Source organism: Oncorhynchus tshawytscha, linkage group LG21 (genome assembly GCF_018296145.1).
Source record: "Oncorhynchus tshawytscha isolate Ot180627B linkage group LG21, Otsh_v2.0, whole genome shotgun sequence".
Taxonomy (NCBI): domain Eukaryota; kingdom Metazoa; phylum Chordata; class Actinopteri; order Salmoniformes; family Salmonidae; genus Oncorhynchus; species Oncorhynchus tshawytscha.
In genome coordinates this window covers 17,291,909-17,564,860 of record NC_056449.1, presented here as the reverse complement: position 1 = coordinate 17,564,860, position 272,952 = coordinate 17,291,909, and the positions used below count along the sequence as shown (strand labels likewise).

General features: G+C 41.2%; 3 protein-coding genes across 3 annotated transcripts; 1 reads left to right on the top strand and 2 right to left on the bottom strand.

Annotated features, from left to right (window-relative positions):
* Positions 1-61,791: 61,791 nt before the first annotated feature.
* Positions 61,792-68,816, top strand: ctso (cathepsin O). Its single transcript, XM_024383120.2, has 8 exons — positions 61,792-62,110; positions 62,396-62,501; positions 62,693-62,817; positions 63,352-63,519; positions 63,721-63,842; positions 65,227-65,390; positions 65,638-65,730; positions 68,568-68,816. Exons 1-8 carry the CDS (start codon positions 61,898-61,900, stop codon positions 68,600-68,602), a joined length of 1,026 nt encoding a protein of 341 aa, XP_024238888.1. The 5' UTR covers positions 61,792-61,897; the 3' UTR covers positions 68,603-68,816.
* On the bottom strand, positions 68,807-72,386 carry tdo2a (tryptophan 2,3-dioxygenase a). The gene is made up of 12 exons (XM_024383119.2): positions 72,275-72,386; positions 72,008-72,113; positions 71,732-71,822; positions 71,397-71,467; positions 70,926-71,053; positions 70,619-70,805; positions 70,402-70,509; positions 70,174-70,285; positions 69,999-70,056; positions 69,827-69,906; positions 69,578-69,668; positions 68,807-69,454 (listed from the first exon to the last, which is right to left on the bottom strand). The coding sequence occupies exons 1-12, from the start codon at positions 72,310-72,312 to the stop codon at positions 69,301-69,303; spliced, it is 1,224 nt and encodes a 407-aa protein (XP_024238887.1). The 5' UTR covers positions 72,313-72,386; the 3' UTR covers positions 68,807-69,300.
* A 12,456-nt stretch (positions 72,387-84,842) lies between these two features.
* si:dkey-237h12.3 (teneurin-3) lies at positions 84,843-246,867 on the bottom strand. The gene is made up of 30 exons (XM_024383118.2): positions 246,374-246,867; positions 230,111-230,514; positions 227,951-228,226; positions 173,817-174,045; positions 160,993-161,231; positions 155,455-155,580; positions 153,793-154,007; positions 150,711-150,921; positions 148,338-148,439; positions 145,985-146,179; positions 142,762-142,962; positions 140,491-140,676; positions 138,459-138,479; positions 136,712-136,735; positions 135,734-135,880; positions 135,349-135,568; positions 131,831-131,950; positions 130,119-130,380; positions 128,072-128,339; positions 127,291-127,434; positions 114,181-114,430; positions 104,451-104,683; positions 102,607-102,761; positions 99,312-100,186; positions 97,759-97,934; positions 97,093-97,328; positions 95,645-95,941; positions 90,949-92,560; positions 90,561-90,691; positions 84,843-86,472 (listed from the first exon to the last, which is right to left on the bottom strand). The coding sequence occupies exons 2-30, from the start codon at positions 230,370-230,372 to the stop codon at positions 85,720-85,722; spliced, it is 8,166 nt and encodes a 2,721-aa protein (XP_024238886.1). The 5' UTR covers positions 230,373-230,514; positions 246,374-246,867; the 3' UTR covers positions 84,843-85,719.
* Between the last annotated feature and the right edge of the window lie 26,085 nt (positions 246,868-272,952).

Sequence of the window (272,952 nt, the reverse complement as noted above, 5' to 3'; positions counted from 1 at the left end):
AGGCATGTGATAGAAGGCACTCTGAATGTGTTCATACTATGGCTGTTGGAGTTAATCAGTTAACCTCTACGGCAGGTATTCCCAAACTGGGGTACGTGTACCAATGCCGTCGGGGATATACGCCCCAAAAAATTATGATTCACATTTAAAAAAATATATAATAATAATAATAGTTTTATTCACATTTTCAAACAGTACATTTCTATTTTCCAGCAGGGCTATACATTTATGTGAGGGTTTTTCTCTCGCCTGAGTAGCCTTGTTTTCAGTGCCAAAAATAAAATGAAACCATCTAGTGTTCAGCGAAATATCAACACAATGTCAAATACAGGTAGCATAGTCAAATAATGAACATCCAATCACATTAACCGCTACTCTCTCACAGGAAACCTTCACTCTTGTGTAGACATTTAGAAATGAAACATGACAATTTGAAAAATAAGCCATAGGAGTTTTTTGAACGAGAATAAAGACAACTTCCGAGTAGTAAGACATGTATAAAAGCAACAGATACCATTAATAAGAAGGGGCTAGAAGCGTCTTATATGGTGAGCTACCGAGTGGCTAGGACAGGCAAGCCTCATACTATTGTAGAGGACTTCATTCTTCCTGCTGCCGTTTGAAGGGGTAAGGGACTATAAAAAGTTTGGGAACCACTGCTCTACGGGATCGGTAATCTTTACTTTAGACAAAAACAAGACGTCAATATTCTTGTGATGTTTTTTGTATGATTTTTTTTAAATTGCAGTTTAATTTAAGCAAATTCAGAATTCGCTATGAATCACGATTAATCACAGCAAATCCTACGATTATCTAAATTAATTGCTTACGAGGTTACCATGAATTACCATGAATTGTTTACGAGGTTTAATGTTTGATTTGTTACATTAAATAGTTCAGTAATGACTTGAAAGAATTATGGCAATCATCCATTTTTATCGGCAGTAAGAAACTGCTAGCCATTGGCTGCTAACAGCTGAGAACTGCTAGGGGGGGGGGGTCAAGCACAAAAACAGTCAACAACTTCGGGAGTACAGATCCCTAGAAAACTGCAGAAAATGCACAGTCATAGAGGATAATAATAATTTTATCATGGAAGTGTTTTTTTTAAATGTTTTTTAGGCATTCTATGACAAATAGTTTGGCAATAGTTTGGCATGTCCAAACATGCACATAGAAATAACAAAGACTTTAAAGGGGCAATCAGCAGTTGCTACATGCATTTTCGTACTTATAAATTAATGATATGTAGCTACAAATTGATTTTTGAAGAATATAACTTATAAATGCCTCATGAGATTAATTTAACTATTGTACACCATCAAAAAGAAGTAAATGTAAACAAACACTACATAGCCTTAAAACATGGTTAAAATTATATGCATGCTTGCACCCATAACTCTGTCTATGAATTTGAGAGTGGTTAAATTTCTCCAGCCACCCCTTCAGCTTTTTACCAAAACAAGGGCGGGGACCTGGTGTACGCTTCGTTATTATTTCTATTGATTGAAGAGAAACGATGCACATGTGAGCAGTATGATGGATGTTATCACTATGGTATCCTGCTGTACTTTTGGATTCAGGGAGGCTCCATTCAGGTGCTTGTCACCACTCATCCGAAGTGGAGCATGTCAGTCTGTGTGTGGGACAGAGAGGCGAGCGGCTCACAGGTCACAGACTTCTGCTCCATATGGCGCTGAGCCATGGAGGTCAGATGAGTTCCCAAGGGCCCCAGGAGCATTGGCACTAATCATTCACTGGGAAATCCCTATGGAGTTCCCAAGACACCCACTGACACTGACAGATACACACCCAAACACAGCCAGACTCCCTATGACACTTGAAGAATTATACCAGCAGACACTGTCCATGTTTTTCTCTTGTAAAAACTCACTCAGAAGGAAAATATATATATAGGCTACCCGCTCTGTTGTTTTGAAGGGTATGGGGCTCAATGTAATGTTTCTTTGTCTCTGAGAGGAGGAACATCTCCAGTTTGTTGTGTAGATCTATCAAATATTAAGTATCTTTTGGCTGATACCCAGGGAAATTATGTTAATGAGATGAGACTTGTGTTGACTTATTAGAACCCTAATTGTTTTATTATTATAATGATTAATTCACATCAATCTCAAATCAAGAATGATCAAGGAGGACATGAGCTCAAAGTTATGCATCCTGAAAGAGGTAGGTTACTGGCAAACATTTGTATTGGGAGTTTATTATTTTCTGTCAGTCTGAAGCAGTTGTTTGGGAGTGGCAAGGATTTATAGTTTCATAGTGGGTAGTTGAGTGAGCTTTGCTTCCTCTTTCTGATAAATTTGTGTTCCGTGGTCTGCAAACCGTGAAAACCAACTTCCAGGAATCCAAGTCCATTCACTCCCTAACCCATCATGCTCCACGGCACTTAGCACAATAAAGTTCTGGCACAACTTGAAAGAAAGCCTTGACCCATTGTGCCTTCCTGTAGATACAAGAACAAGGCTGCTCTGACTCTTATCTCACAAGAAGGTAGCAGTATTTGTAAATAATTCCTTTATGCATCAACCAACTGTGAATACCCCATAAGACTGTGAATACCCCATAAGACTGTGAATACCCCATAAGACTGTGAATACCCCATAAGACATAAATAAGCACACCATACTGCATGTAGAGTAACCCACTGTTTTATTGTTGTCATGCCATACATACTGCATTTAGATTAACCTACTGTTCTATTGTTGTCAGGCCGTACATACTGTATGTTTGGCTTGGCTATGAATTAACAGAAAGGAGTTGTCTGAAAGGCCAAATAGATTGGACCATCACTAGACATACATTCCCTCTGAAAGAGTTATTTCAAACACACATGAATGGGGAATCATATAGTTAGTTAACTGTGATAGACAGAGGTTACAGGATCTCAGTGTAACGTTACTGTACAGTTCCATGAGCTGTTCCCAGCTTGGCCTTGACACTCATGAGTGGCCACATTTGTCCTTCCTGCCACTTCAAAGCCCTCCAAAAATAGCAAGCGCCATTTCCTTATTTTCATCACCCACTGACAGCATAACTGAGAGGGGGGTGGCCTACCTTCGCTCTGTGTTAGTATTACACCCGCATGTTAGCAAAACACTGGGGTTCTCTGTGACACACCAGACGGGACTTAATGGGACTTAATGTCATTTGTTATTCTTTCCGAAAGGAAACCTACTGAACCGCTACTGTTTAAACTGAGACTCAATAGGATGTTTTCTATAGACCATGATTTAGTAATGAGACAAGGAACCCTCAGTGTCCTGTAGCATTACTCAATGTGAAGGCCCCAAGGCTTAGTGTGCGGTACTGTGTGTGCTAGTTCAGGTGGAAAAATAACAGTCCAATCAGGAACGTTTTTTTCTCTCTGCTAAATTATGATTTCAAGGTAGAGTTTCACCTTTGTCATCATTTGGAAAAACATAACATTTGTCAATGATTGATAGTTTTTTCCAGAGAACATCAGTAAAAGAGTGAATCATAATATGGACAAATGATGCTCGTTCAAGCAAGTTTGGAAAGTTCATTTAACATTTCAACTTTCCAGGGTAGTGCAACGGTCTTGAAATCAATTCTGAGAAAACACACGAAAAACAAGAAGTTCCACTAAAATCAGGGAGTCATAATCCATGACCAGTGTTATGCAGTCCTAAACCTTGCTACTATACAAAGAGAATAATGCCAATGACCTTGTACTGAACAACAGAGACCAACAGTACGTTACTTTCTTTTCATGTCTTCATCTTGGCTTGCCTACTGTTTGAGCATTACAAATAGCCACACTCTAGTTAGTCATAAACTCTCCCCGTCAAAATGATTTACGAACCCTGTTTTCTTTTAGACCTGTTTGAAAGGAGGGTCAATGACCACATGTAAAGCACCACACAGTGCTAGTCAGCAGTCCACTAAATGTGCCATTCATGTCGCAGCACTACTGGCCTAGTCCGATAAACTGGAAGTGGTCGGCCAGAAAGAAGTCAGTTTACTCTCTTATAGTGAAGGTTTACACATTTAGGAAACCACCCTTGCCTGATGACATAGGACGGCTTCTTTTCTGAAGGGAAAGTTTCCAGCCATTTCCAAATCAGCTCCTGGAAAAACGCAACAAAACGTCCCTCTTAATTATGTGAGGTTCTCCTGAACACACAGCTTATATTCACCGCCGATAGTATCGGCAGGGAGCTAATCTGAAGCAAATGTCTATTTATCTTGGCATGAAATCGATCTAGCACTTTGCACAAGCTAGGAATTAGAGGTCAACCCTTAAATATCCTTTTAGGCTTAGAAGACTTGCACCAAAGGAGTGTCTACTGAATATTTAATTCCATTCTCCTGCTTCCTCCTGCTCTGTTAACACAGACAAGTATTTCATACTCAGCTATAAGTGAGCCTAAAATAAACTCTTTGTTGTCCTAACCTGATAAACACGTGTTTGACATGGTTTTTGAGAAAGAACAATGTTTGTTTGAGCATACCAGTGTTTAAGAAACATCATGGTGTGGAATGAAGAACTTTGAGGACAAGCAAAGTTCAACAATGACTGCCAAGCATTTGTCTTCCGATGCCAGTCTTTAAAAAAAAGACTTAGTCCTCTTTCCTGCTTAATGTTTTAATAGTGTAATAAAGCCAGTGATAGCAGTGTTTGGTAAATAAAGAATGGAACCATGTCTTTTTGCATTCCGATTATGTTACCTTCCTCATGCATTATTATTCCCCATGTTATGCAAAGGCCTTTCTAATGCATGGGGGGGTTCTTACTTTGAAGTGTATAAATCACCAGCTGTCATCTTCTCGGCTGCACCCACTGTTTAGCCATGGTGGGGAAAGAGTGTGTGTGTGTGTTTGTGTGTGTATGTGTGTGTGTGTGTGCCCACTTAGCACCTTTTTTTCCCTACCTAGGACCTAAAAGGGTTCATCGGCTGTCCCTATAGGAGAACCCTTTGAAGAACCCTTTTTGGTTCCATGTAGAACCCTTTTTGTTCCAGGTAGAACACTCTTGGGTTCCATGCAAAACCCATTCCACAGAGGGTTCGACATGGAACCAAAAAGGGTTCTACCTTGAACCAAAAGGGTGCTTACATGGCAACTTCATGCACAATGCAGGCAACCCCATGCACACATGTATCTAAGTTGAAGATACCTCGCTAGAAACCAGACAGAAACTGAGCTGTTCCCAGTGATGGAGTCTTAACCATCACATTGCATCAGACCTGCAAAGCCAAGCTCACGTGGAGTTCAAAACCTTTTTCACCGATAACTGGAAGACACAGTAACATCATGACAGTAAACAGATTATTTTTATTTTAAAAGCTGGGGTCAGCAGGGTTTGTCTCAGAGGTGGGGTGAAATTGGAGGCTCAAGAGTTTCTCTGAGACTTTCCTCAGGGAGAATAATTGTCTGGGTGGATACGTCTGACTTCACTGCGATGGACAGCATCCAAGACAAACTCTTCACACTTTCTAGGGCAGAGTGCCATAGAAGCCACTGACTAAACATAAGTCTTCACAATGCAGAAAATACACAACAGCCTATTTGGGACATTGGAACATTGTGATGTCTCGTTGAAATGGCATTTATCTTTCGAGTTGAACTCAATCAAAGTGTCCATCCCCAATTTAGGGCACCAGTGTTTTTATGATTTTCAGAGATGGTAATATAAGCGAATCGTAGTTCTTCTACCTTTGATGTGGAGGATCCTATCTTTTCTTACGAAATACGTTGTCACAATCCATAGAGAGATTCAAAATGGCAAGTCCAATCTCCTCTCTAATATTGTCGCCTTTGATGTAAAATCGCAGAAACGCACCTCGAAGTTAAACTTTTCTGAACTCCTTTTTTTGGACCCCAGGACAATAGCCCTGCACTTAGGTGTATGGTTAGGCTTTTACCACAAATTCAATTCTTCAGTTGTCCATATAAAAATGTCTTCGAATTCGGTCTCGTATCTGCGAGATCAAACACTTCAATATAAAACTATTATGGAATCACTAAACCTAAGCCGTATCAAAAACGTTACCAACCTGTGCTGAGGCCTATGAAGACTATGAAGCTTCTGCCTTCCCTGGGGATTGTCTTCTATGTAACCTACAGATGTGGAATTTTAATTTGACCAGTATTGTCACAGCAAAATAATCCTACAACAACAGGATGAATGTTTTGAATGTTTAGTCCATAATGTTGCTTGATCGGTGATTAGGCTATTAGCTGGCCAAAAGCAGGCTACATGAAAAGTGCAATACTGTTATAAAAACCGTGTGTTAGTGTGGGTTTTCAGTGCATTTATGTAAATCACAAAGCTCATCTGCATTTCCTGTGGTACAACAAAAGAGTGATAAAAGCAATATCCTACATCTGTATGGAAAATACGATTTATTATCTATTCACTTTATGTATCACACTGCCCAGCTGTCTGCAGAAACATTCCACAGTGGATTATGGTGTCAACAAGGTCTAAATGAAAAATGTCTCTTTGGACAGCTTTATTGAGGTCATCGTATTTTCCTCCAAATGATTTCTAATGTTTATGTTATATTTCATGTCTTGTCAGTGGGATTATTTGTGTTTATAACGTCTTGTTTTTTTTCTACTTCTTTGTTTTTATTGCTAGTGTTTTATATTACTGTGCTTGGCCTGACTGTGTCTTTCATAAATAAGGATGAACTTTTTTGTTTTACAGAAACAAATAGACTGTGCGTTTTATCTGAACACTGGATCACAACAAGCCCTGCTGTTCCAAATGAGGACTTTTGACTGGGGACATATAGTAGCTTGAGATGTTTCAAACATAATACTGTAGTCCTCAAAAGCAGCTTAGGTTTTTCAGCTTTATCCTTGGCACCAAGGCCAGTGCCCTTGGGAAGCTAACACAATCCCACAAGGGCTGAAAATTGTAATACCTCATGCCAGCTCTTTGCGGACATAATGGTAAATTGTCTAAATTTCACCCTTCGAGGTAAACTGTGCACTGTTGCCATTTCCCTTCAAATTATGGCCATACAATAGCTTCAGACGACGATGAGAATAATTTTGCCTATCAGCAGAATACAACTATATTCTATAACCATGTGAAATTGATGGGGTGAATATGACCTGTTCCAACCAGAGGCTTAAATGCAGGTAATTACATCTTAAATTCGACTCTATCTTTTTATTGGACTCTTAGTGCCTGGTTCAGGGTGAGATTAAGATGAGTTGGCATGCTCATGCCATCTTAAAATAGCATGTGGTCCCAGGCTCCTTTCAACTTCAGAAATGAGCAGGTTGGGTTGGTAAACATTTTAACCTTGCTACAGTAAATTACCTTTAACTAATTAATAAAGCTCACGCCCTCACATGTGTTTTACATCTCATTGACGCAAGCAGCAGTACAAACACAAAACCCAGAGCTCAGAGCAGTATCAACTAACTGACATTGCAGCAGACATTGTGATCTGTTCCAATTAGCGAGCTAGCAATTTCACTAATTTGTCTAAAAGCTTCCCTGTACTGTATTTTCATCATCTAGGTTTTGAAGCAATTTAAAACAGAGGGGAAACAAATTGTGAAATGTGAATTTGTTTTAAGCTTACAAGAGCTGAATTATGTGTTTAGAATCAAGAACCAAGGTTTAATTAATTATTTATTCATTTTCCCCATGGACAATTAGACTATAAACTTCCCAGAGAAGTGTCAGCCTGACGATTATTCAGGATGATGGCCGGTGGAGCCTTCCTTCACGCTCTCTGTTGAATAACTCTCAGATGAGACCTGCAAGGGTATCTGCTTAGATTCACAGCTCAGAGCTATGACAACAGGCAAGGCAAAGAAGGGATTACCTCTCAAGATGTCAGTCTCCATTCGCCGTACTGACGCATGAGCAGTGCACTAAACGGTCACAATGAGAGTTAGAAATGTCGACGTTTGGAGGGTTTTTGCACATGGATACTGCATTTGTTTCTCCATAGCGCATTATTTCAAGATGGGAGATGACAGATAATTATATAGCATACTGGTTTGGGTATGCTTGTCATCTGTATATTTAGGAATCATTTGTCATTTTCAACGAGGTGTATTCTAATACACTGGAATCTTTTTTTTCTATGGATATTATTTTATCATGGTAAATGATGTAGTAAGTTAGTATACGTAAGAGAAAATAAAGTAGACGGCACGGGTCAAAATTTTGATTTATGACCCTATGTCCGGATGACGCGTACATGCCCAAATATGGGCATCCGGTCAGGACATCCTGTTCCTGTTGTCACGTGTTAGAGGGTGTGTTATTTTATATCTATATTGCATTTTGTGATCAGTGGCAAAGCAATAATGACTGTAACAATGGAAGCAGGACCGTGGCTGAAATATAGAGAAAGGGCCAAGAATAAAGCCACAATATACGATGCGCCAAAAAAGTGATTTCTAAGTGTGTATAGAACCCAAATACCGCCCGCAACTGCGCTGAAAGATCAAGTGATGATGTCTAATGGACAGCAATGGGGGGTATCAGTTTGATTACCTGGCCTGTAGAGTGAAGCTCTATACGGTAGCCAAAGGAGAAGAATATACAGACCAGACTTTAGGAGTGGACTACGGGCTTGAAGACTGGCCGTTTTTTCGCAAGGTTGTTTGTCCCGAACTGAGAGTTATCACAAAGTGGTATAGCTTGTTCACGAGCTATGAGACCCGTTGGGAAGGTACCCCTGACTCCTCAGGAAGAGTATTTCACAGGGTGAAAATACAAAGAAAGAATGGACTTCCATGTGGATGCGTGGAGTTCTATATCAGCAACGAGGAAACCCGCAACCAAAACATTTGTGATGGAGGCCTGACTGGGGATTTTAGGTTGCGCATGCTTATTCCTTTTAAAAGTTGGGATCTAATGGGATTGAAAATGTTAGAGTTGATGGATGCTCTTTTTGTACAGAGCCAACAGCGGGAGAGCATTGTTCATCTAAGGAAGTGCATAATGTAAACAAATCCTGAGGATTATGATTCAAAGGAACCCCAAGAAGGTACATCCACAGAAGGGTCAGCCCTCGAAGAAAACTAAGTACGCGGATGCGTTAACCACGCCCTGGTATCCAGTTCTTAATTTCAGCATATGCCATGCTTATTCCTACAACATACCAGGACTCCGATACATGATGGGGGCCAGACCCTAAGGACTCTATGCCTCGCAGCCCACCATTATACTCCCTCCAGACAAGACCCACAACACCCCCCCTACAGCCTGAGGATGTGTTTGATGGGGTGGTCAGTACTATTTTTGTGGACAACTTCAAGGCCTCTGTAGTCAGACTTTTAGATGTGGTGATTGGAGAGTATATAAGAGAAAAATGCATTGTTTGTGAGATCAATCACCCCAGCCAGCGCCGTCATCCGTGAATATACGAGCACCCAAGATACTACTTCTTCAACCATTTTGAGGAGCTGGTGAAAAGACTGTGGTCCTGCAGGTTTATACCTTCGCTGTTCAGAGCCCTGGAGTCTATGGGTCTTGTGCAGTCTATTCCCAGAGTTTACAAGGGGTAACCAAGGCTTTCCTACATGAACTGAAGGAGGAGATCTACATCCACGAGAAACTCAAAGAAATACTGGTGGACGACAACAAATACAGGGAAGTTGTGGTGGCTGATGTGTTGACTTTCTGGCTCAATAAACCCCAAGAGACCGTGTGACAATACATATTTGTTATTTAGATGTAAAGCAATGGGCAACTACATGCATACGATGTTAGAGAGAATAAATACATTTTTTCTTTTGAGAGAACTTACAAATGTTATGCATCAAATTATTGAAAATAAAGTGAACAATGTATCGTTCTACACAACCCACAATTCCTGGACTAATGTAGACCGTGTGCTAAAAATGGAACAAATCATGAATCATGTACGACATACGGGCGAGAGTTTACAATGGACACAACTGGTATCCCGTCATGTGGAAATAAAGGTCAGAATGTGACACCCCCTGTTTAAAAAAACAGTTATTTTCACTAACTCACCTTCAGAAAGCTCCATTAGGACGGATTCACAGAGGGTCTTTTAGCTGCTCTGCGTTGATAACACTTCTGGGCTTTTGGCCTGGTGTTTGGAGTTGTGCAAATGCCTTTCGTAGCTCTTGGCTCAAATGAGAGATATTCCGTAATGACCTTACAGAGCAGGGGTGACGTTTTTCGGTCGGACAGAAAATATCTGAATGTTTAGAGTCGCCAAAACCACAGTTGTTGTTCTGGACCTATTCTGTCTGCCGCCTTATGCGCTGATTACAAATAACATATGTTGTAAAAACCGCAGGAGTTTGTCTAGACAAGGTATATTTTTGCCTGGGTTTTTTTTGCCCCCCCCCCCCATCCTTTGGGGTGAGGTAAACATGTATTTGAAAGGCATCTGTGGCAAATTAATCGAAAGTGCCCATTTGAAGAGAGTCAGATCCTTTTGGATTCAAATGACCCCACACACTTTTTTTGATTGGGGGTAGCCAGATATCTTGACCGAAAGAGAGAGATAGAGCCTTGAGTGCAGATACCATGGCTTTGTTGAACACACTCCCCTCCCCTTTTGTTTTTGAAATACACACACACACACACACACACGCACGTACGCACACGCCCACACACACACGTGCGCACACGTCTTTTCCGAAATTATTTTTCTCAGGGACAGATTGGGAGAGAGAGAAAGGCGCGTGATATTCCTTTCGTTAAATGGTGACATACCTCTTTAAAACCATTTATTTAATACATAATATTTAGTACAGACCTTTTTAGAACATCTTATAATTAATCCAAAACAATTTTACACATCATTACCAGACAGTACTAAACTTTTAATGACCTTTAATGTTTATAACATAACATTGTAGGAAAGGCTGTATTGGTATAAAATAAAACATTGTTTTGAAACGCACATAACCCTTTTTCCAGAAATGCCTTTTCTCCATGACAAACTGGGGTGAGAGAGAAAAGCCCTCTTCCCGTTCGTTGAGGGTTGAGATATAGCATTAATCCCTGTTAATTCTAAGTCTTTAGTACATACAGTTTTAAAACATGTTATAATTAATTAAAAAATGTTACTATTAATTTATTACAGATAAAGGGCCTGGTTAGCCCTGACCGGCATCAGTCTCCAATTCCCCATCGTCAAGACAGGCTCTCTAGCTGGCAGGATATCCCACACACGACCCGTCAAGGTTCTGTAAGTTTTCACTCCATGAATAGATCATGAATAGATCAAACGTCTGGCCTGTAGATCCTGGGTATGTCTTAAGGGTAAAAGCGGCCAGCGCCGTATTTGTTCACGATTTTGGAAAAGATTGTCGAGCTTATTTATCAGTGTTATAAATATGGGATAATCAAGCCATTTAAAGCTAAACACTGGCATGAAAAAGTTTACATCCTTACAGGCTTTGGAAAATACATGTGAACTGACAGACTTCGTCACATTTGCACTATCTAATTGTTCAAATGCTACTTTGGAGTCGGGGCTATACGGCATTGAAGCAATTCTTAGGGCCTTCAGATCACTGCGACCGCAGACCAGTTCTTCCATTGCATATCCTGGCAGGGTTGTACAACTTAGAGCCTGTTCAATTTGACAGAGCGCTAGCCTTATCTTAAGCCATTCTCTCATCCCAGACCCTATAGGGGAGGGTCTGGGTGGGTGTCTGCCCGCGGTGGCGGCTCTGGCGCGGGACGTGGACCCCACTTCACCACAGTCTTTCTCCGCCTCATTGTCCGCCTCCATGGCCTCCTAAACACGGCGACCCTGCTAAATGGCCCCACTGGACTGAGGGGCAGCTCAGGACTGAGGGGCAGCTCAGGCGGCGCTGGGCAGACGGCCAGCTCAGGCGGCGCTGGGCAGATGGCCAGCTCAGGCGGCGCTGGGCAGACTGGAGACTCCGGCAACGCTGGAGAGAAGGAAGGCTCCGACAGCGCTGGACAGAGGGGCTCTGGCGCCTCTGGACTGAGGGGCTCTGGCGCCTCTGGACTGAGGGGCGGAAGCTCTGGTAGCGCCGGACAGGCGGGAGCACCTGTATTGATGGGACAGAGAGACAGCCTGGTGCGGGGTGCCGGCACTGGTGGTACCGGGCTGGGGACACGCACCTCAGGGCAAATGCCTTGCATACTACGCCAAATCAACTGCTCTCTCTCTTCACACTCCCCCAATTCTATTAACACCTCCTCGAGTGTCTCCTAATCTCCCATCCATTCACTCTCCTCCATTCTGTCCAATAACTCCTCAACCCTCTCAGACTCAGCCCTCAGCTTCACCGACAGCTCCGATAACATCCATGGCTCCTTACAGTAAACAGGGGGAGTTGGCTCAGGTCTGGCTCCTGACTCTGCCACACTCTCCCTGTGCCACCCCCAAGAAATTTGGGGCTGCCTCTCGGGTTTCCAGCCGCTCTGCCGTGCCAGCTCCTCATAATGCCGCCTCTCTGCTTTTGCTGCCTCCAGCTCGGCTTTGGGGCGGCAATATTCCCCTGGCTCTGCCCAGGGTCCCTTCCCGTCTAGGATCTCCTCCCATGTCCACTTCTCCAAATAGTGCTGCCTCTCCCATTGCTGCTGCTGTTGCTCCTGCTGCTACTGCTTCTCCTGCTGCACCTGTTGCTTCCCCTGCTGCTGCTTTTGCTGCTGCCTCTGTTTACCACGCCGCTTGGTCCTTGGTTGGTGGGTGATTCTGTCACCATCGTATGATTCTCAATCAGAAACAACTATTGACACCTGCCTCTGATTGAGAACCATACTAGGCCGAAACATAGAAATCCCCAAAACATAGAAAAACAAACAGACTGCCCACCCCAACTCACGCCCTGACCATACTAAATAATGACAAAACAACAGAAATAAAGGTCAGAATGTGACAGAAGCAACATCTCAAGACATCAGTCAGGAAGTTGACGCTTGGTTGCAAATGGGTCTTCCAAATGAACAATGACCCCAAGCATACTTCCAAAGTTGTGGCAAAATGGCTTAACTTCTCTGGGATATGTGGGGCTAGGCGTCCCACCTAACCAACAACCAGCGAAATTGCAGGGCGCCAAATTAAAAACAACAGAAATCTCATAATTAAAATTCCTCAAACATACAAGTATTATACACCATTATCAAGATAACCTTCTCGTTAATCCAGCCACAGTGTCTGATTTCAAAAAGGCTTTACGGCGAAAACACACCTTGCGATTATGTTTGGTCCGCGCCATGTCACAGAAAAACATACAGCCTTTTTCCAAAGAAAGAGAGGTGTCACAAAACTCAGAAATAGCGTTAAAATTAATCACTAGCCAAAGATGATCTTGACTGGATGGCAGTCCTAGGACTCCTTGTTAGACAATAATTGTGTGTTTTGTTCGATAAACTTCATCTTTATGTCCAAAAACCTAATACGAAATTGGTAATAATAATGACTTACTATCTCATAATAACAACTAACTATCTCACAATAATGACTTGTAATCTCATTTTAATGAAATTCTATCTCATAACAACAATTTACTATCTCACTATTGTCAGTTTTGTACAACGCGACTCAGACCAAAACATACCGGACCTATTTTTCTCTCCATATTGCCGGATTTCAACCGCAAGCTCTGGACATTTACACCTGAATCTCGTAGCTGGCTAGCTGCTATCCGTGTGACTATTGGCTTACGTCGATCCCGGAGCAAACATAAATTATTCCGGAACTAGCCAGTTGAAGAGTTCCATCAGCTACACCTGGGCTACAATTACCTATCCGGACCCGTTTTATTGCCGATGCGGAGCCCCACCGGGCCTTCACGACTGGACTACTGACGTTATGTGCCCGAGGGAGTTATCCAACTGGCCCCTCCGTCGCGACGTTACCTGAACGCCCATCTGCGGCCCGCTAATCGTTAGCTGTCTTATCGGCTGCGAGGTGGCTAAAAACAGACTTCCATCCTATACTAGCCTACTATCGATGGCCCGGCTAGCTGTCTGAATCGCCGTGACCTCAACCAACCTCACTACTCACTGGACCATTATGATCACTCGACTAAACATATCCCTTAATGACAATATGCCTTGTCCATTGCTGTTCTGGTTAGTGTTTATTGGCTTATTTCACTGTAGAGCCTCTAGCCCTGCTCACTATACCTTATCCAACCTTTCAGTTCCACCACCCACATTTGCGATGACATCACCTGGTTTCAATGATGTTTCTAGAGACAATATCTCTCTCATCATCACACACTACCTAGGTTTCCCTCCACTGTTTTCACATCCTACTATACCTTTGTATGTACATTATACCTTGAAGCTATTTTATCGCCCCCAGAAACCTCTTTTGACTCTCTGTTCCAGATGTTCTAGACGACCAATTCTCATAGCTTTTAGCCGTACCCTTATCCTACTCCTCTGTTCCTCTGGTGATGTAGAGGTGAATCCAGGACCTGCAGTGCCTAGCTCCACTCCTACTCCCCAGGCGCTCTCTTTTGATGACTTCTGTAACCATAATAGCCTTGGTTTCATGAATGTTAACATTAAAAGTCTCCTCCCTAAGTTTGTTTTATTCACTGCTTTAGCACACTCTGCCAACCCGGATGTTCTAGCCGTGTCTGAATCCTGGCATAGGAAGACCACCAAAAATTCTGAAATCTTCATCCCTAACTACAACATTTTCAGACAAGATAGAATGGCCGAAGGGGGTAGTGTTGCAATCTACTGCAAAGATAGCCTGCAGAGTTCTGTCCTACTATCCAGGTCTGTACCCCAACAATTTGAACTTCTACTTTTAAAAATCCATCTCTCTAAAAACAAGTCTCTCACCATTGCCGCCTGCTATAGACCACCCTCTGCCCCCAGCTGTGCTCTGGACACCATATGTAAACTGATTGCCCCCCCATCTATCTTCAGAGCTCGTGCTGCTAGGCGACCTAAACTGGAACATGCTTAACACCCCAGCCATCCTACAAAAAAGCCGTAAACACGGGCACCCTCATAGATATCAAACTAACCAACTTGCCCTCCTCAATACACCTCTGCTGTTTTCAACCAAGATCTCAGCGATCACTACCTCATTGCCTGCATCCGTAATGGGTCAGCGGTCAAACGACCTCCACTCATCACAGTCAAACGCTCCCTGAAACACTTCAGCGAGCAGGCCTTTCTAATCGACCTGGCCGGGGTATCCTGGAAGGATAATGATCTCATCCCGTCAGTAGAGGATGCCTGGTTAAATAAGCATGTAACGGCTTTCTTTAGGTGAAGGAAAAAAAAACGCAGCGTGGTGGTTATTCATGTTTTTTACAAAGCAAACTATGGTCAGGGTGTGACAAAGCATGCCCCATTCAAGAAATTTAGAACCAGGAACAGATATAGCCTTGGTTCTCTCCAGACCTGACTGCCCTTAACCAACACAAAAAAATCCTATGGCGTTCTGCATTAGCATCAATCAGCCCCCGTGATATGCAACTTTTCAGGGAAGCTAGAAACCAATGTACACAGGCAGTTAGAAGAGTCAAGGCTAGCTTTTTCAAGCAGAAATTTGCTTCCTGCAACACAAACTCAAAAGAGTTGTGGGACACTGTAAAGTCCATGGAGAAGAAGAACACCTCCTCCTAGCTGCCCACTGCACTGAAGATATGAAACACTGTCACTGCCGATAAATGCACTATAATTGAGAATTTCAATAAGCATTTTTCTACGGCTGGCCATGCTTTCCACCTGGCTACCCCTACCCCGGTCAACAGCACTGCACCCCCCACAGCAACTCGCCCAAGCCTTCCCCATTTCTCCTTCTCCCAAATCCAGTCAGCTGATGCTCTGAAAGAGCTGCAAAATCTGGACTCCTACAAATCAGCCGGGCTAGACAATCTGGACCCTTTCTTTCTAAAATGATCTGCCAAAATTGTTGCAACCCCTATTACTAGCCTGTTCAACCTCTCTTTTGTGACGCCTGAGATTCCCAAAGATTGGAAAGCAGCTGCGGTCATCCCCCTCTTCAAAGGGGGGGACACTCTTGACCAAAACTGCTACAGACCTATATCTATCCTACCCTGCCTTTCTAAGGTCTTTGAAAGCCAAGTCAGCAAACAGATTACCAACCATTTCGAATCCCACCATACCTTCTCCGCTATGCAATCTGGTTTCAGAGCTGGTCATGGGTGGACCTCAGCCACGCTCAAGGTCCTAAACGATATCTTAACCGCTATTGATAAGAAACAATACTGTGCAGCCGTATTCATTGACCTGGCCAAGGCCTTCGACTCTGTCAATCACCACATCCTCATCGGCAGACTGGATAGCCTTGGTTTCTCAAATGATTGCCTCGCCTGGTTACCAACTACTTCTCTGATAGAGTTCAGTGTGTCAAATCGGAGGGCCTGTTGTCCGGGCCTCTGGCAGTCTCTATGGGGTTGCCGCAGGGTTCAAATCTTGGACCGACTCTCTTCTCTGTATACATCAATGATGTCGCTCTTGCTGCTGGTGAGTCTCTGATCCACCTCTACGCAGACAACACCATTCTGTATACTTCTGGCCCTTCTTTGGACACTGTGTTAACAACCCTCCAGAAGAGCTTCAATGCCATACAACTCTCCTTCCGTGACCTCCGATTGCTCTTAAATACAAATAAAACATGCTCCTCAACCAATCGCTGCCTGAACCTGCCCGCCTGTCCAACAGCTCACAGATTACTGCACCTGTACATAGCCCATCTATAATTTAGCCCAAACAACTACCTATCCTCCTACTGTATTTATTTATTTATTTAGCTCCTTTGCACCCTATTATTTCTATCTCTACCTTGCACATTCTTCCACTGCAAATCTACCATTCCAGTGTTTTACCTGCTATATTGTATTTACTTCGCCACCATGGCCTTTTTTTTGCCTTTACCTCCCTTATCTCACCTCATTTGCTCACATTGTACATAGACTTATTTTTCTACTGTATTATTGACTGTATGTTTGTTTTACTACCTGTGTAACTCTGTGTTGTTGTATGTGTCGAACTGCTTTGCTTTATCTTGGCCAGGTCACAATTGTAAATGAGAACTTGTTCTCAACTTGCCTACCTGGTTAAATAAAGGTGAAATAAATAAATAAATAACAAATTCTTATTTTACACTGACGGCCTACCCAGGCCAAAACGTCCTCTAACCCAGACGACGCTGGGACAACTGTGCGTGTATCTCATCATAATAACTTATTATTTTATAACAATGACTATAACAACTTACTATCTAATAATAATGACATAATGATGAACTATTTTAAATAACAAATTACTATCTGAAAATAACGGCTTACTATCTTACAATAATGGTTAACTATCTCATAATAATGACATACTATATTATAATGATGACGTACTATCTCACAATAATGACTTATATCTCACACTAATGACTTTATATCTCATAGTAATGACCTACAATAATGATGTACTCTCTCCAAGTAATGACTGAATGTGTCATAAGAACAACTTTCTATCTCATAATAATGGCTTACTATCTTATAATAATTACTTACCATCTCAAAATCATGCCTCACTATCATATAATAATGAGTTGCTATCATAAAATAATGACTTACTATCTCACAATAATGACTTACTATCTCACAATAGTGACTATTGTATAATAAATACTTACTGTCATACAATAACGACTTACTATATTAGATTACTGACTTATTATCCTACAATACTGACTTACTATTTCATAATAATGACTTAATACTTCATTATTATGAGATAGTAAGTCATTATTATGAAACAGTAAGTCAGTAAGTCGTTATTTTGAGATAGTAAGTCATTGCTGGAACATACTTATTCATTTTTTCATTATTCTGAGATAGTAATCATTATGAGATAGTAAGTCCTTATTGTAAGATAGTAGGTGGAGATTTTGAGATAGTAAGCCGTTATTGACAGATAGTTAGTCATTATTATGAGATATGAAATCGTTACTGGAAGATAGTACGTCGTTATTATTAGATAGTATCTTACAATAACGTAGTATCCACCCAGGAGGCCCAATAATTGTATTTTTTATTTAACCTTTATTTAATTAAGCAAGTCAGTTAAGAACAAATTCTTATTTACAATGACGGCCTAGGAAGAGTGGTTTAACTGCCTTGTTCCAGGGCAGAATGACAGATTTTTACCTCGTCAGCTTATGGATTCGATCTAGCAACCTTTCGGTTACTGGCCCAACACTCTAACCACTAGGCTACCTGCCGCCCCATAATGATTTACTATCTCATAATAATTACTTACTATTGTACAATAACAACTTACTATTTTACAATAACAATGTACTATCTTCGAATAATGACTTATTATCTTATAATCAAATCAAATCAAATTTATTTATATAGCCCTTCGTACATCAGCTGATATCTCAAAGTGCTGTACATAAACCCAGCCTAAAACCCCAAACAGCAAGCGATGCAGGTGTAGGAGCACGGTGGCTAGGACAAACTCCCTAGGAAGGCCAAAACCTAGGAAGAAACCTAGAGAGGAACTAGGCTATGTGGGGTGGCCAGTCCTCTTCTGGCTGTGCCGGGTGGAGATTATAACAGAACATGATGTTCAAATGTTCATAACTGACCAGCATGGTCCAGTAATAATAAGGCAGAACAGTTGAAACTGGAGCAGCAGCACGGCCAGGTGGACTGGGGTCAGCAAGGAGTCATCATGTCAGGTAGTCCTGAGGCATGGTCATAGGGCTCAGGTCCTCCGAGAGAGAGAAAGAAAGAGAGAAAGAGAGAATTAGAGAGAGCACACTTAAATTCACACAGGACACCGAATAGGACAGGAGAAGTACTCCAGATATAACAAACTGACCCTAGCCCCCCGACACATAAACTACTGCAGCATAAATACTGGATGCTGAGACAGGAGGGGTTGGGAGACACCGTGGCCCCATCCGACAATATCCCTGGACAGGGCCAAACAGGCAGGATATAACCCCACCCACTTTGCCAAAGCACAACCCCCACACCACTAGAGGGATATCTTCAACCACCAACTTACCATCCTGAGACAAGGCTGTGTATAGCCCACAAAGATCTCCGCCACGGCACAACCCAAGGGGGGGCGCCAACCCAGACAGGATGACCACATCTGTGACTCAACCCACTCAGGTGACGCACCCCTCCCAGGGACGGTATGAGAGAGCCCCAGTAAGCCAGTGACTCAGCCCCTGTAATAGGGTTAGAGGCAGAGAATCCCAGTGGAAAGAAGGGAACCGGCCAGGCAGAGACAGCAAGGGCGGTTCGTTGCTCCAGAGCCTTTCCGTTCACCTTCCCACTTCTGGGCCAGACTACACTCAATCATATGACCCACTGAAGAGATGAGTCTTCAGTAAAGACTTAAAGGTTGAGACCGAGTTTGCGTCTCTGACATGGGTCGGCGGACCGTTCCATAAAAATGGAGCTCTATAGGAGAAAGCCCTGCCTCCAGCTGTTTGCTTAGACATTCTAGGGACAATTAGGAGGCCTGCGTCTTGTGACCGTAGCGTACGTGTAGGTATGTACGGCAGGACCAAATCAGAGAGATAGGTAGGAGCAAGCCCATGTAATGCGTTGTAGGTTAGCAGTAAAACCTTGAAATCAGCCCTTGCTTTGACAGGAAGCCAGTGTAGGGAGGCTAGCACTGGAGTAATATGATCAAATTTTTTGGTTCTAATCAGGATTCTAGCAGCCGTGTTTAGCACTAACTGAAATGTATTTAGTGCTTTATCCGGGTAGCCGGAAAGTAGAGCATTGCAGTAGTCTAACCTAGAAGTGACAAAAGCATGATTAATTTTTCTGCATCATTTTTGGACAGAAAGTTTCTGATTTTTGCAATGTTACGTAGATGGAAAAAAGTCCTTGAAATGGTCTTGATATGTTCTTCAAAAGAGAGATCAGGGTCCAGAGTAACGCTGAGGTCCTTCACAGTTTTATTTGAGACGACTGTACAACCATTAAGATTAATTGTCAGATTCAAAAGAAGATCTCTTTGTTTCTTGGGACCTAGAACAAGCATCTCTGTTTTGTCCTAGTTTAAAAGTAGAACGTTTGCAGCCATCCACTTCCTTATGTCTGAAACACATGCTTCTAGCGAGGGCAATTTTGGGGCTTCACCATGTTTCATTGAAATGTACAGCTGTGTGTCATTTGCATATCAGTGAAAGTTAACATTATATTTTCGATTGACATCCCCAAGAGGTAAAATATATAGTGAAAACAATAGTGGTCCTAAAACGGAACCTTGAGTAACACCGAAATTTACAGTTGATTTGTCAGAGGACAAACGATTCACAGAGACAAACTGATATGTTTCCGACAGATAAGATCTAAACCAGGCCAGAACTTGTCCGTGTAGACCAATTTGGGTTTCCAATCTCTCCAAAAGAATGTGGTGATCGATGATATCAAAAGCAGCACTAAGGTCTAGGAGCACGAGGACAGATGCAGAGCCTCGGTCTGATGCCATTAAAAGGTAATTTACTACCTTCACAAGTGCAGTCTCAGTGCTAAAACCAGACTGAAGCATTTCGTATACATTGTTTGTCTTCAGGAAGGCAGTGAGTTGCTGCGCAACAGCCTTTTCAAAAAAAATTGAGAGGAATGGAAGATTCGATATAGGCTGATAGTTTTTTATATTTTCTGGGTCAAGGTTTGGCTTTTTCAAGAGAGGCTTTATTACTGTCACTTTTAGTGAGTTTGGTACACATCCGGTGGATAGAGAGCAGTTTATTATGTTCAACATAGGAGGGCCAAGCACAGGAAGCAGCTCTTTCAGTAGTTTAGTTGGAATAGGGTCCAGTATGCAGCTTGAAGGTTTAAAGGCCATGATTATTTTCATCATTGTGTCAAGAGATATAGTACTAAAACACTTGAGCGTCTCTCTTGATTCTAGGTCCTGGCAGAGTTGTGTAGACTCAGGACAACTGAGCTTTGAAGGAATACGCAGATTTAAAGAGGAGTCCGTAATTTGCATTCTAATAATCATGATCTTTTCCTCAAAGAAGTTCATGAATTTATCACTGCTAAAGTGAAAGCCATCCTCTCTTGGGGAATGCTGCTTTTTAGTTAGCATTGCGACAGTATCAAAAAGGAATTTTGGATTGTTCTTATTTTCCTCAATTAAGTTAGAAAAATAGGATGATCGAGCAGCAGTAAGGGCTCTTCGGTACTGCACGGTACTGTCTTTCCAAGCTAGTCGGAAGACATCCAGTTTGGTGTGGCGCCATTTCCGTTCCAATTTTCTGGAAGCTTGCTTCAGAGCTCGGGTATTTTCTGTGTACCAGGGAGCTAGTTTCTTATGAGAAATGTTTTTAGTTTTTAGGGGTGCAACTGCATCTAGGGTATTGCGCAAGGTTAAATTGAGTTCCTCAGTTAGGTGGTTAACTGATTTTTGTCATCTGGCGTCCTTGGGTAGACAGAGGGAATCTGGAAGGACATCAAGGAATCTTTGTGTTGTCTGTGAATTTATAGCACGACTTTTGATGTTCCTTGGTTGGGGTCTGAGCAGATTATTTGTTGCAATTGCAAACATAATAAAATGGTGGTCCGAAAGTCCAGGATTATGAGGAAAAACATTAAGATCCACAACATTTATTCCATGGGACAAAACTAGGTCCAGAGTATGACTGTGACAGTGAGTGGGTCCAGAGACATGTTGGACAAAACCCACTGAGTCGATGATGGCTCCGAAAGCCTTTTGGAGTGGGTCTGTGGACTTTTCCATGTGAATATTAAAGTCACCAAAGATTAGAATATTATCTGCTATGACTACAAGGTCTGATAGGAATTCAGGGAACTCAATGAGGAACACTGTATATGGCCCAGGAGGCCTGTAAACAGTAGCTATAAAAAGTGATCGAGTAGGCTGCATAGATTTCATGACTAGAAACTGTAAAGACGAAAACGTCATTTTTGTTTTTGTAAATTGAAATTTGCTATCGTAAATGTTAGCAACACCTCCGCCTTTGTGGGATGCACGGGGGATATGGCCACTAGTGTAGCCAGGAGGTGAGGCCTCATTTAACACAGTAAATTCATCAGGCTTAAGCCATGTTTCAGTCAGGCCAATCACATCAAGATTATGATCAGTGATTAGTTCATTGACTATAATTGCCTTTGGAGTAAGGGTTCTAACATTAAGTAGCCCTATTTTGAGATGTGAGGTATCATGATCTCTTTCAATAATGACAGGAATGGAGGAGGTCTTTATCCTAGTGAGATTGCTAAGGCGAACACCGCCATGTTTAGTTTTGCCCAACCTAGGTCGAGGCACAGACACGGTCTCAATGGTGATAGCTGAGCTGACTACACTGACTGTGCTAGTGGCAGACTACACTATGCTGGCAGGCTGGCTAACAGCCTGCTGCCTGGCCTGCACCCTATTTCATTGTGGAGCTAGAGGAGTTAGAGCCCTGTCTATGTTGGTAGATAAGATGAGAGCACCCCTCCAGCTAGGATGGAGTCCGTCACTCCTCAGCAGGTCAGGCTTGGTCCTGTTTATGGGTGAGTCCCAGAAAGAGGGCCAATTATCTACAAATTCTATCTTTTGGGAGGGGCAGAAAACAGTTTTCAACCAGCGATTGAGTTGTGAGACTCTGCTGTAGAGCTCATCACTCCCCCTAACTGGGAGGGGGCCAGAGACAATTACTCGATGCCGACACATCTTTCTAGCTGATTTACACGCAGAAGCTATGTTGCGCTTGGTGATCTCTGACTGTTTCATCCTAACATTGTTGGTGCCGACATGGATAACAATATCTCTATACTCTCTACACTCGCCAGTTTTAGCTTTAGCCAGCACCATCTTTAGATTAGCCTTAACATCGGTGGCCCTGCCCCCTGGTAAACAGTGTATGATCGCTGGATGATTCGTTTTAAGTCTAATACTGCGGGTAATGGAGTCGCAAATGACTAGAGTTTTCAATTTGTCAGAGCTAATGGTGGGAAGCTTCAGCGTCTCAGACCCCGTAACGGGAGGAGTAGAGACAAGAGAAGGCTCGGCCTCTGACTCCGACTCGCTGCTTAATGGGGAAACCGGTTGAAAGTTTCTGTCGGCTGAATGAGTGACACCGGTTGAGCATTCCTACAGCATTTCCTTCCAGAAACCATGAGAAAGTTGTCCGGCTGCGGGGACTGTGCCAGGGGATTTATACTACTATCTGTACTTACTGGTGGCACAGACGCTGTTTCATCCTTTCCTACACTGAAATTACCCTTGCCTAACGATTGCGTCTGAAGCTGGGCTTGTAGCACAGCTATCCTCGCCGTAAGGCGATCGTTCTCCTGTATATTATGAGTACAGCGACTGCAATTAGAAGGCATCATGTTTATGTTACTACTTAGCTTCGGCTGTTGGAGGTCCTGATGAACCATGTCCAGATAAAGCGTCCGGAGTGAAAAAGTTGAGGGAAAAAACAAAAATATAAACGGTAATTAAAAAGTAAAAACTGTAAAGTTGTCAGGTAGCAAAATAGGTTGGCAACAAAACGCACAGCAACACGTAAACAAGTCTGCAGGTTGTGACCGGAAATGGAAAGGAATAGGAATGCATGGAAAGGACCCATGACTTACTATCGCACAAGAATGACTAACTATCTCATAAAAATGACTTACTATCTTACAATATTGACTTACTATCTTATAATAATGATTAACTATCCTATAATAACAACTTGCTATCTCATAATTATGACTTACTATCTCATAACAGATGCATGTTTTGGGTGGCAGGAATGAGCTTCCATAGTGACCAGACTGACTGAATGGAATAAATAAAGTTGTGACAGCTACTGTATATGTCACAGAAATAAACTCATTTAATTAATTGATGAACTATACTACTGGTATGTTACGTAAGAATATATACCCAAGTGGATATGAAATAAAGTATACCTTTGGATCATATTTTACAATAAATCTAGAGGGATTAGTTATAACAATTAGCAACAGAATATTTGCTTTGAGTTCTGCCTTCATATTTCCCTTAGATATCTAGGAGAGCATTACAAATAGCTAAAGAAGGACACAAGATTTCCCAGGAGTATTATACTCCCTTGAGGTCATACATATTTGATAATCCTCTTAATTAAGTCTAATTAAACAAAGCTGCAATCAGTATTGATATGAGTGTGGGAGATGTGCGATGCTATGGCAGAGCACTACTGGGATGATTCTCTCTTCCCATTGCCAATGTTTTCTCTTCCCAAGTCTTTCAATATATACATTTCAGTTCTACAATCAAGGACACGGTCAATCTTTTAAGTGAACGTAACAATTTTTATCACATCACTTTGGCATGCCAAACCCATTCTACTTTACCACAGTAATTATTTATTAGAGGAGTTTTGCAAAACGGCATATGGCTTGGGAATGTCATTAAATATTTATCATATAATCAAAATAAATACACAATGTTGATATATTACTATGTATTTAAAATGTATAGACACAAACTATCCAACTGTAAGAATATGCCTGAATGCGGAAGCTTTGGTTAAACTCGTGGCTAAATGCTTCCTTGGGAAACAGAGGCAGACCAAAAACCAAAGAAATAGCTACTTCCAGCTGCCACATGTTGTTGTTCTTTTATGCTGTAAAATGTAATTGCCGGAAAGAAGCAACAGCCATTGTAACAAGTGTATGCCAAACCCTAGGGAGAACAAAGTGAATGCAGGGCCGTATGAGCATGCGAGGGGGGGTTGAGAACCATCTGAGGAGTGCATCGCCAGCCACCGCAACCTCCAGTGCCCCAGTCTCCTCCACATGGCCCCACAAGGCCACTGAGAGACAGTGAGAAGGATCCAAAATGGCCACCCCACCATGCCCAGTAACTTTGACAAAGAGTTAGGGAAGCTGTGGGAATGACAAACTGTTAGTCAACAGATGCTGGTAAGCTACTGCAGTAGCAGTGTTTTGGTATGACTTTTATAGTGCTTTCATGACACTTTATGAGCATAAGGACCAATGAATGTGGAGACTCATAACCATTTGTTCCCGCAAAGTATGTGTGTTCTTTACTGTAACTGTTGAATTCTATTGTGTTGTTTATTTCAATACACACTCAGATTGTGTGGGTCTTTTATGACAAATGCAGGTTTTCAATGTTATAATACTGTGGGGCAAAAAAGTATTTGGTCAGCCATCAATTGTGCAAGTTCTCCCACTTAAAAGATGAGAGAGGCCTGTAATTTTCATCATAGGTACACTTCAACTATGACAGACAAAATGAGAAGAAAAAAATCCAGAAAATCACATTGTAGGATTTTTAGTGAATTTATTTGCAAATTATGGTGGAAAATAAGTATTCCCAAACACAAAAGAACCTTAATAACTGCATCAAATGCCTCTTGACACTGGGTGGATCAGATAAATTCAGCCTTCAACAGATTGGTCAGTGGGGACACTACTACCGAAAAGTTTACAGAAAGCACGGTAGTACCCCGCCATTCCCAGGAAGCGCATCAGTTCTTTCTTTGTGGAGGGCTGTGGGAACTGCTTCACAGCCTGGACCTTGTCTTCCACAGGACAGACAAAACCCTGACCAACAACCTTGCCTAGGTATGTGACTGTAGCTTTGGCAAACTCACATTTTCCCAAATTAATAGTCAACCTGGCCCCCACCAGTCTTTCGAACTGGGCTTGTACTCTCCAAGGAAGAGGGTAAAGGGCTGCTTTAGTAACATTGTTAACTTTTCTATAATCGGTGCAATGTCTGAAAGTGGAATCAGACTTGTTGACCCAAAGACAGGGTGAAGCCCAATTTGAACAACATGGCTCCGCAATACCATTGTCCAACATCTACTGCACCTCTGTTTCCAATTGCAGTCTCTTCTCCTCAGATACACGATAAAATCTCTGTTTGATAGGCTTACCATCTCCGATGTCTATATCATGCTCAATTAAGTGAGTTTGCGATAGAGTGTCAGAAAACAAAACAGGGTAGTTTCTAATAAGAGCTACCAATTCATCACTTTTCTAAGAGTCTAAATGATTTACCAAAACCCCAAGGTTTTGCAAAGTCTGGGAGTTTTTCGACCGACCTTGTAAGACCTCATCCGAATCCCTAACTTCCTCCTCTTCTCCCCCCTCCACCAAATTAAAGCCACAAGATGCAGTGACTGGAGTAGCAGTCAACGCTGACCTCACCACTGGAGTGCCTTCAACTTTGCTTAGATCCCGGGAGTGATAACATTTTAACAGGTTCACATGGCATAATTTAGAGGACTTCCTATGACCAGGGGTTTCAATAAGATAGTTCAAATCTGACACTTTACGCAACACAGTGAAAGGACCACAGTGTTTTGCCTGAAAAGGTGAACTTACAAGAGGCAGAAGAGCAAGTACACGATCACCGGGACTAAACTCACGCAGCTCAGCCTGTCCGTCATATTTCAGTTTCATTTTCCGTTGAGAACATTTTAGTTTTTCTTTCGCCAGTTCACCAGCCCTATAGAACTTCAACCTAAAACCATTTACATAGTCAATAAGGTTCAGAGGTGGTTCCTCAGGCAAACAACCATCCTGCAACACTGCTAAAGGCCCACGCACCTTATGACCAAACACTAAGTCATTTGGGCTAAACCCTGTGCTTTCCTGCACTACTTCACGAGCAGCTAGTAACAGCCAAGGTAACCCCTCCTCCCAATCTGCAGACAGTTCTGTACAGTATGCACGAAGCAAGGATTTTAAAGTTTGATGAAAACGTTCCAAAGCTCCCTGGCTTTGGGCGTGGAACGCAGTAGACTTGTTGTGTTTAACCTTAAGCTGTATTAGACCCCAGATCTGACTGGATGATTTTTGGAATCCCAAATATTGAAATAAATTGAGTTAACGCTTTAACTACTGATTTTGAAGTTATGGTACGCAAGGAAAAAGCTGCCTGATATCTGGTTGCTTGACACATAACAGTTAATAAGTAGCTATGACCTGACTTGGACCTTGGTAAAGGCCCAACACAATCGATAATAAGATGCTCAAAAGGTTGCCCTATGGCTGGTATTGGATACAAAGGTGCTGACTTTACAACCTGGTTTGGATTGCTTGTGCGCTGACACGTATCACAAGTTTTAATAAACTGAGCTACATCCTGCTTTAAACGTGGCCAGAAAAAATAACAGAGTATGCGATCATAAGTTTTACGATCACCCATATGACCTGCCACATCACCATTTGATGTTTGCAACACTTTATTTCGCAAAATAGTAGGTACAACTATTTGAAAGACTGGTTTTCCTAGACCCTGATCATATAGTGTGGAATCTATTTCCTGACCAACAGCCCAGCAGGAAGAAAATAACACTGAGTACTATTTCTCACCACTGAATCAGCAACAACTTTATCAAACAGATCAGCCAAGGTAGTATTGGCCTTTTGCTCAGCCATCAATGAATCTCTAGAACTAGTCAACTGTTCTGTCTGGAGTTTGACTGGCAACTCAAGACTTTCTGGCTTACTCGCAATCTCTTTACGAGAGGCCGCGCGGGTAACCGCACAAACTGGAAATACCTCAGGAGACATACAGTTTTGATCCGGAGATTCCCTTGCAGGTGACACTGAAGGTTGCTTCTTACAGATGTTTAGTTTGCCATCTGCCCACACCATACTACCTGCCAAGTCATTCCCCCAAATCATGTGGACTCCCTCTACTGGCAACTGGGGTCTAACCCCAACATCACCCTCTACCAGACCACATTTTAGGGTAACTTCATGTAAAGGACAAGAGAATGAAACTAAACCCATACCACATACCATTACACAACTGCCAGTATCAGACTCTTTAGAGAACGGCAAAACAGATTCCAGAATAAAATAATCTAAAGCTCCAGTGTCTCTTAAGATCTTGATTGAAACATTTGTTGCCATCTACCAGGGACACTACACCATCTGAAATAAAGGCTGAAAAAATCACAGAGGGAAGACTGAGTATCAAACTCAACAAGTGGCTGAAAAAGCTCACCCTGGTGGTCAGGGACTGTAACAGGACTTGCCATCACAGCAGGTTTAACTTGACCTGACTTATTTAAGCAGAGGACAATCTTTCTTCCAATGTCCTTCAACTAAACAGTAGCGACAGGTATTAGCATTAACCGGTGCTTTAAGTCCTCCAGACCCAAACTTCTGCTGAGGCCTTTGGAAAGAAGCTCCAAAAAAAGGTGACCTACTATTCCTAGGAGTAGTTATTTTATGGTATATGTCACTGTTTGACTCAAAATGGCTTTTATGTGTTAGTCTGTACTCATCTGCAAGGATTGTTGCATCACTTGGAGACTTAACTTTACGTTCATTCATGTATGTAGCAACCTGGTCAGACACAGAATTTTTGAACTGTTCTAACATAATCAAATTAGACAGACCCTCAAAAGTACTAAGCTGTACACCAACTATTAAATGCAGAAGTCAAATCACAAACAAACTCAGAATAGGTTTGAGAATCCAACTTTTTCCTGTAACGAAAACGTTGATGATATGCCTCTGGCACAAGCTCGTAGACCTTCAGAACTGCTGATTTAACATTGGCAAAAACTTTACTGTCAGCTACACCCAGTGCTGCAAAAGCCTCATGTGCTTTACCTGTAAGTATACATTGCAACAACAGTCATGTCCAAATCTGACCAAGCTCTAGCTTCCGCAATACGCTCAAATAAAGCAAAGTATGTGTCTGGATCTGACTCATCAAATTTAGGCAACACACGAAGATTCTGTGAAACATCAAACTGTGGTAGTCCTTCTGGTCTATTAGCATTTCACAATCGCTCTCTCTCCAACTGCATTTGCAACAGCTCCCTCTGCTGCTCAAAAGTTAATTAATGAAGGACTAGACTGAAAACCTGCACCCTCACAACTAGCAGACTGACCCCAAAAAACACGCATTTCTCTAAGACCCTGCTTTAATCTAGTTTTAACAGTCTCTTTAATTTTTTTATCAACAATCTCAATCTGATAATGTTCAGCAATTTCAATTAACTGCTCCTTAGTACACAACTCTAAGGCTACCTCTGAAGGAGCTTGAACAAAACTGCTCAGAATGGAAGACATTTTCCTCAACCAATACAGCTGTTACAAATGCTCCAAACAAAAAACACACAGCTCACCTGCTGTCAGTCTGGGTTCAAGGACAGGAGCCACACCCCACTATCCTCCAAAAACTACTAACTAACTGGCCCTGGTCTTCGTGCAGTCACATGTAGTGGGGTTTTATACACACAAAACCAGTGGATTGGAAAAGACAACCAGAAACTGGCGGACCTCCCCCATAACCACGGAGGTGCTCCCGAGCCGATGTAAGGGAAAAGGGAAAGGGATGCTCTACCCACGTTCACTGCCACCTAAAACAAATACACCACAAGCCTCCTATTAACACTCGCTGATAAGCCTGAACAGGAGAGGACTCCCACCTGAACAAAACCCAGAAAAACCCAGAGTGAATTGCTAACCAAATGTAGCTACCAAGCTACCTAAACCAAAAGAACACATGGCTCTCAACGCTCTCTTCAACAATATTGGCCCAACCAAAACATCCCCTCAAACAAAAAATGTGGCAATCTGAACTAAACTAACCCAAGTTAACTACAAAACAATAATCAAATAAGCCAAATTACAAATAAACAAACGTATCAATAATAAGACAAAGACAATCTAGACAAAAACTTAACCAACTATGACAAAATGTTAAAGTAAACTAAAATACTAAAGTAAGACTAAATTACAATTTAACTTGAACTTTTAACTTACGGACGAACCCCCACTTGTCACAGGCCGGCTCATAGCCTGTGACAAAAATGAGGGGACAGGTATAGGCCAATCAAAAAGGTTCTTTATTATAAACCGAAAGAGAGAGAGACAAGAGTGATTAGTGAAGCCGTTTAAATACCCTGAGCCCAGGTGACTCCAATCACTAACGACCCTCCTCTGCCTGCAGGAGGAACCGCCCCTGCACTGCAGAGGGGCCGTGACAGTAAGATATATCAATATATCGATGTTTGTTTACAAAACCTTGATGGTTGGCCCCAGTTGGCAGAGGTCCCAGCAATTCCACGGGCGTTGCCAACTGGTTGTGGGCACTGCCAAGGCAGAGATAGATCAAGGTGACGGGCTGTGGCCTTCCCGGAACACGGATCACAGAGTGTACATTCCGCGGGGAACAGAAAAAAATCTGTCAGTGGGAACCGCTCCACTACAGCTTGGACTGACCCATGGCTGCAATCCTCCTTGGTGCTTGTCATTTTCAGATCAGAGTCCCAACCCAACCACCCAATTCAAGTAGTGAAAAAAAACACTGAAAACATCTCCAACTGAACCCATAATATTTTCTCAAGGAATATCCCAAAGTGGGAGATATCCAAACAACTGCTGTGATGCTGGGTGCCACACCCTTGACTGTTTGGGCCGTGAGGGTTTGACACGTGAGACAGCTGCCACTACCGCATGGTGTTTTCAAAGAAAGATCAAAGCAGTGGGCATCCATATCAGAGGAGCGGGATTGGTCATGATTTAAACACTTACATATACACTTAACATGCTTCATAAAAAACGCTCAGAAAGTCAGGCTGATGTGAGGTGTTCACTGTGGGGCTGAATGCAACCATTAGGTACATAGAGGCCCTTTGTGCATGTTGTCACCACCAACCTCATCCTTGTCAAGACAGAAGATCTTATCAAGACCATGGTAACATCAGAGGGCTTTGAATTTACTGTAGTGCCAGATACTTAAAGAGTTAACAAAGATGAACTCAATCAATTGACGAGAACTACAGCATTGCATCACACCAGTGAAATACAGCATTAAAACATTACAGTAGATCACTATTTTAACAGCTTTCAGTTTTCAGAAATACAGTAGGTGTTGGGTGTACAGGTACAGATGTAGGATCTAAATTTCAGTCAGTTTGCTACAGCAGGAAAATAATAATTCAGAAACAGGAAATGTGAATTATTATGTGGATTATAATTACAGTTTTTGTAGGGGTTGATACATTTTTTTGTTAGGGCAAAGCAAGTCTAACATTTTAAATTGGAAATTACTAACTTTAGAATCCTTGAGTACACTACAAGTTTGCATTTCCTGCTGTGCAGGAAGATTATCTACATTAAAAGAGTGATCAATTTAAGATCCTACATCTGTAGTAACACTATGTTCTTATTCAAGTGAAAACAAAGCTAAGAAAGTGGTTTCTATGACGATCAAACAGGCATACTTGACAGGCAGTTAACCATGGATGGTATAGCCACACAGTTTCAAACTGCTGCTCCTCAAGCTGCCTCCGAGATAGGGTTGCCATGGTAATGCACATCCTTGGTAACACAAGGAGGATATGGTCCCTGTGAAGATAGTTATTACGCAAACAACTCCTTCAAGCAGTGCATGAATGACATCGACAGGCTGCTGGAGGGCATTTGAAAGAATTAGGGTCATGCTAGCGAAAAGTATGTCATGCAACATCTTTCTGTTCACTCCGTTTCTCCATGTGGTAGTTTGGTACAGTGCTACAGTATCAATCATGTTGGATGCTTCTAGCTATTTCCTCTGGAGCGATGTGGGTTGTTTTCTAATGCTGTTTTAGACATAATACTCAGTGCCTTTCTGACAGCAGACACCACTTATAACACTGTATTTATGACAAATTATAAACCTGAAAATATCCATTAAACAGAATAGTAAAATGTGTACTACTTAATTGTTAAAAAAATTATGCATTCATTTAACATTCCTCATGCTCAGACAATAACAATTTCTAAACTAACTGGAGTCATGGTTTGCCTATCTTTATGACTATTTCTTGATGTAATTGCAGTTATTTTCTAATTGGAAAATTTCTCTTGATTATACTCTGTGTAGTAAAAAAATTTACATTACACACAACCAATTTTGGAAGGCAAAGATTCTTCTTAATGACTTATTTTCCCCTGATAGTTGAAGTCAAACTCAAACATGTGATTAAAGTTTCAGAAAACAGGCACACTCCTAAATGACTTGTAACAGAACTTAGCTCCTTGTTCCCCAGTACATCAGTTATCAGCCAGCATGTTCTAATGAAAAAAGGATTTCAGAGAGCGTGTAGTCTTTTCAACACTTGTTCGTTATCTGTGAGGTTGAGGACGACGCTATAGGAGGACATCCTTATTTCAGCACTCTGTTTTCATGATTCATATACAGTAGACATTCCCTGAAGCAGATTGAAGCTAGGTCAGAGTATTATCAGATAGTGCTATATAAATGACAATATATAGCAGTTGCCTGCAGAGATGTCTCTTAATTACCAGTTTCCGACCCAAATCGCATCCTATTCCCTACAAACTGCACTATATATGGAAGAGGGTGCCATTTGGGACTCAGTGTTTGGGCTTATTAGTCTTCCCAACCTAATCCATCAGACAGAAACATCTCATTATGCACCTTCAGAATTTATTCAAAGTAATCTTTTGTCATAAACTGCTTTTCTGAAAAAGGTTTTAATCAAGCCTTGGTGGATTGTTTTCACTTTTCTGGTAATGTTTATGAATTTGATGAGGTTTATAATATAAATTCACTTGCATTGGACCTGGTTATCTATGTTCTGTTTTTAAAGGTTGTTAAAGGCATAATAAAGGTTGTTAAGGCACAATACATGTTTGATCACCAGTTGAACAAAAGACTTGTTTAACAATCGAGAATTGGCTAGCAAATCTCAGGAACACTTTACATGTCAACATTATTTGACTTGAAGAACTCCCTTATGTTTTTAATACAGGGGCTTGAGTCATCATTTCAACATGCGTAGCAGATGGTCTTGGGCGAAAAGCAGAAGACACCCTTCCAGAAATGTATGAGTAACAACTTTCCTCACATTCAATTCATTTTAAAGTTCTTCAAACAAAGTAACATCACCACAGACAATGCTCAGTAGGATGATAAGGGTTTAGAACATCCTTTGAAAAGGCTGTAATGGTTAGTCATCATGTCGCATACACACACAGACATATAGTATACACACACACACACACACACATGCGCACACACACAATCAATAGAAGTCTGTCACAGCCACAAAAGATGGTTTCTTGAATGAATGTTTATTTCCAACACAAACATGCATTATATGAATCCAGGCCCTGCAGTGCCAAGCTCAACTCCTATTCCCCAGGCGCTCTCTTTTGATGACATCTGTAACCGTAATAGTCTTGGTTTCATGCATGTTAACATTAAAAGTCTCCTCCCTAAGTTCGTTTTATTCACTGCTTTTGCACACTCTGCCAACCCGGATGGTCTAGCCGTGTCTCTGAATCCTGGCTTAGGAAGACCACCAGAAATGTTGAAATCTTATAATCTTATAATCTTATAGAACGGCCAAAGGGGGCGGTGTTGCAATCTACTACAAAGATAGCTTGCAGAGTTCTGTCCTACTATCCAGGTCTGTACCCAAACAATTTGAACTTCTACTTTTAAAAATCCACCTCTCTAAAAACAAGTCTCTCACCGTTGCCGCCTGCTATAGACCACCCTCTGCCCCCAGCTGTGCTCTGGACACCATATGTGAACTGATTGCCCCCCATCTATCTTCAGAGCTCGTGCTGCTAGGCGACCTAAACTGGAACATGCTTAACACCTCAGCCATCCTACAGTCTAAGCTTGAGGCCCTCAATCTCACACAAATTATCAATGAACCTACCAGGTACCACCCCAAAGCCGTAAACACGGGCACCCTCATAGATATCAAACTAACCAACTTGCCCTCCTCAATACACCTCTGCTGTTGTCAACCAAGATCTCAGCGGTCAAACGACCTCCACTCATCACTGTCAAACGCTCCCTGAAACACTTTAGCAAGCAGGCCTTTCGAATTGACCTGGCCGGTCAATATCCTGGAATGATATTGATCTCATCCCTTCAGTAGAGGATGCCTGGTTATTTTTTTAAATGCCTTCCTCACCATCTTAAATAAGCATGCCCCATTCAAGAAATTTAGAACCAGGAACAGATATAGCCCTTGGTTCTCTCCAGACCTGACTGCCCTTAACCAACACAAAAACATCCTATGGCGTTCTGCAATAGCATCGAACAACCCCCGTGATATGCAACTTTTCAGGCAAGCTAGAAACAAATATACACAGGCAGTTAGAAGAGCCAAGGCTAGCCTTTTCAAGCAGAAATTTGCATCCTGCAACACAAACTCAAAAAAGTTCTGGGACACTGTAAAGTCTATGGAGAATAATAAAACCTCCTCCCAGCTGCCCACTGCATAGGATAGGAACACTATCCCCACCAATAAATCCACTATAATTGAGAATTTCAACAAGCATTTTTCTACGGCTGGCCATGCTTTCCACCTGGCTACCCCTACCCCGGTCAACAGCACTGCACCTCCCACAGCAACTCTCCCAAGCCTTCCCCATTTCTCATGGGTGCACCTCAGCCATGCTCAAGGTCCTAACCGCCATCGATAAGAAACAATACTGTGCAGCTGTAGTCATTGACCTGGCCAAGGCTTTCGACTCTGTCAATCACCACATCCTCATCTGCAGACTCGATAGCCTTGGTTTCTCAAATCATTTCCTCGCCTGGTTCACCAACTACTTCTCTGATAGAGTTCAGTGTGTCAAATCGGAGGGCCTGTTGTCCGGGCCTCTGGCAGTTTCTATGGGGGTGCCGCTGGGTTCTTGGATCGACTCTCTTCTCTGTATACATCAATGATGTCGCTCTTGCTGCTGGTGAGTCTCCGATCCACCTCTACGCAGACGACACCATTCTGTATACGTCTGGCCCTTCTTTGGACACTGTGTTAACAACCCTCCAGAAGAGCTTCAATGCCATACAACTCTCCTTCCATGACCTCCAATTGCTCTTAAATAGAAGTACAACTAAATGCATGCTCTCTTAAAAATAAAAGATTAAGATTAAGCAACAGAACACAGACACTGGACAGAGGAACTCTACCTAGAAGGCCAGCTTCCCGGAGTCGCCTCTTCACTGTTGACGTTGAGACTGGTGTTTGCGGGTACTATTTACGAAGCTGCCAGTTTAGGACTTGTGAGGCGTCTGTTTCTCAAACTAGACACTCTAATGTACTTATCCTCTTGCTCAGTCCATAAAAAATCAGCAGTTTCCAGCTACAATAGTCAATTACAACATTAACAATGTCTATACTGTATTTCTGATCAATTTTATGTTATATTAATGGATAGAAAATATGCTTTTCATTCAAAAACAAGGACATTTCTAAGTGACCCCAAATTTTTGAATGGTAGTGTATATATATATATATATTATCACGACTCAGGGATATGACCAAGATGCAGACACAGGAGGCAGATAGTACAGTTCTCAGATTATTTATTGTAAAAACAGGGCAGATAATGGGCAGGTCAAGGACAGCAGGCAGGCTATGGGTCAGGGCAGGCGGTAACTACATTCCACAAGCTTCCCACAATAAGTTGGGTGAATTTTGTCCCATTCCTCCATAATTAGGTCAGAGTCAGGTACAGGTACAGAACGGCAGGCAGGCTTGGGGTCCGGGCAGGCAGAATAGTCAGAGCCGGGAAAACTAGGAAACAGAACTTGAGGAAAAGGAAGACGGGAAAGCATGCTGGTAAAACCTGACAAGACAAGATGAACTGGCAACAGACAAACAGAGAACACAGTTATAAATACACAGGGAATAATTGGACGATTGTTGACACCTAAAGAGAGATGGAGACAAGCACAAAGACAGGTAATAGAGATCAGGGTGTGACATATACCATGAGTGTGCAAAGCTGTCATCAATGCAAATGGTGGCTATTTGAAGAATCTAAAATATATTGTTTGTTTAACACTTTTTTGGTTACTACAGTTGAAGTCGGAAGTTTACATACACCTTAGCCAAACACATTTAAACAACATTTTTCACAATTCCTGACATTTAATCATCATAAAAATTCCTGCTTTATTTTAAGAATGTGAAATGTCAGATTAATAGTAGTAGGTTTTATTTATTTCATCACATTCCCAGTGGGTCAGAAGTTTACATACACTCAATGGCTATTTGGTAGCATTGCCTTTAAATTGTTTAACTTGGGTTAAATGTTTTGGGTAGCCTTCCACAAGCTTCCCACAATAAGTTTGGTGAATTTTGGCCCATTCCTCCTGAAATAGCTGTTGTAACTGAGTCAGGTTTGCAGTCCTCCTTGCTCACACACACTTTTTCAGTTCTGCCCACACATTTTCTATAAGATTGAGGTCAGGGCTTTGTGATGGCCACTCCAATACCTTGACTTTGTTGTCCTTAAGCCATTTTGCCACAACTTTGGAAGTATGCCTGGGGTCATTGTCTATTTGTAAGACCCATTTGCGATCAGGGAAGTTTACATACACTTATGTTAGGCTAGGGTTTGGTGTTTGATTGTTAATTTTCTCGAAATCTAAAGGCACAACCTAGATTCTAGCCAATGTTTTAAGTAGTACAACATGTTATTAAAAACAACTTTATATCGAAGGAGTGCCTTTGATTTGATGGCCTGCAGATACACAGTTCGGCGTGAAATGACCGTTTATATCAGATTATGGACCAGCTAGGTAGACTACAACCCAATAATGACAGGCTAGAACCCAATAATGACAGGCTAGAACCCACTAATGACAGGATAGAACCTCAATAATGACAGACTAGAACCACAATAATGACATGCTAGAACTCTAATAATGACAGGCAAGAACCCAATAATGACATGCTAAAACCCAATAATGACATGCTAGAACCCCAATAATTACAGGCTAGAACCCCTACAATGACATAGAAAGGGTAGTCTTTTTCGGTAGGACCTCAATAATGATAGACTAGAACCCCTATAATGACAGGCTATAACCTCCAATGACAGGCTAGAACCCAATAATGACATGCTACAACCCAATAATGACATGCTACAACTCAATAATGACATGCTAGAACCCCTATAATAACAGGCTAGAACCCAATAATGATATGCTAGAACCCAATAATGACATGCTAAAACCCAATAATGACATGCTAGAACCCCAATAATTACAGGCTAGAACCCCTACAATGACATAGCAAGGGTAGGCTTTTTCGGTAGTTTCGTAAGACACTGTATTGAAATGTAAAACAAAAAATTATCATTAACATCATGTTCCATTCTTATCAGATCCTTAGCATTAGTACTATTGTGGGTGCTAGCTAATGAACTCTCTCCACCATGAGATGTGAGCAGAGTTACAACAAGGCAAGCTTTTACACAGGACCTTCTTTGGTTTTAAAAGTTGTTTCTGTGAAGAATCTTCTAAAGGATTTCCTGTGAATTTTTCAACTTGATGATGCTGTCGTGATGTTGCTATCATTAATGGGTTTGTCTGTTATTTAATCAAATCAATTAACTATGTTTAATTATTACAATGATTCAATGAATCATGTAACAATTAACTCATTAGTAATCTTGGGCACCACGGAAAAGTTATTTAATGAGTTACTATTTCCCGACTAAACTCTAAAGATATTAATATCTCTTCCATCAGTCACAGTCAATTCATTAATTCTTATTTACCTCATCAGTCTCATTCTGAATGTCGCAAACCTCTTGGATATCTGCACGAACCCTAGCATAAATGATGAATCAGCGATATACAAATTGGCTTAATTATTTATTTACTAACTAAATAATCACACAGAAATACATAAACACACAGTATAGTTATTGGTTACTAACACAATGCATTGCAAGGTCCCTAGTGGACTAAACCAATAAGATGGCTTGTTACACAAAATGGCGGATTCAAAAGAGAGGGAAAGGGAGAGACAAAGGAATTTGACTATCGTACATACAGCTGATAACTATGATCATGGTAATGTGAATACCTTGCACATGAACGGCCACTCATTCGAAAGAATTGCAATGTACATATTTACGTGTATGCTGTCTTTGCTGTCTTTCTGTTGAAAACGCCGGTCCATCTGTGGAGAGTAATTCATCAGAAGTCTCTGGTTGGATAAGTCTCTGGTTGTCCACCAGAGGTCACCATGTCCTTTGTAGCTGTAGCATCTCTGTCTCGGAGTGTCTGTTAGAACAGTCTTCCAGAGGTCTACCCTGCATTGTTCAGCGAGCACTGTTCGTTAGAATATAGGTATCTATAGTGGTGAGATTAAATTGTGCTTTGTCTTCTCGTCTTAGGTCGAGTTTACTAGACTAAAGTACTTAAACAGCTGCAGACTGAGTGTTCCTGTATAGTTTCAGAGTTTCCAACCATTTCATACCTTTCAGCTCACGCTGTCAGTCACATTGGTCTAATGTAGAGTCTAACCATTTTACATGTCCAGCTTACTGTCTGTGTACTGGTCCCAATGGTTAATTATTCAGGGTACAGCTAGAACCATTTTACACGGCAGTAGCAACCCAGCAATGTACTGGTCTGATGTGAATTTCGTCACAGGTCCTTTTGTGGGGCAGCAGGGTAGCCTAGTGGTTACCCTAGTGGTTACCCTGCCGTGGTTACCCTTGGACTAGTAACCGGAAGGTTGCAAGTTCAAACCCCTGAGCTGACAAGGTACAAATCTGTCGTTCTGCCCCTGAACAGGCAGTTAACCCACTGTTCCTAGGCCGTCATTGAAAATAAGAATTTGTTCTTAACTGACTTCCTAGTTAAATGAAGTTGAAAAAAATATATACACTCTGGAAAAAGGGCGGTTCCATTACATTTGGCATTATGTCTGTCCTCACGTGGGCGTGGTTACTGACTGGATAAACTATTTCTCATTTAGAAGGCTAAGATCACATTTCATCTTTCCACGAATAGTTTCATATTTAATCTTTCCACTTGCCACAAATAGTTTCATATAAATTCCACAACATTTAGATGTAAATCTGAAAACTGGGAAATATACATATTCAGAGATACAGTTGTAGTGCTACTGTCCTTAGTTACATCACAAATTAGCAACATGATTGTTCTTTAAGTCCGCCCCACCATTTACCATATTATTTGTGTCAGGAATATTGTGTCATTCTCCATTTTTGGATCCCATAGTTTTGGTGGGAGGAATCTCCTTGTAACAAAAGGGTTCTTTCCCCTCTATCCTGCAGAGCCCGAAGGCTGAGTTTCTGCAAGGTATTTACGACCGTCATAAAACTGTCCAACTCCATCCCTCTCCCCCTCTGCAGGAGAGAGAGGGCGCTGTAGAGCGGACCCACTGTAACCTGATCCTTCGGATCCTCACAGGAGAGTAGAGTAATGACAATGCCAATGTTGTGGGTATAACTGAAGGGCTATTTGATAACAATGGCCGTATATGTCTTCACACCAGAGGGTTATACTACAAAGCAGGATCAATGAGTTAGCCAGCCAACTTTGATAAACAACCAGAAATAACAGTAGATGTGTTGGTTAATTAATAAAGCTGAACATATGTTTTGTTGTTGAGTCAATTAGACCATGCCTATTTCAAACTTATCTTTCTAGAAACAAAAAAAGTTATTTCAGACTATGTCAGCTGGCTAACTATTTAGGCATGTTAGCTGGCTAACTCCTTGATCCTGCTTTATAGTATAACCCTCTAGTATAGCAACATGTTTAACAAAATATATATATACGACAAATACAATTTGTCTTTGTCGCTGTCCACGTCTGTGTAGGGTTGCTCCAGTAGATATACTGTTACCTGCTGGTGACAATAGTAAAGGATGTGTTAACCCTCATGAGTGTCTCCCATAAGTGCTTGGTAACAGTTGACACCTAGCATGATGTATGGTTCTAAACAATTATTACATTTGTAAAAGGAAATATTAGCAAACACTAATATATTGATAACACTTCTGACATCCTACCCCCCCCAATGAACAGAGAATGAGCACACTGTTGGGACAATAGATTTCTAAAACGAGCAGCTTCTATCTTATTCACTTTCCAGGGGCAGAACAACAGCTAGGGTTACCAGCCAGTGGCTATTTCAGTGGCAATCAAGTTACACAACCTCTTTTAAGATATGTGATTGCTGCTTTTTAGAATACAGAGCGCGAGAAATGCCCACGACACAGCACTACCAATCATGTTCATATAAAAATAATCACTGATGGACATTTCAACGTAATTTACAGTTTCCCATTTTTCCCTTGAATACTGATTCTGTGTTATGCGTGATCTCTCTTTGTAATGAATCTCCAATCAAATTGTGCAGAATGGATGCATGCAATATACATTTTTTTATCATCGCCCCGCCATGGCTTTCAAAATGAATACATCTGTGGTACAGATATTACTGTTTTAAACGTTGCCTTCTTTTTCAGTGGAAATGAATTCCAAACATTTGACAGAGGATGCCAAACTACATTTGATCAGACCTGCAGTTCTCTGTAAATCGATCAGACACCACCAATATCAGACCTGCAGTTCTCTGTAAATCTATTAGGTACTACCAATATCAGATCTGCAGTTCTATGTAAATTTATCAGGCACCACAAATATCAGACCTGCATTTCTCTGTAAATCTATCAGGCTCCACATATATTAGACCTGCAATTCTCTGTAAATCTATCAAAGGACCTTTCTTTGATACGAGACCATAGCTCTGTGAGATAATGACATCATAGCCTCCAAATCAGAATGTGATGTGGAATCTCTCTTGTGCTTGGCTTAGGTCTTTATACTATACTGGCTTCTGGCAGCCTCTGCAAACTGAGAAATATGCCAATTAAAGTCCCTCCACATATTTTCAGTCCTTGTTAAAAGACCTTATGTCAGTCTAGTCAGGGAGCAGAAAATTCCACAGATCTCAGATCTGCTATTCTTGGCCACGGCAGAATCAGTTTTGTTTTGGTCTGTTTAATATTATGCATTTTAAATAAGCCATGGAGGGCATTGCAGTTGCCATTTCCAGGGGAAGAGGTTAGTGAGATAATTGTCAAATTATTAATCTCAGTTAACCCAGAACTAAAGTCTGACGTAATGGGTCAGCTGCTCTATTAAGTTCTGGATCCATACGTGTTAAGAGAAGAGATGAAGAGCTGCTAGAACAAGGAGTGTAATATGAAAAAGGACCTCCACCCCCTCTCTTTGCAAGTTACGTGCCGAATGTCCCATCCCCTCCTAAAATTCGAAAGATGCTAACACCTGCAAAATAACAATTTGTCTAAATAACCAGTGAAAAGCCCACAAACCAGAACTACTGCTGCTCATTATCCCACGCATCCCACTCTTTCCTGACAGATTCTACGGTACCAGTTATGTTTCCGTAGATCTGTCCATGAGAGATTAGAAAATTAGTGGTTGCATTAATAAATAGGGTCTGGATTGATAGATTCTCAAATTTGTCACGTGCTTTGACTGTCCTGGACACCAGAAATGCTTCTTGTGTTTTTATGATGAAACACTGGTCCAAGAAAAATCTGGATACAAACATTTGTAATTCTATATTCCACAAACTCACACAGAAGCTTTAGATAATTTTGTTCCACTTGGAATTGATTTCAAACTGGTACAAAATACCTTTGCCTTTAACCTTTGAGCTAGCTTGCTCATAGGGAAATATATTCCCAGATCATGACTGAACATAAGGAAAGTTATCCTTTCATATGTATATCAAAAATGTATACCCTGTGCCTGATGACAAATTGTGTTAGATTGTTTGATTAATCTAATTTCCTTGAACCCACACTTGGCACTCCAGCGTCGGTTAACAAACACAGTAGCCTATTATTCTGTAGTTATCAAGTCTGATCAACATTTTGTTAGAAATAATAATGACAGATAGGCGACACTGCATTTACACGACTTCCATACAGTAAAGAAGATGGATAGCAATATAACAGTTTAGCAAGAAATACGTATCGGCAAAACATTGAGGGCAATGATGGCTTAAGAAACTCTGGGGGCGGTATTTCATTTTAGGATAAAAACATTCCTGTTTTAAACGGGATATTTTGTCACGACAATATGCTAGACTATGCATATAATTGACAGCTTTGGATAGAAAACACTCTAACGTTTCCAAAACTGCAAAGTCTAACAGAACTGATGTTACAGGCGAAACCCAGATAAAAATCCAATCAGGAAGTGCCCAGTATTTTGAAAGCGCTGCATGCCAATGAATCCTTATATGGCTGTGAATGGGCTACGAATGAGCTTACGCTTTCTACGTATTCCCCAAGGTGTCTACAGCATTGTGACGTACTACATTGAGCAAGTGGTCACATGATGGCTCCCGCAGAAAATCTTGCGTAAAGCACAGAGGTAGCCATTATTCCAATCGCTTCTAATGAGAAACCAATTGTCCCGGTGGATATATTATTGAATAGATATGTGAAAAACACCTTGATTCTAAACAACGTTTGCCATGTTTCTGTCGATATTATGGAGCTAATTTGGAAAAAAGTTTGGCGTTGTAGTGACCGCATTTTCCAGTCGATTTTTAAGCCAAACGTGAAGAACAAACGGAGCTATTTCACCTACAACAATAACCTTTTTGGAAAAAAGGAACATTTGCTATCTAATTGGGAGTCTCGTGAGTGAAAACATCAACACATCTTCAAAGGTAAATTATTTAATTTTATTGCTTTTCTTATTTTCATGAAAATGTTGCCTACTGCTAGCAGGGCATAATGCTATGCTAGGCTATGATAAACTTACACAAATGCTTGTCTAGCTTTGGCTGTAAAGCATATTTTGAAAATCTGAGATGACAGGGTGATTAACAAAAGGCTAATATATTTCATTGGTGATTTTCATGAATAGGAATATTTTCTAGGGATATTTATGCCCGCTGCGTTATGCAAATTAGTGTCAGGCGATGATTACGCTCCCGCATGCGGGATGGGGAGTTAGTAGAGGTTAAATTAAGTGTAATTCAGTATAATTATGTATTGCATTAAAATTCTATATCTCCTGTCACGTTCTGACCTTAGTTCTTTTGTTATGTCAAATCAAATCAAATCAAATTTATTTATATAGCCCTTCGTACATCAGCTGATATCTCAAAGTGCTGTACAGAAACCCAGCCTAAAACCCCAAACAGCAAGCAATGCAGGTGTAGAAGCACGGTGGCTAGGAAAAACTCCCAAGAAAGGCCAAAACCTAGGAAGAAACCTAGAGAGGAACCAGGCTATGTGGGGTGGCCAGTCCTCTTCTGGCTGTGCCGGGTGGAGATTATAACAGAACATGATGTTCAAATGTTCATAAATGACCAGCATGGTCCAGTAATAATAAGGCAGAACAGTTGAAACTGGAGCAGCAGCACGGTCAGATGGACTGGGGACAGCAAGGAGTCATCATGTCAGGTAGTCCTGGGGCATGGTCCTAGGGCTCAGGTCCACCGAGAGAGAGAAAGAAAGAGAGAATTAGAGAGAGCATATGTGGGGTGGCCAGTCCTCTTCTGGCTGTGCCGGGTGGAGATTATAACAGAACATGGCCAAGATGTTCAAATGTTCATAAATGACCAGCATGTTCGAATAATAATAAGGCAGAACAGTTGAAACTGGAGCAGCAGCACGGCCAGGTGGACTGGGGACAGCAAGGAGTCATCATGTCAGGTAGTCCTGGGGCATGGTCCTAGGGCTCAGGTCCTCCGAGAGAGAGAAAGAAAGAGAGAAGGAGAGAATTAGAGAACGCACACTTAGATTCACACAGGACACCGAATAGGACAGGAGAAGTACTCCAGATATAACAAACTGACCCTAGCCCCCCGACACATAAACTACTGCAGCATAAATACTGGAGGCTGAGACAGGAGGGGTTGTCTTTGTTTTAGTATGGTCAGGGCGTGAGTTGGGTGGGTTGTCTATGTTAGTTTTTCTATGATTCGCTATTTCTGTGTTTGGCCTGTTATGGTTCTCAATCAGAGGCAGCTGTCAATCGTTGTCCCTGATTGAGAACCATATTTAGGTAGCCTGTTTTCTATTGTGTTTCGTGGGAGATTATTTTCTGTTCTGTGTTTGTATTTCACCGTTCAGGACTGTTTTAGTTTCGTTCTCGTGTTTTGTTGTTTTTGTGCAAGTATTCGTTTTCATTAAAAGAGAATATGAATACTTACCACGCTGCACCTTGGTCCTCCTCTCTCTCTCCCAACGACGAGCGTTACATCTCCTATCCTAAAAATGTATGCAATTGTATCTATGGACATGACGCTTCTGGCAACAGGCATGTGAAATCATCAATGCCGTAGTCAACAAAATAACAACAACAAACATCAAATATCTTCAACATGGGGGGTTCCAGTAGTCCAATGAGAAGTGGAAGTAGAGAGGAGGAGAGACAGATAAGTGACGGGAGGAGGAAAATGATAAAGCACCTCTCTTCCCATATGCATTGGTGGCTTGAGCCATCGTAGGAGGCTAGCACCTGGCCTGACAGAGACGACAATGGAGCCTTTACAAGCCTCTCCACTGTGAAAACCAAAAGTGGCCAATTAGGTAATTATACCATCCACTACTTCTATTCTTCCATTTTACTTTACAAGGGTGGTGTGTTCATGTAATAGAAGGTTAACAAGGGGGGTGTTTGTGTATTCAAAAGGTGCACCGCTTAATGTGGAAGGGCAGGTGTGTGTGTGTGTGTGAGTGTGTGAGTGAAAGGTCAAGGACTAAAGTATATCAATGTTGTATTTTACATTTAATTTAGTCAACAAGTGTGGATTAGATGTTGTTTGTTTCAGGGGTTTCCTACTGTAGATGGTAACTGGCTAACAACATACTAGAACTGTCTAACTAATCTCTGATTTACCCTCACTTGCTGGGAGATATCTCATTACTGGTTGGAGGATGATTCCAAAGCTTATTCAAAGGTTTTGGTGTTTACAATTATAAGCATTTACACATTGGTTATCAGGATATATTCTTTATATATTCTTCAAGAATGATGTATTATTCAAGAATCAATGGGTATATATATATATATATATATATATATCAATAATTTAAAAGTAAAATATCAATAATTTAAAAGTAAAAAAAAAAAAAAAGGTTACACCATTAGTGTCCATGAGGACTGCATGGCAGTCATAACTCAGTAAACAGTACAGGTCTTGAGTTCCTAAAGTTTCTACCTACTCATCCATTTAGCCTTTGAAAATGAACAGAATAACAACAGCATATAACAGAATGAAAACATAATATAAACAGAATAATGGAATAGGATAAGAATAACGTAACAGAATAGCAATAGAATAACAACAGACTAACTACAGAATAAAATAATATGACAGAATGACAACAGAATATAACAATGTAAAATAATATGACAGAGTAACAAAAGAATATAACATAATCACAAAACGGAATAACAATATAATAACAGAATATACACCGATCTCAACAGCAATGGCTCTAGATCGAGAGTAGTGCTGTAACTGCTGCTCAACCAAATCTTAACCTTAAACATTCCACTACTATAAATGGGGAAATGCTGTTACGGTATAATCTCAAAATCAGTAGGGATAGTCTTCTCTCTGCGAGGCTGTGAACACACTGGGCCTCTCCTCTCTGAGAGGCTGTGAACACACTGGGCCTCTCCTCTCTGAGAGGCTGTGAACACACTGGGCCTCTCCTCTCTGAGAGGCTGTGAACACACAGGGCCTTTCCTCTCTTGGCTGTGATCAAAGAGGTTGGGAGGACGTTTTCTTCTTCTTCCCCTGCCTAGGCCTCACGACAGTCAATGATAAATAATAGAACTCATATGTAGCCCAGGGAAGTCAGAACATAGCATCTCCCCAGAAATCAAGGCGCCACGATCAAAAGATTAACTGTGAAAATGTATGCATGGGAGACAAAACAAAAATGTAATGAGTGTGTCAGTGTATGTGTATGTGTATGTGTAGGGAAAAGGGGGTGCAGTGTGTGTGTGTGTGTGCGCGCATTAAGGTGTGTAAATGACTCAAGACTGTACTATGCGTGGGTGAGCGAGAGAATGCAAGAGCAAGTATGAGAGGGAGAAAGACAGAGAGTATAAGTGAAAAGGAGAAATCAAGAGCATAGACACAGGAGTCCTCTCATACTTTAATCAACACAATTAGTTCCAGTGAACTGTTCCTATCACGCACAATCATATTTCATCGGAATGAGATGCATGATCGTAATATGTGTGCTCAATGCTGCTAGTTGTTTCTGCTGATGCCATCCCACAGGGCACACACTGGTTGAATCAACATTGTTTCCACGTCATTTCAATGAAATTACCTTCAACCAATGTGGGATAGATGTTGAATTGACGTCTGTGCCCGGTGGGATTCTTCATATTTCTTGGTGATTACCTCTTCCCTGCCTTTCTCTACCAATTTCCATGGTCATGCAAATTGAGACTGAAGCATCTAGGGACAAAATGCAAACCAGTTACAAACTATTGCATCTTTCATTACTGTCCAGAGGAAGTTGAAATAGGCAAACAAATACACATTTAAAGATGGATGCCATTATAGAGTGTGTGTTACTGATCTGATGTAGCTTCTTTGTGTCCGTTCCACTCTAATAAGCATTGATCTGATGAAGCTCCTTTGTGTCAGTTCCACTCTAATAAGCACTGATCTGATGTAGCGTCTTTGTGTCAGTTCCACTCTAATAAGCATTGATCTGATGAAGCTCCTTTGTGTCCGTTCCACTCTAATAAGCACTGATCTGATGTAGCGTCTTTGTGTCAGTTCCACTCTAATAAGCATTGATCTGATGAAGCTCCTTTGTGTCAGTTCCACTCCAATAAGCACTGATCTGATGTAGCGTCTTTGTGTCAGTTCCACTCTAATAAGCACTGATCTGATGTAGCGTCTTTGTGTCCGTTCCACTCTAATAAGCATTGATCTGATGAAGCTCCTTTGTGTCAGTTCCACTCTAATAAGCACTGATCTGATGTAGCGTCTTTGTGTCAATTCCACTCTAATAAGCACGGATCTGATGAAGCGTCTTTGTGTCAGTTCAACTCTAATAAGCACTGATCTGATGTAGCTTCTTTGTGTCAATTCCACTCTAATAAGCACTGATCTGATGAAGCGTCTTTGTGTCAGTTCCACTCTAATAAGAACTGATCTGATGTAGCGTCTGTGTCGGTTCCACTCTAATAAGCACTAATCTGTTGTAGTTTATTTGTGTCAGTTCCCCTCCAATAAGCACGGATCTGATGTGGCTTCTTTGCGTCAGTTCCACTCTAATAAGCACTGATCTGATGTTTATTTTTATTCTGGGAGTAAAAAAAGCAGATGGCATACTGCATCTTGGTAGCCCATGCACTAGGCAGTGGCACAAGTACGCTCAAGCATTATTTTGTTTTTTGATAGGGGAAATGTTTTATACTATATTAGTCTGGAGCAATTGTTTTAGTGCACCAGCCATTGTTAACAGTACCTCACATTGTAGGAAACTATGCAGATTTCGTGTATATTGAAATGGTCTCAAGTTAGGACTTTGCAGTGCTATTGGCTGAAAGTGGGGCATTAGGACGATGAAGTCAGAGAATGTGTGGAGTATAGACCTGCCTGGATTATTCTGGAACATTCTGATTTCCCATGCAGTATCAGCTTCAAAGCAGTCTGGCACAATCCCCCAGAGTACCTCAAGCTGCAGGATGTGGTGAGTCAACACACATCAGCCAAACTACTAACACATATATTTGATATGTATGCAAAAGTGGTTGTTAAAAGTATTTGATCATATATCTAAAATACAATTTCATTGTATGCCTGACCTGTGGCCATAAAACATTTTTGGGAGCTTGAATGTATTCTTATTTGTGAGACTGGTCAACAAAGGAGGCACTAGAACATTCTCAATGACGCTGAAGTGATCAGTGAATTGGCCCTCAAGTAGTCAATGCAAGACTTATCCTGACTAGACCGGCCATGATACATGAGTGAGCGTTGCAAAAATAAATGTACACACGTTATTCAATTATTTCATCTACATTGCTAGTGCACGTCAACGAGCGTCTGCGTGGCCAAATGCTAAAATAGAATAGGGTTGCAAGTCCAACCTCTCCCATCTCCTTATTGGTAAAAAAAATTAAAAGTACAAACCCACTTGGGTGCTTGAAAGATTAACAACTAACTAGGTTTCCCTTTTTATCTGTGGATTAATCATTGGAGTAGAGAAACACACAATTTACCCTGAGCTGAGCAAGTGTAACGGCTCTCGATGGTGGTAGAAAGAGTAGACCAAGGCGCAGCGTGGAAAGTGTTCATGATTTTAATTCAACAAAACACTTGTACAAAATACCGAAAATGAAAATGCACAGTTCTGTCAGGCAACGGTAACTAAACAGAAAACAAGATCCCACAACCTAATGGTGGGAAAAAGGGCTGCCTAAGTATGATCCCCAATCAGAGACAACGATAGACAGCTGCCTGTGATTGGGAACCACACTCGGCCAAAAACAAAGAAACAAAAAACATAGAATTTCCCATCCGAGTCACACCCTGACCTAACCAAACAGAGAAGAATAAGGATCTCTAAGGTCAGGGCGTGACAGCAAGGCAGTTAACCCACTGTTGATAGGCTGTCACTGCAAATACGAATTTGTTCTTAACTGACTTGCCTAGTTAAAAGGTTATATGAAAAAAAATGTAAAGGTGTCCATATGCACGTCAGGTAAAATAACAACCCAATATCCATCTCACAGGATGGACTAGCAACAGCTTCATCTTAAGCAAAGTACATTGTCTAGACTTGGAAGCTGTTAGTCGGCTACAGACTCTTACATTGAAGTGATAGACAACAACATAAAGGGGCTAAGAGAGGTCCTTCAGGAATGAAAGCTAGTTGTCGTTACATTAACATTTTGAGTAATTTAGCAGAAGCTCTTATCCAGTTAGCTATCTGAAGATGAATGCACTAGGTAGGAAAACCACATATCCCAGTCATAGTAAGTACATTTTACTCAAAGTAGCTATTTGCAAAGTTAGAGCTAGTAAGGTGGAAAAAAGTAAAGTGTAAGTTTTCTGAAGATAGGCAGGGACTCTGCTGTCCTAGCTTCAGGGGAAAGCTGGTTCCACAATTAGTGTGCCAGGACTGGGAAGAGCTTGGCCTGGGCTGATTGGGAGCTGCCCTCCTGTACTCGGATTGTGGTGTAGGGTTTGAGCATAGCCTGAAGATAGGGAGGGGCAGTTCCTCTTGCTGCTCTGTAGGCTAGTACCATGGTCTTGTAGTGGATGCGAGCTTCAAGTGTGAGGAGGACCGGGGTGACATAGGATAACTTGGGGAAGGTTGAACTTAAGGCAGATTGCAGCATTCTGGATAAGTTGCAGCGGTTTGATGGCACAAGCGGGGAGCCCAGCCAACAGCAAGTTGCAGTAGTCCATATGGGAGATGACAATGGCCTGGATTAGGACCTGTGCCACTTCCTGTGTGAGGTAGGGTCAAACTCTATGGATGTTGTAGAGAATGAAAGAGTGTTGTCCAGGGTCACACCAAGTTTCTTCGCACTCTGGGAGGGAGACCCCATGGAGTTGTCAACCATGATGGAGAGGTCTTGCAGTGGGCAGGCCTTCCTCGGGAGGAAGAGCAGCTGTGTCTTGTCGAGGTTGAGTATGAGGTGGTGAAAATAAGAAATAAGGAATACCGGTCTGTAGTTTAGAGGGGTCAAGTGTTAGTTTATTGAGGTGAGCGACTTGGGACATTTTGAAGTCAGAGGGGACGCAGCCAATGGTCACGGGAAGTGAGTAATGGTAGGTGGTCTGGAGAAGGGAGGAAGGGATGGGGTCAAGCGGGCGGGTGGGATGTCGGGTGGCCGGACCTCACTAGTTGCATCTGGAGAGAGGGGAGAAAGAGGTGAAGGCATAGGGTAATTATATGTGATTGGGACCAGTGGACTCAATAGACTAAGTGAATGAGGAGTGAAAGTTGTCAACCTTATTTTCAAAATGGTTGATAAAGTCGTCCACATAGAGGGAGAGGGGAGGAGGTGGAGAACTAAGGTGGAAAAGAGTTTCCTATGGTTAGAGGCAGAAGCTAGACATTTAGTGATACAAAGTGGCTTTAGAAGCAGATACAGAGGAAGAGAAGGTAGAGATGAGGGAATGATAGGTCCTCCAGAAGTTTAGTTTTCCTCCATTTTCACCCAGCTGCCCGCAGCCCTGTTCTGTAAGCTCACAAGGGGACAGTATGAATCATACAGTGGTTCCTCCTTTAAAAGTTGTGTCATACTGCGGCACACCTTGCGGGCTGCTGCAGCATTCTGTGGCACGTTATCTATTTGTCAGCCAATTTTTCTGTTCAGGAGAAGTGTATCTATATTTCCATGTCTTACAATTGTATTTTCATCGACATTTATAATGAGTATTTCTGTAAAATGATGTGGCTCTCTGCAATATCACCGGATGTTTTTGGAACTAGTGAACGTAACACGCCAATGTATACTGAGATTTTTTTTATATAAATATGCACTTTATCAAACAAAACCTATATGTATTGTGTATCATGAAGTCCTATGAGTGTCATCTGATGAAGATCATCAAAGGTTAGTGATTAATTTTATCTCTATTTGTGCTTTTTGTGAAAAATGGCAGGGTTTTTCTGTGACTTGGTGGTGACCTAACATAATCGGTTGTTGAAATCAGACACTGTGGCTGGATTAACAAGGATTTTATCTTTAAAATGGGGCCTAATACTTGTATGTTTGAGAAATTTGATTTCTGTTAATTTGTATTTGGCGCCCCGCTAGCGGAACCCCAGTCCTTGACAGGTTAAGAATATCATGGAATATTTGAACATTTTCGTTTCTCCAATGCTTGTCTCAGAGCAGCGCTAAACAGTCCTGAAATAGACATCCACAGCGGGAAGGCTATGTATTCTGTGCCCACTCATGGTATCGCTCTTCGGTTACACATCACATAGGGCGGCAGGGTAGCCTAGTGGTTAGAGCGAAGGTTGCGAGTTCAAACCCCCGAGCTGACAAGGTACAAATCTGTCGTTCTGCCCCTGAACAGGCAGTTAACCCACTGTTCCTAGGCCGTCATTGAAAATAAGAATTTGTTCTTAACTGACTTGCCTGGTTAAATAAAGGTAAAATAAAAAAATTAAAATAAAAAAAATCCTTGGAATAGCAGAACAGCATAATGGTCTGGGCAGCCCTTGCTGTGCCTGGTGAGCAGTTCTGTTGTGAGAAGAGGAATGTCAGGGTGAACCGACAACCTGACGAACCTGCTACGTATGTTGACTGTCGGAGGTGAAGTTCCAGAGCTCACAGATGTGCCTGGCATGGGTTGTAACTCCATCTCGTTCCTCGCCCTTTTCAACGCGTCATTCTCCGCCAATGCCGCCTGCCTCTCCACAAATTCCGCCTGACTCTCCGCCATCAGCCATCGCCCATATCTCTGCCCTCAGAGAATGTTTCTCTTTCTGATGGTCTGCCTTCAATGACTCGATCTCGGTCTTCAAAGTTTGAATGTAAATCCATGAGCACCTTTATCAGATGAGCAGAATGGTACCTCCCTGAGCTCCCATCAGATGATCAGAATGGTACCGCCCTGAGCTCCCATCAGATGAGCAGAATGGTATTATAGTGGCCTATGATAGAAACGGTAGATGAATTAAGAATTAAAAGTGACTCCACCACACAAATGCTCCACCACAAGAATCTAGCTTAACTAATTAATCGACTGCTGTTCTTTACTGTGTGCTGCACATTTTTATTTAATTTCCAGCGAGACTATTCAAGCCATTGACTCACTGATGAATGAAGAAGAGCGATCGGCAAAGGCAATCTGTGGGCATCACAATATCGCTCTAATCACATTCAGAAGACAGTTGAAGAAACTTGTATGGACTTATGGAATGGCTCGGTAAGAAATGTTTTATATGTTTAATTCTCAGAACATTAACCATGTGTGTGCGCTTGTTTTGTACTGTTCTGTAGTTGCGACCCAATGATTCGTCTGACAAACTAAGAACTTTGCATTCTGACGGCCCAGGCATGGATCAAAGCTGGCGAGACATTCAATGACGTCATGTTCACAGACGAATCAACCGTGGCCCTTGAGCAATTTGTTCAAAATTACTACAAAAAACAAAGGAAGAAGTTCAAGCAGGCGGAGTCCCAAGCATTCGCTCAAACTCCATGTGTGGGGGACAATTTCGCACCAGGGATCAGGCCTATATTTGATTTTTGATGGTAATTTAGGCTATTTACAAAGAAAAAGGTACATAAAATATTGTAGTCTACACCTCACGGACTGTTATGTGTTCCACAATAATTCACTCTTGCCTCCTGTTAAGGTATCATGGCTCAAGATTTCTTTGAGGAAGAAATCATCAAGAGAAATGCTGGACCCTATGTCAGAGAGGTGTTTCTGGGTACACATAGTTTCTTTCAAGGTAGGATTATAGCAATATTTTGTTACATTTAGGCCTACTTACATGTATATATCTAATATTGGCTAAACATCTTTTTTTCTTCTCCAAATGCAGACAATGACACAAAACACACTGCAGCCCGGGTTTGCATTGCAAATGAGGGCATAACCTGGGTTAAGATGCCAGCAGAGTAAGTAGACCTTTATGTAGGAAATTAAGGTTAAATACATTTCTTTATAAAAGACCTACAACACCTTCGGTAGGACTACAGTAAATCGTAAAAACGTTTAAAATAATCTCTACGTGTAGGTCTCCTGATTTAAACCCGTTTCAACATGTTTGGAATAAACTGAAATCATTCATCCGTAACTGTGCCAAGCCGACAAGCACAGGTGAACTGGTCGAGGCCATCAAGATGTTTTGGATAGAGAAATTGATGATACAACAAATACATTGATCATCTCAGCAAGGTTTTACCTGTAGTTGTGGAGCTGGGTGGAAGTGCGACTAAAATGTAGTTCATATAAACATCTGCATTTGAATGTCTTTTTTCTCTTTGTTTTATTAACAAAAGCATGGCACATGGGGCGGCAGGGTAGCCTAGTGGTTAGAGCGTTGGACTAGTAACCGGAAGATTGCAAGTTCAAACCCCTGAGCAGACAAGGTACAAATCTGTCGTTCTGCCCCTGAACAGGCAGTTAACCCACTGTTCTTAGGCCGTCATTGAAAATAAGAATTTGTTCTTAACTGACTTGCCTGGTTAAATAAAGGTTAAATAAAGATGTTGATGAAGAAATACTGTACTGCTGTTTTGAGTTAGAAATGTAACACTTTAGAGTACTTATGCATCAAATACATTGCAAGTTGAGGGATTTTCACAACAGTAGCCAGGCTATAAAAAGTCTATTGTTCTGCTAATAGGAAACATTTGCATAAAGGGCTACACCTGCAAAGACACAGCATCTTGTTAACATTCTTTATTGTAACCACAATGTCACACAATTTGTATCATGTAGGATGCTACATTTTCGACCAGTTACAATTGTAAGTAGGACCGAATAAAAAAAATCCTACTTCTAATAGGCTGTTAAACCTCAGCCTACCTCAACCAGTTAAGTCATTTTATATGCTCCGAAGAAACATATTTACAATGACAGACAACCCCGGATGACGCTGGGCCAATTGTGAGCCACCCTATGGCACTCCCAATCACCGTCGGATGTGATTCAGCCTAAATTCGAACCAGGGACTGTAGTAAAGCCTCTTGCACCAAGATGCAGTGCCTTAGACTGCTGCGCCACTAGGGAGCCATGACCAATATAAACTCAGCAAAAAAAGAAACGTCCCTTTTTCAGGACCCTGTCTTTCACAGATAATTAGTAAAAATGTAAATAACTTCACAGATCTTCATTGTAAAAGGTTTAAACACTGTTTTCCATGCTTGTTCAATGAACCATAAACAATTAATGAACATGCACCTGTGGAACGGTCATTAAGACACTAACAACTTTCAAACGGTAGGCAATAAAGGTCACAGTTATGAAAACTCAGACTCCGAAAAACACCAAAAGAAAGATGCCCAGGGTCCCTGCTCATCTGTGTGAACGTGCCTTAGGCATGCTGCAAGGAGGCATGAGGACTGCAGATGTTGCCAGGGCAATAAATTGCAATGTCTGTACTGTGAGATGCCTAAGACAGTGCTACAGGGATACAGGGTGGACAGCTTCATCGTCCTCGCAGTGGCAGACCATGCGTAACAACACTTGAACAGGATCGATACATCCGAACATCACACCTGCGGAACAGGTACGGGATAGCAACAACAACTGCACGAGTTACACCAGGAACGCACATTCCCTCCATCAGTGCTCAGACTGTCAGCAATAGGCTGAGAGAGGCTGGACTGAGGGCTTGTAGGCCTGTTGTAAGGCAGGTCCTCACCAGACATCACCGGCAACAACGTCGCCTATGGGCACAAACCTACCGTCGCTGGACCAGACAGGACTGGCAAAAAGTGCTCTTCACTGTCGATTCGCGGGTTTGTCTCACCAGGGGTGATGGTCGGATTCACGTTTATCTTCGAAGGACTGAGCGTTACACCGAGGCCTGTACTCTGGAGCGGGATCCATTTGGAGGTGAAGGGTCTGTCATGGTCTGGGGCAGTGTGTCACAGCATCATCAGACTGAGCTTGTTGTCATTGCAGGCAATCTCAACGCTGTGAGTTACAGGGAAGACATCCTCCTCCCTCATGTGGTTCCCTTCCTGCAGGCTCATCCAGACATGACAATGCCACCAGCCATAATGCTTGTTCTGTGCGTGATTTCCTGCAAGACAGGAATGTCAGTGTTCTGCCATGGCAAGCAAAGAGTGTAGATCTCAAACCTATTGAGCACGTCTGGCACCTGTTGGATCGGAGGCTGAGGGCTAGGGCCATTCCCCCCAGAAATGTCCAGGAACTTGCAGGTGCCTTGGTGGAAGAGTGGGGTAACATCTCACAGCAAGAACTGGCAAATCTGGTGCAATCCATGAGGAGGAGATGCACTGCAGTACTTAATGCAGCTGCTGGCCACACCAGATACTGTGTTACTTTTGACCCCCCTTTGTTCAGGGACACATTATTTAATTTCTGTTCGTCACATGTCTGTGGAACTTGTTCAGTTTGTCAGTTGTTGAATCTTATGTTCATACAAATATTTACACATGTTAAGTTGTTGAAAATAAACGCAGTTGACAGTGAGAGGAAGTTTCTTTTTTTGCTGATATATATTTTTAAATCAGAACATTAACCATGTGTGTATGTAGACGCTTGTATAGGTAGATGTGGAAAGATAGATACAAATGATTTGTTGCAAGTTGGGGGGTTTCACACCTAATTCTTTAGTTAAGTTTGAATAGTCTATTGTTCAGCTAATAGCCCATCCTGCTACGCTTGTGAAAAAGTATTAATATTAGTTTTTCCTTTGGGACCCAAATGCATAATGAGTGCTCTAACTCCCCCTTGTGGTGGTCTGGAGCAATGGAGCCGTGACGCTGGGTACCTCTAAGTCCTGCGGTGTAAGCTCGCAACTTTTAAATGAGGAACCACTGTAGGATGCGCAAAGGGAGGAGAGTAGGTTCAAAGAGGCAGAATCAGGAGACAGGAGGGAGAAGGATTTAGGTTGTGCATGCAGGGTACACTAAATTAGAAGGGTTGCAGCCAAGGTGTGGGGAGTGTCTGCACAGCCTACAGGGAGAAGAGCAAACACTTATAGAAAACACACACATAGTTGACAAAGCTACAAAAGACAAAAAATGAGATCATCTGAAAAGAACTAGGCGAGATACAAAAGTGAGAGACTGGCGTGGAGCCTTCCTCTCATAACTCTGCAGAACCGTTTCAGTTTTGGCGACGAGATTGCTGCTGATACAACCACCGCTAAAAAAAACAGGGGAGACTGAAGTACTAACCCTAATTGCTAATTGCCTTGCAGAGGGGAAGAGCACACCTCCCGGTACTAATTGCTGATTGCCTAGGAGAGGAAAAACCACTCCCCCTCCAATACAGCCACTGATTACCAAAACAACAACAGTCACAAATTGCCCTGCCCCATAATCCTGGTTGATATGTCAACAATCATCTCAAGTTAATAGCAATCAGCAGTTTACACACCAAGTAGGCTACTGGGAAGACAGGCAGCAATTGAAGTAGATGGTTCTAGCTTGCAAGACAGTACTAAACAACAGATAAAGACAAAAATAATACTTATCACTCATGGAGATATTAGGAGTCCTCTAGATATAGAATGAAGCATGGTAATTGTGTAATAATTTACATCCAATTAAAATAGACAGAATCAGATTAGTATGACAAGATGAAGTGTGTGGATATGGAAGATGTCACAACACGCATGTCCCTTGACTGATAATGGCTTTTCTCTGACAGGAGATCTCAGCTTGTAGATGTCTTGATGTTTTTCCGAGATTTATGATGCATGATGTTCCGTGAGCACTCCTCCGAGAATCATGCAAGTCTGGCTGGGAACTATGTGGGATGGAAAACAGCACTTTGTGACAGAGTTATCGATGAAACAGGAAATACTGCCATCCAGAGGACAGATTAAAAAGAATCCATGATTAACATTTTTGAAGCCATTTTGTTAATCAATACAATGTTGAACATCCTTCACCGTGAAAATGAGCTCCATACCCTGTCTAGTGCCTGCCACAATGCTATTCCAAACTAATTTCCATGTAGTTCTAGTACTTGCTAGTTTCTTATTTTTGTTAACACTGCCCCTTTAATTGTCTCTACAGGTTCAGGAAAGCACCTTCTCACCCTCAGCTGCCCCTGATGTCACCAGGCAGGCCAAAACTCCATCCCGACAAAACAAGCAGACATTTCCAGCGGCTTTTCAAACAACTTGTACACTAACAGGGCATTATCATCATTTTCACAGTACAATTCCAACCTCATAGTGTAAAAAAAAATGTATATATGTACTCAATGGGTAGTTGCTCGGCAACCTATCTTATTGTCTCAGACATGTTCAGAAAGGGTGGAAGACGATGACAAAACCAAGACTTGGCTCTATATTATGGGAAATGCACTGGTAGCTGTGTTTCACAATGATGCCATGATATCAGTGGAGGATGATTGCATTTGACATTGTCTCAAATAGTTTTAAGGTGATACCAGAAGCCCATAAATATGACTTACTGTAATGAGTCCTGCAGGATGGGTGGTTTGACTGTTATTGACTGTGTTGCCTCATACTGAATGGATATTATAATATATATATAGACATTGTTAATGTTGTAAATGACAATTGTAGCTGGAAACGGCAGATTTTTTATGGATTATCTACAGGCGTTCAGAGGCCCATTATCAGCAACCATCACTCCTGTATTCCAATGGCACGTTGTGTTAGCTAATCCAAGTTTATAATTTTAAAAGGCTAGGAGTGGAAGGCCCCGGTGCACAACAGAGCAAGAGGACAAGTACATTAGAGTGAGTGTCTAGTTTCCTCAACTGGCAGCTTCATTAAATAGTACCCGCAAAACACCAGTCTCAACGTCAACAGTGAAGAGCCGACTCTGGGATGCAGGCCTTCTCGGCAGAGTTGCAAAGAAAAAGCTATATCTCAGACTGGCCAATAAAAATAAAATATTAAGATGGGCAAAAGAACACAGATACTGGACAGAGTAACTCTGCCTCGAAGGCCAGCATCCCAAAGTCGCCTCTCACTGTTGCCAATGAGTAGGTGTGTCCTACTCATTGGCAAACTTTTGACTGGTACTGTATATGTATAAACACAGGTCAATCACGTTTTTGATTTCACCATTTAACCTTTAACCATGTGGGAGAAATGCAAAAATGACCCAAGATCACCGTCTAAGGGCAACTTCAGCCTATTCCCACCTCAGCCAGCATGTGACAGAGAGGCATCATATTAAACAAACACAGAGGTGGTTTAGGGTGTGTTCCCGCCTTCACTAGTCAATACATCACTGCACGCAACACGACTTCATGATGTAGGTTCAAACCTTATCTCTAGAGCCCCTGCCCTCCCTATTAGGGTGACCTTTTCCCAAAAGGCCTCAGTCACCAGTCTCCAATTAAAGGTGTGCGTGCGTGTGTGTGCGTGTGTGTGTGTGTGTGTGTGTGTGGAGCGAGACTAGCTGTTTGATGTGATCAATTTCCCCCGGGCTATCTGGGGTGGTGGTAGTTGCGTGACCTCGAACATTTACATAGATGAAACGTCGTTCTCCAGGATGTTTCCAGCTGAGAGGGTGAACAAGAGGCACATTCTTAAGGAGGTGTCGAGAGAGGAGGTGGGGAGGGAAGGCCGCTGGTGGTGGTGCTGCTACCCGTTTTCCTCCCTCAGCTGGCCATGTGTGCCGCCATTCATTCGCCAGAACCTCGGCCCCCTAAATTAACCGCTGAACAATAATCAAATCACTCCCTGTATACTTGCATTCCTCGATGGTATTAAATATACACATTATACTGTATGTAGGGCTATATGGAGATTGGGAATTCCCTGGGACCTTAAAATGTGTTTGTGTGTGTGTGTGTGTGTGTGTGTGTGTGTGTTCCTGTCTGCCTGCATGCGTGTGTGTAGAAGGATGAATAAGTGAATAAATAAAAGGGGGCTTAGCACAGCATCCACAAATCTAAAAGGGGGCATCTGCATCTGACATCACAGTATTGTTACACCACATCCTTATGAAGGAAAACTTGAAAAGGGATATATACTTCCTACGTCAAAACAACCAATTTAAAGGACCGATAGTTTCACAGGTGAAAGTCAAGGTGGTTTCTTCATACACTGTTTCTGTATGTCAGTGTATTTATATCAGCCATTTAAAATAACCATTATCAACTTGCAATTCTCCTCTTGCTTTTCACAGTCAATAATCTGTTTTGATATAAAACAGGAACAACACTGGATAAAAAAAAAGTTTGGGAAAAGTTGACATTTGAAGTGTAAGTCCAATCTTTAGCTGTCGTTACTTTGAGTCACACCAGCCGATGCAATTGTCGAAACGTGCTCTCCGTGCCTTAGGGCTCCTGACTGCAGCATGAACTTTTTCAATCACAGTTGCATAGCAACCCATCTCCAACTCTAACATGGTTCAGCCTACCAGGCCAGCTCAACCACCCCCGGAGTAGATTTCACTTTTGTTTCACAGCCTTCCACACTCACTTTCACATGATAAACTGTGTTCTTCTGTTAAGTGATTGCTGATTTGACTCAGAATCCATTTCTGGCGAGGTGTGATATTCATGTTCAGCAGTTTCTCACTTTGTCAGTCATAACCTCAGCAATATCTGCAGGGAACTGGTACATCCCATCCCCAGACATGTATGGAAGCCCTATATCAATGGTATTCCTATGTATAAGCTAAACTTTTCATTTTCAGCAAATATCTGGATTGATATTTAATGCTAATAAAATACTGAGTAAATTACAAACTTCTGATGTAATGTTCCTTTCAAACAGAGCATAGCCTCTTGATTCTTTCAGTTGCCCAAGACATAACCTTATTTCACCATTCACTTCATAAAGAATTGATTACGCTGCCGTCTGCTGAGATAAAATGGGCTTCTATTAAGTAACTGCGGCTAAGTATGCTGAGTACACAGCGACACAAACACACGCACAAACGCATGAAAGCACACACAAACAATGAATTAAGGGGTGAGCCAAGCGGCAAGCTTTATTATGCAGCCATGTAGCTGGGTGGTGAGTGTGTCTGATTTATGTTGGGATGGTCGGGAGAGATTTGTCAGAGTGAAGGGTGGGAAGGAGGGAGAGAGTGTATGTGTATGTGTGTGTGTCAGGGACTAACATAATGAGTTTGTAATTTTCAAGTGCTGAGCTGTAAAACATCTAAGGGTCAGGGCTCTGGTGTTGCAGGTGACGAGTTTGGAGTCTTTTAAGAGGGCATACAATGTGAAGTCAACTTGACAGAAGGTCTCAGACTAGTTTGGAATGAAACAGTTCTTGCACTATTTGAGTGTTTGCATGGTTAAAAACATGCCACACAAATAACTGCCACTTTTGCATGGGATGTGTCGCACCATTGGGAGTATAGTAAAGAAAAGTGTGCCTGCGCGTTTGTATGTACACGCGCATGCCTGTGTTTGTGTTTGAGGGGCGAAGGTGAAAAGGTGAACACAGTCTGTCAGCTCCCAACTCCACACCTCCTGTTGACCTTTTCACCCCTCTCACACCCTTTCTTCATCCCCCTCTCTCTCCTTGTGTGTCACATCACAGTGGTAGCCTCTCAGGTAAGCAATGAGGTGCTACTGATGTGCGGTCCTGGTGTGGAGGTTGTGGGGACAGGGTAAAGATCACAGAGCACCGTGGAGCCTCTTCTTGTTTTCCATTACTGTCTCATCTCTCACCTGCCCCAACACAATTAAAGTTACATGTGTGCACAGATACACATGCAAGTATGCCCGCCCGCACGCACGCACGTTTCCAAGAGTCAACAGAATCTAGTCTACACCACACAACAGCATCTAGTCTACACTACACAACAGAATCTAGTCTACACCACACAACAGCATCTAGTCTACACTACACAACAGAATCTAGTCTACACTACACAAAATAATGTCATTAGAAGGTTGAAATAATAACCCAAGCTGACAACAACACTTCATTGAACACATAGCTATTAAAATGTAATTTATTTGTGGCACCAGAATGTTCAAGACAGTGATGCTTTCTTGCCCTGTCTACACCATTCTGGGACCTGATGGCTCCCTCTCAGTAAGATCAACTCACGAGGCAAGAACATGTAGGTCATTTCTGAGAAGAAAAAAAACTGTGCCATGCACCCACAGTCTTCATCTGAAGCTATTGATGATGGAGAGTGGTTTGGTGGGGACCAGGGGCGCAACTTTTACTGGAGACAGGGATGACATTCACCACATTCTGAAATAGCATTTTTGACCCCCCCAGTTTTATCATTTGAATGTGATACAAAACGAGGCAATTGTGCTTTAGGACCATGCAGACGCATCCGAGAGGTCGGGTAGGCTGTTTGGATTGTTTATCTGACTGAATTAAAAAATACATATAATCATAATAATTATGTCCCCCCCCACTTCTAAAACCAAAGTTGCGCCCCTCGTGGGGGCATACAGTACTTCACTATTTTGCAACCCGGGATAAATTGCCTATGGGTGTCACAGTAACCATTGCTCTACTTTACCACTAGCCTATCAGAGAGGAGGTTAACATTTTAATACAAGTTTTTGCTGAGTCCTGACTAATGGAGGATGACACAGTTGTTCACTTGGCCAAAGAATATTAGTCTATTTGTTATCTGGGTTTACAGACACCTCTGGATGGTAAAAGTGGAGAGCAAACAAATTGCAGCAATTATGGAGGCAAGCCATGCAGAAAACCTTTTGACATTAATGCAATTTCCTATTTTAAAAATGGAAAAGATGGGACGGCCATAAATTAACAATAAGATGGAGAAGATGTAGTCTGGGCTACAGTGGGAAATAACATATTTTATTCATGGAACAGTTTGGCCTAACATTTAATTGAACTGGTGCAAAACAGACTGAGCATCTGAGATGCTAGATATAGGCTACCTAAGTATGATTAAAAAACAGTGACATAGGCTGCCCCTAAACTATGTGTCATAAAAAAACATGGTTTGGGACTCCAAATAAAATATACTTAATTACCAGCTAGGACAAAAACAAAGGGAATCTATAAAAATGTGCATGATGATTTCATTTTCACTTATCTACACTTACACAACCACCCTATAAGATATACTGTACATAGGCTACACAGTACATGTTCTTAGACTTCTGGTAATAGTGCTTGCATTAATGGTACTAAAGCGCCCTCAAGTGGATAAGACTCTTGCCAGAAAACCATAGGCTACCTCCATCTCATAATGTCCATATCAATCCAGGTGGAATAAATACATTTGGTCATTATACTTTTTTGGGATTATATGCTTAATTTGTAACGTTACATTTATTATTTATTATATCATTTATTATGGCCCAATTGTCCACTAAATCCATTATAGCTATGAACTCAATAGGTGGCGGTATTGCATGTGTAAATGTGTAGGTCTAGTCTCCTGAATTGAACCCAGAGAAGAAGAAAAACGGAGACGGCGAAGAGGAAATTGAGCTAAAACGAATACATTTTAGGCTACTATGTCGTTTGTCCTACACTTCAAATGACGGGTGTTCCATTGTTTCTCATGTTCCTCCTAAATTTAGGCATACTTACTTTTTCCGATGTTGTTCGTTGTAGTGGCGTTTGGCAAACTATCAGGAAGTCCAACTGCTCTGCAGACACTGATGTTGATTTTGAGTCGTTTCGGAAACAATTTCATCGGAATTATAAACTCCACAGTGATTGTTATCATCGGCGCAGATCTTATTTTAAGGTAGGCCTGTCGGTGTTATGGCTTTTTCGTATTTATATTAGTTGAATTAAACTCTATTTGCAGCTGGGGAGTTGCAGCTGTGTGCGGGCACTGTGTCAGAAGAGAGACTAACGTGATTTGCGTAGGAAGAGGGATGGATATACTGTAGGTTTATCAAAGTTTTGAAATATGTTCGTCAATTCACAAATAAATTAAGTGGGGGGTAAGACTATTGTTATACCTTCTGGATATGCCATGAGAGTTAGCCTACTGTGACATGTACAGTGACATTGTGGTCTGTTGCAGAATTCCATCAAAAGGCATGCATACCTGAACTCATTGTCAACAGACAAAGACTCCGCAAAATATGGCATTAACCAGTTCTCGGATTTATCAATAAATGAATTCAGAGGTAATAATATGCAAAACAAAAAGAATGTATTTGTTTCCCAGTGAACAAAACTGATTGACTGGGTTAGTATTGATTATACATTTTATTTTTAAACCAAAATAAACATGGAGGCTAACCAAACACTACATTAACTGGAAGAAGATCGCTAAAGCCTACTTGAACACTGAAATGTAATTGGACTTTCTCTACAGACCTGTATTTGACTGCCACAGCTGAAACAGTCCCTCCCTACTCAGGACTGAAGACAGAGGGACTGCCTGCCAAGTTTGACTGGAGGGACCAGTCTGCAGTCGGATCAGTACAGAATCAACAAGCAGTAAGAGCTTCCTTTTCCTTAAGATATCAACATACTTGTCTTTTCAAGGTGACACACTTCCTTATTGAAGTTGACTTTGAACTCTGTCTAGAGGTTTTCTCCTCATAGAAGTAAAAAACACTCACTTTGTATTAACTTCTATGAAGAAAAAACCTCTTGACAATCATGTATGTAGGTGTTATGTTGTGTCACCGTAACCTTGTTCCCAGGCTATTGCGAACGTCTGGTACGAGAGACTTATCACAGTAACTTTGCATTTTTGTTCAACATTTCCACTACAGTCAGTAGATGGCAGTGGAGAACCATTTTATAGTCTTACTATCCATCTTTTGACACATGGACATTGTTTTTATAATAATAAATCTTTATACTGCATAAATTCCACACATCCCACATCAAATCACATATTGCTGACATTATCTCTATTTGTTATAAAGTATATTAACAATTTATTTGGATATTTAGATGTTCATGTTAATGTCTCGCTGTAATGTTAAATGCCGATGCTTGAATGTCAAGTGTCTCTCATTGCAGTGTGGAGGTTGCTGGGCGTTCAGTGTTGTGGGTGCCATAGAGTCAGTCTATGCCAAATCAGGCCAGCCATTGAAACAGCTCAGTGTGCAACAAGTCATTGACTGTTCCTACAAGAACCAGGGCTGCAATGGAGGCTCCATTACCAGGGCCTTGAGCTGGCTGAAACAGGTCCAGATATGTTTTCTGAGGCCTTTTAAGCATCTCGTGTAATATCAAATGTTTGTCATTGATCATTTAGAAGGGATGGTGATTTCCACTGTTAGACTACTACTGTATACCTTTTGATCAACAAGATGTTCAACATTTAATTATTTTTACATGTAGCATACACATGCATTGAATTTGCTTCTCCCTGTCCTTTTCTTTCAGACTAGGGTTAAGTTGGTGAAACAGTCAGAATACCCATATAAGGCCGAGACTGGAATTTGCCATTTATTTTCTCAGTCACATGATGGTGTTTTGGTGAAGGACTTTGCTGCCCATGATTTCAGGTATAAGAGTGTCAACACCTTTTTTATGTTGAGTTCTAATGGGTAATATTTAACACATTTATTTTAATTTTTTATGAAGTCATATATGACTGTGACTTGGCATATAGCACAGGCGTATAGTTGCATATAAACAAGACCGTCTGCACAAGTTAAGCACAAATACTCCAATGTTCTTTCGGGAAATGTTTCACGATACAGCAGGGACTCTTTTACAGTATTTTCCCAAGTTCAGGGAGGCTGTTAGCCTAGCGGTTAAGAGCGTTGGGCCAGTAACCGAAAGGTCGCTGGTTCTAATCCCCGAGCCGACTAGGTGAAAAATCTGTCTGTGCCCTTGAGCAAGGCACTTAACCCTCATTTCTCCTGTAACTCGCTCTGGATGAGAGTGTGCCAATAATGAACTCAAATGTAATAAATGTAGTGAGTGCAATGTTTTCATTAAGTACTGCACCAAAGGTTCAAAGGTGGTTGCGATTCAGATGCAGTATCACTGTTTACCAGACTAATATGCTGCAGACAGAGACGGGTCATTAACACCGAGGTTCCCGCTGCCGTGTCCCCAACGCTCATATCCTGTTGTTTATTCAGACATGTACTAAGTTAATCCTGTGGCTACGGTGCATTGTGGGTAAAAATCACTGCTGACTCAAAACAATGTGATGTTTATGGTCACTGAATAGGGACATTTTTATTTACACAAGTATTTCACTGTGCTGTTTGTTCCATGCATCTTTAAACTTGGTGAACCTCTTTATCATGGGTTCGGACTAGTTTTTTTTGTTACTCCTCTTTAGTTTTTACAGCTATCTTAATAATGGTTTTCTAGCTTAGCGTTGCTCCTTTCTCCCTCATACTTTCCCGACCAGGAAGAACTCTGAGCCCTGGTTAAAGGTGTTTGTAGTAGTCTGGTTATGTGGTCAGAAAAAGGGTCCAATCTCAGATAGTGTTTTGATCCCTGATTTACATCATATATTATAATATAATGTTGTATCAACCTTCTACTGTATGGGCATAGTAATGACGCATTAACGAGGCTGGTTTAATGTTTCAACATTCACAGGTTTTGTCTAATTTTGTCTGGGATTCAATCCGATCGCGCTTAGTCCACAATGCACATTTCAAAGGCAATATTGCTCTGTTTGCAGAGACCACATTCACAGTAAACACTGCACGTCTGCTCAATAGGAAGTTACCTTTACATGGTGCATTGTCCAAATCCACCATCGGATTGAATCCCGACTGGTCTCTTTTTAACCCAGATGTCTACCGCAAATCAACAAATGGTTTTGAAATTACATTTGGACAATTAATTCAATTAAACATCAACCAAAAGTGGATGTTGATCTGATATCTTTGCCCGGTGGGGTGCCTGTGATGTCTTCTCTAGTGGGCTTGAGGAGGCTATGATGGCCAGGTTGGTGGAGTGGGGACCCTTGGCTGTGACTGTGGATGCCATCAGTTGGCAGGACTATCTGGGTGGCATCATGCAGCACCACTGCTCCTGCCACCATGCCAACCATGCTGTGCTGGTCACTGGTTATGACACCACAGGTATTCCATTCACTCACTAAATATGCATTCATCGGGGCGCCCACACACACACAAATAAATAAACAAAGAAAAATACACACAAGATGCACACTCAGAAAGTTTGTAGTTGATGTGAATTCTGTCATGATTTTTACATTTTATTACTACAATTTGACATGATGCCAATTTCATATGCATGGAATACTCTGTCCACAGTAGTGTTCATAGTGTGTGACTGAACATTCTAAACATTGTCCCTCTGTTTCAGGTGACGTGCCATACTGGATAGTACAAAACTCATGGGGAACGTCATGGGGTAACGAAGGTTATGTTTACATTAAAATGGGAGGCAATGTTTGTGGTAAGTTTGAACTTGTTTACACTTAGTCTTTACACTGCCTGATGCAACATTGTCCCGGAATTTGTTTAGTGATACCTCTTGCCTACGCATAATGCCAATTCAATGTTTTATATTCTGAGCACTTTTCATTTAAAGGTCCAATGCAGCTGTTTTTATTTCAGAATCAAATCATTTCTGGTGAATGATTAACTACCTTACTGTGATTGTTTTCAATTAAAATGGTCAAAAATATATTTTTTAAATAGCTGCTTAGCAATGAGCAATTTCTCAGGGACACAATCGTTTCACACCACTTCGATTAAAAAATGATTTTTGTAGCAGGTTAGGGGAGCATTTAAGCTAACCTTAACTTCAGTCTCCTAAGCGGCTACGTTAATTCTCCTAAACTGCTACGAAAAACTATCTTTGGTATTGAAGTGGCATGAAAAAACTTTCACCAATTTCTCAAATTATTTTGTCTTTTTTTTTTTTTTTTTTTTACCTTTATTTAACTAGGCAAGTCAGTTAAGAACACATTGGCCTGTGGTCTTAGTGGGGACGGGAACACTGAAAATGAGCTGTTGTTGGCGGAGCGGTTTGGAACTCTGTTTCTTATTGTTGGAACTCATTTAATGCCCAGTTATGTCACTAGGCAGGGCAAACTCCATCCCACCAAAACAGGCTGAAATATCAGTCTGTCTTTTCAAACAGCTCTTACACTAAAAGGGCATTATCATAATTTCACAATTTCCCACTATTATTCCAATCTCATAGTGTGAATTGTTATACAGATATGTATGTACACTACCGTTCAAAAGTTTGGGGTCATTTAGAAATGTCCTTGTTTTTGAAAGAAAAGCACATTTTTGTCCCGTTTTTAAAATAACATCAAATTGATTCGAAATAAGGTGTAGACATCGTTAATGTTGTAAATGACTATTGTTGCTGGAAACGGCAGATTAATTTTTTTATGGAATGTCTACATGGGTATACAGAGGCCCATTATCAGCAACCATCACTCCTGTGTTCCAATGGCATATTGTGTTAGTTAATCCAAGTTTATTATTTTAGGCTAATTGATCATTAGAAACCCCTTTTGCAATTATGTTAGCACAGCTAACATAAACTGTTGTGCTGATTAATGAAGCAATAAAACTGGCCTTTAGACTAGTTGAGCATTTTTGAGCATCAGCATTTGCGAGTTCGATTACAGGCTCAAACTGGCCAGAATCAAAGAACTTTCTTCTGAAATTTGTCGGGTTATTCTTGTTCTGAGAAATGAAGGCTATTCCATGTGAGAAATTGCCAAGAAACTGAAGATCTCTTACAACGCTGTGTACTACTCCTTTCACAGAACAGTGCAAACTGGCTCTAACCAGAATAGAAAAGAGTGGGAGGCCCCGGTGGACAACTGAGCAAGAGGACAAGTACATTAGAGTATCTAGTTTGAGAAACAGACGCCTCACAAGTCCTCAACTGGCAGCTTCATTAAATAGTACCCACAAAACACCAGTCTCAACGTCAACAGTGAAGAGGCGACTCTGGGATGCTGGCCTTCTAGGCAGAGTTGCAAAGGAAAAAGCCACATCTCAGACTGGCCAATAAAAAGAAAAGATTAAGATGGGCTGCCTGACTCAGGCCTTCATAGTCAAATTGCTGCAAAGAAACCACTACTAAAGGACACCAATAATAAGAAGAGACTTGCTTGGGCTGTTATGGCTGCAACCTTTTGTTCTCAATTTCCGCCTGAAGACATCCCCAAATCTAACTGCCTTTAGCTCAGCCCCATATTCTTGGTATCATTTGAATGGAAACATTCTGAAGTTTGTGGAAATGTTAATTGAATGTAGGAGAATATAACACAGTAGATCTGGTGGAAGAAAAGAGAAAGAGCATACGTTTTCTGTTTTTTATTGTTGTAGTATCATCTTTCACATGTACTAGAATAGCCACACAGTCAGATAGGATGCTGGAGATCATTTTGATGGATAACACAAGAGGGCAACTGTAGGTGTGCAAAGTTTGAGACTGATAACTTCAGGAATGGGTGAGCTACATGACATTTAGCATGAAGTCACCCAGGTGTCCCACACAAGTTGCCCAAATGTACCCAAGTGGCCGAATTGGTGAAATTACCTATAACTATATACAGCAGTGCAAATAACTATATACAACATATCAAAAAGCAATTCTAACACACACACGCACACACAATAAATGTTTTTAAAAATATTAGAAAATAAATATTTAAAAAAAAAAACTTTACACACCCCTTGAAAGGCCCACTTAACCAGCATGGCTACCACAGCATTTTGCAGCGATATGTCATCCTATCTTGTTTGCGCTAGTGGGACGATCATTTGTTTTTCAACAGGACAATGACCGAACACACCTCAAGGCTATATATATATATAAATAACCAGTCAAAAGTTTGGACACACCTAGTCATTCAAGGGTTTTTATTTATTTATTTTACATTGTAGAATAATAGTGAAGACATCAAAACTATGAAATAACACATATGGAATCATGTAGTACCCAAAAAGAGTTTTAAACAAATCAAAATATATTTTAGATTATTCAAAGCAGCCACCCTTTGCCTTGATGACAGGTCACAAGGTGATGTTTTAACACGTTACCTAATGCATGACCAGCAGGGATTGAGCCACCTTCTCCTTCACACTGTAGACATTCTGATGGGCTCATCTTAATCAGTCTTTCTTTATTGGAGGAGTTCATTTTCATAAGCAGTGAGTGACTATCAATGATTTGTTGCATATTTGCTGTGGAAATGCCTTGTCACTCATTTTACAGTTATAGCTCTATGTCAAATCTCCCCATTCCTGTCCTTTCTGTAGGTATTGCAGACTCTGTGACTGCTGTCTTCCTGTGACTGTGTGAGCCATGGTGACGTTGATGTTTTTTCTAAAGGGATTCATTAGTGTGTTCACTACTGCCAAATTCTCGATCAACTTTTGAAGGAATTATTTTCAAGACAATTCCCATGGAGGTCAAAGTCATTTTCTGGCAACCTTTTCAGTACTGTATTTTTATTGAGACAGATACAATTTATATTCTTCTGATACAATAAAATATATTTCTTTGCAGTCCTGTGATCATTTATATGGTGAATAAAGTATACAGTTCATTTCTCTGACATCACATAAAAACACCCAATCCGCCAATATCGAAGTACAGTACAAAAACATATTACTCTAAAAAAGATTAACAATAGGCTTCTTTAGGGTACACATTCAGAATAACCCAAAGTGCATGGGTCGGTGCATGATTGTCATTCATTAGGCCATGTACATAGATCAAATTCTTTCTTACTTTAAATACAGCACAATATTATATAAACAATATACTTTATAAACACTAAATAATTATATAAACAATATATACATGCAGTCAGCTTAAGTGGTTAAGATTATATACTATGTTACTTGTCCCATTATAAATAAAATGTATTTTATATATATTATATAATGCTCCCTGGGTCACGTGTGTCTTCATAGTTTAAAGAGGCTCCCTTTCGTTGTCACCTTTCCTCCATCTGAACTGACCACTTTCGACAGTTAATAACAGGTTCTAGTCTGAATCCTCACTACTGCAGTAGGAGCTGTCACAGTACTCTGCAGTGAACAGGAATGTGTGCTCATTGGGGTCCAGCTTGGGCACCCAATGCCGAGGTATCAAAAATGTGGCCAGGTTGAAGAGATCCACAAAGACTTTGTAGCGATCACTGTTAGAGAGAAGAACAAACACCTACTTAGCTCCTTGAAGGGGTATAAGAGCATGTGCTTGACAGTAACTCTGGATTGCTTTCGATCCGGTTTATTTCAATAGGTAATCATATATGACATACCTGACAGTAGAGCGCAGGTAGTGGTAGCCAGAGGAGCCTCCAGTGCCTGCTTTGCTACCAATCATTCTGTGCACCATGCACACATGGTTGTCTGAGACACAGGAGGAATATTACACTTGTTATTTCAACTGTTCCAGATCAATGATACTCTAGACAGTTGAAAGCATGTTTTCTAGTGCGAAATACAAATGGTGTAAGGGACACCTGTAACTGTTCTTTACATACAATATGTCTTTGGATGTAACTTACATCTCCATTTTGTCATGAGGGTGTCAATGTCCATCAGGTTGGACAGGAGTTGGAAGGGAACCTGGAACCTGGGCTCCTCCCTAAAAATAACAGAACAATCCACAATGTAATAATGGCATCTCAAATGGTGACCAAACATAAGCCTGCCTAAACTGTAAGGAACCCTCCTTACCTGTAGAAGTAAATCATCAGAGCTCCTTGGAGAGCCTTGTAGGAGATCCGTCTCTCACCTGGCCAAACAACAGGATGGTTTCTTAGACCTGGGATCTGTAGTTTTAAACTAATTATGTCTAGTGAATTGTTGAGGCAGTTGGTGTTAGATGCTTAGCCTGGATGCAGGTACTCACCTTTGCTCAAAAGATGCTCATGTCTTTTGATGTCAAACAGAGAAGTGAAGAGCTCTTTTTGCTTCGTCAGCTCTTCCATCATCTCCTCCTTCTCCTCAGAGTCTGGCATTTTCTGCCAAAAGGACAAATAAGATCATAGCTTTTGGTCATATTATTTTATATTTATGTAACCTTATAAGTAATGTTGTGCAAGTTTTTGGTACTGGATTATTTTAAAACAGCCCATACCGTGATTTTCTTTTTCTCAAGACACAATCCTTCAAAGATGTTGGCTTCCAGTTTTTTCCAAAAGTTGAACCCATCGCCTTCAAGACCTGGGGTCCTTTCCAGCCATTTCTGAATAGAACAACAAACAGTATTTCTCAATACTGCTATGATATCAAGTATTCAAACAGTATCTCTTTTCATATGTTTCAGTAATTTTGCTTTAGTGCTTCTCACACACCTCTACCAATTTCAGCAGACAAGGCTCATTCTCAGAACTGAGCAGCATCTCACTCTCATGTCCTTTGAAGTTGTCCCTGTAGTGACGCCTGTTGTAGGGGACCCTCAGGTTGTCAGGGACCCCAATCTTGTTCTCCAACAGACGGAATTGGAGACTTTGGAACCCGGAGGCAGGGGACAGATACTCTCTACAACACACACGAGTAAAGAGTGTTACAATTGTAAAGAGGGTATCATTTTATGAGGTTAAAGGTTTACAAAGACTTATATAAGCTAAAGGTTCTCCATGGGTTAACTATGGGGCTTACCTGAAGTCATAGAAGTCCAAGGCGGTCATTGTCTCGAGCACGGAGAACTGGTCGACCAGCAGCCTGAAGATCATAACGATCCTATGTATGCGGGTGTTGACCTTTAGCATGTTGCGTTCATCACGAACCTGGTGAAGCATGACCATTTTAAAGATGAGCTCTATAATTTTTTGGCTTCTAGGGGTGCTGAAATTGGACCGTATTGGACAGAAAGAAGCACACCGCTTAACACCCATGAAAAAAGGTTTAGGTCATTGACCTTATTTATATTTTGTGGTTTAATGAGGTAAAGCATTGACTCGTATTGTATTTTCATAATTTATGAACTATATGTTAAATTCAAGCCACAATTTAATGTACACAATAGCAACTTTAATTTCTAGAATGTCCCTTTAATTTAGAAATGAAAAACAAACACACTGCTCGGATTGAAATGTTTGTCAGGGTACTCTTTCTTTCTGAGGTACTTACATGTCCACTAATGAAAATCTCTCGCACTGAATCCAGTTCCCAAAGAATCTGCTTGAACCAGAGTTCATATGCTGAAATAAAATAATAAAAATTCAATTAATCATAATGTCCCACCTTTGCAATTAAATTAAATTGATCATTTGTTGATGGAAAGTTGGTGGTGAATTGCTATTCAAGTCTTCCAGGATTAGGTGCAACCACAATGAAATGGTTAGATTAATGTATTGAATTGACTGGATTTCAAATGGAACCAAAGGGCATGCATGCACACTATGATTACAATTCCTCTATTGATTCTCAAATCTTGATGATATTTGACCACAAACATACTTCACCTTGATGGGTGACAATGAAAAGATGTTCATCGTGGATCTTGTTCCCTTTCAGTTCACTCTGAAGAACTTGGGCCGTCACAACCTTGTCAAGCTATAATGGAACAAAACAAATAACATTTAGTACTACAGCTAACACAAATTAAAATTGTACTTCCATTCCACCCCTTATGTTAATTAACCTATAAGGGATGGAGCAAATATTCCATCTCAAGACAATGATACTATGTTAAAAACCTTGTAGAAGATTAAGTTAGATGAAGATAGAGAACGCTTTACCTGAAGGTAGTCACCATAGATGATGCCACCTTTGCTGGCCTTGTTAATTCCTTTTTGAGAGTCATCTGCCTCCTCCTCATTCAGATGCAGCTTGCTCTTGAATAACCTGGGGAATGAAAATACACATGTATTGGCATTGATTAGCTGTCATACAAATCATAATAATGATAAAGATTATTTATTTATCATTCAGCTCAATTATATGATGTCTTTGAAATGTCACAAACATTTGACTAAAACAGAATTTGAAATGCAATGATTGCATACAAGTGCTTCTTCTCAAAGTATGGACATCCACCACTCATTGTTTTCCAAATGATTCAAAATTAAAGTAAAGATTTGATCCTCTTCTGTTGGTTTAATAAAACTATCTCTATGAAAACCCAGGTATTTAAGGGCTCTACACCACGTCATGTTATTGGCATATTTCAACATCCGGCCCACCTCCTTTTGCTCCATCCAAAGTGTGTGTGGGTGTGTGTGTGTGTGTGGGGGGGGGGTGCATAATATATTTTACAATAGCCCCAACCTTCAGCTACCTGCAACCCCTCCTTATTTTTAGTCCCAAACGTTCTTGTTTACCTTCTCTTGGGTAAACTCACTGGATTGAAAAAGGTCAAAACATCTTAGCAATCTATGTTTGCAATCAACCAAAACATACTTCTATCATCAGATGTGTAATGTGCAGTTCATAATATGAGCTGTTATTCAACCATCACACTGTTTTATCTTAGCATCATGTTACTTGAAAATGTGTATCTTCCTTATTCATTTGAGTTTAAGTTTTAAAAAACATGTAGGTCATCAGAGGCCTTGTCCCAAAGTGTATCTTATAGAATTATCTATAGCCATATCATATCAATTTGAGATCTTTTTCACCTGTGAAATGTCTTTCTGCAGTATTTCTCAATAGTTTTTTTGTATATTGTACATTGTATTTATTGCATTTATTTATGTTTTTATGCATGTACAGTCAATATTGTCTCTTGCAAACTACATCTTATTTATTACAGCTCAAGTATATCCAAACTGACCCTGAGATGTAGTACCCTCACTCTATTGAACTGCCAAGTGGTCAACAATAACTGGATCTGAGATTGAGTACCCTCACTCTATTGAATTATCAAGTTGTCAACAATAACTGGATCTGAGATGTAGTACCCTCACTCTATTGAACTGCTAAGTTGTCAACGATAACTGGATCTGAGATGTAGTACCCTCACTCTATCACTCTATTGAACTGTCAAGTGGTCAACAATAACTGGATCTGAGTTGTAGTACCCTCACTCTATTGAATTATCAAGTTGTCAACAAGTGAATTATATAATTTCTCAAATGTTCTTTCTGGTGCAAACATGAGTTGGATTTTAAAAAAAATGGAATTTGGAAAGGCCATCCAATGTTGTTATGTAATGTTGTTTATCTGTTGTCCCATCCTCGATATTGACCTGATAGATCAGCTTTAATATTGCAGACAGATTGTGGCTTCCATCAATGTAATTGTCTGTATAATTTCCAATCCTCCATATATTTTATTGTAAATATATAAAATATAGATATTTAAAAAATATATATATTTTCCTTTATTATTTTGCCCTAACCCTACCACCCCTCCCCTAATTGGAGAAAACTAATGGACAACAACACTTAGGCTTCTACTTCCAGCTTAGACATACTATAAAAAAAAGCATTTGTAATGCTGTCAATGTTTTTTTTAAGTTTTTTTTTTAACCTTTATTTTACTAGGCAAGTCAGTTAAGAACAAATTCTTATTTTCAATGACGGCCTAGGAACAGTGGGTTAACTGCCTGTTCAGGGGTGGAACGACAGATTTGTACCTTGTCAGCTCAGGGATTTAGTCCAACGCTCTAACCACTAGGCTACTCTGCCGCCCCTTGTTGTTCTGTAATGTTGTTTATCTCCTGTCCCATCCCCGATATTGACCTGATAAAACAAAATTACATGTATTTGAGCATACAGATCTAGGATCTTAATTTGATCTATATTGTCACAGCAAAAATAATCCTGCAGCAACAGGATCTGAACGTTTAGTACATAATTTTGCTTGATCGGCGGTTAGGCTATTATCCTAGGCTACATCAAAAGTGCAATACTGTTAATATAACCATGTGTTAGTGTGGTTTTACAGTGAAATTATGTAAATGACAAAGCTCATCTGCGTTTCTCAGCAACAAAAGAGTGATCAAATTAAGATCCTGTAACCTGTAACTGCGGTCATAGGCTACCAGGGAATCAGTCTTTCAATATTTGCAGTTCAGTTAATGTGTAATCTTTGCCATAGAAATGCTGACTTGCTGTAATTTTGTCATTTATATGTATTTTGTTTTCTGAGAACCTCGTTGACACAACCTTGACATAACTATGCCTTTGATCTACTCTTCTGGGCAGTCCATATTGTATTTTGAAGCACAGAGGCTATTGCTGGTCCCTAAACATTCAGTACGGCTGTTTTTTTTTTTATAGATGAGAGATGGATAAACCACATCAGTCACACTACAAAACGTGTCCGTAATTACCTATTAGTATGTACATAGTAGTTACATAGGAAAAGTGGAATTACAGTGTAGATACAGGTGTACTTACTTACTTTTCTGTTTGCAGAATGCACGATTTCAAGGATTTTGCAAATAAAAATCAGAAAACTGAGTAATAAACCAATTCATTAGTGAGAGGACGTTTAGCCACAATCTCTTTGAGTTTGTTTACAAATATTATGTTACAAATATGTTATTATTGTAATTATGTTACAAATATTATGTTACACATGTTACACAACTCACAAATCGAAGTCAGTATACCAGTTGCAAGTGTAGCCATGGGTACATAGACTATAATTCCACTCTACCTGCCTATGTGACTCCATACAAATAAATAATGATAGGAAAAACAGACTCTTATTGTAAAGACCTGTATGTGCTGCCTTACTATTTGCTTTCCCCGTCCAGACCCCCTGGTGTAAAACGAGCTGAGTCCCATGTTATGGGGACATTGTGCCAACAACATCAAAACCTCCTCACCAGACACTGAAGTCAGGAAGACTTTGAGTTTGGTATCAGCCAGGAAGGCTACTTATTATCTTCTTCCATCTGCTTTCTACTCGCTATAGCCTCTAGGAGTAAACAAAGCATGAAAGTACAGCCTTGTCTTTAAGGTGACCATGGCCTCTTTCCACTCTTCCTAACAAATATGGATCATGATACAATGTTAGGTAATCATACTACATAATTAACATCTATATAAAATAAGATAATTCATTTACAATCCATCTCGGTCACATCCCAACAGAACTTGGTGACAATCATACATAGCTCTTCATAGAACAGTTATCCCAGCAGAATACCACCCTGCGTACCACTGCTGGCTTGCTTTTGAAGCTAAGCAGGGTTGGTCCTGGTCAGTTCCTGGATGGGAGACCAGGTGGTGTTGGAGGGCCAGTAAGAGGAATTATTTCCTCTGGTCTAAAAAAATATCCCAATTCCCTGTGTGGGGTGCTGTTTTTTGGATGGGACGTTAAATGGGTGTTCTGACTCTTTGAGGTCATTAAAGATCCCGTAGCACTTATCGTAGGGGTGTTAACCCTGGTGTCCTGGCTAAATTCCCAATCTGGCTCTCAAACCATCACGGTCACCTAATAATCCCCAGTTTACAATTGGCTCATTAATCCCCCTCCTCTCCCCTGTAACTATTCCACAGGTCGTTGCTGCAAATGAGAATGTGTTCTCAGTCAATTTACCTGGTAAAATAATGGATAAATAAATCCCAGTTCCAGCACGCCTCAAGTCACTTTAAATCTCCCAGAGATCATTAGCTATTGATCAATATTGCTCCTGTTTTTCACCAAGTCTCTTTGTAGAACGCCTTTGAGCCAAGTCCCAAAAGCCTTTTGTGCCTCTCCTCAGAAGATCAGAGACATGATAACAAGCAACTATTTCTGGTTGGGGACACAGTGCCAACCTGCACTGATGCTGCATGCTGCAGAGAGCTAGAGTACACACTAAAGCAGCCACAGCTTTTGTTCTTGTCTTAGCTGGTATACACCCAGCACAGAGATGAGCCATGTGGAGGACATGCTAGATGCTTGAAACAGTGACCCAGACACTCTTGATTGATCGCCAAGACTTTTCAAAGGCCAGACAGTCATGAAGGCCAGTTGTTGGTTTGCTTTCTCCCAGATACTTAATTGATTAGTTCATGACAATGCTGGCCATTAACTACATGTGGTCTTCATGGTCTGAGTCAGTACAACCCTTGATGATGGGTTCTGACATGTGCTCCATCCAGACTGTGCATGTGCTCCATCCAGATCTCATATGCATACGTAGATACTGTACTCTATATCATCGACTGCATCCTTATGTAATACATGTATCACTAGCCACTTTAACTATGCCACTTGGTTTACATACTCATCTCATATGTATATACTGTACTCGATATCATCTACTGTATCTTGCCTATGCTGCTCTGTACCATCACTCATTCATATATCCTTATGTACATATTCTTTATCCCCTTACACTGTGTATAAGACAGTAGTTTTTTGGAATTGTTAGTTAGATTACTTGTTCGTTATTACTGCATTGTCGGAACTAGAAGCACAAGCATTTCGCTACACTCGCATTAACATCTGCTAACCATGTGTATGTGACAAATAAAATTTGATTTGATTTGATTTTGATTTGACTAAGGGCTTTATTCAATCCGCATGGCAGAAGCGTGATTGAAATTTAAAGAAACTTTAGTTGCCTGCATTCTAGTGTATGTAAACCTCTGACCCACTGGAATTGTGATACAGTGAATAATAAGTTAAATAATCGGTCTGTAAACAATTGTTGGAAAAAGTACTGTCATGCACAAGTAGATGTCCTAACCGACTTACCAAAACTATAGTTTGTTAACAAGTTATTTGTGGAGTGGTTGAAAAACGAGTTTTAATGACTCCAACCTAAGTGTACTGTATGTAAACTTCTGACTTCAACTGTAATTAGGTTTTAGAGTCATAAAGCAACTGAGGAAAAACTCAATTGCTGCTGTGTATACCACTTGAATGAAGAAATCTCACCAGCTGGATTCGGTCTATGTAGCAACATTTGAAATTGTGTTTTTTACATAGGTAAAAAGTAGAGACAGAGCTACAAAATGGTATATCATACACTGCATTTATGAGGAACAATGGGAAAGTCATTCTGATTTGAAAGTTGATACAATTGTGAACTCACTTTTGAGAAAAGGGCCTTTGAATGTTTTGGTACCCACTCGAGAGTTCTCCTTGGTCTACACCCATTCAGCATTGTTCACACCCTCTTAAGCCAGCCACACCCATCTCTTTAAGGATTCACATTTTAAGTCATGCTAAACAGTGAGTAGTATAGTGAAAATTAAGACTAAAAGTGGTTGTAGCCTACCATAAGGAAAAAATCCAGGTAAACAGAAAGTGCCCAGATGTAAAGATACCTTAATTGAAAATGACTGAAGTAAAATTAAGTACCCAGTAAAATGCAACTTGAGTAAAAGTCTAAAGTATCAAATTCCATACTAAAGTATCAAAAGTAAATGGAATTGCTAAAATGTACTTAAATATCAAAAGTAAAAGTATAAATAATTTTAAATTCCTTAAACCAGATGGCCCGATTTTTTTATTGACCTATAGCCAGGGGCACACTCCAACACTCAGACATAATTAATAAACTAAGAATTTGTGTTTAGCGAGTCTGTGTGTTATGTCACAAAATCATGTTACGACCATACATATCAATATTCATTTGATATATCACTATTTTGATAAGTCTTGCTAAGTGGATGGGTCTCTACAGAAGGTGTAAACGGTACAGCCAACGGTTACTTGCATAACAGCAATATCGGAAATAGATATTGTCAATATAAATAAAATATACACTATGTACATGAACAATATCAACAACGATAGTGATAGATGAGGTGGTTGTATGCATACAATCAAGGGTAAAGTTGCTGAGGAGCAGGATAAAAAAAATAATAGTAGCAGCAACGAGAGTCATTTGATAATCATTTGAAAAGAGGCACTGCAGATAGTGCTGATGACTGGTCTATCTGAACCACGCATGAACAAAGCAAAGCAAAGCAAATAGTCTGGGTAGCCATTTTATTAGATGTTCAGGAGTCTTATGGCTTGGGGGTAGAAGCTATTTAGAATCCTCTTGGACCTAGACTTGGCGCTCTGGTACAGCTTGCCGTGCGGTAGCAGAGAAAACAGTCTATGACTAAGGTGGCTGGAGTCTTTGACAATTTTTAGGGCCTTCCTCTGACACCGCCTGGTATAGAGGTCCTGGATGACAGGACCCTCTGTAGTGCCTTGCGGTTGGAGGCTGAGCAGTTTCCATAACAGGCAGTGACGCAACCAGTCAGGATGTTCTCGATGGTGCAGCGGTAGAACCTTTAGAGTATCTGAGGACCCATGCCAAATCTTTTCAGTCTCCTGAGGGGGAGTAGGTTTTGTCGTGCCCTGTTCACGACTGTCTTGGTGTGCTTGGACCATGTTAGTTTGTTGGTGATGTTGACACCAAGGAACTTGAAGCTCTCAACCTGCTCTACTACAGCCCAGTTGATGAGAATGGGGTCATGCTCAGTCCTCTTTTTCCTGTTGTCCACAATCCTCTCCTTTGTCTTGATCAGAGGGAAAGGTTCTTGTCCTGACACCACACGTTCAGGTCTCTGACCTCCTCCCTATAGGCTGCCTCTTCGTTGTCGGTGATCAGGCCTACCACTGTTGTGTCATCGGCAAATGGTGATGTTGGAGTCGTGCATGGCCGTACCGTCATGAGTGAACGGGGAGTACAGGAGGGGACTGAGCATGTACCCCTGAGAGTGTGTTTCTGTCCTTCCCTTGACTATGGTGCAGGGCATGTGATATCCATAGCCTCTTCGTCGCAAAACTCCCTGAAGAAAAAAAAAACATAAGTTTGTCTAGCTGTGTCCAGTCCAGGTGGTGCTTGTACAGGCAGACCATCTATGGGAGGAAGGATGTCAGCGTTGCGCAGCAGCTGAAACCTGGTCCCGACTGAGTCCGAACGCTCCTTGGCAACAACAACACCAGGCTCCAGAGCATCGACGCTGTTAAACTTGAAGATTTTTTTTTAGAAGACATTACATCCTTGCACAACATCAATTCACCTCCCAAGTTTCAATAAGAAGAATAACCTCATACAATGCAATGGAAATGACATTCACCTGAAGTGCTGGTACTGCTTGATCTGTGGCAGCATCCTGAAGTACAGAGTATTGGTATTTGGTATTTTATTAGGATCTGCATTAGCTGTTGCAAAAGCAGCAGCTACTCTTCCTCGGTTCCACACAAAACATGAAACATAATACAGAATGACATAATACAGAACATCAATTGACAGGAACAGCTCAAAGACAAAACTACTTACATTTTTTTTATAGGCACACGTAGCCTACATATCAATGCATACACACAAACTCTGTCGCAGTGCTGTCCTTCACAACACCAGCAATCTCAGACAAAGTGTTCACTCTGGTCTTTCTGAAGTGATGCTTGATGAGGCCGAAGCACCAGTCGGGGGCAAACTTGATGTGGCCTGGGATCAGGAAATTAAGGTCCAGACTGCGGTGGAGCTTGTGCATGGTCCGCCAGACACAACACCAGAGCACAAACTTGTTCTCGTTTTGGTCACTGCAGTTATCACAATTCAGATCCACACTTGTTTCCCCAACTCCGTAGTTGGTGAAGAAATGGTGAATGTAGTTGATGAGTTCTGCTGCCTTTGCTGGTTGACATGCCTTCATCAATCAAGTAGTTGACTTGTTGTGGTATTCCTTCACAGCAGACACCAAAGAAGCCACACTTGCGAGGAATTAAAAAGTAGATGGGACCTGGCTGCATAATGACAGAAGGATAGTGCACCTGCAAACAACAAAAGAACATTAAGATAAATTACAATTAATTGTCTCACTCCTGTCAACCTGTCTTTACACCAATCAGTGAAATGTATTTGCCTGCCTCCCATATATATATATATAGTCAGCAACCATCTTCTGGTAGACAGACCGTTCACTCTGAACAAGCAGGAGATGCTGCTCTTGCTTCTTCAGCTTGGCTGATTAAACAGCTTCTGGTAGATCTGAAGACCTGATAGTTTTTCATCTGGCACTGCCAGCACAGGTCTGTCCTCGGCTTAGTGCTTGAAATGTGGGGCAGCAATTTTCTCCACAGATTCCTGAAGGAAGACTACACATACCTCTGGAAAATACAAAAAAAAATGTGAGATCAATAAAAGTAGTGCCAATGATGTTGGAGGTCAATTAAATAATCAAAATGGGTTTATGCTTTACATTCCAAGTGTTGTCATCGATTCCTTGTAGAGACGCCACACTGATGCTTTTGTCACATGGGATGGCAGCAGCTTTCCACCAAAGTGTTTGTGTCCTGGGTGGCGTCCTGATAATGCTATTGCATGATCCTCTGCGTAGTTGTTGATGAAGTTCACCACTCACAGCAAGTCCACATGCTTCAGGTGTAACCCTGTGCTTGCTTGGGCCAGTTCTCTTTTTGATGGGAGCCATTAGATTCGTATTTACAGATGACATAAAAATGTGATATTAAGGCACATGAATGTTCACATGTTCGATAAGGCATTTCTGCCAAAAAACGCATTTTGATAAAAAACATATTTTTTACGTTCAAAAGGCTCTCCTGTGACATCGTGACTTGCAACATACACCTAGTTTCCTGAATTGGGTCACATGTAGTTTCTTGCAAAAGCCCTCTGTGACTTTAAATAATATTTATCTTAAAACTTTGATTCCGAAATGTGTCTGGAGATTTGGTCAACTCCGTCATATTTGTCTAAAATCCTAAATGAATCAGGAATGAGCAGGGTCAGCTATACCATAAGGACCCCTTCTTCATGTCCTCATGCAGTGCAACAAGACCACTTGTGTGTTGCGGTCCAAACACTAAAAAGAGATACCCTCGTCAACTTACCCTCGCCTTATGCCCTTGGGGGAATCACCGTCGTCATCTTGGAGGGTGCTCCAAATGATTAGCCAAGCAAGGGGAGTTTGCAACGTAAGCCCCTCAGACCTTGTTTTTAGTCAGCTTTGCGAGTGTCCAATTAAATTCACTCCAGGGCCTGAAACTCTCCATAATTAAATTCACGACAATTGTACATCGGCTAAGAAAAGTCAGTGAAAACATAAAAACAACATCAATGGAGAAGTCAACATACAAGTGTAAGTAAAAACGAATGCAAATAAGTTAGTACACATGATGACACAAACACGTCTCGTAAAAAGTAAATATGTTTTTGTTTGGTTTTCTTTTGGAAATTGTAGAAATAAAACATTTTTCTTCTTCAGAATTTCCAGCTAGGCAGGCTAACGTTAGTTATCTAATTAATTTGCTAGCTAGCATACAGTAGACCTATATTAATAATTATATATTTAATATAAGTAGACATGCACTCATAATTGACTGTAGCACATATAAAGCACCCACAAGCCACCGGTGGTTGAAAAAATCAATCATCATGGGATGAACGAGTGATGAATTTCCGGCCAAGGGTGGTCCATTTAAAAATCATTCCTTCCTCCCTCGCACCTTGCCCTGCAAGTGTATACTCATTGTCAGACGTCACGACACATCATCAGAAGTGTCCACTTAATTTGAGGGCTGAGGCAATACAGTAGGGTGTCTCTTTTAAGTGTTTGGACAGCAGCCGTGGTCTGCAAAGTTCTCTACTTTTGATATATTTAAAAAAGCAATTTTGGAATCATCATGGTCCCAACAATGAACTGTCAACGCCATCTGCCTGTTAGATGAAAATAAAAAATTGAATTTTTGTTCAAATATGTTACATTTAATTAGGTTTTAGAGTCATAAAGCAACTGAGGAAAAACTCAATTGCTACAGTGTATACCACTTGAATGAAGAAAAATGCAATTTTTCAATAAACTCCATGAAATATCAAATCTGTCAGATTTTTGTCTAACGTCAATTCTGTCAGAGTGCTGAAAAATCTGATAGAAATCATATTTTTATTGAGGATATTCATTTTCAAAAATAAGTCTGTTTTAATTATCGTTTGTCAACTCCGTTAGGGGTTTGTCAAGTCCGTCACTGATGGCTAACCCCCTTAAGAAATGTTTTTTGGTCAATATTCTGAAAGAATCTCAACCTTCTGAAAGAATCATCACTGCAACATATGCTTAAACAATTGAAATATTTGCTGTGCTAGACCTAAGGGATCATGTTTGCTTTAGAAATTTTGTTTTATGTTGTAAATCTAGAAAAACATGCCAAAATGCTAACGGAATTAGCTCTGAAGCATTTAATAGTGCTATAAAACAAAACAAAAAGAAGTTTGATGATTTGTATTACATATTTGAATATTCTAATGTTAGAATTAAACAATCAAGGCCATTAAACATTTGTTGGACAATAATTGTACAAATTGCCTTTTATGGTGTAATTTTATGAAAACATTTTTAAAAATGGTTGCTCCTTTATATGGTGTGATAGCTAATATTTTGGGTTATCAAAACATATATTTAAAAATTGTTAACATGAAGACATATATTTGAGATTGTCCCGTCTTTGAAGAATCCCTGAGCTTAGCCAAAAAAAATCTCAGCCTCATGGCAAAATGTGTGAAATAACAAGAGAATAGTTATAAAACTGCAAATTTTTCTCTGTATATTTTTGAGGGGTGAGTGGGGCCTTGCTCAGAAACTGAGGAGGCCCTGCGAAACTGCGCTATGCCACTGGAATGTTCATGCATTGTCCAAGGCAACACATACCAGTAAACCAATTTCCCTCATTCAAGTTAAAAATGTGTGTACACCCATGCCATGTATGATTGCACTGGTATTTCAGACACTGGGACTTTGATTCCTTTGTGTCATATGAAATGAATACGAGTCACATCAACTGAATTTTAGAACATGGATGTCTTTCACATGCGTCTGATGTGCTTATTGCATAATGCTGTTGGTCTTTGATATACTTGGTAAGTTGTGCCATGGCTTTTATGCTGTTCTTTGAAGTAGGCCACATAGCAGTGTGTTTTGATCTGCTGGTTTGCTTTGAATGTGCCTGTTGTGGTCACACAGTGATAGTGGTTATGTTGAGCTATGCCGTTGATAATTTTGCTTACACTTGTACTGGGGACACCTTAGCTATTCTGTTTGAAGCATAGGTAAATGTTGCTAAAACTTGGTGATCATGCCCATTGCTTTGGTTGTTTGATGCTGTATCTGGGTACTAATAGCCAATGGATGCAGTCATCTGATGCTACGGTGATGTTTGATGCTTCTGCTAAGAAATCATGTCATGGAGTCCTGCAGTGTTCTCTGCAATATAAAACAAACTATGAAAGATATTTTGTTTAATATAAACTCCGTACAGTGACTGGTTGCGTATTGTATAGTAGTAGGTAAAGTACTGACCCCCGATCAAAATACTGGAATGCAGGCATAATATCTTATCCACAAATGCTTATCTGGGGTGGCAGGTAGGCTAGTGGTTAGTGCATTGGACTTGTAACCGAGCTGACAAGGTAAAAATCTGTTGTTCTGCTCTTGAACAAGGCAGTTAACCCACTGTTCCTAGGCCATTGTTGAAAATAAGAATTTGTTCTTAACTGACTTGCCTAGTAAAGTAAATACTACTCTGCTGTAGACACTGTACCACTAGAGAGCAACAGAGGATTGTATAGACATTAAGGGTTCATATGTGTTGTATGAAATGTGGTCCTTCATTTCCTTTAAAACCAATTATTAAAATAGCATGGATCAGAATTACATGTGATTCCTTACAATTAGGCTGGGAACTGCATCACCTGTACATTTTGAAGAAATGTTAATGTTCAACAAATTAGTATCACATTAAGAATTCTTCAAAGGCTCATGCCTATGATTATGTGGGCAGGCTATAATTGAGCCTAAAACTTGTTCTACCGAGTTTGTGCCCTGTGATCTGATACAACTCTTAAGGCTTTGATAACATTAGGAAGGGCAAGCAATTATTACAATCCAAAATCTAATTGGTGTTTCCGTTCAGAATTGTATAGAGCGAAGACGACTTACCCTGAAACCCTAGGATTATGAAGTTGATAGAACCCATCAGTGTTAAGGGGTCTTGTCCTGTCAAAAATCCTGGTTTGTTACACTCACAAATCGGTTCTGTCACAATTTAAACAATTCTATTCAACTGTTACAAACAGCTGACTTCAAAGAGGAGCAGAATTTGGCCGTTTTAATCATTTTAGGGCACGCATTTAGGAAATTAAGGTCTCATTGAACACTTTCTAAACGCCTTTAGTAAACATCTTTAGTAAAGACTTGGTATTTTACGGTACTACCATTTCATTAGAACAAATGACAAATGAAAATGGCTGACTCGAAAGAAAGCGTTTTAATCCATGATCTTATTAATTATACAAAACACAAGTTATGATAGCTGCTAACATGTATGGATTCTATATTTGGACAAACTTGTTTGGGGGATATGCGTTCATTAATTATTTGTGTTCATTAAATATTTATTGGACAGGGGCCAAGTCACAAGGCATTATGCATGATCAACACGCAAGGAGCAAATATTTCACTGAATGTGGTATATAGTGATCGTCTGTACCACCTTAAATAGATTTTGTTTTTACTGTTTCTTGACAGGATATTTCATACCTTATGCAACAAAATCTTGCAGAGACTTCTAAATTAAATTTCATAATTCAAAGACGCATAATTCAAAGACACATTATGATGCAATATCCAATATCGTTTCTTCTGCAACATAATACAAAAATATATAAAAAAGGTTTTAGATTTTATTTACAAGGTATAAACACAACATAAATTACTTGGTATAATCATCAATGGTCTGTTAATCAATTTCATAGAAAACAAAACAATAAAACTCATAATTTACAAAACATGGTGTTCCTGTGCTTGGACAAGACAAGTATCTGTGCCAGACTTCCTTCATACATATTTTGCCCTGATCTCCTACCAAGGCAGATACACAAAACAAATATTTTGTATAACCTGTAACTTGTTATGATGTCCTTTTTAAAAGCAACACAAAGGGGTATGAGCCAGGGTGTATCAAAGGGAGTGCTTCTCAATTCCGACATGTTAGGTGTGATGGTCACTGAGTGAGACGAAACCTCAAATTGAAAGGTCATCGATTCAAGACAAACATCTGGTAATGGACATTGCCTATTGAGGAGTAAAAATTCATACATCATATTTCCAGAGAAGTGCAGATATAATGCGTATGTAAACATTTCATTTCACCTTTAAATACTTTCTTTTAATTTTAAGCAGACAACACTAAGTAAAAAACAGAGACAAAAAAAGACTAAATATTTCCCAAAACACTACTATTTCTCCTGGCTCCTGGTTGAGAGTCAACAGTCCAATCAGTTTGTGCTACAGAGGTACATCTTGTTACTGCCCATATTAAGGTTTGGCGTAGTTATACATTTACTCTGTAGTAGTCCCCTGTTTAACAGCATTGCACAGCATTGCTTTCGATCCCATATGATTTACAAAAACACACACCCCACTCGGACATAGCTATATTTCATCTTTGGCCATGCCACTATTGATGCTTTCGTTCCCACCGTCGCCATGCCTCTATTGAAACAGGCCATTCAAAGTATTTTTGGCAGCAAGTGCACAATAGTTAGTTACCTTTTCCCTATTTCACTTTGCCGTAGGAACTGAATGTTATTAGCGCTGTCCGCTAACTCCGGATATTGCTCGATGGAAAGCGCGTAGTACCCGTCGTACCCTAGCACTTTCCCATTGCTCAGGAGCTGCCTCTTCTCTCCCTCTGTCCATGGGCGGACGCCCTCCTCGCCATCGCGCACCCTCTGCTGTTCCCTGGCCCACACACTCACTAACGCCCTCTGGCGGGCCAACTCAAGCACGCGGGCCTTCTCCTCGTCCACCGTGGAGCCATAGCGCACATGCAGCGCAAGCGCCCCACGCCGCAACTCCACATCTGCGAAGCGCCGAGTCCGGCTGTCCATGACCGTGGTGGACTGGGACACGCTGACATTGACACCGTTCTCCAGGGTCTTGTGGCCGCTGGTGAGACGCAGTGTCGCCAAGTCGCCGTCGGGCAGGCCGGGCTTGACGAAGTAGTGAGTGTCGCAGCCTTCCACAGTGAAGTGCAGGTCTTCAAGGTAGAAGGCATTGTTGAGGACGGTGGCCACCTTGATGCAGTCCTCGTTGGCTACGTTGAGCGTGTGAGTGTGGGCGGTGCCCTTGTAGATGGCAAACATGACGGCCCTACCGATAGGGGACTGGGCGGCTGAAAACCATAACCAAGATTTCTCGCCTCGGCGGCCTCGGCCCGCATTGACCTCCGGCAGCCGCTCAAACGTTAGGAGGGCATGCGCCTGTCTGGTAACTTCCTGCTGGACCCCAGAGATGGACTGTGAAGAGAATGCAGTGAAGCGTTAATGTCTGAGCATGGCAGAACTTCACACTGCAGTCCATTCATGAGCAGCAGCAGGCGTCAAACAGTGCCTGCAAGATAATTGTATTACCAGGAAGTGAGATAAAGCTACAACAATGTCAAATGCCGTTGTGGATTTTTTTAATATAATGATTACTAGGCAATTCTTGACAGCTTAGTAAGCATTGAATAATGATTATGTTAACAATGACAAGTGGTAATGTCACATATGTAGTGTGTATAAATGTCTATGTATTTCTTATGAATTTGTATTACAAGTACAGTATAATTATATCTGTGTTATAAATGTGTACTGCAAGGGCAAATATAACACATTGTCTTGGTCAGCAGAAAACGTAAACTGGATACAATAAATGAAAAGTTCTAGATAAGTTATTTGCTACTTTGCCAAATTAATTAAATTATAAATGGAAACCAATTTGTACTTCTTCCTATGAAAACGCTGTCCAATTAAATGTGATACCAATTACAAACCTAAAACAAAAATAAATATGTATGGATTCTTGTTTCTTTTTTACATGTTTCTTTTTCCACTGCTTGTTTGTCATAGTGGTTGATATTCATACAGCAAACAACTATGCTCTTTTAGATCTCTACATTACTCCCTGTGTTCTTACAAGGCCCTACTTCATAAACTTCTGTCTTATCTAGATTATCTTTAATATTGCAGATAAATTGTGGCTTCTATCAAAGAAATTGTCTGCATCATTTCCAATCCCCCATATACAACTGCTCAGCATATGTGGGAACTCCTTCAAGACTGTTGGAAAAGCATTCCTCATGAAGCTGGTTGAGTGAATGCCAGAAGTGTGCAAAGCTGTCATCGAGGCAAAGGGTGGCTACTTTGAAGAATCTAAAACACAAAATATATTTTGTTTTTAACACTTCTTTTGGTTACTACATGATTCCATATGTGTTATTTCATAGTTTTGATGTCTTCACTATTATTTTACAATGTAAAAAATAGTAACAAATTAAGAAAAACACTGGAATGAGTAAGTGTGTCCAATCTTTTGACTGGTACTGTATATACAATTAAAACATTTTTAGATATATTTTCCCTAACCCTACCTACCCTTAATTGGAGTAAACTGATGGACAAAAATACTTAGGTTTCTACTTCCTGCTTATACATACGATATACATTTTGTGGAAACACTATATTTTACATTTGTTATCTATTGTTTACTTTTAGTCCCACCTTTCAGCTACTCTGTACCCCTACCATCCCTCTCTGAAGACCATCCAGTTTTGATTTCTAGCTGCCATACAGTATATTTTCCGCTGTGATGTTTCACAAAAGTTCTGAATCTTTCTATTCTCATAGTTTCTACAGATTGTAAATTAAAGATAAACATTTTTGCTAAGAGTATTATTATATTATTGATTGATTGACCACGACTTTTCAAATCACCCAGAAGATCTATTTGCAGATTTGCAGAGTTAGCTTCAAGTAAATGTTCAACTTTTTCTGCCATTCCTGAACCTGCGACCAAAAACCAGCTACATATGGGCAGCACCAAAACAAGTGATCTAATGATTCTGTCTATTCGCAGCTAAATCTGCAGAGCTGGGATGGTTGCATCCCCCATAAACAGTTGAAGTAGGAAGTTTACATAGACTTAGGTTGGAGTCATTAAAACTCATTTTTCAACCACTCCACAAATTTCTTGTTAACAAACAACAGTTTTGGCAAGTCGGTTAGGACATTTACTTTGTGCGTGACATGTAATTTTTCCAATAATTGTTTACAGATAGATTATTTCACTTAACATTCACTGTATCACAATTCCAGTGGGTCAGAAGTTCACTAAGATACACTAAGATGACTGTGCCTGTAAAAAACAGAAAATGATGTCATGGCTTTAGAAGCTTCTGATAGGCTAATTGACATCATTTGAGTCAATTGGAGGTGTACCTGTGGATGTTTCACGGCCTACCTTCAAACTCAGTGCCTCTTTGCTTGACATCATGGGAAAATCAAAAGAAATCAGTCAAGACCTCAGAAGAAAGACCTCCACAAGTCAGCCAAACACCTGAAGGTACCACATTCATCTGTACAAACAATAGTACGCAAGTATAACACCATGGGACTAAGCAGCCGACATACCGTTCAGAAAGGAGATGCGTTCTGTCTCCTAGAGATGAACGTACTTGGTGCAAAAAGTGTAAATCAATCCCAGAACAACAGCAAAGGACCTTGTGAAGATGCTGGAGGAAACAGGTACAAAATATCTATATCCACAGTAAAACGAGTCCTATATCGAAATAACCTGAAAGGTCTCTCAGCAAGAAAGAAGCCACTTGCTCAAAACCGCCAGAAATAAGCCAGGCTACGGTTTGTAACTGCATATGGGGACAAAGATCATACTTTTTGGAAACATAAATAGAACTGTTTGGCCATAATGACCATTGTTATGCTTGATGGGAAAAGGGGGATGCTTGCAAGCCGAAGAACACCATCCCAACCGTGAAGCACGGGGGTGGCAGCATCATGTTGTAGGGGTGCTTTGCTGCAGGAGGGACTGGTGCACTTCACAAAATAGGTGGCATCATGAAGCAGGAAAATTATGTGGCTATATTGAAGCAACATCTCAAGACATCAGTCAGGAAGTTAAAGCTTAGTCGTAAATGGTCTTCCAAATGGACAATGACCCCAAGCATACTTCCATACTTTGGTAAAATGGCTTAAGGACAACAACGTCACGGTATTGGAGTGGCCATCACAAAACCCTGACCCTGTTACTAAGAAAATATGTGGGCCGAACTGAAAAAGCATGTACAAGCAGGGAGGCCTACAAACCTGACTCAGTTACACCAGCTCTGTCAGGAGGAATGGGCCAAAATTCCCCCAACTTATTGTGGGAAGCTTGTGGAAGGCTACCCAAAATGTTTGACCCAAGTTAAACCATTTAAAGTCAAGTGCTACCAAATACTAATTGAGTGTATGTAAACTTCTGACATACTGGGAATGTGATGAAAGTAATCAAACCTGAAATAAATCACTCTCTCAACTATTATTCTGACATTTCACATTCTTAAAATAAAGTGTTGATCCTAACTGACCTAAAACAGGGAATTTTTACTTGGATTAAATGTTAGGAAATGTGAAAAACTGAGTTTAAATGTATTTGGCCAAGGTGTTCATAAACTTCGGACTTCAACTGTATATAACATTCTATTGGTTGCAAGAATGTTGTATAATAATTGATATTATACAAAAAAACATGTGTCATATTATATTCATAAACCATGTGCCATAGAATCGATACATCAAATATCTTCTCCAAACTATTTTTTTCAACCTGTATGGCGCAGCTGTAAATGTTTTAGTCCTTAAATGAAACTGGTACACGTTTGTATTTATCACAATTTCCTTCAGCCAATTTTTGGTCTTTAATGCAAGGCTGACAGACAAGTTCCTTAACTTCTTCCATTTCCACTTGCGTCCTCCATTTTTGCAGTAATGCTGCAATCAGTTGGTTGGAATTTTGGATAAGCAGACATTTCCATGTTTTTGTTCACTGCATATCTAACTTTGCTGTTGAAGTATAGACACCCGAGTTGCCTAACTCGTTCAAAGGATTGGTTAACTCTAGGCAACCAAGCTAGGTAAATCTGCTTTTAGTTTTAGTTTTAATGCACTGTATTGCTGGAAAAAAAATCTAAATACATTTCAGCTAATGTTCTGGTGCTGTTCGGGCAGATTAGAGTATTGATTGGGGAATTATTTGTGAAGGAAATAACTGTTTTCTTGGTGATTTGTGACATTTTACTTGTGCTTCGCATGTCTTTTTGTATTTTAATGTGAATACTGTATATATGTATATTTTATTTTGTGTATAGCGTGTATATTTGTGTTGTATTGTGCAGGGCACATTTGAAACAGAGACCTAGGTCTCAATACATTTTCCCTGGTAAAATAAAGGTTACATTTATTAATATAAAGTTCAACCTGCTTACTTTACATTTCTCTAATATATGGATCACAAATAGCGGGACAATAAAGGAGTGATTGAAATCATGTAAAAATATGAAACCAACCGGTAAATCATCCCAGAGCTGGCTCTTCTTCAGTTCATAAGATGGGTGGGTCAGATCAAACTTTGGGACTGGGTAGCCAGGAATGGTGTTGTGTAGATGGAACCCAAAGGTCACCAGCCAGCTATTCACATCTACACGGGACAAATAAGATCAAGGTCATACTAAATATTTAATGACGTGGTTATGTCAAAATAGAAAATATGGTCATGTTTTATCATAAGTAATGAATGTCTTAGTTGTCATGAATAAGCTGGCATGATTACATGCATTACCAGTTTAAGTATGTACAAAGATTTCAACATTTGAATAGCACATTTAAATAACATGTTTACACGACGTGCACATTAAATCTTACTAAGTCGAATATAAGTGACAATAAATATCTTACCTGCGACATACTCTCTCACTTCATGTACTTTGCTGATGGGGTTGTTGTTTCTGAACATGTAGAGATTAAAAGGACCTGGCTCTTTCCCCACTCGTTTCCAGGTGTTGATGTCAGGCACAGTCCACCTGCCGGGCATAATGTCATAGTCCCTCTCACCAAAATGCAACAATTTGGTCAGTGGGTCATAGAGCCCCCCGTGGAACCCCAGCACCAGTTGAAAGTCCGGGTTGGAGTCAAAGTAGATCTCCCCATACGCCGTATACTGGACCTGCTTGATCAGGAGGCCATTGCTGGTGAATACGGCCAGAGGGGTTCCGGTGTTGTCACAGGCGATGTAGTACTCCTCTCCGCTGCTGATTTCCTGGGCAAACAGGTGTCCCTGCAGGTCATAGTACAGGGAGGTGATCTCAGAGCTGGAGTGGTTGTAGACGTGGGTGATCCTGCTGGGGTAGCTCAGGTCTGCATAGAAGTACTGCAGATGCTGCCCCAGGCTGTTCTTGGTAGACACCCTCCGGCCCAGGCCGTCGTAGCGATATTGGATGGTCCAGCTGTTACCCTTGCTGTATACGCGTACTAGGAGGCCCTTTGAGTTGTAGTCGAAGATCTCGGAACCTCGCTGGCGGAGGAAGCCATCCTCGTCCATGCGGTATTGCACGTCTCCTAGGCGGGTGATGCGGTCGCGGAGGTCGTAGCGCAGGGGGAGCAGGCGGGCGCTGTTGCCTGGGTTCAGTAGGTGGAGGTTGCCGTTCAGGTCGTAGGTGTAGCGCCACATGATCTTGTCGTTGAGGTAGACCGTCTGGAGCTGGCCATCTACGTCGTACTCATAGCCGTACTTGGTGGTGTTGGCGAATGGCCCAATCTTGATTTCCCTCTTGGTGCATCGTCCCACGTCATCGTACTGGAAGGTGATCCAGTACATAAGGGATCGGAAGATCTCATACTGAATCTCCTTGATCCGGCCGTGGGCGTCAAAGTGCTTGGTGTAGGTCATGACGGCCGTGGAGATGATCTGGTTGATGTCATAGTAGATAACGCCAAACTTGCCGAACTGCTCTACCTTGCCGGAGATGTCGTCAAACTGGTAGAGGTCGATGGGCAGCGGCGTCTCGTTGATGACGCCTTGCACACTGGTGATGCGCAGGCTGCTGTCGTAGGTGTAGTCAAAGCGGGCATTGACCATGCCATCCTCGCTGAAGCGGAAGATCTGCCGGTCCACCAGGGGGCCCACTTGGCGGTAACGGATTGAACAGATGAAGCCCTCGCTCTGCAGGTTGACCGTTTTCAGCACGCCTGCCATCTCATCGTACGTGAAGCTGACCCGCGTGCTGTCATACAGGACTTCGGCTAGCTTGTTCTGCCGTCGGTACTTGTACAGGATCCGGCGGCCCGTGCCCAAGTGCACCACTCGCTGCAGGAGGCCATCCTCGCTGTAGTCCACTGCTACAGAAGCGTTGCTCTCAGGCGGGTGGAAGATGTTGCGGTAGTAGCCCACTGAGCGGACTGTGTTCATGGTGTAGCGGGCCACACTGGGCATGGTGACGGCAGATAGCCGGTCCTGAGAGTCAAAGTCGAAGATGTACTGACGCTGGCTGTGGAGCAGGAGCACCATCGACTTGAGGAAAGATGAGGAAAGGGAGAAAAAAAATATATTGCTGTTTTATGACTACAAATAAATATATATGCACACCACCAGCTCACAAAATAGCCTAAACAATTGCATCAAACCTACACATGTTTATTTCTGACTCCTAAAATCCATGGCAACTCAGAGTTCATTCATAATGCACTTTGGATGCTAGAAGTGCTTTCAGTGGGCCATTGGTTACTTGAGCTCCTAAAGCTTTCAGTGTGCCTCGTGTTTCTTTGTTGACATGGCCTATCCCTATCTTGTAATGAGCACAAGGAGGGCCAAGTGAGGGCAAGGAAATCTCTGCATGGTTTTGCACGAGGAAAAGTCTCTGCAGCTGAGCCTTCCAGTAAGTGATCTCACTTATTTTATGATCTGCCAGGTGTTACAGTAAGGGAAAAAAGTATTTGATCCCCTGCTGATTTTGTACGTTTGCTAGGCCACCTGCTCTTGGGGTCATAGGAAGCATTCCTCCTCCTCCAAACACGGCGAGTTGAGTTGATGCCAAAGAGCTCCATTTTGGTCTCATCTGACCACAACACTTTCACCCAGTTGTCCTCTGAATCATTCAGAGGTTCATTGGCAAACTTCAGTCGGGCATGTATATGTGCTTTCTTGAGCAGGGGGACCTTGCGGGCGCTGCAGGATTTCAGTCCTTCACGGCGTAGTGGTGTCACCAATTGTTTTCTTGGTGACTATGGTCCCAGCTGCCTTGAGATCGTTGACAAGATCCTCCCGTGTAGTTCTGGGCTGATTCCTCACCGTTGTCATGATCATTGCAACTCCACGAGGTGAGATCTTGCATGGAGCCTCAGGCCGAGGGAGATTGACAGTTCTTTTGTGTTTCTTCCATTTGCGAATAATCGCACCAACTGTTGTCATCTTCTCACCAAGCTGCTTGGCGATGGTCTTGTAGCCCATTCCAGCCTTGTGTAGGTCTACAATCTTGTCCCTGACATCCTTGGAGAGCTCTTTGGTCTTGGCCATGGTGGAGAGTTTGGAATCTGATTGCTTGATTGCTTCTGTGGACAGATACAGTATCTTTTATACAGGTAACAAACTGAGAATAGGAGCACTCCCTTTAAGAGTGTGCTCCTAATCTCAGCTCATTACCTGTATAAAAGACACCTGGGAGCCAGAAATCTTTCTGATTGAGAGGGGGTCAAATACTTATTTCCCTCATTAAAATGCAAATCAATTTATAACATTTTTGACATGCGTTTTTCTGGATTTTTTTGTTGTTATTCTATCTCTCACTGTTCAAATAAACCTACCATTAAAATTATAGACTGATCATTTTTTTGTCAGTGGGAAAACATACAAAATCAGCAGGGGATCAAATACTTTTTTCCCTCACTGTATGTTCTTAGGGAAGTTCTGTTCTTAGGGAAATTCAGCAAGGAGTTATGTTCTTAGGGAAATCAGCAAGGAGTTCTGTTATTTATTTATTTATTTCACCTTTATTTAACTAGGCAAGTCAGTTAAGAACAAATTCTTATTTTCAATGACGGCCTAGGAACAGGGGGGTTCAGGGGGTTCAGTTCAGGGGCAGAACGACAGATTTGTACATTGTCAGGTCGGGGGTTTGAACTTGCAACCTTCCGGTTACTAGACCAACGCTCTAACCACTAGGCTACCCTGCTGTTCTGTGAGGAGTTCTGTTCTTAGGGAAGTTCTGCGAGGAGTTCTGTTCTCAGGGAAGTTCTGCGAGGAGTTCTGTTCTTAAAGTGGATGTGTTACCATAATGAGCAGCTCTAATGTAGGCAAGTACCGTGTGTGTGTGTGTGTGTGTGTGTGTGTGTGTGTGTGTGTGTGTGTGTGTGTGTGTGTGTGTGTGTGTGTGTGTGTGTGTGTGTGTGTGTGAGAGAGGTTTAGAAGTTCTGCTTAAAACCTCTGAAAAGTAACTAAATGTAATCTAAGTAATCCCCAACAGGAATTATTTATCATGAGAGGGCCATAAACAATAACTATAATAGTAATGCTGCATACTCCAAGAAAGGGTCAAATCTCACCTTTCTGGTGTAGGCACTTAAGGACACAAGCTTAATAAGTACACAGTACAAATATGATAGAAAAATGAAAATATAAACTTTTTTTTTTTGTCTATTTCCTATTCAACAAAACTGTATGAATAAGGCTTGACATGACTTATATATGTTCTATATATAGTATAATCAATTTTAAAAATGACTAAATATAAGATTTCACCTTCCTTATAACTGTAAAATACATATTTTCTAAAGGTCTCTCTTGATCAAAACATCTGCCCCCATCACTGTGAACGTCTGACAGAGCTCCGTCTTGGCTTTTTGAACTAGATAGGAACTCGCTTTTCATCTCATATTAATATTGTCCGTCTATGACAAACAGAACATTTTAATTTTTTATCTATTAATTATTTTAGATGACTGGTATAAATCGATCTCTGAATGCACTACAGCAACGAAATCACTCTCTCCTGCTGCGTTACGATGTAAGTGGCTGTGATGTAGGTTTCAGCCAGGAGTTGATGGACAGTCGGAAAGCGAATGAAATGGTAGGAGGGACAGCTCCTCTTTAAGTGGTGTCAGATTTCACATCCTGCTTCACAAAGGCAGAAGACACATACTCCTGTGTCCGTGAGAATCAGGGCTACTGCTCAATGCAGGGGCAGCAGGAAGCCTAGTGGTTAGAGTGTTTAGACTAGTAACCGAAAGGTTACAAGATCAAATCCCCAAGCTGACAAGGTAAAAATCTGTCGTTCTGCCCCTGAACAAGGCAGTTAACCCACTGTTCCTAAGCCATCATTGAAAATAAGAATTTGTTCTTAACTGGCTTGCCTAGTTAAATAAAGATTTTTTTATATGCAATACATTTCAATCTATGATGACCACATATCAATTTTTAAGCGAAAATATCAGTCGGAAGCGGTACCAGATCCACGCAAGTCCCCAAAACAGGGAAGAGTTAAGCAAAGCGTGTATGGGGCCTGCATTCCTATACACAATTACTTTCATCATCCATTTGTGTTGTGCACTGAGCGACCAGTGGAGAAACCAAATCCTTTTATTGAATCACTTCAACCCTCACCTTGTCCAGGTATGTGTAACTCCACGTCTTCCCGTCAGCAAACAATCTGGACACAACGCGTCCTTGAGCGTCATACTCCAACCGCTCGCTGGTCTGCCCCCTCTGGAGGGCACTGATCTGACCGTTGCTGCTCCGGCTGACGTTCACGGGAAGCAGCTTACTGCTGGGTACCCACAGCACAGGGTGGCCCGCGCCGTCATAGATAATCTTCAGCAGGAACTTCCTGTGGTCATCGTAAATCTTCTCCATCCTCAGTGTACGGTCGTAATCAACCGATAGAATGTTCCGTCCATTCACCTATTAGTTGGTATGTGTATTGAATCAAAGCCAAGCCAAAACAACAACAGACCATAGAGATCATATTAGATTACTAGAGGGGCTATGTCACAAACCCTCAAAGTTTCAGAATGGTATGAAAATGTCAGCCATTGGGAGAAATCCAAACCAGTCCGAATTGCAGTAGAGGCATAGGTGATGCTTTTCATTCTCTTACTTAAGCAGGAAAATACAAGTAAGGCATATGATATAGCAGTAATTGTATAACAAAATTATTGTCAACCTAAAATATATAATAATAAATATATATAATTATAAATACAGTATACAATATACAATAACGTATACAAAATTTATATCAATTTGATTTAGAAATAGCCTCTAAAATATATGCAAGCATACCATAAATGTCTTAATGTTGTCTTCTTGGAAAGCTGTAAGTGTTATAATATGATACCATATCAGTACAATATCATTTACAACTTGTTGAGCCTGTGTATGGCTATGCATTGACTGCATTGTTTGAATGAAATGTTGGCCTATTGGCAGTTAATTTGACAAATTATTGACTAGGTAGCTCCCAACTCCCTTACCAAAATGGCTGACCTTGTATACCATCATAAGAAGGTTCATGTCAATTCTAGTAGTCTAATTCCTAATTCTATGCTACAGACTTTTAAGTCACAGAGTCACGGAGAGTGCACTTATTATTTTGTCTGGTGCCCTAAAAACAGCATTTAGTGTGATTGCCACTCTTTGGCAGTCAGTGAGAGGAGATGAACAGCTCCTTCAAGGGCTTCATTAAACTGAGAGACACTGGCATTTGCTCAGAAACGATTAAACCCAAAATTGCTGTTAAGGAAAGTAACTACCCAAGTTAAGTTCATAACGTCAATTGTAAATCTCATTGGCAGGTTCTGGAGAAAAATACTGGCAGTATAGGGTATTGGGAATTTGGAAGCAGGTACTATTTTACTGCATTTAATTGAAATCAGGTATGCTCATATCTCACACGGAACTCCAGGATTAATCATTGATGCATCCAGGGAGGCATTTAAATTATTTTGCTGTAGGTCTACACTTCAGGTAAGTGTCATAGTTAATATACAGTAAATTAGTGAACAACATGTCTTACAGATAAATGAAACTCTGAATAATAAAGTGAAACTCACCCTTAGCTTGCGCCCAAAAACAATGACTTTGCCCCTGGTTTGCTCCTTGCGGAAGCGCCACTCAACCAGATTCTGCCCACTCTCCCCTGGCAAACTCATGTTACGCCGTGCCACGGTGGGGTTGGCAGTGCCCGCCAGGATGTGGGGCTCAGTCTGGTAGTGGGTGTCCATTCCGTTGGCATAGGTGATCCTCAGAGAGTTATCATAGCCAACCTGATAACTGCTTCTACATTGATCTGAAATGTTTAAAAGACAGGGTCATAAATGATAACATTGTACTAAGTATTGTAACTCTAAATCATTGTTGTGGATACTCAGGGAAATCTTGCCACCTAAATCAAAAAAACAACTACTCACTGGTAGAAAACTGATTAACATTTAAAAAATAACTATAGAACTACAACAAATGGAAGAATTAAATAAATAGCTCAATACAGTGGACAAAGAGTTACGATACAAGGTTTCTGCTTACCCCACACACTGAGGAAGAAATCATTTACACTGTCTTCTGTCAAAACCGCTCACCCATAATGATACATGACTTAATCTTACTCAACATTGCCGTGACAACCCAAGCAACAATGACAAATAACTACTTTCAAAATGGCCATCTGAACTGTTTGTACTTGTTTTAGCAAGACAGAGAGGAGGAGATGTGTGGCTTACCCTGAGCCAATGTATAGAAGGCACGAATGGTGGAGGTATTGGTGGTAATGCTAATTTCCTCTTCAGTCAAGGAGCTCTCAATGTCCACGGTCAAGGCCCTGTAGATGTCGGTGTACAGGTTGTTCACTGTTCCGGTGGGGAACGTCACGTTCATTAGCCTGCCTTCGCTGTCATAGCTGAAAGATAGATGGAGAAGTTAATGTAAAGGTGATCATTATGATTCATGAATGTTTCCATTGATGCATGGTGTCATTTTTTTCAGAGTATGTAAGCAACATCAAAGGGTCAAAATATGACACTGTGGGCAAATTCTCCAGTGTGTGTCAATGTGAAGGAAGTTACTGTGACTGCCACCAATTTCACGTCAAGATGAAAGTACACTGCTCAAAAATATAAAGGGAACACTAAAATAACACATCCTATATCTGAATGAATGAAATATTCTTATTAAATACTTTTTTCTTTACATAGTTGAATGTGCTGACGACAAAATCACACAAAAATTATCATTGGAAATCAAATGTATCAACCCATGGAGGTCTGGATTTGGAGTCACACTCAAAATTAAAGTGGAAAACCACACTACAGGCTGATCCAACTTTGATGTAATGTCCTTAAAACAAGTCAAAATGAGGCTCAGTAGTGTGTGTGGCCTCCATGTGCCTGTATGACCTCCCTACAACGCCTGGGCATGCTCCTGATGAGGTGGCGGATGGTCTGTGGCCTCCATGTCTGAGGATCTCATCTCGGTACCTAATGGCAGTCAGGCTACCTCTGGCTGACTGACCCACCACCAAACCGGTCATGCTGGAAGATGTTGCAGCCTGTGAACCTGCCTTCCTTCATCTGTGAAGAGCACAGGGCGCCAGTGGCGAATTTGCCAATCTTGGTGTTCTCTGGCAAATGCCAAAGGTCCTGCAGGTCCTGGCCTGTCTCCTGATGTAGCGCCTCCATGCTCTGGACACTATGCTGACAGACACAGCAAACCTTCTTGCCACAGCTCGCATTGATGTGCCTTCCTGGATGAGCTGCACTACCTGAGCCACTTGTGTGGGTTGTAGACTCCGTCTCATGCTACCACTAGAGTGAAAGCACTGCCAGCATTCAAAAGTGACCAAAACATCAGACAGGAAGCATAGGAACTGAGAAGTGGTCTGTGGTCACCACCTGCAGAACCACTCCTTTATTGGGGGTGTCTTGCTAATTGCCTATAATTTCCACCTGTTGTCTATTCCATTTGCACAACAGCATGTGAAATTTATTGTGAATCAGTGTTGCTTCCTAAGTGGACAGTTTGATTTCACAGAAGTGTGATTGACTTGGAGTTACATTGTGTTGTTTAAGTGTTCCCTTTATTTTTTTGAGCAGAGTATAATATCAATTTAAGTACCTTTTAAGTGCAAAGCAGTAACTTATTTAGCTTACCTTATGATCAATGACTATTTCTTCATATTACTCAAATATAATTATCTAGTCAGACTCTCATCACCCCAAAAAGTGAAGGTCTATTCAGCCATTCCAGGAATCAGACCCTCTTACTTCTGTATACTCACTCGTAGAATGTGGTCCAGCCGATTTCAGAGGTCTTGGTAGCCAGCAGGCCAGTGTTACCATGGTAGGTGAGCAGCACCAGTTCCTGGCCTTGAGCCATCAAGGTCTTCAGCCCACCGTTGGTCCCCATGGTCAGCCAGATTACCTGGTTGTCAGGGGCGACTATGCGCACAGGCATGCGGTTAGGGTCGCGGCGGATTCTCAGGGTGTTTCCGTTGCTATCGGTCATGGCGGTTACGTCGTTCTCCGTGCTGTAGCTGAAGGTATACTTCAAGTCACCCGTCATGAGGCTGGCGGTGTGTTGGTGGGTACCATTGGTGTCAAAGACGTACACTTCCTGGGCGTCCGGCGACGCCACCTCGAAGGTGTTGGCATTGGAGGTCAACGCAGGCCCGTTCCTACCGACCGCCCGGATGCGGATGTTGCCCAGGTCTGCCATATACAGGGTGCCATCGGGTGCCACGACAAGAGAGGACGGTGCGTTGAGACGGGCGTCTTTGGCGTAGCCATCACCCGTCTGGTAACAATCGCAGTTAACATCGTTCTTACAGTCGCAGTCGGACGGCGACCCCACCAGATGGGTTATTTCACCATCGATGGATACAGTTCGGATTCGGCTCAGCTTCCGCTCATCAGTTTCGGCGATGAAGATGGCGCCGTGGTAGGACACGGCGATGGCAATGGCAGACTCCAGGGGCGTCAGTGCTGCCCTTTGACCTCCACGGTCCATTCCGGCCAAAGGGCAGTGAATGGGCCGGCCTGCTGCAATGCTGACCTGCCCGTTCTCAGTGATTCGTAGGACCACATTGTTGTCCAGGACGTACAGGGAGTTATCCATGGGGCTGACCGCTAGGTCGGTAGGCCACTCCAGGAGCACCTGCAGATTGGGACATTGTTATAGGCACCACTTCACAGAGACATGGCATTAAAACGTGACTGTCAACCCAAATTACTGTGATCTTCTCCATCTACACATCACCAATGTGACATTGGCAACCTTGTCCCATTAGAAATGTCTACAATCTCTGAAATATTTCAGTGTGACATCAGCATTGTCAAAAACTGTGTGAAAACACATCCTTAATCTTCCTTTCCAGACAGTGATTCATAACAAGGCATTTTGCCCTTAAGGCTGTCTCTGTGCCTGCTGTGCCATGCATGCCAGCCTACCAGTCTGCCTTCTTATGGGGGACAATATGCCTTGGGATGCTACAGTCTAGCCAAAAGGATATCTGTGTTGGGTTGTAACATTGAAGTGTCTTAATTAACTTAAGATGACATGTTTAGTCCTATGCAGGCCAATCCGCCTGATGGTTTCATGCCTCCATTAGGGTTCCGATAAGACAAATGGAAATGCTCTCTGGCATGTCCCCTTGATGTAAAGGACAGAGGTATGGGACTCCAATCCAAGTTGAGTTTGACTCTCGACTCCAATCCACTCCTGAAACGTCCCCTCCAGAGACCCTAAATATATGGTGTGTAATGGAGGCCCGCCATTCCATTTTAATTTGATAAAAGCTTTCTTAGTTTTATTTTCTTCATTATTCATTTGCACCATGTCAGAGACTGTATGTAATGGAAGGGGATAGAGTGGAGATGTTTGAGAGGATAGACAACGTTATATTGAGTTAATGTTTTAGCCTCATGAGGAGGTAACTTATTGCCTCCTGACAGGGCACTATGTTCATGAGGAGGTAACTTATTATCTCCTGACAGGGCACTATGTTCATGAGGAGGTAACTTATTGCCTCCTGACAGGGCACTATGTTCATGAGGAGGTAACTTATTGCCTCCTGACAGGGCACTATGTTCATGAGGAGGTAACTTATTGCCTCCTGACAGGGCACTATGTTTATGAGGAGGTAACTTATTGCCTCCTGACAGGGCACTATGTTTATGAGGAGGTAACTTATTGCCTCCTGACAGGGCACTATGTTCATGAGGAGGTAACTTATTGCCTCCTGACAGGGCACTATGTTTATGAGGAGGTAACTTATTGCCTCCTGACAGGGCACTATGTTTATGAGGAGGTAACTTATTGCCTCCTGACAGGGCACTATGTTTATGTTCAGAGAGGTAACTTATTGCCTCCTGACAGGGCACTATGTTCATGAGGAGGTAACTTATTGCCTCCTGACAGGGCACTATGTTTATGAGGAGGTAACTTATTGCCTCCTGACAGGGCACTATGTTTATGAGGAGGTAACTTATTGCCTCCTGACAGGGCACTATGTTTATGAGGAGGTAACTTATTGCCTCCTGACAGGGCACTGTTTATGAGGAGGTAACTTAGGACAGGGCACTATGTTTATGAGGAGGTAACTTATTGCCTCCTGACAGGGCACTATGTTTATGAGGAGGTAACTTATTGCCTCCTGACAGGGCACTATGTTTATGAGGAGGTAACTTATTGCCTCCTGACAGGGCACTATGTTCATGAGGAGGTAACTTATTGCCTTCTTCATGCACCATTATCAACTGTTAAGGGAAGATTTTTGGAGACACGTTCCTTTGCATCTGTGGAAAATTGTTGAAATGCTGAAATGTTGTTTGGTAGGAAAAATCAGTTGCTGACTACATGAACTTCGATTACACCTGATTAAACTAATCAAGGGCTTGGTGGTTATTTGACTTATATGAGTCAGACGTGCTAGTGTAGTGCAATAACAATATGCAGTCCTGAGGGTCCTTAAGGAACAGATTGGGAAACACTTTTCTAGATACCCAAAAATAAGCTTCAGCAACTTGAAAGATAGAGGTCCTTAAACCACAATACAATGCCTTCTAATGTATTTTCTTCCCCTGAGATAACCTTGCCCAAAGGTGTATTATTTAACTGTGTAAGTACTTCCATTATCATGATTTCATGGCAGTTTTGGGGGTTCGCTGCGGTCATAATTGTTTGATTTTACTGCAGCATATTTTACATTTTGCATGGCAATATGCAATGATTTTGTCCAAATTGTCACAAAAATGGCTTGATTGAACCATTTTATGCTAACCTTCTTTTTGTAGTGTGGTAATCAGACAGTTTAATGCGCTAATATTGCAGAGATTTGATGGTTTTATGCGGTAATAGTGAGATGATTGGTCAAATTGGCATGCCCTTGATAAAAAAATATATATTTGTGATCTCAGAATCCTAAAGAGATTGACATTATGTAACACTCCAGACTCAGTGACTCATAGATGGGCAGGAAGAGAACCACAAGGTGGCGCTGTGATGTGAGCCCTATGGGAACTGACTTGAGGACCGAACAGGCTTGAGGGAGACCTGACTGGTAATCTGACAGTCACCTGATTGATGTCCATGCTGATGTCACAGGTCAGGGGGCGTGCCGACGTGAGGTCATTGGAGCCCAGGAGTGTGGATATGATGCCGCTTTGGTCAACTCTCCGGATCGTGGTGCCGTCCACAAAATATATCAGTCCATTCTTGTCCACAGCGATACCTGTCAAGACAAAAGGGGGGAAGGGGGGGAATAAAAGAAAGGCAGATGATAGATGTGTCAGATGTGGGAAATGTCAAGTTCTTTCTGCCTCCATGACTCTGTGGACAGAACACGACGGATACATGTGTCGAGTTTGGCTTCCCATTATTCAGGTCACTGCAAAAAGCACACCCTTCAATAATTCAACCGCCTGCTTTCCTGCTATTGAATAATTTCTGAGGGTGAAGTGGGAAAGGCTGTATCTCTACTGTATGTGTGCCTGGCACCGCGCATCCCGCCATATCCCACCTCTAAAAACAGAACTCATAGGTACAGTGTCAATGAGCGTGACTTTTTTTCCCTTAAATTGCAGCTCCAACACCCAACAATCATCAACCCTCTTCACTCTATCTGTGAAATGGGTGGGCGGGGGGAAATGACGGCTAGGGCCAATTTTAGACGAAACGGGTGAACGACAGGCAGTTGCCATGGTTACAATGGTGGGCAAAATTGCTCAACTGATTGAGTGTCGGCTGAGGGTTCCAACTTTCTGTGCGAAGAGAGAGTGCTTGCCGTAGTAATTTGTCCCACACAGGGAAAATACATTAGCAACCATGGCACACTTCACATCTCATCATGTTATTGTGGGCTCCTAACAGAGAGCGGTGCCTATAGGATTTCAATTAAACCTCTCGTATATTTCCATTTATTTTTTCAATAAGCGCTATAAAACGCTGGTGTAAACACACTGTGGTTGGTTTTTAAACTCAACAGGGTGAGAAAAGTAGATCACAATAGGTGAGGAATTGGTATATATTCTGCCTTTATCAGATTTAATAGCTTCTAAATCAGTTTATTTTTTTATGATTTATTTTTATAGGTGAGTGCTTTGGTTTGACCTGTGGCTACATGTAGGTCTGCACAAAGATTGCCTGGCTACTGAAACATTAAAGAGCTGAGGGACCACCAATGCATTCTGGGAGTCGGAGGGGAAATTCAGACAGATGAAAAGTGTCACATTTGAGCATATTTCAGCAAACGTCTGGAAAAGAAAACCCTAGCCATCTGCCATCTTTCCCCCAGCCTCTACCTCCTCCCATTTCATAGTTAGAGTCACTCCCTCCCAGACTCCCTTCAGTCAAACCCACTCTTTTAAATGCAGTCTAAACTGGGCCATTAGGGGGGACTTTAAAGACTGGCACACACCAGACAAACTAATAATCCATGACTTCTTAACCCCTTATGCTCGTGGAAATTGGCCTATATGGATAGGGCCAAATTTAAAATTTAAAAAGCATATGCATGACCATGGTAGCAATTGAAAGAGAACATTGGAGATTATGAGGAAATTATTAGACCAAAGGTGAGGACACAATAGTTCACCTGACACGTCTGAATCCACTACTGATTTTATGTGCATTTTACATTTACTGCCAGTTACCCTTGTGTAAACATTTTCTGACCTGGTGAAAAGGGATAACACATTACTTCTAAAACATATTTTGTGCTGTGAATCACCAATCTTTTGAAAGCTTTGCAGGATTCAATTTCAGCCCTGCGGTAGCACATCCAATTCAGCTAATTGTGTTCTAATCAAATGTTTTACTGCAGGGCTGGAACAAAAGCCTGCAGCCTTTACACCCAGGAGTTTTCCAGGAGCGGAATTGGCAAACCCTGGAGGGAACAGACTAATGTTGGCTCAGGTCCTACCTTTTGGCCCAGTGAGCAGGGCCTCCGTGGCCTTGCCCCCATCCCCACAGTGGGTCTCGTCAAAGGGCAGACAGTGCTCCCCGGTCCCTGCCACCACCTCCGCGTTACTCTGCAGTTCCTTGATCCCCGTCAGGACCTTGGGCCGGTAGATCCTCCGCGAGTTGGTATCGGACACATACAGCTGCCCAGTCACTGGGTCGGTGGCCAGGTAATAGCGGTGAGCAGGGTTGTTACTAGGATTGAGGAAATAATGGTGGTTACTGTGATTGCTGCAATATGAACAATCTCAAAATAAACTTGTTTAAAAGTTGTTTTTATGAACAATCCAAAAATAATCAACGCTTTACATGTTTTCCTTGTTGAATTTAAAGGTGTTTTTCCTAAATAACAGAAAGATCATTTGACATTGAGAATGATAATGACCCCAGAAAAAGGAGCCTCTGTATCTGTTTGTGACTTTGTCATTGTGAATGCCCAATTAAGCTTGTGAGTATTTTTGCATAACAAACGGGTGGGGAATAGGTTTGATAGTCAAGGAAAAGAGTCAGAGAATTTAACAGGATATGACTGGAGTGGGTTTGAGTATGACAAAGCGGCAGCGACAACATCAAGTGTGTCAGATTATTTTAACCGTCATCACTCCCCTGCACAGGGAAGCCTGTAGTAAATATAGAATGAAGTGTTTATGTTAATGACAGTCAACAACTGAATGGCATTTCGTCAGGTTATGCTCATTTGCATTCATTTTAAATGCCTCAAAATGTGTCGGGCTCCTTCAGAATGAGTTAGGAGAGATGTCTTCAAGGCTTGCTGCTATTATGAAAAAATCATCCAATGTAAGAACAGAATGAATCATTTTCTATGTAGGGCGCTATATGCCACCAACATACAGCAAGTATAGTAGTATTGACTGTTGAATTTTTATCTTTTGTCAAAGGCAATTACATAAAAAATGTTTTAAGCCAGTTACCCATAATCCTCTTACATGACTAAATGACACATTGCACATTGACATATCAAAAGGTCAACTCTTTCCAACTGAGGAAGACACAACTCATCTGTGTGCTCGGAGGCCAATGATAAGCCTGAAACATAAGCTGTTGAATGTGGTTAGAACTTGTTTAACTGTCTGGCTATGAAGATAGCCCCAGTAAGTGTTCTTATGTTTAATGGTACATTAGTCAATACTGTAAGCCTTTGACACTTATGAATGGAATAATGTGAGTGTGTTAAAATAAATGTGAGAATGCATTAAACACAGTGAAAAAAAGTCATGTTACATTAGAGAGTGTGGTTATAAAACTGGACACCTTTATGAGCCAACCCAGATGATTAAATGATGCCTTAATGGCTTATCAATTTACCATAAACATATGTTCATAAAAAATACATTCATTCTTAACACACAGAAAGACAGTGACAGAATAGCACCATCATACACCTACCTGTGTCTAAAATCTTTATTTCTTAGGGCGGGAAGAAAGGAAGGAAGCAGAGAAGAGAAAGACAAAGAGAGACCGTAAAAGTGTGTGACTTAAAGGTCTAAGAAAAACACCATAAAAAAGGAGCAGACAATGAAGATTTGTTGTGCAGAAAGGAGAAGGGGAAAAAGGAGGAGTGACTATGTCTTGGAGTTAAACCCTGCACCCATAACTCTCCGAGGGGAGAATATATGCTGTAGAGTTAAACCCTACACCCATAACTCACAGAGGGGACAATATAAAAAACTCCCCCACAAGGGAATGCATTGGGCCAATACACCACTGCTTTTTTCTCCATTCAAATCACCAATAGTGCTGAGCGATTCATTCTTTTTGAGGTCAAATCAGTTTCGGTTCGATTATTTAAACAAGGACAACCGTTTTCAATTTCAATTATTATTTTTTTAAACATTAAATGCCGTAGCAACACTGTTGTGTTTAATGCATTCTCACAATTAATTCAAATCCAATAATGGTAGTGTCTGACATTACCGCTTATCATTTATTAAGCATCATTTATTTACATTGCTTTACTTTAATATTTACTAATATTATTATACTAAAATATTTCAGTTTATGTGTATATTACATTTGTTTTATTTGATGACTATTATTTTATTCCAAGTCATCATCTCTATAGAGCTGCTGCCTATACTGTCTGACAAAATCACTATTTTAGAAGTTCTTCAAAGTAAATAAGGAATACTTTTATGACTGCTGAATACCAACTATCAATCACTTAGATCAGGTACAGTGGGGCAAAAAAGTATTTAGTCAGCCACCAATTGTGCAAGTTCTCCCACTTAAAAAGATGAGAGAGGCCTGTAATTTTCATCATAGGTACACTTCAACTATGACAGACAAAATGAGAAGAAAAAAATCCAGAAAATCACATTGTAGGATTTTTTATGAATTTATTTGCAAATTATGGTGGAAAATAAGTATTTGGTCAATAACAAAAGTTTATCTCAATACTTTGTTATATACCCTTTGTGGGCAATGACAGAGGTCAAAGGTTTTCTGGAAGTCTTCACAAGGTTTTCACACACTTGCTGGTATTTTGGCCCATTCCTCCATGCAGATCTCCTCTAGAGCAGTGATGTTTTGGGGCTGTTGCTGGCCAACACAGACTTTCAACTCCCTCCAAAAGAATTCTATGGGGTTGAGATCTGGAGACTGGCTAGGCCACTCCAGGACCTTGAAATGCTTCTTACGAAGCCACTCCTTCGTTGCCCGGGCGGTGTGTTTGGGATCATTGTCATGCTGAAAGACCCAGCCACGTTTCATCTTCAATGCCCTTGCTGATGGAAGGAGGTTTTCACTCAAAATCTCACGATACATGGCCCCATTCATTCTTTCCTTTACACGGATCAGTCGTCCTGGTCCCTTTGCAGAAAAACAACCCCAAAGCATGAAGTTTCCAGCACCATGCTTCACAGTAGGTATGGTGTTCTTTGGATGCACCTCAGCATTCTTTGTCCTCCAAACACGACGAGTTGAGTTTTTACCAAAAAGTTCTATTTTGGTTTCATCTGACCATATGACATTCTCCCAATCTTCTTCTGGATCATCCAAATGCTCTCTAGCAAACTTCAGACGGGCCTGGACATGTACTGGCTTAAGCAGGGGGACACATCTGGCACTGCAGGATTTGAGTCCGGCGGCGTAGTGTGTTACTGATGGTAGGCTTTGTTACTTTGGTCCCAGCTCTCTGCAGGTCATTCACTGGGTCCCCCCGTGTGGTTCTGGGATTTTTGCTCACCGTTCTTGTGATCATTTTGACCCCACGGGGTGAGATCTTGCGTGGAGCCCCAGATCGAGGGAGATTATCAGTGGTCTTGTATGTTTTCCATTTCCTAATAATTGCTCCCACAGTTGATTTCTTCAAACCAAGCTGCTTACCTATTGCATATTCAGTCTTTCCAGCCTGGTGCAGGTCTACAATTTTGTTTCTGGTGTCCTTTGACAGCTCTTTGGTCTTGGCCATAGTGGAGTTTGGAGTGTGACTGTTTGAGGTTGTGGACAGGTGTCTTTTATACTGATAACAAGTTCAAACAGGTACCATTAATACAGGTAACGAGTGAAGGACAGAGGAGCCTCTTAAAGAAGAAGTTACAGGTCTGTGAGAGCCAGAAATCCTGCTTGTTTGTAGGTGACCAAATACTTATTTTCCACCATAATTTGTAAATTCATTAAAAATCCTACAATGTGATTTTCTGGATTTTTTTTCTCATTTTGTCTGTCATAGTTGAAGTGTACCTATGATGAAAATTACAGGCCTCTCTCATCTTTTTAAGTGGGAGAACGTGCACAATTGGTGGCTGACTAAATACTTTTTTGCCCCACTGTATATCTATATTTCCATGTCTAACAATTGTATTTATCGACATTTATAATGAGTATTTCTGAAAAAATGATGTGGCTCTCTGCAATTTCACCGGATCTTTTTGGAACTAGGGAATGTAACGTGCCAATGTATACTGAGATTTTTAAAATATAAATATGAATTTTATCAAACAAAACATACATGTATTGTGTTACATGAAGTCCTATGAGTGTCATCTGGTGAAGATCATCAAAAGTTAGTGATTAATTATATCAATATTTGTGCTTTTTGTGACTCCTCTCTTTGGCTGGAAAAATGGCTGAATTTTTCTGTGAGTTGGTGGTGACCTAACATAATCGTTTGTGGTGCTTTCGCTGTAAAGCCTATTTGAAATCGGACACTGTGGTGGGATTAACGACAAGATTACCTTTAAAACGGTATAAAATGGTATGTTTGAAAAACAGTATGTTTGAGGAATTTTAATTATGAGATTTCTGTTGTTTTGAATTTGCCGCCCTGCACTTTCACTGGCTGTTGTCATATCGATCCCGTTAACGGGATTGCAGCCTTAAATTAAGCAATCCTCAGCCATGTATAAAAATGGTGGGAAGGATATTATTTTGTCTACCATGGCTATGCCCACATAGGATGACAATACCGCCCCTCCGCAGGGCACGAGTGGTCACTGAATGGTTTGATGAGCATGAAAACAATGTAAACCATTAGCCATGGCCGTCTCAGTCACCAGATCTCAACCCATTTGAACAGTTATGGGAGATTCTGGCACGGTGCCCGAGACAGCGTTTTCCACCACCATCAACAAAACACCAAATTATGGAATTGCCTGTGGAAGAATGGTGTCACATCCCTCCAGACACTTATAGAATCTATGCCAAGGGGCATTGAAGCTCTATTTCCTTTATTTGTCAGTGACCTGTAAATACATGCATTATACAGTTTGTCATGACTTGCCCTTTTGGGAGCATGGAGCTGTAGCTACATGTTGAAATGGTTGCAATTTAAATGGCTACCACCCTAAAGACTAGTTACGTGCAGCGCCAGCTGAATACGTTACAAATGGTTAAGAAATCTACAAAACTAAAGACTTCACATTCACAGTCTGCAGCTGTATATGTAAAATAGTCTAAGAAACTCAATCGAAGACGTGAGAAAGACATTGAACATTTCCCTATCAAATGACCATTGGTACGTCTGACGGAACACAACCAGAGACTTCTAATGAATTACTCTCCAAAGAAAATGGAACGGGCAATTTCAACAGAGAGAGACGACAAGACATACAAGTGTAAATATGTACATTGCAATTATTTTCGAATGAGCGGCCGTTCGTGTGCAAACTATTAGCATTTCCATGAGCATAGTTATCAACTGTATGTAGTTGGTCCATTCTGTCTTTCCGGCACTTTATCTGTCCCCACCCCTTTCCATTGTCTACCAAGCCATCATATCGGGTTAGTCCACTAAGGACTTTTCATTGTGTAGTAATCAATGTGTAAGTTATCCTGTTTGTGTGTTTATGTAATTCTGTGTGATTATTTAGTTAGTAAATAAATAATTAAGCCAATTTGTATATCGCTGATTCATCATTTATGCTAGGTTTCGTGCAGATATCCAAGAGTTTTGCGACATTCAGAAAGAGACTGATAGAAGGTAACAATTAATTTAATCACTGACTGATGACTGAAATGTAAGAGATCTTTATATCTTTAAGAGTTCATTCGGAAAAAAGTAACTCGTTAAATACACTTTTTCCATGGTGCCCCAAGATTACTACTTAATTAATTGTTATATGATTAATTGAATTGCGTAATTATTAAATGTAGTTAATTGATTTCATAAAATAATTGTCATCACATTAATGAAAGAAAAGACAACAATTTCTTATATCGAGCAATTCAATCATGTTGGCTTAACGTTCTCCATGCACCTATAAGAGAATGTATTGAAACATGATGAACAGGCAAGGCGGTTGTGAATGTTGTGTGATTTGTGGGGATGTCTTCTATACTGAAGACTGAAGTGCAATCACTGTTGTTTGCAATATGTGGGCCAGGGTCATCAAATTGATTGTAAGAGATAGACACATCAACTGTAGCCTCTTGGTAGACAGATTTCATAAGCTTTGTTGTAAGTAGCCCTGGCTGTAAAACAGCTTTCATTCTAATCAACATCTGCTGTTTCGGAGTCTGCCAATTGGCAAAATGAAGCTTATTGGTGATTGAGGCCAACTTGGCAAATCAGCCTAAATCATCTCAATTACATGGCAAAAGACATGGAGTCTTTCTCTAATTGTAAAGGATATAGTATAGATTCCACATTATGGTGCATTCGGAAAGTATTCAGACCCCTTGAATTTTTTCACATTGTGTTACGTTACAGCATTATTCTACAATTGATTAAATTGTTTCCACCCTCGTCAATCTACACACAATTTCCCATAATGACAAAGCAAAAATGGGTTTTTAGATTTTTTTGCAAATTTCTTAAAAAGAGAACTTAAATATCATGTTTAAATAAGTATTCAGACCCTTTACTCAGTACTTTGTTGAAGCACCTTTGGCAGTGATTACAACCTTGAGTCTTACTGGGTATGACTACAAGCTTGGCACACGTGTATTTGGGGGAGTTTCTCCCATTCTTCTCTGCAGATCCTCTCAAGCTCTGTCAGGTTGGATGGGGAGCATCGCTGCACAGCCATTTACAGGTCACTCCAGAGATGTTCGATCGGATTCAAGTCCGGGCTCTGGCTGGGCCACTCAAGGACATTCAGAGACTTGTCCCAAAGCCACTCCTGCGTTGTCTTGGCTGTGTGCTTAGGGTCGTTGTCCTATTGGAAGGTGAATCGTCACCCCAGTCTGAGGTCCTGAACGCCCTGGAGGTTCAAGGTTCTCTCTGTACTTTGCTCCGTTCATCTTTCCCTTGGCCCTGAATAATCTCCCAGTCCCCGCTCTTGAAAAACATCCCCACAGCATGATGCTGCCACCACCAATTCTTCACCGTAGGGTCGGTGCATGGTTTCCTCCAGATGTGATGCTTGGCATTCAGGCCAAAGAGTTCAATCTTGTTTTCATCAGACCAGAGAATCTTGTTTCATGGTCTGAGAGTTCTTTAGGTGCCTTTTGGCAAAGTGGGCTGTCATATGCCTTTTACTGAAGAGTGACTTCCGTCTGGCCACTCTACCATAAAGGCCTGATTGGTGAAGTGCTGCAGAGACGGTTGTCCTTCTGGAAGGTTCTCCCATCTCCACAGTGGAACTCTGGAGTTCTGTTAGAGTGACTACTGGGTTCTTGGTCACCTCCCTGACCAAAGCCCTCCTACCCCGATTGCTCAGTTTTGCCAGGCGGCCAGCTCTAAGAAGAGTCTTGGCAGTTCCAAACTTCTTCCAATTAAGAATGAAGGTGGCCACTGTGTTCTTGGGGACCTTCAATGCTTCAGAAATGTTTTGGTAACCTTCCCCAGATCTGGGCTTTGACACCATCCTGTCTCAGAGCTCTATGGACAATTCCTTCAACCTGATGGCTTGGTATTTGCTCTGACATGCACTGTCAACTGTGGGATCATATATAGACAGGTGTGTGCCTTTCCAAATCATGGAAACAGGATGCACCTGAGTGTCATAGCAAAGGTCTGACTACTTATGTAAATAAGGTATTTACATAAGCAAACATTTCTGTTTAAGCAATTTTAGAATAAGGCTGTAACTTAACAAAATGTGGAAAAAGTCAAGGGGACTGAATACTTTCAGAATGCACTGTAAATAGTAAATCTGTCCTTTTTCCCATTCCATCACATTTGATACTGTGCAAGTACTCTAAAAGGTGTCTGACCACCCTGTGCATTGTGAAGATAGTCTCTGAAAACCACTGAATCACAGTTCAAATAACACCACTACAGTGCCTTGCAAAAGTATTCATCCCCCTTGGCATTTTACCTATTTTGTTGCATTACAACTTGTAATTTGAATAGATTTTTATTTGGATTTCATGTAATAGACATACACAAAATAGTCCAAGTTGGTGAAGTGAAATTTTTTAAAAACAACGGAAAAGTGGTGTGTGCATATGTATTCACCCCCTTTGCTATGAACCCCCTAAATAAGATCTGGTGCAACCAATTACCTTCAGAAGCCACATAATTAGTTAAATAAAGTCCACCTGTGTGCAATCTACGTGTCACATGATCTGTCACATGATCTCAGAATATATACACCTGTTCTGAAAGGCCCCATAGTCTGCAACACCACTAAGCAAGGGGCACCACCAAGCAAGCAGCCCCATGAAGACCAAGGAGCTCTCCAAACAGGTCAGGGACAAAGTTGTGGAGAAGTACTGATCAGGGTTGGGTTATAAAAAAATATCCTTAACTTTGAACATCCCACAGAGCACCATTAAATCCATTATTAAAAAATTGAAAGAATATGGCACCACAACAAACCTGCCAAGAGAGGGCCGCCCAACAAAACTCAAGGACCAGGCAAGGAGGGCATTAATCAGAAGGGCAACAAAGAGACGAAAGATAACCCTGTAGGAGCTGCCAAGCTCCATAGCGGAGATTGGAGAATCTGTCCATAGGACCACTTTAAGCCGTACACTCCACAGAGCTGGGCTTTACAGAAAAAAGCCATTGCTTAAAGTGTTCACCAAAAGGCATGTGGGAGACTCCACAAACATATGGAAGAAGGTACTCTGGCAGGTGAGACTAAAATTGAGCTTTTTGGCCATCAAGATAAACGCTATGTCTGGCGCAAACCCAACACATCTCATCACCCTGAGAACACCATTCCCACAGTGAAGCATGGTGGTGGCAGCATCATGCAGTGGAGAGGTTTTTCAGCAGCATGGACTGGGAAACTGGTCAGATTGAAGGAATGATGGATGGTGCTAAATACAGGGAAATTCTTGAGGAAAACCTGTTTCAGTCTTCCAGAGATTTGAGATTGGGACGGAGGTTCACCTTCCAGCAGGACAATGATCCTAAGCATACTGCTAAAGCAACACTCGAGTGGTTTATGGGGAAACCTTTAAATCTCTTGGAATGGCCTTGTCAAAGCCCAGACCTCAATCCAATTGAGAATCTGTGGTATGACTTGAAGATTGCTGTACACCAGCGGAACCCATCCAACTTGAAGGAGCTGGAGCAGTTTTTCCTTGAAGAATCCCACTGGCTAGATGTGCCAAGCTTATAGAGACATACCCCAAGAGACTTGCAGCTGTAATAGCTGCAAAAGGTGTCTACAAAGTATTGACTTTGGGTGGTTGAATAGTTATGAACGCTCAAGTTTGGAGTTTTTTTGTCTTATTTCTTGCTTGTTTACAATAAAAAATATTTTGCATCTTCAAAGTGGTAGGCATGTAGTGTTAATCAAATTATACAAACCCACAAAAAAGCCATTTTAATTCCAGGATGTAAGGCAACAAAATAGGAAAAATGCCAAGGGGGGAGGGGTGAATACTTTCGCAAGCCACTGTACACATCAGATGTCCACCCTTTCAAGATCATGTAACATTTAACCATTTTGATCTGCCTCCAGTGGGGCTTGAACTCACAACCTTCTACACAACAACACATGCTGCTCAAAGCCAACCATCTTTGCCAACAGAGACTAGTCTGTCACTCTGTGAGCAGCATGCTGCTTTGTATGTACTCCAGCCAACATGCTATGGGTGAGTTTCACATCCATGCAACCCACTTTGTCTTAAACACCACCTCCTTGCACTATTACCTCAGAAGAAATAAAGAATCAATCTCTAATTCGAGGGTCAAAAGGTCTAAACCAATAGGTCAGAGGTTGTGCACTATTACAGAGCCATGCAAAGCCTCAATATCTGAGCTAAAGGGACAAAGGGCCAGCACAAAACAACCGTGCACCACCATTATGATTCCATGCAGAACCTGAACTAGCCTGAGCTCCATGACGCTGGTGACGTTGCCCGATGGGTAGATGCGTCTGATGTAGTTGAAATCGCCCACGTAGAGGCTGCCGTCGATGCCCCACGCCAGGGCCACTGGCGCCAGCAACTTGTTGCCCAGGGCCTGCCCATTGCAGCTGGGGCACGAGATGCTGCGGCGCCGACCGTTCCCCATCACTGTAGAGATGACGGGAGGCTGCAGCGAGATGAACTGGTTCTCACCGCTGCCTTTGTAGAGGATGCCTGAAAAACAGGAAAAATATAGAGAATAGTTTCTATGTAATTGATGAGAATGATGACTTTGAGCTGTGCTAATTATAATAATTGTTATAATAATTTGTTATATGCTGTTTACAACTTTACATAGGTAGAGTGACTACCTATGTGCATATTTCGATGTCTCATAATTTTTGTAAGGAACCTGTTTCGTGGGATTCATAAACTCATCAATCAGGACCCTTTTCCATTTCCTCCCAGTACTCCACGTCATGGCGAGGAGGGTTAGACAAACGCAGCAGACAATATACCTTGCAAAAGTAACGGAACTTCAAATGAACTTCATCAGTCATTACAGATAAATATTTGATCGAGGGGAAAATATAACTTCTTTTTTTTTCGGGGGGAGGGATATGGTGGAGTAGACTTCAAAAGAAAAAAAGAAGAAAAAACATCAAAGTGGTGAATTGCATACTGGGAGCACTTAATTATTCACACCCTGGCAACGCGTTTGAATTCCGACACTCTCTCTTCCTCATTACCAGATCGATGGCAGCACTGAACGCCCGGTGTAGCACCGCCGGTTCCCTTGACATTACCCCCGCACATCTCAATGTATGTTTGTCCCTCTCCGATTAGTCCCTTTCATTGATTAATTAAAAGGGGGGGAACTGAAATGAAGACTTTCTCTAGGGAGACCGCTGGCAAGACAATCCCACTGCTCCGTTTCTTTGTAACAGAGAGCATTACAAATGTGCGGCTAACAAAGATTAATGGGTACGAGGGACGGCATTGTGTGTGACGCCATCAAACGGATGACCTTGGGGATTTAATTGCACTGCGATCCATCTGTCTGCTCAGCTACATCCTATGTGAGTGATCTAACGTTGAACGAGGGCTGACTCGAAAGCAAGTATTCCCGATAGCCCTATTCCAAAGTAATAACCAAGTAATTATGGAATAACCAGCACAAGATGTCACACATTACCTTCACTATCATAATGCTGAATTTACCCTAATTACACCAAGTCCCAATGAGAGTATCTTTTTTACATATCCAATACAGAGTACAGTATAAAAAGCTTGAAACATCACACCTTACTAAAAAGTAAGATTAAATATTTTCTAAAAATATTAATTTAATGATTAGGTAAATTTGGCAGCCTGCCCCCAGCACCCTACATTTACACTTACATGTTTACATTTGAGTCATTTAGCAGACGCCCTTATTCAGAGCATCCATGTTACTGTATTCATCTAAAGATAGCTAGGTAGGACAACCACATATCACAGTCACTTCAATCACAGATATGTCTTCCCATAAGCCATTAGAAAGTCTAATGTAATTAATAAAATACGCACATACATTTTACCCACCTTCTATCTAGCACACACATTAACGGTCCCACCCACTTTACAGTTCCTCTCTCTCTGACAGAATCTGTCTGACAGAGCTACAATACTGTCACTGTACCCAGGCTAAGGCCACTGAACATCTGAACATGTTTGTAGGGCTCAACAGCCTTGCTTTAACAGAGGGCATGTAGCCACTTTGCAGCAGAGATGGAGGGAAGGAGGGAGGGAGAAGGGGGGAAGAGGTGTAGAGGGAGCATAGCTACAGCACAGGCCTTATCTAGTTAGACAGGCCCCAGAGAAGAGCGAGAGAAAGACTTAAGAGTCCTCGCCAGAGGAGGAGAGGAACACTCTTAACTAGATCACAGTAGACTCCTCAGACAGGGAAGGCAAGGGGAAAATGGAGACAGTCACCAGGAGGAGAAGGACTGATACTATATAGCTATGTTTGTAGTCACCAGGAAAGAGATGAACTGATACTATATAGCTATGTCTGGAGTCTCCAGGAGAAGGACTGATACTATATAGATATGTCTGGAGTCACCAGGAAAGAGAAGAACTGATACTATATAGATATGTCTGGAGTCACCAGGAAAGAGAAGAACTGATACTATATAGCTATGTCTGGAGTCACCAGGAAAGAGAAGAACTGATACTATATAGCTATGTCTGGAGTCACAAGGAAAGAGAAGAACTGATACTATATAGCTATGTCTGGAGTCACCAGGAAAGAGAAGAACTGATACTATATAGCTATGTCTGGAGTCACAAGGAAAGAGAATAACTGATACTATATAGCTATGTCTGGAGTCACAAGGAAAGAGAAGAACTGATACTATATAGCTATGTCTGGATTCATCAGGAGGAGAAGGATTCATACCACATACAATTGAAGTCGGAAGTTTACATACACCTTAGCCAAACACATTTAAACTCAGTTTTTCACAATTCCTGACATTTAATCTGAGTAAAAGTTCCCTGTCTTAGGTCAGTTAGGATCACCAGTTAGGCCTCATTGCTCGCACACACTTTTTTAGTTCTGCCGACAAATGTTTGATAGGTTTGAGGTAAGGGCTTTGTGATGGCCACTCCAATACCTTGACTTGGTTGTCCTTAAGCCATTTTGCCACAACTTTGGAAGTATGCTTGGGGTCATTGTCCATTTGGAAGACCCATTTGCGACCAAGCTTTAACTTCCTGACTGATGTCTTGAGATTTTGCTTCAATATATCCACATAATTTTCCTGCCTCATGGTGCCAACGATTTTGTGAAGTGCACCAGTCCCTCCTACAGCAAAGCACCCCCACAACATGATGCTGCCACCCCCTTGCGTCACGGTTGGGATGGAGTTCTTCGGCTTGCAAGTCTTCACCATTTTCCTCCAAACATAAGGATGGTCATTATGGCCAAACAGTTCTATTTTTGTTTCAGCAGACCAGAGGACATTTCTTCAAAAAGTACAATCTTTGTCCCCATGTGCAGCTGCAAACCGTAGTCTGGCTTTTTTATGGCAGTTTTGGAGCAGTGGCTTTTTCCTTGCTGGTTATGTCGATATAGGACTCGTTTTACTGTGGATAAATATACTTTTGTACCCGTTTCCTCCAGCATCTTCACAAGGTCTTTTGCTGTTGTTCTGGGATTGAATTGCACTTTTCGCACCAAAGTACGTTCATCTCAAGGAGACAGAAAGCATCTCCTTCATGAGCGGTATGACGGCTGCGTACTATTGTTTGTACAGATGAACGTGGTATCTTCAGGTGTTTGGAAATTGCTCCCAAGGATGACCCAGACTTGTGGAGGTCTACAATTGTTTTCTGGGGTCTTGGCTGATTTCTTTTGATTTTCCCATGATGTCAAGCAAAGAGGCACTGAGTTTGAAGGTAGGCCTTGAAATACATCCACAGGTACATCTCCAATTGACTCAAATGATGTCAATTTGCCTAGCAGAAGCTTCTAAAGCCATGACATCATTTTTTTTAAATTTTCCAAGCTGTTTAAAGGCACAGTCAACTTAGTGTATGTACATTTCTGACCTACTGGAATTGTTATACAGTGAATTATAAGTGATATAATCTGTCTGTAAACAATTGTTGGAACAATTACTTGTGTCATGCACAAAGTAGATGTTTAACTGACTTGCCAAAACTATAGTTTGTTAACAATACATTTGTGGAGTGGTTGAAAAACAAGTTAATGACTCCAACCTAAGTGTATATAAACTTCCGACATCAACTGTAGCTATTTCTGGAGTCACCAGGAGGAGAAGGGCTGATACTATATAGCTATGTCTGGAGTCACCAGGAGGAGAAGGACTGATACTATATAGCTACGTCTGGAGTCACCAGGAGGAGAAGGACTGATACTAAATAGCTATGTCTGGAGTCACCAGGAGGAGAAGGACTGAAACTATATAGCTACGTCTGGAGTCACCAGGAGGAGAAGGACTGATACTATATAGCTGTCTGGAGTCACCAGGAGGAGAAGAACTGATACTATATAGCTACATCTGGAGTCACCAGGAGAATGACTGATACCATACAATGTAGCTTCGTCAGGAGTGTGACTATAGCGGAGCACAACTTGCATGTTTTATCAAAGAATATGAAATGTACAGCATTAGGGAGGTAATACATTGCTAGTTGTGAAAATACAGTTGTGATATTTATTTATCAGACTGAATTTGTTAAGGGCCTCAACCTGCAACCAGACACTGCACATGACACATTTATGAAATTGCTTATTCCAGTTACTAATAAGCATGCACTCATTAAGAAACTTTCTGTAAAAACTTTTAAATCATTGTGAATTGATGAAGATTTGAAAAAGTGTATGGTTGAGAAGGATGAGGCAAAAGGTGTCACGCCCTGGTCTTAGTATTTTGTGTTTTCTTTCTTTATTTGGTCAGGCCAGGGTGTGACATGGGTTTATTTTGTGGTGTGTTTATGTATTGGGGTTTTTCGTAGGTTTTGGGATTGTGGCTTAGTGGGGTTTTCTAGCATAGTCTATGGCTGTCTGAATTGGTTCTCAATTAGAGGCAGGTGATTATTGTTGTCTCTGATTGGGAACCATATTTAGGCAGCCATATTCTTTGAGTGTTTCGTGGGTGATTGTTCCTGTCTCTGTGTTTGTTGTCACCAGATAGGCTGTATAGGTTTTCACATTCCGAGTCAGCCCCAAAAATTTCTTGGGTGGGGGCTCAGGGAGAGTGTGGCAGAGTCAGGGTTCAGACCTGAGCCAACTCCCCCTGTTTATCGTGAGGAGCAGCGATCACAGGATTTCTGGACTTGGGAGGAGATATTGGACGGAAAAGGACCCTGGGCACAGCCTGGAGAATATCGCCGCTTCGCGGCGAAAGCGGAGAGGCGCTGGTATGAGGAGGCATCACGGCGACGCGGATGGAAGCCCGAGAGTCAGCCCCAAAAATGTATTGGGGGGGGGGCTCAGGGAGAGTGTGGCAGAGTCAGGGTTCAGACCTGAGCCAACTCCCCCTGTTAATCGTGAGGAGCCAAGGAGGAGACCAGAACCAGAGCCGGTGTTGGAGGTGAGTGAAGCAGAGACTGTGAAGGAGTTAATGGGGAAAGTGGAGGAGAGAGTTATGAGGGAGTTGCTAGTTTGGTGCTTTAGGTACGATATTCGTCCGACGGAGCGTGTCGGGGATTTGATGGCACCTGGGTCAGCGCTCCATACACGTCCTGAGGTGCATGTTAGTCGGCTGGTGAAGATTGTGCCAGCCTTACGCACTAGGCCTCCTGTGTACCTACCTAGCCTTGCACGTCCTGTGCCAGCCCTGCTCTCAGGCTCTCCAGTACACCTTCACGGTCCGGTCCATCCTGTGCCACCTTCACACACCAGTCCTCCGGTGGCAGCTCCCCGCACCAGGCTTCCTGTGCGTGTTCTCGGCCCAGTACCACCAGTGCCAGCACCACGCACCAGGCCTTCAGTGTGCCTCGCCTGTTCAGCGCTGCCAGAACCTTCCTCCTCTCCAGCGCTGCCGGAGTCTCCCGCCTGTCTAGCGCTGTCAGAGCCTTCCTCCTCTCCAGCGCTGCCGGAGTCTCCCGCCTGTCTAGCGCTGTCAGAGCCTTCCTCCTCTCCAGCGCTGCCGGAGTCTCCCGCCTGTTTAGCGCTGTGAGAGCCTTCCTCCTCTCCAGCGCTGCCGGAGTCTCCTGCCTGTTCAGCGCAGCCAGAGTTGCCAGTCTGCATGGAGCAGCCAGAGCTGCCAGTCTGCATGGAGCAGCCAGAGCTGCCAGTCTGCATGGAGCAGCCAGAGCTGCCAGTCTGCATGGAGCAGCCAGAGCTGCCAGTCTGCATGGAACAGCCAGAGCTGCCAGTCTGCATGGAGCAGCCAGAGCTGCCAGTCTGCATGGAGCAGCCAGAGCTGCCAGTCTGCATGGAGCAGCCAGAGCTGCCAGTCTGCATGGAGCAGCCAGAGCTGCCAGTCTGCATGGAGCAGCCAGAGCTGCCAGTCAGCCAGGATCCGCCAGTCAGCCATGATCTTCCAGATCCGCCAGTCAGCCAGGATCTTCCAGATCTGCCAGTCAGCCTGGATCCGCCAGTCGACCAGGATCTTCCAGATCCGCCATTCAGCCAGAATCCGCCATTCAGCCAGGATACGCCATTCAGCCAGGATCCGCCAGTCAGCCAGGATCTGCCGGAACCACCAGCCAGCCAGGATCTGCCAGAGCCAACTACCTGCCTGAGCTTCCTCTCAGTACTGGGCTTCCTCTCGGTACTAGGCTTCCTCTCAGTACTGGGCTTCCTCTCAGTACTGGGCTTCCCCTCAGTGCTGAGCTTCCCCTCAGTCCCGAGCTACCCCTCAGTCCCGAGCTACCCCTCAGTCCCGAGCTACCCCTCAGTCCCGAGCTTCCCCTCAGTCCAGTGGGGTCCGTGGTGAGGTTTACTAGGACAAGGTCGGCGGCAAGGGTCGCCAATCAAAGGACTCGTTACAAGGGGACTAAGACTTGGTTGGAGTGGGGTCCACGTCCTGAGCCGGAGCCGCCACCGTGGACAGACGCCCACCCGGACCCTCCCCTATGGGTTTAGGTGTGCGGCCGGGAGTCCGCACCTTGGGGGGGGGGGGTTCTGTCACGCCCTGGTCTTAGTATTTTGTGTTTTCTTTATTTATTTGTTCAGGCCAGGGTGTGACATGGGTTTATTTTGTGGTGTGTTTATGTATTGGCGTTTTTCGTAGGTTTTTGGGATTGTGGCTTAGTGGGGTTTTCTAGCGTAGTCTATGGCTGTCTGAATTGGTTCTCAATTAGAGGCAGATGATTATCGTTGTCTATGATTGGGAACCATATTTAGGCAGCCATATTCTTTGAGTGTTTTGTGGGTGATTGTTCCTGTCTCTGTGTTTGTTGTCACCAGATAGGCTGTATAGGTTTTCACATTCCGTTTGTTGTTTTTGTATTGTTCGTTTTTCATCATTATTAAACATGTATGAAAATTACCACGCTGCATTTTGGTCCGACTCTCCTTCGACGGAAGAAAACCGTAACAAAAGGAATGGAAAATAAGTCTGGCTGCACAACAGATTCAGAAACATATTGCAAATTGAGAAATCATGTGACTAAACTGAATAAAAAGAAGAAGAAACTACACTATGGAACATAGATAAATTACATAAATAATTACATTTTGGGCAAAAAGGCAAACTAAGCTTCATCATTCATTGAATCAGATCACAAGCTACTTTAATAATTTTTTTCATTGGGAAGATTAGCAAACTTGGGCATGACAGAAACAAACGCTGACACCACACATACAAATATAACTTATCAAGTTATGAAAGACAAGCATTCTAACTCTGAAATCCGTGAAGTGAGTGTGAAAGAAGTGAACAACCAACAATGGCAAGCCACCAGGGTCTGACAACTTGGGTGGAAAATTACTGAGGCTAATAGCAGATGATATTGCCACTCCTATTTGTTATACCTTCAATCTAAGCCTGCTAGAACGTGTGTGCCCTCAGGCCTGGAGGGAAGCAAAACTAATTCTACTACCCAAGAATAGTAAAGCCCCCTGGCTTTACTGGCTCAAATAGCCGACCAATCAGCCTGTTACCAACCCTTAGTAAACTTTTGAAGAAAATGGTGTTTGACCAGATACAATGCTATTTTACTGTAAACAAATTGACAACAAACTTTCAGCATGTTTATAGGAAAGGACAACAAGCATGGCACTTACACAAATGACTGATGATTAGCTGAGAGAAATTTATGATGAAAACATTGTGGGATCTGTTTTGTTAGACATCAGTGTGACTTTTGACATTTTCGATCACAGTCTGCTGATGCTATATCATGCTATATTATGGATAAAGACTTAACTGTCTAACAGAACACATCCGTGTTCTTTAGTGGATGCTTCTCCAACTTAATCCAGGTAGAATCAGGAATTCCCTAGGGCAGCTGTCTAGGCCCCTTGAATTGTTTTATTTTTTATTTTTACTAATGACATGCCACTGGCCTTGACTAAAGCCAGTGTGTCTATGTATGCGGATGACTCAACACTATACATGTCAGCTACAATAACAAGTGAAATCACTGCAACAATTAACAAAGAGCTGCAGTTAGTTTCAGAATGGGTGGCAAGGAAAAATGTAGTCCTAAATAGTTGAGACAAATCATTCACTAAACCCTAAACCTCAACTAAATCTTGTAATAAATAATGTGTCAATTGAGCAAATTGAGGTGACTAAACTGCTTGGAGTAACCCTGGATTGTAAACTGTCATGGTCAAAACATAGTGATACAACAGCAGCTAATATGGGGAGAAGTCTGTCCATAATAAAGCGCTGCTCTGCCTTTTTAATAACACTACATACGTACAGGCTATAGTTTTGTATCAACTGGACTGTTCAGTCGTGTGGTCAAGTGCCACAAAGAGGGACCTCGGAAAATTACAATTTAGCTCAGAACAGGGCAGCACCGCTGGCCCTTCAATGTACATGGAGAGCTAACATTAATTATATGCATGTAAATATCTCATTGCTCAAAGTGGAGGAAAGATTGAGTTCATCACTACTTGTTTTTGTAAGAAGTGTTGACATGCTGAATGTACCGAGGTGTCTGTTTAAACTACTAGCACACAGCTCGGACACCCATGTATACCCCACAAGACATCCCACCAAAGGTCTCTTCACAAGCCCCAAGAACAGACTATGGGAGCTGCAGAGTACTACATAGAGCCATGGCTACATTGAGCTCTACTCCACATCAGGTAACTGATACAAGCAGTAGAATCAGATTTTAAAAAACAGAAAAAAATACATCTTATGGAACAGCGGGGACTGTGAAGAAACACACATAGGCATAGACACACACGCATGATAAGACACGCATTCTACACACACGTACACATGGATGTTGTATTGTAAATATGTGATAGTGGAGTAGTGGCTTGAGGGAACACAATAAATGTATTGGGTAAATTGTTATGTAATGTCATGTAATATTTTAAACTGTATATAACTGCCTTAATATAACTGCCTCCAGGTCGCAGTTGTAAATGAGAACTTGTTCTCAACTAGCCTACCTGGTTAAATAAAGGTGAAATAAATCAAATAAAAATGCTGCTGGACCCCAGGAAGAGTAGATGCTGCCTTGGCAGCAGATAATGGGGATTCTTAATAAATACAAATGCAAATACAAAACTAATCCGCATGACTATGTGAAATATCTCATGCCTACAAACAAGGCCGACAAGATACAGTATATTAAAATATTAATACATTGTAAAAGGCATACACAATTACATAAGGTACACACTTTTCACTGTAATGCCATCATGACATGGCATGTTGTGCCTCTGACATCTAAGGGTCTGTTGACTGGGAAACCGTCAATTATTTCACCCACTTGACATACTATCTGTGGGTGAAACTAACGGGATTGTGAAATGAAAAGTTAAATATTTTTCACCTTTCCTCATTAAAGCAAATTTCTTAACATATTTGAAAGGTTAGAAAGAAAGAAAAGGAAACTGAACCCTTTTTGGAGTCCTGATAGTAAAGACAAGTAAGACACCATCTGTATCTGCATGTGTCCTTCATTTCAGTCATTCATGTAATCAATATCAAACTACACAAATCTGCCAAAACAATGCTACCTCATCCCTAATAAACATAATACATCCAGACAAATGCACATTGATACCCAAGCTAATGCAGGACACAATACGTATTTGCATATCATATGCCGAAGATGAAATGCATATCGCATCTACACATCTGTTGATCATGAAGCTTCACATCTAGAGACAGCGATCCCCCCCACTGTGCGCTGGCGCTGCTGTGTGAAGGCTTTGAGACGAGCTAGCTTTACCCTGAGACAGGTGGGATGAAACACAATGCTCTGGCAGCAGTCAAGCTGGAACAGTTCTCAATGTTCTTTTTCAACGCTCTTTGCAAAACTTTGTGTGCTAGATGTTTTTGACAGATTTGGTTCAGCTAAATATCAGTTATTTTTTTATGTTTAACGAACATCCAGGAAAACACATAGCATCTTGGGGTAAACACAAAAGACGCAGATTGACTTCTGTACACTAGTTCTATAAAACATTTCCTGAAGAATTCTGTGAGCAATAATCTGTTAAGGGAACCCAGTTTTGTATAATAGCTGAGGGGTTTTTGCTACCAGAACTACTGCATATTGAGCAGATGTTTGTACATTGATACCCATGTAGCTCAGTTGGTAGAGCATGGTGCTTGCAACACCACGGTTGTGTGTTTGATACCCAAGGGGTACCCACAGACTACTGTAAGTCTCTCTGGATAAGAGTGTCTGCAAAATGAAAAAAAAGAAGATATATACAGTTGTAGTTGGAAGTTTACATACACTTAGGTTGGAGTCATTAAAACTCATTTTAAAAATCTAAAGAAATCAGCCAAGACATCAGAAATAAAATTCTGGTTCATCCTCGGGAGCAATTTTCAAACGCCTGAAGGTACCATGTTCGTCTGTACAAACAATAGTACGCAAGTACAAACACCATCGGACCACGCAGCCGTCAGAACGCTGAGGAAGGAGACACATTCTGTCTCCTAGAGATGAACGTACTTTGGTGCGAAAAGTGCAATTCAATCCCAGAACAACAGCAAAGAACCCTGTGAAGATGCTGTAGGAAACGGGTACAACATTATCTATATCCACAGTAAAACAAGTCCAATATCAACATAACCTGAAAGGCCGCTCAGCAAGGAAGAAGCTACTGCTCCATAACCGTCATAAAAAAGCCAGACTACGGTTTGCAGCTGCACATGGGGACAAAGATTGTACTTTTTGGATAAATGTCCTCTGCTCTGCTGAAACAAAAATATAACTGTTTTGTCATAATGACCATCATTATGTTTGAAGGAAAAAGGGGGTGGCTTGCAAGCTGAAGAACTTGTCTGTTTTTTGTTTTTTTACACATATACCAAAAGGCGCCCTACTTTGACGCATTGGAAAACCACCCGGGTCTTTGTGGTTGAATTAGAAATTTTGAAATTCACTGCTTGACTGAGGGACCTTACAGATAAATGCATGTGTGGGGTACAGATTTGAGGTAGTCATTCAAAAATCATGGTAAACACTACTATTGCACACAGAGTGAGTCCATGCAACTTATTATGCGACTTGTTAAGCACATTTTTAATCCTGAACATATCTATGCTTTTCATAACAAAGGGATTGAATCTTTTTTTACTCAAGACATTTCAGCTTTTCATTTTTAATTAATTTGTAAAAGTTAGAAAAACATTATTCCACCAACACGAGGTGTGAATACTTTCTGAAGGCACTGTTTGTATATAATGGTGTATAGACATTATGGATATTATATGAATAGAAATGGTGCATACAGCACGAGTTATATGGGATGAGCCTTGACTAGAATACAGTATATACATATGAAGTGGTTAAAGCAGTATGTAAAATGTTTAAAGTGACCAGTGTTCAATGACTATGTACATAGGACAGTAGTTTCTAAAGTGCAGGGTTGAGTACAGGTTGGTAGCTAGCTAATGAGATTACATGACTGACCAAGGTGTAAAGAAAATGCCCGAGAGTGGTTTTGGAACAGCCCGCAAAATTGTTTATGAATGTATAGCCAATTTGTTGACAAAACTCCCTTGTATAGCCAATTCAAGACAGGAATAAATAAAAAATTGCACCGGTAAAATGGGTCATATCTTTTAACCTGTTGGGCTAGAAACAATCAGTTTTTGCTGTAGTAATGCTATAAACATGACAGTAAAGAATCTGCACTCACTTGTTTCTCTATGGCTCAAGCTCAATCATTACAACAATGATTATCGGAGTTATAATTTTTCTAGGTCCAAGGTGCTCCCAAAATAAACGGTCAGGTTCGCACAGCAAAATATTTTGGAGCATAAGCGACCAAAGTGGTCACACTTTAAAGCACTGGGCTCAGTAGCATAAAACATCTTAAGTGTTTCCCTTAAGGGTTTACCTTAATGAATAATTTTCCCTTAAATAAGGGAATTGTTTAAGGGTGTTGAATAGAGCATCTCAAACATTGCCTTAGGTAAGGGCATAATTTAAGGGTTTTATGGTCATGTAGCCTATGGCAAAAGAGTCTCTGGTTACCATGGATACAACCTGATTGAAGGTCTCCTCAAAGAGATCCCATTTATTTTGGGAGATCCCAAAATAGAACTTCTACATTCAAGACAGGAGAAACAAATTGATTCAGAGATAATAAAACATTTATTTTAGTTACTTTTTTCTCAACTTGTTTCTATTACTTTCTAGTACGTCAAGCTACCTTGCAGAGTAGGTAGCTAGTTAGCCAGCTAGTTTTGTAGACGTGGATTGTGTACCTTCCATTGTTTAGCTACCTAGCTAGCTAGCTGGTGGATGTTTTACTTTTGAAACTAGGGCAGAGGAAAGTAACATTCACCTTTACAAATGCTTTTTACATTCATATCCATATTAACGAAGCACTTAAGGGACCTCATGGGTACCCTTAAACTTTTCACTTAATTTAAGGGTGGTATTCGCTTGAAATGTTTAGTGGAACTGACTTCAAGTTAAGGGAAAAGATAAGGGGAAAATTAACTTAAGATGTTTTATGCAACAGGGCCCTGATCATGCAGTATGTTTTTTTGTCTGTTTGGAGTTTTATTCTTACACTCATTCAAAAGAGTGGTGTGGATGATAAAAAGCTAAGAACTACAGTATAGGTTTCAGTAACTTCTTTACAGATAAATGTATCCCCTCTTGGCCCGCAAATGCCATCTTGTTGCAAAACAGCCGAGTAGGGTGGAATCGCTGAGTAGGATGGGAGCTCTGCACCCCGGGTCATTGTATCTGATTTATTCCATCATTAATATGAATGATCGACCTGTCAAAACTCTCCTCTATTATCTGAAAATGGTATGATGAACCATATTTAATCTTCATCTGAGTATTTAATGCTGTATTTAAGATTAGAGACCTCCTGAAGCTTCCATCCTACCACCGCACGCACGCACGCACTCACAAACACACACACACACAGCATCGTCATTGATCAGTGTAAAAAAAAGTCTTACCATTTTGAATGTCCAATACATGGTGCTTGTCCAGCATCCATCCCCCCATGTTAGAGGCATCCAGTTCATAACCTTGTAAAATGGCCGTCCTCTTCTCCCAGAGGATCATATCTAGACATGATTCATACTCATATCCCACAGACACTGGAAACAACAATGGTATATAATGACTCTATCAATATCTGTTAAAAAAAATGATGAGGCTTGTACTGTGTAAAGAAAAGCCTGAAAACTTGTAAAATCTCTTAATGATTGTAGAATCTTCTCTCTAGGAATGAGGTATACTCTCAGATGAGTGTTTACTAGTATGCCAATAGGCATTACAAGCATATAAAGTCTGAGATACTGCTAGCTCACAGTGCATCTGGATGTCAAATTACCATATTACCTGAAATAATATGTGGGTGATTTTTATCAAAATGAATTAATTTATGGACCAAAATACAACAGCGTGGGCATGACGTTAAAAATAAATCATTTTCCCATGGTTCAACTAGTGAGTAATTACACATGCAAAAAAACTAAGTCAGCAGAGTAGTGCCCTTCAGAAATGCAGCCGTCTGGGATTTCTCCTTGATATTTTTCACACCAGCTGTTATACCATATTACAAAACAATGATGCCTCTGACTGCAAAAACAATCAGGAAATTCAAAGGATATCAATGCCAGGATTTCATCCAAAGTTCAACCTCCTAGACTACACTAGGACCTGACACCACGATCAGACGATGTTTACATAACATCTCCATACAGCTGTGTTTGATCATCGTTGGGAACTCACCTACAGCCTCTGACAAGCCGTAGACCTTCTGGTTGTAGGCGTCTGTCTTGTCCCAGACAAAGGTGTACGAGAGGTCGGGAAAAGCAGGGAATGATTTCTGGAACAGTCTGCCCATGACAGCAATCATTAGATGGACCTTCATGAGTCCGAATGGGAGTCGTTCCTGGGTCATGAGGACCTTGAGGATGGGCTTGTAGCCGGACGTGCGGGAGCTCAGGTAAACCAGATTGAGGTCACTTCCAGGTATGGCCACTTCCTCATGTAGGACCTATGAGTTTGAGCAGAATTCGTTATGAAAAGGTACGGAACATATAACTGAGTGCGTTAAAAAGTTACTTTTCAAAATGGCTGTGCTGCAACAATGGTACATCGTTAATGTGACAAACTCTCTCACAGGATGATTTCAACTTTACCAAGTGCCAAGTTTGCTTGCAATCGTCTAACAATAACGCATGTAATGAACTGCATGTCTGGAACCTTTGGTGCGGTTATATTTAGTTTATAGTAGTGTTGTCACGATACCAGATTTTTTACATCAATACCGATACCAGGTTTAGTATTACGATACATGATACCGTAACAATACTCAAAACCAAAACGATACTCGATACCAAAAGATGCCACAGCAAAAAAAAAAGAAAACCACTGGGCTTTATTTTTTCAACATTGAACAATATACTGATAACTGGTAGAAGAACTAAAATATATTCTATCCTATATTACATTTTTGGGGAAAAATAAAAAACACCATATTAAATAACAGAAGAATATCTTACATTTTCCTCATGCAAAACCATATTTGAGACTCAGAGCAGACAAAATAATTTTACAATGACATCAAAATTGTTTTAAAATGTGATTTTATACATATTAGGGTTCATTTGCAAATCTATGGCTATAATTTTGGTAAAATGACATTCGTTAGAACTATGATTCATTACAGCTAAATAATTTAATACATTAAATTAATAGTTTAGTTCCAAAACTACATAAAAAACATTTAAAGCTAATTTCTGAAACTTCTATATTGCAATAGACCTCGGCAGCTTGTAGTCCTAAAACCTGGAAACAAGTTACATCTGGTTTCTTTCAGCCATCCCTATTGGAAAAACGGTTGGGGGAAAAAAGGGGTTTTGGAATAAACGCAGAAAATAAGGTCTGAGGTTAACACCTCCTTATCCTTTGTTTACCACAGATCTTATTTTCAGAGTTTATCCAAAACCCATCCAAAAACAGCATTCATTTTCCTCATATGCCTTGTCCAATGAATCTTGGCATAGTTAGTGCCTACAAAAAAACACCATTACTATCTCTCTATAGTCTACACACCATAGAAATACAATGGATTTTACACAGCATACTACTACTCCCAGAGTGCATTTTACTTTCCATGGTGCAATGCTTTGCCCAGGGCTGCTGACTGGCTACTGCTAGCAAGCCCAGGCAAACCCAAAGTAGTCTAAATCAGTGTTTCCTAAATCAGTCCTGGGGCCTCCCTCGGGTGCACGTTTTTGTTTTTGCCCCTAGCACTACACAGTTGATTCAAATAACCAACTCATATAACCTCATCATCTGCTCTGTAAGAAAAGCATTCCCATAGTTTGCTTCTGCAGGGAGTTTTGTCAACAAGCTGCGGGTGTGGTGGTAGAAGAAGCCATGCTTTTGGCATTTCTCTCTCTTCTCATTTGATTCTCAAAAGTGGCTTGCTCTGTGTCAGCTGGCTAGCTACTGCCCCCTTGAGAAGGTTCAGACAAATTACTAGACAGCCTCGATCCTCTCAATCCGTATATGATGTGAAACATATTTGACAGAAGTATTGAAAGTAACAACAATTCTAGTACCGGACAGTTTTTCATGTTCTAGTAGTGAAAACCTACAGTTTCAGTATACTGTGAAATGCTAGTTTGTAGAATTATATATATTGTTGTCACCTGTACTGCAGTGCAGGGAAACATGTTAATGCACCCAGCTGTACACTGCCGTGTCTGCCATATGCTGTGGCACATAGGTACCTGGCAGTAGGTACTGGAACCAGGGCTAATCTTACCTGGGTCTCAGGGATGATGGGGCTGTCCTCGGGGGAACTCCTGTAGAAAGTGGACAGGGGAGAGGCCAGGATGAGGGGGCTGGGCCTAAGCAGGCCGCTGAGGTAACAGCTGGGGATATCGTTGTCCTCCCTCTTCATCACCACAGTGTCCATCACGTGGAACACCTTCCAGGGTAACCACACAGTGCGGTGCAGTGTGGGAAAAGGGGCACGCTCCAAACTCAGCGTCAGCGAGGCACCGCCATTGGCCAACAGGTCAAACCTGGAGACATCCCCATGAATGTGGAGAAGTGATGAAAAAAATAGATTTACATTTTTACCCAGTGTGATTTCCTTGAAGGCCGGCCATATTACATTTACTTCTCTCCGGAAGACAAAGCATTTCAGTGGAAACTCAAATATATATTCATAAATGTTGGGCTACAAACCAGATTATATTTTTTCAATGGAACAAAGACCTTTTCTTATCCGTTGTCTTATTCCTTTGTGGCTCACATATTATTATTATTCACTGAATCTATTTTATTACGTTTGTTTAGTCAACCATGATGCAGTGAGACACTTAAAGTGTGAACTTGTTGAGAAGTTTCTCTGGTGGACCAGTTTTAATTACTACACATAGTGCAGACAACAGTTACTGGATTGGAAATGAAGGGTGAGTCTTTGAAGTGCTGCTCTATATATATTCAGCCAGCTTTACTACCCAGGGGGTCAAGCATCTGCATGATGACACTACACACATGCACACACACACACACACACATGCACACGCACACACACACACATGCAAACGCACACACAAAAACACAAGCACACAGTGACAGAGAGAAATACAGACACACATATATACACACACACGCACCTCAGCTGTGCATCTGACCTGAAACCGTTTCCTCCTCCACTGACCCCCCACCCTTCTCTCCCCCTCTATCCATCCACTTTGGGCAGTGGGGAGCTCACAGCTGCAAGGGGCCAAGCTTTGATGTCGTTTCTGCCCTCTTAACACCCTGAGCGGATACGGTGGCTAACCAAGTGCGATTATCCCCTGCCATTTATCATGCGCTATGTCAGAGGTGTTACAGGGTGGAATATCTGGAGACATCAGCTAATCCTTGGCTATCAGGGGCCCTTACCTCCGCGGTTCCTGCTCCATAAGAGTGACTACGCTAGTCCCAGACATCACTAAATATTATAAGCCTTTTATTCCAGACAAACATAACCCAGATATGTTGGTGATGATTTGAATAAAAAAATCTACACATGCCAGTAAACCCAGACAACCGATAGTATGAAGATAAACTTCCTGTGGAGCTGAATGTTTTCTGTGATATTTATGTACCCAGTATGACTTTGTTTGGTTAAGAGTGAGACCATGCACCACAACTCTATGGTAATAGCCCAAGAAGGTCAGACAGTAATCTTGTGGTGGTCTACACTGCTGGCAGATTGATTCTTCCCTGGCTGATTCAATGCATTTTAAATTGCCTTGTTCTAAATGGCCCCAAACACTGTGACATTTGCATGAGCTATTGTTGTGGGGCGCAATGCTCTGTCGTTTACATTTGCTAGCTTGTTTTGGATATCTGCCATGACATCTCTCCACTGGTGAATCAGGAATAGTATATCACCAGACCTTCACTGAATCTTGTTCGGAGGGAAAAAATGGTGGTGTGTGGACGTGTTCATTCTGTGTGTGTGTGTGGCTCTCTTACATGCCGTCCTGGCGCGTGACGGTGTAACCGTACTCTGGGTAGTCCCGGAAGGACACATTGACTCCAATCAGGGGTGTCCCGTCTCCCGTCAGCACCTGACCCCGGATGATTGACGCCAGGCTTCACCCATAAACAAACACAAAGAGGGCCAAGTAAAGAAACAAAATTCCAGCAGTCAACAACCAGTCATCTCCACTAACATCTGTCCTCCCTCAGCAAGGGTAACAGCAGTCTGATTTAATGAGTGTTAAAAACATACACGTGTCAGCGATTGTTATTCATGAAATGGCTTGCTCTCTCTTTAGACCTTTTAACCACCCATAACTCATTCCAAAAAGGCTTCACAGCCATTGATGTCCTCTTACTTTCAGCAGTTTCCCTGGTACACGTTTTCAGCATTGATATTCTACAGGGGCAGCCATTTCCATACCAAATATTCCACGTAGCTCTTTCTTGGACCCGACGAGCATTCTCGCATTCCTAATTGTGAGGTAATTTGTTAAGTTGGGCAACCGTCTGAAGGGGGCAAGACGATAGGGGGATGTTTCTTCATCAACAATTCATCAAGGGCGGCTATGTCAAACGTGGATTTTCTTGAGGTATTTAATTAGCATTTGTCATTGGCGGCAGATCCATGAGGCGCGACGTGTCCCGTTATGCTGTCTTTATCTTCAGGTCATTACGGATATGAGTCAGGGATGATCAACAAGCTTTCTCTTCTCTGTTTCCTCACCACAACATGCCTAGCATAACAACGTCTAATTTTTTACTTTGCAGTCTAAGGGAATAAGGCAATTTTAGGAGCTATGGAGGTTCACTATTCTCTCCTTGTCTCGCCATTAATCTTCTACAGGCTGGCTGACCCTACAAGAGCTGACCCGTAAATAAACATTAAGTCGCATAACCTAAGAAATGAGTAATTCCCACAGTCCCTCTTTGTCAATGTCCAGCGGTGGTTTGGTCAAAGACACCATTTTAAGTCAGTTGGGAGAATTGTAAGGGGACATCTGAAATGGCTGTGGGTCTCAACACAAACCATGTAAGGTATTAGTCTTTATGCCATACGAGAGAGGAGAGTTTTGAGAGCATTGGCATGAAACCCAGCCACACAATGAAAACTGTTCGCTTTCATTTGGCTAGCCCACTTGTTTTGGATGGGTTCTTTTATGGGTTTATGTAAAAATGAAAATACCTCTAAAGATAGGGTGACCAGACATCCCCGTTTTCCGGGGACAGTCCCCGTTTTTGGTGGCCTGTCCCCGGCTGGAGCTCCATTAAAAACACTGCAAAGTGAAATAATATTTTAAGTGGCAAGAAAGACTGGGCAGCAGAGCCTATCGGTTGACGTCTCAATCGCGTTGTGCTTGTTTTGTCCAGCTTGCTATAGCAGCTTCACTCACTCTTCTTCTTCTTCTACTAACTTCTTGCTCGTGCTAGTTTTAGAGAAAACTGCTGTGGAAAACTCAGCCAGAAGCTAGCAAGTATCAAGTGAATCCACATCATCCCCACAAACGTCTTTTCAAGTCAGGTAAGTTACTATCGTTTGAGATACTAGCTAGTGATGTTATAATGTCACAATTTATTATATAGATAGGTTATGCTAGCTATTATTAGCTATGTCGACTAAGTTATCTAGCTAGGATAGCTAACATTAGCTCTGTCATGGTAGCTAGGTTAAAAAACGTTCACATGTAAACATGCAGTGGACGGGCTATTTTGAAAATATGATTATATTAAATGAATGCACAATTACTTATGATATTTATTTGTAGATTGCAATTTTAATGGTTTGGCATTATAAGTAGTGTGAAAATATATTTAGACATTTTCATGGATAACATTAGCATAATGTTTTCTGTTAGAGAGTGGATAGGAGGAAGAAGAGTGAAAGAGAGAGAGGAGGAAAGGTAAAGATTATGATTACAGAGCCTGCCAATGTATTATTCTAAACAATGTTTTTCAGGTAAAATACAAAAATGAGGCAAGCAATGGGAATCTGTGAACCAAAGTATTTTATCTAATAGTGAACTATTTATTATTAAAGATTGGAGAGGAAGGAGAAGGAAAAATGAAGGGAGTAAAAAGAGTGAAGCGAGTAGATTAGAAGAGTGAGGTGGAAAGGTAAAGAGAAGGAAAGGAAGGAAGACGAGTGAAGAAAAGAAGAGGAGAAAGATTGGAGCAGAAGAAAAAGTTAAGAGAGTAAGAAGAGCAGACAGAGGGGGTACAATGGCTCTTTCCAAGAAACGGAATGAATGATATATGGACAGCAGCAAGAAATAGGTTCACTGTTCCTATGCTTATTGTGAAGACAAACTTCAACCTCCCTTGCCAGGAGTTCATGGAGAAGCTGGCCAAAGACAGAGTAATCCTGAAAAAGATACATTCTTCTGAGAAATATAGAGATTAGGTTGGTATAAGTATATTATATAGTTACCAATCACATCATCATGTTATTTTTTTATTATGTTAAGTATTTCACATATACTATTGCCTGTTTTTTCAATTTTTCTCATGTTCTCTTATTCTACCCAAACTACCAGGACCACTGAATGGCTGCTCAGATTGGACAGTTCTGTCTTGTCTGTAGTGTTTCTGTTTTCTCTATCACAGTGTGCCTGTTAGACTAAATATATTAAAATGGAATTGTCCCCCATTCTACTGGTAGTACCCATCACGGTCTAATCAGCCAAATAAAGTAAAGATATGTAATTTTACTAATGTGCTTATTATGAATCCCATTCACCCTATTTTGCCCCAAATAATTATCAAATAAAGTTATATAGATTTTTGTAACTTCAGAAATGTAATTCATTTAGTCAAACTTTGCAGAATGTCTGTGTGCTTAAATACTGAAATTTGCCTGAATGTCTGTGAATATGTAACCAACTTCTTAACGGAGATAAAGAGAATAAAATTGACATTTTCAGCGGGTGAACTAATATACCTCTGCCAGACCGGCTCGGGGATTGCCTCATTCTATATTTGTGGTAAAGCATGCTATTTACATAAGGATTACTCCCAAACTATTCTGTGAGTTGCGGGGATTATATTCCCAAAGCTTTCGGCACACAGTTAGCAATCATTTCCTCTCCATCAGCCGCAAAACAAACTCTACTTATGATCCAGAACAGACTGGGAGAGTGCATTGAGGTTCCCAATGAAATACATTTCTGTCTGCTGAGAAACTTACTTGCAAATTGATTCTCACTCCTTTATGTCGACGAATTATGAAATGTCATTATTTCCACTATAAGGTTTCACATCCCACTAAGGTTTGATACATCAAATCAGTATGCTCAATCTGGTACTCAATAACACATTTTTTTACCCATACTCATCAAGTCAAGGTCCCTAAGAGAGCTATGCCACAGTTTGTCCTACAGGAGCAACTCTAGGAAAATACGACAAGATTCAATCAACTGAGATTATTTCAATGATACACTACTGACAACTGATTTTGCTTAAAAATTGCTGCGCTTTTGACATCCAACAAGACAGATGGACTTGATGGGGATCACCTGCTGTTGAAAGGGTTGTCACCAGGTATCACGTGACAACCACCAGGCCTAACCAGGAAGCTGACGTGCGCGTAAAAGCCCCTGGGGTCCAACGGAGAGGAGGATGACCCTTGACCTTGGCCCACAATGCTTATGGGGTCTGGGGATCCACGGCAGTAGGCCTGGCCCTGGCAGGAGCTCTGTGAACAGCAGTCTGGGTCCATACAGTCCACCAGTCCATCTATAAGACCAAGATGCAACCGTGTTGATATTGGACAATACCTTAACTCTGCTCTTTCTGTGAATACAGCTGATCAAATAAAAACTCCATAGTTCAACAGTCCATCATACTGACACAAAGTTATATAATTTGCAAAGAGTGAAGAATAATGGACTTTGTTCTTACCCCCCTCATTGTCCTTTCCATCTGAGCAGAGGGTCTCTGTGGAAACGTCACATCCTAGCCCTCTCCACCCTGATTGGCAGATGCAGCGCCACCCGGCTTGGTCCAGAATGCACCTCCCATTGCTGTTGCACAACCCAGGGCACCCATCTGCCAAAACAATCATGTCAATCACACATGCTTGCCAATCAGAGAGAGGGAGACAGGTTGAGGGGAGGAGACAAGACTTAGTCATTCAGGGGCAGCACAGAGGGACAAAATGAAAACAAAAGTATAAAGTGGACAAACAGGACATATAATTCTGACGGGGGGGGGGTGGGGGGGGGGGTCTAAAGATACTGTAATTTCACATGGGTTTTTTCCTTTAACTGATTTCCATACCATTTCAGGGCACTTTGAAATGGAAATGGTTTTGGCAAATGTAGGATATTAACAATGCATAGAGGTCAACACACAGTTGGATAATAGGGGTTAGTACTGCGAATATCCTTGCTCTGATTTTTATGACATGCTGATTAGTCAAAGTTACTCTATTCCTATCTGTAGTATTTACCAAATTCAGCACAAAAAACAACACACATTTATCTTGGCCTAAAACCGGCACAACACCCATGTGAAGGTACTATCAAAGTAAAGACAAGGGTAGATAGAGGTAAAGACGAAAGGGTTTGTTGATGTTGTCTCAGCATCTCTACTTGATGCCAGGATATTGCATTTCTTTTTTTACAGGTTTGAACAAGAACAGAGCATACTGTAACTGACTGGCTACATCTGCTTGGCATTTCTTCTGACACACAAGGATTCAGAAAGGAAAAGGGGGACCGAGAGTGTGCTTGACTAGTTAGGACGGACACGTATGAAGGTACTGGGATCACAATAGAAACAGTGATAGACTGGGACATAAGACGTGTGCTTGGGGAAGAAAACAGAGCAGGCGAGTGATTGTTGATGACAATCTCTCTGGGGTAGTCATTCCGTTACCTTTATATCCTATCTTGACTGCTCCTATTACCATTGAGGAGAGGGGAAACATTTGGAAAAGAAAATTACTTATCTCTATTGCAGGAATATCTAGACTGAAAAACACAATTATCTGAGTATAGGATACAAGAAGAAAGAAAGAGGTAGAGCTCAGTCCAGATATACCTGACAACTTGGTATGCAATACTTTTCAGTTAAGCTTTGTAGGGTTCAAAGCCCAGTGCAGTCAAAAATGTGATTTTCTGTATTATATACACTCACCGGCCAGTTTATTAGTTACCTCTAATACCGGGTCATATCCCCTTTGCCTCAAGAACAGCCTGAATGCTTCGAGGCATGGATTCTAAAAGTCAGAAACGTTCCACAGGGATGTTGGTCCATGCTGACGCGATGGCCTCAGGCAGTTGCTGCAGATTGGACAGCGGTACACCACCATCACCAGCCTGTACCGTTGACACCAGGCAGGATGGTTCATAGACACATGCTGCTTACGCCAAATCCTGACTGCCATCACCATGACGCAACAGGAACCGGGATTCGTCGGACCATGCAATGTCTTTCCACTCCTCAATTGTCCGGTGTTGGTGATCGCATGCTCTCTGGAGCCGCTTCTGGAATCCGGTGTGGTCGTCTGCTGCAATAGCCCAGTCGTGACGAGGATCGACGAGTTGTGCGTTCCCGAGATATCGTTCTGCACACCACTGCTGCACTGCCTTGTTTTTTGTCTGTTTGTGGCCCGCCTGTTAGCTTGTACAAATCTTGCCATTCTCCTTCAACCTCTCTCATCAACAAGCTGTTTTTGCCCACAGATGTTTTTTGTTTGTCACACCATTCTCAGGGCACACCCTAGACACTGTTGTGCGTGAAAAGCCCAGGAGAGCGGTCGTTTCTGAGATATTGGATCCAGTGTGCCTGCCATCCAGGGTGCCATACCAGGCTCAAAGTCACTTAAGTCACTTGTTTTGCCCATTCTAACAGTCAATCGAAAAGTCACCGAATGCCTCGATGCCTGTCTGCCTGCTTTATATAGAAAGCCACGGCCAAGTGACTCACTGTCTGTAGAAGCAATCCATTTTCATGAACGGAGTGGTGTACCTAATAAACTGGCATGTGAGTCTATATTCCACACTATGAGGTTGGAATAATACTGTGAAATTGTGAAAATTATGATAATGACCTTTGTGTAAGAGCTGTTTGAAAAGACCGCCTGAAAGTTGACATCACCAGGCAGCAATTAGTTGATAGACCAATAAGACAGAGAGTTCCAAACCTTTCTGCCAATAACAGCTAGTTTTCAGTTTTCCCCTCCCCACTCAGACCACTCCCAAACAGTCCTAGCAAAATTGTTGCTTGAGAAAATATGATTTGCTAAGAAGCTATTTTTGTTAATTGTTTACCACTTTAATTGAAAACAATCACAGGAATGTACTTAATTGCTACCTAGAAATTATTTGATATTTAGATTAAAAACATCTGCATTCGGCCTTTAAGGTACAGCCCATATTGTTTGTATGTCATTAGCCCTGGCAGTGATTCGGATTTTGTTATCACTTTTGTAAATATGATCTTTCATGGTGGATGATGGAGCACAAAAAAAACAGCATGGTTGTCACATTCTGATTCTGTTGAGGGAAGTAAAGTTATCTGCTTACCCCATTTAAAGGGGGTTTACATGTTCACTATGACATTTGTTGGGGGCTATTGATACGAACCAGGAAGGAGAGCGAAAGACAGGAAAGTACATTACCTGATACTCTTGAATCCAGAGCTTGTCAGATGAGAGAGAGAGAAAGAAAACAGGTATTATAGAAGGGTTACTACAGAGAAAACATACACAGACAGCATGAGAGGAAAATGTAAATACATTTGAACTATGAATGTTTCACAGTTGTGTGTGTTAAGGATCTGCTTGAGGAAATTATCAGGCTTGCCTGGTGAGATACGTTGCCATAGCAGTAGTGGCATGCTTTCATTCCTAACAACACACATCCACCTATTAAACCCTCCACATAAAGTAAATAACAATGTACTGTACATTCACTTAGAACATCTAAAGAACCTAGTTTATAACTGAATAGGTGGCAGCTGCTAACAAACACACGCTCAAACATTAATATGCTGTGTTTTAGTGCTGTCTGAATATCATTCTAGTGTCAACTTTTGCACTTAGCTCTGTTAGCTCCAACACCAGCTATACAGCAGCTACAACTATAAGCGCATTTTCCATTCAAGAGTCGTGTAGCGTTTTATCCTTCAGTTTACTACAAAGGTGTTTCTATGCATTCAAGTGCTCCTGGGAGTTTACTTCCATGCTTTGTTCCAATGATGAAGAGGTTGAATAGCTCCTGTGTAGTCTGAGGACAATCATCTACATGACTGATAGTTGTAATGTATAGGACTCCTGGATGTGTACTGGGACGACAATATGCTGAAATGCTCCTGGATGTGTACTAGAAGAAAAAAACAGCAGCGGAGAGCAAAGAAATAACAGCGGTGCTTAAGACTCCCATGCAAAAACAGAATCGCAATGTGTCTGACAATAGTTGGTCCAGGGAAGCGGTCTATTCAAGCCCCTTCGTCAAGGTCTCTCCATGTAACGTGATTAAAGGTGCTTTATGCGAATTGAAGTTATTCAGAGAGCCCTATAAGAAAGGAATAAGCTCCTAGTTCCTGTTAAGAATAGGTAAATGGCTGCCTATTCATCCCAGGCGCATCTACGGCGAGGAATTTGTTTCCTGATGGGGGTTAAACAGGAAGAAGCTGAAAGGGACAGGATTTTAGTTCTCATTGAGGCAGAGATTAATAACATCAGGAATGCAACCCCTCCAATCACCCCAGTGCAATCTCATCTCTCTCTCCTGGTTTCTAACCAGTCAGCTTCATTCTCTGGATGGGATAACTGCTGATGAGGAGAACGTTTTGTAAATATGTAATTAGGGTTTGGAGAGCCGGGGTCTGTTTCAACAAGAGGGTGATGTCACCGAGGGGCTTTGATCTCTATTAAGGCACAGTGAAGCTGTCATCTCGGAGATGGCTATACCATTGAGACAAAGCTGAATAAGACCTTAGCTGTCCCTCTTTTCCCTTAATACTTTCCCTTAGTTGAGTCGTAGAATAGGCGGTAGGACTCTGTAAAGAGCATATTTATATTCTAATGTATAAGAAAATATTTGGCATGGGTTCTCGGAATCTAAAAAAGTTCTACAGCTGCACCATTGAGAGCATCTTGACTGGCTTCACCTCAGCATATTACCTCAACTACCTTGTACCCCTGCACATTGATTCGGTACCAGTACTCCTTGTATATATTCTCATTTTTGTTATTTGATTGTGTTACTATTTCCTTTTTATTTAATGCAAATGTTTGTTACGTTTTAACTGTGTATTCTTAGGAAAGGGCTCGTAACAAAGCATTTCACGGTAAAGTCTACACCTGTTGTATTCGGAGCATGTGACAAATTTTTATTTTATTTGATTAGTTGGATTAGTCACTTCTGAAATCCATTTTCAGGTGGATTGGGAAAGGGAAAATGGTGATGTCAGGTGTCAAGGACAGTGAAAGTGAAATGGAATGGGTCATTTAGAAAATTCTTTCTTTATGTTTCATAGGGTTATATGATGCAAACATTGATTGATAGGAGGCACATTTCTTCCAAGCTCTTCAACTTAGACTGCATTCAAGATACTGTTGAAAGCAACTCTTGGGCATATTCAGGAGCATTGATGGAGAATAAATTGGTACATTCCTGCCTCTTTGTACTGGTTCTTTGCCGACTCACCAATGGTGCAGTGCTCTCCGGTCCAGCCCTGGTGACAGTCACATTTGCCCTCTCGGCAGACACCGTGATCTGTACAGCGTGGGTGACAGTCCCTCTGGTCGCACTCTGAGCCTGCCCATCCCTCCTCGCAGTGACAGGTCCCACTGACACACACTCCATGGGGGCCGCAGGCCACAGTGCACACCTCTGACACACAACCACAAACAGAGTCATCCGTCATACACTGGACAGACGTGTGCCATAGTAGTGTACAGTAATTAAATCTGTAAGTACTTGTATGGACATAGTGAATAATACATTTTTTCTGCTGTCAGTACATTAGTTCCACTGCCACAGCTGAATCATAATCTTTACATATTGATTGAATAAAGAGGCACAAAGCCTGATATTTTTCTCTCCAAATTCAGATGTGATGGGAGACAAGGACACATTTTCCTGCCACAAAAAAAAAAAAAAAAAAAAAAAAAAAAATGTTTTGTCTTTTGTTGCTTCGTTTTCATTTATTTAACTGGCAGTGCAGACTAAACAAGGTTTTTACATTTGCCGTCAGTTATCCCCAATGATTTCAGCTTGATCCTGGAACGTTAAATCCCACAACATTTACATGAGGCTGAAGTAAAAGGCTAGCTTGAGACATCTTTAGACCTACAGGCTTTCGAATAAGCAGGTCAACTCACTTATTTTAGTCACCAAGGACCACAAAAGCATAAGACCAACTACTTAAGCAGATGTCTCTGTGTAGTCAGACAGCAGGCGGTATGGGTGAGAAACTCTCATTACTGAATCCACAGGTAGTAGGAGACCAAGGAGAGTGCTTCAGTCACTGGCATGCTACAAACCATACTAAAAGCTCCATTCTATTATTGAGGGAAAACCACATGAAACCATGAAGGGAATGGTTTATTCACAGGAACTGACCCAGTATTGCCTTCAGAGGCTCCAGAACACTTTGAAATGTCACCACAGCAGCCGTTCAGACAGCAAGAACAGACTTTCTAAGATTTGAAAAAACCTTACTTCAAGTAGGGTACAGGAAAAAGCAGTCCGCCACCCACCCATTAAAAGTAGTTGAGTAAGTTTAAGAAAATATCGACACAAATCTAGTCCACCTAGCACCCTTGTGAATATCCTTGAGGATAACATGTCAAGGTTTCAAAATTCACTAATTTTTCTGTTTTCCGCTTACAAGCGAAACCACCTCACCTACCTTAATTTGCACTTTTTTAATAGGTTGCTTTCATCGCCCTCTGAATGGAGTTTTTCTTCGATTGACAGACCTTGGTGGGTCTCTGATTAAGCTTAGACGACACTCCAGAATTTTAACCATGCCTCTGGAGGGGGATCGTTCGATTCCAAGGGCCCCCTCCCCTCCCAAAGAATCCATGAAATCAATTTTTCATTAGCGCAAAGGTGTTTATCTGCTTTTAGCAAGCCCCTGACTCCGGCACGATGGCAGAGTGGGTGGTCGATCTATGCCAAGCCGCTTGTTAATTAAAGTTTATTTAATTGAAGTGGAACTGCTGAGATAATTAAGAGAGAAACCTTGACTACTACCCAGGTGGGCAAATACAAGTTTGGACGGCTGCTTAAGTAAGCTAACCTCACTTCCTTCAATGTAGAATTTTTATCATCGACCGGCAATGGATGTTTCATGGCAGGAAAGAGGGACTCTGTCCTGAATTTCAAAAGTATTTTATAGAATAACAAATGCCCTTACTTTGGATGTTGTCTGAAAGTGAATAAGTTGAGACAAACTCCCTGGTTCCCTAAATTCCCATTATTCTTTCCTGCCAGCAGTCTAGGTTTTCATCTCATCCATCATTTCAGACTTACAGTACATCCTCTTACGCAAAACCCCTCAGATTTCAATCGCACAATCAAGAAAATGTGCGGCTTAATCAATCTTAGCTCCAGATAGATAAAAACCCAGTAGGTTCCAATGTGACGCTACTCAATTTGGGTCTCCAACTGTGAACTGAAGATGCAGGTACTAATTTGGCACTGCGATTAGACTAAACTAAATAAAACCCATTCTAGAGAAGGACATTGACTATGAATCACCTGGTCTTTTAAACAAATGAACCGATTACTAAAACCAAAGCACAGCCCTCAAACTGGCAAAGTACCTACAAGAAAACAAACTAATTGTCTAAAATGTTCCTCATATTAATGAGGACCATCATCCTTTTCCTCACTGGAGGAGTCTCCTCACACACAACACAAAGCCAGACAGCTAAACCCGAAATAAAAAGTTAGAGAGTGTTGTCTGACCTAAAGAGCAGTCAGAGCCTGTCCAGTTAGCCTCACAGACACAGGTGCCTGTCTCGGTGTGGAAGGTTCCGTGGCTGGAGCACTGTTCAGGACACGTGCTCTTCAGGATCTCACAGCCGATTCCGCCCCAGCCCGGGTTACAGTGGCATTCACTGTGGTGGCAGGCTCCGTGGCCCGAGCAGGTTGGATCCAGACAGTCCGCTAGGAAAACAAGAGAAAGGAAAGGAGATGGTTCAACTACTGTATATGGGATGACTTAATCATGAAATAAACAACTAAACATATGAACATGCTCCATAGCCAGCTTATTACTAGTACAGCCTTTTAGCAAACACATACAAGTATATTGATCTCAGCGACTCATTGAGAATAATTTGGTTCTAATCATAGTGCCTTCAGAAAGTATTCATACCCATTGGCTTATTCCACCTGTAGTTGTGTTACAGCTCCAAAATAATGTCCACCTATCTACACACAATACCCCATAATGACAAAGTGAAAACATATATTTTTAAAAATGTAAGCACATTTATTGAAACTTAAATACAGAAATATGTCATTTACATTAGTATTCACACCTCTGAGTCAATACTTTGTAGAAGCACCTTTGGCAGCGATGACAGCTGTGAGTCTAACATTTTTTATTTATTTTTATTTTACCTTTATTTAACTAGGCAAGTCAGTTAAGAACAAATTCTTATTTTCAATGACGGCCTAGGAACAGTGGGTTAACTGCCTGTTCAGGGGCAACCTTCCGGTTACTAGTCCAACGCTCTAACCACTAGGCTACCCTGCCACCCCATGCTGACCACACCTCTCGTGTCACAAAATAAATGTACACATACATGTTATTCAATCATTGCACCCACACTGCTCGCGCGCCACAGTAAGGGTCTGCGTGGCCAGGCGCTAAAATAGAAGTTGTTTCAATTTGTGACACTCAACACGCTGCAAATCCTGCCTTTCAACTCTCCTCATTGGTTTTTAGGAGCATATACCCACGTGGGAAAGATGAACCGACATCCACACTCCAGTCGGCTGTAGTAATGCACTGTAAAGTTGGTTGCCAACCATCATTTAAAAGGAGGAGAGATGATGAGAAACGAATTTGGTTTACCGTTTTATCTGTGGATTAATTGTCAGAGTTGAGGACTGTGTGCATTTCAGGTAAAACAACAACCCAATGTTTATATACCAGGACAAATTAGCTAGCAAAAGCAACCTAGCTAACTAAATTTCCATAAATGTTTAATGCTTTTTGACCTGTCCCCAAATTAATATAATTGGTTCAGAGTTTGTTTTGATATTTCAACCTGACTGTCCTGATCGCTTCTGGTGAGGGGAACAAAATCAACATACGCACGATGGCACGTTTGGTCAGCATGTACAAGTTTGCACACCTGGATTGAAACGTATTTTCACATTATTCTTTTTTTAATTATTCATGGTCTGTGAAGTTGGTTGTTGATCATTGCTAGACAGCCACATTCAAGTCTTGCCATAGATTTTCAAGCCGCTTTCAGTCAAAACTGTAACTCGGCCACTCAGGAATATTCAATGTCATTTTGACAAGCAACTCAAGGGTAGATATAGCCTTGTGTTTTTGGGTATTGTCCTGCTGAAAGGTGAATTTGTCTCCCAGTGTCTGTTTGAAAGCAGACTATACCAGGTTTTCCTCGAGGATTTTGCCTATGCTTAGCTGTATACTGTTTTTTTTATCCCCCAAAAACTCCCTAGTTGTTGCTGATGACAAGCATACCCATAACATGATACAGCCACCACTATGCTTGAAAATATGAAGAATAGAACTCAGTAATGGGTTCGATTTGCCCCAAACATAATGCTTTCTACTCAGAACATAAAGTTAATTTATTTTCTAATTTGTTTGAAGTTTTACTTTAGTGCCATATTTCAAACAGGATGCATGTTTTGAAATATTTGTGTTCTGTAAAGGCTTCTTTCTTTTCACTCTGTCATTTAGGTTAGTATTGTGGAGTAACTACTGTACAATTTTGTTGATCCATTCTCAGTTTTCTCCTATCACAGCCATTAAACTCTGTAACTGTTTTAAAGTCACCATCCCTGAGCGGTTTCCTTCCTCTCCGGCAACTGAGTTAGGAGGGACACCTGTATCTTTTTGGTGACTGGGTGTATTGATATACCATCCAAAGTGTAATTAATAACTTCACCATGCTCAAAGGGATATTCAATGTCTGCTTTTTATTTTATTTTATTTTTACCAATCTACCAATAGGTTCTCTTCTTTGTGAGGTACTGGAAAACATCCCTTGTCTTTGTGGTTGAATCTGTATTTGAAATTCACTGCTTGACTAAGGGACCTTACATATAATTGTATATGTGGGGTATAGAGATTAGGTCGTTGTTTACTCTTGAACTTATTTAGGCTTGCCATAATAAAGGGGTTGAATACTTATTGACTGAAGACATTTCAGCCTTACATTTTTTATTAATTTGTAAATATTTCTAAAAATATAATTCCACTTTGACAATATGGGGTATTGTGTGTAAGCCAGTGACAAAGGACATCTAAATTTAATAACTTTTAAATTCAGCCTGTAACACAACACAAGGGGTGTGAATATTTTCTGAAGGGACTGTAAGGCAATACCTTGTACTATCATCAAACCAGAACCAAATGTCCAGTTTGAGTCCACTGACAACATTGTCCAACCGTTCCTGCATAATTCCACAATAGCACTTATGTACTTTCTCTCTTAATTCACTTCACAATGAGCGAAACATTTTTATTTAATTACTCCCTCGACTCAATAAGATTTTACACATTGGGTCACTGATCTGCAGATGTAAATCTGACAAGTGAATTGCCTCTGTCTGAATTGGGATCAATGAAGTTAAACTGACTGAACAGGGGGAGAAGAGGTAGAGGGGATAGCGAGAAGTATTTTCGATAACAATGAGAAATAGACCCAGACTGAGAGATATTGAATCTCACAGGGTTCTTGTTCGAGAGCGCTCTGAAACAATCACATTGGATGGACAATTCAGAATCAATTCCAATCCATACCTGTGGTGGCTAAATGGTTGGAGGGAGTTAATGCATGCAGAGTATCGATGGAGGAACAAAAGGAATTATTTGCTTGGTGAAGTTGAAAAGAGCTATTGTTTAAGTTGTATAAGTACTGTATACATCGCCGACAGGATGGGAAATCGAACGGTGACACTACATATTGTTGTGGTGTACCTTGGTGACAGTTGCTTCCCTTGTGGCCGGCATTACACACACAGTTGCCCGTCACACAAATCCCATGGCCTCCACATTGGGGGTCTACACACTGGGTAGTAGGCACGTCACACTCTGTGCCCTTCCATCCACTGTAGCACTGACAGCGCCCCCTGGTGTACTGGCCATTGCCACTGCATAGGACAGGACAGGCAGCTGTTGTGGGAAGAAACAATGTTACTCAATAGTATATAAAGCATATTAGTTACTCTGGACCCTGATCTCTCTTTTGACGAACATAACAAGACTGTTTCAAGGACAGCTTTTTTCCATCTACGTAACATTGCAAAAATCAGGAACTTTCAATTCAAAAATTATGCAGAAAAATTAATCCATGCTTTTGTCATTTCTTGGTTAGACTACTACAATGCTTTACTTTCCGGCTACCCAGATAAAGCACTAAATATACTTCAGTTAGTGCTAAACACTGCTGCTAGAATCTTGACTAGAACCAAAAAATGTGATCATATTACTACAGTGCTAAGCCTCTCTACACTGGCTTCCTGTTAAGGCAAGGGCTGATATCAAGATTTTACTGCTAACCTACAAAGCATTACATGGGTTTGCTCCTACCTATCTTTCCGATTTGGTCCTGCCGTACATACCTACACTTACGCTACGGTCACAAGATGCATGCCTCCTGACTGTCCCTAGAATTTCTAAGCAAACAGCTGGAGGCAGGGCTTTCTCCTATAGAGCTCCATTTTTATGGAATGGTCTGCCTACTTATGTGAGAGACGCAGACTCAGTCTCAACCTTTAAGTCTTTATTGAAGGCTCATCACTTCAGTAGGTCCTATGATTGAGTGTAGTCTGGCCCAGGAGTGTGAAGGTGAACGGAAAGGCACTGGAGCAACAAACTGCCCTTGCTGTCTCTGCTGGCCGGTACCCCTCTCTCCACTGGGATTCTCTGCCTCTAACTCTATTACAGGGGCTGAGTCACTGGCTTACTGGTGCTCTTCCATGCCGTCCCTAGGAGGGGTGCGTCACTTGAGTGGGTTGAGTCACTGATGTGATCTTCCTGTCTGGGTTGGCGCCCCCCCCCTTGGGTTGTGCTGTGGCGGAGATCTTTGTGGGCTATACTCGGCCTTTTCGCAGGATGGTAAGTTGGTGGTTGAAGATATTCCTCTAGTGGTGTGGGGGCTGTGTTTTGGCAAAGTGGGTGGGGTTATATCCTGCCTGTTTGGCCCTGTCCAGGGATATTGTCAGATGGGGCCACGGTGTCTCCCGACCCCTCCTGTCTCAGCCTCCAGTATTTATACTGCAGTAGTTTATGTGTCGGGGGGCTAGGGTAAGTCTGTTATATCTGGAGTATTTCTCCTGTCTTATAAAATGTCCTGCGTGAATTTAAGTATGCTCTCTCTAATTCTCTCTCTTTTTCTCTTTCTCTCTTTTTTTCTTTCTTTCTTTCTCTCTCCCGGAGGACCTGAGCCCTAGGACCATACCTTAGGACTACCTGGCCTGATGACTCCTTGCTGTACCCAGTACACCTGGCCGTGCTGCTGCTACAGTTTCAACTGTTCTGCCTGCGGCTATGGAACCCTGACCTGTTCGCCGGACGTGCTACCTGTCCCAGACCTGCTGTTTTCAACTCTTTAGAGACAGCAGGAGCAGTAGAGATACTCTGAATGACCGGCTATGAAAAGCCAACTGACATTTACTCCTGAGGTGCAGACCTGTTGCACCCTCGACAACTACTGTGATTATTATTATTTGACCCTGCTGGTCATCTATGAACATTTGAACATCTTGGCCATGTTCTGTTATAATCTCCACCTGGCACAGCCAGAAGAGGACTGGCCACCCCTCATAGCCTGGTTCCTCTCTAGGTTTCTTCCTAGGTTCTGGCCTTTCTAGGGAGTTTTTCCTTGCCACTGTGCTTCTACACATGCATTGCTTGCTGTTTGGGGTTTTAGGCTGGGTTTCTGTACAGCACTTTGTGACATCAGCTGATGTAAGAAGGGCTTCATAAATACATTTGAGTGATAGTCTATTGTATAGCTGCAGTGTTGACACAACCTTACATCAACCAATCACTATCTTTCCATGCTACAGTAAAAAGGACTGGAGTACAACACTACCTCTCCAAATATTTGATTTGAACGATTAGTGCTAACCCTGACCATTAGTCTAAACCTAACCCTTAACCTAAACCTAACCCTGACATTTAGCTTAAACCTAACCCTAAACTAAGAACAAATATCACATGCACATGGTAATTAATTCTGAAAATATAGCCAATATTTGTCCATTGAAGCTTGCTCATGTATAGATTGCGATATCAATAGATAGATGAGGAGTTGGGAAAAAGATACCTCTTGAACAGTACGGCCCAATGAACCCTGGGAAACAATGGCAGGAGCTGGACACACACTCTCCATTCCCATAACAGTTGTGTGAGCACTCCATAACCGACTCTGTTGGGACAAAAATAATAAGACCCTCGATATTTATTGGAAAGTAGCATCACGCTCATCACTGTGCACTTTCTCTACCCTGTGAAGTTCATCATAATGTATTACATTTGTAGCCTAATATACAGCATGATCTCCCGAGTCGTAGTGGGAGGACCACCCAACATATAATTGCGTAACTCCAAATATACTTCGATATGATGGTTAACCGGGCACTGATGACGGCAACCCCTCGCACCTCTCTGATTCAGAGGGCTTGTGTTAAATGCGAAATACACATTTCAGTTGAATGCATTCATACTAGGTATCCCCCCTTTCATTTCCCTTTCCAATTATATCACTATTTGCACATAAATGTTTCCACCACCAGTTCTCTCACATAATTCATTTTACAGACACAAAAAGATCCCACCATTTCTAGCGAACAAATTGTCTGTGGACATTTAAGAAATTGTACTGACATTTTCTGTTTTTAGCAGCGTCAGATAATTCATCTGTATGAAATGGTTGGATAGAAACCTGGTTACTGGCATGGCAAACGAGTTCATACTTTTTTCAGTCAGATGTTCTTGCACAAGATTGAGATATCACACCTCTAAAATGTGCCAACCACACATACAGGGTTCAAGCAAAAATCCCATGACTGAAACTTAAATCAATCTCAGATTGATTGTCTGGGGCCAAGTTAACCTCCCATTTCATGTAAAAAAAAGTCATGACCATCAAGCTTTTAGGGAAAGAGGATCATTTTGTACATGTTTTAAACTGAGAGTTTGACCAATTCCAGTGCTGTTCAATATTGAAAATACAAATAAAAAAATGTAAATAAAAAAATATTTTCATCGCTGCATATATCATTTCATTACATCATCCAATATCAACACATTACCAATATCAATATCAACATCGACAAAATATTGATATCAACACAATATTAATGTCAACACATTATCAATATCAACACATCAACACATGATCAATATCGACACACGATTAATTTCAACACATGTTCAATACAATATCAATACATTATCCATATGAACACATTATCAATATCAATATCCCCACAATATCAATACATTATCAATATCAACACAATAGCAATATCAACCCATTATCAATATCAACACATTATCAATATTAACACAATAGCAATATCAACACATTATCAATATCAACACATGATAAATATCAACACAATATCCAACACATTTGATTGGATTTCATATCACTACTATGATGTCACATACTATTCCATCTTACATTTCCACACAGCCACTTTCTCTTATTGCAGTGTTTCCCAACCCTGGTCCTCGAGTACCCCCAACAGTACACATTTTTGTTGTAGCCCTGGACAAACACACCTCATTGAGGCTTGATGATTAGTTGAGAAGTTGAAGCAGGTGTGCTTGTCCAGGGTTACAATAAAAATGTGTACTGTTGGGGCTACTGGAGGACCACGGTTGGGAAACACTGGCTTATTGCATGAATGTACAGTGTACTCTATGTTGGTATGTGTGTACCTCTCATCTGCTGTAGCCTGACAACTCCCATGCCGTCTTGCCCATCACGAATGCACCCCATCACGAAGATTTTACATTTCACAGTGCATTTCTAGTTCTTTGACATTTCTTTCTCCGCATGAAAATCTCATGACTGATCATGCCCACACAAGCAATGGGATCAATCTTTGTAAATCCTCTCTCTGAGTTGAAGTTAATCTGACATATCCCACTGACACATCTTGTGTTCGTTCAACAGACCAGCACTCATAATGGGCACTCCCCCTAGGCTGGGAGCTCCTTTCGATTGTGTTAAGTGGGCAAACTTTTTCGTTTTTATTGCTTTTGAAGACTTGCATTGGATGTACACTACTGGGCTGTCAGTTTCAACACATCCGGGCAACTTTGACCTTGGATTTCGATAACTTCATATCTTTAGAAATGTATCGATGGAATTCCCTAATGCAAAACTTAACAATGAAAAGCCTAAGGGATAGCGATATTCCTGCAGTGTAGAGACATAAAATGTGCATAACACAATTCATTAAGCCAAAAGCCCAACAACACATTTTGCTTGCATTATATAGTCTGTAGATCCAGTTTAAATTATTGATTAATGTATACGTTGATCTGGCCTGTCAACTACCCAGTTATTCTCTTAGTTGTGGAAAACGATCTCCAAGTGCCTTTTCCAGCAATTCAATATAATTGAAAATATTCACCTCACCCATTTCTACATCAATTTTCTACATTATTTCCATGTTATGCTTACCCAGGATGATGGTGTTGTATGATACTGTCTCCAGGCTTTTTCCATCATTGTAGAAAGCCAGATGCCACACCCCAGAGTCCAGATACTGGATGAAGCCAGCTTGGTGGAGGCTGACCTGGCGCTCCATCCGGCCCCTGGTCTCCTGTGCCGTGGGAGCCCACCTCTCTTTGGCGATGAGCCTGCTGCCATCCAGCAGCTCCACAAAGTCATACTGAAGAAAGGTCAAGCAGAGGTCAGTTGGGACTAAGTAATGACTCACTTCATGACATATGATGTGCAACATATACATTTATGTAAATGTATAAACATTTACAATAACAGTGACATTCTGTAGTTCCAGGTGCATAGAGGGAAAATCTCTGTTTAAAAATGTCCTAATTTGACATTAAAGGAGCTAGCCACAATTTAATTGAGTCAAAGTAAATTTGAGTTTTCCAGGAGACTGATCCTTTTCATTCTGCATGCTAACAGTGTTAAATTCACACAAACGAACACAACACAACACTTAAAAAAGGATTTAGTATCGGAAATAGGACCTACAGGGGACACGACACCAAGCATCCCTCCAACTGACTCAGTATGGATAGGAAATAAAGCGTTAAAATTATGGTGAGAGAAGTCAACACTCAGTGGTTTAAACCCTTTTGAGAGGAGCAGAGAAGAGATATTGACCTGTGGATGTAGGCAGTTTTTTATGTGGTGGTGGCCAGGGGGCCAAGTAATAAAAGTCCAGAACCCAACCATTCCTTTACTCCCAGGCCAGTGTGTACATCTTGATTACTTGGCAAAGGCTTATCTCAATCTAACAATAGGAGCAAATAATAATGAACAAGAAAGAGGCCAAGCCGAGCCAGGCCAGCTGATGAACCACAAATAATTATTAGCTATACCTGGGAATTCAAACTAGTGTTGATCATTTCTTCACAAAACCTAGTTTAAGACAATTGATGAATCATGCAGAGTAAGACACTTACGAACAAATTTAGTTGTATTATTTTCTTTTGAGCGATTGGTGACGCACTTTAAAGTTGTTCCTCTCCTCAAGCTGTGAATGTAACCAACAGTCAATATCTCTCATTGGGGTCTTTCATGCTAAGTTAAGTAAACGCATCGATTTATCGCCCTGGCAAATTAACGGACCGTTTCTAAGGCAGTGGCGGTTGACTTCGTGTCTAGGCATTGACAGTCTTGAGCGGCCTGCGCAGCAATTGCCTTGGACATAAAAGGAGGCTTCTCTGTTTGTTGTATTTGATTTAGTTGGGTTCCTTTTTTCTTTTACCATGGAAGAGTAATCCCTTCTTTCCTGTTGTCATTTGTATTTAACTTTTTTTTCATTCGATAGTGGCCCAATTTCCGGCACACGAAAGAGGCTCTTCTTCAACTCAAGTCAGAGAATGTCAAGAAGGTGAAATTTTTCTCTAGGGTGAAGTGGAAAATAGCCTTTTGTGTCCCTTTGATATTTTAGATATAAAATGTGCACCAATATTGAATTTTAAAAGCCTGTAATATTAAATGAAGTGCCCTTCAATATAGACCACATGGAAAATTCAATCAATATTTTTTAAGGCTTGCTAAAGTGCCAAAATTCAGCATTTTGACATGTCCCCCTGTGTGTGTGATTAGTGATTAATTTACATCTGTCTCATTTTAAGGTGAACCCAGTTACGTGAACTGAACTCTCATATTAATATGGTAAAACTATTCCCTTAAACATTTTGTTTTTTCAAAAGACAGATTTAACATCTATCTAATGGTCAAATCATGGTGTAAAAGCAGGTGGTTCTACTCTTTTTGGCCATTTTATGGCGTTTTGTGGTGGAAAACTGAGCGGGTCATGCATAACATGGCTAGAGATGTTTTAACAATGACATTTGTTTGGTGAAGCTTGCATTCAATTGACACTGTGTTGCACACAACAAGCTTCCATTCCACCTGTCTCAATTTATGGCTGATTTAAGATGAAATCGTCAAACCTGTTACGGTCAACCCTGTTACTTTATTTGGCACTTAATTCGGGACTTATGTTGTTTATTAAGTTGAACATGTGCTCTATATGACATAATGTTACAATTAAGTGAAATCAATGGGGTTTTTTCTTCTCAAAGGGCACCAGTCTGGTGGAACTACCCAGCCACAACCCCTTTATTATTTTTTTAATTTAACCAGGCAAGTCAGTTAAGAACAAATGATTATTTACAATGACAGCCTACCAGGGAATGTCAGGTTAACTGCGTTGTTCAGAGCAAAATATGTTTAACTTGTGAGCTCGGGGATTTGATCCAGCAACCTTTTGGTTAATGGCCCAATGCTCTAACCACTAGGCTACCTTCTGTCCCAAAGTATCAGAATCCGTTCCATTGTAAAGATTTTGTAAAAATAAGACTGAAAAGAGGAATATTATGAGCATGGCAAAAACCATCCAGTCAGATTTTTACAAATCAAATCAAAATGTATTTGTCACTTGGGCTGAATACAACAGGTGTAGATTTTACAGTGAAATGCTTACTTACAAGCCCTTAACCAACAATGATTTAAGAAGTTTTAAGAAAAATAAGTTGATTGATAAGTAAAAAAAATTGAAAAGAAAAAATGTAAGTAACAAAAAATTAAACAGTAGCAGTAAAATAACAATAGCGAGGCTATATACAGGGGATACCGGTAAGGAGTCAATGTGCGGGGGCCCAGGTTAGTCAAAGTAATTGAGGTAATATGTACATGTAGGTAGAGTTAAAGTGACTATGCATAGCATAAAAGAGGGGTCTGGATTAGCCCTTTGATTAGCTGTTCAGGAGTGTTAGGGCTTGGGGGTAGAAGTTGTTAAGCCTTTAAGACCTAGACTTGGCTCTCTGGTACCGCTTGCGCTGCTGTAACAGAGAGAACAGTGTATGACTAGGGTGGCTGGAGTCTTTGACCATTTTTGGGGCCATCCTCTGACACCGCCTGGTATAGAGGTCCCGGATGGCAGGAAGCTTGGCCCCAATGATTTACTGGGCCGTATGCACTACCCTCTGTAGTGCCTTACGGTCCGAGGCTGGAAGCCGAGTAGTTGCCATACACCCTACCCAACTAATGTACCATTTACCTGTGTGTGAGATGGTGGGAGACCCTTCCTCCCGTAGGCCCCAACCAGTGCATTCTTCTGAACAGAGATGTTGAACTTCAGGAAGCGTGGCTGCTCCATAGCCAGCCGAGAGCGCCAGAACACCCCAGGCGGTATTCCCTGACCTACCCTTCGGCCCACTTCCACTTGCCCGGTGTCAATGGAGTTGTTCTCCTGATGGACAGCACCAGTCCTGCCTGGAGGGGAGAAAGAGAGAACACTGAGATAAAGCTAGATGGACATTTTGTGAGGTCAAGCTCACCACAGTTGTATACAGTTTTCATCTGCATTGATTCCATTTTCAACAAAATAATATTTCTCAATATTACCTTAATTTAAATAAAATTATGCAGACACGACTCCCAGTCTATATCCCTGGCCCAGTGTGTATCCCGGGCCCTCATAGATATGAGTCTTGCTCATTAGGTCAGTCAAACATGGAAATACCAGACAGCTTCAGTAGTTCCAGGTATTTATATTTCCTGGCACAGTTGATGATAGAAACTTCTTTATTCCCACTCAAATAGACCTCAGCTGATTGCTCCATTATGAGACTGGAACAGATTGTTTCACCATTGATTACTATATATTGTTTTGACCTGACGAAGATCAGTTCAGATCGAACCGTAGTCAATAAAGCGGTGAATTGGGAGCTTAATGAGTGTGCGGGCCTTCTTGTTCTTCGACATTGATTTCCCTATCTTTTGTGTGGTACTTGTGATTCACTGCTAAATGTCTAGGATCTAAATGTACTAGCTGAGTCATTACCTGGTACAGTAACAAAACAACAGGACAAGGAAGTGATGCTTTCAAAAGGTTAGCAAGCAAAAAAAAAAACTTGAGCATGAAACGCATTTAAAGCATTTTTGCCTGATGTTTATTTTAAAAACCACTTAGGATAAATATCTTTCTTACAATGGACCTCCAGAGTTTTTGATTGGTTGAAATAAAGACACATTATTACAAAATACTGTGCAGTATTGCAATGCATCACTGGATCAATAAGGGACTTTGCACACACACTGCTGCCATCTAGTGGCCAAAATCTAAATTGTTCCAAAACTGCAATATTATATTATGGCCTTTCTCATTTCAAAGATGATGAAAAAAATAATATTTGAAAACACATGTTTTTTTGTTTGTATTATCTTTTACCAGATCTAATGTGTTATATTATGTGTTACACATTTCCACAAACTTCAAAGTGTTTCAAAGCTACAGACAGTTCGATTTGGGTATGTCATTTTAGGCAAAACATTTTTAAAAATGGTCCAATCCTTAAAAGATTTAAATTAAATCAGTGGCCTCTTTTTGTAAAGGTGAAGAAAGGTGGCATGCATGTGGCAGACATTGCATACAAAATGACAGACACCTACTGGTAAAGGCTGAATGTGTTAAAGCTGTTTAGACTCTGTCGATTACAATTCAGAAGGTACCTACAGAATAGGATAGGCTACAGTCTGGGACCGTTTTTGTGCTGAGCCATACACATAACATTCACAAAGCAAAATGGACAAACAAACAAGCATCCAGTGCAATTAAAGGCTAGAAACATATTCAGAAATATGGTGTGTTCCTACCCCAAATGTAATCTACAGATATAACAAGTAGGTAAAGAAGTAGGTAAAGGGCTAAGATCCTTACCATAGTCAACTGAGAGTACTGTCACTATGCTTGGTTGAGTGGGCAAAGCCTTCCCCCCTCCGTTCTCAACCGCTGGTTTGTTTTTCGTTTCTTGAAGTTGCCAGTTGAGGCCGAAAAAGTGCATTGCTGTAAAGTGAACAAAAACATTGGAATATGCTAGGGTTAGGGCAATCAATCAAATCATTACAAAACTAAATACGTGCTGGATAGCATTTCTAGGAAAAATAGATCAGACAATACATCATTTTGTGCCCTGTGGTGGCCTGGCAGTTAGCACCCCCACACTCAGCACATGAAAGTGGTCATGACTCAGTTCCCTCCCTCCTTCCTTCCTTCACTCTTTCCTTCCTATACTTCCCTGTATCTTCAAGAAACATGACTGAAAAATACTAAAGAGTAGGAATTATTTTTATACTAGGTTACCTTACTATGGGTGCGCCACATGTAGGCTAAGTGCTCTACTGTAAAACCCAACAGGGGCCAGACACAGCAAGCTCAATCAATACTGAGGAGACGAGGAACACTGTTGTGTCTCTTTGGGGAGCGCTGTTCATGAACACAAACAGCACTGCATCAAGGAGTGCAGCGGGACGTTCCATTTAAAAACCCGAATATTGTCACCAAACAGACAGGAGGAGGTGGACAACGTGCAGCAACATAATGACAGCCCAAATCAAAGCATCTGGAAACCCCAAGTGTATGTATTTGTGTGCGTCAGAAAGAAGGTCAAAGAGGCTTCAAGCCTCAAACTCTCTAATTCTCTTACGTAACCAACCAAACCGCCATGTTCTTCCTCCAACCTCTGTCTCTGAATAGATTGCTATTAAGCTGCATGTCTTGTTGTTTGGGGAAACTGGGTCTTCTATGAACACAGTGAGAGGGCGAGGCTCCTTCAAAGATCGCCAACCGGGGAGTCGTGCTGAGGAGGCAAAACTCTGATTTCCCAGTGTTTTGATCTGAGGTGGAACTTTTTTCAAACGGGCAGGGGAGGGTATGGGGTATTGACTGCTTAAAAAACATAGCTAACTCACAAGGGATGAAGCAGAATCATAGAGAATACGGAATTGGAGAGGGAGAGAGACAGAGAGAGAGACCAAGGCAGAATGATGTGTGCTTGTACGTATGTATCGGACTGTGTTCTTATCTGTGGGCTGGCAGAGGCAGAGTGTGCTAGTGCATACATAAGCTATTTAAGACATCGCACCTGGCAGGTGTTTTGGCTGCAGATGAAAGAGAGGAAGGTGAAAAACTCAACCTGAGGCAACTGGCAAAGAAGGCCTGTATCTGTTTAACTCACACACTCACAATCAAAAGAACTCCCACACAGGAAACACACTCATGCACTCACGAGACCACACACACACACAAACACACACACCTTAAAGCCATTGGCGCACTCATAAGCTATACACGCGGAATCCAGAAACAAGCCAACCCACCAAACATGCACAGCAAAATCACATGCAACCAATGACAGAGCACGATATCATGAATCAAAAAAACATGGCAGGTCCAGATGATAGAGATAATATACATGGATATTAATATGGCACTGTAATGGCCCTCTGCTATGGAGAGCACTCTCCATACTTTTTCTCCATTGCCTCATTTCTCCAGACATATTTCTCTCTATACGAGCATGTTATCCTGTCCTCCCTTCAGCACCATGAGAATGCTACGGCAGTTCAGGGGAAAGTCACACTGCCCAAGATTAAGAGAGTGTATGACTCAGGAGGACAGAAAGGAAAGATAAATCTCCACCCATTTTATCGCTGTGGTCAAGCTGCTAAAGGTTGGTGTAAAAACCAGACAAAGCCCCTTCTGAAGTGGAATTTTGTCCTATGGGTGAGGTTGATGCGTTACACTAAAGCCTGTGTTCCTAGCTTCCTGGTCGAGATGAAAGCACTTCCTGGAAGAGATTTTGTTGCACCAGAAAATCTTTATAGCTCTCGATTCCTCACATCCTCTCTCATCGGCCATTCTCAAAATGCTTTGGTGAAGAAGGCTTTCAACTTCTTAGGATAGTTCCCTTTTTGGGGGTTATGCCCCATCAGCACATGACATTGTCACAATGTTGCAAATCGGTTGTGAGAAGGTCAGTCATGACAAGTGATAACCTTGTGATAACCTAATGTGACTGGGGTGCTGGCATTTTGTTTCTTCTGACAGTGTCATTGTAGGGTGTCGAGGGGGATTTCAACTGTGTCTGTCTTTCAGGGCTCCTGTGGAGCTGGGATATGTCAGTGATGTCACTCTGTGGGGATGGGTCATGTCAGTGATGTCACTCTGTGGGGTTGGGTCATGTCAGTGATGCTGCTCTGTGGAGCTGGGTCGTGTCAGTGATGTCACTCTGTGGGGCTGGGTCATGTCAGTGATGCTGATCTGTGGGGCTTGGTCATGTCAGTGATGCTGCTCTGTGGGGCTGGGTCATGTCAGTGATGTCAATATATGGGGCTGGGTCATGTCAATGATGCTGCTCTGTGGAGCTGGGTCATGTCAATGTTGCTGCCCTGTGGAGCTGGGTCATGTCAGTGATGCTGCTCTGTGGGGCTAGGTCAGGTCAGTGATGTCACTCTGTGGGGCTGGGTCATGTCAATGATGCTGCTCTGTGGGGCTGAGTCATGTCAGTGATGTCACTGTGGGGATGGGTCATGTCAATGATGTCACTCTGTGGGGATGGGTCATGTCAATCATACTGTTCTATGGGGCTGGGTCATGCCAGTGATGTCACTCTGTGGGGCCATAATCTGACACAGATTCAAACTGTATCATTGGGGATCTGTAGGATGAATTGTCTCTGTATCTGACTGACATATGACAACGGCAGACGGAATGATATTCTAAGGTCTGCTATCTGCTCAGCAAGATCATGCTGAAAGAGCAATACACATTTAGCACAGTTTATAAAGCCATCAGGTCAGTCAACACTGATTCAGCTGACTCAAAGCCATAAAGTCCAGTCAACTTGTCTATTAGATAGTTTAGTTTAATTGACTGGGAAGTGCAACAGATACCCAGTGTTGTAACTTTAGTGTGTTGGGTGCTGTCATGAATTCTCTACTGAGAACTGAAGGCTGGTGCATCACTTACGTTGAATGGAAAGCCATTTATATTTGAAAGGATAATATATTTGAAAGGCCAAGTTGTAGTACAGTAGTTGTCCAGCTAGTTCTTATTCTTTTTCTATCCACAGCTTCATCTTTGGAGAGTGGGTGTTAAGAGTGCTAAGCCTCCTCTAAAACACCTGAGCAATGCTCGAGGCTTGCTTAGTCGTCTGTTTATACCACAGTATATAGAGCATAAGCAGAGCAATGAGGGAGGGTCATGGTGAAATACGCACTAATACAACAATGTAAACAAGGAGGGCCCATAGTCACAACGAGGGGCCAAAGTTAGAAGGAGGGCCATAATCACAAGGATGGGCCATAGTCACAAGGAGGGAACATAGTCACAAGGAGGGGCCATACTACAAGGCTGCCATAGTCACAAGAAGAAGCCATAGTCATAGTCAAAGGGGGCCATAGTCACAAAGAGGGGCCATAGTCACAAGGGGGCCATAAGAAAAATGGGGGGCCATAGTCAGAAGGAGGGGCTATAGTTACAAGGAGGGCCTTAGTTACAAAGTGGGGCCATAGTCACATGGAGGGGTCATAGTCACAAGGAGGGGCCATAGTTACAAGGAGGGGCCATTGTCACAAGGAGGAGCCATAATAACAAGGATGGGCCATAGTCACAAGGAGTCACAAGGAGGTGCCATAGTCACACGGAGAGGCCAGAGTCAAAGGAGGGGCCATAGTCACAAGAAGGGGCCATACTAGAAGGAGGTGCCATAGTTAGAAGGAGGGGCCATAATCACAAGGATGGGCCATAGTCACAAAGGGCTGCCATATTCACAAGGAAGGGCCATAGTCACAAAGGGGAGCCATAGTCACAAAAAGAAGCCATAGTCACAAAGAGGGGCCATAGTCACAAGGGGGCATAGTTAAAATGACGGGCCATAGTCACAAAGGGCTGTCATAGTCACAGGATGGGCCACAGTCACAAGGAGGGGCCATACACAAGGAGCAGCCAAAGTTAGAAGAATGGGCCACAATCACATGGACGGGCCATCATAGGCTGTCATAGTCACAACGAGGGGCCATAGTTAGAAAGAGAGGCCATAATCACAAGGAGGGGCCATAGTCACAAGGAGGGGCCATAGTTACAAGGAGGGGTCATAGTCACATCGAGGGGCCATAGTCACAAGGAGGGAACATAGTCACAAGGAGGGGCCATACTACAAGGCTGCCATAGTCACAAGAAGAAGCCATAGTCATAGTCAAAGGGGGGCCATAGTCACAAAGAGGGGCCATAGTCACAAGGGGGCCATAAGAAAAATGGGGGCCATAGTCAGAAGGAGGGGCTATAGTTACAAGGAGGGCCTTAGTTACAAAGTGGGGCCATAGTCACATGGAGGGGTCATAGTCAAAGGAGGGGCCATAGTTACAAGGAGGGGCCATTGTCACAAGGAGGAGCCATAATAACAAGGATGGGCCATAGTCACAAGGAGTCACAAGGAGGTGCCATAGTCACACGGAGAGGCCAGAGTCAAAGGAGGGGCCATAGTCACAAGAAGGGGCCATACTAGAAGGAGGTGCCATAGTTAGAAGGAGGGGCCATAATCACAAGGATGGGCCATAGTCACAAAGGGCTGCCATATTCACAAGGAAGGGCCATAGTCACAAAGGGGAGCCATAGTCACAAAAAGAAGCCATAGTCACAAAGAGGGGCCATAGTCACAAGGGGGGGCATAGTTAAAATGACGGGCCATAGTCACAAAGGGCTGTCATAGTCACAAGGATGGGCCACAGTCACAAGGAGGGGCCATACTACAAGGAGCAGCCAAAGTTAGAAGAATGGGCCACAATCACATGGACGGGCCATCATAGGCTGTCATAGTCACAACGAGGGGCCATAGTTAGAAAGAGAGGCCATAATCACAAGGAGGGGCCATAGTCACAAGGAGGGGCCATAGTTACAAGGAGGGGTCATAGTCACATCGAGGGGCCATAGTCACAAGGAAAGGCCATAGTCACAAGGGGGGCCATAGTCACATTGAGGGGCCATAGTCAAATGGAGGGGTCATAGTCACAAGGAGTGGCCATAGTTACAAGGAGGAGCAATAGTGACAAGGAGGGGCCACAGTCACAAGGTGTGGCCATAGTCACAAGGAGGGGCCACAGTCACAAGGAGGAGCCATATCCACAAGGCAAGGCCATAGTCACAAGGGCGGCCAGAGTTAAATGGGGGTGGGGGCTATAGTCGCAAGGAAGGGCCATATTTACAAGGAGGTGGCCATAGTCACAAGGAGGGGCCATAGTCACAAGGAGGCACCATAGTCACAAGGAGAGGGCCATAGTCACAAGGATGGGCCATAGTCACAAGGAGCAGCCATAGTAGTTACAAGGAGGAACCATAGTTACAAAGAGAGGCCGTAGCAACAAGGAGGGACCATTGTCACAAGGAGGGGCGATAGTCACAAGGAGGGGCCATAGTTACCTATACAGTAGCAGAGCATGATTGAAAGCAGGACAGCCATGCCCACTGCGCTCAGGGCGGTGCATCTCCAAGAGCAGTGCTTGGGCGACTTCTTGAACTTGAAAGCCCCTCTGGAGAGGGTGTTTCTGGGTAGTGGACGTGCCGGGGTGGAGTACACCGCCCCAGTTGCCATGGTGTAACCTGGGGTTGCCGTGCCGAAGAAAGGGGTTGTTCCTGTGCCCGTCTTAAAGAGGAAGTGTCTAGGGAAACAAACCAGAAAAATACAAATTCATATTAGATAGAGAAACAAATACACATTTATTTGGGTGTACTGTATATTCCTATTAAACCTTTATTTATTCAGGATAATCATTGAAACAACATATTTTTGCAAGAGAAACCATGGACATATCATTATTCTCCCATGTGAATTGTATATTCAATACGATAGGCCTCGGTACTAACCCTGACATTGTAAAAGGTGAAGCTAAAAGTACCTCATAAAAACAATCATCTCCCACTTGCTCTTTAACTACAGGGACCGACTAATAGGCCATTATACCTGGGGTAATTAAGGAGGTTTAATCACAAGCACTACTCTGGCTTTGCCACTTAACTTTTTAAACCCACGTGGAAACCTCTGAAGTAGATAAATTAAGCCTTGATGCCTCTTTTGCTATCACTTACGGATGAATGGCTAAATGTGTGTAGGTTGGACCTAGTAAAATGTGACAGACTTACCATTTGAAGTGTTCTCTGTGTAATTAAACTTTTACAGCCCCTTCTTGTCAATACTGCTAACAGTATAAATAACAAGGGTTCAACTGTCTCAGTGGGTTGGAGCATGATGCTGACAACACCACCGTTGAGGTTTCAATTCTCTCAATATTGTAGCAAGTGTGCTAGGGTACTGAGAGTAATTGCAATTTCTGTTCTTTATGTTGCATTATCTCACTAACCGTTGTACCTGTGAGGTTGGTTCTTGGTTTGTTACATCAGGGCTCGCATTCATGTGTTTTGTTGGGGCGGTTGATCCGGCACCTGTGGGCATGAAGTGTGTGCCAGGCTATGGGATTGGCCCTCCACTAACTGTTGGTAAGAATCTTTCTGCTGTCCCACTAGCCTATTGGCGCCATTTGGGGTTTGATACATAAATATACCCATGAGTTTATAAAGCCATCATTCTACTTCTCCCTCCTTACCTCCACATTACAACGTGTCACTGTCACATTGTAAGTTCCTTTTGATGAAAGCATCTGCTACATTATTTATTAAGCTAGTTAACTGTCACTTTCCATGCCAACACTTAAATTGCCACAGCCTTGCCCAGAGCCATGTTGTTTTGTTAATGCTTCTGATCAATGGTTTTCTAATATCACAAATGTCTAATATGGGTTGTATGGCATTTCTAAGCCCCAATTGACAAGCATAGTCATGGATAGTATACGTCTCTCTCTGTGAAAGAGTACAGCATGTCACTGAGAATGAAGAGTCTGGTATCTGAACAGGGGTGTTCACGGATCTGGCAGGATGTATGGTGTATTCAGCAGCTTGTGTGAAAAGTTAGAGGTCAAGTGTATTATGAGCTGAGTGATCTGTAATATGTCTGTTTTTCTTTTCTCCAAGGTTGTTGATTGATGGATTCATCTCACTGTTTGGTCAGAGAAAAGGGTTGGCGGTACACCTATTTCTGAGGTGGTTCAGTAAGGATTTGTGCAGTGATATTGATTTGAGCATACAGTGAATAACTGGGGCCTATTTACGAGCTGCTTGTCTATGAGAATGAGCATACGGTGGTTATAGGGGTCTATTTACGAGAGAGAATGCACCAAATGATTTCATTTCACACATAGTTGATATTGAATAAAATGGCCAAAAAGTTAGTTCACAATCTGAATTATTGAATATCAAGTCCCACTACTCATCTACAGAATATTAAGCATTTTATGTTTATTTATTAATTAATTTAACCTTTATTTATACAGGTTTTTGTCATTGAGATTACATCTCTTTTCCAAGAGAGACCTGGTCCAATAGCTGCAGGGGGGACAACGTTTCAGACAAAACAACTTACATAGACTAACACAACATTAAACAAAACTTTAAACACACATACAATACAACAATTACATATTATGTTAAAAAACACAAAAGTCTTGACTAAAAAACAGCTGTCCACAAGACAATTACACTCTTCTATGATATATACATCGATCAAGTGTTTAAACTCAACCAATGAAACTAGATCATCAAATTTTAAAATGTTCAGGAGAGAATTCCAGGACCACGGAGTAACTAAAACTATTTCTACCATGACTTGTTCAAATTTTTGGTACTGTTAGAAGCAAATTTAGAGTAGGAATTGATATTTATTTATGGACCTGATTAAAAAAGAACAGAGATAAAATGGCACAATATGGCCTTATAAATCAGTGTATACCAGTATTTAAGCCTACGCAAGGTCAATGACAACCAGCCAACAGTGCTGTGGAGATCACAATGCTCTCAGGGCAGTGGTTGAGGCCTGCAGATATATAACATCACTAAAATCTAAAACCGCCAGTAATGTACATCGTACCTACTCCTTCCTGGCCTCCTAAGAAAAACAGGCCTTATGCCGGTAATAAAAACCTATTCTCAGCACGAGCTTCCTATCAAGTTCTCTACATGCACAGTGAAGCTCAGCTTATCATCAACACACACACCCAAATATTTGTACACTTTAACTTGCTCTATAGTATGTCCAGCCAACGTAGCAATGACATGATTAGTAACATGCCTGGCATTTGAAAATACCATGCATGTTGTTTTACCCAAATTTAGAACCAGCTTTAAATCATACAGATTTTTTCGTATGATGTTAAATGCTCTTTGGGCATTTTCAAAAGCTAAAGATAAACTACTACCACTTGAACAGTATCATATACATAAAAATTTACATCTGCTGTTTCAATAAGATTCCCAATGTTGTTGATATTCAAAATGAACAACAGTGGGCCCGAAATAGAACCTTGTGGAACACCTGAGCACACCCCTTGGACTCAGATTTACAACCATCCGCCACTACACATTGTGTACGATTTGATAGGTAATTTATAAAACAATCTAGAGCATGACCAGTAATTCCACAACATTTTAACCTTTGCATTAACACAGCATGGTCCACGGTGTCAAATGCTTTCGACAAATCAATAAAGACAGACACACAATGTAACTTCTTGTCAAGAGCACAGTGGATGTCATTTAAAACCTTCAATGTTGCTGAAACAGTGCTGTGGCTAGACCTAAAGCCTGGTTGCATTCCATTTAAGATGTTGTTTTCTTGGAAGTAGGCCTTTAGCTGCCTACTAACTAAGGACCTCAGTACCTTTGACAGTACAAACAATTTTGATATGTGTCGATAGTTGTCAAGTAGCGAAGGATCTCCACCTTTCAGGAGAGGCAGTACAAAAACAGATTTCCATAACTTGGAGATTTCCTTAACATCAAGCGTGAGGTTAAAAATACATGTTAAGGGGGAGCAATGATGTCTGCAGCTAGGTGTAAGAAGCAGGGGTGTAGTTCATCCGGGCCAGGGGATTTTTGTCCATCAATTTCTTTTAAGGCTTTACACACTTCTGAAACAGGGAAGGATGAAAAGGAGAATCTGGTAAAGGAGTGCACAGGGGTGTCAGGTAATTTCATAGGGGGCTTAATTATACCTTTTGAAATAAACTGCCTGCATCTAAAAAATGTTGATTCAAGGCTTTCAGAATGGAGGTTCTCTCAGTTACAATCAGTGTGTCTACCAACAATTGTTTGGGAAGCGGTGTATCTTTGTTGCACTCCAAACTTATGACTACTTGCCAAAATTTGGATGGATTTTTTAAATTATCTGAAGTAGATTTCAGGTAGTGGTCTGCTTTCAATTTACGGATCATAGCCACCCCCATATTTTGAAGACGTTTAAAAGCCATCAAATCATCTACCGAACCAGTCCGTCTTGCTTTAGCCCACATAGCATTTTGATCCCTTATGATTTTAGTAAGTTTCTTAGTAAACCAATGGATTTCTCTGCCCTTAATCCTGCATTTTTTTAAAGGGGAACTTTACTGTGAAAATTATGCGTTAGATCACTAAAATCCACTGTAACACACAAAGCTGCCTTTTGGCACACATTTTCTGTTGAATAAAATGGCAAAATGTTGAAAATCAGTATTGCAGTATTGTGTTCTGAATATTAACTTGGCTAACAGACTGCCTGCTAACAGTGGTGGGTAAAATGAAATGCTTTTGGAAATGATTACCAAACACAGTGGCGTGATAAACGTCTGCGGCTATACACACAGGATGATCGTCTGTAATCAATTAGAAGGAGTGTGACGAAATGAAGCACATTACTATGCTAATCCTGGCAGCTCTATTGATGTGTGTGTGTGTGTGCATGCGTGCATGAGCGTGTACGTCTCTTTGAAATGGCCATCGCACAAAAGTAATAGCAAGAGCCGGGTTCCATTGCTCAACTCACTTCCTCGTCATCAGTTTGACATTTGAAACACTTGAGGAGGACAAAAGACAAAACATACAGTGGGTAGATTTGGACCTGAGCTAAGCCCTTCTGCACATCAGAAACAATGAGCACAAACACCCTTTGACTATGTAATCTGCCTATTAGCCATCATATTGTTAGCATTAGCATTTCAAGGTAAAATGATGGAATAATACGGCTCTTTAATCCATGACCAAGACAGCCTACCGATGTGGCAGGCACCTAAGTCCATCTCTCTCTCCCTTTCTCTCTCACTGTCCCTCCCACTATTTTTCTCTCTCGTCCTATCAGTATCTCTCCCTTCCTCTCTCTCTATTTTTTCTCCCTCTTTCGGACTCTTGGTCCCATCTTCTTTTTTTTGGCTCTCCCTATCTCTGTTTCACTCTTTTTCTTCACCCCCACCTCCCCTCCCGCTATCCTATGTAACCACCTGCCCTCTCAGCAGGGGAACTGGTAGCAGGTGCTAACCTAGTGCAGCAGCACACATCTGTGTGACAGTATTTCAGGGGGCTGCCCCCTGGTGTTTCTGGGCCATGGTGCAGAGATCAGAGTGGCGCCATTTTGAGATGCTTCCCCACTGCGCCCGGGCTGCTGCACATAACCAAGTAATGTTGTTTGATTCGCTTTAAGACATGAAAGTGTTGTTTTGAGTACTTGGGGGATGTGTGCATCACGGTCACAACATGAGAGATGGATGATCTGTTGTTGATTTTTAATGATAATCATTTAAAAACACCACAATCTAATTAAGTATTTACTAATGCAGTTCATGTACAGTACACAAATGATTTCCATAGGTTTAAAAAAAATATATCTGGAAGAATTTCCCATAGAAGACAGAGACCTACTCTCTATTCTTTCAGGAGTAAGGCACCCATCCTGACATTCTATCGTTGCATGATTTTAGACTCCAGACATAATTTCATTTTACGAGCAGACTCCCCTGACAGGTGAATCTGATGAGGGCCGACAGACCATTTATAACAGTAGCGTGTGGAACCACAAACGTTGAAGCTGTTGTCATAATAGCCGTTTCAAATGCTCTTTATTGAATATGTGTGACATAGAGTTTAACTGGATTCCACAGGACGCATGAGACAGCCTAACTGCACCGTATTGAGAACAGTACTTATAGTATATCTGGTATAAATGTATTATAAACCAATTTTACACATTTGGTTCATTTTTAAAACTAATCTGGGAGTGCACCACATTTAAAGGATAATGACCTGGGCGACTTTCCTCTCGAGGCCAATAGCAATTCACACATAAATGGGATTCAGTGGCACCTTTGTATAACACTAATTGAAAATATCTGTATTTCTATAGAGGCGAGTGTTAAAAAGTGGAACCGGAGTGGTTGATTGAAAGCCCTCCACACACTTATGAGAAGTGAATGTATCCATAGCGGTAGAGAACAGTCCGGAACAGAACAGAGGATGTAATAACAGGGTTATATTGGCAACTAATTGAGCACTTTATATCGAAGAGCTGGAGTGTTCTCAGCATGGATTGGAACAAAAGCTTGAGTGTAATAATTTCTGAAGAATATCTATTCGGGTTAGGAAACCTTCATTTCTCACTTTGAAAGTAGTAATTAGATTTCATTCAAAGGGCGGCTAAAAGCCTAAAACTCTTCCAGATTTTGCTAGTTTTATGTCAAGTCAATTAATTTGGAAATTGTTTTAAGTTGGGTATTTTTGCTTGAGAGTCAGAATATTTCACTCCCTGTTATGGACTGAGGTTGTTGAATCCCTTAAAAGATCAACAAATTGAATACAAAGCAGGGATACTGAAATATAACATGGAGGTGTAAAAAAATAAGGAAGCAGGTGACAGCTGATATCATATAACATCAGCTGTTTTGAATAGTTATGCATGTCTGCTTTGCGCACTCAATATTGGAACATGACAAAAATAAATGCACAGAAGTGACCAGTACATTAGGCATTTCAGGAAATGATAGTCAGTCTATTACCTTTTGACAACACAGACAAACAGCTCTAAATGAACCCTAATGACTGTACACTCCATTGTACACTGCATTGAGAATATCTATATAGAGAGAGACTTGTGAAATGGGAGTCTAATAAAAATACATAATGGGGCCCATACATTTCCTCTTGGATAAACACATTAGTAATTGGATGCAGCTTTTCAATAAGTTAAAAGAACTGTTCGTTATGAATGTAAGAAGGAACGGTGCCAATGCAAATGCTTTGAAGACCACATTTGTAAAGGGGCAATCTGCAGTTGCTACATCCATTCTTGGACGTACAGTACCAGTCAAAAGTTTGGAAACATCTACTCATTCCACGGTTTTTCTTTATTGTTTTTTTTACTATTTTCTACATTGTAGAATAATAGTGAAGACATCAAACTATGAAATAACACATTTGGAATCATGTAGTAACCAAAACACTGTGTAAATAAATAAATAAAAATATATTAGAGATTTTTCAAAGTAGCCACCCTTTGCCTTGATGATATCTTTGCACAGTTTTGGCATTCTCTCAACCAGCTTCATGAGGTAGTCAACTGGAATGCATTTCAATGAACAGGTGTGCCTTGTTCAAAGTTAATTTGTGTAATTGTATTCCCTCTTAATGCGTTTCGGACAATCAGTTGTGTTGTGACAAGGCAGGGGTGGTATAGACAAGATAGCCCTATTTGGTAAAAGACCAAGTCCATATTATGGCAAGAACAGCTCAAATAAGCAAAGAGAAATGACAGTCCATCATTACTTTGAGACATGAAGGTCAGTCAATGTAGAACATTGAAAGTATGAAACTTTGAAAGTATCTTCAAGTGCAGTCGCAAAAACCATCAAGAGCTATGGGAAACTGGCTCTCATGAGGACCACCACAGGAAAGGAACACACAGAGTTACCTCTGCTGCAGAGGATAAGTTCATTAGAGTTAACTGCACCTCAGATTGCAGCCCAAATAAATGCTTCACAGAGTTCAAGTAACAGACCCATCTCAACATCAACTGTTCAGAGGAGACTGCGTGAATCAGGCCTTCATTTTTTATTTTTTTTATTTCACCTTTATTATCATCGAATTTCTGCAAAGAAACCACTACTAAAGGACACCAATAAGAAGGAGAGAATTGCTTGGGCCATGAGCAACATGAGCAATGGACATTAGACCGGTGGAAATCTGTCCTTTGGTTTGATTAGTCAGAATTTGAGATTTTTGGTTCCAACCACAGTGTCTTCGTGAGACGCACAGTAGGTGAACAGATGATCACCTAATGTGTGGTTCCCACCATGAAGCGTGTAGGAAGAGGTGTGACGGTGTGAGGGTGCTTTGCTGGTGACACTGTTGGTGATTTATTTAGAATTCAAGGTACACTTAACCAGCATGGCTACCACAGTATACACCATCCCATCTGGTTTGCGCTTATTGGGAATATCATTGTGTTTCAACAGGACAATGACCCAACACATCTTCAGGATGTGTAAGGGCTATTTGACCAAGAAGGAGAGTGATAGAGTGCTGCATCAGATGACCTGGCCTCCACATTCACCCGCCCTCAACCCAATTGAGATGGTTTGGGATGAGTTGGACTGCAGAGTGAAGGAAAAGAAACCAACAAGTGCTCAGCATATGTGGGAACCCCTTCAAGACTGTTGGAAAAGCATTCCAGGTGAAGCTGGTTGAGAGCATGCCAAATCTGTGCAAAGCTGTCATCAAGGCAAAGGGTTTACTTTAAAGAATATGACATTTATTTTGATTTGTTTAACACTCTTTTGGTTACTACATGATTCCATATGTGTTATTTCATAGTTTTGATGTCTTCACTTTTTTCTAGAATGTAGAAAATAGTAAAATAAAGAAAAACCCTTGAATGACTTTTGACTGTTACTGTGTAAATTATTGATATGTACCCATTAAATTCCTCATGAGCTTAGTTCAACTGTCGTACCCCATCCGAACCCCAAATATTAGCTTGTTTACGCCAATGTTTGTAAACAAAGTAAATGTACGCTAACACTGTAAAGCCTCAAAACATGGTTAAAAACTATAATTGTGATATCATGATGGTTAGTCCTTGCATCCACAGCTCTGTCTATGAATTTGAGAGCGGTTACATTTCTCCAGCACCATCCCTCAGCTTTTTATCGAAACGGGGCAGGGAAACACTTAGTTATTGTTTCAACCACTAATTGCCGCTTTAATGAGTGCTGTAGTATGATTCATTCATTCTAATGAATCATAACATTAGCTAGTGTGGCCAGTCATTGTGGTTGTTCTATACTTGAAGCCATACTAAAGTTATAGTACAATGGGTAGAAGGAGGCAGGTTCTAAATGCATGCAAATGATAAAACCCCTGACCCTTGTTTGTCCCATTGCATTAGTTATCACCATGAGTTGAACAGAGAAAATACGTGATATGATTTCTGTAGGCATCTCTTTGCCAGTTAACAGAACCAAAACCAGCATGCTGAATGCCTAATATATGTTATCTGGTGCTCTTGTTTGCATTGAACAACCTAGTAGTTTACTGGACAAGCATAGCTAAGGCCGTCCCATCTGCCCCCTGAGGTTACCATGACGCCTGGTTCCTTCTCACAGCGAGGCACTTGCTTTAGAGTACAGCGTGCTGCAGATAGTAATTTCTATACCTGGGTGATGATAGGTGTGTACATATTGTTTTGTCAATACCAGCAAGGCAGTCAAGGTTACAGTGATGTTAGTATTCAATTGCCGTGTCTTCCTCAGCTTGGATGAACAAATGCTGCATAACCCAATTGATTTGGTCCTATCATGATAGCTTCTTACTGCATGCTGCTAAAGAAAAACGTCAAGGCCCAAATTTATCTAGGATGTGTAAGAGTACTCTGAGCCCAGGAAACATCCGGCTGGAATGGATTCATCCACCTGTGTCAATTTGAAGTAGACCGTAATATACTTTCCTGGAATGGTATGGACATTTTGAAACCCCTTTATGGTTTGGAAATAAATAACACTGATGTTTTTTTCTCACGGGGGAAATGCTAGACAAAGACTCTTATGACAAAGTAGCTTCCTGTGCAGGGCATCTTCAACTGAAAAAAAATAATCTATTTAGACCGAAGTGCCTTCTTGTAAGTTACATCAATCTGATTTCAGGCTGGCAAGCCTCTGGAAACCTGTGCTCTTCCATTACCATTATGCCAAATCGCTTTGGATCGTATCAAATGTTGCGAATGATCCATCTCCAGGTCATATTTCCTTTCACCTCAAACGTTTGCTGGTGCTCTAAACTGATTAACTGAACTGATGAGGCAAAGTCCTAGCAGAGGCCCTCTAACCATCTCTTATTGTTGATGAACTATGAATGATTAGTAATTAGTGATAGTGCATTAGTTGAAGGGATTATGTCCAGAGGTAAGATTGTATTTGTGAGAGATATAAAATGATTTCTTCATGCAATGTACATTGTCCATTTGGTTTCTTTAAGAAATAGAACAGACTCACCTAGTTGACATACTTTTAATGCAGTGGGCTGCATCAGGGTCACTCTGAAGCTGTGTTTGAATTTCCATACTAACATACTGTATACTACATACCTAATGAGTATACAATACATACTATATACTATTAGTTAATTTTAGTAACGTAAACTCACCCCATTCCGTACAAATGTGCGAACCGCGACATTCAAACGAGGCTGCAAAGAAAACCAATGGGACTATAGTGACTGTGTTGACTTCAAAATATGGGGTGTGAACTACGCTTCTATTCAAGCGTTGATCGACATGGTAATGGCTCTATAGTATTGGAGAAAAGTTGAAAAAACGGACCCTCCGTTACATCGTGACATGTCATGCCGTAACGTACAGCAACTATTTCTGTCTTATAATCTCTCTCCACCAGGTGTAGCACTTCTGTCATCGTTTAAAAACAAGAAATGGACAGCCGCTGTTTACTTCTGAAGATCACTTTAGCACCGATTCAAATTTGACACAAACCTTCAAATAGGTATGTAATGACACATTATATAAACTCTTTATAGTGTTTTATTTACATTTTAGAGGCGATAAGGTGATAAGTTGGACAGATCGAGTGACTTCTCACTATCACACATTAGTTTAGCTTCCCCACCCGCCATTTTTAAAAAGACCCGACGGAGCTCATTGCCTTCTTGAATCATGCAGAAACGGGCAGCACGGTTGGTCTCGGCATGAATTTAGTTGGAAAGGGGAGGAATTGTGCTTTACAATGGTATTGACATTCCAGTTGATCTGGAAGTATAAAGTTTTTTGAGTGCTAAAATAAGGTCTATTTTACGGAGCAATGCAATGTACAAAAGTGAGTGAGTTGACGTTATACCCTAAACGAATGGTATCCTTTCAGTTGAGCGTACTAGCGCTGTGCCTGTCTACCGGAAGTTGATGCTGTTGCTATGCAACCTCTTGCTAGCTTGTTAGCATAAGAAATTACTAGCTAGACATTTTATGACTTTGGGTGTGTTCTTAAATTCAATCTGGAGTGCCAAAGTGCGCTCAGAATGTGCTCTGGGTATTCATAAATTCAGAGTGTTGTCAGATTGTCCATTTGTAAACTCTGAGCGTTTTTCTCTCCGATCGTTCAGTGTAAACTGTATGCTCTGGCCGATGAGTAGGGTTGATTCGAGCGTTCTGACCTTACAATGGCAGTCAAGCACCCAAGCTAACTGGCTAACGTTGGCTAGCTTGCTAGCTACTTTCAGACACAAATGAGAGAACACATCATTCTAACCATTTTACTCGCCCTAGCAGAGCTGTTTAGGCTGTTTTTATGTCATCCAGAGTGTTTGTGACTGTAACTGTGCTGCTGGGAAGTTATTCTGCACTCTCGTCCACTCAAAGGAAAGTGCTCTGAAATTGGAGTAAGTAACCAGAGCAAATTTACGAAAGCACCCGAATGTCCATTGAGAAACGTAAAACGACTATACCACTTAGCTAAACTATGAATGACGGGAATAATCAAGTCAATAAACACTGGATAGTTAGTTAGATAGCATATAGTTAATATACTGGCAAGTTTGATGTATTAGTAGCCAACTAACGTTAGGTAGCTAGCTAACATACTGCTGTAATGATATGCTATGTGGTTCGTAAGGATAGGGTAGCTAGCAAATTGTCAGTCAACATAACGTGAAAGTTAACTTATTTGAAAAGTCATTACTTTATTACATTTGTCATAATTAGTTAAAGCTATGAATTTGTATCCGCTCCCGTTGGACTTTTCTATTTTCTGCCATTTTCTTCAAATCTGAAAACAATATGAAGCCATAAGCATTTTCTGAAGAATTTCACTATGGGCCCTTAAAAGGATGGAAATATAGTCCACTGCTTGTAAACTTCGTATTTTGTCGAATGTAGTATGACATCCGGGAACTTTTGGCATACTAACTTTATCCCATACTATGACCAATAAGCATACAATATACTCAATTTATGTCACAAATAGTATGGTTATTGAGGTTAGTAGAGTGCTTCCTGGTAGTCTTTAACAAATCTACTTTGAAACCATAGTATACACCTCACACACATGGTTATGGGCTATAAAAAAAATAAGACACCTGTACCATGTCAGATATAGAGTTTAAATGTATTCCATTTTTTGTTTGCATTCCAATATTACACTTTATATACATCACAGAAGACTGAAAAATAACAAACGCGTTTGACATAGAAACACCGGTTTATTAATTATGAAAAAAAATATGAATACAATTCCACCCATGAGGCCACTAGTCATTTTACTGTAGGAAAGGGCTACCCATGACAAGGAGACCAACAGTTCCACTGAGATGCACCAGAATACACATAGAGAAATGTACATTCAGATTATAACAAACCAACCTCTTTCTTCTGTTAAAGGGAAACGTCACCATTTTTCAACTTCATATTTATCAACATATGTACAATTTGGTGCGTTTCTATGTTTTGTAGTAAAAGGAAGATAAGTGTTTCATCGGTGTGCATCATGTAATTTTGAACAATTGTGAGGAAGCATTGCCTACTAATTGTTTACTAATTGCCTACTAATTGTCTAATAATGGGTTGATGATGTCATTGGAAACCCTTATCTTCCTATTTTTTACTACAAAACCTAGAAATGTGTCTTTTTCACTTATGTGCTGGAGATGAGAGGAATATGATGTCAAAGATTTTTTTTTTACATTTCCCTTTAACGTACATGTAGATATGACGCTTTCATCGGGAATACTGATCTTGCAGATGAGTCATTCCCTAAAGGTGCGATTGGTCATCATATCCCCAGGTGTATTGGATGTCACAAACTGTCACAAACCCCCCAGGTGCATTGTGGGTCACTCACCTGCTCTCCAGGGCAACATTACTGCCCAGGACCCAGCTGTCCTGCAGCTGGACACATTCCGCTGCGCTCTGTAACTCGGCCACCAGGCCAGCCGAGGGGGGAGGGCTTGGGCTCCTCTGATTGGCCAGCGAGCCACGGCTCAACGACGTAATGGACGGGTGGTGTTTGTGATGAGGGGGAGGGGCTGGTGGTAGAGGAGGCGGGCCTTGTTGACTCGACAGTTGGGCTCCTGTTCAAAGGGAAACAGAAAGAGACTGTAAGCACATATGAGAACACCTGAATGTAAAACCAAAAAAAGCATAGTACACCTGTTTTGCATTGCATTGGGTTGCTACTATCTTGTGGGGGAGCTGCTTGCAATAAACTGGTGATTGTGTTCTGTATAAAGCTGTGGCTATCTGACAAACCAAGAAAAGTAAATGCAACCTAAAATTGCTCTTCAAATGCATGAGATGCTATAGCAACAAAAAAATATTGATAATTATGGCAAACACCAACTGGCTGAATGTTGGGTTCTTTAACCCAGAAGGTCATTTATAGAGACAGCTGTTTCTTTATGGGAGCTTAACAGGATGTTTCACGTTTGATTACAGCCCGAAAAGACTCTCAAATAACTAATGACCAGAACATCCATTAGAGCGCTCAGAGAACAGGTTTTCCAATTTCACACAAAGCTGTGTAATTGGCCCCCGGAATGACACGTCGTGATTATCTATCCATCTTCAACGCTAAGAGGTAAACCTACAATGCTGACATTTCTGATTTGCTCCTGTAAATTCCAAATGGAGGTGGGTTTTTTAAGGGTTAGGGCAATCTTTGAGATAATTGAAAAAGTCAGGACTTTTCTTGAACCATGTCATCTGAACTATGAACTATGTCATCTGCATTAACAGCATGCTTTGATAGGGTAAACGGCTGGATATGAATTTGGATTTTGGCACAATCCTTGTTACATGCTGGATGTCCTAATGGTCACCTAATGGTATGCTGATGTTTCTACTTGTCATTTCGCTGATAGCAGCCCTAGAGAAAGACCCAGAAACAATATGACAAGTTAAGGCCAGTAACATGGACTGTGCTAAAATAATATGACAAGAGTGAAGGCCAAAAATAACAATTTTGTTTGAAGGACATCATGCATTGTTTCAGTGAGGCTGCCTCTTTAGTGGCTATGCAAATTGTCCCTGTCAGTGTGCCTTTGCCTCTCGCTGCACACCTGTCAACACGAAGCAAACCTCCAGCAGCTGACAAACAACCCCTATGTCGCTTCCGCAATGCTGAGAAAATGTATGCGTGTCATTCAGAAATAATTTTCTACAGGAATTATTTCTCAGCTGTATAATTCATTACGGACTCGGGGCCTATGGGAAGGGCAGGCAACAGTTGACATGACAGTGTCCTATTTCAGGGTTATAACCTATGTAGATATTGTTATAATACTGTGTGTACTGAGACACATTATGGGTTAAATCAACATAGTCAAACGTTTCATGTAAAAGTAATACAATATTTATAAAAAATGTATTTGACCTTTATTTAACTAGGCAAGTCAGTTAAGAACAAATTATTATTTACAATGACGGCCTACAATGTTAGAAGTTCCAGGAGGGAACATCCATAGCAGGGTGTAATACATGTTATTGTGTGTTAAATCTTCAAGGGGAAGGAGGGTTACCGACATGTTTTAATAGGGCACAGACACTTTTGTTCAGTTTCAAATTCCTCAAAACTCACCCAATGAATGGCATCAAACACATGTTCTAACATCAAACACAACATAAGCAGCATGTGAAGTGACAACCATTTAACCATCTTAAAACGTAAAATCCGAAACCATTCAAAGTTACTTTTCAGACACTGAAATAATCATTTCATAAGCTTATATGAATATTGCATAGTGTGAGCTGTGGGTGAAACGTCTGAAACGTTGATCTGCTATGGTGACCCTGTAATGGTCTATTGTCTTTTGTCTAGAAATATCCTATGTTAGGAACAACACTACACTTTCAATGGTTTATAATTAAGAAAGGTTTTATGTATTTCTACTAGTTAATGTTTGTTGGACTTTTGAGTTAGGTTGAGATAAGCTTTACACAAATCCATTGTTATTACAATATTGTATGTATCATATTGTAGCAGCCCTTTCAACCAAATTGTATGTTAATGTAAATGATCAAAACATCTCATTTGAGCTCAATAAAATCTTGAAACTATGGAAATGCCTCTATCTTCATGAGTTCACCTTGTGGGGTCAAATGTAGATTATCAAAGATATTGACTGGCTCATTGTACTGCCTCAAGGTTTAATGAAGACATACAATTGGTTACAGTGGTTGTTATCCCGTCAAGTTACGCACAGGATGACTACGTGGGAACTTGATTATATTACATAACGAAATCATCTTCTTGTACTTGGTTATTAGAATACTTGATAAATAAGATAACCCTTTACATACAAATTAGAACACTTCGACTTGGTAGAGTCAATCGGCATATCTAAATATATCTAAATATCTAAGCATTTGAGATGCCATATTTTGTCACTATTTATCTTGCTTTGGTAATAGATATTTCATGTATTGGGTGGCCAGACATATATGAAGTGGGAATTTCTGCACTTTCTAAACATTCACTTTTTATAAATGTATTTGGTGCTGAGACAAAGGTCAACATCTTTACATTCATTTAATAGATAGTAATTGCACATCTCATGTGATCTCCACACCTCATCAAGTCCAATGTCAACTGCACCGTGATGCTGGTAAGCAATCAAACCAATTGGCACCGGTGGGCTTCATCATTAATTGCCACCCATGCGCCAGTGAGTGTGGTGGGAGAGAGAGTGCCTTGCAAATGTTCTCCCATGTGCACGTGAGAGGATATGCACACGAATGCATGTGTTCACGAGTGTGAAACAATGATTCTCTGAGACAGCTTGCCATTCTCTTACACCAAAACACAGGCAATTAACCTGATATTTTAAGAGCGAGGAGCCCTGGGATGAAACAGCTGTGTGTTTTCTGGGGCTATGATTTGAAATCAGATCAAGACAGATGCCTCCCTTCCATAACTCCTCAATGTCATCGTGTCATTGTCTCCGTCAGACGAGATGCTTTAATTAAAGGCCCTTTTTGATTCATACTGCATGCTGGCTGCTGAAACGACAACCTCATTCAGATCTTAATGGCGCCTGCGATATCTATCAAACGCCGGGTTTATGAAGCGTCTATTCTTTCACAATAATGTCTCTTGAAGCGGAATTCCCTTTGGTGCGTTTTTAATTCTTGGTTTTTTAGAAGAATGTGTTTGTGCTTATTCATCAGGAACCCTTTTGGGAATTGGACCGACAGGTTTTTGCATCTCTTTGTGTCTATGTGTGTTACTTTCCTTTCGACTCCCATCGTCACGTTGCACAATTTAGGATTACAATCAGTCAGTGAAAAAAGCAAGCGGTTTTAAGGTTTCGTTAAGAACATTACATTCTTAAAGACGATTACCATTAACCTCTACAAAATCCATCAGTACAGCTGCTGTTCGATGTCTGATCCATTCTCAACGGCTAAGAGTCCCTTGGCTGTTAGCTGGATTTGTCTTGATCTTTCTCTATCTTGCAATCCCTGGAAAGTCTGCTTCAATGGCTTTCTCAGGTATTCCCTCTTCTGAAATATCTCCTCATGATGAGTCCATTGGTTCTGAACACAGAGTACAATATTTGACACAGCACCAGGCGACAATTAAAAGCTGTTTTGCAGAACAACAACAATCTGAGGACTATAAGCTTGGACAGAATGGTAAAATACTTTTAAAAATGTGCAAAAACTGCAAAGATCTTCAGACACTTAAGTGTCTATTAAGTGATGGAAGCAACTGATAATGGCTATGAAATGGCATTCACTTGGACTATTTAGTCCTTCACCATTAGGAAAATTGTAGGATATTATCACCATTCCATTGAAAAAAATAAGAGCAGGAAGTTCCATTGTGTCAGTTCAGGGATCTTGATCTACCATTTCATAGCTAGTGAATAATTATGAACATCCCCAGCCTAGAATAATCTCTTTACAGAGTCTTCTGTTTTAGTCACTATAGGCACTATTGTGTCAATTATCACTTTTAAGTGTGTGATCAGGCTGCATGTATTACTATCCTGTCTCTGGTTGGACGATCGGTTAGCTTTAGCAGAGCTCTGTAGTGGAGGCGGCAGCTCAGACTCATATTGGATGGCCTAGGGGAGTACAGTCAACCCTGCTGGGATCCAGAACCATTAGAACCACCTTCCTGGTGACTTTTAGGAAATTCTTCAGCTAAGAGAAGGGTTGTAGCTTTGAACTATAAGGGCCTGAGGTTCAGGAGAGCTCCTTTTGAATTCCCTCAAACTTCCTGCTACCTTACCCTGTCAAACACACCAGCCCTCTCCTTACCCAGCTTCTCATCACATCAAAGAACTCCTACATTCCCCCCCAATTCATCTCACCACAGAAGGCCAGGGAAACATTTCAATATGACATAATTATTAGTATGAGGGTGTAAAGAAAGATACTATGATGATTATAAACATGGTCTCCACGCATCGCGCCGACAGAAACAAACATCTTTCTGGTAAGAAGAGGGGCGGGGGCGTATGCCTTATGGCTAACGAGACGTGGTGTGGTCACAAAAGCATACAGGAACTCAAGTCCTTCTGTTCACCTGATTTAGAATTCCTCACAATCAAATGTCGACTGCATTCTCTACCAAGGGAATTCTCTTTGATTATAATCACAGCTGTATATATTCCCCCCCAAGCAGACACATCGATGGCTCTGAACAAACTTTATTTGACTTTTTGCAAACTGGAATCCATACATCCTGAGGCTGCATTCATTGTAGCTGGGGATTTTAACAAGGCTAATCTGAAAACAAGACTCCCTAAATTGTATCAGCATATCGATTGCGCAACCAGGGCTGGCAGAACCTTGGATCACTGCTATTCTAACTTCCGCGAAGCATATAAGGCCCTGCCCCGCCCTCCTTTCGGAAAAGCTGACCACGACTCCGTTTTGTTGATCCCTGCCTACAGACAGGAACTAAAACAAGAAGCTCCCACGGTGAGGTCTGTTCAACGCTGGTCCGACCAATCTGATTCCACACTCCAAGACTGCTTCCATCACGTGGACTGGGATATGTTTCGTATTGCGTCAGACAACAACATTGACGAACACGCTGATTCGGTGTGCGAGTTCATTAGAACTTGCGTTGAAGATGTTGTTCCCATAGCAATGATTAAAACATTCCCAAACCAGAAACCGTGGATTGATGGCAGCATTCGCGTGAAACTGAAAGCGCGAACCACTGCTTTTAATCAGGGCAAGGTGACCGGAAATATGACCGAATACAAACAGTGTGTCACGCCCTGGTCTTAGTATTTTGTGTTTTCTATTTATTTGGTCAGGCCAGGGTGTGACATGGGTTTTTTTTGTGTTGTGTTTTTGTATTGGGGTTTTAGTAGGTATTGGGATTGTGGCTGAGTAGGGGTGTCTAGCATAGTCTATGGCTGCCTGAGGCGGTTCTCAATCAGAGTCAGGTGATTCTCGTTGTCTCTGATTGGGAACCATATTTAGGTAGCCTGGGTTTCACTGTGGGTTTTGTGGTTGATTGTTCCTGTCTCAGTGTGTTTGTATTCACCAGATAGGTTGTATAGGTTTTCACGTTCTGTTTCTTGTTTTTGTATTTTGTCGTGTTTATTAATTTATTAAACATGTATCAAACTAACCACGCTGCATTTTGGTCCGACTCTCCTTCGACGGAAGAAAGCCGTTACACAGTGTAGCTATTCCCTCCGCAAGGCAATCAAACAAGCTAAGCGTCAGTATAGAGACAAAGTAGAATCTCAATTCAACGGCTCAGACACAAGAGGTATGTGGCAGGGTCTACAGTCAATCACGGATTACAAAATGAAAACCAGCCCCGTCACGGACCAGGATGTCTTGCTCCCAGGCAGACTAAATAACTTTTTTGCCCGCTTTGAGGACAATACAGTGCCACTGACACGGCCTGCAACCAAAACATGCAGCCTCTCCTTCACTGCAGCCGAGGTGAGTAAAACATTTAAATGTGTTAACCCTCGCAAGGCTGCAGGCCCAGACGGCATCCCCAGCCGCGCCCTCAGAGCATGCGCAGACCAGCTGGCTGGTGTGTTTACGGACATATTCAATCAATCCCTATCCCAGTCTGCTGTTCCCACATGCTTCAAGAGGGCCACCATTGTTCCTGTTCCCAAGAAAGCTAAGGTAACTGAGCTAAACGACTACCGCCCCGTAGCACTCACTTCCGTCATCATGAAGTGCTTTGAGAGACTAGTCAAGGACCATATCACCTCCACCCTACCTGACACCCTAGACCCACTCCAATTTGCTTACCGCCCAAATAGGTCCACAGACGATGCAATCTCAACCACACTGCACACTGCCCTAACCCATCTGGGCAAGAGGAATACCTATGTGAAAATGCTGTTCATCGACTACAGCTCGGCATTTAAGACCATAGTACCCTCCAAGCTCGGGACCCTGGGTCTCGACCCCGCCCTGTGCAACTGGGTACTGGACTTCCTGACGGGCCGCCCCCAGGTGGTGAGGGTAGGCAACAACATCTCCACCCCGCTGATCCTCAACACTGGGGCCCCACAAGGGTGTGTTCTGAGCCCTCTCCTGTACTCCCTGTTCACCCACGACTGCGTGGCCACGCACGCCTCCAACTCAATCATCAAGTTTGCGGACGACACAACAGTGGTAGGCTTGATTACCAACAACGACGAGACGGCCTACAGGGAGGAGGTGAGGGCCCTCGGAGTGTGGTGTCAGGAAAATAACCTCACACTCAACGTCAACAAAACTAAGGAGATGATTGTGGACTTCAGGAAACAGTGGAGGGTAGCAAGTTTTAAGTTCCTCGGCATACACATCACAGACAAACTGAATTGGTCCACCCACACAGACAGCATCGTGAAGAAGGCGCAGCAGCGCCTCTTCAACCTCAGGAGGCTGAAGAAATTCGGCTTGTCACCAAAAGCACTCACAAACTTCTACAGATGCACAATCGAGAGCATCCTGGCGGGCTGTATCACCGCCTGGTACGGCAACTGCTCCACCCACAACCGTAAGGCTCTCCAGAGGGTAGTGAGGTCTGCACAATGCATCACCGGGGGCAAACTACCTGCCCTCCAGGACACCTACACCACCCGATGTTACAGGAAGGCCATAAAGATCATCAAGGACAACAACCCCCCGAGCCACTGCCTGTTCACCCCGCTATCATCCAGAAGGCGAGGTCAGTACAGGTGCATCAAAGCTGGGACCGAGAGACTGAAAAACAGCTTCTATCTCAAGGCCATCAGACTGTTAAACAGCCACCACTAACATTGAGTGGCTGCTGCCAACACACTGACTCAACTCCAGCCACTTTAATAATGGGAATTGATGGGAAATGATGTAAAATATATCACTAGCCACTTTAAACAATGCTACCTAATATAATGTTTATATACCCTACATTATTCATCTCATATGCATACGTATATACTGTACTCTATATCATCTACTGCATCTTTATGTAATACATGTATCACTAGCCACTTTAACTATGCCATTTTGTTTACATACTCATCTCATATGTATATACTGTACTCGATACCATCTACTGCATCTTGCCTATGCCGCTCTGTACCATCACTCATTCATATATCTTTATGTACATATTCTTTATCCCCTTACACTTGTGTGTATAAGACAGTAGTTTTGGAATTGTTAGTTAGATTACTTGTTGGTTATTACTGCATTGTCGGAACTAGAAGCACAAGCATTTCGCTACACTCGCATTAACATCTGCTAACCATGTGTATGTGACAAATTAAATTTGATTTGATTTGATGATGAAATGTTGAACATTCAATAACATACCTCAGTAGGTCTCCCTGTCTCCCTGACTAAACATGACAACTTACAGATCACCAAAACAATCATCACTACTAGCTGTTGCTACAGACATGTATTGCAATTACAAGTTGTAGTTATTCATAAGTAGCTGGGATAAGCCAACTAGCAAGCTGTTAGTCTCATTTTGACAGCTACTATCTCAGTAACCATGTTTCCATCCAAAGTTTTTATGCGAGTAAAGTCATACCGAATAACAAAAAATCATGACAGCTGTGATGGAAACCGGACGTTTTGGAACAATGAATAATGTGAGAAATGGCAGTGGAAACACCTTAATGCGCAAATATTGATATAAAAACCATCATATTGAAGTAAACTTGGAGTCACGCGACAATATGGTGTAAGGTCCTTCCACTACAACTCAGGAAAGCATGCAGTTGTTATGATCGTTTAGAGATGGATTGGACCAAGGTGCAGCGTGGTAAGCGTACATAATTTTATTAGGTGAACAAGAAACAAAAATAACAACCTACAACCGAACGTGACGCTATATGCAGTAGAGAACGCAACTACACACAAACAAGATCCCACAAACCTAAGGTGGAAAAAGACTGCCTAAGTATGTTCCCCAATCAGAGACAACGATAGACAGCTGTGTAACGATCGTCATATGGAGTGGACCAAAGCGCAGCGTGGTGTGAATCCATTATTTTATTGAATGACGAAAAACACAAAGAACACTTAAACAAAAACAACAAAATGAACGTGGCGCTATGATAACGAGTGCTGACACAGGCAACTACACATAGACTATAACTCACGAAATACCCAAAGAAGATGGCTGCCTAAATATGGTTCCCAATCAGAGACAAATATAAACACCTGCCTCTAATTGAGAACCAATCTAGGCAACCATAGACCAACATAAACACCTAGATGAAACCAACCCCATAAATCTCCAAAAACCCTAAACAGTACAAACACCCTAGAAAAAACACATATCACCCATGTCACACCCTGACCTAACCAAAATAATAAAGAAAACAAAGAATACTAAGGTCAGGGCGTGACAGTATCCCCCCACAAAGGTGCGGACTCCGGCCGCAAAACCTAATCTAAAGGGGAGGGTCCAGGTGGGCCTCTTTCACGGCGGCGGCTTGGGTGCAGGACGTGGACCCCACTCCACCATAGTCTTAGTCCGCTTTTGTGGCCTCCTAAGAACGGCGACCCTCGCCGCCAACCTAAGACTGGCAACCCTACTAAAGGGCCCCACAAAACTGAGGGGCAGCTCCGGACTGAGAGGCAGCTCCGGACTGAGGGGCAGCTCAAGACTGAAGGGTAGCTCAGGACTGAGGGGTAGCTCAGGACTGAGGGGTAGCTCAGGACTGAAGGGTAGCTCCGGACTGAGGGGCAGCTCCGGACTGAGGGACAGCTCCGGACTGAGGGACAGCTCCGCACTGAATGGCAGCTCCGGACTGACTGACGGCTCTGGCAGCTCCTGGTTGGCTGATGGCTCTGGCAGCTCCTGGCTGGCTGATGGCTCTGGCAGCACCTGGCTGGCTAACGGCTCTGGCAGCTCCTGGCTGGCTGACAGCTCTAGCAGCTCCTGTCTGGCTGACGGCTCTGGCAGCTCCTGGCTGGCTGACGGCTCTGGCAGCTCCTTGCTGGCTGACGGCTCTTGCAGATCCTGGCTGACTGACGGCTCTGACAGGTCCTGGCCGACTGACGGCTCTGGCAGCTCCTTGCTGGCTGACGGCTCTGGCAGGTCCTGGCTGACTGACGGCCCTGGCAGCTCCAGGCTGACTGACGGCTCAGGACAGACTGGCGGCTCTGACGGCTCAGGACAGAATGGCGGCTCTAGCAGCTCAGGACAGATGGGAGACTCTAGCAGCTCAGGAGAGACAGATGGGAGACTCTAGCAGCTCAGGACAGACGGGAGACTCTAGCAGCTCAGGACAGACGGGAGACTCTAGCAGCTCAGGACAGACGGGAGACTCTAGCAGCTCAGGACAGACGGGAGACTCTAGCAGCTCAGGACAGACGGGAGACTCTAGCAGCTCAGGACAGACGGGAGACTCTAGCAGCTCAGGACATACGGGAGACTCTAGCAGCTCAGGACAGACGGGAGACTCTAGCGGCTCAGGACAGACGGGAGACTCTGGCGGCTCAGGACAGACAGGAGACTCTAGCAGCTCAGGACAGACGAGGCGCACTGTAGGCCTGGTGCGTGGTGCCGGCACTGGTGGTACTGGACCGAGGACACACACCTCAATGCGAGTGCGGGGAGGAGGAACAGGGAGAACTGAGCTCTGGTGACGCACAGGAAGCCCGGTGCGGGGAGCTGCCACCGGAGGGCTGGTGCATGGAGATGGCACCGGATAGACCGGACCAAGAAGGCGCACTGGAGATCTGGAGCACCGAGCCTGCCCAACCTTACCTGGTTGAATGCTCCCCGTAGCCAGGCCAGTGCGACGAGGTGGAATAGCCCGCACTGGGCTAGACAATAACCCACGAAATACCCAAAGAAGATGGCTGCCTAAATATGGTTCCCAATCAGAGACAACAATAAACACCTAGATGAAAACAACCCCATAAATCTACAAAACCCCTAGACAGTACAAACACCCTAGAAAGAGACAAAAACACACATTTCACCCATGTCACACCCTGACCTAACCAAAATAATAAAGAAAACAAAGAATACTAAGGTCAGGGCGTGACAAGCTGCCTCTGATTGGGAACCATACCTGGCCAACAAAGAAATAGAAAAACTAGAATGTCCACCAAAATCACACCCTGGGCGTGACAGCAGTTTCTTGGGCTACAGACTAAATAAGTTATGAACTTCAGAGGGTGGTGAAAGTGCACAGTGATCTTGATGCTCCTTTCCAAAAAATATTGAGGTTCTTATTCTGATCGATGCTTGACTGCCATTTGACAAATAATAATCTCATCATTGTAGACTAGCCTACCTGCACAGCCTACCCGCACTGTATCTGCAAAATGTTGGCTAGAGCACAGGTCCCAAGACAAGAGTCATTATGCACTGATTTTTATCTGCAACAAGTCCGTTCGGTGGAAACACACGACTGGTGGGAAAATGTGCATATTGTCTTTATGCGGATTTTAGAATATTCGCTTGAAAATCTGTCGCCAATTGGATGAGAAGATAGCTAGTGTCAGAAAATGTTTAAGATTATTTTAAAGGAGAAATAAATAACAATGTTTTTCATCTTAGATTCAGTTGATCCTAATAACCCTGCCATTCAACAGAGAAGAAGCATAACATGTGATGTGACACATGATGGATAGGAGATGGACAGGAGATAGACAGGAGATGAAAAACAGCTGTAGGTGTCATTACCCAAACATTAGACAGCCAATTTGTCCTGCCAGCATTACGGGTTCAACCAGGTGCCAAGACCTTTTCTTCATCAAAAAGACTTGTGACCTGGATAGGTAGTGCCATTAGTCAGTATGACTGCCTTGTGTTGTCATGGTGACGGACAGACAGCAGCAGGAAATGAATCCTGGTTGAGAGTTGGGGCCTAGTGGAGGCTGGCAAAGGAGTGGCTCCAGAAATGATATTGATTGTAGCATTGCCCCTATTGAACATATTATATACAGTCGGTTTGTAAGGCTCATTGGTCAAACCTCCGCCACAGCATTATTTTCTGGTCGCTTCAAAATTACCCATTCAAAAAGGTATGTAGGCTGCCTGCCTGGAATAGGTGAAGATACTTCAACTGTAAACACCTTCAAAACAATCAGTCATTTCTCTTTTCAAAAAAATGTTTTAGGCTCTAATGGCGTTCTCCAGTGTCTTTAGTGCAGCAATTCAACCCTGTCAGGTGGACTATTGATATGCCTCTTGTTCACTTAGGCCACACCTTCCAAATCACTTGAGCAAATGGAACCAGGAAAAACAGGCCATTTGGGGTTCTAATAGCTGTCACAATGGTTGCTATAATTGCATTTCCCGAGCGAAACACTGTTCAAAGGGATAGAGAAGAGACCTGTCAACAGTTAAAAAGGGGAAAGCATTCCCTTCACAAATAATGGCAAGTATTTTGTTTACAACTTGACACGTTTCCACTTTCAGCTGATTCATTTTTCTAATGGACTACGTAACAAAGGCACTCTTTAAATGAGTAATATGTGGACTGAAATACAGCTATAGGGCCTATAGAACGTCTACACCCCCTTGGATTTATTTTAGTTGTGTTTCAAAGTTCGATTAAAATGGTTTGTCATTTTTTGTCAAAGATCTTCACAAAATACTCTATTTTTTTTGTATTAATGAAAAATAAAACACTAATGTACCTTGATTAGATAGTGTAGGTATTCATCCCCCTGAGTCAACACATGTTAGAAACACCTTTGGCATTACAGCTTTGTGTCTTCTTGGGTAAGTCTCATAAGTGCTTCACACACCTGTATTGTCCAATGTTTGCCCACTATTCTTTTCAAAATTCTTCAAGCTCTGTGGGGATTATGACTAGACAGCAATTGTTAAGTATTGGAATACATTTTTGAGCAGATTCATGTCAAAACTGTAACTTTGCCACTCAGGAACATTCACTGTTTTCTTGGTAAGCATATCCACTGTAGATTTGGCCTGGTGTTGTAGGTTATTGTCCAACTGAAAGGTGAATTCCTCTCCCAGTGTCTGGGGGAAAGCAGACTGAAGCAGGTTTTTCTCTAGGAATTTGCCGTTTCTTTTTATTCTGAAAAACTCCCCAGCCTTTGCTGATGTCAAGTATACGTATACCGTGATGCAGCCACCACCATGCTGGGAAAATAATGACGCAGTTACTCAGTGATGTGATGTCTTGCATTTGCCCCAAACAGGGCTTTGCATTTAGGCCAAAAGGTTTCTTCATTTGCACATTTTTTGCAGTATTACAGTTCAGAAGGACGACTGTATCTTTGATGTTTCTGAGTGGTTTAATAAATAATCCACAGCATAATTATAAACTTGACCATGCTTAAAGAGATATTCAATGTCTGATTTGCTATTTCTACACATCTACCAATCACTGCCCTTCTATAAGAGGCTTTCGGATATTTGAAGCTGTGCTTGGAATTCAGTACTTGACTGAGGGACCTTAAAGATGTTGTACCTATGGGGTACAGAGGAAGGGGTAGGGGTTTAAAATAATGTCAACCCATTTTATTTCACACAGAGTGAGTCCGTATAACTTATTATGTGATTTGTTAAGCCAAATTTGACTTCTGAACTAATTTAGGCTTGCCTAAAAAAAGGAGGGAATACTTATGCAACGACTATATTTTAGTTATAAAAAATAAATAACTTTCTTTTCACTTTGACATCATGGAGTATTTTGTGTAGATTAATTACTGCAATATATTTCAATCCCACTTTGTAACGCAACAACAACAAAAAAGGTTCAAGGTAACAGAGACTTTCTATAGGCCCTGTACTTCCTCAAAAGAACCCAACAAATTGACTAACAATGGCATAGCTGCAATCGCTATCTACAGACAATGCTTCACTGCAAATCCTGAGACCAGCATTACTCTCTGCTTTAAAGATAAACGATGGCTCGGAGGTCGAGACATAATCTGACACCAGTGCTTCCAAAAAAATATGATACCCCACTGTCCAGTATTATCCCCAGTTGTATTGTGACATTGTAGTGGCTGACATCCTGCTTTCTAAGGGAAGGTTTATAAGGCCAAGGCTATAAATTGATATCCTACCGTTACAGTGCTGTTTGACACAGACCAGGGCATTCTAGAATAATTCAAAGCCAAGGATATGGCTCTTCCAGGGGAGGCAGTTATTTTCCACAACATTGATCCTCTCCCCCACATTCATACACAAATGCACATGAATGCACACATCTAAGCACCATGAACACACACACCACAAGAACCCACCAACCAACCAGTTTGGACTGCCTGATGTTTTCCAATCTTTCCAATCTTTCTTCATACCATCTATCCCTATCCCCCTCTCCCTATCCCTCTCTCCCTATCCCTACCCCTCTCTCCCTATCCCCCTCTCAGCATCCAATGTACAGCAACCAGTGTACCCTCTAATGATCCAGCCTGCACAATCAGCACTATGATATGGCCCCAGGCTCCATGCAGAGGACACTGGCAGAGTCTTGAACATTGCATATGCTCAGGGCTAGAAAGTAAAATATGCAGTCTTGATTTGCTGAGGCAACTAAGCCAACTCCAAGTGCACAACATGATGCATAGAACCTTCCCGGTTGAAACCTATGATCAAAGCTATTCGTTGAAAAAAAAAAAAAAATATAGAAATTGCTTGTTTGTTTGCTTGCTTCAGAGTACAGGAAGACTTAGCTGACCGTATCATTAAGCGGGCCTAGCCACTTACATACAAATTCTATTTTGAAACCAGGGAACATAACTGAAAACATTTCAATTTTAATTTTTTAAGTGATGGGGAGAAAAAAAATCGATGGAGAACAATCTATAGGATGAAAATTACTCTATCTTCTTTTTACTTTTTAAATAATGAGCGAACATGTTTACAGCACTTTTATTTCCATGACTGATCGAACTGGTTTTCTAATGCTCTCTCTTGTCTCTCTGCTGCAGACATATAGTGAGCAATATGTTTGGAACATAAAATTGCAGTAAAATGACAGTATTCAATCGCAATATATAGAATCATGAGAATCACAATACATATTGTATCGGTGTATGTTGATAAATCGCATTTCTCCTGGCAATTCACAGCCCTAATTGTTATCAATGCATGGTTTATGCATCAACGTCAGATAAGTGCATGTATCTCAACTTTATTTGCATTTGAGATTTTGTCTTTGAGATTAATCCCGCAAACAACACACTTATTGAAACCACCATCCACTTCATGAATCCCTTCTGTGGCAGTAGTCGTTACTACCAAATTCATTAGTGAAATTGGCTGGTAAGTTAAGCTGCTGTGCAACAGCCCTTGATTCTGAAGATACCTTTCTTTTCATTGGCTATTATGGTAACTCAATAGCAGGACCAGCCAGACTTACTGTCCTCCAAACGTGTCTAATGCAGTGGTAACTGACAACAGCAGACAGGCATCAACTGTTCCAGCCTTGATTCACTGAAGACAAATCAGCCTAGGCGGTATCTGTCATGTATCAGACTAAACCTAACATTTCACTTTGTTTGGCAGCTATTGATTTTTCACCTTAATGCTGTCTCCAAGAGGCAGCCCACTCTTACATGTAAACCCTCCACAGCATAGGTTGTAGATACATGTTTTTCCTCATGTTACTTTTGAGTCTAGGTCATTTTAAATCTGTGCTCATCACAAGGACTAAATAGAAAATTACTAATTGATGTATCAGTTGAGAATATGGACTAATATATGAACTAAATAAAAACATTATACTGCAGATATTTTCAATGAACACCTAATGATACTATACCACTAGAGGAGCAGTAATTCAGAACTGTTCTACAGGATTTGGACAATCTTCCAACCATGAGCTTCAAGTATTGCATGGATGGTCTTGCATGCACCACAAAGTCGTCAGGGTTAGGCTGTGGAGATGACATATTGTGCCTTTAAACAGCTTTTCTTGGAATTATAGCCAGAAGTGACTCTCAGTGGTATGGCCAGTTTACCTGCTGGTGCAGTAAAGCACATGTGTGGATGCTAGGAGAGTGCTAACAGAATAGGGATAGCGAGAATGATACAACAGACAAGCAAGTGGGCTGAAAACACTGCATTACATGTCCATGGCTTCCATACACTTACAGTGCTAATATGCAGAAACAACTTTTGGGTCCACAATGACATGAATCATAATGACAGCCATTAGTTAGGAATCATACCGGTAGCCATTAGCTATGTATCATACCGGCAGTCATTAGCTATAAATCATACAGGCAGTCATTAGCTATAAATCATACAGGCAGCCATTAGCTATGAATCATACCGGCAACTATTAGCTATGAATCATACCGGCAACTATTAGCTATGAATCATACCAGCAGCCATTAGTTATGAATCACACCAGCAGTCATTAGCTATGAATAATACCGGCAGTCATTAGCTATTAATCATACCGGAAACTATTAGCTATTAATCATACCAGCAGCCATTAGTTATGAATCACACCGGCAGCCATTAGCTATGAATAATACCAGCAGTCATTAGCTATTAATCATACCGGCAACTATTAGCTATGAATTATACCGGCAACTATTAGCTATGAATCATACCAGCAGCCATTAGTTATGAATCACACCGGCAGCCATTAGCTATGAATAATACCGGCAGTCATTAGCTATGAATTATACCGGCAGTCATTAGCTATGAATTATACCGGCAACTATTAGCTATGAATCATACCGACAGCCATTATCTATGAATCATACCTGCAGCCATTAGATATGAATTATACCGGCAACTATTAGCTATGAATCATACCGGCAACTATTAGCTATAAATCATACCGGCATCCATTAGCTATAAATCATACCGGCAGTCATTAGCTATGAATCATACAGGCAACTATTAGCTATGAATCATACCGACAGCCATTAGCTATGAATAATTTTAACAGACATTAGCTATGAATCATACCAGCAAAAATTAGCTATGAATCATACCGGCAACTATTAGCTATGAATTATACCGGCAACTATTAGCTATGAATCATACCGACAGCCATTATCTATGAATCATACCGGCAGCCATTAGATATGAATAATTTTATTTTTTTATTTTTTATTTCACCTTTATTTAACCAGGTAGGCAAGTTGAGAACAAGTTCTCATTTACAATTGCGACCTGGCCAAGATAAAGCAAAGCAGTTCGACACATACAACGACACAGAGTTACACATGGAGTAAAACAAACATACAGTCAATAATACAGTATAAACAAGTCTAAATACGATGTGAGCAAATGAGGTGAGATAAGGGAGGTAAAGGCAAAAAAAGGCCATGGTGGCAAAGTAAATACAATATAGCAAGTACAACACTGGAATGGTAGATTTGCAATGGAAGAATGTGCAAAGTAGAAATAAAAATAATGGGGTGCAAAGGAGCAAAATAAATAAATTAATTAAATACAGTAGGGAAAGATGTAGTTGTTCATACCGGCAGTCATTAGCTATGAATCATACCGGAAGCTATTAGCTATGAATCATACCGGAAGCTATTAGATATTAATCATACCGGAAGCTATTAGCTATGAATCATACCGGAAGCTATTAGATATTAATCATACCGGAAGATATTAGCTATGAATCATACCGGAAGCTATTAGCTATGAATCATACCGGAAGCTATTAGATATTAATCATACCGGAAGCTATTAGCTATGAATTATACCGGAAGCTATTAGATATTAATCATACCGGAAGCTATTAGCTATGAATCATACCGGAAGCTATTAGATATTAATCATACCGGAAGCTATTAGATATTAATCATACCGGAAGCTATTAGATATTAATCATACCGGAAGCTATTAGATATTAATCATACCGGAAGCTATTAGATATGAATCATACCGGAAGCTATTAGATATGAATCATACCGGAAGCTATTAGATATGAATTATACCGTCAGCCATTAGATATTAATCATACCGGAAGCTATTAGATATTAATTATACCGTCAGCCATTAGATATTAATCATACCGGCCGATATCTTTTAACATTCTAGCAAACCATCTTCTCATCCTGGTGCATATCAAGTTCTGAACTACTCATAATACAGTATAATGGAGTCTTTTGAATTTGCCACAGGGCCGAGAAAGAGAAGGAGTATTTTCTAGACAACAGGTCACAACCTACTCACAACAATCCACACCAGAACAAAAAGTAAAACAGCACTTATTTTACCACTCATCCCACTTAATTTCTCTATCATTATACAGTGTAAGTGATTTATTCAAGACAGTATTTGCAATTCAAGACACTATGCTAATCTTTCACTCAATCTACTCTTGTTTGCACCAATTAGATAAGGAAATCACATAATCAACAAGTGCTATTTCAAGTGAGCTATTACGATCTGCCCTCTTCCTATTTCACCCACTAGCAGTGGGAGGTGAAGCCTGGGACATGTAGACACCCCTGCTGTGTTTCCTAAGACTGAAATATACTACTAATCTGAATATGGACTATTATGACAAAAATACACAATGGAAAGTGGGAAGAAAGCTCACAGGAGAAAAAGTGATTAGAGAAGATTAGACAATTAGAAAATGGCCACATATGGTTCTGTGAAACGATCAGTTATCGGCTTCGAGAGGAGCAGCTGGAAGGTTCCTGGCAGAATACATACTGTATGGCTATAGGGTTTGTTATACTCTGTCAACAAAAGCTTTACTGATATAGTTGGAATTCCATAGCCAACACTCTAGAATCACTTCTTTGATCCAGAGGTTTAATTTGACCTCGACCAATAATGCCGACATAAGCTTTTTTCTAATGCCTTTTTAGCCACTTTTCCTGTATTTTTCTTGGAAAACTCCTGGCCGCTACTGTAGAGGAGTACAGGCTGTTGATAGGAGACATCTTTTTAACACAAGACTGAGCGAGCTAGGAGTGACAGGGGAGGAGGATCAACTAAAATGTATGGAACAACAACAGAACAGATAACGAACCAGGTGTAGAATGCTGTGGAGAGCAGAGATACACCATACCAGCCAGGTTTAGAATGCTGTGGAGAGCAGAGATGCACTACACCTAGCCAGGTTTAGAATGTTGTGGAGAGCAGAGATGCACTACACCTAGCCAGGTTTAGAATGCTGTGGAGAGCAGAGATGCACTACACCTAGCCAGGTTTAGAATGCTGTGGAGAGCAGAGATGCACTACACCTAGCCAGGTTTAGAATGTTGTGGAGAGCAGAGATGCACTACACCTAGCCAGGTTTAGAATGCTGTGGAGAGCAGAGATGCACTACACCTAGCCAGGTTTAGAATGCTATGGAGAGCAGATATGCACTACACCTAGCCAGGTTTAGAATGTTGTGGAGAGCAGAGATGCACTACACCTAGCCAGGTTTAGAATGCTGTGGAGAGCAGAGATGCACTACACCTAGCCAGGTTTAGAATGTTGTGGAGAGCAGAGATGCACTACACCTCGCCAGGTTTAGAATGTTGTGGAGAGCAGAGATACACCATACCAGCCAGGTTTAGAATGCTGTGGAGAGCAGAGATACACCATACCAGCCAGGTTTAGAATGCTGTGGAGAGCAGAGATGCACTACACCTAGCCAGGTTTAGAATGTTGTGGAGAGCAGAGATGCACTACACCTAGCCAGGATTAGAATGCTGTGGAGAGCAGAGATGCACTACACCTAGCCAGGTTTAGAATGCTACGGAGAGCAGATATGCACCACACCTAGCAGAGGATGGTGAGTACTGATGTGACTGACAATATCTCAATGCCGGCAGAAAGAAGTAAATAACATATGACCATATGACCTGTTTGCAAGGCATAACTCAGTGCATCGAGGTCTATATTGGCTATAGATTAGGGTCAATAAAACTTATTTTATTGACAATATGTCATGTCTACATGATGATGAGGATTGTTTGGAACATTAATCTAGGTGTTCAATACATGCAAGGTTTGTTGGAATGTTAATCTGGGTTAAGGTGTTCAATACATGCAGGGTTGGTTGGAATGTTAATCTGGGTTAAGGTGTTCAATACATGCAGGGTTGGTTGGAATGTTAATCTGTGTTAAGGACTTCAATACATGCAGAGTTGGTTGGAATGTTAATCACGGTTAAGGTGTTCAGTACATGCATGGTTGGTTGATGACAGAATATAAGAGTTACATATTTATCTAAAACAAAGAGTCTATGCAATACCAACTTAGTCATCGGACCTTGATTTGAAGTGTCCTTGGTTTGCTGAGTCTGTCTGAAGGACTTGAGAACCTAGGAAAGCCTGGGGGCAGTACGGTACTGTCTTATCGAGGCCAATAACAGTGGTGGGGCGCTTTTACCCAGCATCTTTGTGTTCCCCTTAGTGACATTAGCGTCTCATTGTCAGGTGTTTAGCAGTCTACCTCTCACCAACGTAATGCTTTAAAAACAGGTTTAGCCAACATCGCAGCCTGGATCAACCAATTTAAAGGCTAAATGTGTCCTTTTTGCGGGGGGGGGGATCAGAGGAGGGGAAAACCTGGGGAAATATATTGATATTGCTAACAATATCAGGCAAGAGTGTCTGATATCCCTCTCTTTCTGCATGATCAGAATTCCTTCTCTTTGAATTTTTGTTATTCAAAGGGAGACGGAGGTATTCGTAGAAAAAAAAATGCAAACATAGCCATTTTGTTGAACTAATAAGGCAACAATTATTATAGAATGCCTCTGGTTTCTCCTCTGTGTGGAGGTTACCACACAGTAGCAAGGCTACACTATGTGCCATACCACCATCAGCATTCCTTTAAACCATGTACGGAGCTAGCAGTAGTTAAATGGGGAGCACGCTGGCTCGTGCTGGGAACGCATGTTGCTCTTTGAGAGCGACGTAATGACTGCTATCAATCTCCTCCGCTTCATGTCATGTTAGAGAACTATCAGGGAGGAGAGCTGGCAAGGAGAATGGTAGAGCGCTGCAAGACATCCTCCAAAGCGGCTGTGGCGATGCATTAATCACTTTGGAGCTGGGTGTCCAAACTAAAAAGTGTCAGGGTAAGAAGTAAAGCCAACATAGAGATGCTAAAGTATGCCTGGAGAGGAATCCTGTCTGCTGTCTGCTCCTGGCTAACTGGCCACCAACAGTCCCTCTTTCTCTGCCTCATCACATTGCAGCTCCCTGATTTGAATTTGTACATTCGTTCAGACAGTGCTGTACAGATATCAGAGACTAAAATGTTAATTTCACTTGCAGCAACTCTATTCTCATCTCTCTCAAAGCAAAGCAAACAGAAAAGAAAAGAAAGCATGTATACATATGGAGATGCATCTGCAATAAGATGAACAATCAGCTGTGACTACAGTAGGTATATCAAAGTCCTGCTTTGATACAGTTCTCTGATATAATGGAAATAACTAACATAATTGGATATATCGTTTTTCTCGTACCTAGACTCAGTATACTGTATATCATATTAGATTACATTCCAGCATTACCTATTAATATACAGTTGTTTCCAAAATTATTGGCACCCTTGACAAAAATGAGTAAAAAAAACGACATAAAATAAATCATTCAAATACTGAGATATATTGTATGCTCCCAAAAATGTTGAAATTATATTATGTTATACTAATACAATTGCTCAGAGAAAGAGATTTTGTTTAAGAAGTAATATTGTTCTGTTTAAAAAATATATATAGGGGTTAAAGTTATTGCCAACCCTGTTTTCAATACCTTTCAAAACCTCACCTTGCGAGGATAATGGCAAAGAGCCTTTTTCAAAAATGTTTTATGGGATTGGAGAACACAAATAACCGTTGACCTTATTAACAAAGGTTCCAGGACCAGTGGAAGCAAAATAGCCCCATAACGTCAAAGATCCACCACCATATTTTACAGTAGGTATGGGGTTCTTTTCAGCATATGCATCTTTCTTCGACGCCAAACCCCCCACTGGTGTGCGTGGCCAAAGAGCTCCATTGCAATGTCATCCAACAAATGTAAATGCTTGGATTCTGTATGGGTTCTGTACGGAGGAATGGTCTAAGATCCCTCCCAAAGTGTTCTCCACTCTCAGAAAACATTTTAGAAAAAGACTCAGTGTCGTTAATCGGGGCGGCAGGGTAGCCTAGTGGTTAGAGCGTTGGACTAGTAACCGGAAGGTTGTAAGTTCAAACCCCCGAGCTGACAAGGTACAAGTCTGTGGTTCTACCCCTTAACAGGCAGTTAACCCACTGTTCCCAGGCCGTCATTGTAAATAAGAATTTGTTCTTAACTGACTTGCCTAGTTAAATAAAAATAAAATAAATAAAAAACTTGCAAGGGGAGGGTGATAGAGTATTGAAAACAGGGGTGCCAATTATTTTGACCATGTTTTGAGAGAAAAACTAAATCTCTTTCTCTGGGCAATTCTATTAGAATAAAATAATGATAATAATATATATAAAAAATAAAAATTGAGATATAATATAGCTCAGTGTTTGAATGATTTATTTTATGCAGTCATTATTTCTCATCTTTATCAAGGGTGCCAATAATTTGGGACCTGACATGAATGTACCCTATATACAGTATATACAGTATATAACCCATTAAAGTCCATCAACTGAAGCTGGCAGAAGTTGAAGGTTGCTTGGTGCAAGCTCCAAGTTGCTACAAATACCCTCTCTGGGGGAGGAAAACAGATCTACAGGCATAACTTTCTCTCGCTCTCGGTCTACTATAGCAGCACACATCACAGTCAAGTGGTTTATGATGCCTGCCATCAAAATAATGAATAATCTGCCACTTGCAGTAATCCTCCGGTAGAGCAAGCCCATTAATAGCATGGCATCCAGACATAAAACACTAGAGTTCCCTATTCACCTTTCAAAACACAATGCATTTTCCTTAAAAAACGTGAACATTGCCCCCACTGGTATTGCAAGTCAAGGAAATGTACTGTACACAGGTTTACGGAACATGATTCGTTTCAAGTGTTGAATGATTTTGATAATTCAATGTGTTAACCGCTATATCTGGGTCGGGAGTTTAAAGTTTGATCTGCATCCATTTGAAGACAACATCAAAGGTGGGGTAAGCCAACTATTTCAAAAAGTGTCAAGAGCTCACCGAAAAGGTACAGAAATAGAGAAAGACACCTCTGGGCTTCATGTGATAGATGATAGAAGAGATAGAGAGAGGGGGGAGATAGATAGAGATAGAAAGAGAGAGAGTAGAAAGACAGTCACTGAGAATCACAAATACAGAGAGAGAGAGAAAGAGAGAGAGAGATTGAAGAAAGTGTAAGGTGCAAATGATAGACAGAGAGTAGAGAGAGAAACAGAGAGAGAGAGAGAGCTAGAGAGAGCTAGAGAGAGAGAGAGAGGAATTAAAGAGAGAGCGAGCTAGAGAGAGAGAGAGAGAGAGAGAGAGAGAGAGAGAGAGAGAGAGAGAGAGAGAGAGAGGGGGGGAATGAAAGAGAAAGAGAGCTAGAGAGCTAGAGAGAGAGCTAGAGAGAGAGAGAGAGAGAGAGAGAGAGAGAGAGAGAGAATGAAAGAGAAAGAGAGCTAGAGAGAGGAGGAATGAAGAGAGAGAGAGAGAGAGAGAGAGAGAGAGAGAGGAATGAAAGAGAAAGAGAGCTAGAGAGAGAGAGAGAGATAGAGAGAGAGAGAGAGAGAGCTAGAGAGAGAGAGAGAGAGGGGTGAAAGTGAGAGTATATAAAAGGTAGTGTTAATTAGACAGAATGTTTGCCCTCTCCCAGGAACTCCTTCATGTTAGGCCAGAGAAAAACTGAAGCAGATGAATCTGAGAAGAAATATCTTCTTTAAGTGGCCTTTTATAGATGGATCAAAGGCTTCTCCTGCCCCCCCCCCACACACCCTTTGATTAATGCAAAGGGTACAGGCGGGTGTGAGGGGGTGCCAGTGATATCTGACGTCTCCTATTGTATGCTGATGTGTTGACAGGTGTGGCATTTGGGATGCAATGTTGGACATGCCTTTCAGTGGCAAGCCCTCAGCCAATTACCAGATAAAGAAAACATCCCAATGCAATACGCTATAAAGGGCTGTGTGAAAATATTGATTTTATGTGTACATAGGACTTGATGTTAAGAATTAGGTCTTGAAATGCAATATTAAATGTTGAACAAATTGAAATGAGTAAAACAATCAGTATCTAGCTCATTTTATAGATATTTTAAATATGTTTATTTTTTTATTTTTAAATGCAAACCAAGGTGTAAATATCAAAGAACATGAACTTTAAAAAAAAATAAAAAATAAGATTGAATCAAATAGGTGTCAAGTGTTAAAATGTGGTTGGAATTTACAATGTAAAATATAAATTATCATAAAAAATTATGAGAAATACATAACACAGTAATTAATAACAGTTAAACAGTATATATAAACAAATATATAGTGATCTCTCCCCTAAAATAGTTCAGTGAAGGGCTACTGGAGCCATTGATGTTTGAAGTGAAGTAGCTAAAGAGAGCATTGAAACCAACGGGGATCGCTGGTGTCACCAATAATCCTTGACCTTAAGTATTTTCAAATGATTTCAAGGAGAGAAATACTGATACACACAATTATAATGATGAAACTATACAACATAACAGTTAGTAAGGACCCTGTGGGACAATAATATGGTGTCAATGTTTCTTATGGCGCCCATCATGCCAAACACTAATTTGTGTAAACTGAATTTACCAATTGCTCTCCATAGGTGATGAAACACAAAACGGCACCATTTATATTACTGAATCACATCATACAGTATCATAACATCAAAAAAATGTTAGGAATAAACATAACATTGTATTATGGTTCCATAAGAGATAGGACCATTTCTTTTATAAAAAAAAAAACATTGCTGTGGATTTCATAATTTTACATTTAAGTACACTATTTAGCTCACATTAATTAACTTAAATCACAACCAGCAGTAAAGGCACAAACTGTAACGTTCATAGTTCAGTCCAGTTAATAGTTTGGCCTCTATGTATTTTACAAACTGTGTGGGTGTGTCTTGGAACATTCAACTGCCATTGGGTGATTTGAATGCTGTAGTAACCACATCCAAAACCAGCCTCCTTTGGTTTGGGTGGCACTTACAACAGAATTCCAATATCATGGAAATGTGAGTCACAGTTACATTTGTCAAGTCCCACCCCCACAATCAACAATCAGGTGCAGGGGCAGCACTTTTGACTGGAAATTGAAGTTAGAGATAGTGCCTTTAGGACATAAACTGATATCACAGTTAACACTAGAAACAGCAACACAAATAATTTGAAATAATGAATCATTAAAGTGCACAATATAAATGGGCATCATGGGTATTATAGTAATGCTGGGATAAAACAATACATACTGTATACGAACATCAATATAATGAAAAAATCTGAATTGTTGGCCACTAATAAAATGAATATATCTGATAAATGAGGAAATGGATATATCAAGTGTAATTAATCATATCCTTCTTATTCAGGTAGCGGCTAAAAATACAGCTACCTTGGCGCACCACTCGCCTTCTGGCCTTGGCAATAAATCATAGCCGTAGCTCCACAGCGATACCTCATATGATGCAATACCCACAGAGAAAAGCTTGTTGAGTTTACCCACTTGCATTTATCTGTCACTTGTAAATATATGTGAATAGCAACTGTATGACCTGGTGTGACACCTGAGCTTATTCCTCTGTGATGCGTATCTACTGCTTATTGTTGGTTGCCACTTGCTACATACCTATTACTCGGCCTTCACAACTAGTGCTCTGCTAAGGTCTTCAATATGTCACTGTCTCCAAGGCCATGACGTAGCTCCCACAATGGTTAAATCAAAGGAGTTAAGACCCAGGAAGCAGTACCTACCGTCAAGACCAGATTTGTCATAGCCATTACCAATACACATTGGGTGGCAGGTAGCCTAGCGGTTAGAGCGTTAAGCCAGTCACTGAAAGGTGGCTAGTTCAAATACCCAACAAGGTGAAAAATCATTGATGTGTTGCCTTAAACCCTAAAATGCTCCAGGGGTGCCGTACTATTATGGCTGACCCTGTAAAACAACACATTTTACTGCACCTATCCAGTGTTTGTGACAATAAGACATAATTATTTTTTTCATTGGCAATGTGCAGAGAACCATAAGAATAGCGGGCCAAATAATACCCATTATCCAACCCTCCCAATAACGCATAACTCCAATTCCATTCTAACCCATTCCCAATTTAACTTAACTGTTTTTCATTGTTAGAGCACAGGCCATCAAATCTTCTGATGAATTCCATGAGAACATGCATCACTCTGAATATCGCCCATTGAATAGTAGGCTACAACAGAGCCTGCTGTTTTTCCCACAAAACATCTACTAAAAATGTTGCTGGGCAAGTGTACAGTAACTGGATTCCATGCTGCAATCTGTTTCAAATTTACTTGCAATGTCAATATTTCCAATAGACATAGGTCTTGCCAAGTGCAAACAATTGAGAATTATCAAAAGCTGGTGTCTGGTATTGTTAGGCATCAGGCATATTTTTAGACAATAATAAACATTGAGTCTCCATAACTTGAAAGAATTGAGAGGGGTATACTGTGCTGCAGTCCTAATAAGGCCCAAGCAAATTGTAGAACAGTTACATTTGCATGCATGCTGACAAGATATGCATGCCTTTTATAAATGCACCACATGAGTTAAGAATTGCTATTTTCTTGCATAACATGTGGCCAACAAATGAATAAAGATTGTGGAGAATAAAGAAATCTAAGCCTACAAAGTAGGCTATGATAAAATAATAATAATATCCATTACAAAAGTTACCTTTGGCAATGCCTGTGGCTATTCCCTCAAGAGATCCTAACGAGCTTCACTTCTTTGATAGTGTTTCTGTTTTTGTAGCGGCTGTGCAAATGCCCTGGATATCCTCGTCGCCCAGTCTTGATAGATACTACAGTCACACAGTGGACTGGAACGCTATCGCATTCAGTCGCTTGCTGCCACAAGGGTTAAAGCATACTGGATTAGGAAGTCACACACACACACGCACGCACGCACACACACACACACACACACAGGAATCGTTCTAGTTGCCAACCTCCCCTGCCACCTTCACTCTCTCTCCCTCTCCTTTCTTCTCCTCAATTTATCTTTCGTTCTCCTCCTCTACGTGAAGCGGTAGACAGAGTGCTGGACACCACTCTATCACGGATCGTGTTACGCTGTCTGGCTCTAGCTGCACTCTCAGACGATAGGCTGAGCGTTGTGTGTGTGTGTGTTTACCCTGCATAAGTGGAGGGGAAGAAAGGGACGGAAAGGAGAGAGGGGATAGAGACTGCCACCAGCTAAAGCTCAACCGGGGGGGGAAACACACCTCCAAGACATCTCGATAGGTGACATACGGTACATTGACACAATAGAGAAACAGTGAAATGAATTCACATGTGGGACTGTGTGGTAGTTCTGTCACTCAAGTGGTCCTGACCTAAAAGTTGGCACCTTATTCCTGTTTAAACACTGTTTTGATATGAACTTATCCATCAGGGTGACATCACTGTTGTAATAGCCTTCATGGTTTCTCCTCAATTAAATAATAAGGTTAGATGTTTCATTGTCCTAATGTGTGCTAATTATACCATGAGAAGTTATTGCAAATCAATACAAATACTAAAGTGCTGAAATGTACATTTACACACACAAACAATATCAATTATTTAATTTGTATTATAATGAACAGAAGCTTCTGAAAAAGACTAAGAGGCCTTGGTCTCAGCATTACTCCCTGTCAAGATAAAGGTTACATTATCATGGATTACGTTTGAGTGCATATTTCTGAGGAAACGAGAACAATTCCTTCCCATCATGAAAAAGCACAATACATTAAAGATGGTCAAATGCATACATTTTACTCTTTCTTTTTCAATAAGGACAGTCTACATAGACTTTGATGAAATCATGTTAAATCATATCAAAATAATAGTCTGAGTAGATATGTCTCCTTGATTTTGGATGTCACTTGAGAGCCTTGACAAAATAGAATATTAATGTGACTTTGTACGTGATATATTTCATAAGTACTGTATATCACATGGTTAAATTAATATTGTTTATTTTACTTTTTCCATGCCATGAAGGGGACATAAATTGTCTTCATTAGCCTCTCAATAGGCTGTGAAATGTACTTGAAAATGTTTATAATTGTCACTTTAATATCATTTAAAAAAAATCAAAACCGTCAAAGTAACTTCGGCATGAACATTTTTTGAGAAATCGAGGAATTAAATTGTGCTTTAAAGGCACATTTGGTAGTTCATATTTTTATTTAGTGGGAACCTAAATGTTTTTCATGTGTTTTTTTAGGGCTGAGGGGGAGTTTTTTATGTTTAAAATACAAGAAGGAAAGGAACGGGTGCCCAGACTGGCCAATATCAATCCTGGTTTGTTTTTTTGTGTATGAAATGCAATGTGCAACCACAGCTGAAAGAAAATTAGAGTGTGCCTTTAACACCCCTGTCAAGGGCATATTTTAAATGAATAAAATAGATTGGCATTGTGTCCTCAATTCAATTGTCTATTCCTTGAAAAATACTAAAATATAACAAATAGAGAAAATCTATTTGCAATAAATTGAGAAAACCCTCTCTTTTACTCTTGCAAATATGTGTGGTTGATTGAAAGATAATGGTTATGGTCTAGATTCCATTGTTGCTATGAGCACTTCAGTGGTAAACCTATGCATATCCTTGGCCCAATGGCAAACACTAATGCATTAAATATGGTTTTCGAATATTTCATGGTCTGATGACAAACTATTCGATTCAACACTAAGAAATGCATAATGTTATATTGATCTAGAATGCATAATGTAAAAACATGTCACAACAAGCAAGCCAAAATGGTTGCCTGAAGTGTTAAATGGTGCACTATCAATATCGTAATTATTGGACACGTGCAATCGGGACTGAATCAAAGTCAAGGACTGAATTCCCCCTTGTTGTTCTGGTTTAATGTAGGTGTAGGTCGTTTTTCGGCCAATGCTGTAGCCTATTTGCACAAGGAAGAATACATTTCAAAGATTTATTTTAATGCATGTGTTCATGTGTTACGGTCAAGCATATCTTTAATATATTTTTGGCTAGAAGTTTGAAAACATTAATTATACCTGATTATATTCATAGCTCATAAAAACATATTGTGCATGTCATTATTCATGATAATCAATAATGTACAAGAGCTGGATAATATTGTGCCATCAGCGATCCTGCACTAATAACTTTAAATGGTTTGAACTGATGAGACTTATTTGAAGACGTGTTTGAAAAAACGTAGGCCTATTTTAGCATATTGCTTGAAGTACGGCTCTAAAGGTAGAAGTTTCTTCTATACACAGACCTAGGATCAGATTACCCAACCCAAATATTAACATGAACCATTAGGAGAATAAAGATATACAACCCTGGACCAGCGGTTAGAGGCAATTTCTACCGAATCCTCGACCTGTGTCAGGAAGACAGCATGAACTCACTAAGCATGTCTGTGGTGAGTATCTGCAATGAGTATGGCTCCTCTCCAATTTGTGTAATCTAAGTGTCCCACTGATCCACATTATACAGTATTGAGTGCCCCAAATTAATCTGCTCTGTTCATTATCTATCCTCAAAAAAGGTATTTGGGACATATGACAAGAAACTTTCCAAATGGGGGCTTATATTCGTCATATAAAAACTCCCAGGGTCATTGTTTATTTCCGTTCTTTTCACATAACAGTTGTCCTGTGTGTGATTCCCCTCATTGGATGGTTAAGGAATACTAAATGGGTCAAAGGCATGTGTAAGTCCATGTCTAGGTCCCTCAGGACCCTGTTCTATGTAAATATCCATACAATACATCACATTATGTATCATTGACCTATCACGTTAACATGTATCACTGACCTAGGTCATGCAGTAGAGATATTAACAATACTGCCAAATTATATCATATTTCAAAGCAACAATTGTATGTGTATGTTAAGGCTACCCTGTCTCCAAGTGACTTATGGGGATATAATGACTAGTCCTACAGTAAGAGCGCTTAGTTAGAGGACATTGAATAATTGGAAGGAAGAGGTGGTGGGCTTGTGCCTTGATGGTTCGTCTGGAGAATAAATGTAACTCTGTCTAAAATGTCACCCGCAGCTCTTGATCCATCCTCTGTCAAAACAGGCTTACCTCCAAAGCCCTTGGATAAACAGCCACCTATACAGCCAAGTAGCTTGCTTTCACAATAGCTGTATGTACAAAGAGAGAAAAAAAAGTGTTTCTGCACTGGCGAATATACTGCAATGAATTTGGAGTAAACAACCAGAAACCAACATGCATTATCCTACTTACCGTGCCTCATTCTAAAAGCAAAAGAGAGCCGGGGGAGAATTAATACAAATGGTGGGTATGACAGGTGTTCACTCTGGGTTCTGGAGTTTGGAATTTGACATGCAGAGTGCGTCTGTTGCAGACGCTGATGTTTTCTATGAATAGACAGCGAGAAAGACTGAGGGGGACGCCTCAGTGCTGTTCTGGTTCTTTGGTGTTTCCTCCTCCAGCTGCCCTTTACAATATGGATTATGTGGCCAGGCAGTGGCCAGGGCTGCTCTATGGGGGGGCTGGGGTGGGTGCCCGACTCCTGCGGACTCCCCGCAGAGACCCCTGTGTGAGGGGGACGCTGAAACTACCAGGCCGCACTCATTGCGATCCTGCCGACAGACGCTTCTCACACTAGCCCATACGCTAGCATGTGAAAGAGAGGTAGCGAAAAGAAGAAGGTGAAAGATAAAGGGAGGGAGGGGGCCACAGACTCAGAGTCAAAGCAGAACAGAAAATGGGTTCGCAGCGAAAGCTGTCTGCTATCACCAATCATGCTAATCCACAAACTGTTGCCCTGTAAAAAAGAACAAAATGAAATTCCCAGTGGTTGCAGCTATTGCCGATTTACCGTCCAAACAGTCGGGTGTAACAATAATAACGGTCAGATGTGACAGCTACGCTGCAGCGCGGCCCCACCGACTGAAGCTAACAAGAGGTCCTGGCATTAAGTGCCAGCTCAGACACAAAGGTCTGAACAGTATGGCGCTGGGGCTGGGCCACTAGCGCGGCGTTGCTAAATGGAGCAGGTGATTTCCTATCTCCTCCGGTGCCCCGAGGCACAGCCAATCACGACCGGGGAACTGTGGCCCGAACAAGACGAAGGGAGAGGATGGAGGAGAGGGACCAGGAGTCTGAGAGGATGCATTATTCACACGTACTGCTACGGCACGAAGACCTCGACAAAGGGAAGGCCTCCGGAAACATTGACTTGTTTCCGATCCATTATTGATGGCAACAGCACACCCCGTACCTTTCCCTGATTCTCTATTCCCTTAATAAAGGCTATTTCCAGTAAAGTAATTCACCGTGGGGAAAATGCTCAATAATATTGAAGCAGTATTTCTTCCAAATTGAAAACTTTTGCATGAATGCTCCAGGGACACACACTGTAATGTTATAAATAAGTATATTGTGTAGTCAATTATTTTACGTTTCTGTTTCCACTGGTATTTCAATAGCTACCTGGAATTAATTAGATTTTTCTCCCCAACTTGGGATACATGGACGTCACTCGAACCTCGTAAATCACGAGATAGTACAAGTCATGGGTCCCATTACCAAATACCATGTTATGAACGTTACATTTAGAAATGGTATATTCCGAATGCTATTGCAATGACAACCTTCGACAATGAGCCAAATTAGGACATGCACATCCAAGACTGTTGACCACCAAATATGTATGAACCCACTGGAGGAAATCGCTCCCTGGCTTTTAACTTGAAGACAATTGCTTCACATTTCATGGCGTCCAATCCTAGATTATTACCAGGCACACTTCAAAGATTTCCCCTCAATCTCCCAGGGAAACACAATCAATCTGCTCAGTATGCATGGCCGGGACAGTCGGTCATGTTCCCTTTGAGGATCACCACGTCTTTGACTGATCTGCAGTCGATCCCCAGATTGTGGCTAATCATCATTACCGGCTGCTGAAACAATGACTTTCCTTCCATCCATGGAGCTTCAGGAAGGACACCAGGGATCTAGGAGTTTTTGTAATGGTAGCTTAGGGCTTGAGTCTGGATTTATAGGAATTAAGGGGGACTTGGACCTAACCAAATGTGTACTCTGGTTGCCCAATCAACTAATTATAGCTTTTAGTGTAAATATGTCCAGCCCAATAGGTAGCCACTCTATGTAGCTACTACAGTTCAATATTGACTAAGAAATGTGTTTTAGTTAGCTAAGCACAATCAGAGGATGCATGATTCAAATATACTAGATGGAGGAGAATTTATGACCACAGCACATTACAAGAAGGGAAGGCAAAATACAGAGGTAGGAGAGGACAGTTAGACACATCATTGGGCACAATTCATAAAAAACGGATGCCAGATTATGAGAAATGACTCGTTCCATGCAGTGCTTAAAGGTTAGGTCTCCATTACACAGAGAGCCAAATGTCAGCAGTATCCCCTGAAAGAGTGGACTCCAATATTAATGGAGAGTCCAGGGAATCGGGGAATAGGCTTTCCCCTCCCTGAATTTCCCCACTTTCCAGACATTAATTTAGTTGTCAACCTACACCTGGTGCATGTAACACATACAACTACAAACTAAATGATGGAGTGAGTATGGTCCTCCCTGATATTCAGTCAGTGTTTCTAAATGAATTTTACTCACACACAGGACTGGGATAATGGAATATCAACACTACTCACACACAGAACTGCGATAATGGAATAGCAACAGACTAGTGCTGGCGAAATGCAGAGCAGTTCGCTTCTGCACAACTGAAGTTGTCTCCCTGGTGGCATTACCATATTGCCACATTTTCTTGCTAATATCGCACTCTTGTTTTGCCTCTTAGCTACCTCTACTACTGTGTCCCCACAGTCCCAAATGAAGTGTACATTCAGCAGCATAAAAGTATTGGATAACACTTTATTTGTAGATGCTCCATCAGTAACATTTTAAATAACTATCTACTAATCCAAACAAGCATCTACATATGGACTATCTGGATTATCCAAATAAGTGGGACCAATTATTGTTATCTGGATAAAGAGTATGAGAAACTTCAAGTGCAGAAAAGCTACTTGCACTTAGATAACCAACTCATAGTATATTTGCTTGTTCATGTTTACACGGGCGTTAATAACAGCTTTAATTTTACAAGGTCGATAACAACTGCTTTCATCTTACAATGTCGTTACAACTGCTTTCATCTTTCAAGGACATTAACAACTGCTTACCTCTTACAAGGGTGTTAACAACTGCTTTCATCTTATAAGGACGTTAACAACTGCTTTCATCTTACGTAATTAACAACTGCTTTCATCCAACAATAACATTAACAACTGCTTTCATCTTACAAGCGCGTTAACAACTGCTTTCATCTTACGTAATTAACAACTGCTTTCATCTTACAAGGTCATTAACAACTGCATTCATCGTACAAGGACGTTAACAACTGCTTTCATTTACACGCAAAAAGTGCAATTACTCCAGTAGGCTTGGGCGGTATACTATACATATATCATAAATACCATATATACATACCATATACAGTACATACCATACACATACCATATATGTCACGCTCTGATCTTCATTTCTCTATTTGGTTAGGTCAGGGTGTGATTGGGGTGGGCATTCTAGGTTTTCTGTTTCTATGTTGGTGTGTTTGATTCCCAATCGGGGGCAGCTGTCTATCGTTGTCTCTGATTGGGAATCAGATATAAGTTGTCAGTTTCCTTTTGGGTTTTGTGGGATATTGTCTTTGTTTGTTGCTTTATGCACGACTAGCTTTACGTTCGGTTTGTGTTCATAGTTTTTTTTCCCGGTGTTACGTTTTCAAATAAAGAGAGAATGTACGCCTACCTCACTGCACCTTGGTCCGGTCATTTATCATCCGATGATGAGCGTAATAATATATACATACCATAAACATACCATACGCATTCCATGTATATATAACATATACACTACCGGTCAAAAGATTGGTGGAAATCTGTCCTTTAGTCTGGAGTCCAAATTGGAGATTTTTGGTTCCAAACCCTGTGTCTTTGTGAGACATGGTGTGGGTGAACGGATGATCTCCGCATGTGTATTTCCCACCGTAAAGCATGGAGGAGGAGGTGAGATGGTGTGGGGGTGCTGTGCTGGTGACACTGTCTGTGATCTATTTAGAAGGCACACTTAACCTTTTCATACCTGAGTTCCAAATATTTTTACCGGTTGCCCCAGCGTGAGTTTTTTTATGCACATGATGTTAGAATGTTCTCTGCATTCCGGAATGTGATTTTTACGCAAAAGTATATTTCATTCTCGCTGCCCTCAAACCAAGGCACGCAGCCTGTTTTTATTTATAGGCTGTTTCAACTTGTCAATTTCTAATGATTTTCTAATAAGTTTTTATTTTCTAAGAACAGTTTGAATTGAGGTGTGTTCTGCCTCTTCATTCATTCACATAAAAATGGTTGTTTTTACTTTTGCGGGCTATTACTTCGAAATTGTGTTCACATTTTCCATCTGTTGCCCGCATCGCAGTCATTGTTGATTTCATTACTAATAATAACTTTGGAAATGTGTGCGTTTCTATCAAAGTAAGTGCCTTATTATGTTATAATAGTTTATGTTTGTCATTTCTACTGTAGCTTACTGTATGTATGGAGCATAATATATTTGTGTATATTCCTTATAACCGTGGTCACGTGAGGTAATGTTACTCATTTCATAACCTTTATGGTGTTATATTCAATCGTGCTTATGTAGCTAGCTACATTCTATTAGCGCTGTAAAACAATGCTAATTGCGTCAAAGAAGTATAAGCTTGTGTTGTATTTTGAAGATACCCTGGCCTTGTAACTCCCAAGTGGCGCAGCTGTCTACAGCACTGCATCTCAGTGCTAGAGGTGTCACTACAGACACCCAATCCAGGCTGTATCACAACCGGCCGTGATTGGGAGTCCCATATGGCTGTGCAAAATTGGTCTAGCATCATTAGAGTTTGGCCGGTGTAGGCCCTCATTGTAAATAACAATTTATTGTTAAATGTCTTGCCTAGTTAAATAATGGTTAGAAAATACATGACCATAGTTTGTTTTCATTTGGCCTATTTAGCATAGCTCTGTTCTGCCATAGGCCAATATGTTATAGTCGTCTATTTTATTGCAGTATTGGTGGTGGTTGGTTGAACAACAACAAACTTGTTTTACTAGAGGGAAAAAAACGGAATATGCATAACCCATTTTTCATATTCATGCAGTGACTGAACAACAACTGCATTTCCACCCCACCTCTAAAGGCATAGTATCATGGCGGGCTACCTGTCAAGTCCCCTGTCAGGTCAGTCAGTCACTAATTGCTGCAGATGTGCTCAATATTGCTTGAGCATATGATACTCCTCAAAGCATGGTGAAATACATAGAGGTGTATCACAAGCTAAACACATGTATTTTGTCAACTTCCTCTGCTTACTTCTCCTGGTGCAAGACAGGCAGACTTTGCAGTGCTGTTTTATTCACATGTTTTCAAGTACCGATGACAAATCATGCATTCCGATTATTGTATAGATTGTAATGGGCACATATTATGTGTCACGCCCTGATCGGTTTTGACTCTTGCCAGATTCTGGACTCTGTACCCGCCTGCCTGACTATTCTGCCTGCCTTGACCTTGAGCCTGCTTGCCACTCTGTACCTCCTAGACTCTGAACTGGTTTTGACCTTTTGCCTGTCCACTACCATTCTCTTGCCTACCCTTTTGGATTATAATAAATATCAAAGACTCAAACCATCTGCCTCCCGTGTCTGCATCTGGGTCTCGCCTTGTGCCCTTATAATTATGTGTGTAAAATCCTTTTTTGAAGGTTGTACTGATTATGATGAGCTAAACTAATTCCAGCTGTGTGTGGAGCCATGTTTGTTGACATACAATGCATTCTGGGTTTCACGTAATCGTCTGTCGGACCAAAGATGCTATAACAAAATAAGGTGAGTAAGGGTTCACTCAACTTCCAGAAGTGAATGGTGCGATGTGAACGATGGTAGATGAAACAACCCCTTCAACATGCATACTATAAACAGACCAAACTCATCTTGTCTTCTCTTATCTTTGGTTTCTGTGAGGAAGAAAAAGTATGGCAGCGCGCAGAAACTACCCATCGTCGGATTACTTTTGATTTCTAGAAAGTGGTTAAGTCAATTATTTTGATCAATGGTGAGCTCACACGTGATGTGATTAATTATAAATAGTAATTGCTATTAGCTAATTCATTTGTAGTTTATGTCAGCCGAGAGTTATTAAAATATGACCGCTTGTGTTATGTCAATCTTTCCTCAGTTAGCACTAGGTGAAATGTAGCCTACATTTTTCCTGTTTGGATGATTGTTTTATGCTGTAGATACTTCTGTGAATGTCTGAACATTGCATCAAAAAATAAACTGCTCACATTCTGGACATAACTTTGTAAGGACTGTGTTTCTCAAATGCTGATTGTTGCGTCATTTAAAACTGGCAGTTCTAAATAAGCATTCTAATCACACTGGTTTGATCTTACGCTACAAATCAAATCAAAGTTTATTTGTCACGTGCGCCGAATACAACAGGTGTAGACATTACAGTGAAATGCTTACTTACAGGCTAACCAACAGTGCAAAGTATATGTTTTTTTAAAGTATTAGGTGAACAATAGGTAAGTAAAGAAATAAAAACAATAGCAAAAAGACAGTAGCGAGGCTATATACAGTTGCAAGGCTATAACAGTAATGAGGATATATACAGGCACCGGTTAGTCGGGCTGATTGAGGTAGTATGTACATGTAGATATGGTTAAAGTGACTACGCATATATGACAAACAGAGAGTAGCAGTAGCGTAAAAGAGGGGTTGGCGGGTGATGGGTGGCGGGACACAATGCAGATAGCCAATGTGCGGGGGCACCGGTTGGTCTGGCTAATTGAGGTAGTATGTACGGTACATGAATGTATAGTTAAAGTGACTATGCATACAGTGGGGAGAACAAGTATTTGATACACTGCCGATTTTCCTACTTACAAAGCATGTAGAGTTCTGTAATTTTTATCATAGGTACACTTCAACTGTGAGAGATGGAATCTAAAACAAAAATACAGAAAATCACATTGTATGATTTTTAAGTAATTAATTTGCATTTTATTGCATGACATAAGTATTTGATACATCAGAAAAGCAGAACTTTATATTTGGTACAGAAACCTTTGTTTACAATTACAGAGACCATACGTTTCCTGTTGTTCTTGACCAAGTTTGCACACACTGCCGCAGGGATTTTGGTCCACTACTCCATACAGACCTTCTCCAGATCCTTCAGGTTTCGGGGCTGTCGCTGGGCAATACGGACTTTCATCTCCCTCCAAAGATTTTCTATTGGGTTCAGGTCTGGAGACTGGCTAGGCCACTCCAGGACCTTGAGATGCTTCTTACGGAGCCACTCCTTAGATGACCTGGCTGTGTGTTTTGGGTTGTTGTCATGTTGGAAGACCCAGCCACGATCCATCTTCAATGCTCTTACTGAGGGAAGGAGGTTGTTGGCCAAGATCTCGCGATACATGGCCCCATCCATCCTCCCCTCAATACGGTGCAGCCGTCCTGTCCCCTTTGCAGAAAAGCATCCTGAAAGAATAATGTTTCCACCTCCATGCTTCACGGTTGGGATGGTGTTCTTGGGGTTGTACTCATCCTTCTTCTTCCTCCAAACACGGCGAGTGGAGTTTAGACCAAAAAGCTCTATTTTGTCTCATCCGACCACATGACCTTCTCCCATTCCTCCTCTGGATCATCCAGGTGGTCATTGGCAAACTTCCCTGCGTGCTCTGTAGGATTTTAATCCATGACGGCGTAGTGTGTTACTAATGGTTTTCTTTGAGACTGTGGTCCCAGCTCTCTTCAGGTCATTGACCAGATCCTGCCATGTAGTTCTGGGCTGATCCCTCAACTTCCTCATGATCTGGTCTGTGAGAGCTGGAATTCTTACTGGTTGGTAGGTGATCAAATACTTATGTCATGCAATAAAATGCAAATGAATTACTTAAAAATCATACAATGGAATTTTCTGGATTTTTGTTTTAGATTCAGTCTCTCACAGTTGAAGTGTACCTATGATAAAAATGACAGACCTCTACATGCTTTGTAAGTAGGAAAACCTTCAATATCGGCAGTGTATCAAATACTTGTTCTCCCCACTGTATATGATAAACAGAGAGTAGCAGCAGCGTAAAAGAGGGGTTGGGAGGGCACACAATGCAAATAGTCTGGCTAGCCATTTGATTACTTGTTCGGAGTCTTATGGCTTGGGGGTAAAAACTGTTGAGAAGCCTTTTTGTCCTAGACTTGGCACTCTGGTACCGCTTGCCATGCGGTAGTAGAGAGAACCGCCTATGACTGGGGTGGCTGGGGTCTTTGACCATTTTTAGGCCCTTCCTCTGACGCCGCCTGGTGTAGAGGTCCTGGGTGGCAGGCAGCTTAGTCTCAGTGATGTACTGGGCCGTACGCACTACCCTCTGTAGTGCTTGCGGTCGGAGGCCGAGCAGCTGCCGTACCAGGCAGTGATGCAACCAGTCAGGATTTTCTCAATGTTGCAGCTGTAGAACCTTTTGAGGATCTCTGAGGACCCATGCCAAATATTGGGTCCTCAGACCACTGTAGAATGATCACACCCGAGTGTTGGTACGTGTGAAAAGTTAACCAGCATGGCTACCACAGCATTCTGCAGTGATACGCCATCCCATCTGGTTTGGGCTTAGTGGGACTATCATTTGTGTTTCAACAGGACAATCACTCAACACACCTACAGGCTGTGTTGGGGCTATTTTACCCAGGAGGAGAGTGATGGAGTGCTGCATCAGATGACCTGGCCTCCACAATCCCCGACCTCAAACAAATTGAGATGGTTTGGGATGAGTCAGACAGAGTGTACAAAGCTGTCATCAAGACAAAGGGTGGCTATTTGAAGAATCTTAAATATAAAGTATATTTGAATTTGTTTAACACTTTTTTGGTTACTACATGATTCCATATGTGTTATTTCATAGTTTTGACACCTTCACTATTATTCTACTATGTTGAAAATAGTAAAATAAAGAAAAACATTTTATATTTTTTACCTTTATTTAACTAGCAAAGTCAGTAAGAACAAATTCTTATTTTCAATGACGGCCTCGGAAGAGTGGGTTAACTGCCTTGGCAGAACGACAGATTTGTACCTTGTCAGCTCGGGGATTTGATCTGCAACCTTTCGGTTACAAGTCCAACGCTCTAACCACTAGGCTACCTGCTGCCCCAAGAAAAACCTTTGAATGAGTAAGTGTTCTAAAACTTTGGACCAGGAGTGTACATACCATACACATACCATATACATACCATATCCATGCCATATACATACCGGGGTATTTTGAAATACCGGGGTATTTTTTCAATACTGTAAAAATATATACTGAATGCAAGCAGTGGGTGCTACGCCACTGCTTATAACTATAAATTAACTATCTAAGACAGTGTTTCCCAAGGGGTGCACATTTTGTTTTTTTGCCCTAGCACTACACAGCTGATTCAAATAATCAACTAATCATCAGTTGTGTAGTGTTAGGGCAAGTTTGAGAAACATTGATCTAAATTGTGCCAAATAAATGATATCCTGCACAGGGCTCCAGCTATGCAATTGGTTTGATAACTTGCTAGCTAAGTGGCTAGCTTGCAAGATCAACCTTTGTGGTTACAGCAGAGACAATCAATCTCCTCCTGGATCAGGATCCCTACTGCCTAAATTTGTTTTGTGCGTCAAAAATATTTTTTTTGAAAACAATAGCGCTCCTTGTTTGCACTGGCAGTAAGGAACAGTATGAAGGTATGAACATCTGGTTACTGCCTGACCCTAACCTCCAGTGTATCCATTTTGGCAGGGGAGCGTGTTTGGACCACAGGAAAAGCAAGGAATTCATTATTTGATTTTGTGTTGTACAACATTTGATTTCAAATACCTTTACACCACTATATTAAATGTGTGAAAAGCTAGCCCACTAAACAGTGTCGATGTGTTGCTGTGCTGTAGGAGGATGTTCACATTGGTGCAGAAACAGAAACAGTGCAGCGGGCCATATTTCAAAAGGGAAGCTGATATATGGCAACAGAATGCTAGGATGATGTAATGTAATATGGATCATGTTATCAGTCCCACCACCAAAGCTTTATCTCAAATGTAACACAGCTTCTGTGTGAGGCAGACTGTAGTGTATTATTTGTGAGTAATGTTGTTCAGCCACAGTAAATTTCTTCTGTTATGCAGCAGAGGGACGGGAGAAAAAAATCTCTCTGCAGCCATTATAATGAAGTCCCAAATGTCATCCCCATACTTATTTAAAGAGCAAACTCTAGAAATATTGTGCTATCCCTTGGTGCATCTTTTAAGTGATTGGAAAACAAACAGCTTGGTCGAGAAGGAGTCTGAGTAGACAAAATGTGTCTTTTTCAAGACTCTCAAAGTCCAAAAGAGGGTCAGGAAACAGGTACTTTCCACCATTAAAGTATTTGCTTTGATTGCAAGGGATGGATGAAAAACCAGGGTGCTGATTGTTTCTAAATGGGAATGACTACCAAATGTGAATGTCCTATTGTTGGCAGGATAAGTATGATAATCTTCCATCCACAAAAGAAGGCAAATTCCAATCATCACTCTATAATAATGATAGTATGCCAATTTTCCCAGACCCCATTTCTACACCATCCTTGAAGATGCACTCCACAGCTCATTTTCCCCTGCGGTTGTAGGGTGCATTACTGAAGCCTACATACACAATCATGGCTGAAACAAAACACAAAAATGCTCTATTTGCTCTAATCAAGGCACCATTACCCTTTCTTCTTTGAGTTTGCACTTACAAAGACTCCTTCCGGCTTGTTTGTTGGTGTTTTGGAGGACTTCCACACTTATAATAGAAAATAGAAGCTTACAACTACACCTTTTAACATCACCACCATAGGCAATAGCAGAAACCCCATGGCAGCACTGAGAACGGAATTAATTGCTGTTTCTCAGTGTATATATCCCTCTCAGGATGCAGTAGAAGTCTCAGGTTACTCAGTCAACAAAACACACCACATTAAAGGGAGACCATTCTCTCTCAACAACTGTAGAGGAGGAAATAATATTCCAATTATCTAAGGAATATTTATTTCTACAGTGTCCTTGCCACTTCAATTCATGTTTTTATATATGTGTTTGAATGGTACTGAAAGAGACAATTCTATGCAGTGCTGAGGGGGCTGAAATGAGTTTTAGCTTTGATAATTGATGGGAGGGTTAGTGTGCAGTTCCACACATCAAACCAAAACAACCTGATATAGCATTTCTATTTTCCCTCTTCATTTCAAGGTTCATTTTGACACCGCCTATTTGCCTCGCCCGATCAAGACCGATTAAGCCTTGTCTACGAAAGCAACTCTAACTCACTTTTCCTGAGCGAAAATATAAACACATCAAGACTTATTCCAGAAAACAGACAGATCCTTCAAAAACCAAGAGAAAGAAAAAATTAACAATAGCTAAGGCAACACTACAACCTATTTGCCAGGCGCTCCGTCATTGGGTGCCTGGTGCTGCTCCATTGTCTAATCCCACTATTGAGACCACTAAATGGATAGAGTGGGGTAACAAGATAAATGGGCTGTGACCGAGCTGCTAAAAGGCAACCTGACCAATTTATCGGAGTGACCTCCACTGTTACCACTGCAGGCCATATTAATACACCACACATCGTCCCAGGATGGGATATGGTATGCGTCAAGTACCGGAAGCTCACAGTTTTATTTTTAACTCTTACTGTTACAGGTAAATTGACTGAGAACATATTTCCACTGAGAACATATCTTCAGGAACAGCTTGGGAAAGAGTTGCAGGGGAGAGGTGAATATTTTTGGGGGGACTGTGGTCAATCAAACCAAATTATAATATAAGACAGTAGCTAGACAGAGACTGCTGAAAGTTACTAAATGACCAAAACATGCCCATAATTGACCAAAATAAAATATTTTATATTCTTAAAGTGAATTTAGCCCTTTCAGAAGTAAACCATTCAAAGGGAAACGAGTTCAATCGACTGTTCAAAGTTCATTGGTTGAGTACACAGGTGCAGCGAAATGCTTTTGTCTCTAGCTCCAACAGTGCAGTAATACCTAGCAATACAAAACTATACACACATTGTCCAAAAAGTTAAAAGAAAGAAATTAAAAAATATCAGGATGAGCAATGTCATTGTCAGGAATATATACAGTGGGGCAAAAGAGTATTTAGTCAGCCACCAATTGTGCAAATTCTCCCACTTAAAAAGATGAAAGAGGCCTGTAATTTTCATCATAGGTACACTTCAACTATGACAGACAAAATGAGAAGAAAAAAATCCAGAAAATCACATTGAGGTGTATTGATCCACCATCCAAAGTGTAATGAATAACTTCACCATGCCCAAAGGGATATTAAATGTATGTTTTTTTATACCCATCTACAAAATAGTTGTGAGGCGTTGGAAAACCTTTGTGGTCTTTGTGGTTGAATCTGTGTTTGAAATTCACTGCTCGACTGAGGGACCTTACAGTATGTGTGGGGTACAGACATGAGGTAGTCGTTCAAAAATCATGTTAAACACTATTATTGCACACAGAGTGAGTCCATGCTACTTATTATGTGACTTGACAAGCCCCTTTTTACTCCTGAACTTATTTAGGCTTTTCATAACAAAGCCTCAGAAAACATAATGACTCAAGACATTTCAGCTTTTCATTCATTTCGATAATTTTTTATTTCGAAAAACATAATTCCACTTTGACAATATGGGGAATTGTGTGTAGGCCAGTGATAAAACTATAAATATAATCCATTTTAAATTCAGACTGTAGCACAACAAAATGTGGAAAAAGTCAAGGAAAAATGTACAGTGCCTTCGGAAAGTCTTCAGACCCCTTGACAAACACACACACATACACATATATACATAGAGTATATACACACTGCATGGTCAAAAGTAGATGGACAACCCTTCAAATTAGTGGATTATATTATTTCAGCCACACCAGTTTATGACAGATGTATAAAATTGAGCACACAACCATGCAATCTCCATTGACAAACTTGGCAGTAGAATGGCCTGTACTGAAGAGCTCAGTGACATTCAACGTGACACCGTCATGGGATACCACCTTTCCAACAAGTCAGTTAGTCAAATTTCTGCCCTGCTAGAGCTGCCCGGTCAACTGTAAGTGCTGCTATTGTGAAGTGGAAACGTCTAGGAGTAACAACGGCTCAGCTGCGAAGTGGTAGGCCACACAAGCTCACAGAACTGGCCGCCGAGTGTTGAAGCATGTAGCATGTAAAGATCATCTGTCTTCAGTTGCAACACTCACTACCGAGTTCCAAACTGCCTCTGGAAGCAACGTCAGCAAAATAACTGTTCGTCGGAAGCTTCACGAAATGGGTTTCCATGGCCGAGCAGCCGCACACAAGCCTACGATCACCATGCGCAAAGCTAAGTGTTGGCTGGATTGGTGTAAAGCTCGCCGCCATTGGATTCTGGAGCAGTGGAAACACGTTCTCTCTAGTGATGAATCACGCTTCACCATCTGGCAGTCCAACGGACAAATCTGGTTTTGGCGGATGCCGGGAGAATGCTACCTGCCTGAATGCATTGTGCCAACTGTAACGTTTGGTGGAGAAAGAATAATGGTCTGGGGATGTTTTTCATGGTTCAGGCTAGGCCTCCATTGAAGGGTAATCTTAATGCTACAGCATATAATGACATTCTAGACGATTCTGTGCTTTCAACTTTTTGGCAACAGTTTGGGGAAGGCCCTTTCCTGTTTCATGACAATGCCCGTGTGCATAAAGCAAGGTCCATACAGAAATTATCTCTCGAGATTGGCATGGAAGAACTTGGCTGGCTTGCACAGAGCCCTGATCTCAACCCCATCGAACACCTTTGAGATGAAATATAATGACGACTGCGAGCCAGGCCTAATCGCCCAACATCAGTGCACGACTTCATTAATGCTCTTGTGGCTGAATAGAAGCAAGTCCCCGCACCGCAGCAATGTTCCAATGTCTAGTGGAAAGCCTTGATAGAAGAGAATTTTAGAGAATATGGCAGTACGTCCAAATGGCCTCACAACCACAGACCACTTGTAACCACGCGAGCCCAGGACCTCCCCATCCTAGATTCTTCACCTGACGGATCATCTGAGACCAGCCACCCGGGCAGCTAATGAAACTGAGGATGATTTTTTGTTTGTAATACAGCCAGTTTGTGGCGAAAAACTCATTCTGATTGGCTGGGCCTGGATCCCTAGTGTGTGGGCCTGGTTCCGAAGTGGATGGGCCTATGGCTGTGCCCCTGCCCAGTCATGTGAAATCCATAGATCAGGGCCTAATGAATGTATTTCAATTGACTGATTTCCTTATATGAAATGTAACTCAGTAAAATCGTTGAAATGTTTATATTTCAGTATATATAGCCGTGGGATGTTTTGTACATTGTAAGAAGCGCTATACAGTCAAGGAGAATAGAGATTCTTCATATTTAAGGATTGAAGATGTTCCGTATCACTCATCGTGTGTACAGTATGTGTGTGTGCATGTGTTAAAGTTTGTGTGGGCGTGAGTGAGTGAATGTTCATATGATTGAGTGTTTCTGCTGGGCTGTACTTGAAAAGAAATAGAATATGAGAAGAGGAGGACTCTATAATAATAATATAATGAGTTTGACAATGAAAGTGACACTGTCCTCCCTGGTCACTGTCATCAATCATCTCAATGGCTCTATTTCCTCTACGTTACTTTGACCTTTCTACTACATGTTTTATTTTTATTGATTTATTTCACCTTTATTTAAACAGGTAGGCTAGTTGAGAACAAGTTCTCATTTACAATTGCGACCTGGCCAAGATAATGTAGCGGCTTTCTTCCGTCGAAGGAGAGGAGGACCAAAATGCAGCGTAGTTCGTGTTCAACATGTTTAATGAAAGACGATAACGTGAACACTACACAAATGCAAAATAACAAACGTGGCAGCTTCTGGCTGACTGACGGCGGCTCCTTGCAGACTGGCGGCTCTGGCGGCTCCTTGCAGACTGGCGGCTCTGGCGGCTCATAACAGACGGGAGACTCTAGCAGCTCTGGACCGGCGAGGCGCACTGTAGGCCTGGTACGTGATGCCGGCACTGGTGGTACTGGGCCGAAGACACGCACCTCAGGGCGAGTGCGGGGAAGGGAAACAGGGAGTACTGGGCTCTGGACACGCACAGGAAGCCTGGTGCGGGGGGCTGCCACCGGAGGGCTGGTGCGTGTAGGTGGCACTGGATAGACCGGACCGTGCAGGCGCACTGGAGCTCTTGAGGACCGAGCCTGCCCAACCTTACCTGGTTGAATGATCCCGGTCGCCCTGCCAGGGCGGCGAGGTGGAATAGCCAGCACTGGGCTATGCAGGTGAACCGGGGACACCATGCATAAGGCTGGTGCCATGTACGCCAGCCCAAGGAGATGCACTGGAGACCAGATGCGTAGAGCCGGCTTCATGGCAACTGGCTCGATGCCCACTCTAGCCCGGCCGATACGAGGAGCTGGTATGTACCGCACCGGGCTATGCACCCACACTGGGGACACCGTGCACTCCACAGCATAACACGGTGCCTGCCCGGTCTCTCTCGCCCTCCGGTAAGCACAGGAAGTTGGCGCAGGTCTCCTACCTGGCTTCGCCACACTTCCTGTGTGCATCCCCCAATAAATTTTTGGGGCTGACTCTCGGGCTTCCATCCGCACTGCCGTGCTGCATCCTCATACCAGCGCCACTCCGCCTTCGCTGCCTCAAGCTCTTTTTTGGGGCGGCAATATTCTCCTGGCTGTGCCCAGGGTCCTTTCCCGTCTAGGATCTCCTCCCAAGTCCAGAAGTCCTGATTGCGCTGCTCTTCCTGCCTCTGCCTGTCACCACGCTGCTTCGTCCTGTTTTGGTGGGTGATTCTGTCACGGCTTTCTTCCGTCGAAGGAGAGGAGGACCAAAATACAGCGTAGTTCGTGTTCAACATGTTTAATGAAAGACGATAACGTGAACACTACACAAATACAAAATAACAAACGTGGCAAAACCGAAACAGTCCTATCTGGTGCAGAGAACACAAAGACAGGAAACAACCACCCACCAAAACCCAACACAAAACAGGCTACCTAAAAATGGTTCCCAATCAGAGACAATGACTAACACCTGCCTCTGATTGAGAACCATATCAGGCCAAACATAGAAATAGACAAACTAGACATACAACATAGAATGCCCACCCAGCTCACGTCCTGACCAACACTAAAACAAGGAAAACACAAAAGAACTATGGTCAGAACGTGACAGATAAAGCAAAGCAGTTCGATACATACAACAACACAGAGTTACACATGGAGTAAAACAAACATACAGTCAATAATACAGTAGAAAAATAAGGCTATATACGATGTGAGCAAATGAGGTGAGATAAGGGCGGTAAAGGCAAAGAAAAGATCATGGTGGCGAAGTAAATACAATATAGTAATTAAAACACTGGAATGGTAGATTTGCAGTGGGAAGAATGTGCGAAGCAGAAATAGAAATAATGGGCTGCAAAGGAGCTAAATAAATAAATAAATACAGTAGGGGAAGAGGTAGTTATTTGGGCTAAATTATAGATGGGCTATGTACAGGTATAAAGTATACAGGTATACAGGAATAAACTAAAAATACAGTCAATAATACAGTAGAACAAAAGAAAAGAAAAAGTCTATATACAGTGAGTGCATATGAGGTAAGTTCAGGCAATAAATAGGCCATCGTGGCGAAGTAATTACAATATAGCAATTAAACACTAAAATTGTAGATGTGCAGAAGATGAATGTGCAAGTAGAGATACTGGGGTGCAAAGGAGCAAGGTAAATAAATAAATACAGTATGGGGATGAGGTAGGTAAATAGATGGGCTGTTTACAGATGGGCTATGTACAGGTGCAGAGTTCTGTGAGCTGCTCTGACAGCTGGTGCTTAAAGCTAGTGAGGGAGATGTGAGTCTCCAGCCTCAGAGATTTTTGCAGTTTGTTCCAGTCATTGGCAGCAGAGAACTGGAAGGAAAGACGACCGAAGGAGGAATTGGCTTTGGGCGTAACCAGTGTGATATACCTGCTGGAGTGCGTGCTACGAGTGGGTGCTGCTATGGTGACCAGTGAGCTGAGATAAGGCGGGGCTTTACCTAGTAGAGAATTGTAGATGACCTGTAGCCAGTGGGTTTGACGACGAGTATGAAGCGAGGGCCTACCAACGAGAGCATACAGGATTGGATTGGAGATGCTTAATGCGATTCTGGAAGGAGAGTTTACAGTCTAACCAGACAGCCAGGTATTTGTAGTTGCCCACGTATTCTAAGTCAGAGCCGTCCAGAGTAGTGATGCTGGACGGGCGAGCAGGTGAGGGCAGTGATTGATTGAACAGCATGCATTTAGTTTTTTCCTGCATTTAAGAGCAGTTGGAGGCCACGGAAGGAGAGTTGTGTGGCATTGAAGCTTGTCTGGAGGTTAGTTAACACAGTGTCCAAAGAGGGGCCAGAAGTATACAGCATGGTGTTGTCTGCATAGAGGTGGATCAGAAAATCACCAGCAGCAAGAGCAACATCATTGATATATACAGAGAAGAGAGTCAGCCCGAGAATTTAACCCTGTGACACACCTATAGAGACTGCCAGAAGTCCGGACCACAGGCCCTCCGATTTGACACACTGAACTCTATCAGAGAAGTAGTTGGTAAACCAGGCGAGGCAATCATTTGAGAAACCAAGGCTGTCCAGTCTGCCAATAAGAATGTGGTGAATGACAGAGTCGAAAGCCTTGGCCAGGTTGATGAATACGGCTGCACAGTAATGTCTCTTATCGATGGCGGTTATGATGTTGTTTAGGGCCTTGAGCGTGGCTGAGGTGCACCCATGACCAGCTCTGATACCAGATTGCATAGCGGAGAAGGTACGGTGGGTTCCAAAATGGTCAGTAATCTGTTTGTTAACTTGGCTTTCGAAGACCTTAGAAAGACAGGGTAGGATAGATATAGGTCTGTAGCAGTTTGGGTCAAGTGTGTCCCCCCTTTGAAGAGGGTGATGACCGCGGCAGCTTTCCAACCTTTGGGAATCTCAGACGATACGAAAGAGAGGTTGAACAGGCTAGTAATAGGGGTTGCAACAATTTCGGCAGATAATTTTAGAAAGAGAGGGTCCAGATTGTCTAGCCCGGGTGATTTGTATGGGTCCAGATTTTGCAGCTCTTTCAGAACATCAGCTATCTGGATTTGGGTGAAGGAGAAATGGTGGTGATTTGGCGGGTTGCTGTGGAGGGTGCCGGGCAGTTGACCGGGGTAGGGGTAGCCAGGTGGAAAGCATGGCCAGCCGTAGAGAAATGCTTATTGAAATTCTCAATTATAGTGGATTTATCAGTGGTAACAGTGTTTCCTAGCCTCAGAGCAGTGGGCAGCTGGGAGGAGGTGCTCTTATTCTCCATGGACTTTACAGTGTCCCAGAACTTGTTTGAGTTAGTACTACAGGATGCAAATTTCTGTTTGAAAAAGCTAGCCTTAGCTTTTCTAACTGCCTGTGTATATTTGTGCCTAACTTCCCTGAAAAGTTGCATATCACAGGGGCTATTCGATGCTAATGCAGAATGCCACAGGATGTTTTTGTGCTGGTCAAGGGCAGACAGGTCTGGAGTGAACCAAGGACTATATCTATTCCTAGTTCTACATTTTTTGAGTGGGGCATGCTTATTTAAGATGGTGAGGAAGGCACTTTTAAAGAATAGCCAGGCATCATCTGCTGACGGGATGAGGTCAATGTCATTCCACAATACCCCGGCCAGGCCGACTAGAAAAGCCTGCTCGCAGAAGTGTTTTATGGAGCGTTTGACAGTGATGAGGGGTGGTCGTTTGGTCGCAGACCCATTACAGATGCAGGCAATGAGGCAGTGATCGCTGAGATCTTGATTGAAAACAGCAGATGTGTATTTGGAGGGCGAGTTAGTCAGGATGACATCTATGAGTGTGTCCGTGTTTACGGATTTTGGGTTGTACCTGGTAGGTTCATTGATAATTTGTATGAGAATGAGGGCATCAAACTTAGATTGTAGGATGGCCGGGGTGTTAAGCATGTCCTAGGTCACCTAGTAGCACGAGCTCAGAAGATAGATGGGGGGCAATCAATTCACATATGGTATCGAGGGCACAGCTGGGGGCAGAGGGAGGTCTATAGCAAGAGTCAACAGTGAGAGTTTTGTTTCTGGAAAGGTGAACTTTTAGAAGTAGAAGCTCGAATTGTTTGGGTACAGACTTGGATAGTAATACAGAACTCTGTAGGCAATCTTTGCAGTAGATTGCAACACCGCCCCCTTTGGCAGTTCTAACTTGGCGGGAAATGTTATATTTAGCGATGGAGATTTCAGGGTTTTTGGGGGTTTTTCTAAGCCAGGATTCAGACACAGCTAAGACATCCAGGTTGGCAGAGTGTGCTAAAGCTGCGAGTTAAACAAACTTAGGGGGTAGGCTTCTAATGTTAACATGCATGAAACCAAGGCTTTTACGGCTTTTAAGAAGTCAACAAATGAGAGCACCTGAGGAGTGGGAGTGGAGCTAGGCACGGCAGGACCTGGATTAACCTCCACATCACCAGAGGAACAGAGGAGAAGTAGGATAAGGGTACAGCTAAAGGCTACATGAACTGATCGTCTAGCACGTTTGGAACAGAGAGTAAAAGGAGCAGGTTTCTGGGCACTTAACGTTAAGGATCCCAATTTCGCTGAAACATTAAAACGTTCACATCCCTAGCATGCATATTCACAGCATGCATGTCCTCTGACTATTAGACTGATCTTAATGTGAGTTTCCCTCATGTGACTCATGTTTAAAACATGCCATTTAAGAATTATTTTTATTTTTATTTTCACTCTTTATAGCTGCTTTTATGTTTCCATAAATTCCCATCTTATTTACAGGGATACACACAGTATTATAATGGCTTGTCAACCATTTTTCCTTCCTTTTCAATATCTGAGCTCATCGGAGAAGAGTTGTCATTGAAAACATATAGTCGACATGGGAGCGTCAATAAGCATCAATGTGATTTGGCCGTTTGACAAGTAGTCTTAACCCGTAGCGTTTGATTTGATCTGATGTCTACAAAAGCTAAGGTTGCTCCAGCAATAAAACACAGTGTATCAACAGGGGAAAAGCCACGATCGAAATTAGCTCTGCATTGTATTATTCAAGGAACATGATGTTACACTTGAGTAGATGCTAATGATGCTAATTCTGTTGAAAAGAAAGGAAAAGGACAAGTAGCTCTGAGACAGTTATATATACACCACAGCCTCAACACGCAGCCTAATCCGCTGCCATGTGTTGAGAAATAGACCCCTAACTGTTTCTATGTTGGAGGCTAATACAGCTACTCCATCAGGCTGCCTATTGAAATGAAATGAGCCCTTTCTATAAAGTACAGTCAATAGCAGGTCTGGTAATTGACAATGCTAGAGTAGGTCTTAATTATAATAGCATGTTGTGCAGTCTGGTATGGTGTATGCAACTGCTTACCAAAGGCAATCCAACAATGGCAAGCTCAATGGCATGTTTTGCTTACCAACAGCTAACCAACAATGGCAAGCGCAATCGGTTTGGACAACAAGGCCAGGTTCAATTCCTCTGTAACCACATAGGATGAATTGAAAACTATTTTAGAGAAGAGGTCGTCGAGGTATGAATTGGGCATGAATTATTCTCCACTAGGAGCTAAAAAGAAATGAGTCAAGTCTTATCAAATAAGTAACAGAAGTTTAGGTCCAATGGAATTGACCCTTTACCCAATGAAACAGCAAGGAAATCTTCCACACCAAGCTCTCTCTCTGTCTTCCACCAAAATAGAAAGCAGTGTGGGTTCAGTTGATGGATGTGCATGTTACCCCCATGACACCTCTGCGCTGTACACACATCACGCAGCCAGTGTCCTACATACATTGACACGGTCCGACAAAAGATAAAGGCAACTCTTCTGAGAGGGAGCAGTCAATGGGACCAGGAGAGGAGAAAATAACAAGAGTTGGACGTGGCCGGCACTCAGGCCACTAGGGTCTGTGGCTCAAACACACTGATGCGTTCTCAGCTCTTCTTCAAAAACGTCACAGATGTTCAGAGCCTTTGACCAAACTAAAGGTTTTACTTATTCTGTATATTCACAACTTAGGCCATATTGAATTATATAGGCAGTGTGAGGGTGTTTTTATTTTCCATGATCAATAGAATGATTCCACTGTAATCATGATGTGATGTGGATCTGAGGCAGGAGTTGACAGATGGTGTGTAACCTTTGTTTGTTAGACTCCCAGTGTGTGTGTGTGTGTGTGTGTGTGTGTGTGTGTGTGTGTGTGTGTGTGTGTGTGTGTATCTGTGAGGTGCTTTCATATACCCACAGCTCTCTGGTGTGTGCTGTGCTGCACTGCATGTTACAATGTCTTCTCGTGTAATTCAATTAACCTTTTACTGGAAGGGTTCACACAAAGCAGCCAGGAGTTATACTCCATTTGAGAGTGGTGTGTAGAACTGTCTTTGGTGGCTGTCTTCATTGTTTGGATAAATTGGACTTCTTTTGCAATTTTTGCACTGATAAAATGTCACAGACACATAGCATTAATAATATGTTAAAACAGCTGTTAAAATGCTCTTGAGGACATCGGTTCAGAAGGCATTGGATTTGTTGACGACAGGGTACGATTCGGCACAATTGTCTCAATCAATTTGTTCACTGTTATTAGACGCTGAACAGACAATAACCCATCATCAGGGCCAACACAACAGTCCAACAAAATAACCAACATCCCAACTAACAAAACAGCCAACATCGCAAACCAACAAAACAACCAACATCCCAAACCAACAAAACAACCAACATCACAACCGACAAAACAACCAACATCACAACCGACATCACAACCAACAAAGTAAATCTGTCAATCTGGACCTAAATTCTCTGGATTCTTTTGGAATGAAACAAAGCCAGCAAAGACACAGTCTTTAATCTTAGTCTTCTTTCTCTTGGATCAGGCAGTTATTAACAGTTGTAGATGCTATAGCCCGACAGTCTGCCAAGACTGTAGTAGTCTTCTGTGTCTGACTGCCCAGAACGGTGCAAATTACAATGAAATATTGAGTTCATTTATGAATAAGTGGAGCTGAACGCCCCTTTGTAACGGCTTTCACATGCATATTCAGTTGATGGAAACCTTTGGATGGGTAATTCCTCTTAGCTGCTTCATTAAATAGTGAAAGTCGAAAGTGTAATGCTTCATGACAAAAAGAGAGAAAGAATGAGATCTAAAGCAGTATTAAAGGATGACTTTTTCCCCTTTGCTCAAGTTGAAAATAAAAGTAGCCATCTGATACAAGATAAGGATAACACGATAACAAATCAACAATGTAGCTGTTGATTAGTGCATGACACGTCAAGATCTGAACCTCTTATCATTCACAACAAAACATCCAAATAAGGTTAAGCTACAAACGAATAAACAAGCACAACTGACGGAAAAGTTACCCGTGGTTAGGGTTTAATTAAAATTTGAGAACTCTGGGCATCTTTCCGCGCCTTCCTAACGGGTGGTAGCTTAGCTACCTGCGAACAAGATGTGGCACGTATTGCTTATTTTCCCTATGATTAAAATAATAGGGTGGAAATTGGGCGAGATAAAAGTCACAGCGGGGAGTCACACTAACAAGAACAAATGAGCGGCAGCACTCCAGACATCTCCAAAAGAGACACCAAAGGAGAGAGGCTGCGGGGGGTAGTGGGGGTAGGAGGCCAGGTCAGAGCCTTTTGAAGCCAGCTAACTCCAATGCGCTTTCTGAGCCACAGAGATCGCATGTAACAGCTGCAACAAACATGGAGGAAAAGTAATGTAGATAAGAAAACACCTTGTTAGGTGCCTTGAATGTCTTATTTGACTCCCATTACACGTCATCAATGAGTTATTTGGAATGACATTATATGGCGTCACATGAATAATGTGGGGCTTTAAAAAACTAGATGAGGACACAGAAATTGAAGTGTGTGAACAAGCAGATGTGGACTTTGGTGGGAGCATTAATCCTTCCAATCACTACCCTTGCATCAATTTATTTTCCACACGTTTTTCCATCCAATCAAATGCAAATGTATTTTATAAAGCCCTTTTTACATCAGGAGTAGTCACAAAGTAGTTGGAGACTATAATAAAACAAAATAATGTTATATAAGGAAAAAAGGCACTTAAGAGAGGCGAAAGATCCACGTCTCAGATCTACGTCTCAAGTGTGGTATGGAATATCTCTCTGGAACTTAACTGAAATATAAATTGATGCTCTGAACACAAAATATTTCCTTTGTACCATGTGACCTTTCTATATGTTCTGGCCAGTTGAAAGTCTGTGGATAATTCTTGGATAATCCACTACTATCATCTCTCTTTCTTCTGTACCTTTGGTAATGCTTATTGAAAAGTATGATTTTCAATGCTTTTTGAGAGCATTAAAGATAAAAGTATTCCTCAAATTAGCTTAACAGCAGCAAAAGTTGTCAAAACTGCTCTAAGAACAAATTTGAGACCATGGATGATGTGTAGAAAATATAATAGCACAACGACATGAATAAATAAGTAATAGACAATAACATCACTTCAAAGTTGGAGGCAAAACATTGTACTTTTTGTAAAGTAATTGACGAATGCTGGATAAAAAGTTAAAAAGTTATCACTGCAAGGAATATTATACACTGAAAGTGCCTCACATTCTATACACAACAAAAGCAACAAAATAACTTTAAGATAGCTGTATAGACCGCTTTTTGTTTGAGTACAAACCCTTTCTAAATCAAAATGAAAGAGTCATTTATCACTTAAAGCAATATTGATAAGTATAAACAGAAATGTATATTTTTTTATATCCCGCATTTGATGCACAGATCTTCCTTCAAAAGAATACCACAGTCTTAAGTTTTGGGTTTCGAGCATGATCAAATTTGCACTTCAAACCATTGAACCTTCTTAAATCAGCTATTGTGTGTGCTCATTCAACTACTGTGGAATTTCTACGCGAAATCTCTGACCGACGCTTTACAAAGCTATCTTTGATTACACACTAGCCCAAGGGGAAACTTTATCAAACTCCCCTGCTTCCATGTGGAGATGACCAGGTGACTACCAAACACTCAATTGGAAGACCAAATTCTTATCCACAAGAGGCCATGAAACATTCCTTTTATCCCCAAACAGCAGCTGCACATGCCCAATCAGAATCCACCGCTTATTGCTTCCACCAATGAAAGAGATTTCCTGAGCACCAATGAAATATTACCGGTACAATGCTTACTAGTTTGCACATTTGTTGTGCGATTAACTTCCTACTTAAACCTCCACAAAAACAGGAATAAGGGGGATCACAATTAACAAATAAAGGTGTGGCAGACTCACCAATTTCGTTGTCCGACTTATTGTCCATTTTGGTGTCTGTCAGGGTAATGGCCGAGTTGGAGCGACTAGACAGGCATGAGCTTTGGCCTGACTTGGCACCCCTGCCCCAGAGAGCCATGGTACGTTCCGGAGATGTGTGCTCATTATTCTTTGTGGGGACCGTTCCTCTGGAGTAGCTACCAAGGGGGTGCGAGAGGCCTGTTTCAGGGCAGAGGGCCAGGCCTCTGCGTGTGGAGGCCTCACATATTCCAAGTTGCCTCAGCGAGAAGGCCTGTCCTGTACAGACAAAACCAAATAGCAGGCCTATAATTTCACAATGTTATCAAACCCCAATCCCAAACCCAGAATATCTGGTGCGGACGTTTTGTTTTATTTTTAATGAGGCAAGTCAGTTAAGAACAAATCCTTATTTACAATGACTGCCATTTTGCCAAAATGTGTAGCTTAAACATTTTTGTGATTGTTAAAATGTCTGTTCTTAGAAGGGCAGTAGGCTTAACTCAAATAGAAGCCTCACAAAAATAAAAGCCAACCAGTAAATCAGAAGACAAGTCACAACAGACATACTGTACATTCAAGCAAGATGGAAGATGATAGGACTTCTGCTGAAAACAACCCCCCCCCCCACCGTGCACGCGCGCCACGTCTATTTCTATGGGCACAAGCATGGTTTGACACAAACTGTTCATACCCCTCTTGTTGGCGGAGAGAACATTTTGCAGGTTTAAACCTTATTAATTGTTTGTAAATCTGGATCTAACGTGTTGGTTTAATAGAGAAACAAAATGGTGAAAAACAGAGATGCAAAGGAATTTACAGGATGTCAATGCTGGATTTAGAAAAAAGAATGTAATCTGAAGTAAACAGCAAAAATCTACAATTAATGTACTTTTCCCTGAATATATATTTCCAAATGCGTGGACAAAACTAAAACAAGTTTGGATGGAAAATCTTGTTCAGTGTATATATTTATCGATATATATGTTTTCATATATACATTCAAAGTCATTCTATAAAAAAATGTATTCAGCTAGCTGAATAATGGAGAATGTCATGTCATGCTGCATAAGATTACAGACATGTATTTTATCCACATTAATATAGAAATATCATTAGTGCAGACAAGACAGGTAGCAAGATTAATGTAAGTAAATTAGCAATAAATAAATTCATTTAAAACTGTCATTTGATTTAGTTTACTGTTTTTTTCATGGCAGAAAACATTTAAACAAGTGAAATTGACAAAGAACATTTGAAAGAAAAAACTGCAGGGGAGCGATTCCGGACTTTGGCAATATTGTATGTCATGTGTTAAAAACTTCAAAAGACAATTAATAACCTTAAACTATACATTTGACTTAAGGTGTGAATTTACTTTTAAAAACAGATACAACTTTGAAATGTGTAGATAACAATCATTGATCATTGAAGTGATAATAAGTCTAATCGCTCATTACCTTTTCATTAAAGGTTGTAATTTGATCTAGAAATAAAGGGGAAATGAACATTCTTCCCACAGCCTAATTAGAATGCAATTAATTTCCAGTTGGCGCCAATTAGCAGACATCAATGAGAAATATGCCATAAAATATGCAATTTTAGAAAATCAAGAATCGTCTATGACACTAAAATAAACCACCCAACTTTTTTCTTATTATGAACATTTCCTACCAATTGCCAACAACCAATTACAACGGTGGGTTATTTGCTCAGCAGTTCAATGGGTAATTATCAACGGTATGTGAAGTGAAGCGCGATCATTTCGTTTGGATCTGTATATACTGCACAGATCGAAAAGAGCTCTACTGTTCATCATGGAGTAATACAAACCTCAAATGACGAACTATGAATGCTGGTTAATGGATCATGCATTACCAAGATAAAGTTTTCAAGGAAACCCATGTTGCCCTATGAAAGAATGATAAACTTACTAATATAGTATCTCTCTATCTATCTTTCCTATGTCAATGATCTCAACAGCAGACAATTAATTTCAATTCTATAATACACCTTGCAATTTTTTTTATTATACCAAACTCCATGTGTTCCCAAGTTAAGTATGTTTAAAAAGTACACGTATGAAACAAATGATATCCAAACAGCAGACCGATTATGAATCATCCTTTCATATTATTGGAATAGAGCTGTGACTGTACTGACCTGGCCTGCTGTAGTCATTGGTCTCCTGGTGGGCCATCTCCTTGACTCGGCCTGAGAACAGCAGCCGGGCGGGGTCATGGTCGTAGGCCTGCAACGTCTCGCTAGAGCTGTAGGACTTCTGGGTTGGCACACGGCAGGCCCCTTCTTGGTCTGTTGATGATGCGGTGTGACGCCGTTCCCGATCCCTCTCCCTTTCACGGTCTCTCTCTCTCTGGCTCTTGGAGAGTGAGCAGAAAGGCTGCTGCTCCTTCACCTGTTCCATGCTGCCTGCATACTGTGTCCTTCTCTCCTGAGATGCTCGCTTTGGGATATTCCACTCCGGTTTACGGCGTTGGTAAGTCTGTCCCTCTGTCTATCCGTCTGTATTTCTGTCTGTCTGTCCACTTAGCCCCATTCGGCTCTACCTGGGAAACAGAGAGGGGAGAGACGAGAAGCTCAGATAACACTAATCCCCCGACTTAATCTTCAAAAGCTCCCACTCACACCCACCACCTCTCAAACCCCACCCGTAAGCCCACTGACACCCACCACCTCTCAAACCCCACCCGTAAGCCCACAGACACCCACCACCTCTCAAACCCCACACGTGAGCCCAATCACACCACCAACACCTCTCAAACCCCACCCGTATGCCCACTCACACCCACCAACTCTCAAACCCCATCTGTAAGCCCACTCACACCCACCACCTCTCAAACCCCACCCATAGGCACACTCACACCACCACCATCTCTCAAACCCCACCCGTAAGCACACTCACACCACCACCATCTCTCAAACCTCACCCGTAAGCCCACTCAAACCCACCATCCCTAAACCCCCACCATCCTTGCATGAACTCCTCTATAAAGCAGATCTCCTCTCCTCTCACTCCCTCCTTCTTTTATTCTTTCAGCCTCAGTACAGACCTCCATTGTCTTGACTAAATTCCTTTTGTCCACAACTTGGACGTGTGTTTGTGTATGAGGTCGACAGGTCATGTAGATACTTTAATTATAGAGTGTGAAAAGGGGGATTTTCACTGGTGAGGATTTCATTTCTGTCTTGACTCAGCTGGAAGCCCAAAGACAGGTGTATCAGACACTTACACATTTCCCTGTACTGAAACTGAAACTTTGGATCCAAGAGAAAATAAAATATATTTTCTCGACCTTAAAGTTTTTATTGAGAATTTTGCTGAGAAGTCCTTTCACTAGGTGACAGGTTGTTCTTTCTTTCTATGCAGAGATGGAATCTTAAAAGACACTTTCAAACGCAGAGACAAGAGTGGAGATGTTAACCCACATTTACAAAGATTATTGTGCAGTGGCCAAGAACGGACTCACCCACAAACCTCCCCGATTGTGATCCGTTCTGATTTATAGACTTTATACACAGGGGCTGATAGACGATATTGCTAAGAGCCTTGTCTGTCGAGCCGCCGACAACCCAACAGGGGGAATAAGATTAGTGTCCTAATCAGCTATAAGTCCCCATGGGTGTGTTATGGGGAAATGTCGTGGCGGGCCGGATTCTGACAAAGCAAAGTGAACAACTGGGCATGTCTTTAATGTGAACACATACTGCCTTCCTCAGGAGGATCCAAAGTTACTAACGCCAACATTTTTCGGAGTTCATCAAAATGTAATGAAGGTAGTTCCTGTACATGGGGACGCTTTGAGGACACTAGGGAGATACTCATAGAAGCTGTCTGGTGTAGTGTGCTGTGCTGTGAACTCAAGGAAGTTCTATCTAAGGATTAAGCCACTTCGTTGCTTGGATACCAAAACCGCAAATAGGCCTACATAATGTCCACGTAGTGCCTTACCGCAATACACCAACAATTATCCCCACGTCTCCCCATTCGGATTGAGAACTGTCCTACATACTGTTAGGATGCTAACCCTCTGGTCTGTATGTGTCACCTTTGATAATATGGTTGATTGAGACAGCCAGTCACCCATGACCTCAAGAAGGAAAAGCCGACACTGCAGTATTATAGTGGCACAGTGGGAACGTTGACAAGGCAGTGAGGCAGGGGGAAGTGACACTCCATGATCTATGTAACGTAGCACAGTACTACTCAGGTCTATGATTCCCCAGACAGTTCCTCCTAAACCTGCTTATTATGTTATATACAGTCTCAATGTTCTTCTAAACATTAACCATACTCTATATATATAATATAGTGTCAAGCAATGTCTTGATGTCAATTTGGTAATATAGTTTTCGAGAACATAAGCTTTTATGATCTAGGCTCAATTCTCTTGTTTGGACACAAAATCAGGGATTGTGTGTTGGATTTTTTTGCTTCACACTCACGATTCACATGAGAGGACCAAAGGAGAAGCCACCACAGACGTGGCTCAGAGCCAATACAGACAAATAAATTGGTTTCAACCAATGTGACCCACATTCCTGACGTAAGCACAAACAGCATTTTGCAAAGAGAGAGTAGAGTAGCCACTGGAGACTTCACTGCTGAAACGGCAAATCTTCCCGAAGCCCTCTTTGTTCAAGTAATTACATTTCCGAAGGCCTGTTCTAAATATTAGACCCCCTGACCCAGGGTTTCCGTAAGGAAAATGAGGCGCCGGACAATGTGACCGGGAAGAGTTTAATTTAACGGCCATTTGAGAAATTATGGGACCCATATGCATTGGGTGCGTAACCCATTAGGGAGTCCACCCACAGTGCTCAGAATGACAGAATTCACATTTAAATTATGGTAATTCATCTTAACAGAACATGCAATTCCTGTAATGAAGCAGACAATAAAATGTCATTTACAAACATTTGCCAAAATGCAATTTGCGGGAAAACACCATTCTAAACAGCACATCTGATGTGAGCGGTTCCACATGTGACAGAGATAAAAATGTCTGTTAGAAACTTAGAAAGAGGGGAAATCTAAAGATGCAGTAACTAGGATGGGTTTCTAATATGACTAGGATTGTGCCTTTGGCTTCTAGACAACGAAAGAAAGTTGATTTGAAAACCAATATAAGAGGAGAAAAATGCTGGTTTCAACTGCATATGAGGAAGTCTTTATAAAATAATTGCCTCTACGTTTCTATGGTTCCTAGGCTACTTTGAAACACGGAAAGACATGCCTCACAATCTGAAGTAAACGTTCAGGTTTTAAAAAATTAAGTATATGTCTTGAAAATGCATACTGCCTCCAGCTCACATTGGGTGGCATGGTGATAGACTGCCTACCGTTGACTATGCACTTGAATGGCAAATGGGAGGCGCCCTTCAATTTGTCAGTTGAGAAATAAAAATAGTAGCTCTTTTTAATCGTGGCCATGCGATTGCCTTTAGAATTGTTGTGCAATGACTGGTCTTATCAAATCACACGTTTCAAGCTCAAAATAAGCTCTGTATGCTGTGCGCATGTGATAGTTGTGTTTGATAAATAAGATAAATGATGACTAATGAAAATACACACGCCCCAATTTAATTCCACTAAAGAACATTAACCTATAGACCTATAAGTGTGATTGTCATCGACTGATATTTCCATCAATAAACAAAAAGCATTATTTTGTAATAAGATTGGGTCCAAAAGCCAGCAATTATCACCTGTAGTCTGTTAATAAAGCCATTAAAAACACATGGTTATCGTTTACCAACTGACGTAACCCCTGACTCTGTAGTCTGTAAATAAAGCCAATAAAAACACATGGTTATCGTTTACCACCTGACGTAACCCCTGACTCTGTAGTCTGTAAATAAAGCCAATAAAAACACATGGTTATCGTTTACCACCTGACATAACCCCTGACTCTGTAGTCTGTAAATAAAGCCATTAAAAACACATGGTTATCGTTTACCAACTGACGTAACCCCTGACTCTGTAGTCTGTTAATAAAGCCATTAAAAACACATGGTTATCGTTTACCACCTGACGTAACCCCTGACTCTGTAGTCTGTTAATAAAGCCATTAAAAACACATGGTTATCGTTTACCACCTGACGTAACCCCTGACTCTGTAGTCTGTTAATAAAGCCATTAAAAACACATGGTTATCGTTTACCAACTGACGTAACCCCTGACTCTGTAGTCTGTAAATAAAGCCAATAAAAACACATGGTTATCGTTTACCACCTGACGTAACCCCTGAATCTGTAGTCTGTTAATAAAGCCATTAAAAACACATGGTTATCGTTTACCACCTGGCGTAACCCCTGACTCTGTAGTCTGTTAATAAAGCCATTAAAAACACATGGTTATCGTTTACCAACTGACGTAACCCCTGACTCTGTAGTCTGTAAATAAAGCCAATAAAAACACATGGTTATCGTTTACCAACTGACGTAACCCCTGAATCTGTAGTCTGTTAATAAAGCCATTAAAAACACATGGTTATCGTTTACCAACTGACGTAACCCCTGACTCTGTAGTCTGTAAATAAAGCCAATAAAAACACATGGTTATCGTTTACCACCTGACGTAACCCCTGAATCTGTAGTCTGTTAATAAAGCCATTAAAAACACATGGTTATCGTTTACCACCTGACATAACCCCTGACTCTGTAGTCTGTTAATAAAGCCATTAAAAACACATGGTTATCATTTACCAACTGACGTAACCCCTGACTCTGTAGTCTGTAAATAAAGCCAATAAAAACACATGGTTATCGTTTACCAACTGACGTAACCCCTGACTCTGTAAATAAAGCCAATAAAAACACATGGTTATCGTTTACCACCTGACGTAACACCTGACTCTGTAGTCTGTAAATAAAGCCAATAAAAACGTATGGTTATCGTTTCCATCGTGTCCCCCTCTCCCAGATGTTCCACTTGCCACCACGATGCCAAGCTAGCTGCCCTTCCCATCCTTTCCACTCTGTGGCCTCGCCCTTTCCTATTTGTTTTTGCAGGGACCGTACGGTCCTTTGCCAAGGGAGTCGTGAAAGTGGTGATGGAGGGTGGTGGGGATCAGGCCGGCTCACTTTAACACAGCCAGCACCTCCAACAATAGCCGGCTCTGACAGCTTTGCATAATTCATCTTGTCGAGTCTCTATCCTCTCCTCTCTCCTTTCTCTTCCCTCTCTCTAACTCTCTGGAATGGGGTGAGGAGTAACAAGGGCACTCTTCCATCAGCTGCTGCCTGTTCCCTCCTGACACCAGTGATTTTGGAGACACAGAAGTGTTTGTCTGTTGAAAGCAGATTCCCTGGCTCTGCCTGTGTTCTAGTCTGGATGCCATCAGATTCCCTGGCTCTGCCTGTGTTTTAATCTGGATGCCATCAGATTTCCTGGCTCTGCCTGTGTTCTAGTCTGGGTCCCATCAGAACCAGATTTCTGTTCAATCTGTCTAAAGCTTTACAACAGGGACCATGCTAATACAAGATTTTTATTGAGTTAGCTGTGTGTGTGTGTGTGTGTGTGTGTGTGTGTGTGTGTGTGTGTGTGTGTGTGTGTGTGTGTGTGTGTGTGTGTGTGTGTGTGTGTGTGTGTGTGTGTGTGTGTGTGTGTGTGTGTGTGTGTGTGTGTGTGTGTCCTTTCACAGAGGCTGTGAGTTTTATCATTAAATACATTCAGGTGTCTTTGCAGAAACCTTTATGTTTTTTTACAATTGAGAAATCCAGAAACTCCGGCATCAGTGGACACCAATGCTGAAGTATGTCAACGTCTTACATTAGTATAGACCTCACCTTAAAGCTGAGATATGAGCAAGGTGAAACAGAGCCACTGGACGTACCAATACAGTTGTTATAGTTTTGTCTTTGAAAAGGAGTGTACTACAAAAAATGTAGTACATACTCCGCTGTTCTGTTCAACGTGTACTGTTGTGCAATGATCTCAGAGGGAGTTTAACAGTGTTAAGATTCCAACTTTAACCAGAACTAACAGGGATTTATTTCTCTGAAATATACAGCGATTCACTTGAGGTGGCCTTGACACGGAGGTGAAATGCATCTCTTCATGTGAGACAGGACACCAAATAATAAACAGCAACGAGATATCTACAAATCCAACCAATCAGCTTTAAGCACAACGACACTCAAATGAATAATGTTCATTGAGTTTTAATACAAAGCAAAAAATCTGCTGACACAAGCAAAATCGCAGAATATGAGGCAATCATTATCGCTCTTTGGATATAAAAAACAAATATAAAAATGTTGCCTAAGATCACATAGAAAGAGAGATATTGACATGTTGTAGGCTATCTGAAGCGGTAATAGTATGTTTTTCCATGCCCTATTGAAAGTCTGTTTATCTATTTCCAGGCAACCTATATACATACCCTATACTGTTATCAGACTCACACCTCCCCTTATACACTACCTTTCAAAAGTTTAGGGTCACTTAGAAATGTATTTGATTTTGAAAGAAAAGGACTTCTTTGTCCATTCAAATAACATCAAATTGATCAGAAATACAGTGTAGACATTGTTAATGTTGTAAACGACTATTGTAGCTGGAAACAGCAGATTTTTATGGAACATTTACATAGGTGTACAGAGGCCTGTTATCATCAACCATCACTCCTGTGTTCCAATGACACGTTGTGTTAGCTAATCCAAGTTTATCATTTTAAAAGGCTAATTGATCATTAGAAAATCATTTTGCAATTACGTTAGCACAGCTGAAAACTGTAGTGCTGATTAAAGAAGCAAAAAAACTAGCTTTAAAAAAAATTGCTTTCTAAGTGACCCCAAACTTTTGAATGGTAGTGTATGTATCATATCCACTGCCTTAATTCAATGTTCCATTAGCCTCTGCCTTAATTCAATGTTCCATTAGCTACTGCCTTAATTCAATGTTCCATTAGCTACTGCCTTAATTCAATGTTCCATTAGCTACTGCCTTAATTCAATGTTCCATTAGCCACTGCCTTAATTCAATGTTCCATTAGCCACTGCCTTAATTCAATGTTCCATTAGCCACTGCCTTAATTCAATGTTCCATTAGCCACTGTCTTAATTCAATGTTCCATTAGCCACTGTTTTAATTCAATGTTCCATTAGCCACTGCCTTAATTCAATGTTCCATTAGCTACTGCCTTAATTCAATGTTCCATTAGCTACTGCCTTAATTCAATGTTCCATTAGCTACTGCCTTAATTCAATGTTCCATTAGCTACTGCCTTAATTCAATGTTCCATTAGCTACTGCCTTAATTCAATGTTCCATTAGCTACTGCCTTAATTCAATGTTCCATTAGCTACTGCCTTAATTCAATGTTCCATTTCTTTTCTAAATAATACACATCAGTACAGAGATATAAGTTGTTTATTGTATACAGTAGGTACTGAATATTATGAATCTAAATTAACTTAATGGAACTGTGTAGGAATGGCTGCTTGGCCGAGGTTGTGAATATTCACCACATTTAAATTAATTAGGCCTGAATACCTGCATGAGTTGAATGCATCTGAAAATATATCATCAACGGAATTGTAAAAATGTACAGTCAAATAGCACAATGATCAGTATGCTCTTAGAGAAATAAATTACATTTGGGCAGTGGTGGAGTTGTAATGAGGTTGTAAGGCACTGACGTAAACTGACAATGAGTGGTTGAATGAAAAATATGGCATGATATTTCAAAATATGGCATGATGAACATAACATTTGTCAAACACATTTTCTAATAACTGAAAGAAAATGGGACTGAAGCCTCAAATGAAACTGGTGAGGAAATTAAAATAGAGTGTCACACTTCAATTACTGATTGGCAAAACATTTCTCAAACATTCCTAAATGCTAAATTGCACATATCCTTATTTATGTCTCGGTAGTAAATTATACTTGGATTGTTCCTAAAGTACTTGTTTACTGGCAATGGCATATGAGGTGGCATAAATGTTGAAGCTTCAAAATAGACATAATATGTATGGATTAAAGCAAAATTGAAACCGAATGCTGTGTGCATTCAAACCATGTTATTGGTTAAACATTAAAATGCTGGATGTTACTCAAAAGTGCTGAGTCTGGATGTAGATAAAAAGGCATATTTTCTTTTTACAAGCCAGGATAAACCCTTCCATTTCTCCTGAGATATATTTTAGTCATACAATGTGAGCTGGCAATACATTCAACTCATGAATTGGTTACAGGAAGAAATTGTGATTACTGAAAGAGTCTGACTCCACGTTAACAACCTCAGTAAGACAGTCTAAACAATCAGGGAAAGCTAATTGTGATAGGATTCTGTTTGTGCAAAGAATGAAGCCTACTACTACATAGTCAAAAAACTGGAGCCATCTGTGAATTGTTACATGCACGACAAAATTAGGGACAACATGATCGTATGGAGTTTATGCACTTAACAGAGAATAATATAATCAGTATATTACCACTTAAAGATGTGCATTAATCAAACAACAGAACAAATTAACTGGGGGATTTTATTCTACAGGTGTCAGCATTATGGGGAAGAATATATAGGTCATGATAACACACTATCAGAATACAGAAAGACCGCAGCCCTTATTAAAGAACCATCCATCTGAAATTCCACTGACGTTGCGCTGGCTGTTTCTTAATTTCTGGGGGTGAAAAAGACCAAATTCTTGAATACAAGTGATGGCGTGCTGGATGTCAATGACCATTGACCTGTATATCATTACAACATTTTTTCCCCCAAACTACTCAATGTCTTGATTTTTTAAATATTTTCTGTCTTCACCCCCATTGAGAATGGGGGAGAAGTGTTGCTGAGTAGGGTCCCTCAGGAACTAGCAGCTGGCCCTGGTCTATCATGGCTCTTCATCAGCCTGCCAGACCAGGGGCTTTTGGCATTACCCAGGTCACCTCAACTGAATTATTGAGGTCGTCAAGTGGCTCCATCGACGAGCAGAGCTGACATCCAACATCCCACTGGGCTGTCTGAGGGACACAAAAGAGCCTGACCTGAAGCACTTGGCAGCTCCTTTTCAGAGGAAGCTTGCAAAGGCCAATATTGCATTGTATGGCAAACACTGTCCAGACCTTAGAAAGAGAGGGTTCAAAAGCAACATTTAGGGTGATCAAAGAGATCGTTCTGAGATTTTCAAGCTTTGTACTCTAGTTCCACGTCTAGAGTGGGTTGCTTTCTTCACACATTTTTTATTGAAATCCTGTAGCATTAAACGACACATGGATATCACGAGAACTAAAGCATCTTTCCAAGTTCTCACTGTGTTCAAACTGTATTTTCGGTGCGTACTGCATGATACAGTGCGATCGAAGGCCGTCATTTATGGATAGGAGGATATCTGTGACAAAGAAGGGTTCAAGTTACACAGGCAACAAGATGAGAATTTGGGTAGATCAATGTTACCGCAGACCAGTCTCCCTACTAAGTGTTGATCGAAAGATACCTGAGGTGCTTTGTTACGATGCCAGCCCCGCTCCTGATCAATCTTATTACTACGGTCCTCTTGCTAAAAGCTGACATATGCTTGCCAGTGAGGAATATGAATGTAAATCTGTTGGTTCCAGAGACAGGCTCCAGTGAGTCGGGTATGGCCCCTGGCGCCTGGTCAGCAGGATGCCACCATGTGGCTAATCGCAGGTGGCTTTCGGCCCAGAAATAAAAGGCAGAAACAAACCAAAGCTGCAATGCACACAGCTTAGTTTTTCAAGCACTTAAGGAACCGCGTATTGGAGAACAATTTATTTTCTTTCATGATAAAACAATAGCTGTCTAAAACATATATAGTCTGAGTTTGAACCTGTGTCGTCTGTGTGCCTTAATACTGTGTTTTCCAGCTGAGTTAAAGCCTAGGCAAGTCTTCAGGTCTCAGAAAAGGTTAGTCATCACACAAGCCATCTGACGTCACTTGAAAAGAAACAGTTCACTACCAGAAAAACATCATTATGATGCCCAATGCCACATTTTGCCTGCTGAGTTTGGCTAGTGAAAAACAAGTACAGCCCATAACTATACTGAGCAGGAGTTGCTGGAAACCAATGTACAAAGGTGTGTATGGCTCACATAGATGTTACACAATTCCAAAGGAAAACATACAGCCAAAGCATCTGAAGTGTCCATATTTCAGTTAGCCAAATAAGTGACTTGGATACTAAGTCCAGATGCTATGTGTTTCAATAGTGGCTATGGTTTAAAATAGCTACAGTCTTACAGTAGTAGGTGTTAAAACAAATTGCAGGACAGTTCTGGTAGCCAACTGCCCTTAACATGTGTTAAGAATGATGGTGGCAATACATCACAGGCTGTCATCAAATATCCCTACCATGAGTACATTTCAAGAGCATGCAATCCTCCAAAAAGTATTTGGTTGACTTTCAGAGTACAGCCATCAAGTGTCTGCTGCCACACTGTCAAACTATGTAATGTAATAATAAAATAATATATGTCATTAAGCGGGATGCTTTTATCCAAAGTGACTTACAGTCATGCATGCATACATTTTATGTATAACTTGTATTGTGCTTATCCAAATTAATTCCAGGGAGATAAATGTATCCATTGGGACTTTTTCAGGTGTATTTATAAAGACCATATCATGTGCCACATATATCAGTCTTTTTATTAAAGACAATTTCAAAGAGAAACTGTCATTGTCATTCTGATTGAGATCCAAAAGCTTGTTCACCTACCTTAAAATGCAATAATGTAGTACCGTATAACTTTCACCCATGGCACTGCTGCAACAAAACATTACTAGAGTCTCATTCATTCATTTATTTCCAAATGTAATCTACACTAGTTTGAATAAACGTAAGGACACAATTCCTTGCTTTCGTCTACAGTCATATAAAATCAATAAAATATACTCCATCCATATTGATTTATAAACAATATCGATTGTAAGAACTAGAATATCAATCTGTCTCTCAGCCAAAAACTCAAACAGCGGCAAGAGGATTCAGTGAGAATTCAGAAAAAACAGGTAAGATAACAGATCGGCCAAACAGCAGTATAGCAGGCTGTGTGTTAACAGTAGCAGGCTGTGTGTTAACAGTAGCAGGCTGTGTGTTAACAGTAGCAGGCTGTGTGCTAACAGTAGCAGGCTGTGTGCTAACAGTAGCAGGCTGTGTGTTAACAGTAGCAGGCTGTGTGTTAACAGTAGCAGGCTGTGTGTTAACAGTAGCAGGCTGTGTGTTAACAAGCAGGCTGTGTGTTAACAGTAGCAGGCTGTGTGTTAACAGTAGCAGGCTGTGTGTTAACAGTAGCAGGCTGTGTGTTAACAGTAGCAGGCTGTGTGTTAATAGTAGCAGGCTGTTTGCTAACAGTAGCAGGCTGTGTGTTAACAGTAGCAGGCTGTGTGTTAACAGTAGCAGGCTGTGTGTTAACAGTAGAAGATAGAGGCCAGCAATTATGCAAAGCAAATTATGCCATAAAAACTATCTGCTGGGACCAGGGATCTGTGCAGAGTTTGACAAGCTGCATTAACCTTCACATGTTTACTCTGATGTGTTGAAACATATGCCTCAGCCATGCAATTTGACATATCTAATGTAACATTTCATATGATCAACAATTGAGCGTCCACAGGAAGAGACCATATAAATGTAATGAGCAAGATAACAGGAGGGAGGGAGATGTCCCACCCAGCACCACCCCTCTGGACTGTCTTCAAAAAAATGTTAACACCTTCCTAAATGAGGCAACTGACATGTGTGATTGAAATACAAATCGTATTTACATTGTAGGCCTATGGAATAAATTAAATGAAACTACTTCCAGACCATCATATTTTGCAACCCACGATATATTTCATGTGTTTTGTGTTGACAAGTGTCAAAAAATAGGCAAAACATTGTTCAGTTTATGTACCATTTGTGTTAAATGGCTCAGTATAAAGCCAGAAACTCCTATATACTCCTTTATCACAATAAAGCTTATCTGAAAGTTTGATTGTGAATGTGGTAAAGCAATATATTAGAAGTTGTCTGATTTAATTTAGGTGGACCAGGTCTCAGTGACCGCCTGCGCTATCAGCTTCAAAGTGAGAAAAACACTCAAATGAAATCAATTATTCTCCGTCATGACTGGGGGAATCAGGTGAATTATAGGTAGGCTAAGTAATGGCTGTAATAAGGTGTAATGAACTGGGGACTTAATGAACTGCAGTCCCAACCCCAAGCAACATCTCCTGTGGCATTATTTCTGATGGCTGTTTTTAGTTCATATGTCCATAACAGGCATATGGGATGTTGGTAACAATTCCTGTGCATAACCTCTTCATAATGCAATATGAGGCATTTATAATGCCTTATGAATTAGCCTATACATTATGCAATATTATATATACATGTAGTCAGGGGTATTGCCAGGTCACAAATAACAACATACACACAAGTACCAAACATCACATTATCCCAATACAAATATTTCCCTATGCAGAATTGACCCTATGCAGGAGAATAGGCCCAGCCGTCATTCACTATCATGTATTTATGTATCTAGGCCGACGGATGGGCAACTGCCAGCCCATGGGTACATTTCCAAAAACATTCACACTGAGTGTATGAAACATTAAGAACACCTTCCTAATATTGAGTTGCACCCCACCCTTTTGCCATCAGAACAGCCTCAATTCGCCAGGGCATGGACTATACAAGATGTCGAAAGCATTCCACATGGATGCTGGCCCAGGATGACTCCAATGCTTCCCACAGTTGTGTCAAGTTGTCTGGATGTCCATTGGGTGGTGGACCATTCTTGAAACACACGGTAAACTGTTGAGTGTGAAAATCCTAGCAGCATTGCAGTTCTTGACACAAACAGGTGCACCTGGCACCTACCATACACCGTTCAAAGCTACTTAAATCTTCAGTCTTGCCCATTTACTCTCTGAATTGCACACATACAAAATCCATGTCTCAATTGTCTGCAGGCTTAAAAATCCTTCTGTAACCTGTCTCCTCCCCTTCATCTACACTGTTTGAAGTTGATTTAACATGTGACATCAATAAGGGATCATAGCTTTCATCTGTATTCACCTAGTCATTCTATGTAATGGAAAGAGCAGGTGTCCTTAATTTTTGGTACATTCAGTATATATATATATATATATATATATATATATATATATATAAACACATTTGTGTATAAACACATTTGTGCACAAAAGCGAAATAAGATTTTTGTTCATATGCAAAATTTCTGGGATTTTTTTACACAACATGTAAAGTGTTGGTCCCATGTTTCATGAGCTGAAATAAAAAAATCCCAGAAATTTTGCATATGAACAAAAATCTTATTTCGCTCACATTTTGTGCACAAATGTGTTTACATACCTGTTAATGAGACTTTCCCCTTTGCCATGATGATCCATCCACCTGACAGGTGTGGCACATCAAGAAGCTGATTAAACAGCATGATCATTACACAGATGCACCTTGTGCTAGGGAAGATAAAAGGCCACTCTGAAATGTGCAGTTTTGTCACACAACACAATGCCACAGATGTTTCAAGTTGAGTGAGCATGAAATTGGCATGCTGACTGCAGGAATGTTCACCAGAGCTGTTGCCAGGGAATTTAATGTTAATTTCTCTACCATAAGCCACGTTTGGGATGCTCTGGATCAACGTGTACAACAACGTGCTCCAAACAGTAGGCCTTGGGGTGACAGGGTAGCCTAGTGGTTAGAGCGTTGGACTAGTAACCGGAAGGTTGCAAGTTCAAACCCCCGAGCTGACAAGGTACAAATCTGTCGTTCTGCTCCTGAACAGGCAGTTAACCCACTGTTCCTAGGCCATCATTGAAAATAAGAATTTGTTCTTAACTGACTTGCCTAGTTAAATAAAGGTAAAATAAAAAATAAATAAAAATTACATAATGCTGGTGTTTTGTCCTGTATACACTTGATAGCAGGAGAAATGCGCAGCGAGTCCACCAGCCTCCACTGGGCTGAGTGTCCTCCACGCTTCTATATGGGTGCTTCTGATATCCTTGCACACCGTCACATGCCACCGCTCATGTGGCACACAAGGGACAGTTTGACGGTACATCCAACCAGCCTCACTGCCGCATATCATGTGTAACCACGCCAGTCCCAGGACCTCCACATCCGGCTTCTTCACCTGCGGGATTGTCTGAGACCAGCCTCTCAGACAACTGATGAAACTGTTGGTTTGCACAACCAAAGAATTTCTGCACAAATTGTCAGATACCGTCTCAAGGAAGCGCATCTGCTTGCTCGTCTTGCTCACCAGGGTCTTCACCTGACTGCAGTTTGGCAGCGTAACCAACTTCAGTGGGCAAATGCTTGCCTTTGATGGCCACTGGCATGCTGGAGAAGTGTTCTCTTCATTGCTGAATCTCAGTTTCAACTTTACCGGGCAGATGGCAGATAGCTTGTATGGCGTCGTGTGGACGAGTGGTTTGCTGATGTCAACATTGTGAACAGAGTGCCCCATGGTGTCGGTGGTGTTATGGTATGGGCAGGCATAAGATACTGACAACAAACACAATTGCATTTTATCAATGGCAATTTGAATGCAGAGAAATACCGTGACAAGATCCTGAGGCCCATTGTCGTGCCATTCATCTGCCGCCATCACCTCATGTTTCAACATGATAATGTATGGCTCCACGTCGCAAGGATCTGTACACAATTCCTAGAAGCTGAAAATGTCCCAGTTCTTCCATGGCCTGCATTCTCACCAGACATGTCAGCCATTGAGCATGTTTGGGATGCTCTGGATCAACGTGTACAACAGGGTGCTCCAGTTCTCGCAAATATCCAGGATCTTTGCACAGCTATTGAAGGAGTGGGACAACATTCCACAGGCCACAATCAACATCCTGATCAACTCTATGCAAAGAAGATGTGTCGCGCTGCATGAGGCGGTCACACCAGATATTGACTGGTTTTCTGATCCACGCCCCTACTTTTTTTTAAGGTATGTGATTTCCCAGTCATGTGAAATCCACAGATTAAGGCCTAATTAACTTATTTCAATTGACTGATTTCCTTATATGAAATGTAACTCAAAAAAGTATTTGAAATTGTTGCATGTTGCATTTATGTTGAACTTATTGTTGAGACATAGAGTAGTAGAATACACAAGGTGCAATTTAGAAATTAGGCTGGGCGGTATATCGTATATACCGTATACAGAGGTATTTGATAAAAGCCATGGAATGGTTTTTCAATATTGTCAATACCGTTGAAACTATAATTAGTGCAATATGTTAGGAGATAAAGAAGATCGCATTCTTCATTTCACCTGTCACATAATTTTTCATTATGAAGCTTACCGGTAGTCCCCAGTCAGGTGGTGTTTGTTTACAAGCACACAAAGATGGGAGCCTTGTGAGTTACTCACTGTTGTGCAGCACGCGCCAGGTGTTCCAGTTACAGTATAGAATTCTCAACTAAACGTTTGCCGGCTAGATATCTTATAACTATTAAGTTAACTTTTTAAAAGGTGCTAAATGCTGCAGTTGTGCATTTAACTTGCTAAGTTAGTAGCTAGGTAGCTATCGCACTCAAATATCATATTAACATGGCATAAGTCATGGCCGAATATGTTGAATTGCAGGAAATTAGCTGTAAAACTGCAAACAAAATCTCTGCCCCATGGCAAAATGAATAGAATTGCATGAAAATGGTCATAAAATTTCACAATTTCCTCCATAGCAAAATGTGTCAAATTGCATGATCACGAGATGGGGGGTCATTCAAATCTCACTTAGGGCCCCCAACAGGCTAGGACTGGCCCTGGCTACTGGTATTTTGTATTTAGTTAAGAAGTAAGTAGTTTAACTGCACAAATAGATTGATTGCACAAATCAGTTGACTGCATGTGTGGTTATGGATGTGGGTATGCAGACCCGTGAGCCACAGCGGCCACTAATTATGAGTTCAGATTTTTTTGGGGCCCCCACCCCATCAAAGTTGCCCATCCCTGATCTAGACAGACAGTAAGACCCATGAACAGATAAACTCAAGAATGAACAAACTACCCAGGGGACATAGAACAGTCGTTTTACTTCGACCTATAGGAATGATGATGGATAGGCTAATAATAACCCAATGCCAATTTACTGAGTGGTGGACAATTGTATGCCACACTGCTAAAGCAAGTACTTGAATGGACTTTTCCTTTTAATTTTTTTTTTATCCATGCCTTATGCGATCAAGTTTATATAAAAAACGAATCTGTTCTGAATAAACAGTAGGCCTAATTTACTGCCATGAACCTGTAGCCTATAGAACACTACATCTGACGTTATTTAGGCTATTATTTGTCCATGTTTGTGGATAAAATCATCGATTTGAATATTGAAAATAGTAGAATTTCAGTGAAAATTAAACACGCATGTGTCAGCACCAAAGGTAATAGTTTTTTCCCTTCCTTACCTGGAGGAACTAACTGAACAGTCCCGTTGTCCGGAGCCGCTGAACAACTTCCACAAGAGACATCCAAACTTGCGCCCAGCTTTGTCCGTCGGTGATGATGGTGAGTGAAATTTCACGCACTCACACCCTCAATATCCTTGAAAATAAAATGTGTGCCAAGTAGTCTTCGTTGTTGCAAATTCCTTAATAACAGACCACGGAGACAACGATGTCATGCAGTTTGAAGGTGTGCGGTGCTGAATATCAAGATTTCAGTACGTGTCAAGAACACGTACTGCCAAGATTTCTTACAATTATCTTAGTCCGCTCAGGGGTAAGCTATCAATTTCCTTGTCTGCAGCAATTCAGACTGCCTCTTTTTGGTCGTCATGTAAATGCGGACGTCTTAATAATATTGAGGCTTTTTAGTAGTGCAGACGACGCTCTCCAATTACATAATGCTGGTGTTTTGTCCTGGATACACTTGTTAGCAGGAGAAATGCGCAGCGAGTCCATCAGCCTCCACTGGGCTGAGTGCGCTCCACTCTTCTATATAGGTGCTTCTGATATCCTTGGAAACTGTCCCTTGTGTGTCACATGCCACCGCTCATGACAAATTGCATAAAGCATTTGAGTAATGGGAGAAGCCTAAGGTAGGTATTAATTTACATCTCCATTTATTTTTGTAACAAGTGAAAACGGTAGGCTACCATCACTTCAAAATAAAATGATAGGTAGCCTATACATGTCCAGTACAAATGCTTTATTTATGGATGGAATTACTCATCACACTAGTCATATCTCTAAATATATAGGCCAGCCTACTTTGAATAACTGTGTGTGTGTGTGTGTGTGTGTGTGTGTGTGTGTGTGTGTGTGTGTGTGTGTGTGTGTGTGTGTGTGTGTGTGTGTGTGTGTGTGTGTGTGTGTGTGTGTGTGTGTCTGTGTGTGTGTCTGTGTGTGTGTCTGTGTCTGTGTGTGTGCGAGTGTGTGTGAAAAGTGTATAAACTTTCTAGATCTTTGAGATTACATCCCATTGCCTTCCTCTTTACTCATGTAACATTTGGCTTATTGCTTTGAATTTACTTGAATCAGAAAGATTAATAAACAACTTTTTAACTCAATCTGATGGTATTCAAATGTTAGCATTTAAAGGATCAACAGGGGGGGGAAGCAGTTTCATTAATTACAAAAGCATTGACTAATCCCACCTAAAAACTCTTGAGGCAAGGGCTCTGCCAGGTTCTAAAACAAGAGGGGTCCGGCAATACCTTGGCACATCAGAAACGTAAACTATAGCTGTGGCAGGTCCAGTGCACAGTAGGGGGACTAACAATACTACTCTGACTGGGCAGTTTTTTTAATCCCCCTTCCTGAATTTCCCCCACGTTCGACCACATGCAGCAATGAAGTTATCACAGAAAACAGCTTCTCTCTACCCAACGAGGCCAACCGTGGGTTCGCCATTATCATCCCGACACATCAAAACGTTGCCTTCATCAAATGGCATTATCTGCATGAATGGCAAGTGCCCAGAAATCTATCTAAAACTGCCTTTGAATATTTGCTCAAGGGCATGCCAGAGTAAAAAAGAAATAGGAGATACATTTTTGTAAAAAAACAAATGTCCCCTACCTCACAGGCTCCAACGCACAAATATGTCTCTTCTGCAACATGTTCCAAGTTTAGTTTTAAAAAGAAAGTGTTGGATAGTACAACAGTTGAACAAAAAGATGAAGGAACTCAAAGTTTTGTCATTGAGGTGAAGAGCTAAAAGAGCAAACTGTCAACTCTGAAAGTCAGTCCTTGAAGAGACAAAAAGTCCCTTTTTATCACTAACACTTTTGCTATTGTCTGACCCTGGTGTGGCAATCCAAACCACTTCAGTGATATGATAGTACCCACTATTTTCCACTCAGACACAGCTTTACCTGGTATCCACATTGCATATAGCACTCGGATATCTCATTTGTTTTTACAGTTATTTTGCGCAAAAGGCAAGTTTCAGTTTCACCTCCATGCTCCATTCAGATCACAGCTACAGTAAATAAAACTTCTCACCTTCTCTCATTTCAGTGGTATATGTTCTAATGCATTTTCAGAGCCTTGTAAACTAAGAACTACTGGAAGGAATGGGTTTCTCTACCACACACAAAAGCACTAACATGTCTATACAGTCTACTATGCCCTCTATTGGAGATAATAACATTCTTATCAACATACAGTACACATAGACTACAAAGTGTTGTGATACTGACAGACAAACTTGACATATCATTAGCTAAAATTAGAATATTTGAATCATAATGCATTATTTATTATTGTAGCTTGCCCAGCATTGAACCAATGAAATAGTCCCAAAAATGCCAACTCTGCCCTCTGTGTATTACACTTGGAAATAATAGCATCTTACTTTCCTCTGCTGTTGTTACTTCTGCAGCTGCCCCAGCATTCATATGCATATACAATAAGAACTAGAAACTTCCGCACTGAAGCCTAGGAGCAAAGCATACATACATTAAGGTATAAAGGGCTCCATGTGGGTTACAGATGCACTGACTCACCAGAGGAAACATATGGGTCAAGCCATAAGGACAGTGATGCTACTTGACTCATTCCGTTTCCAGCCTCTATGTGGGAATCTGCCACTGTGGAATCAGACACCGTGAGGCTATCAGTATGTTCAGAATAATGGCCTGTTTTGTCAGTTACATGAATAGGTACATAACATTAAAGAGTATCAATGGCTATTAAGCTCTAGTGTATGTACAGTGTGTTAGCCACATCGTGTGGAGGATGTAGCCTTTTGTTGATACACTATTGTTCTCAACAACTAAATGGAGCTGTATAAAAGGATTGGACAGAACCTCTCCTTTCATGTGGAAATGAATCCCTTCAAAAGGGACAACAAAGCTTTCACCTTTGGTTATACGGAAGGGATTCGAATGTTGCCTGAGGTAAAAGCCCCACAATGTTACGTCACTGATATTAAATGTATTGCACCACTGTTAGAACCTACAATAGTTTGAAAGATGTTGGGGATTTAACCATTTGAGTCAGACTTGCTAAAAAAACATGAAATGACAAGGAATAGTTCATGATTTCACTTTGCAGATAAATAAGCAATTACATAGTTGATTGGGGAGGTGGAAAGGAAATTAAATATGAAACAAATGCAATAGGTATATTCTAAATTGAAAAGTCTAGGTAAAATCCAAATGACCAATTACTTTGAAAAACAACCACCACAAAGACTACCTGACTTCAGAAATAAGTTACTTTCAGCTGCTTGAATTTTTCTATTATTTTATCTTTATTTAACTAGGCATGTCAGTTAAGAACAAATTCTTATTTAAAATGACAGCATAGGAACAGTGGGTTAACTGCCTGGTTCAGGGGCAGATAGACCGATCTTTACCTTGTCAGCTCAGGGATTCGATCCACCAACCTTTCGGTTACTGGCCCAACACTCTAACCACTAGGTTACCTGCCACCCCAAATGATCGACTGGCTTGTCAGCTTGACTGTCACATTTGTATGGACCAATCACTGACCATTCTCCCATAAATGATGTACAATCAAAGTTACTGAGGAGGAGAAATGTTTTAGACTGCGACATCATCATCAATCATGGTAGTATCATTTAAGTACAGTAAGTGTGACTTTCAATGGCTCATTGTTGCACAAAATAAGACATAGAAAGAAGTGTAAATTAAAAGATGTCACTTGAAAGAAATGGCACAGCTTTATGTAGCTCACAATACAATCGCTGTGTTTGAAACATGGGTGACTAGCGAGTTTTGACTTTAACTCAGCTAGAAAGATGATTGAAAATCATTTTGAATGTTTGCACGTTTAAAAAAAAGAAAAACCATTGATTTATGACAAATGCTTGGAGTGTGCATAACAGTCAATTGAAAAAATATAAGAGTCCACACCACAACCTAATGTAGCTGTTGTACTTTTTTCTTAAGATAATGCAAAGTAGTTGGAATGCAGCATTTACACAAAAAAAAAACATTATTCCGCCGATTACAGTGATTCAGTAATAAACCTTTGTTCTACCAAGAAACGGAACTTGTTTTTTACACATGCATGAGATACGGTACTGTGTGCTGAAATTGCAGGGGCAACAAAACAGAGACCCGTATATCATTGCCTGAATGAACTGTACTGCAATTTTCTGTACTGTACTCCTCCTTCCCCCATTTAATGAAGAGATATGTTCTCCATTATCCCATATTCCTGCAGCAGCGATTAGAAACTCCCCAGAGAGACTCTATCACACAGTATTCACTGAGTCTGGACCTTTGCAAATCTTCATATCCCATGCAATTTTCATAAATTTAAGTCTAATGAGCATGCTTGACATAACTGTGATTTATTGTCTCGCAGGCTTACCAAATTGACCATAGTGTGGTGCAAATTATAGATGCCATAGTGTGGTGCAAATGAATCATATTACAATGTATTCGCAACATGGGGATTCGATACAATGGCGGCCTAAATGTCTTGATCATTTTGTTGTCTGTGTATTGAGATAAAAACACAAATATATGCACGCACAGGGCGAACAAGCACCCTTATAGGCAGACAAACATTGTGAAGGCTAAATATATTTTGTGCAGATTTGCATACACATAAAAAGGTCACATATGGAAATGGCCTGAAAATTGTCTTATAAAAAATTGTCTCATATTGAAGGAATTGTACTCATGGTACATGTCCCAAGGGCATGATCGAGGCACTTCCCTTGGCCAATTGCCATGCAGACCAGTCAATTGACCAATTAGCATTTACCCAGTCCACTCCATTGTTGAGCAGTGGATGGATGACGTACATCAGAGCTAAAGAGCCCCACTGCTGTAAGGGCACGGCCAGCATCGTCAACATGCTGTACACTCATGACATGATACCATTTTAGTCCGGGGCCACAGTGGCACTGAGCACAAATAAATTGAGACGGATGATCAGTCGATGACTATTTCCATAATCGTTATACCTTCTGTAATTCATCAAGGTAATGATACCCGCGTCCCTAATGACACATTTATTCCATTTTGAGCCGAGCAGAGGGCACACTAAAGGATTCATTACACACAGAGTGATTTCTGCTTCTGCCTTTGAGTGGAGGAGCAATCTGTTATTCTCCCCCAAAATAACAATAAGGGAGGGGAAATGCAATCTAAATCCACTCATACAACTTCCTCTCTCTCTGCTGACAGACAGGCAAACAGGAGGCCATTACAGTAGAGCACAGTTACCACGCTGAAGCTGGAAGAGAGGAGGAGAATCAAATATTTCTGCCGAAAGCAAACTTAGCTATTTTGCTTATTTTTGCTTTAGTCTGCTCTATGTAAAGCTAACATGAAGGTTTCATCACCCTGACTCAAATCATTAAAATGGAAGAGAATGGATTCTTATCAAATGTTGTTATAAACACAGAATTGAATATAATAAATAAACTGTCTAAAGTCACAATATTTCAAGCCAAATTATCTTGTTGTTTTCAATATCACACTTCATGCATGACCAAGAATTTAAACACGCTTGTAAGAGTATCAACACCATCATACCATATCCAGTGTGTTGTGTCTACTTCTTACTTGTTGGAAAGCAGCCTCTTTGCTTCATGAGACCACATACGGACACAATTTATACTTTATTGGTGTTACTGCTTGAATATTAGCACCCATATGAAGGTTTTGGGGACATTTGTGGATGGTTATTAGGAACTTCCATAACAGTCCTAACCTTTGGTAAAACACGCTACAGGCAGAACACAAAAACATCCATGACAATTGCACATTTTGAATACAAATATTCCCACAGGGGTCATTTACCGGACTTGTTTTTACCAATATGAAAGGGAACTCACAATTAAAAGCTTGGTTTTGACCCCCAAAGTATAACATGTCAAAGTTTGAGAAATACATGTTCATTCTATTTAATTATTATACCAATACTGCATTAGGGAAGATAAGCTATTGGAATAATGTTTGGCCAGGCTTATACAGTATTCTTAACATACGGTAGTCAAATTTCAATAGCGAACAGCCATTTTGCCTCACCATTTACAAACTCTAACTATGGACGTGGGGTTTCTGCCATTTACAAACACAATTTACCGTATATAAGATTTATATCAGTTTAGCACCCATCAGATCTCTGCAATCTTTTCTCCCTCATTCTTTGTCTTTTTCATTCCTTGGCTCCCCCAGACAGAACTTCCTCTGGGATGTTGAGGCCATGTCTTGCTACAACATGACTGCATGATCATTTAGATTCAATCAAGTCATTATAGTGTCAGATGAAACCACATAGAATCAATGCTGTAACTCAATCAAACTGCAGTGGATGATGCATCACATTCACATGCTAGGACGCACGCACGCACACACCCCAAGGTGCAGAACGTATGACGGTCCCATCACCTCCTTCGCCAGTCCTCATCAAGCCATCATGTCCACTATGTCATCAGGCCATCATGTCCACTATGTCATCAGGTCATCATGTCCACTATGTCATCAAGCCATCATGTCCACTATGTCATCAGGGCATCATGTCCACTATGTCATCAGGCCATCATGTCCACTATGTCATCAGGCCATCATGTCCACTATGTCATCAGGCCATCATGTCCACTATGTCATCAGGCCATCATGTCCACTATGTCATCAGGCCATCATGTCCACTATGTCATCAAGCCGTCATGTCCATTATGTCATCATGTCCACTATGTCATCATGTCCACTATGTCATCATGTCCAATATGTCATCATGTCCACTATGTCATCAAGCCATCATGTCCAATATATGCTGTCATCTAAATGAAACAGGGTGACCACTAGATCTACAAATAGAAAAAGATAAACAACAACAATTGAAACCATCAAGGGACTTCAGTGCTATAGCATTGAATATCCGTATGTCAACAGATAACAATGTGAGTCTCTGCGGCTTTATCATCCAGTAAGAATTCACCTAGACACAATTAAATAAATGCACACAAGTAAACATCTCAGATGTTTTGTAAGTAATATGAAACTTTTATTAGCAATTCTTCCTTGCACAAAAACCTAACTGGGGGCGACAGGGTAGCCTAGTGGTTAGAGCGTTAGACTAGTAACTGAAAGGTTGCAAGACTGAATCCCCGAGCTTAAACGGTAAAAATATGTCATTCTGCCTATGAACAAGGCAGTTTCCCCACTGTTCCTAGGCCATCATAGAAAATAAGAATTTTTTCTTAACTGACTTACCTAGTTAAATAAAAATAAATCCATTAAAAAAAAACTCCACCAGCAATGTAATGAATGGTGTGTTCATACCAGCTGTTGATTGACATGTGGTATTGACCAGCCTCGAGATCAAAAGTCAAGTTGTCAATCACTGTAACAGCTGTGGTCTACAGCATGTCCATCTGTTGAGCCATGGAGAATGACAGACTGGCATCGTAGAATGGGCAACCATCTTATACAGTAATAACTAGGATAATCGACACTTATTTTGACAACTGTCAATATGGCCAGCCAGTGGAAGCATAAGTAAAACTTAGGGCTCTATTTCGTTCTGGCGTTAAGGCGGTGCTAGTGTCAAACGCACGTTAGTTTGCAATTTCGTCATATAAAAACTGGTGCACTGGCATTTTCTAGCCCTAACGCCAGGTTCAGAGGGGTTGGAAATATTGTAGGCGTGTCCTTAAAAACAAAGTACTAATTTCAGGAATATTTAAGACCAACCAAAAGATGATTTTAGCGGTAACGTAGTTGGTGATGGAATTAATTCTGACAGTGGAAACACAGCCTATCCAGCCGTGATGCACACTGCCCATATGCACATAGAACAAGAGTAGCCTTATGTGCTTTTGGTGCCTGTATACTTTGTATTTAAAAACATTCAAAAACAAATGTTTTTTCCCAATTCATTTTATTTGGTTAAAAACCAAGCATAGCCTTCCCTCCTCTCAATGAAGGCTTCTTTTTTTTGTGCTGCCCAATGCAATAGCGAAGTAGTCAAGACTGTCAATAAAGGGTTTGGCTCCTGAGACCACTTGGAAATAAATCTTAGTCACCAAAGCTTTATTTAAATATAGTTTGACAGGAGTAAAACAGTGACCTGACATTCCCTTTTTGTCTATGCATTGTAGGTAGGCCTACATAATTTTAGCCATGCAGTTCCCATTTTGGATGCGCGTAAAACCCTCCATAGTCTGCATTGTTTTAATATTATATGCCCACAGGGAGAAATGATGATGCCTGTAAGTGTGACATAGCCTATTTAAAACCAGTTGTTGTTTCATTTTGATTTGAATTATTCATTCTCTTTTTAGGCCTTATCATTAATACATTTCATCTTGCTTATTGACAATGTTTGGCATCTCCATGCTCAGCCATAATGCAATTTACAGTAGGCATGGCCCCTATATAAGTGTGATTACTATTGAAGCCATTCAATTACTTAGGACAATGTGGACTGTAAATGGGTTTCAGTTAACGTATTTAGCAAAGATAGGTTTACATTTGATTTAGTTTCTGTAAGCCAAACTATAAAGGGCAAACATTGGAATTGGAGTTGATTCCAAGGCAATACACAACTTGAATCAAACACATATTTTGCTATGGAACACATTCTGATTGGCCAGTAAGGGGCCAAGCTTCGACACACCCCACAACTTATTTATTCATCAAAACCCAGCCCTTTCGTGCCAATACTAGCAAATTCGCCGATAATTGTAACAGCGAAAAAAGCAAAAATATCTGACACACCCCTGAACCTATAATGCTACCGCCTGCGCTTAGATTTAACATAGCGTTAGATTTGATAAAATAGAGCCCTTAGTAAGTTAAGTTCGCAATTAAGAAAATAATGACCTCCGTAGATTTTCAAGATGAGAGGAGCCTCAACATGGCTACTTGGTAGTGCTCTACAGAGGGCAGGAGCAGCAGGGAGTTTATATAATTGACTTGAAATTGGTCTCCTATGGCAATGAAACATTGTTCCTAGCGATAACTGATTGGAGGAGTGAGTCATGTTTTCCTTTTTGAAAAAGACCTATCTAGTAGGTTTATTACCATTAAATCAGCATATTAGGGCATAATGCAGGGTTTAGGAAGATAACGAGATATGTTTTCTAATGCATAGATCTTTTTTGCTTTGACACTTTGCTGTATGATACAGTAATATGTCTGTATGTTTTTTATTGTGTGCCTCGCCCCGTGATTTGAGGCTATATTCTACAACAGATTTATGGGAAACCTAAAACTATTCATAAAGTACAAATACTTGATTCCATGGTTAAAATATTGATTACATTCACCATTAAGTGACACAAATGTAACGTTAGATGTTTACATGCCCTGCTAGAAGGTTTAAGATCATACACAGTAATAGTTATAGAACATAACATGCTATCACAATGGACCAAGTACATCCACTGGATGACATGATTGGATGCTAAATTATAATCAATATCTCATGCACTCCCTTTTCATCAATATGTTGAGGACAAGCTGCGAGAACACAGCAGAGGTCCATGCATTGCTCCCAAGATAGAAGACCATTTTGAGAACCAGTTCTTCGAGACATCCAAAATCGAGAACCCACAATCACTTCTTCTACTCCATCAGCTAGGCCTAAAAGAAGGGACCACGTTATGATCCTCCTTTACATTTATGCTACAGAAGCCAATGACATGTTTTTTTATTTACTAGGGCCTAAAACATTTTAAATGAGGCATAACCAAATCTAATGGTATTCAATCTGGGGTACTACTAATGATAATGATAATAGTCTATCCATATTAGAATTTGTTTTACCTCTATTTCAATTTTTGATCCCTTTCATCCTACAGAGGGGTACTTCCACAAAATCATGACTATTGTGATGTTTCTTCCTGCAGCATTAAGCAAAATTATGTTTATTTAATTGAGTGGACTGGACCCTAAAAATAATTTCAGTAAGGCTGTGTGTCTTCAAGGCATTATAAATGTGCTTAAAGAAAGTGTTACCTTTTTTCTTCTCATTCCAATGTAGTAATGTCGACTTGAAGTTTGACCCAGTCTTTTCTTTCCTCAGCTCTGAGGATGTGAGGAGTGTTGAGGGGAACGGTAAAGCAGTCTGTCCGTGGAGTGAATGACGTTACTCATGATAAATTCATAGGAGTGACAGGGCTGAGTGACTCTCCTGCCGTGGGTTAATTTGTCAAGAGGCCTTCTGAAGCTATGAGCCGTGGCAGTGTGACAAAGCAGAATGTCATCCATTTCATCCACTCTGCAAGGGAGAAATAGACCATGAAATGGCTGACTGTTTTTGGATGGCCTTATACGTAGTACAGCATATGATATGCTTACCAAATCATCATGTCCCTTTAGAGTAGTAGGAACCATGGTCTCCTCTTTCTCATTGATTTATTCGTCAGTTGAATTCCCCTTTAACTACCAGTTGTTGATGATGAGCCTTGGTCTCGTTTGAAGTATCTCTGTGTGTGTATGTGTGCACATCCATTTATGTATGTTTAAGTGTGGATATTGAGAAATAACAAAAATTAAACGAACACAACTTGTTGGACTAACCTTAACTGTAACACCAACTTCTCAGATGGCCATCAGATGGGGTGTCTAAATGCACTGCCACAGTCGTCTCGGTAGCCAATGAGAATACAGAGGAGAGCGGTGGAACAGGGTCTCTCCATTAGTCCACATCAAAGGGACGAGGACTCACTCAATCCCTGCCATTCATCTTCCAAGAGTTCAGTGAGGATTCAGAGCAGTGTGCAGGCCAGTGTGTACCCTTTGAGGAAATTAGACAGTGGAAGGCTGTGATCAGGTGGAAAACTTCAAATTGAATGCAAAATTGAATATAATAACTTTTTGTTGAATACAGCCAAGGTCCTATGAATAGTCCGTTTGGATGGGACTCCACCAATAATTATATGAAGGCAATAAATACAGCAGCTCATTGTATTCAGACCATCCACTTGCACAGTCTTTTGGGTACGCGTATTACTCAGGAACTGTGTGACTCAACACGTGTTTATTTCTGTAGAAAATACTATCCAGGCTTTTCATACAGTGTGAATTTGTCCCAAAAAAGGTTTGCGTTACGATGGCATTCAAATGCCAAAGCACACCTCCAGTAGCCTTTCAAGCTTGTAATCGAGTTAGCGTAGATATAATCGTATTATCACATGCTCTGTTCTGGGATTCATTTGCATACATAGTTGTTTTGACATACATCACACGTAGGCTACATAATCTAGGGCCCTGTGTTTTGGATTATCATGTCACAGGATCTAGATTTTAACCTTTATTTTAAGCCTTTAACGTAAATGAGAATTACACCAAAAATGAAAGCAATTGTCTAAGGATGGTGCTGGAACATTTGCCATAAAAAGAAAAGGGGACAGTTTGTTGAACAAGCTTTAAATAACAATTTTAAATCCAGGTCACATGACATGATTGTCTAAAACACAGGGCCCTATATAACATATACACATATCGAATTTTGCATGATTCAATTTTGTGTTCGAACGCAACATTTTCCACCCACCCCGAAGCACCCCTTCCGCCTACTCAAAACACAGCAGTTGACTGTGATTATCTACTGATTATGTATTTTGCATGCTATCCGCGAAGCAGCTGGAGAGTTTGGGGAAGAGGAGAGGCATTAAGGGCTTGGCGACTCTGGGACCCCTGCTGAGATGAGAGGGAAGTGTGGAGACGGGCTAACCAATCCACTGTGCTAGAACAGGACTGCTCAGTCGCTCAGGGGTTCTCTCTCTCTCTCTCCCCCTCCCTCACCTGCCCCATGATAATCATGGGATTGGGCTTCATTCACCCACTTCCTCCGGCACCGCTCCCAGAGTCCCTCCACCCCCCCTCATATTATTAATCTATCTGCAGAAGCTAAGGAGATGCGCACACCATCCATCACAATGCACAAATTCTCAGCGCACCGATTCAGAGTCAGACCTAATTAAAAAACCTTTTCCAACTTGCTTTCTTAGAGATAATTAGACTCATCTCACCAGGACACCTCGCTCACCCAAAGATCCATTTCTTTCTTCAAGGCAGGCTCTGAGAGGAGAAAGAGCGGGTCTTTAACCACTTTCCTTCAGGGGACGAGTCAATAATTAAAGATATCTTGAAAAAAGACGGTCTGATAAAAATAGACTAATATCTTCAATTCGTGCACTGCAACCCACTGGGCACGGACTGGTTTAATCAACGTTGTTCTTAATCTAATTGAATTGTTCAATGTATTTTTACGTGTAAAATACATTGGATTTGAAAATAGTCATCAACTGTTGTTTTGAGGGTCAAATTTCAACCACAGGATTATGCCATCATGTTGACCACATTTCAACATAGACAAACCTTGTAAAAAATATATTGAATTTGTACCTTTAAACAACGTCAGATTTTCAACATTTTATACACTATGAGAATAGAAAAAAAAACAACAGGCTGGGTGGCACCTCATACTGGAGAATTGATCTATCTACAGCTACCATTTGGTCTCCCATCCAGAGTTTTAACCAAGCCCTGCATGGCTATGATATTTGTCTATGACTATTACCAATGTGAAATATTGTTGAGAGAACTCCACTTAAAAACTATATAGATTCACTGATGCTATCCAAGTAATTCCAAAGGGTAGGTTTAAAAGGGCAAATCAAATGTGACCATACATTATCATTCATATATCATAATTCAATTATTTAGGCCTATACAGCATTTGGGAAGTCATCAACAGATATTGTTTCAATTCAACCCAGAATTCAACTAAAAAAATACACTAAACCCAGAATTCAACTAAATATGCTGAGGGTTTCAGGCTCTGTTTGATTTTGATCCAACATTTCATTTGTTAACATCTCCACAAGTTAATAGTCTATTTATTTTATTTCAAAAGTGATATTGAATTGGGTTTTGTTTGTCAACACAACCAAATATCAACATGCACTTTAAATAAAATTTGATTTGGTCCTATTCTATAACTTAGGTTTTTGGTTGAGATGGAGACGTGAATCCAACATATAAATGTTTTATTTGTAGGCAAACTGGAAATAAAGCCAGACTAAGTCAGTAGCACAGATGGAACAATCCAAACAGAATATAAATCTCCTTCAAATGTTGATGTTTGGTTGCACTGACAACCAAACACAATTCAACATCACTTTTGAAATACAATAAATAGCCGATTAACTTGTGATGAGATAACAAATTATATGTTGGATTCATGATTGCATCTCAAACAAAAATACAAGTTAAAGAATGGGATGAAGCCTGTGGCTCAGACGGAACTATCTAAGCAGTAGATATGTCTCCTGTTGATACACTACATTAACAAAAATATGTGGACACCTGCTCGTCGAACATCTCATTCCAAATTCATGGGCATTAACTTGGAGTTGGTCAACCGTTTGCTGCTATAACAGCCTCCATTCTTCTGGGAAGGCATTCCACTAGATGTTGGAACATTGCTGCGGGAAATTGCTTCCATTCAGCCACAAGAGCATTAGTGAGGTCGGGCACTGATGTTTGGCGAATAGCCCTGACACGCAGTCAACGTTCCAATTCGTCCCAAAGGTATTTGATAGGGTTGAGGTCAGGGCTCTGTGCAGGCCAGTCAAGTTCTTCCACACCGATCTCAACAAACCATTTCTGAATGGACCTTGCTTTGTGCACAAGGGCATTGTCATGCTGAAACAGGAAAGAGCCTTCTCCAAACTGTTTCCACAAAGTTGGAAGCACAGAATCTTCTAGAATATCATTGTATGCTGTAGAGTTAAGATTTCTCCTCACTGGAACTAAGGGGCCTAGTCCGAACCATTAAAAACAGCCCCAGACCATTATTCGTCCTCCACCAAACTTTAAAAGTGTCACAAAGCATTCAAGCAGGTAACGTTCTCCTGGCATCCAACAAATCCATATTCGTCTGTCGGACTGACAGATGCTGAAGTGTGATTCATCACTCCAAAGAGCGCATTTCCACTGATCCAGAGTCCGATGGCGGATGCCAGGAGAGTGTTGCAATCGAGGACAGACGATTTTTACACGCTACGTGCTTCGGCACTCAGTGTTTCTGTGAGCTTGTGTGACCTACCACTTCACGGCTGACCCATTGTTGCACCTAGATGTTTCTACTTGACAATAACAGGACATACAGTTGACCGGGGCAGATCTAGCAGGGCAGAAATTTGACAAAATGACGGTGCCACGCATCCAATGACGGTGCTACGTTGAAAGTCACTGAGCTATTCAGTAAGACCATTATACTGGCAATGCTACTCTATGGAGATTGCAGGGCTGTGTGCTCAATTTTATACATCTGTCAGCAACGGGTGTGGCTGAAATAGTCGAATCAACCAATTTGAAGAGGTGTCCACATACCTTTGTATATATAGTGTATTTGGTTCTGTTGTCAACCAACACAATTCAATATTACTTTAATAATACAGTAAATAGCCTAAAACCCCCTAGAGTTGCCATCTGCACCCACATGTCAATCTAATTAACATAATAATACAAAAATACATCAAATCTGTCTGTTTAAGCGAGAGATATGTTTTTTTGTGTATGGGCTGTGTCTCGATCCACCGCATCTGCCTATGGGCTGCCTCTATCTATTCCTAAGTATTTCCACTCATAAACAGAGAAATATACACTGCGTGTACAAACATTAGAAACACCTTCCTAATGTTGAGTTGCACCGCCTTTTGCCTTCAGAATAGCCTCAATTCATTGGGGCATGGACTTTACAAGGTGTCAAAAGCGTTCCACAGGGATGCTAGCCCTTGTTGACTCCAAAGCTTCCCACACTTGTGCCAAGTTGGCTGGATGTCCTTTGGGTGATGGAACATTCTTGATACACACAGGAAACTGTTGAGTGTGAAAACCACAGCAGCGTTGCAGTTCTTGACACACTCAAACTGGTGCGCCTGGAACCTATTACCATACCCTGTTCAAAGGCACTTAAATATTTTGGCTTGCCCATTCACCCTCTGAATGGTACACACACACACATACCTCTATTTGGGGAGTTTATCCCATTCTTCTCTGCAGATCCTGTCAAGCTCTGTCAGGTTTGATGGAATGCATTGCTGCACAGCTATTTTCAGGTCTCTCCAGAGATATTCGATCGGGTTCAAGTCCGGGCTCTGGCTGGGCCATTCAAGGACATTCAAAGACTTGTCCCGAAGCCACTCCTGCGTTGTCTTGGCTGTGTGCTTAGGGTTGTTGTCCTGTTGGAAGGTGAACCTTAGCCCCAGTCTGAGTTCCTGAGCGATCTGGAGCAGGTTTTCACAGAGAGGCTGCTGCCTACATACAGACTTGAAATCATTGGCCACTTTAATAAATGGAACACTAGTCACATTAATAATGCCACTTTAATCATGTTTACATATCCTGCATTACTCATCTCATATGTATATACTGTATTCTATACTATCTATTGTATCGTAGCCTATGTGCTCTGAAATTGCTCATCCATATATTTATATATTCTTATTCCATTCCTTTACTTATATTTGGGTGTATTAGATGCTGATGGAAATATTACATATTACTTGTTAGATATTGCTCCACTGTTGGAACTAGAAGCACAAGCATTTCGCTACAGTCGCAATAACATCTGCTAACCATGATTTCTCAGTTTGGCCAGGTGGCCAGCTCTATGAAGAGTCTTGGTGGTTCCAAACTTTTTCCATTTAAGAATGATGGAGGGCACTGTATTCTTTGCGACCTCCAATGCTGCAGACATTTTTTAGTACCCTTCCCCAGATCTGTGCCTCGACACAATCCTGCCTCGGAGCTCTAAATCAAATCACATTTTATTTGTCACATACACATGGTTAGCAGATGTTAATGCGATTGTAGCGAAATGCTTGTGCTTCTAGTTCCGACAATGTAGTAATATCCAACGAGTAATCTAACCTAACAATTTCACAACAACTACTTTATACACACAAGTGTAAAGGAATGAATAAGAATATGTACATGAAAAAAAATTCCTTCGACCTCATGGCTTGGTTTTTGCTTTGACATGCACTGTCAACTGTGGGACCTTTTATAGACAATTGTGGACCTTTCCAAATCATGTCCAATCATTGGAATTTACCAAAGGTGGACTCCAAGTTGTAGGAATATTTCAAGGATGAAACAGGATGCACCGGAGCTCAATAACGAGTCTCATAGCAAAGGGTCTGAATAATTATGTAAATAAGGTATATCTGTTTTGAATACATTTGCTAAAATTTCAACAAACCTGTTTCCACTTTGTCATTATGGGGTAGAGTGTGTAGATTGCTGAGGATTTTATATTTTTATTTAATCCATTGTAGAATAAAGCTGTAATGTAACAAAATGTGGAAAAAGTCAGAAGTCTAAACACTTTTCGAAGACACTGTAGGACAGAAACTTTTATTATTTGACTATGTTTGCCATGTATTAAATTGTTATTCAAAGCGTTTGTATGGGCTAATGGGTAATGGGTAAGTCCAAATTCAATGTTTCATCCAATATTATTAATAGCTAACTGATCCTTGGTATGACCATCTTATAACAATTCCATATGTTAACCCCAGTCCCGTGTTCTTAGACCTCATTATGGCTATCTTACAAACTAATGTAACAGTCAACCTTAAAATGAGTAACATATCCACTGTAACTATAAATGTCTTCTTATGAAATCATATAAATGCTGCATGTTCAAGATAGCGTGCATAGGTCATCATAGGTCTGTGAAAATCTTCACAATTGCTGTAATAATCTGCGAAGAATCTCAAACAGCATTGATCACTTGCACCATGTACTTTTAATGTAATCTCAACTGCAACACAGGTCATGTGGTTGTGCTATTGGATGAACAGTGATATCACAATTTGTTGTGTAAATAAACAAAATATCTGACATTGTATTCCCATTTGAACTTTGCTGTGCTTTTAAATGGTTGAAAGTGCAGTGATAGACATTTTGGGCGACAACTTAACCAAAAATCATAATTTTTCCATTGGAATTTGGTTGTGCTTTTAGAAGGTTGAAAGCATAGTGATAACACATTGGAAATTCAACTGACTTTTGGATGTCTTTTTGAGTCGGTGAATATAGCTTGTAATCTGATTGATCAACGTCTCAACCAAATACTACCCAATTATCCACGTTGAAAGGACGTAGTGTGCCCAGTGGGTAGTAAATTACTTCATTGGGAGGGAGACGGAGTGAGGTTATTATCTTTTTTTCGAAGAAGAAGAACGTTAGGCTATATTAATGTTTCGGCTTCTGGGGTCAAGTGCTTGAGGCATTGACATTAATTAATTAATTACAGCGCTGTGAGGAGTCCATTTACAATGCGTCCTGGCAAGTACAACTCAAACTAGTATGAAATGAAGGCTATGAGAGCTATAAGGGGCCAGAGAGCTTGAGTCAGCCTGCTATGAGACAGCTGTGAGGGCTGAATAATTGAAGAGTGCAGACCAGCTCCAAAACACAAGGCCATGTCCTCCCAGCTGTTTCCCAAGCTGAAGCTGACACTTCAACACTCATCAGCCATGTGCAGTTAAAAGGGTCCATCTGTTATTGGAATAATGAACATTGTCTTTAAGCGTGGGGAAATTAATCATTATTGTGTTAATGTCTGACGATGCTGGTGATGGTGAAGGTGATAGCGATGGTTTTGGTGATGATGATGCTAGTAGTTTTAATGATGATATGAGGATAATGTTAGCAATGGTTTTGATGATGATGATGATGGTGGTAGTAGTAGTAGTAGTAGTGGTGATTTGAGTAGAAAGTAGCCTACTAGGGATGGTGAATGTTAATCATTCTCAGAATTATTCAATCACTCAATAAAGTAATTTACATATGTCTAGGACAACAACAAAAACATTGATAGTTGCATGTACAATAATTGTTGACAGCTCACCATAAACAGATGCCAAATTGAAAACTCATCATTTTAACAGGCCACCGATGAAAGGCATCGAAAGAGCATAACCTCAAAAATCAATACGCATTCGGCCTTTCATTACATAAGTGACATTTGTTTTCATTTCAGAGATATATATTTATCCCACTTATATCCGTGGTCCCAGAGCAAATTCATTTAGTAATGATTACCTGATTCCGTTAAAAACAATTTCCATTCACTTGTTACCCAAGTTGTTGACAAGGACACAACAAGGCTTACATTTCAGCACTTTTTGGCTCGAATCAGCATCTGATGTCATGGTCCGTGTATGGATGCATCAATTCAGGGACGGCCTGGGACCAGAATCAGCATGGGCATTTCTAACACACTGGCCCATTTTTTTTGGGGGGGGGGGCCCACACAGTCCCGTTTTTCTCCTCGAAGCCAAATAATTATCATTTTGCAACAACAACAAAAAAACAATTTAGATTGGTCCACTGGGCTAAGGATGGACCGGCACTACAGAAACTTAAAATAGGTCCTTACGGGCCACTGCTGTCGCTCCAGCTTTTCAACTGAAAATGGACCAGTCTGTCTGGCATTTGCCAGAATTTACCCAAGGCAATCCCTGTATCAATTTCCCATAAGCCCACCAGCGTCTGTCTGCAACAATGACCGATACCGTGGCTATTTTAATATTTGCAAACATAACAATGCTGCACAATCTGAGGATAGAAAACTGTTCAAGTTGAAATTTGAGCAGGTGTAGCATTCGCTTGACATTATATCCATGCAATTGCCTTTATCACATGTTTAAAATATATTATAATAAAGTTTTTATTGTATGAACTGCACATTTCAGCTGAAGTAAGAGCACAATGCCCGAAGAGTGGTAATGATGCCCTGACTTACCGCAGCTGATTGTCTTGTTACAGTAAATAAGAGTTCACTTGTCATATCTAACATAAGGTACTGACGATGTTCATTACAACTTCACTTATCCCTCACACTAACAATTACCAAGACACAGTCACTGTTCTTTCAGTTAACCATTTGTTTATATGCACAACTTGTAAATTAGTCTTGCATCTCTGGAGACGTGCTTCTAAGATACATTCGCCATTAGTGGAAATGTCGACATTGGTGCCATTTCCCCCGGTTTCGTCGGTACACACTTTACATAAAACTACTTCAATACCATCTCATTCTTTACAGAGATAAGCTTTTAAAAACACATCCTTAGACTTGGGCATCATTATGATGCTGAGTCTCTGTAGATCTGCTATTTATGTTTTGTGTGAGTGTTGGTTTAATATTGTCTGGACCTTTGCCAGCTTGAGCATATGAACAGGAAGAGAACATCTTTGTTGCTCAACGAGCAGTTGCAAGGAATATCTCACAGCACCCAGTTGTTAATTGGCGACCGTTTCCACCAAGACGAAAGCAATGAAAATTATGACAATCAGGAGGACCGTGTAAGAGTCATCCTTACACGGTGGCAGGTAGCCTAGCGGTTAAGAGCGTTGGCCCAGTAACCTAAAGGTCGCTGGTTCGAGCCAACTAGGTGAAAGATCTGTCAGTGTACTCTTGAGCAAGGCACTTGACCCTAACTGCTCTTGTAAGTCGCTCTGGATAAAAGCGTCAGCTAAATTACTCAAATGTAAATGTAATGATGGCTGGACAAAGCAAACATATTTCTCTGTCCACACTTCCATGTGTTGCTATCATGTCTGGACATATACCTAACAAGAAGCAGCCAATGAATAAATGAATGTTCTGGAACCAGTCTGGTTCACATTGCCTGTCTAAGGCTGTAACGCGCGAGGAGTAGCCTATTAGCCCTGGCTTTTGATTCCAGACCCACTTTAGGGAGATACTTCCAAAGCTTTGCCATGCTGAAATGCTGCCCTGCTTTCAAAAGACCCCCTGCTGCTCTTGTCAGAGCGAAGAATCTCTGTGCTAGATAAATTAAAACCTATCCCAATGGTCTCATGGCATTCAACAGAGGCTTCATCACCCTTTCTCAAAGAGCTCCACTAATGAGGACTGTTGTGTGCATCCATCAAACCAAAACAAAAAATATATATCATTTTGTTTTTACATTAGGATTTTGACTACCAAAAGTAGTCAGTCACAGAGGTGGTTTTATAAAGTCTTTAATTGACTTTAAGCAGTTAGTGGTGTTATAGACAAATGGAACCAAATTGTATTCAATTTGTAGATTAGGGTTTATGTACTTTGTACCCTTTTCAGACTGCCAGAGTAATTATCAATTTGATTCTTTCCTACTTACTTTCTATTTACTTTACATGTCAATAAGTCTGCTGTTTGGAACATAATTTTACCTGTGAAAATGTGATTGTTTAATCAATTGTATTTTTATGTTTTAAGACTCTTGTAAGATTAATCTGAATGAGGAGTAAATGAGATCTTAATAATGAAATAGGTACCCAGGTTGCTTTGAGTCATTACTGCTTCTGTAGGTTCTAAGTATTTTGCAATTAAATGGGCAATTTACAAAAAGGTATTTTCAAGGCCACACATCTTTTCAAAGCATATCCTCATATTGAAGACTATAGTCCCCCAGGGGTGATAGGTTTGATTACACTGTGCAGTGCTCTCTTAGCCTAATTAAAGATGTTAGAAGAAGTCTCTCAGGGGGAAATTAACTCCACTATTTGAACCAAATGTCATGGCATCCCTGGGATGTGTGCGACAACATCCTGTTGTAACTCTAGTAAATCTAATGTTTACTCCATTTTGTTAATACATAAGGCCTACTGTAATACACTATATTGTGTACTCTGTGTGAACAGGGGTAAATGTAAAACAAACCTGTAATCTTGGAGATCTTGGTTTTTGGATAATTTTGGGAGATAATGCTGGAAATTATTGTACTTAGTTGATACATAGTTTTAGGTACTAGAAAACATCTGTTTTACTGCGAAAGATATAGCATCTGTGTTTAAATACCTTATTGAGATCAATATCAGCTGTCCCAGGATATCACAGTATTCCGATGTACAGGAAAGGATGTATACAACAATTGTGTTTCGTTCAATACTGTAATACATCTACATTTACACCAGGGAAACACCAGGAAAACATTAGCATAGCTGCTGCTTTCTAAATCAGTCCTCAGTCCAGTTTTTAACAGAGAACCAGATGGTGGGGAACAAAAATGTATTCAATGACATCGATTCCTCAACAGGTGCCAGTCAAAACGCTGTCACTGATCACTTTGATGACGACAGAACACAGGAATTAAAGTGGTTATTTTACTCTCATTGTTTGGAGTGACACATGCAGCGCTTTTCGACAAACAAATCCATTTCCTCACAACAGCTTCATTTGAATCCAAGTCAATAAGACTTTTTTCTACAATATTCTCAGCGGTTCTGGGACCTTTTCTATTGCCCTGGAATAAATGTCCCTTTAATTGAATTGGTTTTGGTGCTCTTAAATCTTTAGAACACAAATGAATGTATGCTGTCGGTTGTTAAGTTTCCATCTCCACCCAGGAGTGAAAGGAGGTGTCCAATACTGATTGGGAGCTATTGCCCACTAAACAATTGAAATGAGGAATTTGGTGTACAGATTGACCATCTAATTCAAACGCAATTAATCTAGTTCGTACAATTTATTTTAATTAACTGCAAATATCATTCTGCATGTTTACCTCAAAGAAAAATGTAATGTGGTCAGTAATCAGAAAACAAGATCTAATTAATTTGGTATTTGATTGACTGAATTGATTCCCTGAAGTGTACCTTACAACACAAACACATTTAATACAGACTGGCATTGCTAAGCCATTTTATATCATGTGGAAATAACCTCTAGGAAAGGTGTTTATAATTTATAGACCGAGTCTGTGTATATAACATCTAGGATAGGTGTTTAAATTGTATAGTGTGAGTCAATATTTACATCGGTAATATCACCTGGTTGTACCTTTGCGTATTTTGGTACTGCACCTTTTATGTTTTTGAACAATTCTTCTTTGTGTACACATGAAAACAAGATAAATTGGATTTTGTCTGGTGTTGTCAAAGTCTAAAGAGCTGCAACGGAATTCAAAGCAGGTAAAGAAATAAGATTGCAGTGGAGAGAAAAGGAGACTTCAATTGATACTGCTTTATTTTTCCTAGGAAATATCTTCTGAATATGAAATGACTATCACTGTTAGATTGAGCTGATCATAGCCCACATACTTCACTCAGCTATGTGCATTTGCATGGTTACAATGTATGGCTGCAATTCCAACATGTAAAATAGTGGCCTCCCACCACATTCACCTCTTTCAGATCAGTGGACTGTTGAAGATAGGATAGGCACAGTTACCTGAAACGTGTTTAGATCCACAATGTTTGCTTGCTACCTTAGTGCTAGCTACAGGAAATGTAACACTCAAAACACTTAATGCCAATAGTATCACAAACAAACCTATTTGCTCTCATGGGGTTACTATCTCATTGTTTCATTAAAGTGGGATCATGACACAGGCATGGCAGAGGCTTTTGTGTTGACACTAGTCACCTAACAGCTTTCTGTAAAGATTGGTACTCCCCCTAGCACATCATTACCATTTAGAGTAAACAGTTCATCAGTGACTCCATCGAAAGCATAACACCACACCCCGGGTAGTCGCCGCGACCTCTCCGCTGATACAACTAGTGTCTTATCACAGCTGCACAGGCAGTAGAGAAAAGAACAGGCAAAGGAAGATACTTCATACGGTTGCCAAAGCTAGGATAGAGGCTCTTCCTGCTCTCTTGTGTGTGAAGAGGAATTTAAATCTCAAGAGGAATACCTGAGGTTTTGTGATACTTACCAATGGCATTCCTCTTCTTCCTCTTCTTGAAATAGCATTCAAACTGCTTTGAATTTGTCGTGGGATGCACCTTTTGCCAAATGTTGATCTGGTACACTGAAGATTTTGGGAGAAAAGCTTTAGAAGAAGTAACCTGGTGTAAAGTACAAAATATCATCAAATGTTTTGAATTGTTTTCCATTCATGTTCATTCACAAGCACTATTTCCAAAAATAAACAAAATATAAATGACCTGATCTTTTTGATTGCACGTGAGTAACAAGAACAGTAATTCCTGTGGATCAATCAATGCTGTTGATTCAAAGGATTTTTACAATCATTGTTCATCATGTAGGGTAATAGGATAGAGAGGTTCCACTTCAGCCCCATCCACTGGATCTATAGGTCATTACATTGTGTTGGATGTACTGTACACTCTAGTCGGAGCCAAAATAACATACTTCACATCTTGTTCCTCATAGCATACATTCTGAATCTTTAATAATTATTGATCAATCAGCTACTGATGCATGATTGATATTGGCTCTGAGTACCTTAACGTTCTAGTCAGAAGAAGAAAAAGACAGCACAGTCTGAATTTACCTTTCACTTCACAAAATGTTGGTGCTTCCACTGGCAGATTCCAAGTAGCCATTCTAGTCCACCTTGGCATCTGCCTTGTATCAATTGCAATGTTAAGCAGTTCACATTCACCCGTTGTGACAGCAGCAACCTCTGAGAAACAACACACTAGGCCATTCCAAGAGTCAGTCAATGTAACTGGAGAGTACACAACAAAATACATTGCACACAGCATTAACAGCCTTAAGTTATATATATCTTGCCTCTAAGCCAGTCTCTGAATGTATTACTAGATTGTACACAACTGCTGACAGAGCTGAAAAAGAGGTCATTGCAAATGTTGAATCTCTATGGATATTGTGAGCGTTATACGTTTGGGGTACATACATAAGCCCACAATAGAATGATAATTAAGTGCTTTGAACAGTTTTGCTCATGCCCCTTTTGAGTAATCTGCTTCTTTACATTCCAATCCTTATTGCATGATGTAAAATTACTTTTAAAGGTATATATCGTTTATATATTTTTAAAGATTTTGGCTGATTAAAAAACACCATAAGACTAAGAGAAATGTTGATTTGCCTTGCATAATAAATATTGATGGACCCGTCCCTCCCCTGTTAAACATTTTGTTTGAAATGTGACAAAGCGTTGCCTGTCCTAGCCTGTGTCCAGAAACAAACCTTTGAGTCCGTCTCAGTTCTTAAATGCTTCAACCAAAAGCAAACATTGAGATCTGCTTGAGTAGCCTCGAATGCAAGGCTGTTGGAAGCATTTAACACATTCAAATCGCAATGAAAAGCACAAGGAAATATCCATACATAAGGTTCCTAAGCTTCTTGAAAAGGGTGCTTGACTGAGCAGAAATGCACCTAATCCACTGATGTTATTGTAGTTTCCTAAAGGAACATTTCAAGTTAAACGTTTTGTCTTTGGGTGCATTTTGTTTGCTTATATTTGAGTGAATGTTTGTTTCAAAAACAGTGCCAAATTAAAATTTATAATGACTCTTTGATATTACAAATAAAATACAATTTGATATTCAACTCATAATAGAAAATGTTTCTCATGGATTTCTTTAAAAAAAAGTGTTGGACAAAGTATGAGTGTAGCTAGCATTATCTTGGTGCTCCAGTTGAGCCATTTTAGAATACATTTTTTAAATATACATATTTAAGTTTACTTATCAGGTTTTTAGTGCATTTTTTCACTGAGGCTATTGCATTACCGAACTAGATTGATATAAAAATGAAAAAATAAGCTATTGATTTGCTCTTCACAAGTGCTTCACTTTTTAAATGATAGTTAGAAATTGGCCAACTTTTGGTAATACAGCAATGGACATTTGACTTATTGTAAAGATTAACTTTCAAGCTAGGTAATATGTCAAATACACATTGTTGAAAAAAATACAAATAGATATACTTAATGTTTATACAGATCTAAGTTTGGATTGATTTAAAATCATCTAACTTTTTTCTCCAATTCTATATCTGAAATAAAGATAAAATGTTAGTTTTCATTGAAACGTGTGAAGAAAATACTTTTCATTCGTAAGTTGCAGAAATACAAGAAATTATTATCTGTACTTCATCCAAATCGGCAAAGAAATACAACAAAGAGACTGCCAAGTTGGCCACTGAACTCTGAATAAATCATTTGTGTAATTACCCCCGCAATTAGGATTTTATTGGCATTGTTTGACAGATAAAAATGTGGAAAAGTGCCTACCATCCTTATTATCGTCACGTCACCTTCACCAAATAGCAATATCATTTCTTGTGGGAATACTTCAATAATCAATGCTTTGTTTATTTGCATTTTAATTCCATTGAAGGCAGATCTGTTGTGCTCCACGCTTATTCCAATGCCAGCCGTTTAAAAGAACGTTTTTTTCTTCTTTTGGTCGGGCAGCTGCTATCGCTGTTTACCTAGCTGGCGTCTTACTCCATTTGCTTGCTTTGAAACACTGCTGGTCTTTTATCGGACCTTTAAAATCGCTACCCATGAATCTCTTCACTGCGCATGTGTTGCAAAGCCAGGTCTCTTGACAAATCTCTCTACCATCTGTTTCACATTCAATGATTTTGCTCCAAATGGAACCAACTGACTTTGGTGTTGCTTAGAGTTTTTTCTTAAAAAAATAAAAGTTTCTTCCGAGCTATATTTAATCATCTGAAGAGTGGCTAATCATGGACCTCTTCTTAGTCCCTATGGTCATGAGACAAATTGGGAGGATTTAACATGTTTTAAATAGAAACATTAACTATTTGCAAAGTTCCTTTCAAGAAAAAAAGTGTAGTTAATGATCTCGCTCTCAAGTTTTTCATGACATGAGCTGAACCCTATCATGATTTTTCTTTTGCGCTGTTATCTCACCTCAATTGTGATCCCATGGTCCTTTACAAAGTGCATGCTGCAAAGGTATTTACATGTGAAGTTGTAAAAAAAAAAAGTTACATGAAAAACAGTGGTACACCACTACCACCACCTCGATAACTTGTGGCTTTTAGGGTCCATATCAAATTCATGAGTTGGTGATTTGCGCAACTTTTTTTGTTGTATTAGCCAACACTGTAAAGGCAGAGCAATAAAACACATCATTATTAGGCCTTGCAATTCAATTTGACAAGTTCAGTGTCTCAACCATAAACTGCTATAGTGTGCTATTAATGCTATTAATTAACGCTATTAATGGATTATTCAGGCCAATCAACTAATGGTTCAGTCAACAACTGATAAAAAAAAGATGAATCAGTTGAATCATAAATGTTTAACCAATGCCTTTAACATGACCATTCAATAACGATTAGATCATTAGCTCCCTTCAAACCCCACAAGTAAAATGTATGTCACATAAGAAGTCAACAGTTGACTGACAAGAGGGCTAATTATTGCTTACTCGGGCTACAGCACAAAACAAAGGTGAGGATCACTAACTCCTTGCATCGGATTCATTGGTATTAGTAATCAACGAATAGGGAAAATAAATAAATCACCCATTTGAATTGACCGATAGCCCAAATGATTTCACATGCTATAAGCATGCATAATATTTAATGTCTTCTTATGAGACTATAGACTCATACAGTATGTGCACGTGATGTCCTTTCTCACAGTCTTTTATGCTGACATGCAACATTTATTCATAGGATTGAGCTGTGATGCTTATTCTACACAACTATAGTGACATTGTTTATTGAAAAGCTGTGGAGGACATCGTGAAAATTGCATCACAAAGGGCATGTGTGATTGACGAAGTTATATCCTATAAGGGCAATCCTTTTAGCCTCTGCTC

Bases quoted from the DNA above. Each gene is read 5' to 3' on its own strand.
- ctso (XM_024383120.2), top strand. From the start codon at position 61,898: ATGACGGGTGTTCCATTGTTTCTCATGTTCCTCCTAAATTTAGGCATA. The intron at 63,843-65,226 runs GTATAAGAGTGT...TGTCTTCTCTAG, and splicing joins TTTGCTGCCCATGATTTCAG to TGGGCTTGAGGAGGCTATGA. The intron at 65,731-68,567 runs GTAAGTTTGAAC...TCCTTTCTGTAG, and splicing joins AATGGGAGGCAATGTTTGTG to GTATTGCAGACTCTGTGACT.
- tdo2a (XM_024383119.2), bottom strand. From the start codon at position 72,312: ATGAGTGGTGGATGTCCATACTTTGAGAAGAAGCACTT. The intron at 72,114-72,274 runs GTATGCAATCAT...TTCATTCCCCAG, and splicing joins TACTTTGAGAAGAAGCACTT to GTTATTCAAGAGCAAGCTGC. The intron at 69,455-69,577 runs GTATGTCATATA...TCTCTCTAACAG, and splicing joins TACCTGCGCTCTACTGTCAG to TGATCGCTACAAAGTCTTTG.
- si:dkey-237h12.3 (XM_024383118.2), bottom strand. From the start codon at position 230,372: ATGGAACAGGTGAAGGAGCAGCAGCCTTTCTGCTCACTCTCCAAGAGC. The intron at 131,951-135,348 runs GTGATCCCCATC...TTATGGGTGAAG, and splicing joins GACAACCCTTTCAACAGCAG to CCTGGCGTCAATCATCCGGG. The intron at 86,473-90,560 runs GTTGGTTTCATA...TTCTCTTCACAG, and splicing joins AGCTCTGGGATGATTTACCG to TCCATCTCTGGGGTCCAGCA.